The 243,793-nt window shown below is 47.4% G+C and overlaps 2 protein-coding genes and 1 long non-coding RNA gene across 15 annotated transcripts; 1 reads left to right on the top strand and 2 right to left on the bottom strand.

The window, feature by feature from the left end:
• Positions 1-6,529: 6,529 nt before the first annotated feature.
• Positions 6,530-161,440, bottom strand: LOC119976006 (coiled-coil domain-containing protein 150-like). Of its 13 annotated transcripts, none has more exons than XR_005462846.1 (25): positions 161,320-161,438; positions 143,605-143,983; positions 141,616-141,785; positions 131,369-131,437; positions 128,658-128,786; positions 127,328-127,457; positions 119,262-119,305; positions 119,083-119,175; positions 118,834-118,941; positions 116,121-116,245; positions 112,142-112,319; positions 107,804-107,872; positions 105,361-105,453; positions 100,705-100,788; positions 82,315-82,422; positions 68,969-69,109; positions 66,621-66,790; positions 57,518-57,644; positions 44,240-44,434; positions 30,871-30,939; positions 30,183-30,344; positions 29,561-29,647; positions 18,302-18,478; positions 10,478-11,053; positions 6,530-6,803 (listed from the first exon to the last, which is right to left on the bottom strand). XR_005462846.1 is itself a non-coding variant. In XM_038816036.1 (24 exons), exons 2-24 carry the CDS (start codon positions 143,960-143,962, stop codon positions 6,774-6,776), a joined length of 2,916 nt encoding a protein of 971 aa, XP_038671964.1. In that variant the 5' UTR covers positions 143,963-143,983; positions 161,320-161,438; the 3' UTR covers positions 6,530-6,773. The 13 variants fall into 13 exon arrangements, 3 of the variants coding, with proteins under 3 accessions (XP_038671964.1, XP_038671962.1, XP_038671963.1); XR_005462847.1 differs by having other exon boundaries at positions 10,478-10,576; XR_005462843.1 differs by lacking the exon at positions 6,530-6,803 and adding an exon at positions 12,294-12,614 and having other exon boundaries at positions 10,930-11,053; positions 161,320-161,439.
• An 11,026-nt stretch (positions 161,441-172,466) lies between these two features.
• LOC119976289 lies at positions 172,467-178,343 on the top strand. The gene is made up of 2 exons (XR_005462903.1): positions 172,467-173,813; positions 177,633-178,343. It is a non-coding gene; the product is annotated as an uncharacterized LOC119976289 (long non-coding RNA).
• A 14,847-nt stretch (positions 178,344-193,190) lies between these two features.
• On the bottom strand, positions 193,191-205,739 carry LOC119975637 (extracellular calcium-sensing receptor-like). The gene is made up of 5 exons (XM_038815422.1): positions 205,462-205,739; positions 203,996-204,832; positions 203,650-203,877; positions 198,435-198,558; positions 193,191-194,104 (listed from the first exon to the last, which is right to left on the bottom strand). Exons 1-5 carry the CDS (start codon positions 205,720-205,722, stop codon positions 193,191-193,193), a joined length of 2,364 nt encoding a protein of 787 aa, XP_038671350.1. The 5' UTR covers positions 205,723-205,739.
• Positions 205,740-243,793: the final 38,054 nt, after the last annotated feature.

The following is a 243,793-nucleotide window of genomic DNA, read 5'->3' as shown; positions in this document are numbered from 1 at the left end:
GACAAGGAGGTCATTATTCAAGCAATACCAACACCCATTCAGATCAAGGTAGGCAATGCACATAATTCATATAACCATCTCATCTGAATGATTGTGGTGCGAGCTGGTGCATCTCCAGCATTGCTTTCGGCTTGTGAATGCTGCTGGCAACCTCTGCTCGCAGCAAGTGCCCTAGTACCATTGTTTGCCATGTGGCATAGGCAGCTTGCTTTTAAAGTCAGATTATCTCTTAAAGGGAAGCTGGACAAAAAAAAATTGACGCCATATAAATTATTGCAATTTGAACATCAGGGCAGAGGAATCCACAGTGACAGATGTTGGGCTGGAAGCATTCAATGGTAGGTGGCCAGGAGAAGTAATACCATGGACTGTTGGGGAGAGAGCCAGGAGGGCCTTTAAGAATACCCTCAGAAGGAGTGGGAGCATAGGGGCCTCACGGTAGCATGGTGGTTAGCATCAATGCTTCACAGCTCCAGGGTCCCAGGTTCGATTCCCGGCTGGGTCGCTGTCTGTGTGGAGTCTGCACGTCCTCCCCTTGTGTGCGTGGGTTTCCTCCGGGTGCTCCGGTTTCCTCCCACAGTCCAAAGATGTGCGGGTTAGGTGGATTGGCCATGCTAAATTGCCCATAGTGTAAGGTTAATGGGGGGATTGTTGGGTTACGGGTATACGGGTTACGTGGGTTTAAGTGGGGTGATCATTGCTCGGCACAACATCGAGGGCCGAAGGGCCTGTTCTGTGCTGTACTGTTCTATGTCTATGTGGTCAGGAGTACCTAGAGGCTGAACCCAAGTACCTGGCCACAGTGCCATAAGAGGTCTAATTACTTCAAACAGGTGTTCAAGATCAGGGAGTGCATCTTCACGTGACATCTCCTATCCTTGCCTTGTGCTCCTCAATTCTGAGCAAACCCTCGTCCTGTTATGGGGTCTGTTGATTATGTGACCTTCCTCCTTCCACCTCGCCCCTTCTCTCATACTAATTTTTCCTTTTTGAGTTCCTGCTCCCAGATAACCAAGGATTGCCAGCTGCCCTGCTGCCACAGGAACCCCAGAAGGAAGGAGAAAAGCAGGTCAGAATTGAGGAAAAGGTCCAGTCACCTAATCTGATATTCACACCCACCACCTGAGATACTGGATCTGCACTTACCTTTGAGGTTAGTATAGAATGGTCATCAGCATGTGGTGAGTCATCGGGACACAAGTCACCTGGGCTTTCCATTACTGTTGAGGAGCATAGAAAAGCCCAGCTCTGATTTGGGAGAGGGCATGGTGCAGAATCTGCCCTTCCTCTGGCATGCCGCTGACCAGAGGCATAGCCACTGCTCCGGGTACTTGTTGCAATCTTTGTGTGCCTACGTCACCTACTCCTCTGACATCTATCTCTAAAAGAATGAGGCCACATTCTGGCAAATGAAAGAACTCACTAAAGCACTTACATAAACATTCCAGAGTACTTTCAGACACTTTGCAATAGAAGTTACAAAACATTCTCGTAACTTTAATCAGGGTGCTTGGCTCTAAGTAACACTACTTGTGGGGCTTATCTTGCACCTTCGTGTTTCTTTTTTTTTGTTACTGAACAACTGGAACGTTGTTTGCATTTTGTTCACATTTGACATTCTGGTATAACAGCAGCTGCTTGGGTTGTGATGTGAGGATAGTGCCAAATTAATGTCTTCCAGCACAGGGAGGAGATGTAGGACTCCACTGTGCGCCCATATCATCCAGCAACATCACCTCGGCTGCCTGGCCCCAGGATGACAGTAACACAGCTGGAAGCACTGCTAAACAATGAATTTCTCACTCGCTGTATTTGCAATTAATTATTGAATGCAACTTTAATTACAATTTAGCATACACATATTGAAGGTGCAAAACGTAATTTATAACAGCCTTTGTTTCAATATAAATATACATTATTCAATAAAAATGATTACAGAAAGATTGGTTTATCAAAACGCAGATAATGAAACTTTACATATATGCACAGCAACAAAATATAAAATGTATTTTATACTATGATTTACTATATTTAATCTTTTGTATGCTAGATTTTTTAAACATTTCCATTCATTAACATTGTGCATTAAACTATAAAATGTGGATTTCAGGAAGAGGCTGCTTGAGAAACTGAAATCCACAAGTTTAATGTACAAAATTTTGCACATTTAAAATGCAGTATTATACAACAAGTTCAAACAACAGTTTTAATGGATTTATTTTATTACTAATGTATTATTACTGACTAAAATAGAATTTTTGTCAAATTCATTTTACCGTCAACAGTTTTCAGGAAATTTGCTGGTACATGATGAAATGTATAATTCCAAAAGGTTAAGTTTTCAATTTTTGGTATTAGCCTCTATTATTAGAGTAGATAGGGAGAAACTGTTCCCAATAGTAAAAGGATCGCAAACGAGAGGACACAGATTTAAAGAAGCAGATGTGAAGTGAGAAAAATATTTTCACACAGTGACTGGTTCAAGTTTGGATACACTGCCTGGAAGTGTGGTGAAGGCAAGTTCAAAGAAGGCATTTAAGATTATTTGAATAGATACAATGTGCAAATGTATGGAGAAAGGCAGGAGAATGACACTGAGGGTGCGATTCTCTGGGAAGGTTTCGAAGTGTGGTAATGAGTGGGAACTTCCGCGAGATTCCTGCCGCTCGGCCCGACGAGGCTGGCAGAGCAATACAACGTTAATTGGTTTAATTAAGGAGGTCCCATGGGCTTCACGCCGCAAATGAAGGCTGCCAGCCTTCGCAGATTCGGCGGGCTCTCACTTGCTAGCTCCCCACTAACAAGGCTGAGCAGCACTTAAACAGATCTAGCTCTTACACAGCCAACCCCACTTAGCTTGTAGCCATGGCACCAAGACGACCGGCCCCGAGATTTGGAGACGCAAACTTTGGCAGGCTCCTCGAAGTGGTCGAGGACAGGAGGGATGTCCGGTTCCCTTGAGGGTCCAGGAAGGTGAGCCATAGGGCAGCCATGCCGCCTGGGATGAAGTGGTAGCGGCCGTTAGCTTGGGCAGCATGACCAGGACAGGCCTCCAGTGCTGCAAGGTCACTGGGTTGCACATGAGTTGGCACCACCCCCCCCCCCCAAAACCTTCCCACCCCCACGCGAACCACCCCCAACACACACCCCCACCCCCCACCCACGGAGAACCAAGTGCGGCTAACGATGCCCTCTGTGTCCTATAGGAGAAGTTGTCCCACAACTGTTGAGAGAGGACCCAAACTGGCGGCGGCATGCCAGACATCAGAATCCTCACCACCCTCGAAGAATGGGCCCTGGAGGTTACGGGGGTGTCCGAGGAAAGAGCGGTCAACAAAGCAGAGGTGAGGATCCACCGGGCTCCATCCAGATGGACTGCCAGACGTGAGCTGTTAATGCCATTCGGAACGATCATTTCCTCCCACTGATCGTGTGTTCATTCCCCCACTGGACCTCAGGCCGACGCCACCGGCGCATCCAGTGTGATTCCCTCCCTGACTAGATCACCTTGGAGGTGAGCTCCGAGGATATCATCATCGATGTGTCACAACTGTCATCCCAACCCTCCACCAGCACACAGACATGCACCTCGATGGGCAACATTAGTGGTCAGGCTTCTGGGAGACATTCTGGTGAGCACCACACAGCACATCGGGTAGAGGCAGTAACATCCAGGTGAGACAGCAGTGGGAGATCTGCTGGATCCCAGGACCCAGCTGGGTCCCAGTTAGATGCTAAGCCTCTGGAACAGGTTTACCTGGAACTGATACATAGGTTAGGGTGCGGCCGTGATGTTCAGAGGGAGATGTCAACGACACTCCCAACAGGTCCAAAGCTGATTGGAGAAAGATTTCGGGAGGTTACCGGCGCAGGAGATAGAACCGGCAACGCGTTGAAACGAGGCCAACACCACTAGGGTGGCAACCGCAGTGGAGAGCCCGGTGCACAATGTCAGCGGCATGAGTGGACCTGTCCAAGGCGTGGCACAGCCAGTGACGGCTATGGCTGAGAGCCTCTGTAGACTGTCTGACTCGCTGGGAGATGTGACCCAGTACCAGATGGACCTTGATGAGGTGATACACAGCTTGTCCCAGTCGCAGGTGGGAATTATTGAGGCACTGCAGAGCATGGTCCAGTCACTGAGGAGCATCGTTGAGGGCGTCCACACCATGGTGCAGACATTAGGGAGCCACCAGGGCTAGAAGACGCAGGGGCAGCCGGGGCTCAATCTAGCTGTCCCTCCATTCCGAGGTGAACGTCAGGGCCCTCTGGACACTGACCGGGAAGAGGAGGCGTTGGGTGGCAACCTGGAACCATCCTAGGGGCTGGCGACAGTAGCCACCAGCTCTCCCGAGTTCCACCCCTCTGATGACAACACATCTGGCAGTCAGCACCCGAACAGGTGCACGGCTGTGGCCCGGTGAATCCTCACCTCTGCGGCGTGTGCCAACCTCCACGTTGGTGACTGCAATGCCCTTGGTCACCCCGTAACTTCCAGGGCCTGTTCCTTGAGGGTGGTGAGGATTCAGATGCGTGCTTGCCGCCAGTTTGGGCCTTCTGGCCGCAGAGGACACCAGGCAGGGGCATGAAGGCCACGGGACGTGGTAAGCAGCTGGCTGCCTCCACCTCTGATGTGCATCCTGGGGATACACCTAGACGCAGTGGTAGAGCAAGGAAGGCCAAGCATGGTGAGACAATTTAATAAAATTCTCACCACAACCAATATGACACCTGGGGCTCTTTGTTTCGCGATGCAGGCCGACCACCAATCCCGTGCCCCATTCCCCCAGATATGGGGCCCTAGCCACTTCCCACCACCCAACATGCCCTGCCCATGCACACTTGGCTGCAGAGGAGGGGGGCCTGCTCACCGGACCACACACCCCTGCACCCCAGACATCCGAGTAGAATGTTGCCATAACCCGGCCATGGACATATGCCCAGGAGTGGGGCCAATCCCCTGGGTGTTCGGATTTGGCTGCTGCATCTGTGGTGCTGTCTCCCGCAGTGTTCAAACACAGTGTCCATGCATTAAGGTGTGATTAGGATGCTAGGCAATAACTCCCACATGCTACATGGTACACCCACCCACAAGGATCCACTTGGGATGTGTGAAGTGCTTACTTAACTATGATTACCAATTCACTGTTCGCAATGACCTTCAGTCGCATGGCCAGAGGCCTCTGCAGTCAGTGGGAGTTATGGGTGGTTGGAGGGGCAGACAGACAGGGACTGGGGTTTATCCCGGAACGGGTACATGATCCAGGCGTTGGCATGGAGGACCCACGCACGGTCTCTCTCTCTCCCCCCCTCCCCCCCAGCAGAGTTTCCAGGCCCAACATCCCCAATGCCCGTCCACCTCAATCGGGGCTGCCGCCCCCCCCGGTGGTCCCAATACCCTCCGAGCTCAGCGGCAGTAAGCCCAGTATCTAGTGCTCATTGCCTGTGAGCCAAAGTGGCTACTCACCTCCTTGGGTCCCAAGTCAGCAGCCCTTCTGCCAGGTTCACGTTTTTCAAAAAGAGTACTAATCGGCACCAGCGTGGCCATTAGCTGGGGAAGCCAATGGATCACAGGAGGCTGTTGGATATGGGGTGGCTCCCGTTAATTGTATGGAGATAGGGTGTAAGTGGTGATAATTGGTTTCTTTCCACTCTATGGCTGAATCCCAATTTCACTTTTGGGAGCATGCTGGTTGCATCGCAAATGGTTTGGCACCCGGCGCAGTTCTAGTTTTCGGCCTCTCCCGCTATTCACTGGCCTTGTCATGCTCTTGCTTGAGCGTAACGAGGCCACTGAATTGTGCCCTAAGTTATAATGCTTATTTGGGGAGCTGATGCTAACAAGATGGGCTGAATAGCCTCTTTCTGCATCATAACAATTCTGTGACTACAAGCTAATTCATGTCTTTTAGACAAACTAAAATTAAAGTTAACTGTTTATACCCAATTTTCCAGAGTCAGTTCCTGGATGTGAAATCAGACAGATCTAAAGTGCAAATAATTGGAGAGAAAAATAGTGTACAAATCAAATTTAAAGGGATTGAGACATATAAAGGAAAGGAAAATAATTTATTCAGCCTTTCAGAGCCTCAGAATGCATTTCAAGGCTGAAAGAAAACCAATAAGTGACAGGCAAAAATTAAGAAAAAATAAACTCTGGAAGCAGATACAAGTCTGCAGACAAGCAACAGAGCACCCAATTCTGGGTTCCTAGATACTGAAAACGATGTGCATAGAACACTTGTGAGAATGGTTGCCTCCTTTGCCATTCCACAGCACCTTCCTATAAATCAGCCTGTCTCTACATGTTCCTGTCCTATATTACGCAGCTGCAGATGGCTCAACACATGTTCATACTGCTGACTCAGGCCTTGAGAAGACAGACCTTGCATGCAGTGCCAATGTGTTGGGGGCTGCAGAAATGGTTAGTAACATGTAAATGAGTGTGGCAATCAGGTTATGCTGAATGTTAATCACCTTGGTATGCATTCTTTGATGCACTGTTATTGAAGACACAACATACTGAAGGAACATCCAACATCAGACTGTATTTACATACAGGGGAGTCATCATCTGCACAATGTATGGTAAAGTTAGGTCAATTCATTTCCAATTAGACACGCAGGTGGAGTGTGGATGTTGAGCAACACCAATGCAGCATTACCTGCCTGGCATCTGTATTTCAGTTCTCTTCCTCTTCCAGACAAGTCTGATAAGCAGGTTCCTATGAGGAAACCTGGTGATGTTTAGAGTGATGCTGGGAGCAAAGAAATTCACATCGATAAGCTCAACTGTCCGAAAACCTAAAGGCAAAGAGGAAAATAATTAAGAAAAATGGCTCAGAAATAATGGTGAGCTTATATGTAAACTGATATGGCGGAAGGATTGTGACAAATATCTAATTCATGATATTTCAAGGGTATTGTTTAGTTCAGGGAAGATTATTGCAGTGAAGGCAAGGTTACTAAATTGCTGGGCCTGATTGCCAGAACACCTAAAAGAGAATGGACAATCCAGAAGGTTACCCATGTTTATTTAATAGAGTCACAATAGAAGAGATTAAGCCATAAAACTGCAAGTGAGCTTACTTAGTTGGAAAACTGGAGATGTGGGCCGGGACTCTCCCCTACCCGACGGGGCGGAGTGGCGTGAACCACTCCGGTGCCGGGCCTCCCCAAGGTGCGGAATTCTCCGTACCTTTAGGGGCCAAGCAATCACATTGAGGGGCTAGGCCCACGCCGGAGTGGCTCCCGCTCCACCAGCTGGCGCGAATGGCCTTTGGCGCACCGCCAGCCGGGACCGAAAGGCCTTCGCCGGCTGGCGGAAGTCCGCGCATGCGCCAGTGCGTCAGCGGCTGCTGACGTCATATCGGCGCATGTGCAGGGGAGGGGTTCTCTTCCGCCCCCGCCATGGTGAACGTCATGGCGGGGCGGAAGAAAAAGAGTGCCTCCACGGCGCAGGCCAGCCCACCAATCGGTGGGCCCCGATTGCAGGCCAGGCCACTGTGGGGTCAGATCGCCCCGCGCCCCCCCCCCCCCCCCCAAGGACCCCGGAGCCCGCCCGCGCAACCAATCCCGCCGGTACCAGAGGTAAACCATGCCAGCGGGAAGGGCTGGTCAGCAGCGGGACTTCGACCCATTGCGGGCCGGAGAATCGCCGCGGTGTGCCCGGCAACTGGCCGGGTGCAATTCCCGCCCCCGCCGAATCTCATGGGCGGAGAATACGGGACACGGCGGGGGCGGGATTGACGCCGGGGGGTTGGAGAATTCCGCCCGTGATGTCTAGACTGCATGCAAAGAAGTGGAGTCCAGAGTCATTTTGTCCGAAAGAGTGGAATTAGTTTAAAAGCATTTAATGAACTCTGAAAGGCTACGTTGTCATGGAGATGGGTGAAGCTTAAGAACGTTCTCCTGGTTTAAATTTATCTGTGTTTTCTGGGAGAGGTTTGGTGGCAGTTTGGGTCTCGAGTAGTGTGCTGCTCAGAGAGAATGAACCATTGGTGGGGTTCAGCAATAATTGAGGCAGTCTGAGTCAGAGAGGCTTTGGAGAGACTTCAGAGGCTAGATTGTCAAAAGTGAAGAGCTGAATCCCTTCTTAATGGTTTTAATGCGATGTGGCTCACAGTGGTCACTGACGTCTGGGTTAGTTGCTGAGAAATCTGTGGGTGCTGACTTGGTCGTATCTTCTATTTAATATACAGTGTGGCGTATTCAACCAGTTTTCCTGTTAATTCTAAATGTTATTAAGACAGATGTTGTAAATTGTTTTACTTTACTGACATTGTATAGTAATATTCATTTTGTTTGTTTGTTTAAACCATGGAATCGTGTGGCTTTATTCTCCGAGTGGTTAACAGAGATTTCAAACTTTGTCTACTTTAAGCAAAATATTATTTTCCCCTACAAGGTTGTAATAGGGTTTACAGAGGAAATCACCCCACCAATGGTTCATTCTCTCCTCCTGAGGCATGATTTACAAAGCTGCACTCCTGCCTCTAATTAACACTTGTAAATCTTTCGCAAACTGCTAAGTTAGCACTGCTGCTTGGTTTCTCCAACCTCCAGAATGCACAGTGATGAATGGCTCCCTGGGCTTCTCTGAGCCTTAACTGCCTCCAGTATGGAACCAACAACTTTCCACCTTCTTGGCTCCCGAGGACTTTTCCTGAGCCTGAATGTAGGTAACGGACGGGGCTGTGCAATATGCTACACAGAGCAGAAGAAAAAATTGTGAGAATGGGGAGAAAGAGGGCTAGAATAGTTGACAGAGGGATGCCAAAGCCATGCAGAAGACTTACACCATATGGGAAGCCAGCAGTTTTTGTTGAGCGGTCTGGTGTCAGGCAAAGGACGGGGATGTCCTTTTAGGCGTTCCCTCGTCCATCAGAAGCGTCACCAACCCAGTTAACCCTCCCTCTGGTCTCTTGAAACCAGTCTCCCCAATTGACATTCACCCATCTTTTAGCAATCCCCACCCCAGGACTCCCAGTAGTGCTGCTGGGGTGACATGGTTGTTGGTCAATCTGACTGGCTGACAGCATTCTAAGGCGTAACTTCCTCTCCAGAAAGGGACTGAAATATCACCTTAAAGTAATTAATGCTACTCTTAGTGTTAAATTGCTGAATAGCAGCTGTCAGGATAGCGGGCTGGTTCAGGGGGTCACAGGGACCCCAGTGTCCCATAAAATTCAGTTCATTGTGCTTAATCTTTGTTCTGTAAGTAGCATATATTTATTACCTAAATGAACATCATATACACAGGTATAATAATACAATAATACATTCCATTTCAATATTATGACCAATTTGTTTTTTCTGTTGTTAGTCTGATGAAGTGTGTTAGTCTGATGAACTAATGTGATCAATAACCTATTTTAGAATATGACCAGTTGTCATTACATTGCAGTGTTCTTCCTCATCCAAGGAACCATTATTAAACAAAGAAAGACTCTGGGACTATTAAAAGGAGAAAGATTCTGGGACTAGAATATTATTTTTGTTATCATCATCATTGGAGTTATGAAAGATCATTTGCAGTGTCACTCTAAAAGCACCATTTTCTGGACAAGTTTCTATTTTAATGTGTTTTGCCACATTTTGATTGTAGTAGATGTCAGGAGAGGTGTTATGGCGCAGTACGTAGCGTCTATGCCTCTGAGTCAGAAGCACCAGTTTCAAGTCCCATCCGAGGACTTGATGGCTAAGGAAGGTGTGGTCATAACATGGCCAAACAAGTTGAATATGAACCTGTAAATCCTTCCTATATATGCCATCGTTAGGAGGCAAGAGCAGGAAGATTCCCGGTCAGCCTAATGAAAGAAAGAATATTGGTGTTACTTACAACCAGGGGTTCCAGTGGAAGAATCAATCGAGTCTGGTCTTTTAGGTTTAAGCTAGTTTATTGTAAGAGCCTACCTCATAGCTACCAACGCACAAGACGTTCTCCCACCAAAGTGTTCCAGCTGTCTGTATTTATAGGATAATCAATGTCACATGTTTAACTAGCAATTCCTTTAACAAGGTAAATGCCATACACCGTGATTAATAAATAGTACACTGACAGTTGGAATCTCTACCATCCATAGTTCCAGAGTGCAACATGCAGGTAAATGTGCAGTTTGCCATAGCAACTCAGATTCTGAGAGAAGTAACTCACCACAAATTAGAAATGATATAATGTAGTATTTCAACAGAATGACAATCAGTCAGGTTCTAAAACAAGTGGTTGATTCGTTCTTTCAGATTACCTATCTGATAAAAATGAAAATCTAACCTTGTGCATGTCAATGCACCAACTCCTGTCAATTTACAAACTTGCAAACTTAAAAGAAGTATTTATTTTAAAATTGAGATGCATAATGCAGTAAGCTGCTTCATCAACATGCTATGTCGGAATAGTTGAATATTCTTCCTTCTTTGCTTTGACAAGTCCTCAGAAAGGGAGCTTCTTCACCGCCACTTTTCATTAAGGGTCTTACCAGAAATGTTAACCTGCTTTTCGCTCTCAGATTTTGATTGACAGCTGTGCATTTCCAGTTTTATTTCGACTTCCTGCATTTGAAGTTCTTCACAAGCAACTGTAGTGACAACCACAATTTTTGTAAAATTTCTACTCTGTGGAGCTTTAAGTTTTCATTTCTAGTTGCACTGACAGTGAAACCGTTAAAAAAAAGATACGGCTTCAAGTCTTGTGAATTTAACATAACCAAGCAGCTGGTTCAAAATATCTCATCTTGAAGTGTGAAAAAAATAGCCTCATTCATGAGGGTCAAAATATATTTGCTGAGTTATCCAGGCATGCTGCCTCAAATCTTGCTTCATCCAACTGTGTGTCCAAAAAGCACGTGATATAATGGCTTGATTTTCAACCAAGCAGTTGTATTTCATCACTTTATGGGATGGAAAAGTGCAGATTGTCTGAATTTCATTTGGTTTCAAATTTACTTGGGCATGTCAGCATGATATTTTCTGGAAAGAAGTTTCAGTTCCTGTTTAGTTTCCCAACGACTGAGGCTGGATTGACTGTGAATTTTAACAGCTGTCACCTTCAAGTCCTTTGTAAAAATAAAAGAAGCTAGATTTTAGTACTCGTTGCATACAGTAACTGCTCGAGTGTTTCTTAGTTTTGAAATACAATTTTTAGCCAGAGATGACAATGGAATGTCATCTCTGGCTAAAAATGAAGTTGGCATTAGTAATCCAATGATTTTTCAGGCTTTGCTCTTTATTGAATATTCACTGCTGGGATGGTAAGAAAGTGAACAGAGATATAGATTTCTTTGTACTGTATTATATTCAGTAAAGAATATAAGACCATCAGACATAGGAGCAGAATTAGTGCACACACCCATCGTGTCTGCTCCGCCATTCAATCATGGCTGATATTTGTCTCATCCCCATTCTCCTGCCTTCTTCCCATAACCACTGATCCCCTTATTAACCAAGAACCTATCTATCTCTGTCTTAAAGACACTCAGTGATTTGGCCTCCACAGCCTTCTGCGGCAAGAGTTTCACAGATTCACCACCCTCAGGCCCTCCTCATCTCTATTTTAAAGGATCGTGCCTTTAGTCTGAGATTGTGTCCTCTGCTTCTAGTTTTTCCCACAAGTGGAAACATCTTCTCCACGTCCACTCTATCCAGGCCGCGCAATATCCTGTAAGTTTCAATAAGATCCCCACTCATCCTTCTAAACTCCAACAAGTACAGATCCAGAGTCCTCAACCATTCATCATATGACAAGCTCTTCATTCCAGGGATCATTCTTGTGAACCTCCTTTGGACCCTTTCCAAGGCCAGCACATCCTTCCTTAGATACGGAGTCCAAAACTGCTCACAATACTCCAAATGGGATCTGACCAGAGCCAATATGACATAAGAAATACATCCCTGGTCTTGTATTCGAGCCCTCTCGACATGAATGCTAACATTGCATTTGCCTTCCTAACTGCCGACTGAACCTGCATGTTAACCTTAAGAGGATCATGAACAAGGACTCCTAAGTCCCTTTGTGCTTCTGATTTCCTAAGTATCTCCCCATTTAGAAAATATTCAATGCCTCCATTTCGCCTTTCAAAGTGCATAACCTCACACTTCTCCACATTGTATTCCATCTGCCACTTCTTTGCTCACTCTCCTAGCCTGTCCAAGTCCTTATGCAGCCTGGCTGCTTCCTCAACGCTACCTGCCCCTTTACAGATCTTTGTATGATCTGCAAACTTAGCAACAATGCCTTCAGCTCCTTCTTCCAGATCATTAATGTATATTGTGAAAAGTTGTGGTCCCAGCACCGACCTCTGAGGCACACCAGTAGTCACCAGCTGCCATCCTGAAAAAGACCCGTTTAACTCCACCTTCTGCCAGTCGGCCAATCCTCTATCCATGCCAGCATCCTCAATGTTCTCCCTGAGGTTGGATGCTACTGATCCTATTGCCACCAGCACTGTGATGCTGAAAGTCCCCTCCTCCATTGGACGCAGGTGAGTTGTGGTTCAAACCGCAAGGCTGACACTCCAGTACAAAAGTGAGGGGATGCTGCACAAAATTTTGGATGAAACTATAAAATGAGGCCCCCATCTGCTTGCTCACGTAGATGCAGAAGAATCCATGGCATTCCTTTGAAGAAGAGCAGTGTATTAATCCCCAGTATCCTGATTAATGCTTATTGCTCAATCAATATAACAAAAACAGATTATATAGCCATCATCACATTGCTGTCTGTGGGCCTTCTTCAGTTGGGCACTGGAATGTCAGCTGTGATTATTGAGCCACACCACATCTGATCCCAATGGAGGTGACTCTCAGCTTTTGGGAATGGGCAATAAATGCTGGCCTACATCGGCCTTTAAGCTCTTCAAATGTCTGAAAACACTTGATCGCTTCGCCAGTTCCTCTAATCCCCTCACGTTCCACCTTACTATTCTGATGAGAGGTCTCCCTTCCTGACCCTCCATCCCACCTTTCACAGGGTAGCATGGTAGCATGGTGGTTAGCATAAATGCTTCACAGCTCCAGGGTCCCAGGTTCGATTCCCGGCTGGGTCACTGTCTGTATGGAGTCTGCACGTCCTCCCCGTGTGTGCGTGGGTTTCCTCCGGGTGCTCCGGTTTCCTCCCACAGTCCAAAGATGTGCAGGTTAGGTGGATTGGCCATGCTAAATTGCCCGTAGTGTCCTAAAAAGTAAGGTTAAGGGGGGGATTGTTGGGTTACGGGTATAGGGTGGATACGTGGGTTTGAGTAGGGTGATCATTGCTCGGCACAACATCGAGGGCCGAAGGGCCTGTTCTGTGCTGTACTGTTCTATGTCCCTTGAAACCTGTTCAACCAGGTTCAAACGGCCCCTCCCCCCACCACTCCCATTCACTAGCCAACCTTCGCTTTCTAGTGTGGAAGCCCCTGCCCGAGCCCCCCCCCCCCCCCCCCCCCCCCCACTCTCCCATTCTCCTTCTCAGTAACCACAGCCCCAGAAAAGACAAACCCAAAGCCCAATACCCTTGTAAACAACAATAAACAAAAGTAAACTACACTTCCCCGTTCAAAAAACACAAAAATCATAAAACCCCTCCAACAACTACAAAACGGGAAACAGACACTTCAACACTTTACATCGCCTCCTTCACCCACTCTTTCATTGCAGCCATCATTTTCCTCCGCAGCATGTGCTTGCCGAACTCCCTCTCAAACTCCCCCATCTTCACCTCGGTCAGAGTTTTCAATGTGAGGAGAGGGACCCCATCCAGCGACCGAACCTCCGCCATCTTTCTTCCTGACGGACTCACCAACTCACACGACGGCAGACTTTCACTCGGCCCCTTCTTTCCAGTGCCTTTTTCTGGGTCTTAGACATCTCACACCGTCCTTATACTTTCCCACACCAGCTCATTTAAACGTACCCCTGAAACTGGGCGTAATAGTCCAAAAACCAGAGCCTTGAGCCACCTAACATGCGACCTCCAGCGACACGTCGCCACCGACGCCCCCATGAATTTACAATAACAAAACAGCACACTGAGAGGTTCAGTGGTCAAAATGTACGTCTCCTTTTCTTTCTATCTTATCCCCTGCTAGTTCTGCTCTGCCTCCTTACATCATGTGTGTCCTTGTCCTGTAAACTAGAGGGCAGAATGTCAGTGATTGTGCAGCATTGTGTTTGACTGATGTGTATTGCTGGTTCTATGTGTAGGCAGCAAGAGGTGGGTGCAGACTTGCAGCATCGTAGGTGTATCAGGGTGAGGTGAAGTAACAAAATGTTAGGCACGAGATTGGAGTGTCGGGAAGTTCAGCTGTCTAAGAGATGGTAGTGTGGTGCTTTGAGTGGTGTTAAGATGTTGGTTGAGCAGTGGGTAGATTAATTCACTGGTCTTGCCAATCCATGTGAAATCTTTTGACCTCTTGTGGCCCTGCTGCCAGGTACTTCGGTCCTGACACCAAGTGTTCACAGAATAGAATATAGAACAGTACAGCACAGAACAGGCCCTTCGGCCCTCGATGTTGTGCCGAGCCATGATCACCCTATTCAAACCCACGTATCCACCCTATACCCGTAACCCAACAACCCCCCCTTTACCTTACTTTTTAGGACACTACGGGCAATAGAAGAATCTCTACAGTTCAAAAGGAGGTCAGTTGGCCTCCAAGAGACCACCCCACCTAGACCTACTCACCCTCAGTATCTCCATAACCCCACCTAACCCTTTGGACACTAAGGGGCAAATTTAGCATGGCCAATCCACCAAACCTGCATATCTTTAAACTGTAGGAGGAAACCAGAGCACCGACACAGGGAGAACATGCAAACTCTACAGTCAACTGAGATTGGAATCAAACCTGAGTCCCTGGTGTTGTGAGGCAGCAATGCTTGCCACTGTGCCGCTCGTTTAACTTTCCAATCACCAGCTCCCTCATCCACCTGAGATTGATCCTCAAGGACCTGGTAACAACCACAACCACAAGGGAAATGGTGTCTCTTCCTGCCCACCTCCACTACTAATGACTCCAGCACCAACTCAAATAGGCAGGATTCTTCTGGTGTGCCCTGGTGTTTGTTTTTCCACAGCGGCAATTTCTTTCACTTTCCCTTAAAAAAGAAGCCTACCTTTAAGAAAAAGCAGGCTGACTGTATCACAGGAACAGCAAACAGCCCTACTTAAGTCAATTGCTGTGTGCAGCCCATGACAGCAGTGTTGAAACAAACGAGGAGACAATAGCTACACTACTGACTTAACTTGCTGTGTGCAGCACAGAACAGCAATGCTGAGAACAAAAGACCGCTGAAGGCACATTTTTTTGTAATGAAATCAAGAAGATCAGGTGGGTAATCCAGTTTTATGCTTTACCGACCTAGATCTGAATGGGTGTACACACCCATGATCCACACATCCAAAACTAGGATGATTTAATTCTGCTCCTTGAATGAAATTACCTAGCATCTCCCTCCCACTCTCACCAAATTCTCATTGCCACTCTGTTGAGCAAGCCACTCCATTTGGCAGATACACCCAGCACTCTCTGCTCACACCTCTGTGCTTTAGCAGATAGCACTCTAATATATACTCTTTAGAAACACATTAGATATAATGGATCAGCAAATGCAAGCTATAATAATTAAGCCTAGTCCAAGACCCACTTACTGCATATTACTTGTTAACTGGTAGTGACTTGTTTTTTTAAAGCAAGAAAACAAATTTCAGTTTGGTGACTGCCTGTACACTACTTATCAGTTAATTCCCACTTGTCAAATTCCTGACATTATTCTATTTAGCAAGTCACTGCGTTCAGCAGATTCATCTTATGTTCACTAAGCTTTGTGTAAACAGTATACTCAAGTTTCTTGTCCTCTACAGTACAATATTTTGAATAGTTGCTTTTGAGACTTGTATCTCCAGGGTTTACTTTTGGGACATTGTTTAATTAGAGATTAATAACCTGGATTTGGTTACATAGAATTTACAGTGCAGAAGGCGGCCATTCGGCCCATCGAGTCTGCACCAGTTTTTGGAAAGAGCACTCCACCCAAGCCCACACCTCCACCTATCTCCACAACCCAGTTACCCCACCCAGCACTAAGGGCAATTTTGAGCACTAAGGGCAATTTTGAACACTAAGGCCAATTTAGCATGGCCAATCCACCTAACCTGCACATCTTTGGACTGTGGGAGGAAACCAGAGCACCCGGAGGGACCCACGCACACACGGGAAGAACGTGCAGACTCCGCACAGACAGTGACCCAAGCCGGGAATCGAACCTGGGACCCTGGAGCTGTGAAGCAATTGTGCTAACCACTATGCTACCATGCTGCCCAATACACAGAGCATAATTTTAAAGATTGCAGATGAGGAAATGGAAATCTAGTAGGAAGGATAGCAACAGATATTAGGAGGTCATAGACTGGTAAAATGGGCAGTCACATAGCAGATAAAATTTAACATATAGCATGATTTACCAAGTAGGTGTCACATGTGGCTCAGTTGGAAGTGTCTCCCCTGAGTCAGCGGGCTGTTGGTTCAAATCTCACTCTAGAGACTTGAGCACATGATCCAACTTGAAATTCCAGTGCAGTAGTGAAAGAATGCCCCACCATCAGAGGAGTTTGTTTTTGCATGGCTCTGTCTGCCCTCTCAGGGTGGACATAAAAGATCCTATTTTGAAGGTCAGATGAGTTCTGGTAGTGCCCTGGATAATCATTATCTCTCAAATAAATTATTAAAAAACCCAAATTATTTGAACATTCATGTACTACTATTTGTGGGACCTTTCTCTGTGAAAATTGACTGCCTCAATTCCTATATCACCAGTGGCTACACTTCAAAACTGTTTCACTTCTATAAAGGCACACCTTCTTTCCTTTAAAGATGACAGGATAAATTAAGGAAACCATTAAAAAGGCATACCAGGTCAGCACAGTGGCACAGTGGTTAGCATTGCTACATCACTGCACCGAGGTCCCAGGTTCGATCCGGGCCCTGGTTCACTGTCCGTGTGGAGGTCGCACATTCTCCCCATGTTTGCGTGGCGTGGGTTTCAACCCCACAACCCAAGTGCAGGGGAGGTGGATTGGCCACACTAAATTGCCCCCTAATTGGAAAAACTGAATTGGGTACTCTAAATTTATTTTTTTAAATAAAATAAAATAAAAAAGGCATACCAGATCCTTGGTGTTATAGATTGAGGCAGAGAGAACAAAAGCATCCAAATTACGTAAACCTTTATAAAATACTGAGCTCCAGCTGGAAGTGATGGGAAATATGTAGCAAATTATTGCGACCTGGAATGCACGACTACAAGGAGTTGTGGAAGCAGATTTAATAATAACTTCCAAAGCAGAATTGGATAAATATTTTAAGTGGAAACATCTATTGGGCTAAGGGAAAAGGGCAGGGAGTGGGATTATTGGACATCTCTCTCAAAGAGCCGATGTGTCTTATAGCCTCTATCTGTACTCTATCATTTTCTGATGCAATTATTTGTGAATATTAGTTCACCTTTTCTCATATCGTATGAAGGAGAGAAACTGAATGGATACTCACAAATGATGACAAAGAATTATTTAATCAAGTCATATTGAGGGTATAATCATTAAGGTTTCAAATAGATTGGTTTATGACAGTTCTCTGAAATTAAAGGTTGCATTACAACCTTAGGCCTTGTACCTGCTAACATTTCATTTGCAAGAAGAGTTTATCTATATTTTTGTGCCAAGAAACTGTTTGTCTGAATTCTGAAGGTCAATGTGCCTTGTGTCCTTGATAAGTGGGTCATTTACGTTAAAAGGATCAAAATTGTGACATGAATACAACAGGTTTATCGTGATTTAATTTCATATTTGTCTTTTTGTAACTTCAATAACTTGTAATATAAAACAAGTATTCTCAGTACTGTTAACAAAAAATTAGAAATATTAGGAATCATTGGTTTTAACTTCATTTTTGTTTGGATTTCTATTAATGTTGCATGCTAAAGGGTTTAACAAAATATTTGGTCTAAGTTATATGCACAAACAAATCAATTGGGAATGATTAACTTTGTGGTTGTTATTTATGAACAACTGATGTTGGTCCGGTTTGATGAATCTGTAGTCATGTTTGTGAAATATTTTAGCAGTTCTTACATCAGCTTTACAGTCACAGTCAGTTTTGTTAACAAATAATGAAGATAAAAACTCAGCCCAAGCTTCTTATTGTGCAGGAAGTCCACTTCCTATTGTTGGGCGGTGTAATTGATATGACATATTGTAGCTTTTTTCCCTTTGCTGCCAAAGCTGAACACATTCTTATGGAAAAATAAGTCAAAAATGTGACTCCAACCTTTGCTCTTTGTCTTGACCTTGAACATATTTCTTCTGTGCCAGTCTTCATTAAATTGTCTCCATCACACAACTTTTCTTTTGATGCATCCATTCCACGCATCTTGATCAGTTCTGCTTGCAAACTATCAAACTTGGACTTAAACCACTGATGTGCTTCTTCCAGGTTAGCACGGACCTGCAGATAACACAGGCAGCAATATTTATCTAAGTATTACTGCAAATTAAAGATATCTCTTCATCTAATGTGCTTCAAAAAAAAGTATTCACATTTCCAGATAACTACATTCACACAACAGGAGCTACTTTTGTAGTATTCCCAGGATTCAGTGGATAAATGCACAGCAATGCATACAAACCTAGAAAAACACAGCTTTTATCACTTGTGCATTAAGAGTTGGCCAATAGCAGCTAGTTAATTGTGGGGAGGGAGAGGGAGAGACTGGTGGAGGAGCTTTTGAGTGCGGATAGGAGGTACGCGGAGGCCCCGGAGGAGGGATTGCTGGGGGAGCGGCGTAGCTTGCAGGCCAAGTTTGATTTATTGACCACCAGAAAGGCGGAGACGGAAGGGCGCAGGGAGGCGGTCTATGAGTATGGGGAGAAGGCGAGCAGGATGCTGGCGCACCAGCTTCGTAAGCGGGACGCGGCTAGGAAGATTGGTGGAGTGAAGGATAGAGATGGGAATGTGGTGCGGCAGGGGGCAGAGGTCAATGAGGTCTTTAGGGACTTCTATAGGGAACTCCCCCTCTCCCTTTCCCCCTCTCCCTTTCCCCCCTCCCCCTTTCCCCCCCTCCCCCCTCTCCCTTTCCCCCCTCCCCCCTCTCCCTTTCCCCCTCCCCCTTTCCCCCTCCCCCTCTCTCTTTCCCCCCTCCCCCCTCCCCCTCTCCCTTTCCCCCCTCTCCCTTTCCCCCCTCCCCCCTCTCCCTTTCCCCCCTCCCCCCTCTCCCTTTCCCCCCTCCCCCCTCTCCCTTTCCCCCCCTCCCCTTCCCCCCTCCCCCTTTCCCCCCTCCCCTCTCCCTTTCCCCCCTCCCCTCTCCCTTTCCCCCTCCCCTCTCCCTTTCCCCCTCCCCTTTCCCCCCTCCCCTCTCCCTTTCCCCCTCCCCTCTCCCTTTCCCCCTCCCCTCTCCCTTTCCCCCTCCCCTCTCCCTTTCCCTCCCCTCCCCTCTCCCTTTCCCCCCTCCCCCTTTTCCCCCTCCCCTCTCCCTTTCCCCCCCCTTTCCCCCTCCCCTCTCCCTTTCCCTTTCCCCCCCTCCCCTCTCCCTTTCCCCCTCCCCTCTCCCTTTCCCCCCTCCCCTCTCCCTTTCCCCCCTCCCCTCTCCCTTTCCCCCTCCCCTCTCCCTTTCCCCCCCCTCCCCTCTCCCCCTCCCCTCTCCCTTTCCCCCTCTCCCCTCGCCCTTTCCCGTCTCCCCCTCTCCCTTTCCCCCCTCCCCTCTCCCTTTCCCCCCTCCCCTCTCCCTTTCCCCCCTCCCCTCTCCCTTTCCCCCCTCCCCTCTCCCTTTCCCCTCCCCTCTCCCTTTCCCCCCCTCCCCTCTCCCTTTCCCCCCCTCCCCTCTCCCTGTCTCCCCCCCTCCATTTCCCCCCCCTCTCCCTGTCCCCCCCTCCCCTCTCCCTGTCTCCCCCCCCTCCCCTCTCCCTGTCTCCCCCTCCCCTCTCCCTTCCCCCCCTCCCCTCTCCCTGTCTCCCCCTCCCCCTCTCCCTTTCCTCCCCCCCTCCCCTCTCCCTTCTCCCCCCACCCCTTTCCCTTTCCCCCCCCTCCCCTCTCCCTTTCCCCCCCACCCCTTCCCTTTCCCCCCCTCCCCTCTCCCTTTCCCCCCCCTCCCCTCTCCCTTCCCCCCTCCCCTCTCCCTTTCCCCCCCTCCCCTCTCCCTTCCCCCCCCTCCCCTCTCCCTTTCCCCCCCTCCCCTCTCCCTTTCCCCCCCCCCTCCCCTCTCCCTTTCCCCCCTCCCCTCTCCCTTTCCCCCCCTCCCCTCTCCCTTTCCCCCCCCTCCCCTCCCTTTCCCCCCCTCCCCTCTCCCTTTCCCCCCCCGTCCCCTCCCCTTTCCCCCCCCCTCCCCTCTCCCTTCCCCCCCCCTCCCCTCTCCCTTCCCCCCCCCCCTCCCCTCTCCCTTTCCCCCCCCCTCCCCTCTCCTTTCCCCCCCTCCCCTCTCCCTTTCCCCCCTCCCCCTCTCCCTTTCCCCCCCTCCCCCTCCCTTCCCCCCCTCCCCTCTCCCTTTCCCCCCTCCCCTCTCTCCCTCTCCCTTTCCCCCCTCTCCCTTTCCCCCCCTCTCCCTTTCCCCCATCTCCCTCCCCCCTCCCCTCTCCCTCCCCCCTCCCTCCCCCCCTCCCCTCTCCCTCCCCCCTCCCCTCTCCCTCCCCCCCTCCCCTCTCCCTCCCCCCCCTCCCCTCCTCCCTCCCCCCTCCCCTCTCCCTCCCCCCCCTCCCCTCTCCCTCCCCCCCTCCCCTCTCCCTCCCCCCTCTCCTCTCCCCCCCCCCTCCCCTCTCCCCCCCCCCTCCCCTCTCCCCCCCTCTCCCCTCCCCCCTCCTCTCCCCTCCCCCCTCCCCCCTCTCCCCCCCCTCTCCCCTCCCCCCTCCTCCCCCCCCTCCCCTCCCCCCCCTCCCCTCCCCCCCCCTCCCCTCTCCCCTCCCCCCCTCTCCCCTCCCCCCTCTCCCCTCCCCCCCTCTCCCTCCCCCCCTCTCCCCCTCCCCCCCCCCTCTCCCCTCCCCCCCCTCTCCCCTCCCCTCCCTTCCCCCCTCCCCCCTTCCCCCTTCCCCCCTCCCCCCCTTCCCCCTCCCCCCCTTCCCCCTTCCCCCCTCCCCCCCTTCCCCCCTCCCCCCCTTCCCCCCTCCCCCCTTCCCCTTCCCCCCTCCCCCCCTCCCCCTTCCCCCCTCCCCCCCTTCCCCCCCTCCCCCCCTTCCCCCCTCCCCCCCTCCCCCCCTTCCCTCCCTTTCCTCTTCCTTTGAGACACTCCATAAAACCCTTTGACTATGTTTTTGTCATCTGACCGACTATCTCCTGTTTTTTGTTTAATTTAGAGTACCCAATTATTTTTTCCAATTAAGGGGCAATTTAGCTTGGCCAATTCACCTAACCTGCACATCATTTTGGGTTGTGGGGGCGAAACCCACGCAGACACGGGGAGAATGTGCAAACTCCACACGGACAGTGACCCATTGCCGGGATTCGAACCCGGGTCCTCAGCTACCGTGCTGCCCTGACTATCTCCTGGTTTGACTTGGTGTCATATTTTGTTTCACTCCTGTGAAATACGTTACAATGTTTTATTACGTTAAAGATGTTAGATAAATTGTTGTTGAATCAGGACAAAATTAACCTAATAGATTTGGGGGGGAAAGCATCAATAATTCAGACAATTAATTTAAATATTGTTGAAAAGAGAAACATGTTGCTGAAGCTTTTCATCTTGCGCTCATCAGGGCAACCAAAAGAAAGTTAAATTTCAAACAATCGCAACAATTTTTATGACAGGATAAAAGGGTGCTGATTGATTGGCAAGCTGACTAGTTGGCTGAGTAATTGCCATGGAAAAAGGGGAAACTAGGTTCCCCAAACTCCCAGATAATTCAAAAAAAGGCACAAGTCTTTACAGAGAATGGATCTGTGTGTATGAAGGAATGCCGCTTCCAGCAAGTGTAATGAGGACATTAGGAGCTTGATTGTTTATCATAAATTGGATGTTGGTGGAGTATTTTTATTATTATTGTTATTTTTGCACACATTGTTCAGCAGGTGCTGCCTAATTGCAGAACTACATCTAACAGGGGGTGGGATTCTCTGTCCCGCTGCACCTGTTTTCAGGTACGGCAGCCCCAGCCAGCAGCAGGATCCTCCATACCTTCAGCCGGCCAATGGGGTATCCCATTGTGGGCATCCCCACACCGTCAGGAAATCCACGGGCGTGACTGCGCTGCCGGCGAAACAGAGGATCACACAACGGAGAATCATAGAAGTTACAGTGCAGAAGGAGGCCATTCGGCCCATTGAGTCTGCACCGGCTCTTGGTAAGAGCATCCTACCCAAGCCCACACCTCCACCCTATCCCTATAACCCAGTAACCCCACCCAACACTAAGGGCAATTTTGGACACTAAGGGCAATTTAGCATGGCCAATCCACCTAAGGTGTACATCTTTGGACTGTGGGAGGAAACCGGAGCACCCTGAGGAAAACCACGCACACACGGGGAGAACATGCAGACTCCGCACAGACAGTGACCCAAGCCGGGAATCGAACCTGGGATCATGGAGCTGTGAAGCAGTTGTGCTATCCACTATGCTATCGTGCTGCCCGATCCAGCCCTAGATGTTTGGTTTTGGGTTTTGCAAGCACAGGCAGATTGAAAACAGTTAATTTAGATTAATTTCAGCAGGAAGTACAGTTTAAAAAGAATGTATATTTTTATACTTCTGTCTCTCGCAGATAGCACAGACATGAAGAGCCAAATGGCCTCTTCCCGGGTGTAACCATTCTATCATTTTATGTGTTTTAAATATAAAAACATAAAGAATAGCAGCAGGAGTAAGTAATTTGGCCTTTTGGGCCTGCTCCGCCATTCATGATCATGGCTGATCATCCAACTCCATAACCATTACTGCTTTCCCCACATATCCTTTGAGCCTTTTCGCTCCAAAAGCTATATCAGACTCCTTCTTGGAAACATATAGGGCGAGATTCTCCGCACTCCCGATGGTGCGGAGAATAGCGTGGCTCGTAAAATTTTACGGCCACGCTGTTCCGACGCCCTCCCGCTATTCTCCCCCCCCCCCCCCCCCCCCCCCCCCCCCCCCGCCCAACTCCCGACACGAATCGCTGCCGCCGTTTTTATATGGCCGGCAGCGATTCACAGCTGATAGATGGGCCGAGTTCCCAGCCATTTACGGCTGTTTTTACCAAAGGCAAACACACCTGGTCTGGCCGTTCGGAAAAACGGCCGTAAACACTCGCATTTTATAACCATGGCACCGATTGGCACAGCAGTACCACGGCCGTGCCAAGGGTGTCATGGGCCCGCGATCGGTGGGCACCGATCGCGGGCAGCGGGCCCGATGCCCGCGCACTATTTCTCCTTCCGCCGCCCCGCAGTATCCATTCGCGGGGCGGCTGAGGGGCATCCCGGCCCGCGCATGCGCGGGTTTCGCGCAAATACGCGATGACGTCATCCGCGCATGCGCGGGTTGGAGTCTTCCAATCCGCGCATGCGCGGCCGACGTCATATGACGCGTCAGCCGGCGCTAACTCGGGCAAGCGGGCTTAACGAAATTCGTTAAGCCCGTGATGCCGGAGCTTACGGCGCCGGGCTGCTAGCCCCGACCGGGGACCAGAATCGGTTCCCGGTCGGGAAGGGGGGGCTGGCGTCAAACCCAGGCGGGTTTGACGCCAGCCTTACGATTTCTCCCGGTTTGGGAGAATCGCGCCCAGTATATTTTGGCCTCAACTGCAATCATTTGCAGAGAATTCCACAGAATCATCAATCTCTGAGTGAAGAAATTTGTGCTCATCTTAGTCCTAAATGGTTTACCCCGTATCCTTAGACTGTGACCTTTGGTTCTGGACTAGCTAGCCATCGAGAAGATCCTTTCTGCATATACCCTGTCTAGTTCTGTTAGAATTTTATAGGTTTCTACGAGATCCCCACTCTTTCTTCTAAACTCCAGCGAATATAATCCTAATCGACTCAAGCTCTCCTCTTATGTAAGTTCCGCTATCCCAAGAATGAGTCTGGAAAACCTTTGCTGCACTCCCTCTATAGCAAGAACATCCTTCCCCAGATAAGGAGACCAAAACTCAACACAATATTCCAGGTGTGGTCTCACCAAGGTGTGGTCTAACTACAGCATGACACCACCACCTCCAGTACCAGAGCTCTCAACGGATTAATCACCACATTCAACAGCCGTCTTATATTACTTCCGAGTTGCCTGCCCTTCACGAAGCCTGTTTGATCTTCTGCAACCACCCCTGGGACACAATCCTCCATCCTCCCATCCAACAACTTAGTCAATACTTTCACATCCGTGAAATGGGTCTCTACGACCCACATTCCACTGGATCCTTCCTTTCTTTTGGGATTAGTGTGATTACTGCCTGCTTCATTGCCTCCGGCAACTCCCCCTTCTCCAGTGCTTAATTAAACGCCCCCAACAGATGTGAAGCCAGGTCCGCCGCAAATTCCTTATAAAATTCTGCCGGGTACCCATCCGGCCCAGGGCCTTTCCCCGACTTTATACCCCTGATACTATCCAGCACATCCCTCAGCCCCAGGGGCTCCTCCAATGCCTGCCTCTTTGCTTCCTTCACCTGGGGAAATTCCAGCTTGTCCAGAACCAACCCCATGTCCTCCTCTTCTCGCTGGGTCTGCCTCATAAAGTCCCTGGTAATACTCTCTAAATACCTCATTTATCTTCCCTAGCTCTGACCCAGCCCCAGTCCGGATCTTCAATATTTCCCTGGACGTAGCCTGCCTCCGCAGCTGGTGCGTCAGCATGAGGTTCGCCTTCTCCCCATACTCGTATTGCACCCCTCTTGCCCTACAGAGTTGCCTCACCTGCCCTCCCCGTTGTCAGCCTGTCAAATTGCCCCTGGAACGTTTTCTCCTCGCCAATCCCTCCACGGTGGGCACCCTCGAATATTCCCTGTCCACCTCCACTATCTCGCTCACTAGGCGGTCATGTTCCGCCCTCCTTTCCTTATTCGCACAAACCGTAAATGAGATCATTTCTCCCCGGACCACTGCCTTCAGTGCTTCCCAAAAAATGCCCTCCGACAGCTACCCTCAAAATCTGGGGTCAGTGGAGACGTCATGGGGGGGGGGGGGGGGGGGGGGGGGGGGTGGGGGGGTGGAGGCCTCAGTTTGGTCCCCGATATGGGGAAACCACCGGTTTGTACCAGGGAGGATAGATGGAAGGTTTTTGAGCTGGCATAGGGCAGGTATCAGGCGGATGGGGGACCTCTTCCTCGACAGGATGTTTGCGACCCTAGAGGAGTTGGAGGGGAAGTGGAAAGTGGAGTTTCTGCTATTGCCGCCAAGGGGGGTTCAGGATAGGGTGCTCTCGGGATGTGGGTGAGGGCAGGATCTCTGCAATTTATCAGGTGATGCAGGACGGGGAAGAGGCCTCAGTGGAGGAGCTGAAAGCGAAGTGGGAGGAGCTGGGGGAGGCGACTGACGAGAGGACGTGGGCGGGCGCCCTGGGGTGGGTGAATTCTTCCTCTTCTTGCGCACGGCTTAGTTTAATTCAGCTAAAGGTGCTGCATAGGACGCATATGACTGGGACCAGGCTGAGCCGGTTCTTTGGGGTGAGGACAGGTGTGGGAGGTGTTCGGGAAGTCCAGCGAATCACACCCATATGTTTTGGGCTTGTCCGCGCTGGAGGGTTTTTGGAAGGGGGTGGCGGGGACCTTGTCCAGGGTGGTTGGTTCCAGGGTGGATCCGGGCTGGGGGCTCGCTATTTTTGGGGTGGCATCAGAGCCGGGAGTGCAGGAGGCGAGAGAGACCGGTATCCTGGCCTTTGCGTCCCTAGTAGCCCGGCGCAGGATCCTTTTACAGTGGAGGGACGCGAGGCCCCTGAGCACGGAATCCTGGATTAGTGACATGGCTGGTTCATTAAACTGGAGAGGGTCAAGTTTGCCCTGAGGGGGTCGGTGCAAGGGTTCTTTCGGCGGTGGCAGCCCTTTCTTGATTTCCTGGCGGAGTGTTAGAGGGTGGTCAATTTCAGCAGCAACCTGGGGGGAGGGGGACGGGGGACTTTGGCTCGGTTATGGGGGTTTGTTCTTACGGTTCTATGTTTATTACTCTTTCTTGTTGTTAATTTATTGCTTTGTATTGGGGGGGGGGGGTTTTCTGTTTTTTCTTTTTGTTTTCTTTGTTGGGATAAAATTTGTTGTTGAAAAATCTGAATAAAAATGATTTAAAAAAAACAAAATGCCCTCCGACACCTCCCCAAATTGATTGAACTCCACATAATCCCTAATCGCCAACCGCACCTTATCACAAAAACCGCCATCCGCCAACAACCCCGAGTCAAACCTCCACCCCAGCCTCTGCTCTCATCCCGTACTAAACCGACTATCCAGCCAGTGGGGTGCATGGTCCGAGATAACTATCCCCACATACTCTGCCCCCTCCACCCCAACCAAAATCTTCCGACTCACTACAAAGCAATCAATCCTCGAATACACTTTATAGAGGTGTGAAAAGAAGGAATACTCCCTTCCCCCTGGGTTCTGAAAGCGCTATGGATCCACCATACCCATCCTCTCCATAAACCCCACCCCCCCCAGCTCTCTTGCCATTCGTACCCTATCCATTGACCTGGGGCTCGATCTATCCACCCTCAGCTCCAGGACACAGTTAAATCTCCTCCCATGAACAACTGGTATGTGGCCAAATCTGGGATTGCTGCCAGCAACCCCCTCATAAAAACCACATCACTCCAATTTGGGGCATACACATTTACCAACACTACCGGTGCCCCTTCCAATACCCCACTCAAAATCACATATCTCCCACCTCGATCCTTCACCTCCTTCACACTCACGAATCCCATTTTTTTGCTCATTAAAATCGCCACACACCTCGATTTCAAATCAAACCCCGAGTGAAAAATCTGCCTGACCCACCCCTTCCTTAACCTAACCTGGTCCTTCACACAGAGGTGTGTCTCCTGCAAAAAGAGAACCCCACTTTCAAGCTCCGAACACCCGCGACCTTTTAACCGGCCCATTCAGTCCCCGGATGTTCCACATTACCAACCTTATTAATTTCCTCTTTGACCAGCAATGCAATTCCACATCTTTTCTTTTTTTCTGACTTTCTAAAACCGAATACCCCATGGTGTTCAATTCCCATCCCTGGTCACCCTGCAGCCATCTCTCCATAATCTTGACTAGATCATGCCCGTTTACATCTATTTCCACAAATAATTCATCCACTTTATGGCAAATGCACCGCACATTAAGGCACAAAACCTCGAGGCTTATCTTTTTAACATTCCATGTCCCGTTCCCATTATTTTTCACTGTCGCTCTGTTTGATTCTGGTCCTTGATTTCTCTGCCTATCACATTTCTTAATCCCCTTTCTGTCTTTTGTTCTTATCCTTGTTTCCCACTCCTCCGACTCCTCACTTAGGTTCCCATTCCCCAGCCAATTTAGTTTAAAGCCTTGCTAGTCACTCTAGCAAATACTCCCCAGGACATCAGTCCCGCTCCTGCCCAGCTGCAACCGGCCCAGTTTGTACTGGTCTAACCCCTCCAGAACTGGCCCAATATCCCAGGAATCTGAAACACACCCCCTTGCATTATCTCTTCAGCCACGTATTCATCTGATATATCCTGCTATTTTTGCTCTGACTAGCACGTAGCACTGTTAATAATCCTGAGATCACTACCTTTGAGGTCCTACCTTTCAACTTACTTCTTAACTCCCTATATTCCGCTTCTTGGACCTCATCCCTTTTTGTTACCTATGGCATTTGTACAAATGTGCATCACAACCACTGGCTGTTCACCCTCCCCCTTCAGAATGTCTTGTAGCTGTTCTGAGACATCCTTAACCCTAGCACCAGTGAGGCAACAAACCATCCTGGCCATTCGTTTGTGGCCACAGAAGCACTATATTCCCCTAGAGGTTTGCTGACTATACAACCATAGTGGGCAGGATCTCGAATAATGACGAATCAGAATACAGGAGGGAGATTGAGAACCTAGTGGAGTGGTGCAGCGACAACAATCTATCCTCAATGCCAGCAGAACTAAAGAGCTGGTCACTGACTTCAGAAAGCAAAGTACTGTATACACCCCTGACACCATCAGCGGGGCCGAGGTGGAGATGGTTAGCAGTTTCAAATTCCTCAGGGTACACATCTCCAAAAATCTGTCCTCGTCCACCCATGTCGACGCTACCACCAGGAAAGCACACAGCGCCGATACTTCCTCAGGAAACTAAGGAAATTCAGCATGTCCACATTAATTCTTACCAACTTTTACAGATGCACCATAGAAAACATCCTATATATCTGCATCACAGCCTGGTACGGCAACTGCTCGGCCCAAGACCGCACAAAACTTCAGTCGTGAACACAGCCCAGTTCATCACACAAACCTGCTACCCATCCATTGACTCCATCTACACCTCCCGCTGCCTGGGAAAAGCGGGCAACATAATCAAAGATGCCTCCCACCCGGCTTACTCACTCTTCCAACTTCTTGAATTAGGCAGGACATACAAAAGTCTGAGAACACATATGAACAGACTCAAAAACAGCTTCTTCCCCGCTGTTACCAGACTCCTAAACGACCCTCTTATGGACTGACCTCATTAACACTACACCCCTGTATGCTGCACCCGATGCCATTGTTATGTAGTTACATTGTGTACCTTGTGTTGCCTTATTATGTATTTTCTTTTATTTCCTTTTCTTTTCATGTACTTAATGATCTGTTGAGCTGCTCGCAGAAAAATACTTTTCACTGTACCTTGGTACACATGACAATAAACAAAATCCAAATCCAAAAAATCTTTACAATTAAATGCTCCATAACATTGCATTCTAATACTCTTACTCTCTTGCAGTGAAAGGAATTTGGCTGCTGCTGGTTTCCCCCGAGAGGCCATTCCCCTCCAACAGTATCCAAATGGTATTTTGTAGGGGAATGGCCACAGGAGATTCCTGCACTGCATGCCTGTCCCCTTGCTCTGCCTGGTGGTCACCTATTCCCTTCCTGCCTGCAGAGTCTTAGTCTGCGGTGTGACCTCCTCTCTGTCCATGCCGTCCACGATACTCTCTGCCTTGTGGATTGACATCAGTGTCCAGCCGCCGCTCCAGCTCCAAAATCTGAACTTCGAAGAACTGCAGCTGGAGACACTTCCTGCACACATGCTGGCCCCAAGCAGCAGTAATGTTTCTGGCTTCCCACATAGAGCAGGAGGAGAACAGCACGGTTTTGAGCTCTCCTGACATTACTTACCCCTAAAAAATGAGGTGGGGCGGGGGAAAAGGGTCCTTGCGTGGTCATTAAATGGACACTTAAGGGCATTAATGGGGAAAGGATGGGCTTTCCACTCTGAGGCCCTACCTGTCCCAGCATGAAATCGCAACCAAGTCGAGGCACGCAGGATCCTGGACAAGATCCCGTCCTTGCAATTGTACGCCCCCTTCTTTCTCGGAACACGCCAGGAGAGGAGCAGAAACATCTGGCCAAGTTGTCATATTCATATAGGACATAAAGGATACAAAACAAGTATCTCACAGATCACTTTCTCCTACCTGCTGTGACTCCAAACTAGCTTCCTTCAGTTTCTGCTCAGTTACTTCTTTGCAGGTTTGCAGACTTTTTACTTTCATTTCAAGAGTCTAGTAGTAAGAAAAAACATAGTTGTGTTTGTTAAAATTCAGAATTTTAGAACCATTCTATGTGAAGCAAGTTTAACAAAAGTATTGAAACACTAATCTGTTAACCGAGTCCACGTTGTGTGATCTAGTGACACTGGAAGATGAATAACAGTGATAGAAATAAAAGAAGTAGACTGCACTACAGTGAGCTCTTGACCAATTATGACATTTTTGGAAAACTTCAAGGTTAACATTGAATTCTAAAAATATAAATCCACAGAGTCTTTTCACAGAGAGCCACCATTATCTATCACCATCCTGGAAGTTACCATTAACCAGAAACTGAACTGGACTAGCCATATAAATACTGTCGCTACAAGAGCAGGTTAGAGACTAGGAATCCTGCTCCAATTTTCCTTTGCCTTCCAAAGTAGGCCATTGTATAAATGCCAATCTTCCTTTTTAACAACCCAAATAATGACTGGCAGAAAACATCCAACATTACGAAAAACATTTAATTTTTTAAATAAAAGCATGGATGCAGAAGACATCCTACCTGACACTTACTCCTCAGCTCTTGACTTAACTTATGTTCCTTCTTCAACAGGAGCTCTTGCTGTTTGTGTAGAGATGTGGCCTCATGCTGACTCTTTGCCACATTTTGAAGTTCTTCTTGGAGACTCTGCATCTCGGTCATAAACTTCTGAATCATTTGAGCCTGTAGAAAAATAAACAACCAAATAAATCAATACATTGAAGAGCAACAAAATAAGAAATGCAGCCTTCAGTAAAACTGAAAACAGTTAAATAACATTCATCAATCTCTAAGGCTGAAATTGGCACATGTAGGATAACACTTTCCCATTTTCCAAATGCAGCTACAATAATGCTCAAGAATCATGATTTTATACAGGACAGAACACTTACCACCCCGCCCTGCCACGATTTTACTGATGACGAGGGAGCCGTTAGGTAGGTCACCCATCTGTGGCCCAACTGACGCCCTTAAGTGAGCATCTAATTGGCTCTGAGGCGGGTCTTCCTCGTACTAAGCGCCCAAAACCTTGAGTCGGGCATGCCGACCCAAGTGGAGGGAGGATCACCCTTAAAATTTATGCTGGATTTCATGGATCCATTCTCAGTCTATAATCCAGCTCAGAGTTTTATGCATAATTAAATAAACTATACGGCAAATATAATTTAATGCTGATAAATAATATTCATATTTTTGTCTGCATACAGACCTGCTCATTGTTCTTTTTTTGATATAATTCTTTTATTGTCTCCATTCGTTTCAAGTCTGCTTCAAATTCCTAAGCAATAAACACAATTTGTCAAACATAAAGCATGGAAAATGGCCGATTTTCCATTTTCATTAAAGTTCAATATCTTTACATTCAATTTAATTAATTTTGTTAACTATTTAGCAGTTAGTGTGCAACCTATAATGGCTAAAAAGCTTAGTTTCCTTAATGATTTAAATAAAATGTGATTTATGGAGTGATATGATGCAAATGTGTAGCAACAATTCATTCACAGCTGATTGGGTACATACCTCATAATTCAAGATGTAATTTTTTTAAAATGTTTTTATTAAGATATATATATGCATAAAACACAACCAAAACCAAAGAAAGTAAACAGGGAGTCTTATAACAAATAAATAACACCCCATCACCCCTACTTCCCTGACATTCCCCTCCACCCACCCTGCCTCCACCGTTTGTGCCCCACTGCTGACATCCTAGCTATCTTTGATGAAGTCAATGAATAACTTCCATCTCCAGGCAACTCTTCTCCTCCCCCCCCCCCCCCCCCCCCCCCAAACAAACACTCTTCAAGGAGAACTTGATTTTTTCCAGCTTAAGGAATTCCTTGAGGTTGTTCACCCACAGCGACAGCTTCTGCAGCCCCGAGTCCCTCCACTCCAGCAAAATCCGTCTCTGGGCTACCAGGGAGGCAAAGACCAATGCGTCGGCCTCTCTCACCCGCCGGACTCCCGGGTGTTCCGACACTCTGAAAATGACCACTTTTGGACTCGGAGCAACCTTCACCTTCAGTACCTCAGACATGGGGCGGCATTCTTCCCTAACCGGCGTGACGGAGGGTGCCGGAGTAGGGGAGTGGTGCCAACCACTCAGGGGTTGCGCCTCCCCAAAGGTGGGGAATTCTCCCCACCTTTGGGGGCCAGCCCCGCGCCGGAGCGGTTTGCACCAGAAGACTGGCGCAAACACCCGCCGCCCCCGGCAGCAGGGCGTCACTGCCGGCGCATGCGCGATGTGGTGTTCCCTTCCGCCTCCGCCATGGTGGAGGCCGTGGCGGTCGCGGAGGAACATAGTGCACCCAGGGCACTGGCCCGGCCCCTGATCGTGGGGCCCCGATCACGGGCCAGGCCACCGTGGGGGCATCCCCCGGGGTCCGATCGCCCCCCGCCCCCCCAGGACCCGGGGGCCTGCTCGCGCCGCTGAGCCCGCCGTTCCAGAGGTGGTTGAAACCTCGGCGGCGGGAGAGGCCTCCCAGCGGCGGGACCTCGGCCCATCCGGGCCGGAGAATCGCTGCAGGGGCCTCTCCGATCGGCGGGGCGAGATTCCTGCTCCCGCCACTTCCCGGGTGGCGGAGAATATCTGCCACGGCGGGGGCGGGATTTTAGGCGCCCCCAGGCAATTTTGCGACCCTGCTGGGGGTCGGAGAATTTCACACATAATGTCAGCAAACTCCTGCCAGAATCCCTCCAGCTTTGGATAAGTCCAAACCATGTGCACTGCCCACACCTATCATCCACCTCATCAAAGAACCAGCTCATCTGGCCACTGTCATGCGTCCTATGAACCACTTTGAATTCAATGAGGCTAAGCCTAGCACATGAAGAGGATGCGTTCACTCTCCTCAGTGCTACCTCCCAAAACCCAGCCTCCAGGTTCCTACCCAGCTCTTCCTCCAACTTCCGTTTAACTTTTCCTATCGGGGCTCCCTCCCAATCCATTAATTTCTTATAAATCTCCCGCACCCTACCCTCGTTAACTCCTGTTTTCGACACCACCTTGTTCTGCAGCCCTGGGTGTGGCACGTCAGGGAAAGATGGCACCTACTTCCTAACGTAATCCTGTAAGTATTGGAACCCATTTCCACTGGGCAGCTCATACTCCTCTTCCAATTCCTCCAGGCTTGAGAAGCTGCCCTGCACAAATCGGTCCCCAAACTGTTCGATCCCCACCCGCGGCCACCCCGGAACTCCACGTCCAACCCACCACGGAGCAAAACCTCAGGTGCTGCCGCCACTGTCCCCACAGCCTCAGGGCCGCCACCACCTCCGGGTTCTTAGAGTACCTGGCCGACGAGAATGGCAGAGGCACCGTCAACAGTGCCCTTAAACTAGTGTCCTTACAAGAGGCTGCCTCCATCTGCTTCCACACCGACCTTTCCCCCACTACCCACTTCCTAACCATGGCTATATGGGGATAGCCCCTGGGGATTTCCACGCCAACACAAACCCCGAAATCAGGGCATTTACTTTCCTAAAAAAGGCTTTTAGGATAAACATCGGGAGGTTTTGAAAAACAAATAAAAACATCGGAAGCAAAGTCATTTTCAAGGTTTTCACACCTTCATCTGCTCTGCCAACTGCGCCAGATTTAATTTGTGCAACTGTTCCCATTCCCACGCCACCTGGATGCCCAAGTATCTCAAGTTCACATTACTTTAATTGGCAGCTCGTTCAGCCTCCTCTCCTGTCCCCTTACTTGGATCGGGAAGACTTCACTCTTCCCCATATTTAATTTAAACCTGGAAAACTTGCCTCTAAGATGTTCACGATCCCCCAATGCCTCCCAACAGGTCCAAAATGTAAAGCAACAGATCGTCCACTAACCCTTCCAGCTCTTGATGCTCTACGTGTGATTGCCAATGGCTCTATTGCTGAGGCAAAAAGCAATGGAGAGAGTGGGCATCCTTGCCTTGTCCCACAATGCAATCCAAAATGGCCTAAACTCACCCGATTTGTCCTAACACTTGCTACCGGTGCCCTATATAGCAACCGGACCCAATCCACCAATCCCTGTCCAAACCCGAACCTTCCCAGTACTTCCCACAGATACTCCCATTCGACCCAATCAAAGGCCTTCTCCGCATCAACTGCCGACTGCCTTCCCCATTGACACCAACCCAAAATCCATCTGAAGCTTCTGCCGTTCGTTCAACAAAGCTGCCTCCGCATACCTCCTATCTACCCACAGGATCTCCACCAGCCTAGCCATCTCTTCACATTCCGTCCTGTCCCTGTGCACACGGATCAATATAAACACCCCTGACCACTGCCTTAAGCGCCTCCTATAGTGTTGCGACCGAAACCTCACCCATGTCATTCAGCTCCACATACCACCGAACAGCAGCCCTCACCCGCTCGCACACCTCCTCGTCTGCTAGCAACCCCATGTCCACTTCATTCCCCCCCCCCCCAGGTCCACTCAGTGCGGAGCAATCAGAAACCACAATCGTCCAACACCCAGAGTCGACCACCCCCGCCAGCAGAGTCTTATCCTCCACAAAGTAATCGATCTGCGAGTACCCCCTGTGCACATGGGAGAAGTATGAAACTTCCTTCGCCCTCCCAAACCTCCACGGGTCCAACCCCCCCCCCCCATCCCAAATAATCAACTGGTGGGAGTCCAGGTCCAAGATCTTCCCCAACATCCACCTCATGAATTCAACATCATCCCAATTTGGGACATACAAGTTCACCAGGACCACAGGCATCTCCTCCAATTTCCCATTCATCATCACGAATTTTCGCCTGAGGTCTGCCACTATATTCCCCACCTCAAACGGTACCCGTTTATTTATCATCACCGCCACTCCCCGTGCCTTCATACCCAATCCTGAGTGAAAGACCCGTCCAACCCACCCCTTCCTCAGCCTAATCTGGTCCTCAATCTTTAAATGTGTTTCCTGTGGAAATGCCACATCTGCCTTTAAGCTCCTCAGGTGTGCGAACATGTGCGACCGTTGGACTGGCCCATTCAGCCTTCTCACATTACATGTGACCAGCCTGGTTGGGGGGCACCCCATCCCCTCCCCTGCCGATCAGCCATAACCCTTCTTGTTCCAGACCCTGGCTCGCATCCCGCAGCCCGCCCTCTGATGTCCACCTTCACCAACTCCCTCCTAATTGCACATCAATCGCTCCACCCCCATCAGCAGTCCTCCCCCACTCATTCTGGTCCGCGGATCGATCCACTGGCCTCACCAGTGGAGTACAGCTTTCCTCCACCACCTATGCATCTTTTTCTCCCAAACATGGCAACTGGGGAAAAGGACCGAAAAAAACACCTTGAGCGGGAGCTGCCAAATGTGCAACCACTCACACCATGGCCGCCACCGGAAGTCCTCAAGATGCAATTTCAAATAATAATTTTGAGCAAGTAAAGTCTCAAAAATTAAGGAAGTTTTTTGAAAAATTATTTCAGTCTTTCCTCCCCAATGTGTTGTGGAAAAATGTGTAATTTAATGTGCCATTGAAGGCACGCTATTGACAGTACAGGGGCTAGTTTAGCACAGGGCTAAATCGCTGGCTTTGAAAGCAGACCCAGGCAGGCCAGCAGCATGGTTCAATTCCTCTACCAGCCTCCCTGAACAGGCGCCGGAATGTGGCAACTATGGGCTTTTCACAGTAACTTCATTTGAAGCCTACTTGTGACAATAAGCGAATTTCAATTTCACAGAAACCAACCAACTAAAAGAGTGCTCTCACAATCCCTTTAACCAGCCGAGTAGGGGGCTGGTTTAGCTAAGTTGGCTTCACAGCTGGTTCGTGATGCAGAGCGAGGCCAACAGCCTTCAATTCCCATACCGGCTAAGGTTATTCATGAAGGCCCACCTTCTCAATCTTGCCCCTCGTCGGAGGTATGGTGATCCTCCATATACCACCAGTCAACTTTCCCCCTCAAAAGGGAAAGCAACCTATGATCATCTGGGACTATAGCGACTTTACTTTACTAGTACAAGATAGGTTGAGCAGCAGGAAAGAGAAAGGCGAGCTTTCTTACCACACCCGAAGACAAAATGCTAATTACCATTATAATAACCTAATTATATGTTTACTGTCAACTTCAGTTTCACAAAGGAAATGGCTGTACCCAAATTATATTCACTTCATTGTAGCAAAATGAATTCTGCAGCATTTTTATGCAAACACAAATATTTGTGTGATGTGAATTTATTTAGTCCCCAGGATTGGCATACCTTTTTTGAGTCGTATGGATCTTTTGGGGTGCTTATATCCACAGACTGCAGTCAATACTTGCATTTTATTGTGTAGTGGTCATGGAGTCTGCTCCATCGTGGAAAGGAAAGCTGGAAATGGTGTGATATATTAGGGGCGCGATTCTCCAACCCCCACGCCGGGTGGGAGATTCGCGGGAATACCGGGTGATTCCCGCCACGCCGCCCTGGCACCTGCACGCGATTCTCCCAACCCCCCCCAAAACGGCGTGCCGAGTTTTACGACAGGCCGTTTCTAACGGTCGAGCTGCGATTCTCCAGCCTGGATGGGCCGAGCAGCCTGCCCAATCCGACCGGTTCACGCCGGCGCAAACCACACCTGGTCGCTGCTGGTGTGAACAGCGCGCGAACGCTGCGTGTGCGGCCAATGGGGGGGGGGACACGGAGGATCGAGCACCAGGGGATGCTCAGGAGGGGTCTGGCCCGCGATCGGTGCCCACCGATTGGCGGGCCGGCGTCTCCAACCTGCACATGCGCGGGTGACATCATTTAAGCGCTGCCGGCCGCGTCAGTTATGCGGTGCCGCTTTGACGCGGGCGCCAAGGCCCGGCGCGCAAAATTGACGCGGCGCCACTCCTAGCCCCCTAGGGGTGGGAGAATAGGGGGCTTTTCACCGGTTTTCACTCCGGCGTCGGCACTTAGTCTCCCGTTGGGAGAATCGCGCCCTAGGTGTGGGGTGGGGGGTTAAAGAGAAAAAGAGTGTGTTGTTTTGCTGAAATTAATTGCTGCTGAAGGCACGGTCAGTAGCACCATAGATTCCTCAGACAGATTCTGAAAGGAGGCTGCAAATGAGTTCTGCTGAAGTAGGCAGCCATGGAATTGCACATCAAATCTTCAGAAGAGGTTGGAGTGCAATGACAGGGGTGGGAAGATACAAACAAGTTATAATCAACCACAAACAGCATTCAATATTTTAATGCAAATTTATGATTTTTGGAAAGATTATCACCAACTTAGACTTCAGTCTCAATTTTTGCCACATCAGGCCAACTCGGGGGGCATGAGCCGATTTGTGGATTTACGTTTCTGCTCATTTTTGCCGTCACAGAATGAGGGCACAGGTAGCCAACCTGCACACAAGAATCCCACTCTTGTCAGCTCCATTGTGGGGTGGGCAATTCTTGGTGGAGTCACCCCCTTCTTTAAGTATGCATGGTTCACAACACCACATGAACAACAGGGGAACCCCAGTCTCAAGTGGGAGACATTAAATAAAAAAAGCCCATTTTGATTGACAGGCTAGTTGCTTCAAAATACAAAAAAAATTCTACTCTTCCAGTTCTGACCTTCTTGAAAAATCTGTTGGCCCTTGGTGTCAATTTTTGTCTGATTATGCTACAATGAAGCACCTGAGACATTTTTCTCTCTTAAAGCTGTAGAAATCATAGAATTTACAGTGCAGAAGGAGGCTATTCAGCCAATCGAGTCTGCACCGGCCCTTGGAAACAGCACTCTACCTAAACCCACACCTCCACCCTATCCCCGTAACCCATGTAGCCATCTAAACTGGCTGCCCACAAAGAATGATGGGAATTATGGCCAGGTTTGGGACACAGACAAGCTGGATATGACCAATCAGAGGGTGGAGCCCTGAGGAATTGATTGACAGTGACCCAGAATCTGCCCACAAAAGGGGTGGGGGAAACTCAAGCCAGTTAAAAGACAATGCAGCCATGATTTTTGCCTCTCTTGGGTCCGGCCTGTGCCTAACCCAATTGCAACAGGAATAGCCAGCTAAATTCACGACCAACGATCGCTACCTGACGGATGAGCCCAGCAGAGACAGAGCCACTTTCTTCGAATCAGCCAAGTGAAATCCAGATAAAGGCCTTTATCCATTTGCACAGTGCCGGTTGCCCTGAAGTTAAGTATAGGTTATTGTAGCTGATAGGTGTAGTTTAACTCGTAGTAGATATTGGGCGCGATTCTCCCAAAACGGGAGAAATCGTAAGGCTGGCGTCAAACCCGGGCGGGTTTGACGCCAGCGCGCCCCTTCCCGACCGGGAACCGATTCTGGTCCCCGGTCGGGGCTAGCAGCCCGACGCCGTAAGCTCCGGCATCACGGGCTTAACGAATTTCGTTAAGCCCGCTTGCCGGAGTTAGCGCCGGCTGACGCGTCATATGACGTCAGCCGCGCATGCGCGGATTGGAAGACTCCAACCCGCGCATGCGCGGATGACGTCATCGCGTGTTTGCACGAAACCCGCGCATGCGCGGGCCGGGATGCCCCTCAGCCGCCCCGCGAATGGATACTGCGGGGCGGCGGAAGGAGAAATAGTGCGCGGGCATCGGGCCCGCTGCCCGCGATCGGTGCCCACCGATCGCGGGCCCATGGCACCCTTGGCACGGCCGTGGTACTGCCGTGCCAATCGGTGCCATGGTTATAAAAAGCGAGTTGTTCCCGCCGTTTTTACGAACGGCCAGACCAGGTGTGTTTGCCGTTCGTAAAAACAGCATAAAGGGCTGGGACTTCGGCCCATCTATCAGCTGTGAATCGCTGCCGGCCGTAAAAAAACGGCGGCAGCGATTCGTGTCGGGAGTTGGGCGGGGCGGGGGGGGGGAGAATAGCGGGTGGGCGGGAAAAATGTCGGGAAGGCCCTCCCGCTATTCTCCAACCCGTCGTGGGGGGGCGGAGAATCGCGCCCTTAGTGTTTGCATGTTGAGATAACTGTTGTGTAAGTAAATAAATCATCTTTTGAACTAACTAACTGGTTATGTGGTCATTTGATAAATATAAGGGAAAGGCTTGTGGTTCACCTAGATAAATAAATAGAGCAACACCCAGTAACTCTACCTAACTTTTTTGGACACTAAGTGCAATTTAGCATGGGCAATCCACCTAACCCGCACATCTTTGGACTGTGGGAGGAAACCGGAGCACCCGGAGGAAACCCATACAGACACGGGGAGAAAGTGCAAACTCCGCACAGACAGTGACCCAAGCCGGGAATCGAACCTGGGACCCTGGAGCTGTGAAGCAACTGTGCTAACCACTGTGCTACCGTGACCAAGGCACGGATGAATGGATTCTTCTCTGGATTAGAGGTCAGGCATGAGCGGTGTTCTCAGGGGTCGGCTAACCACACTCTGCTCATTCCCGAGTCATTAGGCTTTTGGGTCTTTTTCTTTAACACCATGTCAGAGATACTTAATGTCAATCTGGAGTCATGTTTGCTGGTGGCCATTTTGGGGGATCAGATTCGCCGATGCTGCAGAGAGTTGAAGGCCTCGCCTTTGCCTCGTTAATAACCCGGAGGACAAGTTCTGCTTGGGTGCAGATCTCCTACTCCGCCCAGTGCTGCCGCCTGGGTCCATGACCTCATGTGGTTCTTACATTTGGAGAAGATCAAGTATACCAATAGGGGGGTCGGTAGAAGGATTAAAACCAAGGTGACAGCCATTAATTTCCTATTTAAAGGGCTAGTCACCATCAGTTGTTAAGGTGTTTAGTTTAGTTTTGGGGGTTAAGTTAATTAGTGCTTTTGATGGTTGTTATGTTCTTTGTCATTGTAACTTGAATTAATTGTTTATTTTGTTTATAATAACATTTTCAATAAACATTTTTTCAAAAATGCTAAGTTACACTGAACCACTTTGAAGCATTATAAGTTTGTAAAGTTTTAATTTGAGTTTCAAAGGCACGAAACAAGAGCAGGTACTTTAACCACAAAAACATATTCCTCCATGGGTGAGCACAAGCCAGGAAAGGAAAACCAATGTTGTTCAGGGTGAATTGTCTTGACGTGAAAATTACTTTGTTTCTCTCTCCACAGATGCTTCCAGACTAGGTGAGTATTTCCAGAATCTCGAGGTTTTTATTTTAGATTTTCAGCATCTACAGTACTTTCTTTTTGTTAAGGGTGAATTGTGTTGGACTAACTTGACAATGTTTTTTGATAAGATGACAGAAAGAATGGATAAGGTCAGTGCATTGTGCGTTCAAAGATGTTTAATAAAGTACCAGCTTATTGGGGAAAAATGAAGCCAAGGGATAAAAGGGGCAACTGAAGTATAGATACAAAATTGGTTAACGGACAAAAATATGAAATATGTGATGAATGGCCGTTTTTAGATTGGAGGGAGGTATGTAGTGGGGCTACAGTAAGGAACTTGTTTTTGATAAATTTTAATGAACTGGGCTAGTAGTAGAGAGGATATAAATTCAAAATGTGTAAATGAGGCAAAACTCAGATGTGTAGTAAACAGTAAGAAAGATAGTAATAGAAGGCATATGGAATTCTCTCCTTCATTGGCAGAGGTATAGAATACAAAAGTAGGGATCTAATGATGGAACTGTACAAGACACTGATGAGGCCACAACCGTATTGTGTGCAGTTCTGATCACCATATTACAGGAAGGATGTAATGCCCTGGAGAGTGCAGAGAAGATTTACCAGAATGTTGCCAGGACTGGAGAATTGTAGCAACGAGGAGAGATTGGAGAGATTAGGGTTTTTCTTGAGGGGTGACATGATTGAGATATACAAAATTGTGAGGGGTAGAGATAGAGTAGACAGGAAGAACCGGTTTCCCTTGCCAGAGAGTTCAAACACCAGGAGTCAGAGGTTCAAGCTAAGTAGCAGACGGGTTAGAGGCGACACGAGAAAAAAATCTTTTATGCAGAGATGGTGGGTGTCTGAATTCGCTGCCTGAGTTGGTGGAGGCAGAGACCCTAAACTCTTTTAAAAAGTACCTGGATCGGTACCTTGAGTGCTGTAAGCTGCAGGGCTACAGGTCATGTGCAGGAAGATAGAATTATAAAGGGCACCTGGGTGTCTTTGGATTGGCATGGACAAGATGGGCGGAATGGCCCCCTTCTGTGCTGTATCATTTCCATGGTTCTATCTCAATAAGACATAAACTGTTGGAAAAGACAGACACAATTCAAAGCATAAAAATATGAGTTGTTACATTTTGGTGAACATTGAGGAGAGACAGTACAAGCTACAAGGTATAGTTTTTAAAAGGGGGCAAGAAGAGGAAGGCTTGGGGGTTAATGTGTCCATCTCTTTGAAGGATGGATTAACAACGCCATGAGATCCTGAGCTTTAGAGAGGCCGAGATTACAAAAATCACTCGTTATACTAAATCTATATAAGACGGGAGGTAGAGGAGCAGATAGGTAGACAGATTTTGGAAAGGAGTAAAAGCAACAGGGTTGTTGCGATGGGAGACTTTAACTTAGACTTTAATATTGACTGGGACTCACTTAGTGCTAGGGCTTGGACGGGGCAGAGTTTGTAAGGAGCATCCAGGAGGGCTTCTTAAAACAATATGTAGACAGTCCAACTAGGGAAGGGCTGTACTGGACCTGGTATTGGGGAATGAACCCGGCCAGTTGGTAGAAGTTTCAGTAGGGGAGCATTTCGGGAACAGTGACCACAATTCAGTAAGTTTTAAAGTGCTGACGGACAAGGATAAGAGTGGTCCTAGGGTGAGTATGCTAAATTGGGGGAAGGCTAATTATAACAATATTAGGTGGGAACTGAAGAACCTAGATTGGGGGCGGATGTTTGAGGGTAAATCAACATCTGACATGTGGGAGGCTTTCAAGTGTCAGTTGAAAGGAATTCAGGACTGGCATGTTCCTGTGAGGAGGAAAGATAAATACGGCAAATTTTGGGAACCTTGGATAACGAGAGATATTGCAGGCCTCATCAAAAAGAAAAAGGAGGCATTTGTTAGGGCTCGAAGGCTGGGTACAATCGAAGCCTGTGTGGAATATAAGAAAAGTAGGACGGAACTTTAGCAAGGAGTCAGGAGGGCTAAAGGGGGTCCGAAAAGTCATTGGAAAATAGGGTTAAGGAAAATCCCAAGGCTTTTTTCCTGAGGGTAGCCAGGGACACAGTTAGCCCACTGAAGGACAGGGGAGAGAATCTATGTGTGGAGCCAGAGGAAATGGGCGAGGTACTAAATGAATACTTTGCATCAGTATTCACCAAAGAGAAGGAATTGGTGGATGTTGAGTCTGGAGAAGGGTGTGACGATAGCCTGGGTTACACTGAGATCCAAAAAGACAAGGTGTTAGGCGTCTTGAAAAATATTAAAGTGGATACGTCCCCAGGGCCTGATGCGATCTATCCCAGAATACTGAAGGAGGCAAGAGAGGAAATTGCTGAGGCTTTGACAGAAATCTTTGGATCCTCACTGTCTTCCGGTGATGTCCCGGAGGACTGGAGAATAGCCAATGTTGTTCCTTTGTTTAAGAAGGATAGCAAGGATAATCTAGGGAACTACAGGCCGGTGAGCCTTACGTCAGTAGTAGGGAAATTATTGGAGAGAATTCTTCGAGACAGGATCTACTCCCATTTGGAAGCAAGTGGTCGTATTAGCGAGAGGCAGCATGGTTTTCTGAAGGGGAGGTCATGTCTCACTAACTTGATAGAGTTTTTCGAGGAGGTCACAAAGATGATTGATGCAGGAGGGCAGTGGATGTTGTCTATATGGACTTCAGTCAGGCCTTTGACAAGGTCCTTCATGGCTGACTGGTACAAAAGGTGAAGTCACATGGGGTCAGAGGCGAGCTGGCAAGATGGATACAGAACTGGCTAGGTCATAGAAGGCAGAGAGTAGCAATGGCAGGGTGCTTTTCTGATTGGAGGGCTGTGACTAGTGGTGTTCTGCAGGGATCAGTGCTGGGACCTTTGCTGTTCATAGTATATATAAATGATTTAGAGGAAAATGTAACTGGTCTGATTAGTACGTTTGCGGATGACACAAAGGTTGGTGGAATTGCAGATAGCGATGAGGACTGTCAGAGGATAAGCAGGACTTAGATCGTTTGGAGACTTGGGCGGCTAGATGGCAGATGGAGTTTAATCTGGACAAATGTGAGGTAATGCATTTTGGAAGGTCTAATACAGGTAGGGAATATACAGTGAATGTGGAACCCTCAAGAGTATTGACAGTCAGAGAGATCTTGGTGTACAGGTCCATAGGTCACTAAAAGGGGCAACACAGGTGGAGAAGGTAGTCAAGAAGGCATACGGCATGCTTGCCTTCATTGGCTGGGGCATTGAGTACAAAAATTGGCAAGTCATGCTGCAGCTGTATAGAATTTTAGTTAGGTCACACAGAGTATAGTGTTCAATTCTGGTCGCCACACTACCAGAAGGATGTGGAGGCTTTAGACAGAAGACGTTTACCAGACTGTTGCCTGGTATGGAGGGCATTAGTTATGAGGAGATGTTGAATTAAGTTGGTTTGTTCTCACTGGAACGAAGGAAGTTGAGGGGCAACCTGATAGAGGTCTCCAAAATTATGAGGGGCATAGGCAGAGCGGATAGTCAGAGATTTATTTCCCAGGCTAGAAGGGTCAATTACTCAGGGGCATAGGTTTAAGGTGCGAGGGGCAAGGTTTAGAGGAGATGTACGAGGTAAGTTTTTTTTTTACACAGAAGGTAGTGGATCCCTAGAACCCCTGCTGGAGGAGGTGGTGGAAGCAGGGATGATAGTGACATTTAAGGGCATCTTGACGAATACAAGAATAGGATGGGAATAGAGGGATACGGACCCAGGAAGTGTAGAAGATTTTAGTTTAGACGGGCAGCATGGTCGGCGCAGGCTTGGAGGGCTGAAAGGCCTGTTCCTGTGCTGTACTTTTCTTTGTTCTTTGACAGTAGTTTAGCCCCAACTGGAGTGTTGCCTATTTCTGGGCACTACACTTTAGGAAGGAGGTGAATGTTTTGGGAAAAAGCGATTTACTAAAATGGTTTGAGGGGTCAGCAATGAAAGTTGCACAAATCAGGAGAAACTGGGGTTATACTCCTTAAAGAGAGGTTAAGAGATTGAGGTGCTTAAATTATGAAGGATTTAGTTAGAGCAAACAATGAGAAGTGTTTCAATAGCTGAAAGATAAATAACCGAAGAGCACACATTTAAGTAACAGGCAACATGAAGAAAAACCTCTTTATTCAACAAATTGTTAGAATTTGGAATGCACTGTCCAATAGGATGGTGAATACAGAGACAATAGCTGCCTTCAGAAGAGAAATAACACGGGTATGGGTCTAACTGGATTTCTCTTTGAAAAAGTCAGTGCAGATTCAATGTTGCAGGTGGCCTCCTTCTTTGCTGTACTATTCTGATTCTATAGCTGATCTGTTTTACTCCACATTCTTTAATATATATATCTAACAAAAGACAAGTCCACGCAATGTCCTGTCCGATCACCTTCTGTTTCTGTTATGTTGTGTATAAAGTGGTAAATTTAAGTGGAAAGTGGGTCTGATTATGGAAATACCAATTCTACGAAGATACATTCAGAGTACCGAAATTGAAACAATCAGGTCTTTCAAAGTGAGTTTACAAACAAAGAAGAAATTGTACTATACGCACCATTATTCTTTCTGTATTTTGTGCATTAGTTGTTTTGGTCTCCTTATGATACTTTAGTTGTGTCTTCTGATCTTTGATCCTTGCTTTCTGACTTTTTATAATCTTCTCGAATTCAGCAACTTTCAGTCGCAATTCTCTGTTGGCTCGTGACACTTCTGCACACCTGGATGTGGCATCAGATAGACTTTTTCTAAGCTATGAAGTTAGAAAATTTATATACAAGTTAAGGAAAACGATGGTCGTTCTTTGCAAATAGGTACTTCTGATAGTATTACATAACTCTCCTCAAAAAGAATTAAATTCTCGGAGATGGTGGAAATGTAAAATAGCTGGTTAAGTTGGGTGAGGGGGTTAAAGTCTGAAAAATCTGTTTCCAACTCATGGCCATTTCCAACCAACTAATTTTTGTCTTTAACTAAGGCCAAAATTTGGGTGGGCAGCCAAGCCACTTCAAGGTGGTGATTTGGACCTTACATATTTTAATGAGATCATTATAATTTTATTTTAACAACGTAAGAACATTTAGAACTAGGAGCAGTAGTCAAATATAAAACCCCTCAAGCCTGATTCCATTCTGCAAAGATAGCTTCTAAATGCCCAGTCTTTTTTTTAAACAAACAATTTTATTGAGGTATTTTAGGCATATAGAAAAAGTGACATTGTACAGTACAAAAAAAAAAGTCAAGACACCAGTCTGCGTACAAAATCCCTCACCTGCAAGTATCTAAAGTTGTTCCCTCTTGCCAGCCCAAACTTCTCCTCCAGCACCTCATGCTCGGAAAGCTCCCTTCCAGGAACAGATCCCCCATCCTTACAATCCCCGCCCTCCTCCACAGTCGATATCCCCCGTCCATGTTCCCCGGGGCAAATCGGTGGTTGCCGCAGATTGGGGTCCACACCGATGCACTTACCTCCTCCACTGGCCCCAGATCCGAAGAGCCGCCACCACCATCGGGCTGGTGGAGTACCGTGCCGGCAGAAGCGGCAGAGGCGCCGTGACCAGGGCTGCTAAGCTAGTGCCCCTGCACGAAGCAGCCTCCATCCGCTCCCAAACCGACCCTGCACCCACCATCCATTTCCTTATCATCGCTATGTTGGCCGCCATTAATAGTTGCTGAAGTTCGGCAATGCCAGACCCCCTTCTCCTCTGCTCCTTTCAAGCATCACCCTCTTCATCCATGGGGACTTCCCTGCCCATACAAATCCCAGAATAATTTTATTCAGCCTCTTAAAGAAGGACCGCAGGATAAAGATGGGGAGACACTGAAAAACAAACAAGAACTGCGGGAAAATCGTCATCTTAACAGTCTGCATCCTCCCCGCCAATGACAGTGATGGCATCCCACCTCCAGACCTCCTCCCTCACTCGTTCCAGCAGTCGGGACAGGTTGAGCTTATGCCACCTGCCCCAGTCCCGTGCCACCTGAATCCCCAAATATCGGAAACTCTCCCCCACTAGCCTGAACGGCAACCCCTTCAGCCTACTCTCCTGCCCCCTCGTCTGAATTACAAACAACTCGCTCTTAGCCATGTTCACTTTGTATCCGGAGAACCGGCTAAATTCCCTCAGGGTTGCCATAATACCGTCCATCCCCACCATTGGGTCCGATACATATATCAGCAGATCATCCGCGTATAACGAGACTCTATGTTCCACTCCTCCCCGGACCAGCCCTTTCCAGCCCCTAGAAGCTCTCAGTGCAATTGCCAGCGGCTCTATGGCCAGCGCAAACAGCAGTGGGGAGAGAGGCCAGCCCTGTCTTGTCCCACGGTGTAGTCTAAAGTAGTCCGATGTCGTCCTGTTCGTCCTTACACTCGCTTCCGGGACCTGATACAATAGCCTAACCCAGTCGATGAACCCCGCCCCGAACCCGAACCGTCCTAGTACCTCCCACAGATAATCCCACTCGACCCGGTCAAAAGCCTTTTCAGCATCCATGGCTACCACTATCTCTACCTCCCTACTCTCTGGGGGCATCATAATCACGTTTAGCAGCCTTTTTAAGTTGGCCCCACCAGCTGCCTCCCCTTTCCAAACCCGGTTTGGTCCTCCACAATTACATCCGGCACACAGTCCTCAATTCTGGTCACCAAACTCTTAGCCAGTAACTTGGCATCTACGTTGATCAAGGAGATCGGCCTGTATGACCCACAGGCCTCCGGGTCCTTATCCCGTTTCAGAATGAGCAAGAGGATGGCCTGCGACATCGTCGGGGGTAAACTCCCTCTGTCTCTTGCCTCATTAAAGACCCTGACCAGCACCGGCCCCACTATGCCGGCAAATGTTTTGTAATACTCCACCGGATACCCGTCCAGCCCCGGGGCTTTACCCGACTGCATGGCCGTCAGGCCCCCCAATACCTCTTCGATCCTGACCAGGGCCCCCAGTCCGTCCACCAACCCCCTCCCCACTCTTGGGAAGGTCAGTCCGTCCAGGAATCGCCTCATCCCCCCCCGGTCCCCCGGGTGGTTCCGAAGTGTATAGCTTCCTATTAAAAAGTCCCTAAAGACCTTGTTCAGCCCTGCTGGATCACCCACTAGATTACCTTCCCCATCCACTACCCTCCCTATTTCCCTAGCCGCTTCCCTCTTCCTCAGTTGCTGCACAAGCATTCTACTGGCCTTCTCCCCATGCACATAAATCACGCCTTTTACCTTTCTAAGCTGCTCTACAGCCTTGCCTGTAGTCAGCACACCAAACTTGACCTGCAGCCTCTGTCGTTTCCTGAGTAACTCTGGCCTCGGGGATTCCACGTAACTCCTGTCCGTCCGTAGAATTTCCTTAATCAGTCGGTCCGTCTCTGCCCTATCCATCCTGTCCCTGTACGCCCTGATTGAAATCAGCTCCCCTCTCACCACTGCCTCCCAGAGCATCGCTGCCAAGACGTCTCCAGTATCGTTCACCTGCAGGTAATTCTGCATGCATTTCCTCAGCCTCTCACACACCGCCTCGTACGCAAGTAGTCCACCTTCCAGCCTCCATGGTGGGTGCTGAAAGATGTCCTTACAAAACTGCACGTCTACCCAGTGCGGAGCATGGTCGAATATGGAAATTGCTTCTGCCCCCACCATTCCGGCCAGCAGGTCCCTACTCACCACAAAGTAGTCAATTCGGGAATACACCTTGTGGACATGGGAGTAATACGAGAACTCCCTCGGATCTGCTCCCCCCATTTGCTCTATGAACCCTCTCAGTTCCTTTGCCATCGCTGGCAACCTGCCTGTACTTGAGCATGACTGGTCCAAGCTCGGGTCCAGAACTGTATTAAAGTCTCCGCCCATGATCAACTTACGTGAGTCCAAGTCGGGGATCTTCTCTAGCATCCTCCTAATAAAATCCACATCGTCCCAATTAGGGGCATACACACTGACCAGGACTACTCTCACCCCTTCGCGTTTACCCCTCACCATAACGAACTTGCCACCCCCATCCACGACTGAGCCCTCCGCCTCAAATTATACCCTTTTATTAATCAGGATCGCAACCACCGTCGTCTTAGAATCAAGTCCCGAATGAAAGACCTGACTGACCCAGCCCTTCTTTAACCCAATCTGGTCTGCCACTTTCAGGTGCGTCTCCTTCAACAAGAGTATGTCCGCCTTCAGAACCCGCAGATGCGCAAACACACGCGCCCTCTTCACTGGCCCATTTAACCCTCTAACATTCCAGGTAATCAGCCTGGTTGGGGGGGCACTTCGCCCCTCCCCCTTTGACGATCAGCCATCCCCTTTCCTTGACCAGCCCCCCCCAGCCATGTGTCACGCTTCCTCTGGCCCGTCTCCTGGCCGGCTCCACCCATGACCTCCTCACTGTTACCATGCCCAGTTTCAATTCCAGTCAGGAGACCCCCCCCCCCCCCCCACTAGCAACACCAACCTATCACCTAACCCCTGCTCTAATCTAACTATATGGACACCCCCCACCTCGGCTTCCGTTGACTAGCTGCACTCAGCTAGCCTGGGGCTCCCAGCCTCGGCACCAGCCCGTCTCCCATCCATTGTTCCCAGTCACCCTTCCCCCGACCCCTCCACACCACTTCCCCAGATCAGCCCTACTTAAGCAAACACTATATACAAGTCATTAACAACCCCCACAATAGCACAATTCAAGTTAAACAAGAAAAAAAAGAGATAAGAAATAACAGGCACTCTTCAGTCCTAGCCATACAGACACAGAAAAAGATGGCACAAAGTTCCCATGAAGCATCCATTTTAACCCAACCCTTTTAACTGTTTTCTTTATTAATTCCCCCCCCAGCCAAACTCCAACTAAGGAAAGAGCCCAACAGGAAACATTCAGGAAAACCATGCAAAAAGCACACAAAAACAAGAAAAAAAAAGATACATCCCAAAACGGAGGAGACACCACATATACTTGAAAGCTCTAACATGAGTCCAAACGTCCTCAGCTCAGGGCCAGCCCTTGCTTCTTAACAAAGTCCATTGCCTCTTTGGGTTCCTCGAAATAGTGGTGCTGACCCTTATACATAACCCAGTCGCATCGGAAAAAGCAGCCCGAATTTCACCTTGTTTTTATTTATTTTTCTATTTTTTATTTTATTTTTTAAAAATAATTTTTATGGACTTCCGGTTGCGGCTATGACCAGCTAAGCCGCACATTTGGAAGCTCCTGCAACAAAGGTGTTTTTGGGCCAATTGGAGGGCCCCAACGGCGCTGAAAAAACGAATCCCGGTGGGGGAAGGTCCCCTGAGGAGAACTAGACCGATTTTATGGTCGGTACCCGGAGTGGAGCGGCAAGAAAAACGGCAGCAGCTCCCCAAAAAAAGCGGGGGAAGAAAATCAAAATGGCGGCCGGCGGTGCACCGGAGGAGTGGAAGAAATGGGCGGAGGAGCAGCAGGCCGCTCTCCTCCGTTTTTTCACGGAGATGAAAGTGGAACTCTTAGAGTCCATGAACGCGACGGCCACCAGGTTGGTGGGAGCCCAGGCGATCCAAGAGGCGTCGATTAAAGATCTGCAGCAGGAGATGGCCGCGAGGGAGGAGGAGGCCACAGTCATCGGGGCAAAGGTGGAGGTGCACGAGGCACTCCACACGAAGTGGCAGAGCCGCTTCGAGGAGCTGGACACTCGGATGAGGAGGAAAAATTTGAGGATCCTGGGCCTGGAAGAAGGCCTGGAGGGGTCGGATCTCCCGGGATATGTGGCGGAGATGTTGAGCTCCCTGATGGGGGAAGGGGCCGGTCCGGCGCCCCTGGAATTGGAAGAGGCATACCGGGTCATGGCCAGGAGGCCTAGGGCAAACGAGCCCCCGAGGGCGGTGCTGGTGCGGTTCCAGCGGCTAAGTGATCGAGAGAAAGTCCTGAGGTGGGCTAAAAGGGAGAAAAGCAGCAAGTGGCAGAACTCGACGGTAAGGGTGTACCAGGACTGGAGTGCGGAGGTGGCAAAGCGGCGGGCCCGGTACAACCGGACAAAGGCGGTGCTACACGCGAAAAAGATCAAATTTGGAATGTTGCAACCGGCGCGCTTGTGGGTCACCTACAAGGACCAACATCATTATTTCGAGTCCCCAGAGGAGGCCTGGACCTTTGTACAAGAGGAAAAGTTGGACACGAACTAAAACCTGGGAGCACCGGCGGTCGTAGCCGCCGGGGGACTCTTGATTGTGCAAGTGGCCCTTTTCTTTTTCAGGCCAGGTCGGAACTGGGTAACAGTTTCGTGGAGTGTTTGGGGTGTTTTTTCTCGAACGGTTGACTTTTCTGAATATTTTGAAGGTTTCGAGTTGTTGGGTGTTTCTGTATATTTGTACTGTTGAAATCTCTATTGTGGGTCGTTGGCTTCTTATGGGGTGTTTTTTCCCGTTTCCAATTTCCCTTAGTTATTTACCCCTCTTACCCTTTTTCTTTGGGTGCTTGGGGGGTTTTTTGGTTCTTTTTTTTCTTTTCGGGTTATGGTTATCTGCGGTTATTTATACTGTTTGATGGAGGGTGATGGTTGGGCACGCGGTTAGTTGATAGTAGTTAATTATTTTGTTATTTAAGTATGTAGTTAAGTATTTATGTATTTAGTTGCCATTGGGTATTTGTATTTATATCGTTAAGTTGGGGAGACGGGACGGGGGGGAGCGGGGTTGATTATGCGGGTCTTTCTCGGGGGTTTTAAGGGGATCTTTCACGGGCGCAGATGGGGTGAACCGGGAGGAGTCGGAATGTGGCAGGAGCAGCCGGGTCAGCGGAGACCAGCTGACTCTCGGGAGTACGATGTGGGGTACATCGCGGCTAGGAGGGGTCCTAGCCAGGGGGGGGGGGGGGGGGAAGGGGGGGGGACTGGGGGGGGACACCGGGTTGCTGCTAGAAAGACCAGGGACGAGAAGGGGAGAGCCGGGGGGGGGTGGGGGGGGGGGGCCATCGCTATGGGAAGCGGGTCAGAAAAGAAGGGATGACCCGGGGCGAGCAAGGGACAAGACATGGCTAATCGACAGGGAGTAGGGACGGGTCGCTCTGCGACCCGATTGATCACGTGGAACGTAAGGGGGCTGAATGGGCCGGTCAAAAGATCAAGGGTCTTCTCACACCTGAAGGGACTGAAGGCTGATGTAGCAATGCTGCAGGAGACTCATTTGAGGGTAGCAGATCAGGTCCGCCTGAGAAGGGGGTGGGTGGGACAGGTGTTCCACTCAGGCTTGGATATCAAGAACCGGGGGGGTGGCGATTTTGGTGGGAAAGAGAGTGTCGTTTGTGGCGGCAGAGGTGGTGGCAGACAAGGAGGGCAGGTACGTGATGGTGAGGGGTAGGCTGCAGGGAGAGAGTGTGGTACTGGTAAATGTGTATGCCCCGAACTGGGACGACGCGGGTTTTATGAGGCGCCTGCTGGGCCTCATCCCGGGACTGGAGGCAGGGGGCCTGATCATGGGAGGGGACTTTAATACGGTGTTAGACCCTGGGCTGGATAGATCGAGTTCCAGGACGAATAGGAGGCCGGCAGCGGCAGAGGTGTTAAGGGGGTTCATGGAGCAGATGGGAGGGGTAGACCCATGGAGATTTGGTAGGCCTAGGGCGACGGAGTATTCTTTTTTCTCCCACGTCCACAGAGTGTACTCTAGGATCGATTTTTTCGTATTGAACAGGGGGCTGATACCGAGAGTGCAGGACACGGAGTACTCGGCCATTGCGATATCGGACCATGCACCACATTGGGTGGACGTGGACATGGGGGAGGCGCGGGACCAACGCCCGTTGTGGCGCCTGGATGTAGGGCTGTTGGCGGACGAAGAGGTGTGCAGAAGGGTGAGAACGGGCATTGAGAACTATCTGGGTACGAATGACACAGGTGAGGTGCAGGTGGGGACGGTCTGGGAGGCCTTGAAAGCAGTGATTAGAGGAGAGCTGATCTCCATAAGGGCACACAGAGAGAGGAAGGAGAGGCAGGAAAGGGAGAGGCTGGTGGGGGAGCTCCTAGAAGTAGATAGGAAATATGCGGCGGCGCCAGAGGAGGGGCTATTAAGGGAGCGGCGTAGCTTGCAGGCCAGGTTCGACCTACTGACCACTAGGAAGGCGGAAATGCAGTGGAGAAGGGCGCAGGGTGCGGCGTATGAGTACGGGGAAAAGGCGAGCAGGATGCTGGCACACCAGCTTCGTAAGCGAGATGCAGCCAGAGAGATTGGGGGAGTGAGAGAGAGGGGTGGGGATGTAGTGCAGAAGGGGCAAGAGGTGAATAGGGTCTTTAGGGACTTCTATAGGGAATTGTATAGGTCTGAACCGCCGAAGAGGAGAGGGGGAATGAAGAACTTTCTCGACAAATTGGGGTTCCCAAAGGTACAGGAGGAGCTGGTGGAAGGGTTGGGGGCGCCGATAGAGCTGCAGGAGCTAATTAAAGGGATAGGCCAGATGCAGGCGGGGAAGGCGCCGGGGCCGGATGGGTTCCCGGTGGAGTTTTACAGGAAATTTGTGGACTTGGTGGGTCCAGTGCTGGTGCGAGCCTTCAATGAGGCGCGCGAGGGGGGGGTTCTGCCTCCAACAATGTCGCAGGCCCTGATCTCCTTGATTTTGAAGCGGGACAAGGACCCGGTCCAGTGCGGGTCCTACAGGCCTATCTCCCTCTTAAATGTAGATGCCAAGCTGTTAGCAAAGGTCCTGGCAACCAGGATAGAGGACTGTGTGCCAGGGGTAGTCCATGAAGACCAGACGGGGTTCGTGAAGGGACGCCAACTTAACACAAATGTTCGGAGATTGTTAAATGTGATTATGATGCCAGCAGTGGAAGGGGAGGCGGAGATAGTGGTAGCGCTGGACGCGGAGAAGGCATTTGACAGGGTGGAGTGGGAATACTTGTGGGAGACGTTGGAAAGGTTTGGGTTTGGGGAGGGATTTATCAAGTGGGTAAAACTGCTCTATTCAGCTCCGATGGCAAGTGTGGTAACAAACGGGAGGAGGTCAGAATATTTTGGGCTCCATCGAGGTACTAGGCAGGGATGTCCCCTATCTCCCTTACTCTTTGCATTAGCGATTGAGCCGTTGGCGATGGCACTGAGGGGGTCAGGGGGGTGGAGAGGACTGACAAGGGGAGGGGAGGAACATCGGGTCTCGCTCTATGCGGATGATTTGTTGTTGTATGTGGCAGACCCGGAGGGGGGAATGCCGGAGGTAATGGGGATACTAGCGGAGTTCGGGGACTTTTCGGGATATAAATTAAATCTGGGGAAAAGTGAGGTCTTTGTAATACACCCGGGAGACCAAGGGGAGGGAATTGGGAGGCTCCCCTTCAAAAGAGCAGTTAAAAGTTTTAGGTATTTGGGGGTGCAGGTGGCAAAGAACTGGGGGACCCTACACAAGTTGAACTTTTCCAGACTGGTGGAGCAGATGGAGGAGGAGTTTAAGAGGTGGGACATGGTGCCGCTGTCGCTAGCAGGGAGGGTGCAGTCAGTTAAAATGACGGTCCTCCCGAGGTTCTTGTTTTTGTTCCAGTGTCTGCCCATCTTCCTCCCCAGGGCCTTTTTCAAGAAGGTAACGAGTAGTATCATGGGGTATGTGTGGGCACATGGCACCCCGAGAGTTAGAAGGGTCTTTTTGGAGCGGAGTAGGGATAGTGGAGGGCTGGCGTTACCCAACCTTTCCGGATATTACTGGGCGGCAAATACATCGATGGTACGAAAGTGGATGATGGAAGGGGAGGGGGCAGCCTGGAAGCGCATGGAGAGGGCGTCCTGCGGCAACATAAGCTTAGGGGCACTGGTAACGGCACCATGGCCGCTCCCTCCCACGAGGTATACCACGAGCCCGGTGGTGGCGGCCACCCTCAAGATCTGGGGGCAGTGGAGGCGACACAGGGGGGAAGTGGGAGGTCTGATAGGGGCACCACTAAGAGGGAACCACAGATTTGCGCCGGGAAACACAGGAGGGGGATTCCAGAGCTGGCAGAGGGCGGGTATTAGACAACTGAGGGACTTGTTTATAGAGGGGAGGTTTGCGAGCCTGGGAGAGCTGGAGGAGAAATTTGGGCTCCCCCCGGGGAACACGTTCAGGTACCTCCAAGTGAAGGCATTTGCCAGACGACAGGTAGCGGGGTTCCCCGCGCTCCCCGACAGGGGGGTGAGTGATAGGGTGCTATCAGGGGTCTGGGTCGGGGAGGGGAAGATCTCGGACATCTATAAGATTATGCAGGAGGTGGAGGAGGTACCAGTAGAGGAGCTGAAAGATAAGTGGGAGTTAGAGCTGGGGGAACAGATAGAGGACGGGACATGGGCAGACGCCCTGGAGAGGGTTAACTCGTCGTCGTCATGTGCGCGACTAAGTCTCATTCAATTTAAGGTACTGCATAGAGCCCACATGACGGGGACAAGGATGAGTCGGTTTTTCGGGGGTGAAGACAGGTGTATTAGATGTTCGGGAAGCCCTGCGAATCATGCACATATGTTTTGGGCATGTCCGGCACTGGAGGAGTTCTGGAAGGGGGTGGCAGGGACGGTGTCGAGAGTGGTGGGGTCCAGGGTCAAGCCAGGATGGGGACTTGCGATCTTCGGGGTTGGGGTGGAACCGGGGGTACAGGAGGCGAGGGAGGCTGGAATATTAGCCTTTGCGTCCTTGGTGGCTCGGAGGAGGATCCTGATTCAGTGGAGGGACGAAAGGCCTCCGAGTGTTAACACCTGGTTAAACGACATGGCAAACTTTATCCAATTGGAAAGGATCAAATTCGCCCTGAGAGGGTCGGTGCAGGGGTTTTCCAGGCGATGGCAACCCTTCCTAGACCTCTTGGATCAGAGATAGAAACTGAGGCCATGACAGCAGCAACCCGGGAGGGGAGGGGAGGGCGGGAGGGGGGGGGGGGGGGAGGGGGGAAAACGACGAAGGAAGTACGGTAGCGGCGGTGGCACGGGCAAGGCCTGCCCGAGGACGCTGCTAGAAATGATAAGTTGGTCTGACTGTCGGTTCGCCGGCGGGGGGGGGGGGGGGGGGGGGGGGGATTCCTTTTTCTTTTCCTTGTTAAGTAGGGGAGTTTGACTTTGTTTTGTTATAATTTAAATGTAAATGTAGGGGGGGTTAAAATGTTTGTATTTTGAAAAATTCAATAAAAATTATTTATAAAAAAAAAAAAAATAATAATTTTTATTAAGGTTTTCACAAAATATAAACAACAAAACAATAATAAAAAAACAACCATGGTAAAAACCCAAGAACAACAACCACCCAACTACAAAAGCAACTACTAAAACACAAAAAAAAAAGCAAGCAACAAAAAGGAAAAAGATAACACCCGCCACAACCAACAAATCCATGTACACAATTCTTCCTCCCACTGAACCAAACCCCCCCTTTCCCCCCCCCCTCCTTTTCCCTTCTTCTCCCCCCTTCTTCCCCCCTTCTGCTCCCCCTTACTTCTCCCTCCCTTTCTTTCCCCCACCTTTATTTCTTCCCCCCCGCCCCCACCTTCTCCAATTTGATGAACCCCGCCATATCATTGATCCAGGCCTCCACGCTTGGGGCATCCTTCACCTTGTTTTTATACAGTGTCTTCTTCACCTGCCTATAGCATCCCCTCCTCCTGGCCACCTCCGCGCTCAAACCTTGATACACGCCAGGGTGGTATTGTCCCAAATACAGCTTTGTGTACTCTTTGTCCATTGCAGCACCCGTTCCTTGTCCAGGTACCTGTGAAAGCATACCACCATCGCTCGTGGGGGACCCCCTTGTCGCGGCTGCCTCACCTGCACTGTGTGTGCCCTGTCCACCACCGGCAGGCGCATGAACACCTCGTTCCCCAGCAACTTCTGAAACATACCCTCCACAAATGCAGCAGCGTCTAGCCCCCCTGCCCCCTCCGGAAGGCCCACGATTCTCACGTTCTGCTGGCGAGATCTGTTGTCCAGGTCCTCCAGCCTTTCCAAAAGCACTTTTTGCTGATCCCTCAGCCTCTGAATCTCCACATCCGCCACCGTTTGAAAGTCAGCCTGCTCTTCCACTGACTTCTCCAACTGCTGGAGCTTCTCAGCCTGATCATCCAGCCTTTTTCCCATCCGATCAATTGACTTCTGAAGTGGCTCCAAGGTGTCACGCTTCAAAGCCAAAAAGCCCTCCTGCATTGTCTGCAGCAGCTGCTCCATTGTGGGCTCGGCTTTCGGCTCCTTGCTGTGAACACCAGCCATGCTGGTCTCTTTCACAGCCTCCACTGTGCCCTTTCTCGACCACTTCTTCTGCTGTTTACGGTCCCTCCGGCTTCTTAGGCCCATACAATTTTGTATGGATCCTGTGCCTGAGTACTATTGCTTTCCAGTTCCGCGCTCAAAAGCGCAAAGAAGTCAGGGGAAAAGGTCCAAAAGTCTGACCGAAACGGGAGCCACCAAATGTGCGACCTACTCCCTCATAGCCGCCACCGGAAGTCCTCTAAATGCCCAGTCTTATAGTCTAACTTCAATATGTAATGGGTCTAAACATGCCTGCTTCATAGTTTAGCAATTTGTTCACCACTTGACCTTGGTCACTATTATCGAACAGAACATAGAACATAGAGCAGCACAGCACAGAACAGGCCCTTCGGCCCTCAATGTTGTGCCGAGCCATGATCACCCCACTCAAACCCACGTATCCACCCTATACCCGTAACCCAACAACCCCCCCCCCTTAACCTTACTTTTATTAGGATACTACGGGCAATTTAGCATGGCCAATCCACCTAACCCGCACATCTTTGGACTGTGGGAGGAAACCGGAGCACCCGGAGGAAACCCACGCACACAGGGGGAGGACGTGCAGACTCCGCACAGACAGTGACCCAGCCGGGAATCGAACCTGGGACCCTGGAGCTGTGAAGCATTTATGCTAACCACCATGCTACCCTGCTGCCCCCTAAAGTTATAAATTTTCCAATTAATCAAAGAAAATACAAAGATAACTGCTTATAACTGATTCCACCTTATTACTCTCAAATTTCTTGTTTAAGATTTTGTACATGTAGTAGTGTCAGCTGTGTCTCAGTTAATAGCATTCTCATTTCTGAGTCATAAAGTGCCAGGTTCAAATCCCACTTCAGGACTTGGAACATAAAAGTCAAAACTGACACTCCAGTGCAGTAATGAGGAAATGCTACATTGTCCAAAGTGCCATCTTTCAGATGGGATATAAAACTGAGGCCCCATTTGCTTGTTCTGGTAAATGCAAAGGTTCCCATGGCACTATTTTGAGGAAGAGCAGGGAAACTATCCCTTGTGTCCCACCAATAATTCAGTCAACATCACAAAAAACAAATTATCTGGTCATTGTTACATTGCAGTTTGTGAGAGTGTGTTGTGCACAGATTAGCTGTCATGTTTTATACATTACAACAGTGATTACACTTCAAAGTATTACAGTAAGTCTTTGTTTAAAGTTGTGGTTGCATCACTGAAATCACAACGTTAAGCGAAATAACTTCATGTGAATTATGGGTTCCCATAAGAATCAATGTTAAAGCCGGAGTTAGGTTCCTTTGGACATTTCTTGCCCAGAAAAAATAATGTACAAGCTGAAATACCGTACAGTACCGCTGCAGCACTGTGAATTCCTAGTTGGAATAACTTGCAAAGTAAACCTGGAGGTGGCCCTAAACAGGCCCTAAATAAATAACAATGTCAAAATGAAACAATGTTAAGCAGGGTGACTTCAAGTGAATACTTACTGTACTTCATTGGCTGTAAAGGGCTTTGAGACTTCGGGTGCTCATAAAACGCACTATATAAATGTAAGTCTTTTTTTTCTTTCTTTTACACAAATTACTTTACTGTGTCAGTTTTGTCCAGTTCATGTCCTTTGATAGTTCTATTTTATTTTGGGAAGGGTGCAGTGAGACTTACTTCCATTATTTCTTTCTGACTGGTTTTCCTCGCAACCTCTCTCTCACTTTGGAACTGCTTTTTCAAGGTTTCAATCCGTTCAGTCAAAATCTTTGACTCAATTTTAGCATCTTCAAATTCTTGTTCCCTGCAGAATTTTTATGATAATCAGGATGAGTAGGAAAGCAACAAAATGCAGTCAATTTTAATTTATATAGTACTGTAGTAATCAAGAAATGTAAGTTACAGGGCTAATACATTTCAAAATTGTAGCAGCTGTGCCCAACATAAGCCCTGATCCAGACATGAACACCAGCAGATTGGGTGTGAAGAGACCAGAGACTGTCCTGAATCTCACGGTGGCACTGGATTGAACATAGCACGAAAGTCCTCGAGCAAACTAAAATCAATGAGGATCAAGGAGAAAATCTTCTAATGGCTGGTGTAAAAAACAAAGATAGTCCCAGAACATTGTTGCTGGAGTTTCTCAGGGCAGTATCCAAGCCCAAATATCTCTACTGAGCTGTTCACTGATCATCCCGGGTCTAAATATCCAGGTTTGGGTTGATAACTGGCAAGTAACATTAATGCCTCATAAATACCAGGCTACAACCATCTTCAAAAACCAAATTTCCCATGGCAACACCATCACCAAGCATAATCAACATTCTGAGGGTCATCACTGACAGAAGCTTAACTAGTCCGAACAACAAAATGACTATCATAACAAGGCAATGAGTGCATCACCATCTTAACCCATCATATTCTCTTCACCGCCCTCAGCATTATCTATAAGGTTCATCCAGAGTGATGGAATATGCACACAGATGACTGCAGATGCAAAAATATTCAAAAAGCTCAACATCACCGTGGACAGAGCTATCTGCTTGATCAATATCCTCCCAACTGGACATAATGCCCATTGGCAGTGTGTAATGAACTCCAATTGGCTTTATTGGTTGGCCAATTGGAGTATGAGCTCCCTCAATGATAGCTCATTGAGGGGGCCCATATAATCACCTGTGTAGGCTTTGTGAGCCAGTCTTAAGTTGACTGGACTGCTAGCAGCAGTTTGTAGCTGCTCCTGTAATATCGTTATTGTAAATAAATATTGGCGCGGTGACGGAACTCCTGCCTCCCGTGGATTACTACACAGTGTAAGTGCAAAATGAATAAGTACTGCTGGATTGGCTTTGCTAAATTTCCCCTTAGTGTCCAGGAATGTGCAGGTTATGTTACGGGGATTTGGGGGGGGGGGGGGGGGGGGGGGGGGGTGGTACCTGGGTAGAGTGCTCTTTCGGAGGGTTGATGAAGATTCAATGAGCGAAATGGCCTCCTTCTGCACTGTTGGGATTCTATGATTTGCTAGCTTGCTGAAGTGCTGGAATATTACCCTGACACATAACCACATTTTTGTTGAAAAGGTAGGGTGTGGGATTCTCCGCTGGCTGACGGTGAAATCGGGAAACACGATTGAGCAGAGAATAGTTCCAACGCCAAAATAGCGGCAGACGCCGATTTGACACCAAATCGCAATTCTCCATCACCACGATAGCGGCGTCAATGCAGTCCGGAACACATGTACATTAAACACCATTTGCGTATCATTAGCGGGCCCAACCCGGTATTCTCCGGGGCATCCCCGATTCTCCACCTCCGATGGGGAGAGTTCTTGATGGCGAGGTTCACTTGTGCATTTAAAAATTGTGAAATGGTATTGTGACTGCTGAGGAAGAGCGAGGAGATAAGGAAACTGTCCAACATCGCCTGACAGTTGTGCCGGGGGGCGGGGGGAAGAGGAGGAGTAGCGGGGAGCTGTTCAGGAGGTGGGCTGTGGGGTCGGGTTGGACAGGCACGGAACGGCATTGCCACAGCTGAAAAGGCAGCTATACAGCTGCGCACACCACTGACAGCCCACTGTGAACTTCGGGCCATGGGCCATATAGGTGACCCCCCCCCCCCCCCCCCCAGGCCATCCGCTTAGGTGCCCTCTGGCCTAAGATGACCCTTATGACCCAGCTGTATGGGCGTGCTCCAGTGCACTCAGTTCCATCTTGTTGGCTGGGATGAGTGTGTGTGGGAATTGTAATGTGTATATGCGGCTGCAGCTTGTCAGCCTCCTGAGTGTCATTCATGGACCCAGCAAATCCCGCACCATTTTTCACTGGAAACGGTTATGTTCCACGTGGCGCTGGTGCTAGCCTCTCCACAGAAGCTGAATCGGTCCAGGTTCAGCACCAGTTTTGCTATCGTGAAAGTCCACGAATCCTGCCCCGATGTCAACACTTAGTCTCATGAACGGAGAATCCAGCCGAGGATATTTCGTCAAATACCGATCCTGTACTTCCGAGCGGCATTCAAAATGGCCAGGAACAGATTTTTAAAAATTGGTTGCACTGCGCATACATGCCCGATCATCGTTGCGCGTGCACAAAACTATGCGCACGCGCACCGATGATCGGGGACGCATGCGCAGTGCGGCTGCATTTATTTGTATATGGTTGCAGTCTTTTCTTTTCAAGTTCGTGGGCCAAAGGGACAAAGGGAGCATTGGGGCCAAAGGGACCCAAAACCATTTCCTCCATTATTGTCAGCAACAAACAAGGTAAGAGAAAATGGTGGGTCGCGCAGGTCGGCCAGCGTGGGCCGCGAAGGTCGGCTGGAGTGGGCCGCGAAGGTCGCGAAGTTCAGCCAGAGTGGGTCGTGAAGGTCGGCCGGAGTGGGTCGTGAAGGTCGGCCGGAGTGGGTCGTGAAGGTCGGCCGGAGTGGGTTGTGAAGAGCGGCCGGCGTGGGTCGCGAAGGTTGGCCGGGTTGGGTCCCGAAGGTTGGCCGGTTGGTAAAAATGGGTTCCCAGAAAAAAAGTTTGAAAAACACTGGTTTATCCTAATCTTTCAGCCACCACTTATAAAAATGGTGGGCAGGTGCACCAGGACAGAGGGAGAAGGACAAGAAAATAAATCTTACTTGAAAGCAGTTCGCAGAAATGGACAAATACAATGAGAAGAAAATTCACCCACTGAAATTAGAAATAATCAAAACGAATAGATCCAACTCTTGAACACCTAAACAACTTAAAGATTAAACCAGTTGTCAGGTCCAAAGCAGTCCCTCACAAATAACATACAACATTTTCACAAATTTGATATTTAGGTCATCTTTCAAAAATACTTGATCACACCATTGCAAAGAAGAAAAATATAACAAAGTCATTTAACTGCAGCATAAAACAAAGAACTTGGTTTTGCATAGTGCCTTACTGGGATAATTTCAACACCCAAAGAATGGGTGACTGTGTAGGCCTCAAATCTGAAACCCCAAAAACGAGGCTCGGTAATAGTGACAATGAAACCATTGTCGATTGATGTTAAACCCATCAGGTTCATTAATGTCCTTTAGGGAAGGAAATCTGCAGTCCTTACCTACATGGTGAAGTCTGGCCGACATGTGACTCAAGACTTACAGTAATGGCTCTTACATGCCCCCTGAAATGGCCGAGCAGCCACTCAGTTGTGAAAACCACTACCAACGGATCACCCGGCTGCGACTTAGGCAACAAAAATGACAAACAGCCCTGTCGACCCTGCAAAATCTTCCTTTCCAAAACTTAGGGGCTTGTGGCAAAATTGGGACAGTTGTCCCACAGACTAGTCAAGCAACAGCTGATATAGTCATACCCATGAAATCATACCTTACAGTGTCCCAAACACTTGCAATGCCTGGGAAGGCCCTGTCCCACTAACATAACAGGCTCACAGTGGTATACAGAAGTGTGTTGCCCTGGGAGTGCTCAACGTTGACTCTGGACTACGTGAAGTCTCATTGCATTAAGTTAAATATGGGTGAGGAAACCTCCTACTGTTTACCACCTACTGACCTCCCTCAGCTGATGAATCAGTACTCCTCCACGGTGAACACCATTTGGAAGAAACACTGAGGTTGCTAAGGCATGGAATGTACTCTGGGTAGGGGACTTCAATGCCCATCACCTAGAGAAGCTCAGTAGCACCGCTACTGAGCAAGTTGGCCGAGTCCTACAGGACATAGCGAATAGACTGGGTATGCAGCAGGTTGTCAGGGAATCAACAAGAGGGAAAAACATACTTGACCTCATCTCACCAATCTACCTGTCGCAGATGCATCTATCCATGACAGTATTTGTGAGAGTGACCACCACACAGTCCTTATGGAGACAAAGATCTGTCTTCTCACTGAGGGTACCATCCATAGTGTTTTATGGCACTCACCATGCTAAAAGCGGTAGATTTTCAAAAAATCAAACAACTCAATATTGGGCATCCATGAGGTGCTGTGAGTCATCAGCAGCAGCAGAATTGTATACAACCTCATGGCCTGGTACGAATTCCATTTTACCATGACCATCAAACCGGGGATCAACCTGGTTCAAAGAAGAGTACAGGAGGGCATGCGAGGAATAGCACACCTTAAAACCGGTGAAGCTGGAACACAAGGACTACTTGTATAGCAAACACGTGACAGAGTAACAAATGGATCAGGTCTGAGCTCTACAGTCCTGCCATATTCAGTCATGAATGGTGGTGGACAATTAAACAACAAACTGGAGGAAGAGGTTCCACAAATATCCTCATCCCCAGTGATGAAGGGGACTGGCATACTCATGCTGACAAAGCTGATATATTTGCAACAATCTTCAACCAGAAACGACGAGGTAATCCATCTTGGCCTCCTCTAGTTGGCCCCAACATTACAGAAGCCTACCTTCAGCTAATTCAATTCGCTAAACATGGTATTAAAGAATGGATGAAAACATCCTGACAACATTCCAGCAATAGTACTGAAGACTTGTGCTCCAGAACTAGCTGCACCCTTTTCCAAACCCAGAAAAGTGAAAAATCGCCCAGTTATGTCATGTCCATAAAAAGCAGTATGCCATGCCCAAGAAAAGCAGGACCATTCCAACCCAGCCAATTACTGCACCATCCGTCTACTCTTGATCATCAGCAAAGTGATAGAAGAGTTCGTCGACTGTCCTATCAAGCTGCACTTACTGAGTAATAACTTGCTCACGATGCTTAGTTTGGGTTCTGCCAGGATCACTCAGCTCCTGACTCATTACAGCCTTGGTTCAAACATGGACAAAAGAGCTGAACTCCAGAGGTGAGGTGAGAATGAGAGTAACTGCCCTTGACAGCAAGGGGCATTTGACCGAGTGTGGGATCAAGGATCTCTGGTAAAACTAATCAGTGGTCATCAAGGGGAAAGGTCTCTGCTGGTTGGAGTCATACCTAGCATAAAAGGAAGATGGTTGTGGAGGTTAGAAGTCAGTCATCTGTCCCAGGACATCACTGCAGGAGTTGAAAAGACTCATATCAATCCATACCAGGCCAGCCAAATATTCTACCTGGTTAAGAAATATAAACTTACCTTGAGAGATTGGGAACTCCAATACCTGATGTCCCTCGGACTTTCTGCACATGCGCAGATCTGGAGCAGGTTGCACATGCGCTGTTTGACATCTTTTACGTTCATTGAGCCCAGAGAAAAACTAAGAATTGCGTGATCAGGTGGAGAGCACCGTAGTAAGTGTCCCAGTGACACAGACCAGGGAGGAAACAGGAAGAGGTCCCAAGAAGTTGTCCCAGAGAAAGGGATATGAGACAGGGCACAGAAACAAATCCCAGTTGAGTTTTAAAAAATTTAAAATAATCTCCAATGGTGGCGTCACGGTGGCACAGTGGTTAGCATTGCTGCCTCATGGCGCAGAGGTCCCAGGTTTGTTCCCGGCTCTGGGTCACTGTCCGTGTGGAATTTGCACATTCTCCCCGTGTTTGTGTGGATTTCGCCCTCGCAACCCAAAGATGTGCAGTCTAGGTGGATTGGCCATGCTAAATTGCCCCATAATATATATAATATATATATATATATATATATATGTATATGTATAAAAAAATAATCTCCAATTAAAAGAGCTGCGGGGAGTAGACCAAGTGAAATGGGTGTGTGATAAGACCTATGTGTCAAGAGGGCTCAAGATAAGCCCAGAAGATCCGAGAAGACAGCCAAAGGTCGATGACTTTGTTTTGCAGGCTGCAGGGGTTAGGTGCCCTTTTGGAGCAGTGGTATTCTGCTTGGCACAGCCAAAGAGCTGAAATTGTGCCTGTAAGGTGATGCATGAGTGGAGTGTACTCGGCGAACGGAATCTCAGAAGGACAGATTGAAACCCTGCGAGGTGGGCCATTGTTGAAGCCGTCCGAGCTGGAACGACATTTGGAAAGAATTCTAAGGTATGGGCTGGGATTCTCCGACCCTGCACCGGGTGGCCTGGCCTGTGATCGGGACCTACCAATCGGCGGGTGGGCTGGTTTTGTGGGGGCCTACATTACTCCGCGCCGGTCCCCTGTAGGGCTCTAACATATTGTCCGGGGGCCGGCGCAGAGAAGGGAACCCCCGCGCATGCGCGGAAATACGCCGGCCTTTCCGTGCATGCGCAAACTCGCACGGGCCATTCACCGCTGGCTGGAGCTGTGGGAACCAATCTGGCGCCAACTTAGCCCCCGAGAAAGGGGAGAATTCCTCACTTTCGGGGTCTGTTGACGCCGGAGTGATTGGCGCCGGTTTATTGGAGAATCCCACACACAATCTTTGAAAGAGGAGATTGGAAATCTTCGTGAGAAAGGTAAAGTTGTTGTGAGATTGGTTGACTCACAATTTAACAGACATCTGGATGGGTTGTTGGTAAATCTATGGAATCGGATTTTGTCGCATTTGTTCTGTCACATGATGTGTACAACTACAGTTCACCTGTTAATTCTGTCAAATTACTGGAGTAAAAGGAGGCTTCAAGAATTGAGTAAAATCAAAATTAAAAGTAAAATTTGGATTAAAAAATAAAGAATTAGATAAAAGGGAAACGGTGAGTATGAAGGGGTGTTTTTGATATGCGAATTAGCATAGCAGGAAAACAAGTGTTTACCTAAGTGACTGAAGAGTGAATAGTGATGTATAGAAATAGATGTTAGAACTGTAGAAGAGGTAAGTTCAAAGTGGAGAGATAAGAATATAATTTACATCTATATGCTAAAAGCCTGGTCCAAGATGTTATTAAGATAGCATATCAAAAGGAAGAAACAATATATCCATAGCAGTTAGAGAAGTTTGGAGAAGAGAGAGAAACAGCGAGCAAACAGGACTCTCTCAAAAAGCAGACCTCTAGTCTGAAAGCTGTTGGTTTTTAGATACCTCACAGAACAACTACACTGAATTGGGGGAAGACTCTCCGATATCTAGAAGATAATTTATAGGTGGTGACCATATGCTGGAATTAGCTCATAGAGTTATATAATATTGGATGTCACGGTAACAGTGGTTAGCACTGTTGTTTCACAGCACCAGGGACTCGGGTACGATTCCCAGCTTGGTCCACTGTTGGTGCAGATTCTGCATGTTCTCACCATGTCTGCGTGGTTTTCCTCCGTTCACACCGGTTTCCTCCCACAAGTCCCGAAAGACGTGCTTGTTAGGTGAATTGGACATTCTGAATTCTCCCTCAGTGTAAACGAACAGGCGCAGGAGTGTGGCAACTAGGGAATTTTCACAGTAACTTCAAAGCATTGTTGATATAAGCCTACTTGTGACACTTATTATTATTGTTATGTTGTTTGGGAAAGGGGCATTTCTCAGAAGATAGCTGGGAACAAGGGCTAGGTTCATGAGATGGTGTGTTAATAGACATTATTGTAGTTAAGTGTATTGTTATAGGGTATTGTAGTCTTTCTTGTGTGTTTCTTTTAAGTTAATAAATTGCCCTTTGTGTCCAAAATAAACATAAGGTGGGGTTACTGGGTTATAGGGATAGGGTGGAAGTGTGGGCTTAAGTAGGGTGCTCTTTCCAAGGGCCGGTGCAGACTTGATGGGCGGAATGGCCTCCTTCTGCACTGTAAATTCTATGATTCTACTGGGAGGCGCTTACTACCAATCTTTCAGAATGGGTGATAATTTGTCCATCAAGCTTTTTTTTTTAAATTTAGAGTACCCAATTCATTTTTTTCAATTAAGAGGCAATTTATCGTGGCCAATCCACCTAGCTTGCACATTTTTGGGTTGTGGGGGCAAAACCCACGCAAACACGGGGAGAATATGCAAACTCCACATGGACAGTGACCCAAAGCCGGGATCGTACCTGGGACCTCGGCGCCGTGAGGCCACAGTGCTCACCCACTGCACCACAGTGCTGCCCTTTGTCCATCAAGCTTTGGGATTCATGCTTTATTAATGAGCAAGAGCAGCAGAGAAGGAAAGAAAAGGGAGCAAATCTTATACACCAGATCCCATTACCTCATTGAATATCCTGCCCCATGCCCAAATATCTGCAGAGAGAGAATCAGGCTGTTTAGTCATATGAAAGCTCTTGGTAGAAACCTGTACCTCTGATTATATACCACCCTTGAAACATGAGACAGCGACCACCGACTATGTCTACTCAATCAATAAACAAGAATCAGGCCACAAAATAATAGAAATCAAGATATAATGTGGGAGAAATTTACATTGATTCCCAAGAACATGCAGTACTGTAGGCATAGTCTCCATTGTTGTGAACAAATGTTTCCCCAATAATCTTACAAAGCAGTCTATGAAAATTCAGCAGATTAAAACAATAATGGGTGACATTTGCTTCTTCTTAGTGCATCCAAATCCATTATGCTTTGAAATAGCATGATTACCAGATAAATAAGACCTGTGTTTATGATAATCAGAGAAATTCCCAGATCATAAGTGAATGCCAATTTTCCTTCATAAATAATATTTCCCTAAAAAGTCATGAAACATAACAACAAAATTGACTAATTTAAATGATCTGATCATTGACATTTAAATCATAAACACTTCCTCAACTGTTTTATACAAATTGTTTAATTCAAACCACTAGATAATTCCTTTACACCAAAATTGACTAACAGGAGTGGACTGTACAGCAATCGGTAACTCAGAAATATCTTGAAGCACTTCATACTTTTTTTTAAGTGAAATTAAATCTCTCTCTGATAGATTGTTGTTTCTTTGGATAATCCACAATATCAGAAGTAAAGTTTTCTAAACGGTATTTATCTATAATTGATAAACATATAATGTAGCATTTTCTTACTTGTCTTGTTGCAAGTAATTTATCTCTGTATCTCTTTGTCCAAGTTCTATTTGTAGTTTCTCCACTGTCTGTTGGAGTTTTGCATGGGATGCTAATACATTCTCTCGGGTCACTGCAATTTGGTTATTATCTTGCTTAGAACCTGTCACATTTTGCTGAAGATTTGCAATCTGGAAAGTAAATTAGTATTCCAGTCAGTTCAGGCATCGAGTTATGAGTTATTAAAGGACAACTATTTCTTGGTGGTAGTGGTTTGGGCTCTTACCTCAGAAAACTTTAAGCCTAAGTGCCAATCTTCATAGTTAAATCTTGATTTTTAACTTATAGTGCCATTTACATGTATCTTCACTTGTAAATCAACAAGTATGGGAAAGATAGCTATCACTGCCAAGTTTCTGGATTCCGCTTACCTTCCCAAACATTCAAGTTTATTCCTAATCAAACCGCAAATATATTAGCACAAGATGACAAATTGTTTTTGAAAACTTTGCAGGTTTTTCTGAATTCTTCAGCAATATCACAGTGGATATCATAGGCTGTGGGAAAATTATTGGTTCAGAAGATAATTGAATCAAATACCTTGGAAGTTGACTCCCTCCACTGAACCTCCAAAGTTATGGCGTGGGATTCTCCCAGCCCTGGGTCAGGCCGGAGAATCCCCGTGACCGGGCCACGCCGCCCCGAGTCGGTGTGGTTGGCACGGCGCCAGTCGCGGGCCGCTCAACGCACCCTCCCCGAGATTCTCCAGCCCGGATGGGCCCAGCAGACGTGATTAAAAAAAACGAATCCTAAACTGTTCTGAGCCGGCCTCGGCGTTGAAGGGTCGGGTGGCGGCCTGTGGTGGTGGGGGGTGGGGGGGGGGGGGGGGGGGGAGCCTCCGACGTGGCTTCGTCCCCGCGATCAGGGCCCACTGATTGGCGGGCTGGCCTCTCTAGATGGTGGCCTCCTTTCCTACGCGCCGGCCCCTGTAGCCCTGCGCCATGTTGCGTCAGGGCAGGCGCGTTGAAGGAGGCCACTGCGCATGCGCACATTGGCACTGGCGCTACTGCGCATGTGCGAGTTGGCACCGGCGCCACTGCGCATGCTCATATCTCACGCGCATAGTCCGCCCCATGATCGGCAGCTGGAGCAGCGCAAACTGCTCCAGCGCCGTGCTGGCCCCCTGTAGTGGCCAGAATTAGTCCTGGCAGTGACCCGTTCATGCCGTCGTAAAACGCAACGGCGTTTACGACGGCGTACACTCTGCTGCGGGATTAGAGAATCCCGCCCATGGCGGAGAAGGGTTTGGTATGTTTCGGCGTGGCCGCTTCGGCGTGGCCAGTTCAGCGTAGCCGATTCGACGGAGGAATTTTTCCGCAGAGGGACGTTTCGGCGTCAAATTAATTATAGTCGCAAAATGTTTGTGCAGCCCATTTCTTGTATCTTTTCCTTCCAGCCGCCTCAGATATCGTGTTTGTGCACCAAACCGGGTCTCTTAAAGAAAGGCACCAACATTAAACCAGTTCGCCAGTGATCTACACTGCTGTCTGACTTTACACAGCCGGTGTTACTGAAGATATCGTGTTTGTGCACCAAGCCGGGTCTCTTAAAGAAAGCCGGTGTTACTGAAAGTATTGAAGCAGCTGCCCAGTGATCTACACTGCTGTCTGACTTAACACATTGTAGATCACTGGCGAACTGGTTTAATGTTGGTGCCTTTCTTTAAGAGACCCGGCTTGGTGCACAAACACGATATCTTCAGTAACACCGGCTGTGTAAAGTCACAATGTCTTCAGTAACACCGGCTGTGTAAAGTCAGACCCGGTTTGGTGCACAAACACGATATCTTCAGTAACACCGGCTGTGTAAAGTCACAATATCTTCAGTAACACCGGCTGTGTAAAGTCAGACCCGGTTTGGTGCACAAACACAATATTTGAGGCGGCTGGAAGGAAATGGTACAAGAAATGGGCTGCACAAACATTTTGCGACTATAACTAATTTGACGTCCCTCCGCCGAAAAACTCCTCCGCCGAATCGGCCACGCCGAAACATCCCATTCCAATCGGCTACGCCGAACTGGCCCCACCGAACTGGCCACGCCGAAACGTCCCATCCCCGGTGGAGAAATGGGATCAGCTCTGAGCGGATATCAGGTTTCATAACTGAGAGGCAGGCAAAAATATCATCTTGGAATGCTTGGAGGTTTCGATCGATGAATCTACATGCCCACTTCTTTCTTGATACATTTCAGATTTCTTAAATTAACACTGTTGAATTCACAAAATGAATTCCGGATCCATCTGGACAAATACCTGACCATGTTATTTATTTCATAAACCACTAAAGTACCAGAATTAATTACTCACTGTTGTTTTCACCTGATAGATTTCTCTCTCTTCCATCACCTCTATACATTCTTTTAGCTTCTGGATGTCTTGAAGTGCTTCATCACGAGCTTTTATTACTATTGCAAAATCTTCCTCTTTTTGTTTCAATACTAACTGTGCCTGCTCAGAACAAAAGTCAACATATCAGTTGGATAAAACGGATAAATACCTTTCTACTCATTTGTAGATTCTGTGTACAATCTTCAGCCTCCTCCTGTGATCAGATACCACCCCTCCCTTCCATTCACCCCCGTGACTTCCCCTCTCACCCTTCTGATCACACTCATCATAGCATCCCTATAGTGCAGAAGGAGGCCATTCGGCCCATCGTGTTGACATCGACCCTCGGAAGAAGCATCCCACATCTGCCCAATCCTCCGCCTTATCGCCTTATCCCCATAGCCCCGTCTAACATTTGGACACTTAGGGGCAATTTAGCATGGCCAATCCACCTAACCTGCACATCTTTGGACTGTGGGAGAAAATTGGAGCACCCAGAAGAAACCCATGCAGACACAGGGAGAAGGTGCAATCTCCACACAGATAGTCACCCACGGTTGGAATTGAACCTGTGAGGCAGCAGTGCTAACCAATGTGCCGCTATGAGGTCTGAAATTCGACCCTTGACTTTTCTGAATTCCCCCAACTCTTCTGATTTACTCCACAAGACTTTTAATCTCTCTCTTCGTCTGACTTCCGATCTCGTCTCCACATTCTGTTTTTGCCCAAAGCCTAACTCCTTGCACCCCCCCACACCCGTTTCAATCTTTTGCTCCCTTATTTCCACTCCGTAACTGCAACCCTGAAGGCCTACTCACCTGGCAGTCAGCTCGCTGCATCCAGGAAACTTAGATAAAATATGCTAATCAAGTCACGAAGTTCAATTCAGCAGACACTAAAATCAATTTTTGGGGATTTTCCAACTCAAAGTAGCCCCTCCAAGATAATATCCAGCCCATTAATGTACGAAAAAGGGCTGGATGCTACATGTATTAATCATACTTCAACAATGAAAATAAAGAACATCAGAACATAAGAAGTAGGAACAAGAGCAGACCATATAGCCCCCTTGAACTTGCTCCACTAATCATCACGATCTTGGATTTAAATCCATTTTTCTGCCTGTTTCTCAAATCAAGATTCTTTCAGACACTAAAAATCTATCTCTATCAAGCTTAAATATATCATCCAATGCCTTCTGTGACAGAGAATTCCAAAGATTCACAATCCTATGACTGAAGAAATGTATCCTGTGACTGTGCCTCCATATTCTGAATTCTCCAGCCAGAGAAAACGTCCCCTCAGTGTCTGCACGTTCAAGCCTCTTCAGAATCTGGTATGTTTCAATGAGTTTACCTCACATTTTACTAAATTCCAGAGAGTATAAGCCCAATTTACTCAGTCTCATCAATGGACAACACTCTCTTCCCAGAAATCCATCTACCGTATATACTCGCGTAACATGCGACCTTTGAAGACCTAAATTTTGACCTGAATTTGGGGGGGGTCGCATGATACGCGAGATACAAAATTTCGGGTGTGAAGTACTGGTCAAGATTAGGCTGTTAGGCTGTTAAGCAGACCGTATCCATTAACGGAAAGTCAAATGGACATTATTATGGACAAAATGAAATATAAAACAGGAATACATATGTAGGTTAATTAACAAACTTTAATAAAACTTTAAGAAAAAAACTATTAAAACAAACTTTTGCAGGTTAACTAAAATCCGTCAAATTCGCTTTCATTGCTATCAGTGTCATCATCAAATAAAGCTTGGAATTCTTCTTCATCGAGGCAGTCGTCATACTGATCATCTTCCAGGTCTTCAATATTTTCATCCTCTTCTCCTGCATCTTCGAATATAGCATCATCTTCACTTCCATCCAAAGCATTTGCTATTCCACATTTTTTAAATGCTTGAACAATCAAATCTGCATCTATCTCAGCCCATGCTTCTTTTACCCACAAACACAGTAGAGGCAAATCCGGAGCCTTCATATTCCCTCCCTTCATAAATGATTTATCTCCTTCCATCATCCAGTCATTCCATTTCTTTCTTATATTGTCTTTAAATGGCTCATTAATGGATGTCAAGTGGCTGAACGACGCTAGTCAAGCCAGCTGGAACGATTGCTATATCGGTGTTTGATTCGCGAACACCGTAAAGCTTCTCGTAAAGCATAAAGTCTAATTTTAGATCGAGTTATAATATAACCATTTTCCCGATTTTCGGACACCCACTTTGAGACGTTATCTTCTAATTGCGGCCAATGACATTTCGACCCGCGATTAGCGCATTTATAGGAAGGACTTTCCATCAATTTCTCTTTCTGTTTTCTCCAGTTGCGGACACAGCTTTCTCCGACACCAAACAGCTTTAACGTTGTTGCTGTGTTCCGCTTCGGCAACGACTTGCAGCTTCAATTTGGCAGTATATTTCTTGGCAGATCTTTTCTCCATAGTGGCTAATGGTAGAATGTATTCGACCGTTATGTGTTACGCGTTAGTTAACTGCTTATTACCGTGATTAGAAACCGCAAAACAGCTGGTTGTTTACGGCGGTTGTTAACGGCATAATTTGGTATCTCATTTGGTGTCTCAAAAAAGTGACTCGCATGATACATGAGGTATAGCATAAAATCATGTTTTGGGGTCTAAAATTTAGGGGTCGCATGATACGCGAGATCGCATGATACGCGAGTATATATGGTAGTTACCCTTTGCTGCACCACCTCCTATGCAAATAAATCTTTCCTTAAATATGGAGACCAAAATTGAGCACTGTGCTCCAGGTGTGGTCTCACCAAAGCCATGTATAATTGTGACAAGAGCTCTAACTTTTTGTACTCCCTTTGTTTGCAATGAAGGCCAACATATTATTCATCTTCCCAATTGCTTCTTATACCTGCACGCTAAATGTCCTTGTATGAGTACTGTACACTCAAATCCTTTTGAATGTCAACATTTACACTGAAATCACCAGCAGGGGCATGGGAGAATTCCATCTTTTGTGTCCTCTTCACAGTTTATATTCTCACCAGCTTTGTGTTGTCCGCAAACTTAGAGACATTACTCTTGATCTCTTTGTTTAACTGAGACCTTGTCAGAAAGTCTTTCTACAGTCTACACAGACCACATTAAATGCACTACCCTCATCAGCTTTCCTTGTTACCTCCTCAAAATGTGTAATCAAGTTAGTCAGTCTTCTCTTAGCAAAATCCAAACTAACCATCTTGATTACCATAATTTTCTAAATGACAATTTATGCTGAATTCCACCCCCCACCGGCTTGCCACATGCTGTGGCAGCGGAGACGGCCCACCATTGGTCACCAACACGGTATCCCATTGTTTGCATTCTCCGCCAGCAGGGAACCCACAGCAGGGGGTTGCCGTCAGTAGGACCAGCCGGAAACTCCCACCCACTAGCTCTAAATATTTTCTAATAATTTAGCCCATCATCAAGGTTAGGTTGTCTCGCCTATAATTTCCAAATACTGGCCCAGACTTGGGGAAACTGGTAGTTCACTGTCATTATTCCTTTGAGATAGAGTGCAACCTTTGGAACCTGCACATGCAATTAATCTTTAAGTCTGGATATCTGGAACTGCGGCCAGTGATTCTACATTTCTCCATAAGATACGCTGTTTTACTACCTGAAGAGCGCAATCAATTAGAAATCACAGAATGGAGGAGAATCTTGCCCTTTCATGCTGTTAGTCTCACTGTAGTCATAAAACAAAGTTGAAAATAATTATAGTGAATGAGGTGTTGAATGGGATTCTTAACAGTATACCCAGTTCATCGTTACATTGGAAAACCTTTCTGATCCTAAAGAATTAAAATTATGTCTGTGGAATGTAAATTTCTCCATTGTGATTTTAAAAAATCCACTAACATTTATATTTTCTAAAAGTTTTAAATAATATTTCAGTTCCTGTCTTAATTCCACGGGCTGGATTTAATGCACCCCTGGTAGTGGACTTGAAGGTGAGGGGGAGGTGGGACATGTTACATCCAACAATTGGCCTGCTTGCTGCCAGCCAGCCTGCCTGCCCCTGCCTCAGTGGCAGGGGTAGCGATGGGTTGTCTCCTTAGTTGGCCAATTGAGGCCTTGAAGTGGGAAATCAATTCTGACTTAAGATGTTCATCCCGTCACTGGCATTCAACTGGGCCAAGCCAAGCAGCCATCCGTGTGGGCTGCTGGTTGGGGAGGCACCAACAGTGCTGAGTTGCCACCTAATCTAAAAAAGATGGGGGACAAGAAAATATCATGGACTCATTTCTCAGATGAACAGAAGATATACGTATGAGTAGTTAATCTGCCATTCTCTCTCAGGATGACAGTATTTGTGCCACTGCCACTCAGCCAGTACATGGACTGCTACCTCCCATGCTGCGGTGGTGCCATATGAGCCTGGGCCTTCTAGACCTAGAGCTGCTTGATATCATCATGCAAGGCCGCCTGCAGACACCAACACTGAAAATCAGCAACTTACCCTACACATGCTACAGCCACTGCATAGAAACAATATACCAGGGGTAGGGAAATAGTTAAAATCTAAATTTGCAATTTTTAAAATTATTGTGTCTGTGGGAAAATAGACTGTGGGAACACATCAGTTTTACAGAACCCAGACTGAAGGTGTGACAATGTAACAAAGTGAGTACAGCCAGTAAGTTAGATACCAATGTGAGTGACGGTAAAGACCACTATTCAGAAGTCACTATTCACAACTTAATAGGGGGAAAAGAGGAGGGCGGTATCAAACCACACAGGTATAAAGTTACTGGCACACTTGTTGCCCATTCCTCTTCGACTTTGTTCTCTTTCCATTGTTTTCTTCTTTATGCCGCCCTGGGCTTTTGTTTCTTTTGTTTTGTAGGTTTTGAAATGTACTAACTAAATTTTTGTAATAAAACTCAATCTCGCACTACCACCGGACTCTCATCTCGTCTTTGAAAAATAAGAGATCCGACAATTTGGCGCTGCAAGAAGGGTCGCTAAGCGTAAAAAGGAACCAAAGATCCGGACATCGGGTCTATTCCTGGAGGTAAGGACGCCTCTCTATTAAAGAAAAAAGTCCCCGGCCTTGTTTCGACTCGGCAACCCTCATACGCAACCTCAAATGTCTCCAGTATGGTAGTTGGCCAGGTCTCTAACATCTGGATTTTGGCGGTAGACAGGGTAGATATACTGGCCTGTCTGAAAGAAGCATCACGGCTTGAATCTAAACATAGATACTAGGGCAGAGGAAGAGAACAAACAGTTGGCGACCACAGTCAAAAGCAGGCAAGCCCCGCCGGATATTTCCTTAGATGAGATCCATCAGCAATTAAAGGAGTATATAGAGCAATAGTCTGACTTATCCAAAACCTGTACAGAGATTGAGGAAAAGTATGGTGCCTCCAAAGGACAATGGTCCTTGGAAGATATTAAAAGAATCTGGGGAAAAACTGTCCGAATGGTAGAAAAAGAGCAAACCAAATGGTCCCTAGTCTTTATGGGCTAGGTGCGGCAGCGAAACTAAATTACGGGTCAATCCCAATATGATTGTGCACTGACTGCTGCGAAAGAACAGTTGAAGACAGTAAGCAAACAGTTAAAAAGGGAAAAACTTAAATCGGAAAAGGTAAAAGCCGAAGTAAAAGATCTTAATTGAGAAGTTAAGGAACTTAAGTCCGATATCAAGTCCAAAATTAAAAAGCTTAAAGGGCAATTTTGCGATGGACTAGAAGCCCTACCACCACCGAAAAGTCCAGGTACACTCTTCAGATCCAATTTGTATCCTTGCCTCGAAGAAATAGAACCGCAACAGCAAAAAGCACAGTTACGCGAGGCTGGTATAGAAACTGATTCGGAGTCCTCTTGCGACTCCAGTGGAGAAAGTCATCCGGAAGAGGTACGCTCCTCGGTGTGACTCACTTCTCGAAAAAAACGGGTTAAGATCATGACAGAAGAAACCATCGGCCCCGGGGGCACGAAAGCAATTGGAGCTACACCTAGAATTTTCAGCATATCCCTGCAGACCCGGAAAAAATTGATAAATGATCTAAAGAATTACCACATCACAAGAAAGGGGGGAGGAAAACTTGGGAACAGTTAAAAGGCATTTATAATCTCCACCCGTTGGATGGGGTACAGATCCTGACGGTAATGGTACTGAGACGAGACGGGAAGAGATTAAGTAAAGAGGTCCAAATCGCTCTTGGGGACAATGAGCAGCAATTAGCTGCAGGACGGGCTGCGATCCAGCGCTGGTTACTGACGTCCGCTCCAGCAAAAAAGGAGTGGGGAAAGATAGCAGCTTGCTAGCAAAAAGGGGCGGAGGAAGTTTAGAGTATGACGAGCGATTCCGATCTGTCTGGTTGGAACACGCTGAAATGCACGATCAGGGACACAAAGAAATGGACGATAACACATTCGGACCTATGCAAATTGCTTTTGTTGCTGGTTTAAAACCAGATTTGGCAAAAATGCTAAAGATTATTCTGCCCGGGTGGGAGATCAGAGAAATAACCGTTGCAGCATTAGTCAATCGGTGCAACCAGTTAGACCGGGATATGGCAGCTAAACCCCGAACCACGCAGGCAGGGGAGAAACCCAACGATTCTAGCAACCACAAGACCCAAGAAAAACGACAGTTACCACTGTGGGAAAGAAGGCCATTGGGTGAAACAGTGCAAGAGGACAGGCAGCGAGGCCATAAGAGCCTGACACCCAATCTAAACACACCATCTCGTGGTGAGGATGACCTGGTGCAGCGATTTAAGCAGCTTACACCACAGCAACAGAAGGAGTTGTTGGGAGTTGCAAAAAACTAGAAGAGCCCACCCTCGATCTCCCAGCACCGCTCCTGGCATTGATCCAACAGCTAGGAGATGGATTATATATCACTATGAGGGTGGGCGATCAAGATGTATACTGTCACCTGGATACAGGGGCTAAATTAACATGCTTGCCCCAAAGATACAAAAACTTTTTACCTCTGCCAAGATACAAGTTGCCCATGGGGCGGAGGGCCAATTCTTTGTCACCAGAAGAACTGAACTCGTACTCATTGGACTTGGCCCATCCAAATTAGCCACACCAATCTGGATGGACCCAGTGGGACAAGCCCTCTTGGGAATGGATGTACGAACACAATTGAATTCCTCGTTGCATTTTGAAGATGGCCTAGTCACATGGTCTATCGGAGCCTGCAGAAGGAGGAGTTGAATGATCACCTAATATGGGCCGACTCCACATGGAACCGGCATCATTTGCTGGGACTGCACCACCGTGAACCGTACAGTACTCCATCAGCCCAACTTCCATTGCTGGCATCTTGCCAGTCATCCAACAACTAGAGGCGCAAGGTGTCTTGGTAAAAAGACATAGTTGCTCGAATATCCGCGTATGGCCAGTACAGAAACCCAATGGAACATAGCATCCGACCGTCGATTACAAGAAGGCCAACCAGTGTATTAATCAAAGGGCACCTTTGGCAGCCGGCCCATCCACCATTTTTAAAGATCTAACACCAGAACATAAATGGTTCTCAATAATAGATGTGGCAAATGGATTTTGGTCGGTACCGCTGGCACCTGAGGTTAGGTCATAGTTCGCCTTTACTGTCCAACCACAACTGTATGCCTGGCTAAGACTACCACAGGGTTTTCACAACAGCTCTACAGTATTTCACATGGCCTTGCAAAGCCATTTGAGAGAGTTACCTACCATGCATTCCACGATTATCCACTATGTGGGTGACATCCTGTTGGCATTCAACACGGATGAATAATACAAACAAGATCTACGTACCATGTTGGACCACCTCCACCTGAGAGGACAGAAAGCCAGCATTGCCAAAGCACAAATTGCCCAACAAGAGGTTGTGTACCTGCGACAAAAGATTTGGTAAGGAAAAAGAGAACTCACCCAGAATAGAACCACAGCCATTTGGGCAGCCAAACAGCTATCCAAGAACTCAGATCCTTTTGGGGTTTGTGTAACTTTAACCAAAATTGGATTGACCCCTCCACACAGCTGGCGCAACAATTGAATAACCTTTTGAAGGGGAAGCAAAAATCCCAAGAAGCCATTACTTTCACGGAAGAAGAGCTAGAGGCCTTCACAAATCTGAAAAAGGCCTCGTGTTCGGCACCGGCTCTGGGAATCCCTGACAATGGGAAGTCACTTACCTTGTTTGTCCATGAGAAAGAAGGTTACAAGATAGCAATACTGGCAAAAGACATGGGGTTAACAGAGACCCATTGGGTACTATTCGGGAAAACTGGACGTAGTGGCCCTCGGTTGGGAAGTTGCCCGAGATCCATGGAAGCCATGCGTCAGGCTGTTATGGCTACCGCAGGTCTAGTCCTCGACCAGATGTTAACAGTCAAGAGCCCCCAAGCCATACACATTCTGTTGTCTACGAACAGCATATCACAGGTGACTGCAGTCAGATGAACAGCGATCCTAGGAGCCCCCAATCTCCACATTATCCAGGCTAGCCCGGTGAACCCATCATCTATGCTCCTGCTCCCAAGGAGCAAGGGGGGGGCATGACTGTGCGCAGATCTAGAACGAAATGGAGGAATCAAGCTTGGCAGCAGAAGAACCATTGTACAACCCAGACCTGATCCTATTTACAGATGGCTCCTCCTTTGTTGACAATGACATAGATGGGAACATTGATGCCAACAGAATGTCATCCACAAACTGGATAATCGTGGCAAGATGGGCAGTCACAAGCCTGCATGAGATTGCGGCAAAAGGTTGTCTGCTCTCATGGACGTCGGACAACAGGGTAACAAGCCCTGGCAGAGGCATGCCGGGTAGCAAAAGGACAGACAGCTAACATCTATACAGATTCAAGGTACAGCTTTGGAGTTGCTCACGACTTTAGCCAGCTATGGCAGAGAAGAGGATTTCTTACCACCGCAGCTACACCTATCCGAAATGGGAAGGAGGTTGGACTTACTAGAGGCCTTAACTCCCCCGCGAAGTGTCCATTTTGAAGTGTAATGCCCATACGAAAGAAAATACACAGAAGCACAAGGAAATGCCCTAGCCGACAAGGCAGCCAAAGAGGCCGCCTCACAATGTGCTCCTCCAGAGGAACTAACACAAACATGCACACTGAGAGCAATCAGTCTAATTCAAGACTTACAGACAATACAAGGCGACTGTACTCGAAAGGAAAAGTCAACATTGATTGTAGCAGGAATGAAGCTAGATGACGAAGGCATCTGGAGACAAAGAGATACCGACAATCCAGTCGCGCCACAAGCATTGATGCCTTATTTAGGCCAACTGATCCATTCATGGGGACACCTGGCTCCGCAACAAATGACAGCAGGGTTCCAGAAAAGCTGGTATAACTGAGGATTCAAGAAACACGTCCAGTTGGTAGCAGACCACTACCAGAAGAAATGCCAGAACAATCCCGGTCTTATCACGGTTATACCCCAACCTAGGTCCCCTGCTCTTGCTGGGCCATTCCAGCATTTGCAGGTCAACTATATATCCCTTACTCCATCTCAAGGATACTCCGACGTTCTCGTGGTGGTTGACAACTTCTCAAGATGGGCGGAAGCCATTCCAACTAAAAGGGCCACAGCTAATCACACGGCCAAGGTCCTGTGTAAGGATATCCTTCTCCGATGGGGAGTCCCAACGAGCATTGACTCTGACCAAGGAACGCACTTCACAGGTGCAGTCTGCAAATAAATCTGTCGACTACTAAACATCACCTGGGACTTACATTGTCCTTATTGCCCACAACCTTCAGGATAAGTGGAAAGGATGAACACTCTGAAACAGCGACTTGCCAAACACTATCAGAAAGGAATGCCTCGGGCGGCATGTGGCGCAGTGGATAGCACTGGGACTGCGGCGCTGAGGACCCAGGTTCGAATCCCAGCCCTGGGTCACTGTCCGTGTGGAGTTTGCACATTTTCCCCATGTCTGCGTGGGTTTCGCCCCCACAACCCAAAGATGTGCAGGTTAGGTGGATTGGCCACGCTAAATTGCCCCTTAATTGGAAAAAATATATAATTGGGTACACTAAATTTTTAAAAAAAGAAAGGAATGCCTTGGCCCCAGGCATTACCAATAGTCCTCTGCAGTATTAGGACAACTCCGAATAGAACTAGGTGTCTGAATCTGTTTGAAATCATAAAAGAGAGACCCATGTCTCCACCAAGAACAATTGATTTGCGAAAAGCCGATTGTCACTTGATGAGCGATGCCTTATTAGAATATTGTCAGAATCTAACAAATGCTTCCCAACAGGGATCAACAGCCTGGGGAGACCCACCAAAGGAGTACTCGCCATCGCCCCCGGAGTTTGGAGTTTGCGTGAAGAAAGTACAAAAAGAAACCCGAGATGATAGGCAAAGACCCTATCAAGTGCTACTGACCACGCAAGCAGCTGAAAGTCCAGGGGAAGAAAGCTTGGATTCACGCATCTCACGTTAAATGAGCACACCATGATTAAAAAGACAATTTTTACTCCTATCTTTTGAAAGGACAATTCTTACAATTTTGTTTTGCCAATATCTTTATTGTATCTGTTGTTTGTATTTTCAGTTTTTGCATTCCAGATTTTCCTTTGACCAACTATGCCGAGTTTTAACAGATTCCCAAGGAGCAAATGTTCCTTTACATATGCCAAAGATGCCAAACTCTCCAGCTTTGGGTATGCATTTACATTCCCACTTACTCCAAAGGAAGCATTCCCTTGAGACCCATCCCATTTAACGTGTCTGAAATGGTCAAATAGATATCTTCCTGAATATCTCCCGTTCACAGTCCCCCCATAAGGGGGCAACCTCGTGTGTAGGGAATAGCTATCTGATCAATGTAGCAGATAACATCGGGAAATGGCACAGCAGGTTATCTTTTGACCTCTTTCTCGGGTGGTGCCAGCCTAGTTACAATCGGAGCCATGGGGCCCCATATATCGAATTTCCCACCGCCTCGAGACAGATAGGATCCATATTCCAAACTAGCAAGCGGATGGGGGGCTAAGAGCTAGGTCACAGCAGTTGCAATCACTATTTTGACGTGAGCAAGTGTGTGGAATGTTTTATAGCTAATAGGCAAACTGTTACGAAGGGACGGTTTAAAGATGCTTCCCTTTTGACAGGTCTTCGCTTCATGACCGGCGGAAGCAACTTCTCAGAGCGCTGGTATCCTGAAGCGGTGGCCCACTTCGCCTCGTATATTGGTACTTATTTAATTTGTGGCCACAGGGCCTATCCCTGGGTTCCACACTCCTGGACAGAATCTTGCTACTTGGGCTATATTGTCTCCTTTATTTGCCATTCTTCCTCTCTCAACGAACCTCGGATGAAGCGGCTATTATGGAGGTGGGAAGATTCTTCTCCATCCTGATCCCTTTTTATGGGACCGCTCAGCTGGCAAGAGAGTCTATTAACGTGGCAACTGTCCTGGAAAAGATGTGTAATGACACCGCTGAAGCCCTGGATAAAATCAATGCAGAAATGGTTGCAATTCATACAGTGACCCTGCAGAACCGGATGGCTCTGGACTAAGATCTTGCTGAAAAGGGTGAAACTTGCACCATCATCGGGTCAGAGTGCTGCACCTATATTCCAGACAACTCTGAGGAAATTACTAATTTGGTGGAGCACATCCAAATGGAGATTTAAAAACTTAAACAACCGCCAGCCAACACCTTGTGGAGCTGGGCATCTGGAGGGCTGGGCTTAATGGAAACTGCTTTCATTCAGGGTTTGATCTTATGTTTCATTCTCATTGTGTTTTTACACTTATTAAGTGTTGCTTTGAACAGCTAACCGAAGCACCTGCTACGGTTATGCTTCTCAAGACTATCCACCATCCCCTTTTGCCTAATAAGCGTGCTTCCTATATTTAAAGGCTTGTGCCACTTTAATGGCTTGCCCATTCCAGTGTTGAACAATGTTCCGAAACAAAGGGACCATCAAAGGCATCTGTGAATGTGTTCCTCTGCGCTATTTCCTGCTTTCTAGCTCTTATTAATTAATTAATTATTTTAGATTTTTTTAGAAGAATCAAAGGAGGGACTGAAAGGAAATATTTAAATTTTAAAAATATTGTGTCTGTGGGAAAGTATACTGTGGAAACACATCAGTTTTACAGACCCAGATTGCAGGTGTGACAATGTAACTATGTGAGTACAGCCAGATAGTTAGATACCAACGTGAGTGATGTTAAAGACCACTATTCAGAAGTCATAATCCACAATTTGTAAACCAATAGCATGCAAAGAGGGGGGTGGTATCAAACCACACACATATAAAGTTACTGCCGCACGTGTTGCCCGTTCCTCTTCGCCTTTCTGTTCTCTTTCCACTGTTTTCTTCTTTATACCTTGCTGGGCTTTTGTTTCTTTTGTATTGTAGCTTTTGAAGTGTAATAACTAAATTTTTGCAATAAAACTCAATCTCGCACTACCACCGGACCCTCATCTCTTATTTGAAAAATAAGAGATCCTACACTAAGCAAAGGCATTCACATGAGAGGCACCAAGGGAATGCACAAGGATGTTTTGTTGAATTTTTTACGGATTGTTGGATGTTATTGTTGTATGAGGTTCGTATGGAATGCTTTTATTTCAGGCTTGCAGTCAAGAGGGCGCCATGATGGTCTAACATAGGGATGATAAAGATGATATCCAATGGGGATCTCGTGTTGTATTAATGGAACCAGAGTCAAATTTTGCAGCCTCCTTAAAACACCCAGCATTTCCACAACCTTAAACAGAAACCAATAAAAATAATCAGCAACGAGTAGGTAGGTTGTTGACAATCCATTTAAGTAGTGCTGGTAGAGGGACCTTTGTGCTGTTAAATGTGCTCTCAGCTGTACGTGTTTAAGAGTGGATGTTAACCAGACTGGCAACATGTCAGCACGCATCAAGCCAGCTTGAGACACTGACTGAAACCGTGATCTATCTTTTCTGCCTACTTCCAGCACACACACACAATACCTGAACATTGCCTTCACCAAGATAGTGGCCGGCACAAGCTCCCCTGGAAGTGAGCAGAAGTGCCGCAGAAACCATTTGATGCCAAAGTCGCAGTTTTAGCACCAAAATTACCAGCTGATGTAAGGACCGGGAATACAAAGAGAGTTAAATATTGGCAACTTCAGCTGGAAGTGTGTCAAAAATATTACTGCAAGAATATGTGCACTTGGTAGCTTCTTTGTTCATGATAAATGCATGAAACTAACTATACCAAGTAAAGCTCAGGTCATTCATGAATTATCAAAATTAATCATTCAAATTTATCCTGTCTTTGTCTCTCAAATGTTTTAATGTGTCTTACCTGAGTATAATTAGACTGCAGCACTGTATTAAACTTCTGCAACTGCACATTTTGAGAATTGGATTCTGACACACACTGCAACTCTTCCTGTAATTGCACCACTCTGGCCTATAAACAAAATCAACAGAGGAGGCAATGACGAAGACCTGTTCACATAATATTGAAAATTATACATTATTCACAGAAATACTATGTGAAATAACGATACAGAATTTTTAAAACAATTCTTCTTTCACAGGATGCTCGTGTTGCTCGTTCTGGGTGAGTGTGCTTAACACTCGATTTGTTACTTAGCTCTGGAGTCGCCAGGTATCGTTAAGATACCGCCACAAGTTTCAAGATCAAGTTCAAAGCAATAAAACCATACACCAATTAGTAAGTTCAAACAAATGAGTTTATTATAATACAATTATAATACTACCCATGCACACGCCAAGATGATTAAACTATTCCTACCACTAAATAAACCAATACTTATCTTAAAGGGAACTGCCGGATCAGGGGACAAGGCCTCTTACTCTGCACTGGTCCGCAGACTTCAGATTGGTACGGGTTAAAAAGGGGTCAGGAGTGTCTATATCTGGTAGCGATCGTTGTGAGACACTTATTTGCTGGCGGCTGCTGTCCCAAACCTCTCCTCTCTGTCAAGGTCTTCTTCGGTAAAAGGCTGGTCGAGAGGGCTGGTCAAGAAGAACGAACTAAGTTTGGGACCTGTCTTTTATAGGTCCTAGGGCTTCGTGCCCTTTTGGGCGGACCCTCTACCTGCTGGGAATCGATTGGGTCACTTCCCAATCGATTTGTTTGAATCCCCCCAATACTGAGGCTGTCCCTCGGTTACTGAGTGGGCCTTCAGGTGCTTTGTTTTCGAACCCCGCTGGTGCCGGGGTGTCTGGTTTCCCATATACTGTTGCAATCACTTCCCTAATTGTGTCCATTGTCCCTGGGATCGTTCCATTACTATGTTAACTATCCCGGAGATTGCCTCATCAGTATGAAGAATGTTCGTTTCGGTGCTGTCTGCTCTCTTAGCAGACAGAATACACATTGGCTTGGTGCAGCCTGCTTGTGCTGCAAACTTTGTCCATTTTAACCTGCAAGCTTTGCGTTCCTCCATTTTGTATTGAGGGAATGGCCAACTTCGGTGGCTACATGCTGGAAGGCCAGCGCATTTGTTACCCATCTCCCTAACAGCACTGAGTGTACTGAAGCAACACATATTCCACCAGTTCATGAAGGCAGCATGGTAGCACACGTGGCTAGCATTGTGTCTTCACAGCACCAGGGTCCCAGGTTCAATTCCCTGCTGGGTCACTGTCTGTGCGGAGTCTGCATGTTCTCCCTTGTCTGCGTGGGTTTCCTCCGGGTGCTCCGGTTTCCTCCCGCAGTCCAAAGATTTGCAGGTTAGGTGGATTGGCCATGCTAAATTGCCCTTAGTGTCCAAAAAGATTAGGAAGGGTTATTGGGTTATGGGGATAGGGTGGAAGTGTGGGCTTAAGGGGGTTGGTGTATACTCGATGGGCCGAATGGCCTCCTGCTACACTGAATGTTCTATGTTCTATCATCGTCTCGACGGCAATTAGGGATGGGCAATAAATATCAGTGATGGAAACATCCAGTGAATGAATACATTTTTTTTTAAAGCCCACGATGACACAAATGTTCCCAATGTGCCCTGTCATCTTCAATGGTCTATGTACATCCATGTCCCTGACCCTGTATATACGTTTTAAAACTGTGCCATTTTGTCCATATTGCCTTCCTACTCTTTTGCCACATTTTTCTGTATTAAATTCCATCTGCTACTTGTCTGCCAATCTTCAATGTTTGCCACACGTTCAAATTTGGTATCATTAAGAAAATTTTGAAAGTTTTCTCTGCCTCCCAATAACCATGTAATTTATATGCATCAATATGAGCAGTGGTCCCAGCACGACTCTTAGGGAACCCCACTGACTACCATCATCCTGTCCGAAAAATAACCCTTTACCACAACTCATGGTTTTCTGTCCTGAAGTCTATTTCTTTTATCCAAGCTGTCCCTCCTATTCCACAAGTCTCAATTATATTAACCAGCTTTTTAAGTAATACTTCTTTAAATGTTTTCTTAATATCAATCACCTGCATTTGTTTCACCTTTCTCAGTTACTTCATTAAAAAAATTAATGAGATTAATTAAGCACAATCAACCTTTTACAAATCTGTGATAGTTCTTCTTAACTAACTCAAACCTCTCCAAGTGCATGTTATTTATTCCCCCAATTATTGTTTCTTAAAACTTACTCACCACTGATATTAAACTTCTTAGCCTGTAGGTACTTGAAATAATGTTGTCACATTTGATACACTCCAATTTGTGGCACCTGCCCAGTATCCAGGAAAGATTGGAAGATTATAACAAAACCATCCGCTATCTCCACCCACACTTCATTGAGCAATCTAGGAGTCAAGCCATACAGATCAGATGACTTACTCACTCGAAGCTTAGAGAGGATGTACTGGAAAGGCTGACTATCAATTTTCACCCCACTCATTACCTCTACCATCTCCAGATCTTACCAATATTTTGTGAGCACTCTCTTCCTTAGTAAACATTGATACACCCGAAAGCATTTTAATCCTCTTTGTCCCTAATAGGTCCCATCCGCCATCTCGCTACATGCTTACTATTTACATACCAATGGAAAACTTTTGGGTTTCCTTTTAATGTTGTTTGCCATTCTATTCTCATATTCTCTCCTTGCCTTATTTTCCTCTTCACGTCCTCTCTCAATTTATTGTATTTGGCCTTGTTCCCATTTGAAGAATTCACCTGACATGCACCATACCCCTCTCTTTTTTATTTTATCTTTTTTTCATCATGAAAGGTGTCATGGGAGTGTACCTTTAAGAAATGGGTGTTTATCAAATAGCTGCAGTTATGTCATTGTGTGGTTGGAGCTGGGTTGTGTCTCTGGCTTTCACTTTTGTTTTGAGCTGGAAGCTGTTTGTGGCTTTGTGATTTGCTGTAGTTTTAGGCAGTTGAAAGCTGAATTGAGACAAGGAAAGTTCATTATGTCTCTCTCTCTGTATGTTAAAAGGTGTCCAGATCACTTGATAATTTAAAAGTGATAACTGTCTTGCACAAAGAATTTACACCTACTGCTGTGTTAAAAAGTGTTTGGCTTATGAATGTTGTTAGGAAAGTTATTAAGAGTACTGTATCTGTGGGGGGGGGGGGGGGGGGGTAGTTGTGTTGGTAGTTGATTAAATGTTTACTGTGAGTTTGTAAAATGTTAACTGAATTCATAGAATATACATTGTTTTGTTTAAAAATACTTAATAACACCTGGAAAGTAGGCCCTTGTGCTCCTCACAACCAAAATCTATTAAAAGTTGTAGGTTAGGTAAACCCCATGATAAACTTTGGAGTTTTCTAAACCCTGGCCAATAACAAATTGAGGGCTTGTCTGGGATAAAAGTCTATCTTTCGTGATTGGGTTGGCTTAGTGAACTTAAAGACAGTGAGCGGTGAGCATATCTGTGTTTGCTTTTCAGGTGTGGTATTCCAGGTTAAGTAGGGAGTGTGTTGTGGACAATGGTTCTTTCCGAGGCTCAGAGGTTTTTGGGTGTGGAGAAGGTCATACACAATACCTTATGAACAGAGACTAAAAACAGGCTTGTAGATTTGGCAAAAACATCGCAGTTAACATTACCTGACAGAATACAAAAAGGAGAGGTACTTAAGGCAGTAGCTGAGCATTTAAAATTGCCAGAGACACAGTCAGACTCATTGGAAATGGCAAAAATTCAGTTACAGATCAAGCAACTTGAACATGAAAAAGAATAAAAGCAGCTTGATTACAAAATGAGAGAAAAAGAGAGAGAAAAGGAGAAACAGATCAGGGAAAAAGAAAAGGAGAGAGAAGAAAGAAAAAAAGAATGAATAGCCCGAGTAGAGTGAAAGGAAAGAGAAAGGGAGGTACAGATCAGGGAAAAAGAAAAAGGGAGAGGAAATTAAAAAAGAGAGAGAGTTTGAACTTCAGAAAATGGCCATGAAACATGATGTCAGTTCAAATTGGCGGCTGTAAAGAAAAACGTACAGTCTGAGGAGAGTGATGAGTATAATGAGCATGAGTGTCATAGTCGAAGGTTTGGTGGGGATCTATTTCAGGGCTGGATTAGCACACAGGACTAAACAGCTGGCTTGTAATGCAGAACCAGGCAACAGCGCGGGTTCAGTTTTCGTATCGACCTCCCCGAACAGGCGCCGGAATGTGGCAACTAGGGACGTTTCACAGTAACTTCATTGAACCCTACTTGTGACAATAAGTGATTATTAGTTAAATATGTCCAAGCATTGCCATGGTATGATGAGAAGGAGGTAAAGCCTTTTTCATTTCATTTGAGAAGGTAGCTTAACAAATGAAATGGCCACAGGACATGTGGGTATTTCTGATTCACAAAGTTGGTAGGTAGAGCTGGTGAACTGTTTGCATCACTATCAGAGGAGGTATCTGGGACGTATGAGGAGGTGAAAAAAATCCATCTTAGGTGCATATGAACTAGTGCCTGAACTACAGCCAAAGGTTTAGAAATTTAAGGAAAGAACCTGGTCAAACATACATGGAGTTTGAAAGGCTCAAACAGAGTAATTTTGATAGGCGGATAAGGGCTTTGAAAATAGACCAAACGTATGGATCTCTCAGAGAAATTATACTTTTGGAGGAGTTTAAAAATTCAATTCCTGATGTAGTGAGAACTCATGTGGAAGAGCAGAGGGTTAAAACTGCGAGGTTAGCAGAAGAAATGGCAGATGATTATGAATTAGTTCATAAAATAAAAGCTTGGTTTCCAACATCAGTTTCAGCCTGTGAGGGATAGAAACTGGGGAAAAGAGAAATAATTAAGTGGTAACGGTAAAGGGGATCTGATGGGAGATAATAAGGAGAATGCACCTCAGATTAAAAAGGAAATCCAGGAGGGTGGAAGAGAAATGAAAAGTTTCAAATGTTTTCACTGTAATAAACTCGGTCATGTAAAGTCACAGTGTTGGTGGTTGAAGAAAAGCACTGGGAAGGCTGATGTGGTAAAACAGCATAAGCCAGTGCGATTTGTTAAAGTGGTAAAGGAAAGCCCAAGTGAAGCAAAGGAGGTGCAAAAGATTGTACAGCCTGATCAAGAGGTGATTGATAAGAAGGTGCCAGATCTCTTTAAAGAATTTACTTGTGTAGGTAAAGTTTACTCATGTGTACCAGGAGTAGGTTAAGAAGTCACAATTTTAAGAGATATGGGAGCTAGTCAATCTTTGATTGGATTGGATTTGTTTCTTGTCATGTCTACCAAGGTATAGTGAAAAGTATTTTTCTGCGAGCAGCTCAGCAGATCATTAAGTACATGAAAAAAAAGGAATGAAAGAAAATACATAATAGGGCAACACAAGGTATACAATGTTACTACATAAGCACCGGCATCGGATGAAGCATACAAGGGTGTAGTGTTAATGAGGTCAGTCCATAAGAGGGTCGTTTAGGAGTCTGGTAACAGCGGGGATTAAGCTGTTTTTGTGTCTGTTCGTGCCTGTTCTCAGACTTCTGTATCTCCTGCCCGATGGAAGAAGTTGGAAGAGTGAGTAAGCCGGGTGGGAGGGGTCTTTGATTATGCCGCCTGCTTTCCCCAGGCAGAGGGGGAATAGTAAGAGATGAGGAGTTGTGTAGTTTGGGAGGAATATTGCCAGAAAAGGTGGTAATATGTGGAATTCAGCGTGAGAAGAGCAGTGTTCCATTATGTAAGGTAAGGTTGGAAAGTCCAGTGAAGAGTGGTGAAGTGTTAGTAGGAGTAATAGAGAAACTCTATCATAGAACATAGAACATAGAACGATACAGTGCAGTACAGGCCCTTCGGCCCTCGATGTTGCACCGACATGGAAAAAATCTAAAGGCCATCTAACCTACACTATGCCCTTATCATCCATATGCTTATCCAATAAATTTTTAAATGCCCTCAATGTTGGCATGTTCACTACTGTTGCAGGTAGGGCATTCCACGTCCTCACCACTCTTTGCGTAAAAAACCCACCTCTGACCTCTGTCCTATATCTATTACCCCTCAATTTAAGGCTATGTCCCCTCGTGCTAGCCACCTCCATCCGCGGGAGAAGGCTCTCGCTGTCCACCCTATCTAACCCTCTGATCATTTTGTATGGAATACTGATTACAGGAATACTGATTTACAGAATTATCTTGGGTAATGATATAGCTGGATCGCAGGTGGGAGTGATGCCTACTGTGGTTGATGGGCCAGTGGAAAATCAGACAACTGAAGTGTTGAAGAACGAATATACTGGGATTTTTCCAAATTGTGTAGTAACAAGGTTGCAAAGTCACAGGTTAAGACAAGAGGAAAAATCAAAGAGTAAGATAAAGTTGAAGTTCAATTTGATCAGATGGTTGGAAAAGAACAAGAACAGGTGGAGGATGAGGCGGATATTTTTAGTTCAGGAAAATTGGTGGAGTTACAACAGAAAGATATAGAAATAAAACGGATGTATCAGAAAGCATACACGGAAGAGGAATCTGAGTGTATACTAGAATATTATTCCCGTAAAAGTGATATCATGATGAGAAAATGGAGAGCGTTACATATGCAGGCAAATGAAAAGTGTGCAGAAGTTCATCAAGTGGTATTGCCGGTAGGGTGTAGAAAGGAGGTGTTGCATGTAGCACATGAGGTACCAGTGGGAGGTCATTTCGGAGTAAGGAAAACTCGAGCTAAAATACAAAAACATTTTTATTGGCCTGGGCTACATAAAGATGTAGTTCAATTTTGTCGATCACGTCACACATGTCAACTGATGGGGAAACCTCAAGCAGTGATAAAACCAGCGCCCTTAATACTCATCCAGCATTTGAGGAACCTTTTACAAGGATCTTAATTGATTGCGCAGGACCGCTTCCTAAAACGAAAAGTGGAAATCAATATCTTTTGACTATAATGGATGTGTCTACTAGGTTTCCAGAGGCCTGTACGCAATATTACAACTAAAAAGATTGTGGAGGAGTTACTTAAATTCTTTTCGAGACATGGACTACCCACAGAAATACAATCGGATCAAAGATCAAATTTTATTTCATGGTTATTCAAAGAAGTTATGGATAGCTTAGGAATAAAACAACTTAAATCAACTGCGTACCATCCAGAATCGCAGTGAATGTTAGAAAGGTGGCATCAGACATTAAAGACAATGTTGTGGGCTTATTGTCAAGATTATCCAGAGGATTGGCATAAAGGAATTCGATCGTACTGTTTGCAATTAGGGATGTGCCCAAATAGTCAACCAGATTCAGTCCTTTTGAAGTAATTTTTGGTCATGAGGTAAGAGGACCACTTAAATTGATTAAGGAAAAATTGATGAGTGAGCAGTCGGACGTCCGTACATCCGTGGCGTCCATGGAGGAGTAGGTCGCACATTTGATAGCTCCCGCCTGTGACGGACATTTGGAACATTTTATCCCATTTTCCCCCGGATTTTATTGGATGAATCGGCGGAGATTCATGGAGAATTGGACCAGAAGTGGCCATGTGAGAAGTAGAAGTTTTACAAGAAAGACGCGAGCAGAGCTGGCAACGCAGGAAGACATGGCGGAGAAGCAGGGCCGCGGGGATATGGCACAGTGGTGAATGGAGCAGCTGGTAAAGTTTTATGAAGAATCCTTCACCAAGCTTAAGAAGGACATGCTGGACCCGATCAAGGCGTTGCTTGATCAGGTGGTGCAGAATCAAGAAATCCATGGACGTGCGATCCAGGAGGTGAAGAAAAAGGTGTCCGAGCACAAGGAATACATAACTGTAATGGGCACCAAGGTGGAGATGATGAATGACCGCCAGAAAAGAATGCAGGAGAAGCTGGAGGACCTGGAGAATAGGTCCAGGATGCAGAACCTGAGACTCGTCGGCCTCCCGGAAGGCAGTGAGGGATCGGATACGAGGGCCTTTGTGACGAACATGTTGGAGAAGTTGATGGGGGCTGAGGCATTCTCTCGGCACTTGGAAGTGGATAGAGCACATAGAGCACTCGTGAAGAAGCCCCGAGTGAACGAGTTGCCGAGGACGATGGTAGTATGTATGCACCGGTTCCTGGTCACGGAACACATTCTGCTGTGGGCCAAGAAAGAGCGGAGCAGCAGGTGGGAGAGTTGTGAGCTGCGCATTTATCAAGACCTGGGCGCGGAGTTGGCCAAGAGGCAAGCCACGTTTAATCAGGCAAAATTAGCCCTCTTTAAGGGGGTAAAGTCCGCGATGCTGTACCCAGCGCATCTGTGGGTCATATATGAGGACCGGGAATTCTACTTTGAAACACCGGACGATGCATTGACTTTCGTCATGGAAAAAAGACTGGATTTGAGCTAAAGATGCTGGAGCTTTGGGGAGAGTATTGCAATGGCGATTTGTTGATAATCACTTTTGTGCTGGTTTGAATAAGTAGTGTTATAAGAACATAAGAACTCTGAGCAGGAGTAGGCCATCTTGCCCCTCGAGCTTGCTCCGCCATTTAATGAGATCATGGCTGATTTTTTGTGTACTCAGCTCCTCTTTCTGGCCCGAACACCATAACCCTTAATCCCTTTATTCTTCAAAAAACTATCTATCTTTATCTTAAAAACATTTAATGAAGGAGCCTCAACTGCTTCACTGGACAAGGAATTCCATAGATTCACAACCCTTTGGGTGAAGAAGTTCCTCCTACTTTCCCTTGTTTTGAGGCTATGCCCCCTAGTTCTGTTTTCACTCACCAGTGGAAACAAACTGCCCGCATCTACCCTATCTATTCCCTTCAAAATTGTATATGTTTCTATAAGATCCCCCCGCATCCTTCTAAATTCCGAGTACAGTCCCAGACTACTCAACCGCTGCTCGTAATCCAACCCCCTCAACTCTGGGATTAACCGAGTGAATCTCCTCTGCACACACTCAAGCGCCAGTATGTCCTTTCTCAGGTAAGGAGACCAAAACTGAACACAATACTCCAGGTGTGGCCTCACTAACACCTTATACAATTGCAGCATAACCTCCCTAGTCTTAAACTCCATCCCTCTAGCAATGAAGGACAAAACCCCATTTGCCGCCTTAATCACCTGTTGCACCTGTAAACCAACTTTTTGCGACTCATGCACTTTTTGCGACCCAGGTCTCTCTGCACAGCAGCTTGTTTTAATATTTTATCATTTAAATAATAATCTCTTTTGCTGTTATTCCAACCAAAATGGATAACCTCACATTTGTCACATTGTATTCCATCTGCCAGACCTAAGCCCATTCACTTAACCTATCCAAATCCCTCTGCAGACGTCTGGGGCGAAATTCTCCGCGGACCTATGTGACGCCCATTTCCGGCGGGGAAAAGCGGTGCGGATGACTCCGGCGTCCGGGGTTCTTTTAAGCCGGTAATCTCCGTTCCCGAAAGGGCCAGCAGCGGACTGACGCGATACGCGTCAGTTTCACCAGCTGCGGAAGTGGCGAGTCCCGGCGTTTGTGTGGTGGGGAGAGAGAGACCCGGCGTTGTTTGGGGGGGGGGGGGGGGGGGGGGGGGAAGGAGGAAGAGAGACCCGGCGTTGTTTGGGGGGGGGGGGGGGGGGGGGAGGAAGTGAGACCCGGCGTTGTTGTTGGGGGGGGGGGGGAGGAAGAGAGACCCGGTGTTGTTTGGGGGGGGGGTGGGGGAGGAAGAGATACCCGGCGTTGTTTGGGGGGTGGGAGGAAGAGATACCCGGCGTTGGGGGGGGGGGAGAGGGGGAGAGGGAGGGAGGGAGGGGGGCGGTTGCGGCGTTGAGTTGAGAGGAGAGGGGAGAAGGGGGTTACCTGCGTTGAGAGGAGAGGGGGGGGACGGGGTTACGGCGTTGAGTTGAGAGGAGAGGGGAGAAGGGGGTTACCTGCGTTGAGAGGAGAGGGGGGGAGGGGGTTACGGCGTTGAGTTGAGAGGAGAGGGGAGAAGGGGGTTACCTGCGTTGAGAGGAGAGGGGGGGGAGGGGGTTACGGCGTTGAGTTGAGAGGAGAGGGGAGAAGGGGGTTACCTGCGTTGAGAGGAGAGGGGGGGGGGAGGGGGTTACGCCGTTGAGTTGAGAGGAGGGGGGGAGGGGGTTACCTGCGTTGAGAGGAGAGGGGGGGGAGGGGGTTACGGCGTTGAGTTGAGAGGAGGGGGGGGGAGGGGTTACGGCGTTGAGTTGAGAGGAGGGGGGAGGGGGTTACGGCGTTGAGTTGAGAGGAGGGGGGGGGTTGCGGCGTTGAGTTGAGAGGAGGGAGGGAGGGGGTTGCGGCGTTGAGTTGAGAGGAGGGGGGGTTACCTGCGTTGAGAGGAGAGGGGAGAAGGGGGTTACCTGCGTTGAGAGGAGAGAGGGGGGGAGGGGGTTACGGCGTTGAGTTGAGAGGAGAGGGGAGAAGGGGGTTACCTGCGTTGAGAGGAGAGGAGGGGGGGGAGGGGGTTACGGCATTGAGTTGAGAGGAGGGGGGGAGGGGGTTGCGGCGTTGAGTTGAGAGGAGGGAGGGAGGGGGTTGCGGCGTTGAGTTGAGAGGAGAGGAGAGGGGGGGTTACCTGCGTTGAGAGGAGAGGGGGGGGTACCGGCGTTGCGAGAGGGGGGGGCGGCGTTGAGGGTGGGGGGTTGCGGCGTTGAGGGTGGGGGGTTGCGGCGTTGCGAGAGATGGGGGGCGGCGTTGGAGGGGGGTAGGGTTGGTGGGGAGGGGGGTAGGGTTGGTGGGGAGGGGGGTAGGGGTGGTGAGGGGGGTAGGGGCGGTGAGGGGGGTAGGGGCGTTGGAGGGAGGTAGGGGTGGTGAGGGGGGTGGTTGGGGTAGGGGGCAGCGGCGTGCAGAGGGGGGGGCGATGGTGCGTTGGCCCCGGGCATCCATCGCCCCCCCCTCTCTGCACGCCGCTGGGGGGGAGGAGGGAGGACGGAAGAGGGGGAGGAGGAAAGAAGGAAGGGGGGAGGAGGGAGGAAGGAAGGGAGGAAGGAAGGGGGGGGGGAGGAAGGAAGGGGGGGAGGAAGGAAGGGGGGGGGAGGAGGAAGGAAGGGGGGGAAGAGGAAGGAAGGAGGGGAGGAGGAAGGAAGGAGGGGAGGAGGAAGAAGGAAGGAGGGGAGGAGGAACGAAGGGGGGGAGGAGGAAGGAAGGAGGGGAGGAGGAAGGAAAGGGGGGGAGGAGGAGAGAGGGGGGGGTGTGTGGGTACCGGCCTTCAGAGGGAGGTGGGGTGTGTGGGTACCGGCCTTCAGAGGGAGGGGGGGTGTGTGGGTACCGGCCTTCAGAGGGAGGGGGGGGTGTGTGGGTACCGGCCTTCAGAGGGAGGGGGATGTGGGTACCGGCCTTCAGAGGGGGGGGGGGGGGGGGGGGTACCGGCCTTCAGAGGGAGGGGGGGGTACCGGCCTTCAGAGGGAGGGGGAGGGGGAGGGGGGTGTGGGTACCGGCGTTGTGAGGGGGGGGTGTGTACCGGCGTTGAGAGGAGAGGGGGGGGGGACCCTACGTTGAGGGGGGGTACCCGGCGTTGAGAGGGTGGGGGGTTGCGGCGTTGAGGGTGGGGGGTTGCAAGGGGGGGTTGCGGCGTTGAGAGGGTGGGGGTTGCGGCGTTGAGGGTGGGGGGTTGCGGCGATGAGGGGGGGGTTGCGGCGTTGAGGGTGGGGGGTTGCGGCGTTGCAAGAGATGGGGGGCGGCGTTGGAGGGGGGTAGGGGTGGTGGGGACGGGGGTAGGGGTGGTGAGGGGGGTAGGGGCGTTAGAGGGAGGTAGGGGTGGTGAGGGGGGTGGTTGGGGGCAGCGGCATGCAGAGGGGGGGCGACGGTGCGTTGGCCCCAGGCATCCGTCGCCCCCCCCTCTCTGCACGCCACCCCTACCCCCTCCAACGCCCCTACCCCCCCACCGCCCCTACCCCCCTCCCCACCACCCCTACCCCCCTCCCCACCACCCCAACCCCCCCTCCAACGCCGCAACCCCCCCTCCAACGCCGCAACCCCCCCCTCCAACGCCGCAAACCCCCCCCAACCCCCCCCCACGCCGCAACCCCCCCTCCAACGCCGCAACCCTCCCTCCAACGCCGCAACCCCCCCCCGCACTCGCAACCCCCCCTCCGCACTCGCAACCCCCCCCGCACTCGCAACCCCGCACTCGCAACCCCCCCCCCCCCCGCACTCGCAACCCCGCACTCGCAACCCCCCCACTCGCCCTCGGACACTGAACGGCGTCAACCATCATCAATGGTTGACGCCGTTTTAAAGCTACTCTGTTTTTTCGCCGACGTGACCCGTGGCCGGAGATTTGGTGAAAGAAAAATATAATGAAATCCCGCCGGCGCCAGCTGTTTTCAGAGGCTGCCGGCGGGATTTGCACAACGCCAGTTTTTGGCCGGTCGGAGAATAAAAAAACCCGGCGGGAGCGGGATTAACGCCGCTGCTGGCCGATTCTCCGACCCTGCGTGGGGTCGGAGAATTCGCCCCTGGTATCCTCTGCACTTTTAGCTTTACCACTCATCTTAGTGTCATCTGCAAACTTGGACACATTGCACTTGGTCCCCAACTCCAAATCATCTATGTAAATTGTTATGTGCAATATGGGGCTGTTTCTGGGTCTAAAATTAACTTTGTTTTACTGGGAGCTGGATGGAGGGGGTGTGTTTCTGTGGTTGTTTTCCCACTGTTTTTTCAACTGTTTGTTCACTGGGGAATGTGATGCTTTGAATATGTATTTCCAAGCGGGGCGGGGAGATAACAATGGGGAAACAGTCAGTTTGGTGCCATGGCGTGAGCTATCAGGTCAGCTAGGTCAGCTGGTTCACGGAAGCACACTGGGGGGGGGGATGACCTTGAGCTTGATATGGGGGGTTGGGTTTCTGGTCCAGTTACCAGATGGTGAGGGAGGGCGGGTGTAGCTGCTTTGCCTACAGGGGAGGAACTGTTACTAGGGGACAAATGGGAGGTCGAGGATGGAGGATGCCCTACGGCAGGCTCGAGACGGCCGGAGACGCGAGCTGGAGGCTGGCCTAAAAAGGGTGATGGCTAGTCGGCAGGAGGGGGCCGTCGAGTCCCCCCACCAGGCTGATTACATGGAACGTTAGAGGGCCGAATGGGCCGGTCGAGAGGGCTCTCGTGTTCGCGCATCTGAGGGGGCTGGAGGCAGACGTGGCAATGTTACAAGAGACACACCTAAAGGTTACAGACCAAACTAGATTGAGGAATGGGTGGGTTGGCCAAGTATTCCACTCAGGGCTGGACTCAAAGACCAGGGGGGGTAGCAATTCTGATTCATAAATGGGTGACATTTGAGGCAGGAGAATCGTGTCAGACACAGGGGCAGGTACACAATGGTGAGTGGGAAGCTGGCAGGGGTGTGGGTGGTACTCGTGAACGTATATGCTCCGAACTGGGACGATGTGGAATTTATGAGGCGGGTGTTAGGTAACATCCCAGACTTAGTCACATAACTTGATCATGGAGGGAGATTTTAACAGTCATTGATTCAGAATTGGACCGGTCAAAATCTAGGACAGGGAGAGTGCCAGCCGTGGCAAAGGAATTGAAGGTGTTTATGGAAAAGATGGGGGGAGTAGACCCATGGAGGTTAGGATGGCCAAGAGCGAAGGAGTTTTCTTTTTTCTCCCAAGTCCACAAGGTATACTCTCGCATCAACTTTTTTGTTCTGAGCAGGGCTCTACTACCGGGGGTGTCGGATATTGAGTACTCAGCAATCGGATCATGCCCCACATTGGGTGGATCTACGGGTTAGTTTGGAGAAAGGACAACGCCCGCTATGGAGGCTGGATATAGGGTTGTTAGCAGACGAAGCGGTCTGTGGAGGGGTGAACAAGTCCATCCAGAACTATCTAGAAACAAATGATATGGGGGAAGTCCCTGCAGCAACATTCTGGGAAGCTTTGAAGGCAGTGGTCAGAGGCAAATTAATCTCGATACAGGCCCACGGTGGAATGAGCTGAGAGTGATAGGCTAATTGGGGAGATACTCCAGTTGCACAGGAGATACTCGGAAGCCCCGGGTAGCGGGGTTACTGAAGGAGCGGTGGAAGTTACAGGTGGAATTTGGGCTGTTGACTACAGGGAAGGTGGTGGAACAGCCGAGGAATGCAAGGAGGGCGATCTATGAGTCTGGAGAAAAGGCAAGCAGAATTTTAGAGCACCAGTTCAGAAAAAGGGAGGTGGCCAGGGAGATAGGGAGAGTAGAGGTGGGATCACGGTCCTGGACCGGGGTGGGGGGTGAATGAGGTGTTTAATAACTTTTACAGAGTCGGAACACCTGGCTGGGATGGAGGGGGTGAGGCAGTTCTTGGGTCAGTTGGGGTTCCAGAGGGTGGATGAGGATCTGGTGGAAGGGCTGGGAGCCCCAACTGAAATTGAAGAAATAATGGAGGGGTTGGAGGGCATGCAATCTGGCACGGTCCCGGGGCTGGACGGCTACCCGGTGGAATTTTATAATTTGTTTTCGAAGATATTGAGCCCACTGCTGGTGAGGGCATTTAATAAAGCAAGAGAGAAGGGAGTCCACCCCGCAACAATGTTACAGGCCTCGATTTCATTGATCTTGAAACAGGAGAAGGATCCGGAGCAATGCGGGTCATACAGGCCAATTTCTCTACTGAATGTCGACGCCAAACTGCTGGTTAAGATATTGGCCACAAGGATAGAGGATCGTGTCCCGGGGGTGACAGGGGAAGGCCAGACGGGGTTTGTAAAGGGCAGGCAACTCACGGCCAATGTTCGAAGGCTCCTAAATGTTATTATGATGCCCTTAAGAAGGAGGGGAGATGGAGGTGGTGGTCACGATGGATGCGGAGAAGGCTTTTGATCTGGTGGAGTGGAATTACCCGTGGGAGGTGCTGGGAAGGTTTGGGTTTGGCGAGGGCTTCATTGACTAGGTGCGATTGCTCTATCAGGCACCAGTTGCTAGTGTGCGTATGAACCGGTTGAGGTTGGGTTGTTTTAAACTACACCGAGGGACGAGGCAAGAGTGTCCCCTGTCCCTGCTACTGTTTGCTCTGGCCATAGAGCCATTGGCCATGGCATTAAGAGCCTCTAGGTACTGGAAAGGGCTGGTTTGGAGGGCGGGGAGTGGAGCACCGGGTTTCGCTCTACGCAGATGGCCTGCTCTTGTATATCTCGGACCCGCTGGAGGGGATGGGGGAAGTTATGCGGATCCTAGGGGAATTTGATAATTTTTCGGGGTATAAATTGAAAAGCGAGATGTTTGTGATCCAGGTAAGAGGACAGGAGAAGAGACTGGGAGAGCTGCCATTTAGAATGGTAGGAAGGAGCTATCGATATTTGGGAATCCAGGTGGCTCGGGAATGGGAGGCACTGCACAAGTTAAACCTATCCCGGCTTGTAGAACAAATGAAAGAGGACTTTAAGAGATGGAACATGCTCCCACTATCACTGGCGCAGAGGGTACAGACCGTGAAAATGACGGCCCTCCCCAGATTTCTGTTTGTCTTTCAGTGCCTCCCCATCTTCATCCCGAAGACCTTTCTTTAACGGGTGAATAAGGTTATTTTGGGCTTTGTGTGGGCGGGTAAAACTCCAAAAGGGAATAAAGTGTTGCGGGAGCGCTGTCGGCGGGGCGCGGGGGGGGGGGGGGGGGGGGGAAGGTTGGCGCTGCTGAACTTCTACAATTATTACTGGGCAGCAAATATAGCATGATAGGAAGTGGATAGTGGGGGAGGGGTCGGTATGGGAGTGAATGGAGGCGGCGTCATGTAAAGACACAAGTATGGGAGCACTGATAACGGCACCTCTCAAGTTCTCGCAGGCCCAATACTCCACAAGTCCAGTGTTGGTGGCGGCTCTGAGAATCTGGGGGCAGTGGAAGAGATACAAGAGAGTGGAGGGAGCATCGGTTTGGACCCGATTTATAATAACCATCAGTTTGTACCGGGTAGGCTGGATGATTCCGGAGATGGCAAAGGGCGGGAATTAGGAGGATGAGGGATCTATTTATGGAAGGGAGCTTCCCCAGCTTGAAAGCCTGGGAGGATAAATTTGAATTGCCAGCTGGAAATGGGTTTAGGTATCTGCAGGTACGAGACTTTTTGAAAAGGCAAGTTCAGGCCTCCCTGCTGCTGCTGCCACGGGGCATACAGGACAGAGTAGTCTCCAGGACATGGGTGGAAGACGGGAATAAATCAGACATCTCCCAAGAACTTATGGAATCGGAGGAAATTTCGGTTGAGGAGCTAAAGACGAGCTGAGGGGAGAGATAGTGGCGGGTGTGTGGGCGGATGCCCTAAGCAGGATTAACACATCCTCATCATGTGCCAGGCTTAGCCTGCTAAAATTCAAGGTAGTCCACCACGGTGGCACACGTGACGGTGACCCGGATGAGCAAGTTTTTCGGGGTAGAGGACAGGTGTGCGAGGTGTGTGGGAAGTCCGGCAAATCATGTCCACATGTTTTGGGCATGGCCGGAGCTCAGAGGGTTTTGGCAGGGTTTCGCTGAGGCGATGTCTACAGTATTCAAAACACGGGTGGTGCCGAGTCCGGAGGTGGCGATCTTTGGAATGTCGGAAGAGCCGGGAGTTCAGGGGGCGAAAGAGGCTGACGTCTTGGCCTTTGCCTCCCTGGTGGCCCGGAGACGAATCTTATTAATGTGGAGGGACACAAAGCCCCCAAGTCTAGAGACCTGGGTTAGTGACATGGCTGGGTTTCTTAGTCTCGAGAAAATAAAGTTTGCCTTAAGAGGGTCAATGCTAGAGTTCACCCGGTCGTGGCAATCGTTCATCGACTTTCTCGGGGAAAATTAAAATGTCAGCAGAAGCAGAATTCCAAAAGGGGTGGGGAGGCCCAGTCTGTTGTTTTATTGTTGGGTGGTGTGAAGATTGTGATGGGGAGGAAATGTTTATTATGCCATGTTTATGTCACTGTTATTATTATTATAAAAATTGCAAATACCCTAACAAAAATATATTTTTTTAAAGTAGGTGAGGGAAGGGAGTGGCCAGAGGGCGAAGGAAAATGCCTGGACAGGCAAATCCCTTTGAGCACTGGCTACGGCCCCACTCCCATTTCCCCCAGCCAGATACTCATGGATCCACTGGTAGTGGCCACGCTGAGAACGTGGAACCAACTGCGACACCATTTTGATCTGACTGCGATGTCCAACATGGCTCCAATCTGCAAGAACCATAAATTCACCCCGAGACTATGGATGCCTCCTTTAAAAGGTGGAGACAGGACAAAGGGCTACTAATGGTAGGGGACCTATATGTGGATGGCAGATTAGTGACCCTGGGGGAATTTGCAGACAAGCTCCAAAAGGAAACAAGCTTTCATACAAGCAAGTTAGAAACTTTCTCCGAAAGGAGGCGGCGATGTTCCCCCAGTTACCAGGATACTCCCCAATGGACAGACTCCTGACTGCAGGCAAACTGGGGTACGGTAACTACGCTGACATGTATAGATGGCTACTAGAGGAGGTACATCACCTCTTTACGAGACACGGGAGAAGTGGGAGGAAGAGTTAGGCATAGAGAGAGGCCTCTGGATCGAAGCACCAAATAGGGTAAACTCCATCTCCTCATGCGCAGGGCTGAGCCTAATGCAGCTAAAGGTGGTGCACAGGGTGCACTTAACTAGAACACGAATGAGCAGGTTCTTGCCAGAAGTGGAGGACACATGTGAACGGTCCCAGGGAAGTCCGGCAAACCACACCCACATGTTCTGGTCCTGTCCCAGACTTTCAGCTACTGGACAGACTTTTTTGAGTCTATGCCCAAGGTGTGGGGGTGAGGGTGGAACTGTGCCCGCTGGTGGCAGTATTAAGGGAATTGGAGCAGCCAGAGCTCTTTATGGGGAGAGGGTCAGACGCCCTAATCCTTGCCTCCCTTATTGCCCACCGAAGCCTCATTCGGGGATCAGGGGAAAGCTTTCACAACATGTGGAGGCTATTCACCAGCCCGTTCCAAGATATGGAAACAAAACGGACAATGGAAGAAAGAGAGGAAGGGTGTTGGGGAAAAATGGGGGTGGGGGGGTATGCCAAGAGAAACACAGGGCAAGTAGGAAAGGGGAACCAGAAGAGATAAAAGACGAGGGCACATAGGGAGGCGACCACAGCGGCAAGAACAAAACACGCCCGGCCGACCACTGGTACGGATGCAGCAAAGAGTGCAACTATACGGTCGTGCCGGCTGACCTCCGGGGCTCTGTTCCCTCTGAGGGAGACATAACTGACCGTCTTCCCCACATGATTTATTTTCCTGGTTACTTTTTCTTTCCTCATTGTGCACATACTAAGTTTGTAGACCCCGTTTGCGTTTTTTTCCTCTTTTCAGTTTGGCTGTATATCTATATTAGTGCTACTGTGTATTATAGACAACATATGTTCTTGTAAATAATTACAAAACCAATAAAAATATATATTTTAAAACTTGGATAATACCTGTAGCCTTCCCTTGTCATATGCCAATTTGCTTTTACTCTCTGTTATTTCAACAAGGATGTGCTCTACCTGCTCCTGTGCATGCTGCGGAAGAAAAGGACAGTTTTTAACAAGTGACTGGTGTAATTTTAAATGTTCAGAAAATAATTTATTAACCCCTTCCCTATTTTCATACATGACAGCATAATTAGATACACAAATGGTATATATTAGGCTTAATATTTTGGAAGAAGTCTTAGAACACCAGGTTAAAGTCCAACAGGTTTGTTTCAAACACTAGCTTTCGGAGCACTGCTCCTTCCTTCACTCGAGGAAGGAGCAGTACTCTGAAAGCTAGTGTTTGAAACAAACCTGTTGGACTTTAACCTGGTGTTGTAAGACTTCTTACTATGCTCACCCCAGTTCAACTCCGGCATCTCCACATCATAAATATTTTGTGTTATTGTCACAGACATAAAGGAACATAAAATGTCTATGCTTCTCTCTCCATGTAACTGTCCCTCGTTTCCGACTTTCTAGTTCTTGGAAATCATTTAAACCTAACCAATCTGTTGAGAAACTGACAGTTGAGGATCACCCACACATTTTACACCTCATCTAATTTTACTTTCCATTTCAAAGAAAGTAAAATCGGGTGGGGTACAAAATAGGTGGCAGTTCTGATCCAGTCAGTTTTCCACCTGACAATTAGCCCTCTTCTCTTTCTCTGCCGTTCGTCTGTCTATTTCCCTTTTTAACTGTTGTTCTTCATACAGTTCAGGGAGACTTTGTCATCACCTTTGCATCTGTTTGTCTTAAGAGTTTTTTCATTCTTCACGCTCAGCTCATTCTGTAAACCTGTCCACCCCATTGTTTCATCTATTCTGTCACTGTTTTTCTTTCTGTCCGTCTCTATAGCACAATTTCATCTTTTCTCTTGCACTTCTACATCCTTCTCCTGTCCGATCCTTTATTCTTTTAACTCTTTCTAAAGTTTGTATGAAGTTCAGTCTTATGTTTAAGTTCCAAATATAAAGAATCTGACTGTGTTTGGACAGGAATGGAAACATGGTTGGGGTAGTGTTGGATCTAGGAGAATGGAAAAATTAAGCAGCTAGGACTCAATGTATGGCTACATTTACAGAGGTGAAGAAATTCAGACCGGGGTGATCAGAAAGGTTTAGTATTTGAGCACACTCAGAAGGGATAAGAGCACCTCCGAGCCCCTCGACGGGGGCGCGGTGATGGAACGGTTCCTTAATGGACTGGACATGCCAATTGTGGGGGAGGACAGGCGGGGGAACTGGAAGCATCAACAGGTCTGGGAGAAATCATGGACAGCATCAGCTCCATGCAGGCGGGGAAGGCACCGGGACCTGATGGGTTTCCAATGGACTTGTATAAAAAATTTGCACCGGCCCTGGCCCCACACCGAAGAGATATGTTTGCAGACTCGCTAGCGAGGGGCACACTGCCTCCTACGCTAACACAGGCCACAATATCGCTGATACCCAAAAAAGACAAAGACTGACGGAATGCGGATCGTACTGACCCATTTTGCTGCTTAATGTAGACGCCAAGATACTCGCGAAAGTCCTGGCCAAGAGACTGGAGAGCTGCGTGCCAGAGGTGGTCGCAGAGGACCAGACAGGCTTTCTCAAGGGTAGTCAGCAAACTGCGAGGCCTTCCCAGTGAACCCAAACGGGGGAGGGCTGGAGAGACTCCCATTCAAACTAGCCCAAAACAAATTCTGCTACCTGGGGATCCAAATAGCCCATGACTGGGCACGGGTCCACAAGTGGAACCTGACCAGTCGGGCAGAAGAAGTTAAAAACGACCTACTGAGGTGGGATGCGCTCCTCCGCTCTCCCTGGCAGGGAGGCTGCGGACAGTCAAAATGACCGTACTGCCAAGATTCCTCTTCCTGTTTAGATCCATACCGATCTATCCCCAAGGCCTTCTTCCACAGCATAGATAAAATGATCATGGTGTTTGTGTGGGGTGGGGTAAGAATCCAAGAATCTCCAAATCAACACTGCAAAGGAGGAAAGTTATGGACGGTCTGGCACTGCCGAATCGACAATACTACCACTGGGCAGCTACAGCAGAGAGAGTGAGGGGATGGATACATGAACCCACCATGGAATGGGTGATGACGGAGGAATCTTCCTGCAAGGGAACGACTCACCGGGTCCTCGCCACGGCAGTGCTCCCATCTCCCCCTGACAAAATAAACATCCTGCCAGGTGGTGGTAGCCACACTAAGGACATGGAACCAGATGAGGCAACATTTCAGGCTAACAGATGTCCCCCACCTGCGGAAACCACAAATTCCCATCAGCCATGCTCGACACCACCTTTAAAAAATGGAGAGAAGATGGGGGGACGCTAACACTTGGGGACCTTTACATGGGGACAGACTAGCGACACTGAGCGAACTGACGGAAGACCTGGAACTACAGACAGGACAGGAACCCAAGCACTTTCAAATCCGCAAGGAGGTGGTAGGATACCCCAGGGCCCCGAGAGACAGACTATTGGAGGAACTTACGGGCAGTAAAGGGGGGAATTGCAGGAACATCTGCGGACAGTTACTAGACAGGGCAAGACTACCACTGGACAAAGCCAGACGAAAATGGGAGGCGGAAGTGGGTTGGGACAGCCTTCTTCGAGGCAATGTCCAAGGTTGTGGGGGTGAGGATGGAGCCGTGCCCGAGAGTGGCAGTCTTCAGGGTTTCGGAACAGCCAGAACTACACATGGGGTAGCGGGCCGATGCCCTTGCTTTTGCATCCCTGATCACATGCCAGAGAATCCTGGAGAGCTGGTGATCAGCAGCACCACCCACAGCTACAGACTGGCTGGCAGACCTGGTGGATTTTCTCTATCTGAAGAAGATCAAATACATCATCCGAAGATTGGAAGAGGGCTTCCACAAAGTATGGGGGCAATTCTTGGCCTGTTCCAAAACCTGTTCGAGGTCAACAGCGACTAGGGAAAGAGGGAGAGACAGAGGAGAGCAGACAAGAACACACACTACAAGGAGGTACGAAGGGGGAAGGAGATGAGGAGGAAACCCGGGGGGGGGGGGGCCACAGTAATAAGCATGGAAGGGGGAGGAGAAGGGGTAGGATGCAACGCACGCACCCCTCCCCCCGCACCCCGAACACACAAGACCTGCAACCAAAAAACGCAGAAAGATGGGGAAAAAGGACAGGAGCTTAGCAATACACACGCAGGGCGGAAGAAGGGGATTCCAAAGAGGGGATAGGGAGGGAGGAAGAAGATATACCAAGAAAGATGTATGTAAATAAGAAACTGTATGAATTGTAAATATCAACACAAAAGTTTCACACTGTAAAATTGAAAAACGCCAATAAAAACATTATTTTTTAAAAGATATAAGAGATTCAGGTCAGGTGGGACAGAAGCAGACTGGGTTAATTACAGATAATGTGGCTATAAACAAATATAGAAAATAAAGGTAAAATAAATAATTTGAATTTGAATATTATTTGCATAAAACCATTAGAAAAATGGAAGGATTGGGAGTGGCACGGTGGTGAAATGGTTAGCACTGCTGGCTCACAGCACCGAGGACCTGGGTTTGATCCCAGCCCCAGGTCACTGTCCATGTGGATTTTGCACCTTCTCCCCGTGTCTTTGGGTCTCACCCCCACAACCCAAAGATGTACAGGTAGGTGTATTGGCCACGCTAAATTGGAAAACATTTAAAAAAAGAAAAATGTAAGGGTTATAATGGGAAACTTTAATAGCCAAAAACGGATGCATTTTGGTTAAGTGGGATGTAAAGCTTTTAAAATCTCAAACCGAATACAACACAACTGGTAAGTGCCCATCTCTGGGTTTAGCAGAGGCAGAATGGTGAAAGTGGGAAACCTACTGTTTTCCAGGCGATCATTTAAATATTTTAATGTAGGGCAGCGCGGTGGCCCAGTGGTTAGCATTGCTGCCTCATGGCACCAAGGTCCCAGGTTCGATCCCGGTTCTGGGTCACCGTCTGTGTGAAGTTTGCACATTCTCCCCGTGTTTGGGTGGGTTTCGCCCCCACAACCCAAAAGATATGCAGGCTAGGTGAGTTGGCCATGCTAAATTGCCCTTAATTGGAAAAAATTAATTGGGTACTCTAAATTTAGGAAATATATATTTTAATGTGTTTCACAGCTTCCCACACTTTTCTGGCCCATCTTATCTTCCACCTGGGTCCTTCCAATCTTTGCATCCACTCCAGCCACTGCTATCTCGGTCTCAATACCAACTCCATCCCTGATCACTGCCCAGCCTGCAAACCTGGCCCTGACCCTGGCCCCGGCCCCTCCCAATTTCTCTCTCACTCCTCTCCACTGCCCAAATGTGGTCTGGTGTCATATATATATATCCCTTTGACTGCTAGCTAACCTCTCAATATGGTTGGCTGTGTCTGGGAAATAAAAAAAATTCAATCAGATCCTGCCATTAAATTTGGCAGGAACCAAAGGGAAACCCTTCCTTCCAAGTTTCCAGAAGTGTTTCTTTTTAACCTTAATAGCATGGGAGAAAACAAAGTACAGGAAGAGAAAACAATATTAAAATATATGACATAAAAGACAAAAACCTAACCGGTTCAGTTGCAAAATTTGTTCGACAATAAAGATTGCTTTGAGGTATTTATTGCCTACCTGCTGATGTTCTATTGCTGAGAGTCGCTCCATAAGATGTCCATTTTCTTCCTCTTGTTTCTTCAAGGCAGCAGTCAATGCACCCACCTTAAACTGCATAAAATAGTTAACCTTTCAATATCTATCAAAATAATTTACCACACAAATGCTTATTTTTTAAATAATCACCAAAGTACCTCAACTCTTAATTTCACAGCCGGGAGAGCTCAACCTCTCAACTGACTTTAAATCTTCAAAATCATCATAATTACTACAATCAAGACATAATATCATGCAATAATTCTGCCTTCAGCTGCTCCAAATCACAAAGAGTCTGTGAACTCGAGCAGCAGCTGGATTCACTGATGGGCATATCGGTGGTTGGCTATTTCTTGGATCAAATGTTTCAAGATGTAGTTACCCCACAGCCACAAATTGAATCAGAGTAAGTAGTCACTGGAGAATGTAAGAAAGAGACCGGCAGTGAAGGAATCCTTCAATTCAAATTCATGTTTCTCATCTTCCACAGGTCCTGTAAGTGAGGAAGGAGTTGGGTGGGAGGAGGCAGCAAGGATTTCAGAGAAGGGCAGCCAATCTGAAGAAGCACTTTCACAGGACCCGTGCTCACCCTCCACCAGTGCAGAAACACATCTCTGTGGAGACTACAGTAAACATAGCTAGGTTGTGATATGGTGAACTACATATCACATGTCTCCAGGAGTGGAGAACCCCCATCGGAGATAACAAGGCTCTCCAACTACTGCTCAGTTGGACTGTAACTGAGCTTCAGGGTTCATTCAAAAAAAAGAACACCTTTGGAATAACAAGGGGAAATGTGTGTGGTTCTGTCAACATTTACAGGAGTAAAACAAATCCTTGACGAGAGATTGGAGAAGTCCATTTCTTGCGTGAGTGCCATGATGTCTTAGGCATTTGTACTGATGTCCATCTCCATGGAAAGAGTAGTTATCTGTGTCATGATCAATCGTGGCAAGTAACCTAGTGAATACTTGCCATGATCAATGGCCCACTCAGTCTATTACATTAACCAGAATAGAGGTATGCCTCATTTTGGCTTTTGTTTCACTGAAGGTCAGCCAAATGCTCTTCAGTTCTTGGCTAGCAGGGAAGTGCTTTTGAATTTTAAGGTGAAAGATGGAGAAAGGGCAAATGGAAGTGGGGGACTCTCCTCAAGGCATTCCCACTTCTCATTCTTTGCCCTGCCTTATTCTCAAACAGATACCCATATGCAGCCGCCTATCCCAGTGACTAAGAGTTCCCTTTCACAGATGCAGGTTTTGGCAGATCCTTAACATGCTCCAAAACCTTGAGTATGACACCCATGGACATTCAGCTTTCAGAGCAGGGGAACTGTTGAATGGAGGTGGGTTCAGGTGTGATCGCTGAGGTTAAATGTAGGCTTTTACCAGGGCTCATTCCCAGGTGAATAGGAAACCTCTGTGGAGATGCGATCGGTCATTTAAATATTTAACTATACAATTAATTAATGAACCTAGAATTTTGACTGAACAGCCAGCATACGGGTTTCTCAAGTTCTGTGGATCTCGCCAATGCATCAATGTGTAAGCATAGTGGCCAATCATTAATCAATAAAGCTGACAGGATTGAAAGCCTTTAAACAGAAACTGCATAGACGCTGGGACAGGATTCGTGGACTTGCCCGATAACAAAACTAGCGCCACACCTGGACCGATTCAGCAACCGTGGTGGGGCCATGTGGTACACAACTGATTACAATGAGAAATGGTGCGGGATTTGCCAGGTCCATGATTGACACTCGGGAAGCTGACAAGCTGCAACTGGATATATACACTTCACTCCCCACACACACAATCCCAGCCAACAAGATGACACTGGTTGCGCTGGAGCACGCCCATCTCGCTGATGGGTTGGCTGGGACCAGATGGTGCCTAGGGGGGTGTCCTGGGGGAGACTCATACAACCTGTGGCCCCCAAGTTCACATTGGGCAGTCAGCAGTGTGCACAGCCCCCCAAGTTCACAATGGGCAGTCAGCGGCGTGCACAGCCTACCACCTGCTGTACAATTGTCAGCAAACTATGACGATGTTGGACACTTTCTGTACCCCCTCTCTCCTCCTCAGCAGCCACGGCGCCTGTTTCATGATTTTTAAAAGCACAAGTGAACCTCGCTGTCGTGAAATCGTCCCTGTGGAGCCAGAGAATCACAGAAGTCCTGGAGAATATCGGGTCAGGCCCGCTAATTAGATGCCAACAGTGTTTACTGTAAGTGTATTCTGGAATGCACTGACGCCGCTGTCGAGGCACCGGAGAATTGTGAACACGGCACTCGACATGATTTTGGCGTCAAAACCAATTGTCCGCCCAATCGCGTTTCCCAATTCCAGCGTCAGCCAAAGGAGAATCCCGCCTCGTATATTTGAAGACATACAAGATTGATACAAGTGATCAAAAACTACTTCACCTGGTTTTCAGTCATTTGTTTCTCAAATTTGTTCTTCTCCTCTGTGGTTTTATCAATGATGTTGTTCGTCTGCCAAGAAAACAACTAATGGGTGACTTTTGCAAAGTGGAATATAAAAGATACAACTTATTAAAACAAACAAAAAAACACAAATTGAAGTTCTGAGCTGCAATTCAGTAGGATTTCTTAGTCATGAACTACGAAACCAGATGTACTTATTAGAAAGAATAAGCAAAACTTAAATTAGCTTCCAAAGTATATTTTCTACCATACTTACCCCAAACTATAATACATAAGATACATGAAGCAATCATTTGAAACCAAGATACTCCTTTGACTTCCATGAATTCAAGAAATGGAGAGATACTTGGTGCAACATAAAGTTCTGCTCCAATATACTAATCAGGCTTTTACATGAGTTAGCATACTCCTAGTTACGGCCAGCGGCAAATAATTGCTACTACATGATTAGATACATTTATAATTACAATAATGCAATTACGAATAGCTGCAATTAATTCCATTTCTAGTCTCACAATGTAAATGCTGACAAAGCAGCATTTATTGCACAACCCTATCCTATGAAGATGGTGGTGGGAATTCTTGTTGAAGTGCTGCTTGTGGCATTCCCTCAAGTGGAGCAGGGAAGAACAGCGTGACTGTAAGACCAGTGAGGCACTCGAGTAAACACATCAGACAGATTGAGGTTTGGGTCTAGTTGGATGTAAAGAGCACAATATTGTTGCAGGGGAAGAAAGAAGGACGTTGGACGAGTGAGATGAACAGATGGATTGGCAGGTAAACACCCCATGGCAAAGCCAGCAGACTGGCTCATAGGCCAGCTAGCAAAAAATGAGGGAAATGAGGCTTTTCCAGCAGAAGAAGTTGCTAAACAATGAGCTAGCAAATAAAACAGGCCCAGGAATTAAACCAATGCTATTTGGCAAAAACAGGAGCAGTGAGGAACACAAAGGCATGATCTCTATGGACCCCTGCAACAGGAGTACAATTGGAGTGCCTTATTTACATTTAACAAACTAGCTGAACTCCAGTAAATATACTGTTGTAATGCCATCCTGTGGTAAATGTTACAGTTAGAATTGACAAAAGTCAATTGAAATTTGACTTAGCCACGAGCACATAAATTACATCTGCTGCCCTTTATACCTTGCCCAATATTCAGTTTGAACATCCAGAGGAGCATAAAGCTGACAGAAAATGCAATATCATCCATTTTGTGCCCTGTTCAAATTAAATTTCACCCCGAGTTCAGCTGTTTGACAAATATGCAACAGTAGGTGGCACGTTAAGCTCATAGCACCACCTCTAACATATTATTAAATTGTTAAGATCATTCATCATTTTCAATATCTCACAGGCAGATAGATGCAAGTTGAAAAATGTCAAATATTACAATTATAAAAAATACATGCAATTTACAATAGGTCACTCACTGCATTTTAAAATATATACAACTGTAAAGTAAAACTAATATGTCACAGGATGACAACAGCATCATGCTTTTTCTATATTATATTTTTCATTTCACTGCTTGAATTCATAATATACATTTATATAATGTCTAGCAATTTGAACATTAGGATCCTATAGATAAAATGGAATTGGGAAGTTTATTATTCATTGAATCCTTGGTAATTTGGCTATATGCACGAAAAAATTGTGAAATTTATACAGGTCTATTTCAAATTTATTAATGAAAAATCACTGAAGCATTGAACAGGTTTGTTGGCTCCAACAGTCACTGGAATCAGGTTTGGGAGTGGGAGAGTTTAAACTTTACGATGTGTGGGCTTTTTAATTTGAAACAGGTTCCCATCTGGAAACCAGCTTGATTGGCAGGCTTAACTGGGTAGCAGTGCTGGCGGTGGTTCATTAACGGTAGAGTGATCAATGACGTGGATGGGGGCAGAGGGAAAGAGGGTTGGGGGAGATCATGGAGTTGAGGGGATTGTTTATAGGCTGTTAGTTTACAGTAGTGCTGTAAAAAATAACTCAACTGATCGATCTGGGCCTTCTCACCACCTTTTACCTATTGGGTCTTGAGGTACAGGAAACCCAGCGGGTTGGAAATAGGAATCCTGTTAAAATGAAGATAGGCAGCCTCCTTAAACGATTTCAACAACCAACCTGCTCCAATAGTGGGTTGAACGTTTGCTAGACAGACTGCCTCCATTAAAGGCAAAAGTGGGCAGGTTTATGGTATCGAGTTCCTGTTGCAGATGTTTAACATTTTAATATTCCACCCAATCAAACAGCCCGTTTTTAGGAGTTAAAATTAACCGATTGTTTGTACTTCAATGGACCAAAACCCTCCTCCCCCAATTGAATCGGTGTCAAAGTCACTTCAGCTAGGTGAAGGCTGATATCCTCTTCCAGCTAAAAATTTGTTTCAAGGAAGTTTGATAAAATTTGATCATAAATCTTAGTTTTCTACCTTCCCCTTGAGTGCTCCCTGGGCCGCCACTAACCTTGCCACTTCTGGCAGCACGGTGGCACAGTGGGTTAGCCCTGCTGCCTCGTGGCGCCGAGGTCCCAGGTTCAATCCCGGCTTTGGGTCGCTGTCCGTGTGCAGTTTGCACATTCTCCCCGTGTTGGCATGGGTTTCGCCCCACAACCCAAAAGATGTGCAGGCTAGGTGAATTGGCCACACTAAATTGCCCCTTAATTGGAAAACATGAATTGAGTACTCTAAACTTATAAAAAAGAGAAAAGAAAACCATGCCACTTCTATCTCGAACGAGGCGATCTGATCACTCTGATCAGTGGCTGCTTTTTCTAGTTCCCAGACTGTCGCCTATTCGGCCTCAATCGCTGTTTCATCCTCTCCAGAGCCTCTTTGAAGGGGGCCATCGCGATCACTATGGCCTCCTGCATGGTTGTCATGAGGTCCTCCTTGATGGTGTCCATGTTTAGGAGCTCTTGCGTTTGTAGTTCCATCAACTGTCCTGTCGGTGATGGGCTGGTGTTTGTGTTGTCGCTCCCTCTTGAATCGCCACACAGCCTGCTCTGCTTTGTTCCTCATTTCTGCGGTTTGGGCTTTCCTTTCCTGGCTCTTGCTTCTTATGCTGCCTTTTCGGCTTTTCTGCTGGCTTGAGGGCATTTCCTTGGGTACTAGTTCATTCTGGGGTGGGAGTGGGTTTTTTTTTTTGGTTGGTTTAGTGGTTGATTTTTGAGTTAAAAGTCCAAAGTTGCAGTTTCTAGGGGAGAGCCACCTTTTGTGCAACTGTTCAGCACATCGCCACCACCGGAGGTGAGATCTGGCATTTGATTGACATATGTTTGGCCTGCACAAAACTCTATAAACAGCAGCTCATATGTTACAGCAAGCGATTGTGTTATTTCAAAAGCTTTTTTTTAGAAGGAGCTGAGACAACAACAGGCCTGTGATAAAGTGATCTCAGTTGTGTATATAATAAATTATCACTTGTATTTTCTATTGTCTGTATGTCGCCTAATTGAAAATAAATTGAATCAGTATTTTTAGCCAGTACAAAGTGATCCTAAACTTATATACAATGTACTTCAAAATGGTAAAATGTATGGGAATCCTCTGCGAACTGCAGTGAGCAATTTACCATAAACAAGGCTAATTGGTATAGCTGAGCTATGCTGCCTCACTGTAACAGAAAGAAAAGCTGCAGGTCTCAGACTGAAAAGTGCACTGTCGCTTATCGCTCATCAAGTCATCTGCATAAGACAACAATGTTGGGAAAAGCTCAAGAAATACAGTAAAATTAACAAATAAAACGGATTAATTTTATGAGCTACTTATGTAAAATAACACTTTATATATCCCAAAATCAATACAAATGCAGATGCAGCAAATTTCAGTTTTAGAGGGGAGTCAGCAATTCTGAACAGCAAAATCAGTTTCATATTGAACTCAAGAAGCAAAATTTTTAAATATTATATTCAATTTTCTCAAGTATGATACAGATAATCGTAAAACTTTTTTCTATTTTTTTTATAAATTTAGATTACCCAATTATTTTTTCCAATTAAGGGGGCAATTTAGTGTGGCCAATCCACCTACTCTGCATGTTTTTGGGTTGTGGGGGCGAAACCCACGCAGACACGGGGAGAATGTGCAAACTCCACACGGACAGTGACCCAGAGCCGGGATCGAACCTGGGACCTCAGCGCCGTGAGGCGGTTGTGCTAACCACTAGGCCACCGTGCTGCCCTAGATAATTGTAAAACTAATGGTATAATATTGATAGATTCTGTTAAAAATGACATGCACGGCTGAACAGCATGGAAAGCTGCTTCCATCTGATCTTCTGTTGGCACCAAACTTATGGTCAAGAAGGTATTTACCTGGTTCAGTAGGCTTTCCTTTTCCTGTTTTATCTGTTCATATTTATTAACAGCAGTCTTTAAATCCTCTTTCAGGTGGGCAATTGCAGACTCAAGAAGCATCTTTTGTGTTGTTGCCTTTTCCTTTACTGTTTCAGATTTCAGCTGTATCTCAGTACGCTCTAATTTGAAAGCTTCTCTGAGGAGTTATAATGAAAAATGTAAAAAATGAAAACATTTGTAATGTATGATTGGGTAAAAAAATATATACTGATGCAAGCATAGTGACATAGTGGTAGATCCTCTATTGTTCGACGCCAGTATCGGAATTCCCGATCGGGCAGAGAATGGAGCATTGAGGCAGAAAGGACCCCAAAATCGTTGCAATGTTTCCTTTATGCATTGTTGAGATCCCCCCATTAAGCACTGACCACCCCCCACTCCAAGCAGGAAATCCTCCGGATGGGATTTTGTGTAAGTTTGCCCAAGGATGGCCCTGACACAGTGGACCCTGCGGTGGGTCAAAGGAGTTGATGCATAACTGAGGTACCCTCAAAAGTCCATCGGACGTGCCCCTGTAGCCCTCTGGATGGCTACTTACAAAGGATCCCGGGAAATATGGCCACCTGCAAAGGACTATGGGAAATATGGTTAACCCAGGACTCAGACGCTCAGAGCTTATGTATATTGGCAACTCAGATAACTAGATGCTATCGAAACCCCCAGCTACTTTGCATTCTAATGGACCATTTCCCCAGAACCTGTACTCAGGTAACAGACACAGAAACAGACTCATCGGCACCACTCCCCATGCTCAGGGAGCCCAAAAAGCCACGGCCAATGACTGCTCAGGACACACCCCGCCATCAAGGTACCCGCCCCTTTATTGGCCAAAATCGAAGGCAGTAATCGAAGCCTGCCGAATTATTGGGTCCAAAGCTAAGGACTGCCCAAAAGAGAGCGAAACCCCAGAAGGATAAAGAGAACACTGCCATGTGTTCAATCTCTCTTGGCCTCGGCGCTCGGTCTCTCTTGGCCCCGACCTACGCCTAAAACCAAGTGCAGCATCACGACCAGAAGACAAGTTCAAAACCAACGATTGCTACCAGACGGATCAGCCCAGAGAAACAAAGTCACTTCTCCAGACCCAACCACGCAAGATCCGAACAAAGGCCTTGCTCCCTGCATAAAGCCGGATGCCTGAAGTTAAGTACAGGTTGTTGTAGTGTTAGGTATAATTTAGCTTGTAGTGTTTTATGTTGAATGTCGAAGTAATTCTTGTGTGTAAATAAACTATCATTGAACTTGAACTAACTAACTGGTTGTTTGGTCTTTGATCGATATCCGGTAAAACCTTGTGGTGGTATCATTTGATACCTGGCGACTCTGAAAAGCAATATCATCATTAATAACTGTCATATCAGTATCCAGTTAAAAAGAGCAACATTATTGGCGTCTCCGGTGCGAATTGGCAACACCCGTCCCACCAACTGGCAAGTAAGGGCAACATTTCCCTCCGCACCCCCCCCCCCCCCCCCCCCCCCCCCCCCCTCTCAGCACCCACGCATGAGTGTGACCTGAAACTCTCTTACAGAACTCCCTCATCAAAGAGCCCTCGCCAGAGAGCCCTACCTGAAAACTGAACAGCAGTCCAGGTAGTAGAGTGAAACATCACTTCATTTTCAATTACCCTTCGCTAAAATCTGCTGCTTCAGACAAGTGTTTAAAGTAGCAGCTGAAAGCCAAGTATATTTCAACCTGCTTCAAATCACTTAACAGCCTTTGAAATGCAAATCTTCCATTCAGCTTCACACAGCAATAAATTACATTAGCCAGTTATTGATACTTTTATTACTCGAGAGAGTAACAAGTGCTTTCACTTCCTCTTTTTCACAGCCGAAAGTATTTAGCTGCTTTTGATGCGGTGAAAAGCTGTCAATCATAGCAAATGTTTATAAACATCGTAGTTAGCATCAAAGCAAGGTACAGGAGATGCATCAAGCTTAAAGAGATTGAACAGCAATCCACCAAGGACCTGTTTGAAGCCTCCTTCTGAAGTTAGGCAGCCCCCTCTTAAGGTCCAGAAGCATCCGGAGCTCCCCACCCCGGCCTCATCCCCTGAAACCCCAATCGCACCCCTCCAGGACTTCCCTACCCTTGGGCCCTTGAACTTACCTGGCCTTTGGTGCCCAGATATAGACTTCAACGTCCTCCTGAATTTCCACCTCTGTCTACTCCAGAACAGCTAATGCAAGGACTGGAGAGCTGCTGGCCAATTGGATTGGGCAGAAAGTCCAAGACAGGGCTTTCTCCCAAATGAGGGGCAGAAGCCCCACCTGCAGTCACTTGGCACTCATTCAAGTGTGCACTGGCTGCAGGGCAGTCAGGGTTGGCAGAGATGTGTTCTCTGCCAACTGATTGGATGGCAGGAAGGGAAACCCTGCCATCCGAAAAATTCAGGCTATGGTTTTAATTCAGGACTGGGACAACGGTGGAGGTGAGAGTGTGGTTGAGTAAATCAATCGTTGCTGAACTGTTGTGAGAGGCTGAGGCTAGTGAGTTTGGATCACCCCTTTACATTGACCTACATTGGTCCCCCTCGTCAAGCTTTGTCTTAATTGTAAAACTCATTCATGTTTTCAAATCTTAAATTTCAGCTAGCTGGGGGGAACGAGCTACGGTACCTGCAGCTCAAAAACTTCCTACGAAAGGAGACAAGGACATACCCACAACCGCCACGACAGACACTACTGGAAGACCTACTGGACGCAAGTATCCTAGAGAAAGGGAACTGTAGTGACATGTATGACCGACTGGTAGATAGGGACGACACCGTACTGGACGCAACAAGGAGGAAATGGGAGGACGACCTGGGGATGGAGATCGGGTGGGGACTCTGGAGCGAAGCACTGCATAGGGTCAACTCCACCTCCACGTGCGCAAGGCTCAGCCTGACGCAACTAAAAGTGGTACATAGAGCCCACTTAACAAGAACCCGTATGAGTAGGTTCTTCCAGGAGGTGGAAGACAGATGTGAACGGTGCCAAAGAGGCCCGGCCAACCACGCCCACATGTTCTGGTCTTGCCCCAGACTCGTGGAGTACTGGACAGCCTTCTTCGAGGTTATGTCCAAAGTGGTGGGAGTGAGGGTGGAGCCATGCCCGATAGTGGCGGTCTTCGGGGTTTCAGAACAGCCAGATCTATTCCTGGGGAGGAGGGCAGACGCCCTTGCCTTTGCCTCCCTGATCGCCCGCCGTAGAATCCTGTTTGGCTGGCGGTCAGCAGCACCGCCCAGAGCTGCGGACTGGCTGTCCGACCTCTCGGAATCTCTCCAAATGGAGAAAATCAAATTTGCCATCCGAGGGTCGGACGACGGCTTCCACAGAACGTGGGAGCCATTCATGCAACTGTTCCGGGACCTATTTGTGGCCAATGTACAAGAGGACGAATAGTCGGGGGAAGGTAGCGGGAGGGGGGGGGGGCTACAGGTTCGTTACGGGGGTTCGATGGCTAGCTAAGGCCCAAAACCAAACTAAATAAACATGTTGAGGGGGGGGGGGGGGGGGGGGGGTGCGCAGTTACTACTACGAAGATGCTTACCTGTAAATATGTATGTTAATTTTTGCGTGTTTGTTTTTTTTCTTTTTTCTTTCTCCTAACAATTTGTAATTTGTTCAATATAAAATATGAAAACTGAATAAAAACATTTATAAAAAAAAAAAATGTTTTCAAATCTTTCCCTATCTTTGTAATCCTCTCCAGCTCTACAACCTTCCATGTTACCAGTGCTTATCTAAGTCTGGCCTCTTAAGCATCCTCGATTTTAATTACTCAACCATTGTAGACCTCAAGCTTTGGAATTGCCTCACTGAACCTTTTCACCTCTCTTCCTCCTTTAAGACTTCCTTTATAGGGTGGTAAATAATGAAAATAGACTATAATTTGTCAAATTGTTCCTTGGCTTATGACTGGATAGATCAATGAAAGATTTAATACTCACAACTCAGTTTTTAGCTGTTGCTTCTCATTTATTGCACTTTGCAGTTCTGCTGAAATACTTGCTCTTGCGGCATCCAATAAAAGATCTTGTTCTTGCAATTTTTCTTGCATTTTTTTCTGCTCAGCCTTTTTTTGGGAGACAGGTAGATAAAGAAACGCTGTTAACAATAGATAGCATTTTCAAAAGTAACCTACAACATTAAACAACAACTGCAGTTAAAGACCATTATCCATACTGCAAAGAAAGAAACACAGAATGCAATGTTCAGTATATAGTTACCGAATACTATCAGGCAAATTGATTTATAAACAGATAAACCAAGTGCAGCGAATTTAAAAAATACAGGAAAGCTTGTTGTTTAGTTTGAACACAGCCCAATAAATGAAGCCATTTCTAGTCCCCTTGATCTCTCTGCAGTCATTGATATGATCAGCACACCATTCCCACTGTTTGTCACTCCTCTATTGATCTGCTTGGTGGAGCTGCGTTATCTGGTTCATATCCAATGGTAGCCTTTCTTTCTACTGTCACTGGAGGAGCCATCCTAGGCCCTCTCCTTTTGTCACCATCATTCTCAGAACTTTATTGAGTCAGCTTTCACATTGTGATGAGGACGCCCAGTTGACCATTTCTTGAGTCATCTACAACCTGTGTTGCCAGACGGCTTAATCTTAGATGATATGTAATTCCTAAAATCAATCAAAGATATTAATCATCTTTGTCCCCTTTAAAATATTCTGCATCTTCAGTTCAGTGCAGCTTAGCAATGAAAGGGGAGGAGTTCCTATTTGATCTCAAGGTAAGATTCTGATCCTATATCTCTGCATTTACAAAGACTTGTATCTCCATAACAATAGTCAGCCTCCATCCATAATTTGCAATTTCCAAACACAATTACTCCACTGCCTCCTGGTATGGTTTCTATCCTCTCCATAAAATTCATTCATGTAAAATTCAACTAACTATATCTTATTGTACACTATTCTACGTGCTCATCATCTGTCTTTGCTGATCCATATTGCCTCCACTTCCCTACTGCTTCAAATTGAAAATATTAATTTAATTTAATTCACAGCACCAATTAGAAAGAAACCCAAACACTGAAGTCCAATAGTGCAACGATGAATGCTACACCACTACCAGATGTGTGATTCAACAGGCCATGTCATGCTGAATAAAAACTTCAGATGCCCAGACAACCTTCTCAATGCACTAGCCCAGAGTCTTTAGGGTGGTAGAGGTTTGCTGTGTTCTGCACAACACTGCACTGCAGCAAAGCTTGGACCTGCAGGATGAACAAGGTGAAGTGCTCAGATCCCCCTCAGATGATTCAGAGGATAAGGAAGAAGAAGGGAAAGAGGGTGACGAGGACAGTACACTCGAGCTGCACATATCCTGTCATCCAGGATATTCTTATTAATGCAAGGCTCACTTTTATTGCACCAGTGGATCTAGGTGACAATGAATGCAATTGAAACTCTCCCCACCCTTTGCTAATGCCATTGACTAATCAAGCACCTCTTCAAAACCACCCATTGGTCCCCATCAATTCATGTCTTCACACTCATCTTGAAACTGGTGAAAAGTGTATGTTGTTATAGCAATTCAGTCTCCCTGAGTGAACTGTAGCACACCACCTTAAACATACACATCCTCCACCATCAGCGCACTGTGGCAACAGCGTGTACCATCAACAATTTACACTGCAGCAACTCAACAAACCTCCTTTGACAGCATCTTTTAAATCTGTGACCTCTACAACCTAAAATAAGGATAGCAGATGCATAAAAACACCTTCGCCTGTGAGTTTCCCTTAAAACCACACATGACCCTGACTTGAAACTATATCGCCATTCTGCTACTGTCACTCAGTCAAAAACCTGGAATTCGCTTCCTAAGAGTACACCAACGCCAGAAAGATTGCAGCCATTCAAGGCTCACCATCATCTTCTCAATTGCAATTAGGATGAACAACAAATGCCGGCCTTGTCAACAATGTTCACATTCCATGAAAGAAAGAAAAAAAAGACCTATGAGTAAGTATACTGAACAACCTCCCTCCAGTGGAGTCTGCTTGGCAGGTCCGAGCAACCCCACTTGAACAGTTGAGAGGGCAAGCTGCTCCCATGGCATTCTCTTCTTCCAGGTGCAGGCCCAGCAGTGATGCAGCTGTGACTGCTGAGCTCCCAGTCCCTCTGAATGGCTGACAGCTCATTGGGGAAGGCGGCCATCCCTTAAAATGACAGGAGCCCGGACGCCAACGAATTAGTTGCTGGATGGCCATAAAATGTGGCTGAGAATCCCAAAGCAGCCAAGGGAATGTTGCCCCGAGCCTTCGAGCCTGTTGTCATGGCCAATACAATACGTACAGTACTGCCTCCTGAATATATCTCTCAATCCTTATCCAATCCAAGTAATACCCATCAACACAAAACAGCTATCCCTCTCCAAATAAATCTCAATACTGGTTGTTAAATTCTGTTTAACATGTGAAATTCTTATAGAAAATGTCTCACCATGCACCTTCCAAAAAACCTATACACACTACATATTCTGCATCCACTTATCTATCCAATTGTTTACTTTTAAAAAAGCACCATCCAATACATTTTTCAACTTCTGACATAACATAAAGAACTTAAACTAAGGACTTAAATTAAAAAGAGAAGAAAAACAAAAAGTCCGCACCAAGTAATATATTTTATCGCCAAACCTTTAAGGATGCTTGATGTTCTATTATCAGTTTAGCATTCTCCATGGAAATAGAGCGCAGTGCACCAGTTAATTTTGTACACTGTGTATCTAGCTGGTCATTCAAAGCCTGATAGAAGAAAACAAAATCTATAAAATCTTCTAGTATTAATATTGTATTCACAGAGTATAATGAGAACATTTATACATCTACTTGTAAATGATTAAAATGTACCGAGACACAAACAATAATGGCAAAAGTCATTCTAACCTGCACTTTTTCTGCCACATCCTTCATTGATGCATTCTCTCTCTGAAGATTGGCATTTTCCTCCTGCAGCTTGCTCAACATCTGTTGTGTTTTCTGAAGAGATGCATTTCAGAACAGTGATGACTTGAGATAAAAATCAAAAATAAGTAAACATATAAAGATTTGTTTTGCAAACGTACCTTGCCTTCATCAGCCATTTGAGATATAGTGGATTCTTTTGCATCTAGAAGTCATAAAAGACACAATATCAAATGTACCTCCGAAAGACTAAAAAGGTTGGCAAGGTCTAAAACTTCTGCACTAAAAATTACATCACATGCAAAATGCTACCACACCTCAGTTCCATGATGGACCTGCCTATGCAAAAATTTACAATATAGTCAGGAGAGGTTTGTACCAGATTGTTAGCAATATACATTGGTGTAGTGTCTTATTTTAAACTTAAGGAACTTAACCAAGATGGTTTGATAGACCCAAGATAACATTTTCATCTCTGATCAACTCATCATTCAGAGGCCAGAGGTTAAAAATAGTTTGCTCTTGTTTTCAGTCACAGGAATCATAGAACATAGAAAAATACAGCACAGAACAGGCCCTTCGGCCCACGATGTTGAGCCAAACGTTTGTCCAGAGATTAAGAACAAATTAATCTACACCCCATCATTCTACCGTTATCAGTGTACCTATCCAATAGCCGCTTGAAGGTCCCGAATGTTTCTGACTCAACTACTTCCACAGGCAGTGCATTCCATGTCCCCACTACTCTCTGGGTAAAGAACCTACCTCCCACCAATATCTTCCACCATTCACCTTAAATTTATGCCCCCTTGTAATGGTTTGTTGCACCCGGGGAAAAATGTCTCTCACTGTCTACTCTATGTATTCCCCTGATCATCTTATAAACCTCTATCAAGTCGCCCCTCATCCTTCTCCGTTCTAATGAGAAAAGGCCTAGCACTCTCAACCTTTCCTCGTAAGACCTACTCTCCATTCCAGACAACATCCTGGTAAATCTCCTTTGCACCTTTTCTAAAGCTTCCACATCCTTCCTAAAATGAGGCGACCAGAACTGCACACAATACTCCAAATGTAGCCGTACCAAGGTTTTGTACAGCTTCATTATCACCTCATGGCTCTTAAATCCAATCCCTCTGCTAATGAACGCTAGCACACCATAGGCCTTCTTCACAGCGCTATCCATTTGAGTGGCAACTTACAAAGATCTCTGAACATAGACCCCAAGATCTCTCTGCTCCTCCACATTGCCAAGAACCCTACCGTTAACCCTGTGTCCCGCATTCACATTTGTCCTTCCAAAATAAACAACCTCACACTTTTCAGGGTTAAACTCCATCTGCCACTTCTCAGCCCAGCTCTGCATCCTATCTATGTCTCTTTGTAGCCGACAACAGCCCTCCTCACTATCCACGTTATCCACCTCATTATCCAACTGGCCAAATTTCCCACTATCCCATGCCTCCTTATTTTCTGCATAAGCCTACCATGGGGAACCTTAACAAATGCCTTACTAAAATCCATGTACACTACATCCACTGCTTTACCTTCATCCACGTGCTTGGTCACCTCCTCAAAGAATTCAATAAGACTTGTAATGCAGGACCTACCCCTCACAAATCCGCGTTGACTATCCCTAATCAAGCAGTGTCTTTCCAGATGCTCAGAAATCCTATCCCTCAGTACCCTTTCCATTATTTTGCCTATCACCGAAGTAAGACTAACTGGCCTGTAATTTCCAGGGTTATCCCTATTCCCTTTTTTGAACAGGGGCACGGCATTCGCCACTCTCCAATCCCCTGGTACCACCCCTGTTGACAGTGAGAATGAAAAGATCATTGCCAACGGCTCTGCAATTTCATCTCTTGCCTCCCATAGAATCCTTGGATATATCCCGTCAGGCCCGGGGGACTTGTCTATCCTCAGGTTTTTCAAAATGCCCAACACATCTTCCTTCCGAACAAGTATCTCCTCGAGATTACCAGCCTGTTTCACCCACAACATGGCCCCTCTCATTCGTAAATACTGAAGAAAAGTACTCGTTCAAGACCTCTCCTATCTCTTCAGACTCAATACACAATCTCCCGCTACTGTCCTTGATCAGACCTACACTCGCTCTAGTCATTCTCATATTTCTCACATATGTGTAAAAAGGCCTTGGGGTTTTCCTTGATCCTACCCGCCAATGATTTTTCATGCCCTCTATTAGCTTTCCTAATCCCTTTCTTCAGTTCCCTCCTGGCTATCTTGTATCCCTCCAGCGCCCTGTCTTTACCTTGTTTCCTCACAGTTACATAAGTATCCTTCTTCCTCTTAACAAGACATTCAACCTCTCTTGTCAACCATGGTTCCCTCACTCGACCATCTCTTCCCTGCCTGACAGGGACATACATATCAAGGACACATAGTATCTGTTCCTTGAACAAGTTCCACATTTCAATTGTATCCTTCCCTGACAGTCTATGTCCCCAACCTATGTACTTCAGTTCTTGTCTGACAGCGTCGTATTTACCCTTCCCCCAATTGTAAACCTTGCCTTGTTCCACACACCTATCCCTCTCAATTACTAAAGTGAAAGTCACAGAATTGTGGTCACTATCTCCAAAATGCTCCCTCACTAACAAATCTATCACTTGCCTTGGTTCATTACCAAGTACCAAATCCAATATGGCCTCCCCTCTGGTCGGACAATCTACATACTGTGTTAGAAAAGCTTCCTGGACACACTGCACAAACACCACCCCATCCAAACTATTTGATTTAAAGAGTTTCCACTCAATATTTGGGAACCCATGACTACTACCCTGTGACTTCTGCACCTTTCCAAAATCTACTTCCCAATCTGTTCCTCCACATCTCTGCTGCTATTGGGGGTCCTATAGAAACCTCCCAACAAGGTGACTGCTCCTTTCCTATTTCTGACTTCAATCCATACTACCTCAGTCGGCAGATCCTCCTCAAACTGCCTTTCTGCAGCTGTTATACTATCTCTAATTAACAATGCAACCCCCCCCCCCCCCCCCCCCCACCTCTTTTACCACCCTTCCTAATCTTATTGAACCATCTATAACCAGGAACCTCCAACAACCATTTCTGCCCCTCTTCTATCCATGTTTCCGTGATAGTCACCACATCGTAGTCCCAAGTACAGATCCATGCCTTAAGTTCACCCACCTTATTCCTGATGTTTCTTTCGTTGAAGTATACACACTTCAACCCGTCTCCATGCCTGCAAGTACTCTCCTTTGTCAGTATTACCTTTCCCACTGCCTCACTACATGCTCTGACGTCCCTTGCTGGACTACAAATCCGGTTCCCATGCCCCAGCCAAATTAGTTTAAACCCTCCCGAAAAGTACGAGAAAACCTCCCTCCCAGGATATTGGTGCCCCTCTGGTACGCATGCAACCCGATCTGCTTGTACAGGTCCCACCTTCCCCAGAATGCGCTCCAATTATCCAAATACCTGAAGCCCTCCCTCCTACACCGTTCCTGCAGCCACGTGTTCAACTTCACTCTCTCCCTATTCCTAGCCTCGCAATCACGCGGCACCGGCAACAAACCAGAGATAACAACTCTGTCTGTCCTGGCTTTTAACTTCCAGCCTAACTTCCTAAACTCGTTTATTACATCCACACCCCTTTTCCAACCTACGTCATTGGTACCAATGTGCACCATGACTTCTGGCTGCTCACCCTCCCCTTAAGGATCTTGAAGACACGATCCGAGACATCCCTGGCCCTGGCACCCGGGAGGCAACATACCTTCCGGGAGTCCCGCTCGCGACCACAGAATCTCCTATCTATTCCCCTAACCATCGAGTCTCCTATCACTATTGCTTTTCTATTCTCACCCCTTCCCTTCTGAGCCCCAGAGCCAGACTCAGTGCAAGAGACCTGGCCGCTAGGTCCTTGCCCCGGTAGATCATCCCCCTCAACAGCATCCAAAACAGTATACTTGTTTTGAAGGGGAACAGCCACAAGGGATCGCTGACAGTCTGCCGTTCGTTTTCTTACCCCTGACTGTAACCCAGCTACTCTTGTCCTGTACCTTGGATGTGGTTACCTTCCTGTAACTCTTGTCTATTACCCCCTCTGCCTCCCGGACGATCCGAAGTTCATCCAGCTCCAGTTCCAGTTCCCTAACACGGTCTCTGAGGAGCTGGAGTTGGGTGCACTTCCCACAGGTATAGTCATCGGGGACACAGGTGGTATCCCTCACCCCCACATCCTATACGAGGAGCATGATTCACCAAAGGTCCATACCCAGGCTCATTGAAGCAGACAGAATACAAGCTTCATGTTGCCTCATCTAGGTAATTGCAGTGTTCAGTCAAGCATGCATACCAAGATGCTGGGTGCATAGGCAGGTCTGCCAGATAGCTGCTCCAGCTTTAATGTGGCACAGGGACTCTTCTCTTTAAAAAGTGGGGGCCAGTTCCATGACAACATTTGTGAATCCAGATGTGATGCATCAGCTGGTAGTCACTGCCTCGGCTTCTGCAGTGGAAGTTTCCCAAAGTCTCAGTGCAACAGCAGAAGCTCAAATTGAGGCTATGATATCCAGCTTTCTACCATTCAAGTTAAGTCTGCTACCTTTATGGCTGGATCTCAGTACTCAAAGAAGCATACAGGCTCATACAGAACTCTAGCAATCTGTTTCCCAACAGAATTCGAGGATTTCTGAGGAACTGCACTGTGGGAGTGAGCGATTCCATGAAGTATAAACCTCGTGTCCTCTCAGGATGACAGCATTTGTGCTCTCTACACTGCAACTTTGCCAGTGCCTTTGTTGTTGCCTCTCAATGAGCCAGAGTTCTGCCACCTATGCCGAGGTGGTGCAGTACACAGCTAGATCCTCAAGCCCAGAGCTCTTCAAGGGCATCCTGCAAGTTCAACTGTCGCCTTCCCTTGTGAAAGCCAGCAGCTTTTCACTACCATAAGAACATAAGAAATAGTAAGTGGAGCAAGGCATTCAGCCCACTGAATCTGTTCCATTATTCAATAAGATCATGTGAACTTCTACCTCAATCCCACTTATCTGCCTGATCACCATATCCCTTGATTTCCCAAGAGTTCAAAAATCTTTATCACCCTCGAATATAAACTAAGCATCCAGAACCCTCTGAAGTAGAAAATTCCAAAACTTCACAACTCTGAGTGATAAAATGCCTCCTTATCTCAGTTTTAATTGATTAATCCCTTACTTCCTGTACCAGCCTCCCCGGACAGGCGCCGGAATGTGGCGACTAGGGGCTTTTCACAGTAACTTCATTGAAGCCTACTCGTAACAATAAGCGATTTTCATTTTTTTTCATTTTTCATACTCTGAGATTATACTCCCTAGTTTAAGACTCTTCAGCTCACGGAAAGAACCTTTCAGCATTCGTCCTGTTCAGCCACCTCAGGTTCTTACATATCTTGATGACAATATCTCTTATTCTTGTAAATTCTAGAGAGTATTGACCCATTCGGCGCAACGTCTCATCATGGGACAATTCTCCCATCCCAGGTATTAATCTAGTGAATCGTCATTGCAGCATCTCCAAGGCAGGTTTATGCTTCCTTAGGTTAGGAGACCAAAACCGTGCAGTAATCCAGCAAACACTTTTACCTGACTCTCCATCTGATCTCCATAAATCGGCCGTACTCCATCTGTCTCTTCCGCCTTGTTCACCTTCATCACGTTCTATTTCCCTTCCAGTGTTTGGCCAACTATTCACCAAAACTAGTTTGCACAGCCACATCTCCTGCTTTATCAACTGTCTCTGACTCCAACTAATTCCACGCAGATTCCAACTGAAATTCTACTCTGTTGCTGTGTTTCAGATTCATCCACAATTACAAATATTTCCTCAACATTCAGTGTTCCTTGACCTGTTCGTCTCACCTTTCCTGAGATCCACCCTCAACACCACGTACGGTCACGTGCATATCCTCACCACTCTCTTCTGCAGCACCAACTCACTCTCCCTCAAAAATGTCCTGGTCCGCAGTTTCATTTCATCCTTCGTCTCATCTGGCACTTTAACAATAAATATTTTTTCTTTCTTTCAGGCGTGAAGGATTACAAGCTTCAATAACTCATGGGTACCAACAACCCCAAAGATCCTTTGTTCTAGTCACTTCCCTTCGGCCCATCCCTTCATCCAATCTCACTCCTAGCCGTAAATTCAATCTTTCACTCTCTGGCTCCGAATAATCTGTCCTTCTCAAAGGCCCCAGCTTCATCTCTTTATGTACCACCACAACTAATATTTTAAGGTAAGCATGACACCAAGCTTTTCTTCTATTGTCTTTGCCTCCATGCCCATTTCTTTCACCATGGATCTTCCTCTTGCACTTTGTCCCTTCCACCCATCTCTCCACCTGAAACCCTTCTTCCAGTCCCTTACCCTCGTCAAGTCGTTTAATTGAGAGTCACCACCATTACATTAGCTATATCAATTTATTTGCTCCTATACTCACTTTAACCCATTTTCATCTCAACTTGCGGCACTTCTCTCAGGTCCAACCTCAAACAGCCTACTTCTACCTCCTTCCCTAAATTCACAAACAGGACACCCATAGCAACACTTTTCATTTGGAGGAAGTGAGTGGAGTTAAAGAAAAAGTTGCTTAACGTGAGAGCAAGTTCAACCAGACAAAAGAGCATGAACCTTAGTGGACCCATCACTGCAGCATGTTCCAGTCCCACTGAACTGATTTCTTCATATCTTTTCTTCTCCCTTGTCCAATATCTCCTCAACTACATCTGTGACTTTTCAGATACCCTCCATCACTTTAACGGTTTCCCCTGTTCTGGCTTTTGCATTGCCTCTACATCATGAACACACAATCTCACCACACCTCTACTTCCACCAGGAATCTGAGGGCTCTCCGCTTATCCCTTGAATGAGGACCAAGTATTCCCTATCCACCACCATCCTTTGCTGGTACTGATGTCATCGCCCAGCATGAAGGTTGCATCCCCTGTTGAAGAAGATAGCACGTTTCTGTGACAACCTCCTGGTGAATCTCTGCTGTTTCGAGAATTGCTCCAGCTGAGATGGGGGTGGGTGAAATACTCCTCGAAAAACGCATAATGGGTAAGGTCTTCTGTGCAGAGCCCTCCTGCTCAGTCTGTGCAGAACATCCCCTCTGAGCAATCGCAGCTCAATTTCTCTGCTGTGTCGCAGACCCGAAGGGGCTATATAACTGTATTAGTCTTTCTGTGTCCAAGGCCTTAACTCTTTTGCCCTCCTTGTCGGGATGCAGCAACACTCCCTCCCCAAAGCCAGTAACTCATCAGAGCTCTTCCAAAACATAATGCCAATTTTGTCAGAGCAATAGTAAATCGTAAGTAGCTCATCTGCAAGTTACTTAACTCCAAATAGTGGTAGTGGAGCTGAAAACATGAAGGGCTAGCTGAATTGCCACAATCGACCCACTACTTAAGTTTTCAGAGCATGCATGCCAAATCTGCACTTGTGCCCTTCTCAGCCTTGCAGGCCACATGGAAAGCATAGTGTCTGGCATTTTGAGGGCTTCTGAATTCTGTAGTGCTGGCTCCAGCATAGCTAGGAAGATAGATTTTGCAGCTTAGAACTCATCTCCCTCACTGATGCTCTCTGAAATAGTGCTCAAATACATAACCTGCTGACTCAGAATACATGCTAACACTGAACCAAAGCTCATTGTCCCAAAAGTGGGATACTAATATCCTTCTGTGTAAAATAAATAAAGAGCTTACATATATATAGCCCGTTCTCTCATCCTCAGAATATTCCAAAACATGTTTCAACCAACGTAGAATACTTTTAAAATGTAGATCATAGAATTACAGTGCAGAAAGAGGCCATTCGGCTCATTAAGTCTGCACCAACCCTCTGAAAAAGCACCCTACCTAGACCCAACTCCCCGCCCTCTCCCAGTAACCTCATGGCCCCCACCTAACCTGCACATCTCTGGATAGTAAGGGGCAATTCAGCATTGCTTATCCATCTAACCTGCACTTTTTTGGACTCTGGGTGGAAACCCACGCTGACACAGGGAGAAAATGCAAACTCCACCCAACCTTGGAGGTCACCCAAGGTTGGATTTGAACCCGGATCCCTAGCATTGTGAGGCAGCAGTGTTAACCACTGTGCCACCGTGTGCCTTGTTAAGTAGACAAACATGGCAGTCAACTTACACACATTTATGCAAAAATTCTAAGAATCTAAATGCACAATATTAGATAAAATTCAATACCAGATTCTATTTTTAACTGCTTGTGCATTTTCTCCATATCACTTGTTTTCTGCTGTTCAAGCTGCAGTCTCTGCTGAGTTATCTCCCCGTCCTTTTGTAGTGTGAGATTGTCCTCCTGTAGGGCCGAGACCTAAGTGAGGACATAATTAAATCTTTAAACAAACATATAGCATATATACACTCACAGTCACTCGCTTGACCTTGTCATCTTCCATAGGCTCAATACTCCCATTGCAACAGTCACAGACAAAGCTATCTTTGATAATTTCTTTTCACTCACATTCCCCTTCCAAGCCCCAGCCCTAACTTCATCCGTATCCATCCTTTCTGTATCCATCCTGGAAGAAGTTACCCCCTAATTTGCTTACAACTGTATTTGAAAAATTCCAACAGTCTAGCATTTGATCCTGCTGTTTGCCATGACATTTTGCAGCTGTTCATTTACTCAACCACATCCTCACCTCCACCTTTGATATACTAGGTTCCAATGAAACTCTCTTATCCTGGCCGTTTCTCTCAGTATGGGTACAGACTGAACAGATATGACTGACAAGTGATTTAGTTATCACCACCAGATCTGGTTGGGTAACATAAAACACCACCTTGTCCTCCACTCATCTGTTAAAACTGCTCACCATTCCAAGATCACCTGGAATGCAAAAATATCTCCCAGCATCCTTTCTCTAATGCAAAACGTCTTCTAAAACCCCTTTCCCCATATCCTCAAACAATAAGTGTTCAGAGATCACGGTCTCCTTTGTCACTAAGATTGGGACCATCCAATCAGCTGCCTTCCACTATTCCACTTACCAAACCTTCTCAGTATTTCCCCTCTGCTGTTCTAGCCCAGAACTAACATCTTTCTCCAGTTTCTCTATTTCCCCTCATGTCCTCTCAAAGTTCATCTTGTTTTCAAGACCCACCTTCTGCTTCCTCCATCCCCATTTTTATAACCAGGAAAGGAGAGGTACAAACAATGGTAAATGTGAGGGAATGATTGGACAAATCCATATCAGGAGCTTTGTAGTCAATGTAATGTAAAAGACAAGACAATACCAAGTTCCGGGTAAGATTATAAGTAATTTGGAGGTGTGGAAGAGCGAAGTGGAATTCAACACTCCATTCATTTCAAGCCTTGAACAGATTTCTGAATGACAAAAAATAAATTCACTGAAGAGAAACCACCAATTTTGATAAATTATTTAAACTGCAAAGGTGGTGTGGGGAGGTGTGCAACCAATAGTTATCGAAAAAGGAATACAAAACCAAAAGTCACAAAAACAAAATAAACCAATTTTATCAGCAGATCATAGTAACTTTAAATTTGTACCAGACTCTGCACCTGCTTTCTTTCAATCTCCACTGTTTTCTCCATAACCTGGACACGTTGCAGCAAATTAACGTGGGATTCTTCTAGAGTTTTCCGGAGACTCACTTCCTGGACCAATTCCTTTTTCATCTGAAAAACCATTCATAGATGACATCAACGAACAACGTGGCAATACTGGTAATTGTTGGTAATGTAATAAGTTAGTCATTCTCCCTGATGAGGGCTGCAAATCTGCGCAAGCAGGTGTTTGGAAAATATAGATTGTAGGCCTCAAGTTATTTCCTTCATGTCAGCGACCACTTCACCCATTTCCCATTATATTCCTCTAAACCCTTCCAATACCATATCCTTCCAAATCACTTTCCACAAACCCAACCTTTCCCCCATTCCTATTGCATGCCTTATTCCTTCTCCTTTGTGTTATCTCTCATGCTCTGCAACCCTAACATCCTTCCTTGTGCTCAGTTCTCCACTGCCTAGCCATTCACTATCCATCTTGTGCCAAATAATTGTTAGAATCCGTTTTGTTATACTTGGGAGAGACAGTGTTGTCGTGGTACTGTCACTGGACTAGTAATCCAAAGAACCAGGGTATTTCTCTGGGAGCTGGGTTCGAATCTTGCCACAGCAAATGGTGGAATTTGAATTCGCTACAAAATCTGGAACTAAAATCTAATGATGACCATGAAACCATTGTCGATTCTCGTAAAAGCCTATCTGGTTCACTAATATCCTTTAGGGAAAGAAATATGTCATCCTTATCTGGTCTGGCCTACATGTGACTCCAGACCCACAGCAATGTAGTTGACTCTTAAATACCCTGTGAAATGGGCAATAAATGCTGGCCCAGCCAGCGATGCCCACATCCCATGAACGAGTTTTTTTAAAAATTCTTAACTTATTCTCAGTTTTGAGTCAGTTATCCATTTTAGGTTGTTCACATCCTGAGTCCTCATTAAGCTAGTGTGAGGGGACTAAGGCACACTGTGGGCTGGATTCCTCCACCCCGCCCGCCCAAGAAGACCACTGGTGAACCGTGGACAATGGAGATGTCCATTGACCTCGGACAGGGTTCTCTGGTCGCCAGGCGGATGTGGCCTGAGAATCCCGCCCTGTATATTTTTCATAAAATATATATATTGTGGTCACTTTGTAACAAATATCATCATGGCTATTTCTAAAATTTTAAAAACTGGACAAAGAACTTTAAAAATGGCTGAATTTATGTCTGTCTGTGACCCACAAACAAAAGGTTACCTGGCAGTATCAGGGAAATACACAGATTGTTACCTTTGGGAAGCCACAAATGACTTCCTGTGGCCCGCACAGACCAAATTCAAAGAGAGCTATATCAAGGCCATTTGCATTTCATAACCCAGGCTGCTCAATAGGAGTTTGCTCATCTGCTAAGACAAAGAGCCCACAACTTCCCTTCCAGTTCTTAATAGTCAAGACATTTGACACTCTTGGGGACCCAGACGAGGTATACATATCCTTTGTCAAGACAGTGTGGAGAGGTGGGAGTCATGTGACATGACCTCCTAGCTTGTGGAACAGTAATATTGCCTTGCTGAACTGCAAAGCTTAGTCTGCTGTTTAGCATCTGACTGGCAGCCTCACAACAGAGAAGCGCTGTCTAGGTGGAATACCTGGCCCAATTTATACTGCTTCTGCTGGAAATTCTGCACCATCACCTAGAAGACCAATTCATCGCTGCATACTTATCTCATCACGTGAAGCCAACACCACTGGGAAAGTGAATTCAGCATCAATTTTCAGCTCACTGACCTCAGTGAAGGAACACTTCATTGGTCTTTGATTCTGGATTCTGGAATCCAAATGATACAATATTTCTTTTCTCTATGTTCTCTGCACTGCAATTCTTACTTTGTTCTACCCCACTCTTTAATATCTGATGGCAAGTGGAATGTTGTGAACCCTTTTTTCATGTTTTGAGTGTGTACAAATAAATTAACCATTTGAGCTCATCCTGTCTTCAGTTTTGCTGTAGGGTTATTAATAGAAAATTGGATCGCACTAAAACTGAGGAGTCGGGAAATATGCCACTGCTTATAAAGGAGGAAACAAATTAAAACATCTTTCTGTTTATGGACAGATGGTGAGAGGAGAACATACTGCTGTTTAATTTAACACCTATCCATAATAGAATAGGTGCAAAGATCGCAATTTGGCTGTGAGAATGGGGTGCAGGAAGTCTGATGTCCCAGTGCACAATGATCCTTCTTTACTGCTGACTTCCGGATTGACTTGCCCATGAAGTCACCAATTAATGAATGAACAATGGACAGCTCATGGAAGGCCAGACCTATAAATGAATTGGAGCTCCAGTTAAAACGAGTGATGAATGCTAGAGGCTCACCAGCAACTTTGCACAAGTTCAAAATCACCCACTTTGCTTTTATTATTGTAGAATTTTGGGACCATCATTTTGCACTGTGATGTGTTAAGAGGCTAAATAGAGAATGGAAATACAGGTACCTTCTGGACTTTTTCTACTCCCTATTACTTTTAATTACAAATTAGTAATATAAACAGAATACTCAAAGTGAGGAACTATGCAATATAGAGCTTATTCAAGTTGTCAAGAGTGCCCCCATAATGTTACAATATTATCATGTTAATTCACTTATGGAGCAGATAGCTAATTCCATCACTTCCAATTTGAACTCATCACAGATTTGAACTCTAACCTCTTGCAATCTTCGGCTCATTCTGCTTTTTGTTGCTTTCAGCTCTTCTGCTGCTACTGCCACATCTGTCTAGAATGAGGAAAACCAAACAAAGCATATGCAAATATCATTAAATCAGGTGTATTTTTGCATAGGCAACAAAGCTACAAAATGCTATCTCATATGCCAGAGATTCATCAGTACACCCCCTAGTTTCCAGGTGATGGAGGAATGAATTGTGATCAAATTTTTAATGTACATTAAGAGGGTATGTAACAGTTTGTAAAACATGGATTGTACACAAACAATTGTAATTTTCTTTTGTTTCACCCTTTAAGAACCTCTCTCAGACCATTGGATTTGGATTATTGTGACGTGTATCGAGGTACAGTTCTGCATACAGTCCTGACAGATCACTCCATACATGAAAACACAGAATATACGATAGATACACAATGTAAATACATAGACATTGGGTGAAGTATACGGAGTGCATTACTACTCCGCAAAGAAAATGCATGGAGAGATCAGTCACTCCATAAGAGAGTCATTCAGGAGTCTGGTAACAGTGGGGAACAAGCTGTTTTTGAACCTGTTAGTGCGTGTTCTCAGACTTTGTATCTCCTGCCGAATGGAAGATGTTAGAAGTGAGAATAACCCGGGTTTATACTGCCCGCTTTCCCAAAGCAGCGGAAGGTGTAGACTGAGTCAATGGATAGGAGGCGGGTTCACATGATGGACTGGGCGGTGTGAACAACTCTCTGTAGTGTCTTACGGTCTCAAGCCGAGCAGTTGCCATACCAGGCAATAGGATGCTTCCTATGGTGCATCTACAAAAATTAGTAAGAGTCAATGAGGACATGCCGAATTTCCTTAGTTTCCTGAGGATGGCGAGGCGCTGGGTGCATTCTTGGCTGCAGCGTCAACATGGATCGACCAGGACAGATTGGTGATGTGCACACCTAGGAATTTGAAGCTGTCAACCATCTCATTTTCGGTACCACTGAGACAGTTAGAAATAGTTGGTTAAAAATTTTCAGAAAACATGGGCGGATGTAAATGAATGTAAATGGCCCTTTGCTCTGGCCTATTGTGATTCTCCGGTCCCCCCCGTCGGGAATCATGCGGTTGCAGATCACTTGTGGTTTTTACCAGCGTGGCCCTAACGTGGTGGACCTTGCAGTGGGCCACGGTGCAACAGTTGCTGGGGCCACAACGGTAGAAACCATCCAAGTCCATTAAAGAGATGTAAGTGCGTTCCAATCACTGAGCGTGTGATCGGGTCCTATGTCTTCCCGCGATTCTCCGTGGACCGGAGAATCGCTGCCGGTCACAATCGCAGGTCAGAGGCCCCATCGGTCCCGATCGCAGGTCTGACGCCCCATTCTCCGCCCCCACGCCAAGCGCGATTTCGGCACGGAGGCTCGGAGAATCCCGCCCCATATGTGTCATTGTGCAATTTAAATTATCTTTATGATTCACAAACCTGAAATATCCTGAAGTTCCTGTCATCCTTACTTCCAAGAAAATCGGGATCGCCGCCCGGTGCTGATCCCGATTTTCTACCGACGCCCGATTCTCTATCCCATCAGGGAACGCATTCTGGGCATTCCGGGATGGAGAATCCCACTCAATTACTCTGATGGCCATAATTTTCCTCTCTTAAAGTAGTATAGTTAAATTGGTATTACTAGCATTACTTCATCAAGCCAATTCCTGACTACCTCCAAATTTAGAAATACTTTTTTGAATGAAATTTTTTTTATTAGGCGATGTGTTTAAAAAAACTGAATTTTCGTAATCATGTATTATTCGTCACTTTAGGAAAGGGATTTTGACAGTTAAATAGATAGAAGATAGAACAGTACAGCACAGAACAGGCCCTTCGGCCCTCGATGTTGTGCCGAGCAATGATCACCCTACTCAAACCCACGTATCCACCCTATACCCGTAACCCAACAACCCCCCCTTAACCTTACATTTTTTAGGACACTACGGGCAATTTAGCATGGCCAATCCACCTAACCCGCACATCTTTGGACTGTGGGAGGAAACCGGAGCACCCGGAGGAAACCCACGCACACACGGGGAGGACGTGCAGACTCCGCACAGACAGTGACCCAGCCGGGAATCGAACCTGGGACCCTGGAGCTGTGAAGCATTTATGCTAACCACCATGCTACCGTGCTGCCCTAAATAAGTGCTCTTCAATTTCAGATCAACCAGTTTAGATTTATGTCATACCATAACTATGGGGTGAATTTCCTCAAGATTTTGCTGATCATTCACCACAACCTCAGTAGAAGAGCTGAAAAAAAAATCCCAGGAAAGAATGCAAGTGGAATTGTGTCATTTTTTTCAGGACATCCACAGATATTTTGTCAAAGTTACAAAGAATGAACAACAAAATCCCCGTAGAAATTTGCCTCCAATGTTTCACATAATCTGTGAAATACTGAAGTATTTCTCTAATTTTAGTTCACTAAATTAAATGCTGTCAATGTTTTCTGTAGAATGTGTGAAACAAATTGACAGAATCCTTTTAAAAATTCAACTTTTCTCCATTCAAGTTGCATTCCGAGGTGCCACAATACAATTGCAATACTCGGTATTTACAATATACATTTCATGAAAGGCCTTCGAGTGTGGCCTTTCCCCATTGTGCCTCTGCAACAGCTGCCTCAAGCCTTAGTGCATCCCTTAGCATGTAGTCCTGAATTGTGGAATGTGCCAGTCTCCAACACTCGATTATGGACAATTCTGCACTGGAAGACAAGCCGTAATGAGCGATTTCCATTCAATTTTTGGTGTTGAAAAGCAACATAGGGTGGAATCACCCGAGAAATCAGCAATGGCTTCTTGTTATGATGTGCAGCATTTGTGTCAGTCAGATGTGAAACTTTGGCTCCTGCACAAAATGAAGACAAGTGTCACCCCCTTATGCAGTGTGGAATATGATAAGCACAATGAATATTCAACTTCAAAGTCAGTCCCCAGATCAATGATGTCTATACCTTGATGTGGCTTGTGTTTGCTGCAAGTATCTCGTACTCAAGCGTCACATGGTTCCTTAATGCTCTGTATTTGCTCTCAGCACCTTAAGACGTGGGGTTGCCCACCTCCCCCCCCACCCCCAAATCTCATCAGCATTCCTGACAGGTGAAGTCATTGTGCGAAAGGGAACTGGTAATGATGCCTGCCAAGTACCAAGAGTTGTTAAAGTCCATGTGCCCACTGTAGCTCCATGAAATGACCCTCTTCGCAGAGCGTATGTGCACAGCCATAAGCAAAACAAGTGTCAGACATTCCCAGATGCAATCTGAAGATCTCAAGAGTGTCGATATTGCATCTCGTCATCATCTTCCTGGAATCTTGCAACTATGAGATTTCACGATCATGCCTACCTCATCTGGCCAGTGCAATGGCCTCAGCGCCTGCATCCTTCCCTTCCAGGACCTCAACACCATCATCCCCTTCAACCTCCTCTTCACCAGAGTAGACATGCAGCTTTTCCATCTCATAACCAGGTCTTTCCTACTCTGCATTGACAGGTTGTGTGGCACGTGACAGCGGACACCCTCTGGCAGAATGTATTGGAGTACTTCGCCAGATCTGGCAAGGCACTGGAACCTCATTTTCAGGATGTCAAAGATGTGCTCCACCAAACTCCGGATTGCAGCCTCAGCCTCATTGTACTTTCACTCAGCAGGAGTCGGAGGCTTTGCAGGTAGCACTCATCTCCTGTGTTGTCTCTGAAAGATGTAAGGGATATGAATCCTGATGAAAATATACAAGTCTTGGATATTCCCAGGGTATCTTGCTCAAACCTGCATGATCCATGTGTTATAGTCGCAGATCAGCCAAACATTGAGAGTAGATGTCTTTGCATTTCACATACTAGACTGCTTGTTGCCAGGGATCTCGGAGTCAGTTGAGTGCAGTTGATAGCATTCTGCACCTATGGGAATCTGGATATCGCTGCAAATCCCAATGCTCTTGCCTGTTGGCTCGCCTGATCTTTGTCGAAGTTGACAAAGTTGTGAACTTTGTCAAAAATGGCACATGAAGATATGAACAAGGAGCAGGAGGAGGCCATTTAGCCCCTCGAGCCTACTCCGCCACTCAATAAGATCAGAGCTGATAGCTACCTCAAATCTGCATTCCACCTACCACCTTGCTGACCAAGAATCTATCCACCTCTGCCATAAAAATATTCAGAGAATTCGCTTCCACAATCTTTTCAGGAAGATAGTTCCAAAACCTCACAACTCTCTGAATGAAAAAAAAATCACCTCATCTCCGTTTTAAGTGGGCCACCCATTATTTTTAAACAGTGACTCTAGTTCTAGATTCTCCCACAAGAGAAAATATTCTCTCCACATCCACCCTGTGAAGACCCCGCAGGAACTTGCCTGTTTCAATCAAGTCACCTCTTACTCATCTAAACTCTAGCCTAGCCTAGCCTGTCCAACTTTTCCTCATAAGACAAGCTACCCATTCAAGATATAATCTTCTCTGAACTGCTGCAGCGCATTTATATTTTCTGTTAATAAGGTGACCAATATTGTACACAGTCCTCCAAATGTGATCTCACTAGTGCTCTGTACCACTGAAGCATAACCTCCCTACTTTTGTATTCAGTTCCCTTCGCAATCCACAATAACCTTCTATTAACTTTCCTAATTACTTACTGAGCCTGCATACCAGCCTTTTGCAATTCATGCACTACAACACCCATATCCCTCTGCAGTTCAGTTCTCTGCAATCTCTCACCAATTAGATAATGTGCTTCTATTTTATTCTTCCTGCATAAATGGACAATTTCACATTTTTACACATTATACTCCATTTGTCAGGTCTTTGCCTACTCACTTAACCCAACTAAAGCTTTCTGTAGCCTTATGGTCCTCTTCACATTTACTTTCCTACCTATCTCTGTGTCATCAGCAAATTTGGCAGCCATCCCTTCATCCAAGTCATTTATATAAATTGTAAGCAGTTGGCATTCCAGCACTGATCCCTGTTGCACATCACTCGTTACAATTTGCCAGCCTAAAGAAGACCCATTTATACCTACTCTCTGCTTTGTTCACCAGCTAATCTTCTATTCCTGCCGATAGGTTATCCACTATAACATGACCTTTTATTTTCTGCATCTGGGGCCTCCTTGGCCACCCACATCCGTTTGTGGGTGGAGGCTTGTGAGGTCCGTACAGATCCACATTGGAGACCTGGAAGCAGTCATTGCCATAAAAAACCGAGCACAGAGGTCAGTTTCACTGCCAGTGGATGCCCTCAGAGTTCCCATGGTGCTAAGTTCTACAAAAGATGGCATGGCCAATTCCCTTGACATGTGCAGTCATTGACGACAATAATTCTCACTATCTGCAGGGAGCACATGTGCCTTCTGTAGACCTTGGGTCTATTGATGCACCTACAAACAACTCCATGTGTGGAGGAGGCCCTGCAATCCCTTGGTCTCGAGTGTGCTGCTCCTGCCTTTGAGCCAAGCACCATCGTTGCATTCCACTGTGTTCTCTACTACCAATAAGCATTTTCTTGATGGTCCCCTCACTGCAGTATCAGTGAGTCACAAGGATCAGCATTTCTCTAAGAATCACCTTTTTGTCAAATCATCGCCCGCGCCTGCCTCTCAAGGTCCCTTGATTTTCAATATATATATTTTTATTGAAGGTTTTTGATTTATAATAATAAATTTGTAACAAAACTAATATCACAAACAACGCAAAACAGTAGAAAAAAGCAAAATCAACCATATAACTCTCATCTTAAAGAAAAAGGAAAACAAAATTCTTACACCCCCCCATCCCCTCACAACAACTGACGGGTGATTTAATCCTTAAAGAAATAAATGAATGCCATCTTAGGTAGAACCCTTCAACCGATCCCCTTGTCGGTGTCTTGACCTTCTCCTGATGCAAAAATTCCTTAGTTCACCAACCAGACCAGGACGCTAGGCGGAGTAGGAGATCTCCCAGCAGAACTCGTCAAGGGCTATCAACGAGGCAAGGAGAGGGAGTCGGCCTTCGTCCCCTTTTGCAGCCCCAGCAAGTCCGACACCCCAAAATGACTCGCCAAGGACAAGGCTCCAGCTTCACTAGAATCATGCGTTTAGAGGGTATTTATGCAGAACCTTTATATGATGTATTTATATATATTTAACTGTAAAGAGGGAATATGTCTAGATTTACAGTACATAATTCTGAAAACTATGGCCGGTATTTTCTGTGCCCAATCGGGATAGGCCTTTTTGGAGAAAGGTCAAGATACGTTTCCCAGCAACATAAATCCAAGGAGCGATTGTCCACTACCCCTGCTAGAGTTAGAAGAATGAGGGGAGATCAAATTGAGGTATATAAGATGATAAAAGGTACGAATAAAGTAGACGTGAAGCGGATGCATCCTCTTGTGAGGCATTCTAGAACGAGAGGTCGTAGTCTTAAGATAAGAGGTAGCAAATTTAAAATGGAGTTGAGGAGAAACTACTTCCAAAGGGTTATGAATCTGTGGAATTCACCACCGAGTGCAGTGGATGCTGGGACTGTGAGTAAATTTAAGGAGGGGTTGGACAGAATTGGTAATGGATTGAAGTGTTATGGAGAACGGGCTGGACAGTGGAGTTAAGACCAGGGTAAGATCAGCCATGATCGAGTGGCAGAGCAGACTCGATGGGCCAAATGGCCTAATAATGCTTCCAATATCTTATGAACTTATGGAAGCTTAATTGTAATACATTTGCCATGGCCACACATTGTAATTGAGCCCCCCACACCAAACTTCAAACCCACATCAGCATACTTTAGAACGGTGTGATTTACAACTGCTTCTAAAATGCCTGCACCTGACGATCAAAACATTGAGAGACTCTCGGAAGTGAGTGCTGACATCCCTGCGCTGGTGAGGATCACAATGCAAGGAAGCAACTCTGCAGATTCGAGGGAGGTCGTGGCCAGGAGTGTCACCGTCAAGTCTCATAGCAGCTTCTTCACAGCTGGCTTGTGGCACCGGGGCACAACCAATGGCATAACAACTTTGAATTATTTGAACTAAGACTTATGGGGATTCATCTGTTTGTGATAATCCTCCAATTGTGAAGCACAGGTTCTAGCGACTTAACCACATGGCAAGTAAATTCAGAAAGATTATTAACTATTAAAATGGCAACCAGTCAGAAAGATAAAAAGCAGTGTCAATTAGCAGTAATTTACAATGAGAAGGAAGCTTAACTTCAACAATTGATAAGAGTTCTCACAACCCTTCTCAGACCTGAATGTGAAGTGACGGCTCCGAAAACATGAAAAACCAACACCACTCAACACCACTCAGTAAATACCTCTCCCTACTCATCTTTTGCTTTACTAATACAGCTTTTTGAGACCTCTTTTTTATACTTTTATATGTTGCTAGCCCACCATAATCAATTATTGGAAAATAGCCTATTGGTGTATAACTTGTCAATAATTAAATAAGAGTGAGCCCATTGGCTTTAGGCTAATTAGGCATGTTGTCTCAACTTTAAGACAATGCAAGCTAAACCTCTTATCTTCTAAAAATTGGTTAACATAGCTGTCTGTCATTTAAAGTTGAGACATCTTGAATAGCCTGTTCGTTCCTTCCATCAGGGTTAACAAGTCATGTTTTTTTCTCTGTCCTTCTGAGAAGGGCACATTTAATAATTCCCATGACATTTTAAGAATCTCTGAATAATCGACTGTTAATAAAGGATTTGTAATTATGTTTCAGGTTACATTTCCAGCCTTGCTAACATATCTATTAATTAATTGCCTATTCTTTAATTGTCTCACAATTAAGGCTGTTTACTTAACTAACCTGGCTGGTTTCCAATAATGAGGTTTAGTTTTTAAAAAAAGACTTTTGTTAATTTAGTACAAATGCTAAATAAATTAATTCAAACGACAAAATGATAGTCACATTAAAACTATTGATTTTGAAACTATCCTCAAAGGGAGGGAAGGGAACTTTGCGGCAAGGACAGCAGTGGCGGAAGGTAGGGAACCTTCGGAGGTATGGGAAACAGTACCAGAGTGAAGGGAGCCTTGGGACAAGGGCAGCAGTGCCGAAAGGAAGCATCTTTGGAGCACGTGCAACCGTGTCGGAGAGAAGAGAACCTTGGGGCATGGGCAACAGTTCCAAGAGAAGGGAGGGAAGGCAACTTCGGGGCAAGAGATTAGGAGCACACCTCTCAGTCAGTGTTCCATGGCCACCTTTCTGAGGGGTCCTCAAGCCTTAGATATAAGGAGCCTGCATCTGGAGAATGCCAAGGAAGGCTGGAGGTAAGAAGCCTTTGGATGGGAATTCTTCGACAGACTCTGAGGCTTCACGTGGTTCCTTAGTGGAGAAAATGGCGAAGTTGGCTCCAGTGGCTGCAGCCTCTCCCATCACGGCGGACATGATTACTGGTGTGCTATTGACAGAGTTTGATAAACAATTTGAGAAAGGTGATGTCCGAAACCCTACAGACGTCAATCGAGGAGGTCTCTGGGTCCCATCCGAGCGAAGTTGGAAAGGACCGCCGAGACGGTGAAGGAGCATGGCAAGGTGTTAAGAGGGCGTGGAGAAGGCTCTGTCGAGGCACAGTGAGCAAATGGCCTCGCTGAAGGCTGAAATCTCCCTGATGCCTGAGAAGAACTAGATTCTGAGGGCTCAGGTGGACGAACTTAAGAATTAGCAGAGGCGAAGGAACCTCAGAGTCGTGTGGTTGCCGGAGGGTCTGGCTCCCACTGTGTATTTCTCGCAGATGTTTGGGGAGATGATGGGGGAGGATAGACCCATGTCTCCTCCAGAGAAAGACAGGGCCCATCAAACACACCGGCAAAAGTCCTGACCAAACGAACCACCTCAGGCAGTCATTGTTCGATTTCATATTTTTCAAGACAAGGAGCAGGTCCTGAGGTGGGCCAAGGAACACTGAGATTGGAAGTGGGAAGGTAACCTTATTTACCAAGATGTCGGAGCAGAACTGTCGAAGAAGTGGGCCGCCATCAATCAGGCGAATGCCGCCTTATACAAGAAACAAGTTTGATTTTGGGTGGTGTACCCGCTGAGGCTGCGGGTTACTAATAAGTTGGAGGACTATTATTTCGACATGTCTGAGGATGTGGATTCCGTTGTTCTGAAGCATGGACTCTGCTCATGTTAATTGAGCCTGTGGGAACTTTTATTGCTATGGATGGGGAAGGGTTTGGGGGTAACTTGTATATATCTGTTGGTGTTTCTTTGTTCTTGGGTGGGATCGTTTTTTTCACATGTTGTATGTTTGTTATTGTACTTATTGTTCTGAGGGGTTTGGTTTTATGTAATATTGCTGGAAATATATAACTCCTGGTGGGAATTTGATTTTGGTAGGGGTGCTGGTTTATGTTTCACTTTTTATACCTAGGTTTTGTTTGTACCCTGAGTGGGGGCTGCCCCGCTGGCAGTAAATTTAGCTAGCAAGGCGTGGGGATGAGCTGTAGCTTGCTGAACCAGTTTTGCTTGGTTCAATGAACCTAGTGTCTTTGTTTTGTTGGAGTTGGTTAAGAGGGTGTATTGTTTATTTTTGAGGGCAGCATGGTAGCATTGTGGATAGCATAATTGCTTCACAGCTCCAGGGTCCCAGGTTCAATTCCAGCTTGGGTCACTGTCTGTGCGGAGTCTGTACATCCTGCCCGTGTGTGCGTGGGTTTCCTCCGGGTGCTCCGGTTTCCTCCCACAGTCCAAAGATGTGCAGGTTAAGTAGATTGGCCATGATAAATTGCCCTTAGTGTCCAAAATTGGCCTTAGTGTTGGGTGGGGTTACTGGGTTATGGGGATAGGGTAGAGGTGTTGACCTTGGGTAGGGTGCTCTTTCCAAGAGCCGGTGCAGACTCGATGGGCCGAATGGCCTCCTTCTGCACTGTAAATTCTATGATAATCAATATATACATTTGGGAGGGGTGTTCAAGGATTTGGGGGGGGGCGGGGGGTTAGTTCACTGATGCTGACTATAGAATTTTCACTTTGTGGATGGATTTGACCGCGTCTTGGGTGGGACTTGGGCCTACATTCTTTGGGCAGGTGCTTGATAATCCCTTTCAGTGGAAATGACTGTTGTAATGCATTGTAAATCTAGACATATATTTCCATTCCTTCTTTACAGTTAAATATATATAAATACAAAATACATCATATAAAGGATCTACATAAACACCCTCTGAACAAGTGATGCTCGTGAAGCTTTATGTAGATTGTCTATCTCAGTTGTGTACCTTAGTTGCTGTCACCATTTCCAGAGCAGCACTCAACCTTTCTATTTCTTCATGAGCTGCCTCCTTTTCTTCACTAACTTCACTCAGTTGCTGTCGAAAGCGCATTATCTCCCGCTGCATTTTCTTTAGCTCCTGAATATGTTCTTCCTGCATTACAGCCAGTCGATCCACTGCAACAATGTCGAAAATAAGGTAGCAGTCTACTTTGTGCTTAGCATTTTTGTGCTCTTTTTAAAACCACTGTGCTGTTAACAAATACATTAGATAAAAATTCAGAAATGATCTACGTTCTGATGTGAAGTCACAAGTATGATTTGCAACCAAGGTGGATGGTAAGGATTATATTGCAGCGTACTTATTTGGTCTGTCCCAACAGATTATAAGAGGAGGAACATCAGTCTTCTGACTCTGAAAATAATAAACTGAATGACTGGACTTATTAACCATCAGCATTTGGAATTTTGTATATTTTGATGTCAAGCTGAACATATTCATACTTGCAAATTAAACCCTTTCCAGTAATGATTTTGTAAAATCAAGAGTTAATGTAAGGGGTAAAGCTAACCAAACTCTAACAAATAATTTCCATGAATATAATACCTTTAATGTAGAAAAATATCCCACGACACTTCACAGAAATGCATTGGAGAAAAATGGATGTTGAGCCAAAGGAGGATTATTCGGAGGGGTGACCAAAACCTTAATCAAAGATGTGAGCTTTAAAGAGGAAAAGAGGAAGGTGAAAAAGTGGAGTGGATTAGGGAGAGAATTCAAAACTGGTGAGACCACAGCAGTCAATGGAGGGACGAAAGAATGGTGGGGACTGAAGAGAGAGTACAGTACAGCGTTGTAGACTGAAGATTGAAGAGAGTGTGCTGGACATGGCTATGAAACGATTGAAATACAAAAAATAAAAATTGAAAATTGGAGGTGTTGGAGGACCAGAAACCTAATTGAGTCACCAAGAAATAAATAAATAGTAATGGATGAGCAGGCTTTGGTGCAGGAACGCAAATGGACACAGAGTTTTGGACTAGCTGAAGTTGAATGACTGTGTGGATTGGAGACTGGCCAGAGAAGCATTAGAATAATTAAGCTCTGGCTTGACAAATTCATGGATGGGTTTTAGTCGTAGGTGGGCTGGAGGAAATGAAGCAGGCAGTCTTTGCATTAGAGAGCAGTGGGTCTGAAGGTTCAATTCTGGGTTGAATAACACATTACTGCTGCAACAACTGTGGTTCAACCAGAGAGAGGGAACTGAATCAACATTAGAGATATAGAGTTTGTGGTGGAACTGTAAACAATAGCCACTGTATCCCCGATATTTATTCAGAACTGAATTTTAGACAACCAGTCTGAACAGCTCAGAGGCAGTGTGGTGTCCAAGAGGACTGCAGATAGAGAAGAGAAGACATGTCTCAACTGGTCTAGTCTTTAGATGATGTTTCCAAGACAAGAGGAGATCAAAGAGCATCCTTGAAGGTCTCAAGGAATAACACTTCTTCAAAAATTATTTTATTTTTCCAATTAAGGAGCAATTTAACCAATCCACCTAGCCTGCACATCTTTGGGTTGGGGTGAGACCCACGGAGACGTGGGGAGAATATGAAAACTCCACACAGTGACCCAGGGACAAGATCGAACCCAGGTCCTCGGCACTGTGAGGCAGCAGTGCCGCCCCTTCTCAAGAAGTAACACTGTGGAACTGGAAAGGGAAGCCAATCCTGGAGATTGGTTATGATCAAGGGCAATCTTCTGACACCAGAGTTAAAATGCTGGGAGCATGATGGTGGGGTTGACCATGTCACGGCTGTAGAGAGGTCAAAGAGGGTGTTAGGGTAAAATTTGTGTAAATGGACTGTGGTCAAAATATTTTGCATCCATTCCATAATTATAGTGCTAATGTACCCTGATTAATCTAACAATAAATATTGTGAAAAACGAGGAAGGAATTGCAATTAATTACAGAAGGATATACTCGTTAATTACCTGAATGCTCTGGGTGGAGTTCTTTTGCCGTTTGTATTCGAAATATATTCAATTTAATTGTTTGTATAACACTTTCTAGCCGGCAGACACGGCTCACTAAAGATTCGCAGTTTTTCCACAGTACATCATTTTCAGTTCCAAATGCTTTTCTGACATGGAAAGGACTGACAGGCCTGTGACTGTTATGTTCACCAATTTCGGATGCTCCAGTGTCTTCAATACCAAATCCAAGATCCTCTAATTCTTGAATTAACGTGTCTGTCTGCTCCTCAGCTGTAACAATTCGATGTTGAAGCACAGTAAATGATTCAGGTGCTGTGGCACCAACATGTATTGGTGGTATTGGGGCATGCAACATATTTAAAGTATTTGTAGTGATCTGTACAAATGAAACAGAATTAGAACCATTCTGTCAGCCTATAAGCATCCTGACTGAAATCACAGCGAAACAATCTGACTGAATCACAGAATTGTTACGGCGCAGATGGATGCCATTTGGCCCATTGGGTCACAAGAGCATAAGAACTAGGAGCAGGAGTAGGCCATCTGGTCCCTCAAGTATGCTTCGCCATTCACTAAGATCACGACTGATCTTTTTGTGGACTCAGTTCCACTTACCCACCTTCTGACCATAACCCTTACTTTCTTTACTGTTCAAAATCCCATCTAGCTTTGCCTTAAAAACATTCAACGAGGTAGCCTCAACTGCTTCACTAGGTAGGGAATTCCACAGATCACAGAAATATTGAAGAATGAAAGGTTTAGTGAGAGGAAAGAACTGAGGAAGATCAACATTAGTAAAGAAATGGTGCTGGGAAAACTGATGGGATTGAAGTCGGGTAAATTTGCAGGGCCTGCTTAAGGAGGTGGCTCTGGAAATAGTGGATGCATTGGTGGTCATCTTCCGGGACTCTATAGACTCTGGAACTGTCCCTGCACATTGGAGGGTATCCCTCATATCCCCCCTCCCCCATATCCCCCATATCCCCCTTCCCCCATATCCCACTTCCCCTATATCCCCCCTTATCCCCTTCCCCTTATCCCCTTCCCCATATCCCCCCTCCACCATATCCCCTGTATCCCTTCCCCCATATCACCCTTCCCCCATATACCCCCTCCCCCATATCCCCTTTCCCCCATATCCCCCTTCCCCCATATCCCCCGATCACTGCCTGTGTGTCTAACCATGCATGCTGTATTGTGTATTGCAGGACCAAACGTCGAGGCACCCATCTCCGCGGATGCCGACCGCCCCAGGACGCCTTAGGGTGGCCATGAGACAGGGAGAGACCCAGCCCCTCCGGCATGCGACGCCCCCAGGACGCCACAGGGTGGCCCGAGACAGGGACAGGCCCAGAGCAACACAGAGACGACACCCCCGTCTCGTGAGAGTGCGACACCCAGCGACGAGAGGGGCAGCCATATGCCCCCGTCGCAGCCAAGCCAGGACACCCCTACCCGGGACACCCCTCCCCGGGACACCGACACACAGGACACCGACACACAGGACACCGACACACAGTGGACGGGTGGACAGGAACTGCCACCCCAGGGGACCATGGACACTGGGTCGGACCATGATCACGACACAACACTACTGCTATCTCCAACACCCTCCACCATCGCAGAGACACTCACCTCGGTTGGGCACTTCAGCGATGAGGCTTCTGGTACACTCACTGGTGCACACAACACAGCCGTACCGGTACAGCAGGTGGAGGTAGGAGCAGCCGAGGGGCCGGGTGGTCGGAGGGCAGGCCGGCCCCAGCAACCATCTGCCTCCCAGACGGGTCCCGGGTTCCTGGAGTTACCACACCCACCCATAGACCCGATGCAGTCACGGAACCAGGGACAATCGAAAGGGGTGATGGCTGGCTTGCGGCGGCTGCAGACGCAGGTGGAGGAGTGCACCCGCATCCAGAAGCTGCGAGTGGTGCCGGTCATGCGTGCCACCCAGGCCGAAACTGCAAGGGTGGCGTCAGCGGTGGAGGCAATGGGTGCGATGCTGTCAGACATAGGGAGCAGTATGCAAGGCCTGGGGCTTTCCTTGCAGGCGGCGTCTGTTGCACAGGACATGGCTGCCCTCTCACAGGAAACCATGAGCCAGAGCCAGTGGCAGATGGCAGAGGCTCTCCACGCCGTGGCCCAGTCTCAGCAGGCCATGGCCCAATCTCTGTAGGCAGTGGCCCAGTCCCAGCAGGCAGTGGCCCAGTCTCAGCAGGCCATCGCTGGGGACAGGCTGGCAGCTCATCATCCCAGTTGCCCGAGCCGCAGCCTGGCCCATCTAGGCTGGGCACCCCAGGAAACGGTGGCCAAAGGGATCCCGAGTCACAGGGCAGGAATCACAGGAGTCCACCTCCAGTTCTCCTGTACCGTCTGGGGAACCACCTCGACGTAGTTAAAGGGCCCGTAAGGCCAAACAATTAGACACTGAGTAAGTTGGCACGGGTGCAGGGCACAGACGAGTTATAGGGGCTAGGGCACGTGTATAGACTGTTTGTTACTAAAATCACTTTCTCACCTACAGAAGCTGCCTTTGTGCTCTGTCCGAAGCGTGCGGGGGGTGTCGTGTGCATTGGCCGCTAGTGTGTGTGTGTGTGAGGGGTGGTATTACGACGGCCCCAGGTGAGTGTGCCCCCAGCCCTCCCCCCGGGTCGCCCTCGCCATCCCCCCCGGGCAGAGGATGGGACCGTGCGCTGCAGTGTCACAGCCGCATGCAGGGATGGTCCGGGTGGAGGGTGGCACTGTGGCCATGGGTCAGACATTGTCCAACGATGTAGCGCCCAGAGCTCATCGCAGAGAGGGTTGTCATCATCCTCCATGGCCTGCAATAGACACCCTTCCACCGGCGATCGTGTGAGCCCGGCCCGTTGGGCCGCAGGTGGATGAGCAATAGAGGGGTGGTGTGCATGCCGGGGGGGGGGGTCTGTCCTGACCATTGTCCTCATCCTCCTCATCTGGGGAGGACTGCGTCTCGTCCTGCTGCTCCCCCATTTCCCCCTCCTCTGCCTGCGGCACATCGCCCCTCTGCTGGGCTATGTTGTGCAGGACGCAGCACACCACAACGATGTGGCCGACCCTATCTGGCGGGTACTGGAGGGCCCCTCCAGAGTGGTCCAGGCAGAGTGGGGAGGGGGCCGTGTCCCTCGAACATGCCGGGGATGTAAGACTGCGCCAATACGCAGGAGACATGTACACTGCCCGGGTACCGGGCGCAGACGCGCAGGATCATCATGTGGTGGTCACAGACCACCTGAATGTTCATGGAATAAGTCCCCTTCCTATTGGTGAACACGGCCCTGTTATCTGCAGGTGGCCGCACCGCGATGTGCATCCCATCGATCGCGCCCTGGAACATGGGAAATCCGGCCATGGCAGCGAAGCCCGCCGCCCGGGCATCCTGGCTAGCCCGGTCCTCAGGGAACTGGATGTAGCGGTCTGCAATGGCATATAGGGCGTCTGTCACTGCACGGATGTACCGGTGCACCGATGTCTGCAAGATGCCGGACAGGTCCCCACTCGGCACCTGGAATGACCCCGCGGCATAAAAGTTCAGGGCCACCGTAACCTTGACGGGGAGAGGGTGTCCTCCCCCAGTGCCATGCGTGCCATCAGGTGGAAGATGTGTGCCACGGTTTCCCGGCTCATCCGGAGTCTCCTCCTGCATGCCTGATCTGTGAGGTCCTGGTACGACGAGCGGGGCCGGTACCCACGGGGCCTCCTCGGGTGTCTCCGTCGCCGTGGTGCCACCACCACCTCCTCCCCCTCCACCTCATGCTCCTCCTCCTCGTTCTGTCGGGCTGGCGGCCCTACAGCCTGGGCAGCTGCCACCTGCCCCTCTGCAGCACGCTCCTCTGCGGCAGCTTCCGCCGCATCTGTGGCACGCTCCTCCTCCTCCTCCCCCAGGGTAACATGTAGAAATGCTGCTGCCGCCACAGCGGCCAACATCGCTGACTGATCAGCAAACATAACGGCCTGCAGGGGGTGGGGGTGGGGATGGGGGGGGGGGGGGATGACGACATGTCAGCATTGCCCGTACCCCCACCCCCCAGGCAGCCAGGTCCCATGGGCTGCATGGTCACGTCTGTTGGAAGCTGGCACCTGGCCAGGCGGACAACCTCACTCGCCCTCTCCCCCCCTCACCCTGGCATTCTTCACCTCCCTCATCCCGGCACTCTTCCCCCCCCCCCCCCCCCCCCCCCCCCAGTCACCACGGCACTCTTCCACCCCCCCCTCACCCCGGCATTCTTCCTCCCCCCCTCACCTCGGCACTCTCCCCCCTCCCTCACCCAGGCACTTTCCCCCCCTCACTCTTCCCCTCCCCCCTCACCCCGGCACTCTTACCCCCCCCCCTTACCTCGGCACTCTCTCCCCCCCCCCCCCCCACCCCGACACTTCCCCCCCCCACCCCGGCACTTTCCCTCCCCCCCCCCCCCCCGGCCCTCTTCCCCCCCCCCCTCACCCCGGCACTCTTCCCCCCCCTCACCCCGGCACTCTTTCCCCCTCACCCCGGCACTCTTCCCCCCCCTCACCCCGGCACTCTTTCCCCCCCTCACCCCGGCACTCTTTCCCCCCCCCTCACCCCGGCACTCTTTCCCCCCCTCATCCCAGCACTCTGTTCCCCCCCCCCCCCTCACCCCAGCACTCTTCCTCCCCCCTCGCCCCGGCACTCTTTCCCCCCTCACCCCGGCACTCTTCCCCCCCCCTCACCCCGGCACTCTGCCCACCCCCCCCCTCACCCCGGCACTCTTCCCCCCCTCCTCACCCCGGCACTCTTTCTCTCCCCCCCCCTCACCCCAGCACTCTTCACCCCCCCCCCCCTTCACCCCGGCACTCTTCACCCCCCCTCCCCTTCACCCCGGCACTCTTCACCCTCCCTCACCCCGGTACTCTTCGCCCCCTCACCCCGGCACTCTTCCCCCCCCTCACCCCGACACTCTTCCCCCTCACCCCGGTACTCTTCCCCCCCCCCCCTCACCCCGGCACTCTGCCCCCCCCCCCTCACCCCGGCACTCTTTCCCCCCCTCCTCACCCGGCACTCTTTCTCTCCCCCCCTCACCCCGGCACTCTTCACCCCCCCCCCCCTTCACCCCGGCACTCTTCACCCCCCCTCCCCTTCACCCCGGCACTCTTCACCCTCCCTCACCCCGGTACTCTTCGCCCCCTCACCCCGGCACTCTTCCCCCCCCCCTCACCCCGACACTCTTCCCCCCTCACCCCGGTACTCTTCCCCCCCCCCTCACCCCGCCACTCTTCCACCCCCCCTCACTCTTCCCCCCCCTCACTGTTCCCCCCCTCACCCCGGCACTCTTCCCCCCCCTTCACCCCGGCACTCTTCCTCCCCCCCCCTCACCCCGGCACTCTTCCTCCCCCCCTCCCTCACCCCGGCACTCTTCCTCCCCCCCTCCCCCCGGCACTCTTCCTCCCCCTCCCCTCACCCCCGCACTCTTTCCCCCCCCCTCACCCCGGCACTCTTCTCCCCCCCCCACCTCACACCGGCAATTTTCCCCCACCTCACCCCGGCACTATTCCCCCCCCCCCCCCCCCCTTCACCCCGGCATTCTTCACCCTCCCTCACCCCGGTACTCTTCGCCCCCTCACCCCGGCACTCATGCCCCCCTCACCCCGGCACTCTCCACCCACCCCCTCCACCCACTGCCCCCCCTCCCCCTCTGCCCACCCGTCTCCCCCTCTGCCCCCCCACCTCCCCCTCTGCCCTCCCCCTCTGCCCCCCGCCTCCCCCTCTGCCCCCCCGCCTCCCCCTCTGCCCCCCCCGCCTCCCCCTCTGCCCCCCCGCCTCCCCCTCTGCCCCCCCGCCTCCCCCTCTGCCCCCTCACCTCCCCCTCTGCCCCTCCACACCCCCCTCTCATCCCTCCACACCCCTCTCTCATCCCTCCACACACCCCCTCTCCCCCCCATCCTCTCCCCCCATCCCCTCCACCACCACCCCCACCGCTCCACCACACCCCCCACCCCTCCACCACTCCACCACACCCCCCACCACCCCCCCACCCCACACCCCACCACCCCTCCACTACACACCCCCCACCAACCCCCAACCCCTCCACCACACCCCCCCAACCCCCAACCCCTCCACCACACCCCCAACCCCTCCACCACACCCCCCAAACCCCTCCACCACACACCCACCAACCCCTCCACCACACACCCCCCACCACTCCACCACACACCCCCACCACCCCCCCCACCACACACCCCCCTCCCCCCTCATCCCCTCCACACCCCCACCACTGGCCCCACCACCCCCCAACCCCCCCACCAGCCCCCCCCTCTCCCCCCCCACCAGCACCCCCCCCCCACCACCCCCCTCCCCCCACCACCCCCCTCCCCCCACCACCCCCCTCCCCCTCACCACCCCCCACCACTGGCCCCACCACCCCCACCCCCCAACCCCACCACCCCCCAACCCCACCACCCCCAACCCCCCCCCCAGCCCCCCCCTCCACCCCCCCCTCCCCCCACCACCCCCCTCCCCCTCACCACCCCCCCTCCCCCTCACCACCCCCCTCCCCCTCACCACCCCCCTCCCCCTCACCACCCCCTCCCTCACCCCCCCACCACTGGCCTCACCACCCCCCACCACTGGCCCCACCACCCCCCAACCTCACCACCACCCCCCCTCCCCCCCACCACCCCCCCTCCCCCCTCGCCCCCCCCCACCCCCCCCTCCCACCCTCCCCACCCCCTCCCACCCTCCCCACCCCCCCCCACACCACTCCCCCCCCACCCTCCCCACCCCCCCCCACACCACCCCCCCCACCCACCCTCCCCACCCCCCCCACACCACCCCCCCCCCCCCCACCCACAACCCCCCCACCCCATATTTCTCCCATGTGCACCAGGTGTACTACTGGATTGATGTTTTGGTGCTTGATAAGGCCTGGTTTTGGGGGGGGTCGACTCGGAGTATTGAATGATAGTGGTCTCCAACGACGCACAGCATTGGGTGGATTTGCGAGTGGACTGCGAGAAGGGGAGGGGGGCATCGCCCGCAGTGGAGTTTAGATGTGGGATTGTTGGCGGATGTGGTGGTGTGTCAGCGGGTGAGGTCCGCCATCCAGTGGTATGTGGAGCTCAGAGTTAGGTCACGGCTGCCATGCTGTCTCATCCTTTACTCCACCAATTCCCGCGCCGCATCCTGCTTCCTCAGCTGATGGGCTCGCCTTCTCCCTATACTCATATATTGCACCCCTGGCCCTCTGCAACTGCCCACTGCCGTCCCTGTGGACACTGATCCAAACACCATCTGGAGCCTCTCCTTCAGCAGCCCTGCCTCCGGGACCTCCGAATACCTCCTGTCTACCTCAGAATCTCTTCCACCAGCCTTGCCATCTCTGCTTGTTCCGCCTTCTCCCTGTGCACCCAAATTGAAATAAATGTCCCCCCGAGCCACTGCCTTGACTGTCTCCCACAGCAGGCAACAATCTCCCTGATATTAAAAAAGTACAAGGAGCCGGATCAGTGTGGCTCATACCGGCCTATATCGCTGTTGAATGTGGACGCCAAGGTGCAGGAGGTGGAGGTGGCAGTGATGATGGATGCGGAGAAGGCGTGATGATGGATGCGGAGAAGGCTTTTGATGGGTGGCGTGGGAAAATTTGGGAGGTGCTGCGGTTTGTGCAGGAGTTTGTGGACTGGGTCCGGTTGCTGTACAAGGCACCCGTCGCAACAATGCGGATGAACCGGGTGAGTTTTGGAAATCGCGGGACAAGGCAGGGGTCTCCGCTCTCCCTGTTGCTTTTTGCTATGGTTATAGAGCCATTGGCAATGGCGCTTAGAGTTTGAGGGATTGGAAAGGGATTGTGCAAGAGGGAAAGGGGGCATCAAGCACAGGATTTAACTGTACGCGGACGACCTGCTGTTATATATTTCAGAACCACTGGGTGGCATTGGGGGTATTATGGGGATTTTGGATGGCTTTGGCCGGTTCTCCGGGTACAAGTTGAACATGGGAAAGAGCAAAGTGATCCTTATTGAGACTAGAGGGCAGGAGAGGAGGTTAGGGGAGCTGCCATTTAAGGTAATGGGGACGAGTTTTAGATACCTGGGCATTCAGGTGACTCGGTTGGTGGAACAGATATAGGGGGATTTCAAGTGGTGGGTTGTGTTGCCGCTGTTGGGACGGGTGCAGATAGTAAAGATGACCGGTGCTGAAAGAAATGCACGAGGATCATGCAAAGGCCATTGCAGAAGCTGTGGCACCCCTGAAGAGTACTTTGGAGCGGATGGAGAGGTGTTTGGAGGCGCAGGGGTCACATATTCGGGAGATTGAAGGAGTGATGTCAGACCACAGCGATCGTATGGTGGCTCTGGAGGCGGAGGTGGGGCTCCGAGGAGACCTTTATAAATGCTGAGGGCAAAAGGTGGAGGAGCAGGAGAATGCCTCAGGAAGCCAGAACCTGCGACTAGTGGGCCTGCCTGAAGGAGTGGAAGGTGTGAGTGCTACGAGGTACGTCTCGAGGATGTTGGCGGGACTGGTGGCATTAGGGATGCTAGATAAGGCACCTGAAGTGGACCGAGCGCATAGGTCTCTGAGGCAAAAGCCTAGACCAAAGATGCTGCCGTGGGAGGTGATCATGAGACTCCATAAATTTGTGGAGAAAGAGAAAATTCTACGGTGGGCCAGTGAGAAGTGTAGCTGCGAATGGGAGGGAAATAAAGTCCGGATTTATCAGGACATCGGAGCCGAGTTGGCAAAACGGCGGGCAGGTTTCAACAAGGCCAAGGCGGTGCTGTGCTGGCGGCAGATCAGGTTTGGGGTGCTCTACCCGGCGAAATTATGGGTGACATTCGGAGGGAGTATTATTTCGAGACCCCAGAAGCAGCCGAAGACTTCATTAAGGAGCATAAACTGGGGGAGAACTGAGTGGACAATGCTTGGGAACTGGGGTGCTGGCACTATGGGCGCAATTCTCTGCTCGCCACGCTGGGTGGGAGAATCGCGGGAGGGCCGGGCGACTCACGACGCGTCGTTCTGGCACGCCCTGCGATTCTCCCATTCCCCCGCTCGGATAAATCGCCGCTCGCCGTTTTTCACGGTGACCGGCGATTCTCCGGGCCCGAATGGGCCAAGCAGCCTGACGTTCCCAACCGGTTCACGACGGCGGCAACCACACCTGGTCGCTGCCGTCGTGAACGTGGCGCCAAAGTTTTGTTTGTGGCTTGTGGGGGGCGGAGATAGGAGTGAGCACCACGGCCGTGCTTGGGAGGGGACTGGTCCGCGATTGGTGCCCACCGATCGTCGGGCTGGCGTCTCCAGGAGACGCACTCTTTCCCCTCCCCCGCAAGATCAAGCCGCCACGTCTTGCGGGGCAGCGGAGGGGAAGACGGCAACCGCGCATGCGCGGGTTGGGGCCGGCAGCCGTCGTGACGTCAGCCGCGCATGCGCGGGTTGGAGCCGGCCAACCTGCGCATGCGTGGCTGACGTCACTTAGGTGCTGCCGTCGCGTCATTCTCGGCTCGCAGCCTTGACTCAAGCGTCAAGGCCCGGTGGCCGAGATTTACAGAGCGCCGCTCCTAGCCCCCTGGGGTGGGGGGTGGGGGGGGGGGGGGGGTGTGAATAGGGTGCGAGGAGCGGCCTCCGAGGCCGTCGTGAAACTCGGCCGAGTTCACGACGGCCTTCCCGATGCCGCGCGGGAGCGGAGAATTCCGCCCTATGTAAGGAGTTGTAGGGGTGAAATGTTTATGTGGGGATGGATGTTCCCATCCCCCCTTCTGTTTTATGGGACTGTTTGTGTTTAACATCTGTTTGTTTGCTTTTGGAGAAGGCTACCTGAAGTTCAGGAAAAGTCCTTGTTTGGGTGGGGGAGGGTAAGGTCAGCAGGAGGCCTTTGAGCTGAGGAGTGGGGGGGAGGGGGAGAGAGAGAGGGTGGAGGAGGTCATTAGGATGTGGGGGAGAAGGCCAAGAGGGGTGGTCGGGGGAGGTGGGAAAGGGGAAGTGGGGGAGAAGGGGAAGGGGAAAAGTGGGGGGCATTGGTTTCTGCGAAGCGGCAGGGGGTGAGAGATGACATGGTCAAGGGCGAAGAAAGGGGCCATCAGAGTTGGGCTAGGTACAGAGTGGAATTAAAGGGGCAGGAATTAAGTGGGGAAGATGAAGGACGGTAGAGGGGTTTGGAGGCGCAAGCCTCCGGTAAGGTTGGTAACGTGGAACGTCCGGTGACTGAATGGGTTAAAAGTTTGCGGGAGTTCGCGCACCTCAGGAGCTTGAAAGCAGGCGTTGTCTTTTTGCAGGAGACACACCTCCATGTGAAGGACCAGGCTAGATTAGGAAGGGGTTGGTCGGGCAGGTTTTTCACTCGGGGTTTGATTTGAAATCGAGGAGTGTGGCGATTTTTATGAGCAATAAAATGGGATTTGTGAGTGCGAAGTGAGGGGGTGGGGGGGTTCAGCGATGATATCTCTTAAAACTGAATCGTTAGCATGAGTAGGTTTACATAAGTTATTTTATTAAGGATTGAGATTAATTATAGGACTGAGTAATCATTGTTAACCATTAAACATATATTTTTAGGACATAGCAGTAATAAGTACTCAAATGGGATTTAGGATAGCTCACTTGACCAAAAGGGCATTACTTCAGACATCTGTGGTTCTGTTTCTCACAAGCAGTCAGCAAGCTGCTGGGATTGTAAGCAGCTGTTAGGATGATGATCAATCATGCGCTGCTTGCAACTCTACTGGGTGAAGTTTAAACACTGCTTGCAATTCTATTGGATAAGTTTAAAAGAAGCAGCTTCAGGGATTGGATTGCGTTCAACTGGGGTGGGCTATTGATTTTTGAACGTTGTATAATTACTGTGCTCGACTCCTTGTTCGGTAGAACAGGTCTTGGCTGATATCCAGTCTGTTCTCCATGTACATGTAACAAGCTTGATTAAATAGCCATTTTGTCCAAGTTGTGGTATTTTTGTTTCTCTCTGTACTGAGCTGTGCCACAGGGAATAATCCTACGTGGAAGCTGACTCAATACACAGGTCTTGAAACCGCTCCGACACGAAGGAGGTGAGGGATCCAGGTGGGAGATATGTGATTGTGAGTGGGGTATTGGAAGGGACACCGGTAGTGTTGGTAAATGTGTATGCCCCAAATTGGGATGATGTGGGTTTAATGAGGGGGTTGCAATCCCGGATTTGGCCACGTACCAGTTGATCATGGGAGGAGATTTTAACTGTGTCCTGGAGCCGAGGGTGGATAGATCGAGCCCCAGGTCGATGGGTAGGGTACAAATGGCACGGGAGCTGGGGGGGGGGTTATGGAGAGGATGGGTATGGTGGATCCAGGGCGCTTTCAGAACCCAGGGGGAAGGGAGTATTCCTTCTTTTCACACGTCTCTAAGGTGTATTCGAGGATTGATTACTTTGTAGTGAGTCGGGAGATTTTGGTTGGGGTGCAGGGGGCAGAGTATGCAGGAATAGTTATCTCGGACCATGCACCCCACTGGCTGGATATTCAGTTCAGTACGGGACGAGAGCAGAGGCCGGGGTGGAGGTGTGACTCGGGATTGTTGGAGGTTTTTGTGATAAGGTGCGGCTGGCGATTAGGGATTATGTAGAGTTCAATCAGAATGGGGAGGTGTTGGAGGGCATTTGTTTGGGAAGCACTGAAGACAGTGGTCCAGGGAGAAATTATCTCATTTACGGTTCATGCGAATAAGGAAAGGAGGGCGGAACATGACCGTCTAGTGAGCGAGATAATGGAGGTGGACAGGGAATATTCGAGGGTGCCCACCGTGGAGGGATTGGCGAGGAGGAAAAAGTTGCAGGAGCAATTTGACAGGCTGACAATGGGGAGGGCTGTAGGGCAACTGCGGAGGGCAAGAGGGGTGCAATATGAGTATGGGGAGAAGGCGAGCCGCATGCTGGCGCACCAGCTGCAGAGGCAGGCTGCGTCCAGGGAAATATTGAAGATCCGGGCTGGGGATGTGGTGTCAGAGCCAAGGAAGATAAATGAGGCATTTAGAGAGTATTACCAGGGACTTTATGAGGCATACCCAGGAGAGGAGGGAGACATGGGGTGGTTTCTGGACGAGCTGTAATTTCCCCAGGTGGAGGAAGCAAAGAGGCAGGCGTTGGAGGAGCCCCTGGGGCTGAGGGAGGTGCTGGATAGTATCAGGGGTATGAAGTCGGGGAAGGCCCCTGGGCCGGATGGGTACCAGGCAGAATTGTATAAGGAATTTGCGGCGGACCTGGCACTACATCTGTTGGGTGAGTTTAATGAAGCACTGGAGAAGGGGGAGTTGCCGGAGATGTTGAAGCAGGCAGTAATCACACTAGCCCCCAAAAAAAGGGAAGGATCCGGAGGAATGTGGGTCGTATAGACCCATATCACTATTGAACATGGATGTGAAAGTATTGGCTAAGTTGTTGGCGGGGAGGATGGAGGATTGTGTCCCGGGGGTGGTTGCAGAAGATCGAACAGGCTTCGTGAAGGGCAGGCAGCTCGCGAGTAATATAAGACGACTGTTGAATGTGGTGATGAATCCGTCGACAGCTCTGGTACCGGAGGTAGTGGTGTCCATGGACGCGGAGAAAGCATTTGATCGGGTGGAGCAACGGTACTTGTTCGAAGTTTTGGGAAGGTTTGGGTTTGGGCCGAGATTTGCGGCATGGGTGCATTTGCTGTATGTGGCGCCAAGAGCGAGGGTGAGGACGAATGATATGAGCTCACAAAGCTTTGACTTACACAGGGGTACGAGGCAGGGGTGCCCGCTATTGCTGCTGCTGTTTGGGCTGGCCATAGAGCCATTGGCGATAGCTCTCAGGGGGTCGGTAGAATGGCAGGGGATAATGAGGGACAGGGGGAGCATCAGGTGTCGCTCGATGCCGATGACCTTTGCTGTATGTTTCGGATCCATTGGAGAGTATGGGAAGGATTATGGGCCTATTGGGGAGGTTTGGAGGGTTCTCGGGATACAAGCTGAATGTAGGGAAAAGTGAGGTATTCCCAGTGAATGAGCTGGCACAACGGGCTAATTTAGGGGGGATGCCATTTACGGTAGCGAGGGATAGGTTTAGGTACTCGGGGATTCAGGTAGCGAGGGAATGGACGGGACTCCATAAGTGGAACTTAACGAAGCTGGTGGAGGAGGCCAGGGAGGATCTTAAGAGGTGGGATACACTGCACTTAACGTTGGCAGGGAGGATCCAAGTGGTGAAAATGAATATTCTGCCGAGGTTCTTGTTTATCTTTCAGGCTTTCCCAATCTTTATACCAAAGGCCTTTTTTCGGAAAGTGGACACAATCATCTCTGACTTTGTATGAGCGGGGAAGGTGCCGAGGGTGGGGAGGACCCTGCTGCAGAGGCAGAGGCAGAAGGGGGGGTTGGCGTTGCCAAACTTGCTTCATTATTATTGGCCGGCGAATGTGGACAAGGTGCGGCGGTGGTGGGAAGGAGAAGGGGTAGAGTGGGTTAGGATGGAGGAGGAATCTTGTAAGGGGTCTAGTTTGAGGGCTATGGTGATGGCAGCATTGCCAATGGCTCTGAGTATGTATTCAGGGAGCCCTGTGGTGCAGTCCACGGTGAAGATATGGAATCAGCTGAGGAGATATTTTAGAGGGAAGGGATGTCGGTGCTAACGCCGCTGTGCGAGAATCATGGGTTTGAGCCGGGGGGGGTTGGATAGTGGAAACAGAAGGTGGAGGGAAGTGGGGCTGGTCAAGGTGAGGGATTTGTATTTGGAGGAAGGGTTCGCCAGTCTGGAGGAGCTAAAGGAGAGGGTAGAGCTGCAGAGGGTTAGTGAGTTCAGGTATCTACAGGTTAGGGACTTTGCACAAAAGGTTTGGAAGGGGTTCCCTAGATTGCCGGGATACACCCTGCTGGAGCGACTGCTGCTTCCGGGTGTGGAAGGGGAGGGAAGAATTGGGGATATATACATGTGGCTGTGGGAGCAGGGAAGCGAGCGGGTGGTGAAGATCAAGGAGAAATGGGAAGTGGAGTTGGGAATGGAGATCAATTGGCGAGTATGGAATGAGGCACTGCGAAGGGTAAACGGGACCTCCTCTTGTGCAAGGATGAGCCTGATATAGTTTAAGGTGATGCACAGGGTGCATATGACTCGGGCGAGAATGAGTGGGTTCGTTCAGGGGGTAGCAGATGAGTGTGAGAGGTGTGGGTGGGGGCCAGCAAATCATGCGCACATGTTTTGGGGTTGTGAAAAACTGGGAAGATTCTGGGCGGGAGTGTTCGCGGTCTTAGCCAGGATAGTGGAGGAGGGAGTGGACCCGGACCCTTTGGTGGCCATATTTGGGGTTTCAGAGAAGCCGGAGCTGATAGAGAGGAGCATTGCTGAATATAATGAACTATTACTGGGTGGTAAACATCACCATGGTTAGGAAATGGATAGTGGGGGAGGGGCTGGCTTTTTTTAGGGAACGAGCTTGAGGGCATTGTTAACAGCGTCTCTGACGTTCTCGCAGGCCAGGTACTCTGCAACCCAGTGGTGGATGTGGGGGCAGTGGAGGCAACATTTGGGACTGGAGGGTGCCTTGGTGTGGGCACCAATCTGTAATAATCACAGGTTTGTACCAGGGGCTGGATGCAAGGTTTCAGGGGTTGCAGCAGGCTAGGATTGAGCGATTCGGGGGACCTGTTTGTAGGAGGCAGTTTTGTGAATTGGAGGACCTGGAGGAAGAGTATGAGTTGCTCAGGGGGAATGGTTTCAGGTACTTGCAGGTTCAGGTTTTAGGTACTTGCAGGTTCAGGATTTTGTGAAGAGAGAGGTGCCGTCCTTTCCCAGTTGCCGCCCTTGGGATTGCAAGACAAGGTGCTGTTGAAAGGGGAGATAGGGAAGGGGAAAGTATCCGAGGTCTACAAGAGCTGATGGATTGAGTGGGGGGGCCTGGTGAGGGATATAAAGCTTAAATAGGAGGAGGAGCTGGGTGGGCAGGTGGAGGCCGGGACATGGGAGGAGACCCTGCAGTGGGTGAGTGCCTCGTTGTGTGCAAGGCCATTCAGTTTAAAGTAATGCAGAGGGCACATATGCCAGCTGCACGGATGAGTAGGTTTTTTGAAGGGGTAGAGGACAGGTGAGAGAGGCCCACGAATCTTGTCCGCATGTTTTGGGCATGTCCAAAGCTAAAGGAGTGGGGGGGGTGGGGGGGGGTAAAGTCGAAAGGTAGTGATATTGGGAGTGTCAGAAGATCCGGGAGTCCAGGGGGTGAAAGAGGCCAATGTTTTGCTGAAAGCGAGGGTGAGTGACTTGGCAGAATTTCCGAGGCTGGAGAAGGTCAAGTTCGTCTTGAGGGGGTCGGTTGATGGGAGATGGATGCTGTTCATTGACTTCTTTAAAGAGGATTGAGGAGTCAGCAAAAGGGGAGGGGGGAGTTAAAAATGGGGAAGGCAGGATGGGAGGAGGGGGGCATGATTGGGGAGCGAGGGTTGTTGATTATTTATAATGTTCTATAATTTTACTTCTGCTTCAATTTGTTTTTGAGAAAATGTCTGAATAAAATATTTATTAAAAAACAGAGATCCTTCAGTGTGATTTGGAGAAGTTGAGTGAGTGGGCAAGTTAATAGCAGATGCAGTATAATTTGGATAAATGTGAAGTTATCCTCTTTGGTAGGAAAAACAGGAAGGCAGACTATTATCTGAATAGTTGTAAATTAGGAGAGGCAACATGACCTGGGTGTCCTCGTACACCAGTCGCTGAAGGTAAGCATGTAGGTGCAGCAGGTGGTAAAGTAGGCAAATGGTATGTTGACCTTCATAGCGAGGTGATTCGAGTACAGGAACGGGGATGTCTTGCTGCAATTATGACGAGGCCACGCCTGGAATATTGTGGGCAGCTTTGGTCTCCTTATCTGAGGAAGGCTGTTCTTGCCGGAGTGCAAGACTGATTCCTGGGATGGTAGGATGGACGTATGGGAGAAATTGAATCGGTTAGGAATGTATTCACTGAAGTTCAGAACAATGAGGGGGGGGGGGATCTCAAAAATGTATCAAAACAAGACAGTATAGATGCAGGAAGGATGTTCCCAATGGTGGGAGGGTCCAGAACCAGAGGTCACAGTCTGAGGATACGGGGTAGACCATTTTGGACAGTAATGAAGAGAAATTTCTTCTCCCAGAGAGTGGGGAGCCTGTGGAATTCTTTACAACAGGAAGTAGTTCAGGCCAAATCATTGTATGGTTTCAATAATCAGTTGGATATAGCACTTTGTGCGAAGGGAATCAGGGATGGGGGGGGGGGGGTTTATGCATAAATTTGTTGGCATATTTGCTCACAAACAATAGTGACTGCAGTTTAAAAGTAATTCACTAGCTGTTTGGGGTTATAGGCCATCATGAAGATGAGAACGGGATTATGTAATTGCAAATCTTGTGAAATGTGAAATTGGGAAAAATGTCATCTGGAATTGAGTACGAATATCAAAGGATAGGGAACAAGAGTGGGTAAATGGAGCTGAAGTCCAGTTCAACCACAATATAACTGAATGGCAAAACAACCTTGAGTGACTAAATCGTTGCCGAGAAATGAGACACTTTAACCTTGAATTTTCTTCTACTTATTTGTCCCCTTGCATTACACATGTTTAAACTTAGGTTGCAATTATTCATATTTATACTCAAGCCATGTGGTTATAATTCTTTCCCATGGACTACAATATTGAGAAATTACAAAACATTTTACAAGTAAATATAAAGCATAACAGATTGTGGGGTAGGAACATAGCTCAAACTATAAAATCTCTGCATTATAACTTTGTGAAGGTTTAGAATTAGGTCTTTCATTCAACTACATTTTTAAAATTCATTTTGCTTTGTGAGGGTAAATTGTAAATTATTCAGAGGCACGCCATACGTCCATCAAAACAAGTCCACAGTGAAAACACAGCAGTCTTGAAATGTGGACAGTGATAGAACATGGACTTGAACTGCTCCATTCTATCTCCTATTTCACACCGTTTCACATTTAAAATTCAAACTAGAATCTCCAGTACACAATATCACAGTGAAAGGGTTATCGTTGCGTGCCACGAAGTACCAATCTCCAATCCACTCATAGGAAAATCCCATACCCAGCAGTAAAACATAAAAGTGTTCCTCCATCGCTTCTCAGCCTTTTGGCTAAGATCATGCGTCAGATCAAGCCCACGGGTAGACACAATGTCTTTTCTTGTCAGCTTGGATCTCGTCTGTCTCTCTCATGGGGACCATGAATTGGATTCAATTTGAATTGGCTTTTGAAGCAAGCAATAAGATGGGTTAAGGGCTTGCCCTGTCCACTTTGCACATTGGCTTTGTAACTTTAAGAAAGGAATAAACTCGATAACACCACTGAAACAATACTGTACTCTACTGTAACCCTAACCCTAATACTGTACTCAATTCGGGCCTCAAAACATCGACATTATTATTCGAACATCATCGTTGAAGCCAAAAAAAACAATTTAGCAGTATTTTAATAGTACATTAAGTGCTTTGTAGTTGAGGAACAGCCGGGATAAAACCGCGATGGCAAAGTTGGGAACAGTGAATGCAGACGGTGAGCCGAGGGACAGTGCAAGGGTAAGCACAGTCTGCTCACTGCTGACCAACCTCATCCTGGAAAAGGATTTCAATCTACTTAGATCGAAAACTAGTTTAAACCGTGGCAGGATGCAGCAGTCTTCGCTCCCAATTTCAGAGATTAAAATGATGCAAGGTCAGTTGAAAATGTTGAAAGAGAAACGTGTTTCAAATGTGGTTCCTACCCCCACAGAGCACGTCCACCATCTCTAGCGCAAGAAATCACAACGATGGTTTGCTGGCGAGTGGCGGTTGCAGGCGCTAGGCCTAGCCTCTGGTCACCATGGAAACCCCGAACCGCCCGCTCGCCAGCAGAAACACCGCCACTGAGCATGCGCTATTGGAGAGTTGAATTGGGTCATCCCGCCCCAGACAGTTTATCTGCTCAAAATTAGCCCATTCGCCAACGATCAGATGTTGCTTTAGTCCGAAAGAACACATGCAACATAGTGAGGAGAATGGCACGGATTTAACTTTCTCATCTATAACTAAATAAGGCAAGCTGACTCCAAGGCCAAAGGATGCTCACTCACCACGAGGGGAGGTAATAGGGAGGGAGAGGGCATTGAAGCTGCTTTAGGTGGCGCTCTCCGTTAAACAGCAGATTGTTCATGAGTCATTTGTGATTGAGCCTTCTTCAAAATAGGTCTCTGAATTAGATGTGGCCCCAAGAACGAGTGGAAGGTCTTATGGTGCAGGAAGTAGCGTCCCTGCCTCTGACCCAGGACTTGATGACCAAGGAAGGTGTGTTCACAGCACGTTCAAACAGGTTGAACGTCAAGTTGTAAATCCTTCCAACATACAGCCATGTCAGGCAGTAAGAGTGGAAGAGATTCCTGGTTAGCCACGTGATGCCAATAAATTGGAACCTTTACCATCAGAATACATAGCTCCAGGCTACCATATGAATGTAAAAGTGCGTGTTTTGACAACTTCAATTCCTTGGTGAACTGATCGCTCAGTTGGCTGGATGGTGGCTCTGGGTTAGATTAATGACAACCCGGCTGGGGTGGATTTGGATTTGGACCTACTCCATTGCCCTACTGGTGGTGGAGATCGTGGTGCTGTGGGTGGACCTGCCTTTGGGCAGAAGCAAAGAAGAAATTCCCCAGGAAAAGTAATCAAGCAGGAACCACAAAAGACCAAACAAGGAAATCTTTATGGAGCTGCATGTTGTGTTATGCTTCTTCATGTAGCATAAGCGGCTTCCTTGATGTATGCTCTGACAAAGGAAGGTTCAGACCTGGAGATAGGTTTAACACATTTATTGAACAGTTAACAATTCTCGTACTTGAGTTCGACTCTCCTGCTAATCTTGCTACAGTAACTCAGTCTAACTAACCAGTCTGCTCTAAGCCATGCGGTGGGTGTGATGCTTCCGATCTGTCCCTGTCCTTCTCTCTGAGTGTCGCCTGTGGAAAGAGAAAGAGCATGTGTGCCCTGTCCTTTCATATGGGTTGCCCCCTTGTGGTAGTGTCACCTCTGGGTGTCTTGACTGCCCATTGGTCGTGTCTTATTCTATGTGTTCATTAGCTGTATGTCTGCATGTCATGATGTCTCTGGTGTTCCTTCTAGTGTTTACTCAGTTGTATTTACATTAACCCCTTGTATTTACAGTGATGCATATCACCACATCCCCCTTTTTCATGTTACATATTTTCTGTACTTTGTTAAAGAAAATTGAACAAAATAGGTAGATAAGTGATGACATGTACAAGTCATGATGACTTTGAGGATTATACAATACCAAATAATAGTTATGAGTCCAAAGTTAATGAATTTATACTGTCGAGTGGCTTTCTTGTTTTGTAATTGAAGTGTCGATGTTAATGTCATTTCCTTGTGAACGGCGTCAGTGTCCCTGTGCTTAAGGAACCAAGAAGTCATCAGTAGATGTGCAAATGGACAAATCACTTCGCTGTCTGAATTGGACTCTTTTTTTCTATGCTTGTGGTAGCGATGCAGTATGTCATCTGTGTTGTCTGACCTCGACTGTTTTGTGTGATTGCGATATTGATGCAGTATGTCATCTGCCTTGAAAGCTGGTTTGCTTGTTTATAGTGGAGCAAACTTAAGATTTGCTGTCATGCCATGGAATGGCTGTACGCTTGCCAGTGTTAGGAGCTGTGCTGTTACATTGTCCTGCATTTGCAGAGTTGTACCATGTCGTACCAGTCGTTGTTCCAGTGTTGTTGTTTTTGTCGTACATGTTGACGTTGGTGCCTTTGGTACGCTTCTTGTTCTTGTCGGTGTTGTTGTGTTTGTTGCGCTCAGTGACCACCCCAAGTGGATAATGCGAGTCCTTCACAAAGTTACTTGTGTCAGTGTCCTTTGTGGCATCTGCTGTTTCATTGAGCGTGCCGTCTCTGATTCCTCGGCGCTCCCTGTCTGGAGTCATGTCCAGTTCACTGGAATCATCTTTGGCTTGTCGATGCTCCCCGTCTGGAGCCCTGTCTGGTTCACCTGAATCAGCTGTGGTTTCTTGACACTCCCCGTCCGGAGTCATTTCAGGTTCACTTGAATCCTCTGAGGTCACTTGAATCTACTGAGGTGTCTTGATGCTCCCCGTCCGGAATCAAAACATTCAGGAATGCATTTTTTTATGGAGCGGCTCGATTGGATGAGTTTGGAGTGTCACTGGAGTCGCTAGTAACCTCACTTTGATTGTCGAGTGCCTCTGTACATACTAGCTGAGGTCTGTCAGTCTCGCTGAGATGTTGCACATCTTGTATGGGAATTGTGAAACCTTTGTCACTTGTCACACATACAGTGGGTAGACCTTCAGTGCCTTCTTGTCGGTTAGATGAGCTGGGTAGACTGTCATAGTCTTTTTATTGTTCACGTGAGTGTGGTAGACTGTCATAGTCGTCTTGCTGTGCCCTCGAGGGTGGCAGACTTGCATCGCCTGTTGCTGGTTGCTCAGATAAGGTTGCTAGACCTTCGTGGTCTTGTTCATGCAAAGACTGCACTCTGGAGTCTTGTGTTGGTTCCATCGTAGAGTCTGTCAACGAGCTCGCTGTGGAGGCTTGTATCGCTCTCTCTGTGGAGTCTCGCATAGTTCCCTGTGTAGAGTCATGCATTGGTCTCGCTGTGGAGTCTTTCTGTGTTCTCTGTGTGGAGACGTGCAGTGGTCTCACTGTGGAGTCTGTCATCGCTTTCTGTATGGAGTCGGGGACTCTTTGTGATGCGTGGACCACTCTCTGTGTGGAGTCGGGGACTCTTCATGGTGCGTAGACCACTGGTTTGGCGTCAGGCCACTCTCTGTGGGCTTGGACCTCTCTCTGTCTCCTGGCGTCAGGCCGTTCTCTGCGGGCTTGTACCTCTCTGTCTCTTGGCGTCTGGCCACAGCAGAATCCTGTACTTCTGGGTTAGAATGTCATCTGTGCTGGGCTGAAGATCCTCAAATCCAAAGAACTTGTCCATGTCTGTGTCGGATTCTTCACTGTACAACACATCTCGTTGCGGTTCGGATTTGGTACTGAGGTCGCCATGTCCAATGATGAAATCATCGTCTGAGTCATAGTCTTCAAGGACCATTTCATCACTTCCTGTGTCGGAGCTGTCATTGTGCTTGCAATGATCAAAGAAGAAATCAACATCTGAGTTGTAGTCATCAAGGACCAAGTCATTTCTTTGGGCAGTGCTAACTGCTTGTTGCAGGGTTCTGCGGAGGTTACTTTCAGCTACTGGTCGAAGTTCAGGCATTGTGCTGTCGTTCCAGGTGAAAGAATTGTGTTTTACAGCATTAACATTTTTTCCCCTTATTTTCAGGCATTTCCCCTTTAAGTAGGCATGGTCCAGGGCCTCTGATGTCATGACGCTTGGGATGTTGAGCGTAGGAATGGATTGCGCATGCGCAGATCGCTTTTCCTGTCCTGTGCGCTCTTTCGCAAAACACTGTTTTGTCGGTTCGCGTCTTCTGGGAACTGTGCATGTGCGGCTCCTTTCGCAAGATGGCTGCCAATCAAAACTGCTGTTTGCTTATGCAACAAGCCTACCTGTACCTTGTGGTGAGTATAGGCTCCAGTTTTACCATTTTTTTTTGTGTTCACCTCACAATAGTTTTCAAACTTGTCCAGGACTGTCTGGAAGTCTCTCTTGTCTTGCCCTTTGGAGTACCTGAAGGAGTTAAAGATTTCTGTTGCACTTTCACCCGCAATGTTGAGTAGAAGCTTTATCTTCTCAGCATCGGCCATGCCATCTAGGTCGGATGCTGCCATGTAAATCTCAAATCTCTGCTTGAATGCACGGCAGTTGGCACTGAGGTTACCGTGGTACCTGAGCTGCTGAGGAACCGGAATCTCGAACATCATGCCTGGGTGCTGTTGCTGGTAGTCACGGATCTTGAGTTGAACTATATAGATTCAACAGGGGCACTACTGGTACCATGTTGTGTTATGCTTCTTCATGTAGTACAAGCTGCTTCCTTGATGTATTCTCTGACAAATGAAGGTTCAGACTTGGAGATAGGTTTAACACATTTATTGAACAGTTAACAATTCTCCTGCTTGAGTTCGACTCTCCTGCTAATCTTGCTACAGTAACTCAGTCTAACTAACCAGTCTGCTCTAAGCCATGCGGCAGGTGTGATGCTTCTGATCTGCCCCTGTCCTTCTCTGAGTGTCGCCTGTGGAAAGAGAAAGAGCATGTGTGCCCTGACCTTTTATATGGGTTGCCCCCTTATGGTAGTGTCACCTCTGGGTGTTTTGACTGCCCATTGGTCGTGTCGTATTCTATGTGTTCATCAGCTGTATGTCAGCATGTCATGATGTCTCTGGTGCTCCCTCTAGTGTTTACTCGGTTGTTGTGCATTTACATTAACCCCCTGTGTATTTACAGTGATGCATATCACCACACTGTACAATACCATCTATTTTGGGGGTATTCTCTCCCGTCTTTAGTTTTGAGAAGTTAAGAGAGGAAGGAGCACTTTCCAATCTTGACTGGGTTTTCCCAGTTAAGAAATTTTGAAATTTGTTGAGTCCAAAAAGACAACATGAAAATGAAATAAAACAAAAATCTGGTAATACTTAGCTGATCAGGCAGTAAGCATTGGTAGAGAAAGAAACAATTAACATTTCAGTTTTACGGCCTTTAATCAGAACATGAAAATGTTAAAGATGTACCACATTTAAGGAAGAGGGAAGAACAAAAGAGAAATCTGTGGTAGGGTGGAATGTGGGTGAGATTAAATGATCGAAGGAATGATGGTGTAAGGCAAAAGGGGATAATAATGGGACAAAATAAACAAATAAAGGTCTGAAGGGAGATTAAATGGAAAAACATCAATACTAAAAGCTGTTACCTGAAGAATCGGGGGCATTGGTTATGATCAGACATTGGTGTGCCAAGTCCAGAAAATTACTGAAAATAACTTGCTTTTAAAGAGCACTTTTTCCAACCACCAGACATCTCAAAGTGCTTTACAACTAATTAAGTACAGTCACTTTTGTAGGAAACATGGCAACGAATTTGCAGATAGCAACCTCCCACAAGCAGCTATGCGATAATGACAAGGTAACCTTGTGTTCTTGATTGGGAGATAAATATTGGCCAGGACACCAGGGATAACCCACCTGTTCTTCTTTGAAATAGTACCGTTGGATCTTTTACATCCATGCAAGATAGAGCCTCGATTTAATGTCTCATCCGAAAGAACGCACCTCCAACAGTGGAGTACCAGGCTAGATTCTTGTGCTCATCTTTGCAGTTGAAATGAAACCCAGAACCTTATGACTCAAAGGCGAGAATACTACCCACTGAGCCACATTGTAAGATGCCGGATAAAAAGACAAAATGCTGTTCCTCAAGCTTACATAGCTTCATTGGAACAGTGTAGGAAACTGAGGTCAGAGTGAGATTAGGAGTGTGGTGGAGAATTAGAATGACATGATAGCAAACTTGGGGTCATGCTTGTGGACTGAATGAAGGTGTTCCACAAAGTGATCATTCAACCTGTGCTTGGTCTTCTTACTGTGACTTCATTGAGTAGTGAATGTATAAGGGTCCTTCCTGTTGGCGTTTATTGCCTTCTTTCCACTTTTGTTTCTGCTGTTATATTTTTGATCCATGGATGATTTATGGGCATCCGTCTTCAAGGAAAGTGGCCAGTGCCTTTAATTCAAGCAAAAAACGTTGCTGTTTTAGACTGGTGATGGAAGATTGGTTGGCCCCAGTGATGATTGGCCCAGAAGACTGTAACCTGTCCGATAACAAGTAGTGATTGGAAATTAGCCTTCTGGAATTTTTCTCAGTGCCATAAGGTTCCATTTTAGTTTTACTTTGGAGTCTGCAGCTGGGATGGAGATCCAGCTAAACTCTCTCTATATGGCCACTGCGAGGACTCTTTCTCATTCACCATTAGGTCTGGGTGCCATTCTCTTGGAATTGCAATGACTTGCTGAAGGCACAGTTTGATATGAGATAAAGTGTTAAGAAAGGAAGAGGCCTGGAAATAAACTGTGAACTAAAAGCAGATCTGATGTGACGTGAAGGGGCCTCCAGTAAAAGCTGTGAGTATTTCCAACCTACAGCGAAGATCATTACAGGCTGTAAATCAGAGGCTTTGATTAACCAGCAAGCTGTCAGGAAAGCCTACTGAAGAAACGTCATCTGAAGCAAAGTCTCTTATCTTTTGACTTTAATCCTTATTGTTTTTACCTCTTTCTACCCCTCTGTTTGTCTGTCTTCTGCGTGGGTAGCGAGTGGGGCAGTTAAAGGGATAGTAGGCTAGCGTGTTATCCAATTATAATTGCTGCAAATTTAATCTTTATTCCTGTTATAAATAAACAGTAATTGTGTTTGAACTTATAAACCTGGTAACTGTAATTATTAGGCAGCCAAGGGCCACGGATTTGGGGAGTTTTTATAAGCATTATTGGTTAATTCACTTGCTTAATGACTCAGGAGCCTGTGGGGCTGGAATTGACCGCAGGGTCGTAACAAATACAGCATATCAAATTGAAAGTAGTACTAAATTGAATCACTTGCCAGGAATGTACAGGACATGGTGAGAAGGAGAAGGCAAAACCAGAAGCAGGTGCAACAGCCATCCAATTCTGTCTCCCGTTCAAGTAGAAATCCCGCACCAGCTAGGGTGGATGATCACTCAGCAGCTGGAATGGGCTTTGATGTTGAACTTGCATTGTCACTTGATGACGAAAGAAATGCTGGCTCGATGTTTAAAGGGCAACCAGCAGCTGCGCCCTGATGCATCCAGCTGCCGTTGACCCCTCCAACATCTAATTACCAGTGACTCCACCTGCATCCTCAACAGAAAGCCACAGATGAATTTTGCTGTTGTCATGGTAGAAGCAAAATCCACGATGACTCCATGGTTCACTGACAATTCTCTGGCAGTGTGGGTAAGATAGGGTGTCCTACAGAAAGAGGAGGAGGAGGAGGAGACCCTTCTGTAGTGGTATGCTTATGCACAGTTATGCATATAGTTAGCAACGCGACCGCTAATCAGCTGGTGGGAATAGAGATCTGTCACATGACTCAACACACTCGCCAGTTGGTAGTAAGACGTACAAGAAGGTAGTCGCACTTAGAATACCTCCAGGTGAATTCACGGAATTCATTTAATAGCCATCATCTGTACTGTAGTTCCTTAGTTATCTTTTCCACGTGTTTATTAATAAATCCTCTTTGTGGGCACTCCTGGAGCGGGGTCGCGGAGAGGGAGGCCTGGCCCTCCCGAGCTTTATTAATTATTACTGGGCGGCCAACATATCGATGGTCAGGAAGTGGGTAGTGGAGGAGGGGTCGGCCTGGGAGTGAGTGGAAGCGGCATCCTGCAAGGGTACGAGTTTGGAGGCTTTACTGACGGCGCCCCTGCCGTTCTCGCCAGCTCAGTACTCTACGGCAGCTCTAAGGGTGTGGGGGCAATGGAAGCACACGAGATTGGAGGGGTGTCAGTGTGGTCTCCGATTTGTAACAATATCCAATTTGACCTGGGGAGGCTGGATGGGGGCTTCAGGAGGTGGCAGCAGGTAGGGATCAATAGATTTGGGGATTTGTTTATCCAGGTGGGCTTTCTGACCTGGAAGGCATGAGAGGAGGAGTTTGAGCTACCGGGCGGGAATGGGTTTCAATAACTGCAGGTCCGGGACTTTATATGAAGGCAGGTTCCTAGCTTTCCTCGCCTCCTCCTGAGGAGACTACAGGATAAGGTGATGTTAAAAACTAGGGTTGGAGAGGGGAGGAGTTTGGAGATATACAAGGAGTTGATGGAGTGGGAGGGGGCTCCCCTTTGGGGCCAAAGAAGAGAGTGTGGAATTGAAAGCAATGGAATAAGGGCTCAGTATCGTGCTGAGCTCAAATTTTATTGAGGTAGGTATAAAGAGAGCCGAGGCTTTGGCTGAGGTCTGATCATTTGACTTGGCGAGGGGAAGATGATATGGGACAATGAAACCATAGTTTGGATCAGGGGAAAGAGATTAGGAAGAAGGAGCTAGAAGGGTATTGGTATCTAAAAGTTGTTGAAAGTTGTTATTCTTGAGATCTGAAAGGACTAAATAAAATTCTTAGTTAAATTGGAGAATGGAATAAAACTGAGGACCAGCACAGGTTTGAGATGTTGAGTTCGTCTTTCTAAAGAGAGAGGTTGAAAGCATGCATGCAGTGGTGCATATCATTGAGCATGAAGCTCAGGATGCAGCAAGAGCAGCAATTCAAGAAATGCTGAACATCTTGGAGATATCTTTAACCATGGGCAGATCCAAAACATGAAGGATGAAATTTCAGTCAGAATCTATGTAGAATATGTTGGAGCTGGAGCCAGTTGCTGAGCAAAGAGATATATGGCTTTGAAAGTGAGTTTTAGTAGATGCCAAGTCAAATTAGATGGGAAACATGCTATCAAATTAAAAGAGACAAACAGAAATCTGTTTGGGAAGAAGAACAAGATTTCTTCAAGATGTGCATTCCTGGAAGGAATGTACAAAAGCAAAATATTGCAGATGCTGAAAATCTGAAATGAAAATGTAAACAGTGCCTCTTCAGTGACCACGGAGATCATATACAGCTTGCAAAGCAGGTTTGAAAGTGACAAAGCCTCTCTGCATTGTGAATTCTGCCACGAAGATGAATCCCATTGAAACCAAGTATCTTGGAAAACCAAATAAAGGGTAAATTATTCTCTGCTGCTGCATTGCAGAAGAATAAGTGAAACAAGAACCAGTCATCAGCAAATGTTGGACTACGTTCTGATCACATTTAGGGTAGGATCCATTATATTGATACTCAAAACATTAGAATGTGCATTTAAAACAAATTGGAGAGGTTCCAGAATGACCTCTTGACGCCAGAGTGAGCAAACTGCTTTAGAAATTGAAGATCTGGGTTTTTGCACCAGTCAAGCCGAAAAATGCTATGAAATGATTGTGTTTCTATTTGATCATTCATTGTCATTATTGAACGCACCCAGGCTGGTAGAAAGGTGGTCAATACGCAAAGTTCCCTCTATTCTGGCCAAACAATATGTTTTAACCTCTATCTTAGAAGAGCAGCTTCTTTCTGATTTTTCACGTCAGCCACATATAAGCTCTTTGGCTGAATTGTGGAAATGTTCATGTTGTAAGCCTGTACATATCAGTAACTGAGTTGAAGGTGTCAAGTGTAATTTAAAGGAAGATCCACATAGCCATCAGACAGAGCAGATTTTAATTTCATGAGCTAGGACACGAGGAATGTTCCAAAAGCGTAAGGACCATTTGTCTCTAAGCACCCAGGTTAATGTAGGGATTCTAACATAGCTATACTCTCAATTCTATTACGGTGTGTAATTTTCCTAAATTCTAGATGGCAATTGTGTACTTAACAGCTGCTCCCTTTCTTGGGGAGCAGGTGCACTCACTTTCATCAGGAAGAAAATTGAGAGGAGTAATAGAGTATATTAGCCTTTTCATTTTTATATGCTGATTGAAAGTTGTGATTTATTTTGGTGTTCTCTGCCCCTACTGATTTACTGTTCAAATTATACCTTTTGATTGACACAGACGGGGATAATACTGAACTCCATCTTTTTCTGTGCAGTGTTCTTTGAGTCCAAGCATGACACCAAAGAACAATAACTCATTTTACTGGATGTGGTACAATATAATACTGAATTATTTGATCCATTACAAATACACAACTTTTTTTTAAACAAAAGAGCAGTAAGAGGAAAGTAAAGGAAGACGCATTGGAAATATTTTTCCTGTAGTAATATTCTTTAAACCTTGCTGATAAAACCTATATGATATTTTTGTTGTGGTAATGAAAACAAAGCTGATGAAAGGGAGGCCCTAATATACATAAACAAATAGGTCCCATGAGTCAGGAAATACAAGCTTATTACAAAGATGCATTAACAAATTCATTTTCATTAATTTACATGCAATATTATCATGCAACACATTTGTTAGCATTGTGCACTAATTATATTAGAAAAGGTCAACGGATCTTTAAAATGTCATTATGTAATAAATTAAACTATAATAATGCAGGGAATTACCAATACTCACTTGTTGTACTATTCTGGGTCAAGCATAATTCACTAAGCTTTAGTGTTGTGTATTAATAGACGGAGCTGAACGATCCCACGACCAACGGATCAGACCTAATCTCTGCAGTCCTGCCATATACAGTCGTGAATGGTGGTGGACAATTAAACAACTCACTGGAGGAGGCGGCTCTACGACTATACCCATCCACAAGGATGGAGGAGCCCAGCACATATGTGCAAAAGACAAAGTGGAAGCATTCGCAATAATCTTCAGCCAGAAGTGCCGAATGGATGATCCATCTCCGTCTCCTCCAGACATCGCAGATATCAGTCTTCAGTCAATTCAATTCGCCCCACATGACATCAAGATGTGGCTGAACACACTGGATATTGCAAAGGATATGGGCCCGGGCAATACTCCAGCAGTAGTACTAAAGACTTGTGCTCTGGAATTTGACTGGCATCTACCCGGCAATGTGGAAAATTGCACAAGTATGTCTTGAACACAAAAAGCAAGATAAATCCAACCTGGCCATTTACTGCCCTATCAGTCTACTCTCAATCATCAGTAAAGTAATGGAAGGGATCATCAACAGTGTTATGAAGCAACATTTCCTTAGCATAACGGGGGTGGCACAGTAGCACAGTGGTTTGCACTGTTGCTTCACAGCTCCAGGGTCCCAGGTTCGCCCATGTCGGCGTGGGTTTCCTCCGGGTGTTCCATTTTCTTCCCACAGTCCAAAATGGATCGGCTTTGCTGTGGTAAACCACGTTATTGCAGTATATGTATTGTGAGCTCCGCCTGTGGCTCCTCCCCTCGGGCTTCTGTATAAAAGTGGCAAGTCTCTGCCTCCGGACCCAGTTCAGGTCCAGAGGCAGGAGGCTTGCTGTTTAGTGTATTAAAGCCTCATTTACGTTCATCACTCATCATGTGTTATTGATGGTGTATCAATTTAATACACTAAACTCCTCAACGTGAGCTCATCACTCAAGCCTGATCGCTTGGAACTGGACCCACAAGCAGAAGACACTACAGAAACGTTTGAACACTGGCTAAGCTGCTTCGAGGCATACCTCGCATCCTTCAACGAAGACCGCACAGACCTCCAGAAGAAGCAGGTCTTCCATGCATGGGTGAGCCCAAGGGTCCTTCCCCTCATCAGGGACGCCCCCTCGTACGCGGAAGCAGTAACGCTGCTAAAAGGACAATACGTGAAATCTGTTAACCAGGTATATGCTAGGCACCTCCTTGCCACGAGATGGCAGCGCCCTGGGGAATCACTCGCAGAATTCCTGCATGCCCTGCGCTTCCTCTGCCGGAACTGTGACTGCCAGGCGACATTGGCTACCCTGCACACGGAGCTGCTGATCAGAGACGCTTATGTCGCGGGCATGAACTCTAACTATATCTGCCAGCATCTACTAGAAGGGGGGACACTCGGTCTCCCAGAGACAGTACAACTCTCCAACTCGCTGGAGGTGGCCTGCCAGAACATGGGGGCCTACACCTCCGACCGCGCGGTACCCTCGTGGGCGCAGCCATCAACCGACCTGGGTGCGACACAAGCCTGCGCCGTGCAGTGGCCCGCCAACGCCGGAGGCCTGAGGTGCTACTTCTGAGGCCAGAGTAATCGCCCCCGACAACGCTGCCCGGCACAGAACGCAACTTATAACGGCTGCGGAAAGAAGGGCCAGTTCGCAAAAGCCTGCCAGGCCTGATTTTCCCCCCCTAAGCCTTCTAGGCTCAGCAGCGCTGCCTGCTGCTTGTTGGGGCCGCCCCCAGCTGCTGCGCCACCCACCATGTGCGACCTGTGTGGGTCGCCATCTTTAATTTTGACCGACACATGCGACTCGCCAGGGCCACCATCTTGGACGCCATCACCGCTGACACCCGCCACGCGCGACCCATGGGGGCCGCCCTCTTGGACACCATCGCAGATGCCACCCGCTACGCGTGACTCACAAGGGCTGCCATCTTGGGACCACTCCGCAGCCTACCGGGCGCCCAGCTCACCCGACCATACGCTGGCCGACGCTATCTCCGACCAGCCTACTAACCGCCTTCCGACAGTCGCCTCGTCCCGGCCGCACCACCTCATGAAGTCCACGATGACCGTCCGGATCAACGGGCACAAGACGACCTGCCTTTTCAACTCCGGGAGCACAGACAGCTTCATACATCCAGATACGGTAAGGCGCTACTCCCTCCCCATCCTACCTGCGAACCAGAAAATCTCCCTGGCTTCCGGATCCCACGCACTGTGTCGCGACCCTTACTGTACAAGGTGTAGAGTACACCAACGTTAGGCTCTACGTCCTCCCCCATCTTTGCGCGGCCCTATTACTGGACTGGAAGCAGAGCCTAGTGGGAAAGACAGTAGAACAGCAATGGCAGGAGTTTCTGGGAGTAATTGAGGACACAGTGCAGAGGTTCATCCCAAAGAAAAGAAAGGTTATCAGAGGGAGGATTAGGCAGCCATGGCTGACAAAGGAAGTCAGGGAATGCATCAAGGCAAAAGAGAGGCCTATAATGTGGCAAAGAGTAGTGGGAAGTCAGAAGATTGGGAAGGCTACAAAAACAAACAGAGGATAACAAAGAGAGAAATAAGGAAGGAGAGGATCAAATATGAAGGTAGGCTAGCCAGTAACATTAGGAATGATAGTAAAAGTTTCTTTAAATACATTAAAAACAACGGGAGGCAAAAGTAGACATTGGGCCGCTCCAAAATGACGCTGGTAATCTAGTGATGGGAGACAAGGAAATAGCTGAGGAACTTAATAAGTACTTTGCGTCCGTCTTCACAGTGGAAGACATGAGTAATATCCCAACAATTCAGGAAAGTCAGGGGGCCAGAGTTGAATATGGTTGCCATCACAAGGAGAAGGTGCTAGAGAAACTAAAAGGTCTGAAATTGATAAATCTCCGGGCCCAGATGGGCTACATCCTAGAGTTCTAAAGGAGATAGCTGAAGAAATAGTGGAGGCGTTAGTTATGATCTTTCAAAAGTCACTGGAATCAGGGAAAGTCCCAGAGGATTGGAAATCGCTGTTGTAACCCCCCTGTTCAAGAAGGGAACACGAAAAAAGATGGAAAATTATAGGCCAATTAGCCTAACCTCGGTTGTTGGCACAATTCTAGAATCCATCGTTAAGGATGAGATTTCTAAATTCTTGGAAGTGCAGGGTCGGATTAGGACAAGTCAGCATGGATTTAGTAAGGGGAGGTCGTGCCTGACAAACCTGTTAGAGTTCTTTGAAGAGATAACAAATAGGTTAGGCCAAGGAGAGCCAATGGATGTTATCTATCTTGACTTCCAAAAGGCCTTTGACAAGGTGCCTCACGGGAGACTGCTGAGTAAAATAAGGGCCCATGGTATTCGAGGCAAGGTACTAACATGGATTGACGATTGGCTGTCAGACAGAAGGCAGAGAGTTGGGATAAAAGGTTCTTTTTCGGAATGGCAACCGGTGACAAGTGGTGTCCCGCAGGGTTCAGTGTTGGGGCCACAGCTGTTCTCTTTATATTAACGATCTAGATGACGGGACTGGGGGCATTCTGGCCAAGTTTGCCGATGATACAAAGATAGGTGGAGGGGCAGGTAGTATTGAGGAGGTGGGGAGGCTGCAGAAAGATTTAGACAGTTTAGGAGAATGGTCCAAGAAGTGGCTGATGAAATTCAACGTGGGCAAGTGCGAGGTCTTGCACTTTGGAAAAAAGAATAGAGGCATGGACTTTTTTCTAAACGGTGACAAAATTCATAATGCTAAAGTGCAAAGGGACTTGGGAGTCCTAGTCCAGGATTCTCTAAAGGTAAACTTGCAGGTTGAGTCCGTAATTAAGAAAGCAAATGTAATGTTGTCATTTATCTCAAGTGGCTTGGAATATAAAAGCAGGGATGTACTTCTGAGGCTTTATAAAGCACTAGTTAGGCCCCATTTAGAATACTGTGAGCAATTTTGGGCCCCACACCTCAGGAAGGACATACCTGCACTGGAGCGGGTCCAGCGGAGATTCACATGGATGATCCCAGGAATGGTAGGCCTAACATACGATGAACGTCTGAGGATCGTGGGATTATATTCATTGGAGTTTAGGAGGTTGAGGGGAGATCTAATAGAAACGTACAAGATAATGAATGGCTTGGATAGGATGGACGTAGGGAAGTTGTTTCCATTAGCAGGGGAGACTAGGACGCGGGGGCACAGCCTTAGAATAAAAGGGAGTCACTTTAGAACAGAGATGAGGAGAAATTTCTTCAGCCAGAGAGTGGTAGGTCTGTGGAATTCATTGCCACAGAGGGCGGTGGAGGCCGGGACTTGAGTGTCTTTAAGACAGAAATTGATAAATTCTTGATTTCTCGAGGAATTAAGGGCTATGGGGAGAGAGCGGGTAAATGGAGTTGAAATCAACCATGATTGAATGGTGGAGTGGACTCGATGGGCCGAATGGCCTTACTTCCGCTCCTATGTCTTATGGTCTTATGGTCTTACTGGTGCTTGACTTCCAATGCCATCTCCAGAGCCTTGTCTTAAAGTTCACACGGACCCCTGCCCCCCCCCCCCTCACTGTCTGTAGCCTCGCGACCATTTGGGTTTCCCCATGCTCCCTCTTTGCAAACCTCACCCCGGACTGTAAGCCCGTCGCTACCAGAAGCAGACGCTACAGTGCCCAGGACAGGGCCTTTATCAGTTCGGAGGTCCAGTGACTCCTCCGAGAAGGGATCATTGAGGTAGTAACAGCCCCTGGAGAGCCCAAGTGGTAGTCGTCAAGACTGGGGAGAAGCACCGGATGGTCATCAATTATAGCCAGACCATTAACCGGTACACGCAGCTCGATGCGTACCCCTCTCCCCCGCATATCTGACATGGTCAATCAGATTGCGCAGCATTGAGTCTTCTCTACAGTCGACTTGAAGTCTGCGTACCACCAGCTCCCTATCTGACCAGAGGACCGCCAATACACTGCCTTCGAGGCAGAAGGCCGCCTCTATCACTTCCTCAGGGTTCCCTTCGGCGTCACCAGTGGGGTCTTGGTCTTCCTAAGGGAAATGGACCGAATGGTTGACCACTACGGGCTGCGGGCCACGTTCCTGTACCTAGACAACGTCACCATCTGCGGCCATGACCAGCAGGACCATGATGAGAACCTCCGGCGCTTCCTCCACACCGCTAAACTCCTGAACCTAACCTAGAGAGAAATGCGTCTTCCGCACAACCTACCTAGCCATCCTTGGCTACGTTGTGGAACACGGAGTCCTAGGGCCCGACCCCGACCGCATGCGCCCCTTCCTGGAACTCCCCCATCCCCACTGCCCCAAGGCCCTGAAGAGATGCCTGGGGTTCGTCTCTTACTACGCCCAGTGGGTCCCCAACTATGCAGGCAAGGCCTGTCCACTGATCAGATCCACCATTTTTCCCCTGACGGCTGAGGCCCGACTGGCCTTCAATCGCATCAAAGCAGATATTGCGAAAGCCGCGATGCATGCTGTGGACGAATCCATCCCATTCCAAGTGGAGAGCGATGGGTCGGACCTCCCACCACTTTGAGCGCCTCAGCATGGACTTCAAAGGGCCCCTCCCCTCCACTGACCGTAACGTGTACTTCCTCAACATTATTGATAAGTACTCCAGATTCCTCTTCACCATCCCCTGCTCTGACATGGCCTCTGCCTCCATTATCAAGGCCCTGCCGTCTTTTCACCCTGTTCGGGTTCCCCGCCTACATCCACAGTGATCGGGGCTCCTCCTCCTTTTATGAGCAACGAGTTGCGTCAGTTCGTGCTCAGCAAAGGCATCGCCTCCAGCAGGACGGCCAGCTATAACCCCCGGGGAAACAGACAGGTGGAGAAGGAGAACGCGGCGGTCTGGAAGGCCATCCTTCTGGCCCTACGGTCGAAAAGTCTCCCACTGGCAGGAGGTCCTCCCCGATTCGCTTCACTCCATCTGGTCGCTCCTATGTAAAGCCACTAAACCAGAGACTCCTTATGAATGTATGTTTGCCTTCCACAGGAAGTCCACCTCCGGGGTCTCGCTTCCGTCCTGGCTGACCGTTCCGGGGCCCGTCCTTCTTCGGAAGCATGCGAGGAGCCATAAAACCGCCCTCCTCATCGAGAAGGTCCTGCTGCTCCATGCAAACCCCCAATGTGCCTACGCGGCACACCAGGACGGGCGGCAGGACACGCTCTCCCTCTTGGATTTGGCTCCTGCAGGCTTCCCGATGACCATCACCATCACCCCTCCACCCTACACCGTCTTCCCCCAACCCTGCCCACCTCCCTCACGAACTGACACCCTCAGGCCCACCGGCGACAAGCACCACCACGTCCCAACCATACACCGCCCCTTCCCCCCCTTCACCGACTCAACATCTGGTTGAAGAAGAAGACAACACGCTCCTGGACGCGCAGGTCTCGATGCTGGCGCCCACACCACAGCCGGGACTGAGGCAATCACGGTGGAAGGTCAAGGCTCCCGACAGACTTGACCTTTAAGACCACTTCACCCCCGCCGGAATCTTTTTTTAAACAGGGGGTGAATGTGGTAAACCATGTTATTGCATTATATGTATTGTGCATGCTTGGGCTTGCCCAGGCTTGCTCCGCCTGTGGCTCCTCCCCTCGGGCTTCTGTATAAAAGTGGCAAGTCTCAGCCACAGGACCCAGTTCCGGTCCAGAGGCAGGAGGCTTGCTGTTTAGTGTATTAAAGCCTCATTTACGTTCATCACTCGTCATGTGTTATTGATGGTGTATCATTTGTGAAATTGCCCTTGTCCAAAAGGTTATGAGGGGTTACTGGGTTACAGGGATAGGGAGCAGGTGTGGGCTTAAGTAGGGTGCTCTTCACTGGCGGGTCGGGTACAGGCGGATAAAATGAACGTGTTGCCGCGATTTCTGTTTATTTTCCAGTGCCTGCTGATTTTCCTGCCAAAGGCATTTTTCAGAGAGATTGAAGGAATGATTACTTCGTTCATATGGGGAGGGAAGGTGGCCAGAGTTAGAAAGGTGCTGCTACAGAGGGGAAGGCAGGCAGGGGGTTTGGGTCTTCCAAACCTGATGTATTATTACGGGCCGGCGAATATGGAGAAGTTGTGGAGCTGGGTTAAAGGGGTTGATTCCCAGTGGGTCAGAATGGAGGAGAATTTGTGGAGGGGGTCGGGATTGAAGGCACCAGCAACAGCACCGCTCCCGATGGCTCTGGGGAAATACTCAGGGAGTCCGGTCATAATAGCTTCATTGAGAATTTGGAGGCAGTTTCGCCAACACTTTGGGTTGGGGGCAGGGTCAAGAGAAATGCCGATTCGGGGGAACCACATATTTGAGCCAGGGAAGTGGGATGGATATTTTCGGAAATGGGAGGAGAAGGGGATTAAGACACTGAAAGATTTGTTTCTCAGGGGTTGGTTTGCAGGATTAAAGGAGCTGGAAGCGAAGTATGGGCTGGAGTAGGGGGAAATGTTTAGATACATTCAGGTTTGAGATTTTGCCAGAAAGGCGATACAGAGCTTCCCGGTGAAGCCGGCCTCCACATTGCTGGAGAAGGTGCTGACGACAGGGGGACTGGAGAAGGGGGTAGTGACGGTGGTTTACGGAGCTATTTTGGAAGAGGAGAAGGCACCACTGGAAGGGATCAAAGCAAAGTGGAAGGAAAAGTTGGGAGAGGTTATAGAGGAGGGGTTCTGGTGTGAGGTTCTCCAGAGAGTGAACGCCTCCACCTCATGCGCGAGGTTGGGGCTGATACAGCTGAAGGTGGTATACAGAACACACCTCACAAGGGTGAGGATGAGCCAATTTTTTGAAGGAGTAGAAGATGTGTGTGAATGTTGCTGGGGGGGGGGGTCACTAATCTCGATCATATGTTTTGGTCCTGTCCAAAGCTGGAGGATTACTGGAAGGAGGTTTTTAGGGTAATCTCTAAAGTGGTGCACGTGAAACTGGACCCAGGCCCTCAGGTGGCCATATTCGGAGTGTCGGACCAGCCGGGGTTGGAAACAGGTGCGGAGGCAGATGTTGTAGTCTTCGCCTCGTTGATCACCCGAAGGCTGATCCTGATGGGTTGGAGAGCAGCCTCTCCACCCTGTGCCCTGGCGTGACGGGGGGACCTGTTGGAATTCTTGACTCTTGAGAAGGTTTAAGTTTGAACTTGGGGGAAGGATGGAGGGATTCTACAATTCATGGGCATTATTCATTATGCACTTTCAAGAACTGGATAACATCGAACATTAGTTGGGGAAGGTGGGTGTGAGGGTTTGGGGGAGGGGGACTGTGTGTTAATGGTGACAATGGGTGATTCCTGATTCCTTTATGTAAACATTCGGGCTAATGTTTGGGGTTTGGTGGGAGGCTGGGATCGTTATTATTGATATGGGATTGACATATTTGTTACTGATTATTGTTTATTGTTGGTGGGTGTAAATTTGGGAGAAAATGTGAAAAAGGGGAATAAAAATATATTTTTTTAAAAGTAGGGTGCTCTTTCCAAGGGCTGGTGCAGACTCAATGGGCCGAATGGCCTCCTTCTGCACTGTAAACTCTATGATAACCTGCTCACTGTTCATCAGTTTGGGTCCATCAGGGTCACTCAACTCCTGACCTCATTACTGCCTTGGTTCAGACATGGACAAAAGAGCTGACTGCCAGAGGTAAGGTGAGAGTTGCTGCCCTTGACATCAAGGCAGCATTTGATCAAGTATCAAATCAAGGAGCTCTGGCAAAACTGGAGTCAATGGGAGAAAAGTCTCCACTGATTGGAGTCATACCTTGCACAAAGGAAGATGGGTTTGATTGTTGTCATTTCAGTCCCGGGACATCACTGCAGGTGTTCCTCAGGGTAGTGTCCCAGGCCCAACTATATTCAGCTGCTTCATCGATAACCTTTCTTCCAACAACAGGTCAGATGCAGGGATGTTCACTGATGGTTGCAAAATGTTAAGCACCATTTGTAAAACTCCTCAGATACTGAATCAGTCCACATGCAAATGCTGCAAAACCTAGAGAACATCCAGCCTTGGGCTGACAAGTGGCACCTAACATTTGCACCACACAAGTGCCAGGCAATGACAATCTCCAAAGAGAAAGAATCAAACCATCACCACTTGATATCAATGGCATTCTCATCACTGAATCCTCCACTATCAACATATTGAAGGTTACCATTAACCAGAAACTGAACTGGACTAGCCATATAAATACTGTAGTTACAAGAGCAGATAAAAGGCTAGGAATCCTACGGCGAGTAACTCACGTCCTGATACCCGATGCCTGTCCACTGCCTACAAGGCAGAAGTATGATGGAATACTCCCCTCTTTTCTGGATGAGTGCAGCTCCAATAACACTCGAAGCTCAACAGCATCCAGGACAAAGCAGCCCGCTTGATTGGCACCCCTTCTACAAGCATTCACTCCATCCACCAATGATGCACAGCAGCGGCAGTGTGTACCATCTATAAGATGCACTGCAGGAACTCACCAAGGTTCCTTGGGCAACATCTTCCAAATCCACAAACACTACCATCTAGAAGGACAAAGGCAGCAGATGCATAGAAACACATCAACTGCAAGTTCCCCTCCAGCCACACAGCACCCTGACTTCGAACTATATTGTCATTTTTTCACTTGTCGCTGGGTCAAAATTCTAGAACTCCCTCCCTAACAACATTGGGTGTACTCACACCCCAGGGACTGCTGTTGGTTAAGAAGGCAACTCACTGCCATCTTTTGGGCAATTAGGGATGGGCAACAAATGCTGGCCTAGCTCATCATTCCCACATCACATAAAAATGATTTTTTTTAAATGTTGATTTAATTATGCTCTTAATCCTCTCACCGGTTTGGTTGCTTATTTCACCATCAGCCCATGGAATGTAATCAAAACAGCAAATTAACTGTCCTTTCCTGACTCCTTTTCTGGTACTTGGGGGACAAATTTCCCTATACTGATTTTAACACCTGTTCTAATATTTCCGTTCATTATTTATATTGGGAAATCTTGCATCATTGTTTAAATTAATTTATGAAACAACTCCACCATCATAAAAGTGAAAAATATTGCACTTATATTTGTGCATTAATAACTTTATCTCACAAATGTAAAAAATGTGTAATTTATAATTGCTGCAAATATAAGTGAGGTAAATCATCTAAAATGTTAGTTACTGTGATTCTTCATTAATCTTAAGTTCCTGCACTGCTTCTGAAGATGCGTCATATGTCCCAATATTTACATACTGACCATTGCCTTCATATCCAGCCGCCAATTTAGAATATATGATGCAACTACACATCTATTTTCATCAAACTATATGTCCTCTCCAATTTTGCCTTTAAATTTCACTTTGTTCAGGTATTGTAGAAGCTGTATAAAAAGATCACAAATTAAATAATTTATAATGAGCCACCAGCAACCAGCCATAGTCCACGAAGTACCATAAACACCTCTCACCATGAGCGAGAGAGAGTTGATTGAATAGCTCAAAGGGCACCACTCCACACCAAACATGGGGCACGGGAAAGAGGTAGGCCTTTTTTTTTAACATAGAATTTACAGTGCAGAAGGAGGCCATTCGGCCCATCTAGTCTGCACCGGCTCTTGGAAAGAGCACCCTACCCCCTATCCAAGGTCAACACCTCCACCCTATCCCCATTACCCAGTAACCCCACCCAACACTAAGGGCAATTTTGGATACTAAGGGCAATTTATCATGGCCAATCCACCTAACCCGCACATCTTTGGACGGTGGGAGGAAACCGGAGCACCCGGAGGAAACCCACGCACACACGGGGAGGATGTGCAGACTCCGCACAGACAGTGACCCAAGCCGGAATCGAACCTGGGACCCTGGAGCTGTGAAGCGATTGTGCTATCCACAAGGCTACCGTGCTGCCCTCATGAAGTACCACAGCTGATAAGGGGATTGAACCTATACCATTGGAATCATTCTGCTCCAAACTCTAGCCATGTAAGCTGATTGAACGTTTATATATATATATATATATATAAATATATTCTTCGTATTAGTAAATTTTATAACCTTTTAAAAAATCTATACTAGACAAACAATTATTCCCTGATTAATTGTAAATTATTTCCCAGGATTAAAATCACAAACATTAATGTCATCTGTGCACTGACCAGTTGCTAATTTACATTCCTGTTTTGAAACTGGAATATACAAAATAAGTGACACTTCAAAAAGTATGAAAACAAAACTGAATGGGAAAATATCTGCCGCTCTTTCTTTTATTATTACGGAGGAGAAATTAAGCATGTTGGTCTGCCAATATTGCACACAACAAATTTAACAGCTGCTGACTGCGAACTTGAAACACATCCAGGGCTTCTGCAACTCGTCTATTTTTAGAGCTTGCAAAAAATCCAAATGAAAATAATAAGACATCCAATTTGAAAACAAAATATTTCAATTCTATAACATTTTATTTTGTAGTTTTAAAATTTATTTTCACCATATATCACTTCACAGTGCATTGCAATCATTGCATTTTATTGCTTCTTCTGTGTTTAAGACATGGATAAGCTCTATCTTTGAGAAGACAGGTATACATATCAATTGCCTTCAATTATATCTCTCCAATGTGAAGTCGATAATTTTGCAGTAAAAAGGACCTTAGTTTTGTTAGGATTCAGGTGTCTGAAATAAGTCCAGATAATTTGTATATGTACTTGACATTTGAGTATTGATACAATTCTAGATGCCTGTGAATATTGTTCCCCAAAAACAGATATTCAGAATTGGATAATTCAAGGTAATTTTGCAGACTGATTTTACTTGTGAACTATTTCTCCTTTTGTACATCTGCAAATGCACTGCAGAACTTTATTCTGAGTACATTTGACTTCTAACAATGAATTGGGGTGCATGTGGATCCTGTGGCTTGATTTACTTTCAACTGGCACATTTCTTTTTCTTGTCAAATTGAACTTGATCAGAAGAATATTTCACTGCATTCAAATAAGGATAGGTGTTGCAGAGAAAAAGTACAGCTATTTGGCTGTTCTTCACTCTCCCACTCATAAGAAACCAGACAAAGACTCTTGGAGTTACAAATGAGGCCTTTATTGCAAGTTACAGCATAGCTGATGGCGTTCCAAGTAGGCATATCACAGAGCCATGATTCAAGGATTATGCATACAATTATAGTTCAGATTTGATTGCAAGAAATTAACTTATACCAGTCATTTGCTACTAGTTATCAATGTAAAATATGACTATCAATTAGGTTTACATCATGCATTGTATAGGAAAACACTTGCAAAGAACCTGTATCTCTAGCAGCTGAGGGAGGAAATCATCCTGAGGCACGGCACCCGGGCATAGCTGGGTCCTAGGATCCAGCAGACCTCCAACTGCCCAATCCCTGGGACGTTCCTGCCTCCACCTGATGTGTGGAGCTGTGTAGTGTTCACCAGATAGTGACACAGAAACCTGCCTGGTAAGTTCACTCATCAAGGTGCTGGTCTCTGCGATGGTGGATTGTGTGGGTGATAGCTGTGACACCTCTTCGGTGTCCCCCTCAGAGATCTCCAAGGTGCTGACCAGGGTTGAGGGCGGCTGTGCTCGTTGATGGCCCGGCCTCATCGGATGGTGTTCCTGCAAGACAAGGGAAATGTTTTTAGTACATGTCATGGAGAAGGCTCTGGGAACTCACTTGAGACATGTCATCTGGATGTAAGTGCAGTGGATCCTCACTTCTCTGGTGCAGGCCAACCTTACGGTCGGTGACGGCCCTCCCCCACAAGCTCTATGCCCTATCCTGGAAGGCAGTGATAATCTTGAGTTTCCCTCCTATTACGGGCTATCTTTTTCTGCAGGAACTCAAAGAGGACATAGTGAGCTGAACACCTGGTGGGCAATTGGCATGTGGGCACTGCACCTAGGCAGAAACGAGTTGTGATATGGCAGCACGGTGGCGCTGCTGCCTCACGCAGCCGAGGACCCGGATTCGATTCTGGCCCCGGGTCACTGTCCATGTGGAGTTTGCACATTCTCCCTGTGTCTGCATCGGTCTCACCCCCACAACCCAAAGATGTGCATGGTAAGTGGATTGGCCACGCTAAATTGACCCTTCATTGGGAAAAACAAAATAATTGGGTACTGTAAATGTATTTTTAAAAATGAAAGGGGTTGTGATGAGGAATGCCGGGGGCAGGAGAGGTTTGAGGATGATGCTAGGAGGTTGGATGTTGGGAGGTGGCAGTAAGTGGGTTAACGGTGACGTTCTGGGTGTGATGGATGATAATAATGCTAGGGGAGATGGGTGGGAACTTACTCTTGCAGCGCACCAGAGATCATTCATCTTCTTTCGGCATTGGACTCTGTCCTCCTGGTCATGCTGCTTGCACTCACTGTTGCTGCCACCGCATCCCAGCCAGGATTGGTGATATTTCTTGAGAGTGTCCTGCCAACACGAGGATATAACATGGCCCGCCTCCCCTCCAGAATATCGAGAAATCTGGTTAGGGCTCCCTTTGAAAACCTAGACAAGGATCCTTCATGCTGCCATACTTCTGGCTTGACAGAGAGTGAGTGTTGAGAATCCGTTTACACGTTTCTCCTCCATGATTGCAGTGCTCAGCTGACATTCTGGGTGGGTGAATTAGCTACCTGGAGACTCAGACACGGTGTGTTTCACATGTGTAAGGGCCCTTCCTGTTGCTTCCCTTATTTCCCATTTCTTTTACTTTGTGGTTATCATTTGAATATTTAATGGACATATACCTTTAGGTCAAGCAGAGGAAGTGAGGAACTTAAAAGTTGCAAAATGGTACACTGTGTGAATGAGGTTTAGATTCTGAACAGAAAAACTCAGACTTTTTGGCACGCGAGAGATCAGAGGGATTTAGTTCGTTTGGCCACCTGACCGGCTGGTGGCCAATGAATTCGTCAAAGGTCATGGGCGGGATTCTCCGAGCCTCTGCGCCAAAATCTCAATTAGCGTGGGGGCGGAGAATGGACGTCAAACCCGAGATCAGGTCCGATGCCGCTCACACGATTTTCCGGTCCCCGGAGAATCGCCACCAGTCGGGGGCCATTGAAAGAGGCCTCCGCGGTGATTCTCCAAGTGCAGCTGGCTGAATTATCACCGGCGTGGCTCTCTCATGTTTCCACCCGGCGGGCACTCAGCATGGTGGCTGCGGACTCAGTCCATAGCCACCCTGGCGGGGGGAACATTAATGGGGGTGGGGAGGGTGCCTCCAGGACGGCGAGGCTATCGATCAGGGGCCAGCGATCCACAGGCATGCGCGATCCGTGGGGGGCCTATCTTCTTGGTGTTGGTCCGCTATGTCGTGCAGGGTGACCAACACAGGCCGCCACCATGCGCGGACCCCCGACTGGAAGTACAGGGCCTCGCATCGGCAGCCGGAGCTGCGCGGAGCACTCCGGGGCCCTGTTAGCCCCTTCCAGGTAAGTGAATCACTCCGGACTTTCTTCAGGAAAGTCCCGAGTGATTTGCGCGCGTTTTTACGCAGGCATGGGACATAGCCCCATTATTGGAGAATTCTGCTCGGCAACAGGTGATTATGGGGGCCTACTGGAGGCGGATGGTTTTCAGAGGACACACAAAGTGAGAGTCAGATCCTGGGAGGAGCAGCTGCGTGTCCCTCCAGACATCCGGTTTTAAAAAAAAATAATTTTTATTGGAATCTTTTACAGAAAATATAACAACAAACAATGAAAAGCAACTAAATAACCCCATAATAACTGTAACACCCCCAAGACCGTATCAACGCATGTATCACATCCCCCCCACCCCCCCAAACCCAGTGAACAACAAGAGAACTTAAAAATAAATTAAAATTAAATAAGCAAACATAGTCATCGTCTCCCCCTTCCCCCCCCCCCCCCCCCTCTTCCCCCCCCAGGTTGCTGCTGGTGCTGTCCCAGTACCCTATCATTGAGCCAGAAAGTCGAGGAAAGGTTGCCACCGCCTAAAGAATCCTTGTACCTATCCTCTCACGCGAATTTGACCTTCTCTAGCTTAATAAAATCTGCCATGTCATTATCCAGGTCTCCACGCTTGGGGGCCTCGCATCCTTCCATTGTAGCAAGATCCTCCGCCGGGCTACTAGGGACACAAAGGCCAGCACGCCGGCCTCTTTCGCCTCCTGCACTCCCGGCTCCACCCCAACCCCAAATATCGCGAGTCCCCAGCCTGGCTTGACCCTGGATCCCACCACCCTCGACACCGTCCTCGCCACCCCCTTCCAGAACTCCTCCAGTGCCGGTCATGCCCAGAACATATGGGCATGGTTTGCTGGACTCCCCGAACACCTGACACACCTGTCTTCGCCCCCGAAGAACCTACTCATCCTAGACCCGGACACGTGGGCCCGGTGCAGCACCTTGAATTGGATGAGGCTAAGCCATGCACATGAGGAGGAAGAATTAACCCTCTCCAGGGCATCAGCCCATGTCCTGTCTTCAATCTGTTCCCCCAGTTCCCCCTCCCACTTAGCTTTCAGCTCCTCTACTGACGCCTCCACCTCCTGCATTACCTTGTAGATATCAGATATCTTCCCCTCTCCGACCCCCAAAAGCACCCTGTCGCTCACCCCCCTCGCGGGGAGTGAAGGGAATCCCTCCACCTGCCGCCTAGCAAACGCCTTTACCTGCAGATACCTGAACATGTTCCCCGGGGGGAGCCCAAATTTCTCCTCCAACTCCCCCAGGCTCACAAACCTCCCATCAATGAACAGGTCCCTCAGCTGTCTGATGCCCGCTCTGTGCCAACCCTGAAATCCCCCATCAATGTTCCCCGGGACGAACCGATGGTTCCCCCTTAACGGAGCCTCCATCGAGCCCCCCACTTCTCCCCTATGTCGCCTCCACTGCCCCCAAATCTTGAGGGTAGCCGCTACCACCGGACTCGTGGTATACCTCGTAGGAGGGAGCGGCCACGGCGCCATTACCAGGGCCCCCAGGCTTGTATCTCCACAGGACGCCCTCTCCATCCATTTCCATGCTGCCCCCTCCCCCTCCATCACCCACTTGCGCACCATCGACACATTGGCCGTCCAATAATACCCCGAGAGATTGGGTAATGCCAGCCCCCCCCCCCCATCTCTACCCCGCTCCGAAAAGACCCTCTTCACCCTCGGGGTCCCATGCGCCCAAACAAAGCTCATGATGCTGCTAGTCACCCTTTTAAAAAAGGCCCTAGGGATAAAGATGGGCAAACACTGAAAGAGGAACAAGAACCTCGGGAGAACCGTCATTTTCACGGACTGCACTCTACCCGCCAACGATAGCGGCACCATGTCCCACCTTTTAAATTCCTCCTCCATCTGCTCCACCAGCCTGGTAAAATTAAGCTTATGGAGAGTCCCCCAACTGCTGGCCACCTGCACCCCCAGGTATCTGAAACTCTTCACTGCCCTCTTAAACAGGAGCCTCCCAATTCCCTCCTCCTGATCACCCGGGTGTACTACAAATACCTCACTCTTGCCTAAATTTAACTTATAGCCCGAGAAGCCCCCAAACTCCGCTAACAGCTCCATCACCCCCGGCATTCCCCCTTCTGGGTCCGCCACATACAACAGCAGGTCGTCCGCATACAGCGATACCCGATGTTCCTCCCCACCCCGCACCAGACCCCTCCACCTCCCTGACTCCCTCAACGCCATAGCCAGAGGTTCAATCGCCAATGCAAAGAGCAAGGGGGACAGGGGGCACCCCTGCCTGGTCCCACGGTAGAGCCTAAAGTACTCCGATCTCCCTCCATTGGTAACTACACTCGCCATCGGAGCCGTGTAGAGCAACCTCACCCATTTGATGAACCCCTCCCTGAATCCAATCCGCTCCAGCACCTCCCACAGGTACCCCCACTCAACTCTATCAAACACTTTCTCTGCATCCAGCGCCACCACTATCTCCTCCTCCCCCTCCACCGCCGGCATCATAATAACATTTAGCAACCTCCGCACATTCGTGTTGAGCTGCCGTCCCTTGACAAATCCTGTCTGATCCTCGTGTATCACCCCTGGCACACAGTCCTCTATCCTGGTGGCCAGGATCTTCGCCAGCAACTTAGCGTCAACATTGAGAAGCGAGATAGGCCTATATGATCCACACTGCAAGGGATCCTTATCCCGCTTCAGGATCAGAGAGATCAGCGCCCGCACCATCATCGGGGGCAAAGCCCCCCCCCCCCCATGCCTCATTGAAGGCTCGCACCATCAGGGGACCCACCCGATCCGCATACTTTTTATAAAATTCCACCGGGAACCCATCCGGCCCGGCGCCTTACCTGACTGCATTTGACCAATCCTCCTGACTAGTTCCTCCAACTCTATCGGCGCCCCCAGCCCCTCTACCAGCTCCTCTTGAACCTTTGGGAAACATAGCCTGTTCATTAAGCTCTCCATCCCCCCCCCCCCATCGGAGGCTCCGACCGGTACAGTTCCTCGTAGAAGTCCCTAAAGACCCCATTTACCTCTGCCCCCTTCTGCACTACATTCCCACCTTTATTCCGTCACTCCACCAATTTCCCTAGCTTGGCCTGCAAACTACGCCGTTCCCCCAACAATTCCTCCTCCGGTGCCTCCGCGTACCTCCTATCCACATCCAGGAGCTCCCCCACCAGCCTCTCCCTCTCCTTCCTCTCCCTCCTTTCCCTATGGGCCCGGATGGAGATCAGCTCCCCCCAGATCACTGCTTTCAGAGCCTCCCAGACCATCCCCACCCGGACCTCCCCCGTGTCGTTGGTATCAAGATACCCCTCAATACTTCTCCGGACCCTCCTACACATCTCCTCATCAGACAGCATCCCCACATCCAAGCACCATAGCGGGCGCTGGTCCCGCGCCTCCCCCATCTCCAGATCAACCCAGTGCGGAACATGGTCTGAAATTGCTATGGCCGAATACTCGGCATCCTGCACCTTCGGGATCAATCCCCTGCTCAGGACGAAAAAATCTATTCAGGAATAAACCCTATGGACATGAGAGAAAAAGGAATACTCCCGCGCCCTCGGCCTCCCAAACCTCCAGGGATCCACCCCTCCCATCTGGTCCATAAACCCCCTCAGCACTTTGGCCGCCGCCGGTCTCCTACCCGTCCTTGAACTGGACCGGTCCAGTGGGGGATCCAGCACTGTGTTAAAGTCTCCCCCCATGATCGGGCCCCCTGTCTCCAGGTCCGGAATGCAGCCCAACAAGCGCCTCATGAAGCCAGCATCATCCCAATTCGGGGCATATACATTAACCAGCACTACCTTCTCTCCCTGCAGCCTACCCTTCACCATAATATATCTGCCCTCCTTGTCCGACACCACCTCAGCCGCCTCGAACGCCACCCTCTTCCCCACCAGAATCGCCACCCCCGGTTCTTCCCTCCAGACATCCGTGAGTGATCGTCAGGAATTAGATAATAATTAACCAGTTGTATTTGCTGCATATGTAATTATAGTTACTGTTATTAATAAAAATTGTGTTAAAATTTATAAACCTGGTGACTGTAGTTATTGGGCAGCTAAAGACCAGAGACTTTGGGTATTGCTTTTTTAAAATAAATGTAGAGTACCCAATTCATTTTTCCCAATTTAGGGGCAATTTAGCACGGCCAATCCACCTAACCTGCACATATTTTAGGTTGTGGGGGTGAAACCCCCGCAAACACAGGGAAAATGAGCAAACTCCACACAGACAGTGACCCAGAGCCGGGATCGAACCTGGGACCTCGGCGACATGAGGCTGCAGTGCTACCACTGCACCACCATGCTGCCCTGACTTTGGGTATTTCTAAGAATTATTTGTTAATTTCAATTCTGTTGCGACTTCGGGTCAGGTGCGGCTGGAATTGTCTGCGCAGTAGCCCAGGGGATCATAACACATGGTGGAAAAAAATTTTACAAAGTGGCTGAAGATCACAATCTGGATCGTGCTGGTCGCACCAATTTTCTCACCCGAAATGGCACTTTGACGTTTTTAGGGAAAAATGCACATATCAAGTCTTTTGGCACATTTGAAATTTTGGCAATGTTGATCAATTTATTTTTTCTTCTATGTTTAATTGTTTTCTCTTTAAGTCCCCCTGTCCAATGCAACAGTCCCTGGCTGGGAGATTCAGCAGATCACCTGCACCTCATATGCTCCTCTGGCCTTGGCGCTGATCTACGAGCATCATAGAGTCATGGAGGTCTACAGCACAAAGAAGGCTCTTCAGTCCATCGCATCCGTGCCGGCCAAAAACAACCACCTAAGTATTCTAATTCCATTTTCCAGCATTTCCGATCCTCGGTGCTTCCATAGGTCCTGCTGTTCATCATGTATTCCCTTGCCTTGTTTGTTCTCCCCAAGTGCATCACCTCATACTAATCCGGATTGAATTCTATTTGCCACTGATCAGCCCATCTGACCAGGTCATTTATATCTGCCTGTAATTTCCTCCTTACTGTTTACCAGCCCACCAATTTTTGTATAACCTGCAAACATATTGATCAAACCCCCCTACATTCTATATAATAATAATCTTAGTGTCACGAGTTGGCTCACATTAACACTGCAATGAGAAGAATTGAAAATCATTCCCAGCGCCCCAGCTAATTGCTCCCTTGCCTCTCTCATCAGCCTGGATACATTTCATCTTGCCCTTGAGATTTATCTGCATTATTTTCCTGTCAGACCACCCAATCTCCTCTCTGTTCATGTTACTTTCTTCAATTTTATCACAGTCCTTCTCCCTGATTTCTATACCCATACTGTCCCTCTCACTAGTGAAGACCGACACAAAGTATTCATTCCTAGGTCCTTCAGCTCCACATGCAAATTCCCACTGTTGTCCTTAATAGGCTCTATTCTTTCCCTCGTTATCCTTTTTACCTTTAATGTTTTGCAAGATAACTTTGGGTTTTCCTTTATTTTGCCTGCCAGTATACCATCATGTCCCCCTTTTAAAACGAAGATGAGGAGAAACTACTTCTCCCAAAGGGTTGTGAATCTGTGGAATTCGCTACCCCAGAGTGGATGCTGGGACAGTGAGTAAATTGAAGGAGGAGCTAGACTGATTTTTAATTAATAATGCATTGAAGGGTAATGTAGAAGGGCAAGATGGTGGAGTTAAGGCCAGGACGAGATCAGCCATGATACCGCCTGTCCACCTCGACTATCTCTTCCAACAACCGTCCATACTCCTTCCCCCTCTGCCTTGAACGAGATAATCCCCGCCGACCCCCCCCCCCCCGCCCCTGCCCCGGACCACTGCCTTCAGCGTCTCCCAGAATGTGACCGCCGACACCTTCCCGTCTGGTTAGTCGCCACGTAATCCCCAATTGCCGATCTCGCCTTTTCACAAAAATCCCTGATCTGCTAAAAGACCTGAATCCAGCCTCCATCCTGGCCTCTGCACTTGCCCCATGCTAGGTGGAGCCTCACCTCCAGCCAATGCAGTGCATGATCAGATATCACAATTCCCACACCCCCAAATTATTATGTTCAGCTTTGGACCGATTTACAATAATTTATTTATGATAAGGCTGCGGATTTAAAATTAAGGTTTTTTTGTCTTGTGGCACCATAAGTGACCTTCAGTGCAGTAAAAGGGAAACAAACCTGTTGCCTCCAAGTCATACAACGATAACCGGAAAATAATCTTAATGCCATGCTTCTGAAACCAAAGGGATTGCAGTATTGCTCGGCGATGTGAGTGGAAATGAACTTGAATTGATCCAAATCACATACCTTTGTAACAACTCACTCACGCCACTCACAAAAAGGGTTATGTTCTCTCTGGTTTGTGGGCATCGCTTCCCATCAGATCCAGATGGGTAACAGTGTTGCAGCTATTTTAGAACAGCTCGGCTGGGTGTGCTGTGAATTGTAGAGCTTTAATCTCAGCAATATAGGCGGCATCTTTTGGGAACACCGTCACGACCCTCAGCTCCACAACCTTTCTGACACTCACCCGCAGGTCACAACCCGTACTTTGCAAAACCTTGACCTAGAACTCACCACCTACATAGACAGTGGAACCGGAGATGATGGATGATTTCAAAAAGAATTTGGATGGGGTCTTGAAGGAAAGAAACTAACAGAGCTGCAGGGGAATGGGACTGATTGGATGTAGTTTTGATGGACTGAATAGCCTCCTTCATGAGTCTGTGACTCTAAGAAAGACTGAAAGCAAGTAAAGAAAAAAATGCCTTACATTTTTAAAGCACATTTCATGACCTCAGGACATCCCAAAGTGCTTTACAGCCAGTGAAGTACTTTTGAATTGCAGTCATTGTAAAGTAAGAAATGCGGCTACCAAGTTGAGTACTACAAGCTTCAACAAACATAAATGTGTAAATTAGTGGATAATCTGAATTACTGATGTTAGTTGAAGGGTAAATATTGGCCAGGACACTGGGGAGAATTCCTTCATTTTTAGCAACTTAGACGAAGAATGGTATGATGATTCTTTTATTGACTTAATGAATCACAACATTGCTAAATAACAGCTCATGAATGTTTACGAATAAAACCAGGCAATTTCTCCGAACATGAACAGAATAAAATTATAAATTGTTCATTTAGTATTTGATAATTGACTGCTACAAAGCAGTTTCCATTATTTTATGTACTGGCTGCAGCTGGTCTACCCATCACATTTTTTTTTGTGTTTTGATCTGGTTTCAACAAAATAATATAACATTTAGGAGCAAAATTGCAAGCAGCGACACCAAAGCTGGAACACAAGATAGCAAATATTTCAACGGCCACTGTATATTTTCCAGGTGAGCTAATGTAAGCTGGAATGAAAGTTACCCAAACAGCAGAAAAAATTAACATGCTAAACGTAATGAACTTGGCTTCATTAAAGTTATCCGGCAGTTTTCGTGCCAGAAATGCCAAAACAACAGAAATTGCCGCCAGCAAGCCAATGTAACCCAACACACAACAGAATGCCGTTACAGAGCCAACATCACATTCAAGGATTATTTTTGCATTTTGATACTTTATGTTTTTCACTGGAAATGGAGGTGAGGTGGCCAGCCATAAAATGCATATTATAACTTGAAGGAAGGTGCATGCAAAAACACTGACTCTTTGCTGTAAGGGCCCAAAATATTTCATCATGTCATTGTTGGGAAGTGTAGCACTAAATACCATGAGCACAACAATTGTTTTTCCAAGAATGCAGGAAATACACAAAGCAAAACTAACTCCAAACACCGTGTGTCTTAATATACAGGACCAGGCGGTTGGTTGGCCGATGAAAGTTAGTGAGCAGAGAAAGCACAGAAGTAATGAAGCTAACAGAAGAAAACTCAACTCTATATTATTAGATCTCACAACAGGAGTATTTCGGTAACGGATAAAGATGACTAAAATTATGGTGGTTATGCTGGTTCCAAACAATGCAATGGTTGTTAAAATAATGCCCAGCGTGTCTTCAAATGAGAGAAACTCTATTTCCTTCAGCACACATTGATCATGTTCTTGATTTGACCAATAATCTATAGGACACGTCAAACAGTGTATGGAATCTATAAAATAAAGACAGACAACCAAAGAAGTGATACATCCATTAAAGTCCGCAATTCTGCCCTTTAGGTTTCCATTTGTTGAAAGTAGTACTTCATATCTGTGAATGTAGCCGAGTTATGTGTTTCTAATTTTCTCTTTCTTTTCCCTATGTTAAAGTACTTTACTTGGCCACTCTGCACAATAATGTGGCTGAGTTTGGCAAATCATAGAACACTCATGCCATAATTCTATGTCCAACCAGTAATTGAGGTGGGCTTGTTGACCACGATTGGAGTGCTCATGACATGACCAGACAGATTCATAATCAACTTGCTAACCCTTTGAACACACCCATGGCAGGTAATAAAAGTGGGAGAGATTTCCTGGTCAGCCATGCTTGATGCAGAGTAGTTCCCTTGAAGCATTAACCCATTAACCACTAACCTCTCTCTGAAACAGAAAGAGATGCCGACTCTCTTGCAGATTTTGGCTAATTATGGACAGTGAAACTAATAGAGATGTGTATGCCTCTATGATGTCTGCTATTGTACTGCCCTTTGATGCACATTAATTTACTTCTGCAACCATAGTGAGGGGACACATCTAACTTTTGTAATAGGTGCAATTAAAATATTTATTATTATAACAATTGTTTGCTCCAATTGTCAACAGAATGGTAGCAGATTGTATATCAATATTTTTACCATTGAAAATTATATATTTTTCTGCATAACAAGTAAGATTTTGAGTACCAGCGAAGTGCAATAAACAAAACAGTTAGAGTGTACAACAATAATTTCATTGCACTTGAAGGTGCAGCACTGCAAAATGAATACTTTATGTTTTAAGTTGCTTGCATATGTAGAAAAATAACATTCCTGATATTATTAAAAAATAAATCCAATTTTTGTAGATTTTTTAAAATAGAATCCCTACAGTACAGAAAGAGGCCATTTGGTCCATCAAGTCTGCACCACCCTTTGAAAGACCACCCTACCTAGGTCCAAGACCCCACCCTGTAACCTCACCCGAAGGAGCAATTTAGCATGTCCAATCTACCTAACCTGCACACCTTTGGATTGTGGGAGGAAGCCAGAGCACCCAGAGGAAACCTACAGACACAGGGCGGAAGTGCAAACTCCACACAGTCACCCAGAGTGGGAATCGAACCTGGGTCCTTGGTACTGTGAGACAGCAGTGCTAATCACTGTGTGCGCCCCCCCCCCCCCCATTCATCCAACCGACTGAGGAGAATACATTCAGAGAATGAATGTGAAAAATATACAACATCTTGGCCTGGATTTTGGTGTAATTATAGAATATAGGAAAACAGCGCTGACCATTATTACAGGATAAGTCAGATAGCAACTTCTGGTATTTACATATGCATAATTAAACATGGAAATCTAGAGGTTACTGTCAGAAGTACTCTGCTCAACAGGGTGTGATGTTACAGACACCACTGATAAACCTGACGCCCAAATCACCATAAAGCTGTCAACCTGGGATAATTCCACATTAAAACAGCTAAAAAGGTAAGAGCTAATGTATTCAGGAGAAAGTAAATTTTTATCAGTGTAATAATTGATCATTGTTGATGAACAATCTCTTCAGATCTGAAAAAATAATTTTGTACGTGTGGGGTTTTGTTCCCTCAGGCGAAAATTAATGTTGAAGATTCAAACTAATAAAAAATACTTTTTGAAATATGGCTTTTCTGTCCACTCCTTTTATCTCTCTCTCTCTTAATCTTAGCTGTGCTTCCCAATCTTCATTTTGCTTATGATTTAAATCTCATTTATATTTAACATATTTTACTTCCTGGTTTCGACTGCAGAGCACATTCAGGATTCTTCAATCTAATTAAATTAAGAGTTTTGCTGTTGCTTGTTTGGCTTTCTGATGCTACAACTCCCCTGGAAAGGGTGTCACATTGCAAAACAAATGTTGAATTAGTAGAAATTTGTGTTCACAAGCCTGTTTGCATCATGAACTTTGAAATAGATTTGTTCACCAGAGGGGGATATTTGGGTTAATGTGTACATGCAGCAATTATTTTAATATCGCTGATATTAGAAATTGTGTCAAGCCAATCGCACAATGATACCTTTCATAGAGGATTGCAAGTGAAATAGATCTGATTATTTTTCAGCATTGCACTGAAGAGCAGGATTAACAGAAATAGTATTTCCAACCAATGTACTGCAACACATATTGTGGCCAGCAAAAATCTACCCACGATTTCTGTGGCTTTAACCAGAGGTTGCGCCGTGCAATACGAACATACAAATTAAGACCTGGGTAGTCCATTCAAACCTGCTCAGTCATTTGAAAAGATCATGCATGTGGTCTTCACTTTCCTGTCTATTCCTATTGACTCGCTTTCCAGTCAAGAATCTATCTGATTCAGCCACACACTTATCATAACCTATGACTTGTTGAAGATAATCCTGCGTAGGTAGCTGAAGGCATGGCCACCAATGGTGGAGCAATTAGATTAGGGAATAAGCAAGAGACCAGAATCAGTGGCATGTTGAAACCTGGGAGTATCATTTCCTCCTGACTTAGCTGCAGTCTGTTGCTGTAATCATTTAGAGGGGGGGGGGGGGGGGGGGGGGGGGGAGGAACAGATATCAATTATCTGCCTTAGCCTCTCATTTATTGGTCAATTCTGCCTCTTGTTTTTCCTGCTTAATATTGTCAACTCCTTCTGTGTCACCTGGGTGGGGGAGGGGAGGGTGTTGGATGTCAACAGGAACTACAGGAGGTGGAGGAAACCCCAGTGGAGGAGCTCAAGGGCAAGTGGGAGGAGGAGCAAGGTGAGGGTCTGTGGGCAGAGGTCCTGGGCAGGGTTAATTCCTCCTCATCATATGCCAGGCTCAGTCTAATTCAATTTAAGGTGGTCCACCGGGCACACATGACGGCAGCGAGAATGAGCAAGTTTTTTGGGGTAGAAGACAGTTGTATGAGGTGCAAGGGCAGCCCTGCAAACCATGTCCACATGTTTTGGGCCTGCCAGGTGCTTAGAGTGTTCTGGCAAGGGTTCGCGAGGGCACTGCCCAAAGTGCTTAACAAACGGGTGGTGCCGAGTCCAGAGATAGCGATCTTTGGAGTGTCAGAAGACCCGGAGTTCAGGGGGTGAAAGAGGCCAACGTCTTGGCCTTTGCCTCCCTAGTAGCCCGGAGACGGATTTTATTAATGTGGAGGGACTCGAAGCCCCCGAGTGTAGAGACTTGGGTTACCGACATAGTTGGGTTTCTCAGCCTCGAGAAAATAAAGTTTGCCTTAAGAGGGTCTACGCCAGGGTTCTCTCGCTCTATCCAGAAATTTTTATAGCTCAGAAAACTGTCAACTGTTATCTTTTCCAGGTCTTACATAGCCTTCCAGGTCTATAAAGAGAGAACAGAATGGTGGAAATTGTTCTGGACTGATCTAGCAAAGAGCCAGTACAGAGACAGAGGGCTCAATGGACTTGCTCAGTGCAGTAAGCTTCTTTGACTTTATAACTTCACTGCGCCTCATAAACACATGGCATGATATCAGAACAATATCAATGTTTTATTTTCATTCGTTTTCAGAATGAGGACAATTCTGGCAAGATCAGGGCCTGGATTCCTTGTTGGAGTCTGCCCCACCACCACTGCTAGCGAGGACAATCGATTTTGCTCCCAGCCAAATCTCCCATTCACTGCAGCAGGACCCGAGAATCCTGCTGCCGTGAATGGACGAAGATTCGCGCCCCAAATTTATTCCTCATTCCCAGTTAACTTGGCAACTAAGTGGCTTGTATACCAGTGAAGAGGATATTAGAATCAATAACGTAGTGTAAGTCGTATGTATACTGAAATGAGTAGAAATGGCAGATTCCGTTACTTGAAGGGTATTAGTGAGCTAGTTGGATATTTGTGGTAATGCTGTAGCTTTTAGGCTCATGTTTTTTTATGGTGCTTGCACACAAATGGTCATGTTTGGTCTTCTTGTGATGTTTGGGTTGCCAGTCCAGTACGTTAAACTCTATACTATCAGTATATTTTTCTTCTCTTAAATTGCTTGTTTTAAAAATGTACTCTTTAACTTAATTTCTAAAAGAAGTTAGGTATCTTTGGTGAACTTAACATATGACTTGAAGAATATAAAATTGTTGCAATTAAGCCTGCATAAAGTTTGCCTCCAAATAGATAATACAGTAAAAGATTATTTATATGGCAAAGATTTCATCTAGATAATTAAATGTTAGTGATCTGGCCAGAGGTAGATGACTTTTAAGGAAAGAAATTCATTTTTCTCAATATGGATTTATATATGAGATAACTTTCAAGAATCTGTGTAAAAATCTGAGATCTTACAGACCTGTTTGATTGCTCATTTTTCCCTCGGCACATTGCAAACAGTCAAAACAACACACTGGTTGACCTTTTCGTGCTGCTTTCCTTGTACCAGGAGAACAACTTTCACTGCAGATAGAGCTTGGAGTCTACGATGACACAGGACAGAGGCAAGAGGCAGTTTAGTATTTCAATTCTAATCCAACTCATTATTAATGTTACATCTAATGTACAGCAGAGGCAAATAACTAATCAATGAGCATTTTGATAAACCTATTGTAATTCACAAACTGTTGATGTCCACATGTAAACGTCACCACCCTTTGAGGACATGCAATCCAATGTAAGTCGAACACATGTAAGAGCTGCAATTGTCTCGAAACAAACTCAAAACGGGATATAGATTCCCATAATTATTTTAATGATACATCACGGTTCAGAAGACAGCCATAAATTCCTTGAACTTAGTTCTTGCAATTCAATATATCACTTGATTGCAATCTTTTCCAGTCATTAGTCTCTATTGAATGTCAGAAGTGCATAATGAGAGCAGGCATAGGCCATTTGGCCCATTGAACTTGCTCTTGCATTCAATAAGATCAGGGCTGATCTTCAACCTCAACTCCACCTTCCCGCACCCTCCCCATACCCATCAATACCTTTAGCATCCAAAAATTAATCGCTCGCTGGCCTGATGTCTGTTTCGCAAATTCACTTCATTCAATGGTGCAAGAAAAGTCTACTTTTGTGGAAGTAATAATGTCTTTCTGTCATTGTTACACATGTAATCATGCAGAAATTTTATTTGAGGCACATCGCAGAGCAGTGGTTTTATAACATTTCAAGTCTATCCTTGAATTTGATAACACCGAAGGTTATTAGTATACTGGTTCTTGCAGAAATGTGTGTAGCACATGAATTTGCTTTGCGCAAGCTTTATTCCTGTCTAAGTCAGCAACATATTGGGGGGATTCTTTGTTTCTGAGACTAACTGGTGACGCTGACGCAGAACCGTGGACATTAAGGACAGCAAAACTGGCGCCGAATCAATTCAGCAACTGTGGAGTGCCTCGCACCAGCGCCATGCGGAACACATTCCAATGAAAAATGGTGCGGGATTCACTGGGTCTGTGATTGACACTCGGGAGGCTGGCAAGCTGCAGCCGCATATACACAAGACAATCTTCACACACTCATCCCAGCCAACAAGATGGCACTGGTTGTACTGCTGATGGGTCGGCTGGGGCCAGAGGGCACCTAAGGGGGTGGCCTTGGGGGAATACCTGTACGACCAGTGTTCACAGTGGGCTGTCAGCAGCGTGGGTAGCTGCGTGGCTGCGGCAATGGTGTTCCGTGCCCATCCACCGTGACCCCACAGCCCACCTCCTGGCCACCCACCTGCTACTCCCCCTGGCCCTGGCAGAAGCCAGCCCCCCCCCCCCCTCCCCCAACGGCACAACTGTCAGCAAACTATGTCGATATTGGACACTTTCTGTGCCCCCTCTCTCTCACTCTGCAGCCATGTCGCCGGTTTCATGATTTTTAAAAGCACAAGTGAACCGCACCATGGGGCTCTCGGCACATCGAAGGCGGAGCATCGCAGAGGCCCTGAAGAATACCGGGTTGGGCCCGCTAATGACATGCAAACGGTGCTTACTGTACGTGCGTTATGGACCACATCGATGCCGGTGTCGAGATGACGGAGAATAGCGATTTGGCATCAAATCGGCACCTGGCGCGAATTTAGCGTTTAAACCTATTCTCTGCCCAAACATGCTTCACAATTTTGGCAACAGCCAACGGAAAATCCCATCCATTATCTTTCAGGTTTGAGTAACTTTACATTTTTTCTTTATATTTAATAATACACAATACTGCCATGAATGTGGGGCAATATTAATGATAGTGATACTTTTAATCAATGCATTAGTGTTATTAAAGTCCTTTATAATCTGATTTAACATTCAAATTGAGTAACAAGTAGCATACAGAGGAATTTCAACTTGTGTTTGTGAGTCCAGAATTAGCAGAGATGGAAACTTTGCATTATTTCGCAAGGATATTCTTTCCAATTCGTTATCTTGACTTTCTATCAAAATATCGTCACTGTGACGTTGTCTTTCTTTTACCAACTAATTTATCTGTTCCAGCAGGGTTCAAAGCTTCTTCTTTCATCTGCTGGATGTTTTTCAAATGCTTGTCCAACTATGAACTGAATTATGAACTAAGGTGATGGGCTGGGAGGTAATATGGTGGGAGAAGGTGTCAGGAGAGAAGCCCATGTCTTCCTGTCGCAAAGGCATATTATCAGTGGCAGGAGCCTCAGCAGCTTTGGCTGCATTGAGTCCACTCGAGTGCCCAATTAAGGCCACTTGCCATCCCTGCCGCCAGTTCGCCTGCATCGGGTGGGCCACTGTTGCATGGGAAAACTATTGCCTCCCAGCGGCTCCATTATTTACAGCTATGCCATGGCCCATGGAAAGCCACCCTCCATTGGCAATGGCTGCCCCTATGGTTAAGGTATCACAATTGCAATATGACTCTCCTCTCTTCCCCCACCCCCTCCAATGGGCAAACCCTGCCTCCCTTGCTCAATTACAGGTTGTTGTCCGGGAGTTGTTAATGCATCTAAAAGGCCAACAGTAACAGTGGGCGGGATTCTCCCGTACTCGGCAGGGTAGGGGCTTGCCTATAGGGGATAGGCACGTGCTGGCGTCATCCCCGCGCATGCGCGTGGGTTCGTCTCCGCATCGGCCATCGCGGAGGACCACAGAGGCCGATGCGGAGGAATAGCGTGCCCCCACAGCACAGGCCTGCCCGCGGATCGGTGAGCCCCGACCACGGGCCAGGCCACCGTGGGCGCATCTCCCGGGGCCAGAGCCCCCGTGACCCCCCAGGAACCCCAGAGCCCGCCCGCGCCGCCTGGTCCTGCCGGTAAGGGACTTACTCTGATTTAAGCCGGTGGGACCAGCTACAAGTGGGCGGGACTTCGGCCCATCGCGGGCCGGAGAATTTGGGTGGTCCTGGCGTCCATTGAGTTGCGTCGGACCCCGCCATTCTCCGAGGCAGGCGGCGCAACTCACATCGGGCCGGTTTTTGGGGGCGGGAGAATTGGGAGGACGGCAGGGGCGGGATTCACACCGACCCCCGGCAAGGTGTCAGAGAATCCCGCCCAGTATCTTTGAGTGCAGCTTGGATATGAGGCACTGTTTGCTGTAGCGGTGGCGCTGCCAAGTTACTGAGTTGCTGACCCTCTAATTTGGTGGTCCCAGTGGTGGTCTAATAATTGGCTACCACTGGAAAAATGCAGCCCACTGCCTGCTGGAGTGGGCCGGTTCTCACTTTTGATTACAGTGGCAGGATCTCTACTCTCTTCAGGAAATGGAGCCTGATATGGGTTTAAAACTTAAATATATTTTATTCCAAACTCAAACAAGACTGGGTCAGTTTCTCACACAACCAGAACATATGGGCGTGATTCGCCGGCCCCTGCCCACACTTCTTACAGTGATCCTTGAAATGAATGAGATTCATACTCACACAAGGGAATCACATTAATCTGGCACAATATCTAACTCCATATCCCCACCCTAGCTCAATCCCCAGCTCTTCTTCCCAATTGCCCTTCATCCTTTCCACAAATGTCATCTCTTTCTTTCCCAACAACCCATAAATATCACTGATCTTCCTTTCCCCCCACACATCAGCTTCTCCATTAACATATACTCTGGTATTTGAGAGAAAATGGGCAGAAGCTTCCGCGTGTAATTCCGAGCCTTGTAAGTGGGGTCCAAAACTTTGCTCAGGTTTTCCTTGACAACTCATATTTTTGTTGGATGTTAATTTCTGACTTGGATATAGAAATGAGTTTAAAATGGTCATTCAATGTAGTGTTTAATTGGGTTTTGGTTTTGCAATCTGATATTTGAAATTTTATTCTGTCACTTGGTTTTCCACTTTTATTCTTTTATAGAAGAATCCCTGCAGTGCAGAAGGAGATCATTCGGCCCATTGAGTCTGCGCACATCCTTGGAAAGAGCACCCTACTTAAGCCCACACCTTCACCCTATCCCAGTAACCTCACCTAACTTTTTTGACACTAAGGGCAATTTAGCATGTCCAATCCACCTAACCTGCACATCTTTGGACTGTGGGAGGAAACTGGTGCACCCGGAGGAAACCCACACAGACATGGAGAATGTGCAGACTCCGCACAGACAGTCACCCGAGGCTGGAATTGAACCCGGGACCCTGGAGCGGTGAGGCAGCAGTGCTACCTACTGTGCCACCGTGCCGCCTGTTATTCTAATAGATGTTTAGTAAAGAGCAGTAAAAATGATCGCTGTTACTGGAATTAAATCTGTCTTAAGCAGCTGATGTTTGATTTGAATTCACATTGCGCAAAGTGCTCTGAAATGTATTTGTTTCTAACTGCGTCTTTCCGCTGATCAGTGATTTTAGAGATGCTGTCCAATCATTTGTATCAGTGTTTTTTCTTCAGGAATACTTCCAATTGCGCAGTGGGTTAGCCCTGCAGCCTCACGGCGCCAAGGTCCCAGGTTCGATCCCGGCTCTGGGGCACTGTCCGTGTGGAGTTTGCACATTCTCCCCGTGTTTGCATGGGTTTCGCCCCCACAACCCAAAGATGTGCAGAGTAGGTGGATTGGCCACGCTAAATTGTCCCTTAATTGGAAAAAATGAATTGGGTACTCTAAATTTTTTTTTTAAAAGGAATACTTCCAATTCAATGTAACCTGGTTAAGTAAACTTAAGAATGATGCTATTTAAAGTCACCATTACAACAGACAATTGGAAGGAGGAAGCAGGGACAGACTTTTTGGATTCATTATCGGCACCCCTTATTTGGAAGCTGTCTTCAAGTTGAGAACTTAGGTTCTTTGGGATTCAAGAGCAGGCCTGGTAAATTTTTCTATCACTTGTTATGTTAAATATCCATAAACTTACTCCTTGCCTCATGGTTATTTAACCTATAGATTTTCCCTTCTGTGTTATTTTAGAAGATTTTTATGTGTTTTCCTGGTATTTTCTTCCATCCAGCATGTTCCATCGTGATTATGAAATGCTGAATGCTGCATGACAAACTGTTTATGAGAGGAAACCTTCAATTCATACTGAGTTTCATTTGTAAGAGAAGCAAAGTCAACATACTGCCGGGTACAAATTATATTCAATGTTATTTCTCTGCTTACACAGTTTACTGAATGGCATAATATATTTACCTTTGTCTGCCCTCCACCCCAAATAAGAAGGTCTTCATCAATTAAAAGTTCTTGCCCAGGAGCTGCTGATGCATCGAAAAGGCCAACAGTAACAATTTTAACAGAACCATCCGCATCCATTTGCCAATTCATGATATCATATGATGCAATAGGATCACCATTTTCGTCAAAATATACTTTTTCACCAAACTTGTTTGTAAAGTTAACTTCTTTTAGGTAATGGAGAAGCTGAATGTTGAAGTTGAAAAAAAAAATGATTAATTTAACCCATAAAAGATAAGTAATTATTTATAAAAACTACTGGCATAAATCCTGAAAATGCATAATATACATAAAAATGTCTTACTTGCCACGGCGCAAGGTGTGAAATATTTGCACACGTTTTGTTCTGAAATGGTCCTTTGTTGGGTTCACAGTTTACCAAATTATGAAGTGCATGAGCTATCGCGTACACTGCTTTGTAGACATTATATGAAACTCTCAATTGTGACACATCATTGTATACACTGTCTGTTTTCTCTATGTCTTCTTGTCCTGTACATATCGGTTCTGAAATACTGGCTATGGCGTATCTAGTGGTGTTATCTGGTGGATTAAAAGTACATCCAAATAGCTTTTCCCAGAATCTATTTATCAAAGAATTACCAGGGATTGAGGTTGGGCGCACCTTAAGAAGAAATTTCTTGAACTGTGGAACCTCTCCTTTATTAAAGGCAAACCCTATAGTTCCACCAAATGATCTGAAGTTTTTTTTTGTTGCTAGCAGTGCTGCAGTGCTCCAAGTTTCACTTGCTATCCACTGTTTATTAGTAATATTCTGACGCACCACTTCATTGGCTAAATTAACTATATCCCCTACACCAGCAAACAATACAATAACCTTTGCTGTCGATCTTTTGATGGTATCTACGATCTGAAGTATCTTGTCTCTGGATGGAATTTTTGGAATTGCTTCTGTAAAGGCGAGGCATACACCATAATTCTGAACCTGTTTGTTAAATAACTGAACTAAATATTGGCCATAATCATCTTGAGTTGCTATAGACCCAACCCAGGTCCAGCCAAAATGCTTCACAAGTTGGGCCATAGCTTTGGCTTGGAAGCTATCGCTGGGTATTGTCCTGAAAAAGGTGGGAAACTCCAGTTTGTTGCTTAGACATGAGCATGAAGAAGAGTAACTGACCTGAAAAATAGAAGAGATTTGTGAATATTTAATAAAAAGATAAGACAGAATTACATTTTGTCTTTACAGTTTTAGAATTAACTGTTACAGAATTTACTGTTTTGTCAAGAACATTGTAAATCTGGTGTTAAAGCAGCATCTTCATTATATTAAATAGAAGGTAATTTTTACAAAGTCTGCGTGTAATTTTAAAAATAAGTATTCAGAAATTATGCACTTAAGATTATTACAGCACATTTTATCTATTTTATTTGATGCCTTACAATTTGATAGAGGTTAAAAGATCTTTTATATCACTACATTTTTGGACATGGAAGAGTACTTATACATTTACAGCATCTTCACTTGCAGTCATTACTTGTGATGAGTGAATGAATTTGTCACTGTTATCTATTTAAAATTAAAATTAAAGTTTATTACCCACTGATTGAATAGAATTTGACAGCATTTTTACAAATTGACATTGCATTGAATAATGTATGGAGAGAGAAATATTGTATATAGAAAATGAGAGATTTTAATCTGCTCCATATCTAGAGAAGATTTGTTTATCTTTGACCACAAAATACCTTCTCTCAATCTTTGATGTTTTGAAAGTATGTTAAATGTTTGCGTGCAACTTTTCTTACCATAGGAATTCCGAATCGTCCTGCAATTCTTCCAATAATAATCGATTGGGTCGATCGTGCATCACCAACAATTGCAGGAATGGGAGGTGGTCCTGTGCATTTAGAATTCTTGAAAATATTATCTGCACCATTAAGGAGTGTGACCGCTGCTCTGACAGCCTGTGGAACCTTACGGCAGTTGTCGTAAATGCTGTAACCTAATCTTATACTTGGAAGTAGTGTTTGATCTTTGTTTATTTCTTCAATAGTGAAGATCATCATTTGTAGCCATCGAAATGTTCTGAAATTAAAACTGTTAGAGAAAATATTTTTTAATCTTACTATCCATATTTCATAAAAACGGAACACAAGATGCTGTTCCATTTCACCTCTCATCTTAAATGAAAATTCGAGTGACATACAATTTCAGCATATATCCATCAGACCAATCACAGCATAAGTGGTAGAGTAATTTCAAAGTTGCAAGAAGTTGTTGCTGATTGTTCAAGAAAGTCAATTATGTCAGTTCTTACCGGAGTCAATAGAAGGAATCTTTGTGTTACAGTGATGTGTCCCATTTTGTAATAAAAGTACCTGAGAAGCCAATTAACTGTTTGTGAAGCATTTTAGAGAAATATTAATGATAGTCATGGAGAAATAATCATATGTTCAATCTACTGTGTTTCTACTTTGCTTTTGTTCTCAAGCATGAACTATTTATTGGTTTATTAAAAGGGATTTGAACTGAATAACACTTTATGAATTTAAACTAACTAGATTTTAAAAATGTTTGCCATTGGCTGATTGATTTAAAATAAGTGTACACTCTGAATTATGATTTGTTGTTAACCAAAGTATACCAACTTGCTATTAAAATAATTTCCTTCCAAAGAAGTTCTATTCACTTGACTTTTAAGCAGTTATTTAAAAGAAAAACAAATTCCAAACAGCTGCCTTCACTGAAACATTTTTCTTCTGTCTTGTCTCCCTATTGCAGTCAAAACCATAATTACCCGTCATTTCAGATACCATGCATTATCGTTCTCTCTCCTTTCTATTTCTTAAACCATTAGTGCCTAATAACTCCATGCAAACATAATTATTTTAATTTTATTTTTTCATCAAAATATTCCACATCTCTCAATTTCAACTTTGCAATTAAAAATGAAAACACCAGAAACATTAAATTCAATGTCAATTGCTAATGAATGAATCTTAGTTTAAATTTTTATCGCAAAGTTAGCAAATATATATTGCATTTATTACCATTTATAAAAGTTTTGAAATACTGTAAATAAAAATCAAGAGATGTATTTTCATCTACGCTGTGTGCAGGGAAAATCGATTTATCTTTGCAAACAACATATCTCTATCAACTCAATTATGAGTATTTAACATATTTGACAGTAATCTTTCAATTTATTGCTGAAGAATGTTCAAACTTACCCTTCACATTGTAACACTTCAGGCTTCATCTTGTAGGAAAGTTCAGGCAAAGTTACTGTGAAGTGAACAGGAAACAGTCCACCAATGATGATATCTCCATCCTTATGGACTCCATACAGATTAAACTTTTCAAGTAGTTTACATGATGGGTCAATGGCCCCACACAGAGAGAGAGACAAGGAAAATATCAGGACAAAATGTACACTGAAATTCATTGCTACCTTCATCACAGGATAAAAGCAGACTGAGCTCTTTCAGTGTTAGTTTGCCCTTATATACAGCTGGTGCATTTGGCAGAACTCATCATTTTACAAGAAGTTCAAAACTAAAATATCCCCAAAAGAATTAAATTGTATGGTTCAATCCACATAGGGAAAACACAACATTAATAGTCATGAAGATAAATCATGCTATGTGTACAATGTTGCCAAAGCATAGCAACTGGAAAACATCTTGTCTCGTAACTAATATGTGGGTGAAGGAATATGGATAATAAAAGATACAGAGATAAACTAGGCTTAGTTAGTAACAAATGGATTACAATGACTTGAATTGAAATATGTAGGACAAAATACATATGGGGTGGATTCTCCGTTGCCCACCACCAAATAGCGGGTTTCCTAATTTGGCAGAGAATTGAGCATCGGCCCGATCAGTGCTGAGCGCCAATCCCATTCCAAAGCTCCGGTCCTCCGCTGGTGGGGACATAAGAGCTACCCGCCCTGCACAGGCAGCACCATGCAAATGGGTAATTTTCACCTATTTGCATCCAATTAATGGGCTGGAAGCCCAGTTCTCCAGCCTCCCATGATGCTCCAGCCCTCTCAGCCAGGGTTCACACATGCATGAATTAGTGCAGGTTTTTCCAAGAGCGGCCCTGGCATGGTGGACCCCATGTGGGTCAAAGGGGTCAATGCATAATGGAGGTGTCCCACAAAATCTATTGGAAGGCTCACCTCCACCACAAATCCTGACCCCCACCTGACCGTCCACCCAGCTTCCCCATCAGACTGCCCAACAGAAACCCCCCCCCCCATTAGTTCTCCAACAGAGACTCCTTCACACCCCCATCAGAGGCAACCCCACCAGACCCCTGCGTGAAAGCGAAAGAGCAGTCCAGAAATTAGGGTGAAAAACTGCATTTTCACTTACCCTTTCCTAACATCTGCTGCCTCAGGCAAAAGTGCTTAAAGTATTAGCTGTTACAAGTGTCAGAGGCTTCTTTGAAAGCCAGGTGCACTTCAAAGGGCTTGAAATTCCTCGACAGCTTTTGAATTGCAAATCTTCCATTCAATTTCACACAGCAATGCATTTCATTAGCCAGTGAGTGACAGTTTTATTACTCCCGTGACAGCTGCTTGGTGGGTTGTTTATCTACTTTTCCCTTCAGACTTGAATGCATCCTTATTACCCTGCTTTGAAGCTAACCACAATGTTAATAAACACTCTTGCTATGATTGTCAGCTCCTTACTACATCAACAGCAGCTAAGGTCTTTCTACTGTGAAAAAGATTGTGCTCTCTTGACAGTTTATAGAGATAACTAAACCCTACCGACATTACCGAACTGACAGCAGGGAGCCTTCCAGTTCTTAACATATAAATTATAAGTGTCTGGTAAGAGCTAACAGAATGGCCCTTAACATGAGGTAAACTAAAAAGTGGGAGGTGACCACTCGGGACACCTTGGGTACCTGTCGGTACTCATTGGTTAGAAGGATTTGAACAAGTAATTGATAAAGGGTAAACTTCAAGCCCTCAGAAATACAGTATCGACACAGATGCTCATTGGTCTAGGGCCCTAGCCCTTGCCTAGGAGAGGATGACGAACCTCCTTATACATCAGCTGACTTGAGGAGGCAAAGAACAAAGAGAAGCAGACTGTTGTTAGCAAACAGATGAGAGACTAGTTTCAGAGATCGGCTGCATTTGATCCTTTGTCCTCAGGGATCGGTAAACCATTCTCATCGGTCATGGATCACATACTTTTCTTCTCTATTTAGCTAGTACAGCCCCATATCTAAACTATTACTTATTAATAAAATTGATAATGTACCTTAAAATCACTTATGAGCTCTCGACTGCCTATTTTAGGTAACCTGTGACTACTGAACTGTAAAAGCTTGCATCACCTTCTTGCCTCCACCCTGAATAAGTCCAAGGCAAGGGAATTAGTGCCCTCTTCAGGGCCTCATCCTGCTGCCAGTAGTGTTAGCCTAATGGTGGTTTGGGAAATTGTCATGCTGGCTACTTTGGGAGGGGAGCCTCTTTTTCAAAGGCACTCAGTGTGTAATTAGCCTGGCATCAGGAAGGAGAGAACCTTCTTGAACCATTATCCTGCCCTTGCTGAACATCTCTCCCCTTGAATCCCAGCCAGCACTCCCCATCCTGCGATCACTCACCCATCCCAGCATCTTTCGGAAATCCATAGAGTCAGGCGATGCTGCTGAGTACAGATGAAAAACCAGGGGTGGGATTCTCCAACCCCCCCGCCGGGTGGGAGAATTGATGGGGCTTGGTGTGAATCCCGCCCTCGCAGTCCTAATTCTCCCGCCGCGTCCCCCCCCCCAAAAACCGGCCCGGCATGAGTCGCGCCGCCCGCCTTGGAGAATGGCGGGGTCCGGCGCTACTCAATGGTAGCCTGCCCGAAATCTCCAGCCTGCGACGGGCCAAAGTCCTGCGTGTCTGTTGCCGGTCCCGCCGGCGTAAATTGGAGTAGGTTCCTTACCGGCGGGACCTGGCGGCGCAGGCGGACTCCGGGGTTCTTGGGGGGGCGGGGGGGGATCTGGCCCCGGGAGGTGCCCCCACGGTGGCCTGGTCCGCGATCGGGGCCCATGGGCGAGCCATGGGGGCACTCTATCCTTCCGCACCGGAGGCCGTGGTCCTCCGCCATTCCCAGTGCAGAAGCGAATCCCTCTGCGCATGCGCAGGGAAGATGCCAGCACGCGCTGGCGCTCCCGCGCATGCGCCAACTTGCGCTGGCTGGCGGAGGCCCTTTGGCACCGGTTGGCGTGGTGCCAAGCCCCTTTCCCACCGGTCGGTGGTGTGCCAACCACTCTGGAGCGGGCCTAGCCCGGAACGTATCCTCCGCACCTTTGGGGCGGCCCGACACGGGAGTGCTTCATGCCACTCCGTCCCGCCGGGACCCCCCGTCTCGCCGTGTAGGGGTGAATCCCGTCCCAGGTGTCTGCACTTCCAGCTACCTTTGGCATGTCATGTTGAGAAATGAAAATGAAATGAAAATCACTTATTGTCACGAGTAGGCTTCAATGAAGTTACTGTGAAAAGCCCCTAGTCGCCACATTCCGGCGCCTGTCCGGGGAGGCTGGTACGGGAATCGAACCGTGATGCTGGCCTGCTTGGTCTGCTTTCAAAGCCAACGATTTAGCCCAGTGTGGGTCGATGTGGGTCTCCCTTGCATACAGTGGAAAAATCGAACGTGGCCCAATGCGCTGATGTAACGGCCATTGTCCAAACTTGGACGAGAGGGGTGCAGTTGCAAATTTCCTCAGCAAGTATCAGGCCTTTAGGTACAAGAGGGAAAGACCCAACTTCTCGGTAAGGCGGTTTTTAAGAATGTTTCCTACTACAAAGTGCTGGGAGTAGTTTGGAGTGTTCTGGGAGAGATTGTAGCGAGTTCCTGGATTTGGCTGGAAGTGGTTACATCTTTATAGCAGAGGTGAACTGTTCACAAAAGGCTGCAACAGGCATGCTGCAGCAGTTCGGGTGTCCCTGGGTCTGCAGCATGATGGAGAGATGGCTGCAGAAAGGGAAAGCTGTGCATGATTACCTCTACCAATTTGGAGCTGGACACTTCCATGCTCGCAGTTAGTGACAGGAGGCAGAAGCAAGCCAGTCCAGAACATCAGTTGCAAATCATGCATGCTCGTTATAATTTGTCTGTATGCCACCCTAGACATCCTCACCTGAATCCCCTGTGGCCGGACTGGAGTGTGACCTTATCCTCTGCTTAGCTGACAAATTAAACATCCTTCTTCCCCTGACCAGGTTACTGCCCGCTTGTGATCTATCAGCTTTCCTGCCCATGGCTGAGCAAGCAGCAGTTCATGAATATCTGAAAGCAGAAAATCAGAGGGGGAAAGTTGGAATAAATAAGAAAGGGTGGGATAGAAAGCAAGTGTTGCATGATCACATCATCTGCAGCTTACTTATGTTGATTGGCAGGATGAGGATTTTAGGATTTGAGAAGAGGCATCAGATAGAACATACCATCAACCTCAATGTTCTCAGCAATACTATATGTCATGGGTTCCATTGTATGATAATAGTCCTACGTGGTGGAGAACCATCTCCCTAGAGCTCATGATATGCAGACATCCTTGTCCCCCACCAGCTCTGCTGTGCTCCAATGTATTTTGTGCACCATGTTCCACAAGAGGGGGGAAAGAATGTCAATGATTGTGTTCAAGTGTCTGCCACAGCTGAAGTATGTGGAGGCAATGAGAAATGGGCAACATTGGATTGTGAGAGGTTAAGGAGAAATATTTGAATGTTTTTTTTTTAAATTTAGAGTGCCCAATTCATTTTTTTCCAATTAAGGGGCAATTTAGCTTGGCCAATTCACCTATCCTGCACATCTTTGGGTTGTGGGGGCGAAACCCATGCAAACACGGGAGAATGTGCAAACTCCACACGGACAGTGACCCAGAGCCGGGATCGAACCTGGGACATTGGCACCATGAAGCAGCAGTGCTAACCACTGCACCACCATGCTGCCCCCGTATCTGAATGTTAAGTATGAATCCTGAATGCCAGCGTATGCCATAGGTTGTGAATCAGGGTGCGGTACATTGAACAACTTGTGCAATTGGTAGAACGCTGGGTATGAAATGTAATCTAATTATGCATTCACTGATCTTGACTAGCCTAGTGGGGGTCATTAAATTTTTCGAGGCATCGCTGCCAGGTCCTTGGGTCCAGCTTCTGGGATTTGACCTCCCTGGCAACCTGCTCCCATGACAGTTGTTCTTCAGGGCCTCCTGTCACCCCCTGTGGTTCTCCTACAGTCTGCCTTCATCACCTAAGGTTTCTAACACTGGATCCATAATCATGGACCCTCCCTCTCTGCCCCAGTGATCCATTTTCTTTGCTTAGAATTGCAGAAATAGCACACAGCCCCTGTCATTCAGTACAGATTTGCTTTAAAGGGGACAGACTGCCTTTAAAAACAGAAGGTTGTGTTATTTCCACAAGGCTACTAGGCTCCCTGCAGAGGGAGCTGAAAGTATGAGAGCCACTTGGTCCAATGCTACAGTAATAGAAATTAGGTAGTAACGTCAAATATCAATGTTACACACTAAACGTGGAGTCATACCAAGTAAAGATGGCAGATTGTCCTTCCCTAAAGGGCTTTAGTGAACCAGAGGGGTTTTAACCACAGTACTTTCATGGTCACAATTACTAAGACTAGATTTTCAGTTCCAGATTATTGCTGGAACTCAAATTCGACCAGACTCTGCGGTGGGATTTGAATCCATGTCCCCAGAACATTAGCCTGGGCTTCTGGATTACTAGTCCAGTGACATTACCACTACACCACCTTCATTCTCTAATGGTGCCCTCAACTGGCAGACGCTTGTTGAATATAATGTAACAAGATGCAAAGTTAAGTTTCTGATGCTCATGAATATCTCATAACCAACAAAAGTCTGTAAATTTTCGAATCTTTGCCGTGCTTTTTAAATAATAATCTTTACTGTCACAAGTAGACTTATATTAACGCTGCAATGAAGTTACTGTGAAAAGCCCCTAGATGTGACATTCTGGCGCCTGTTCGGGAGGGAGAATTCAGAATGTCCAAATTACCTAACAGCACGTCTTTCGGGATTTGTGGGAGGAAACCAGAGCACCCAGAGGAAACCCACGCAGGCACAGGGAGAACATGCAGACTCTGCGTAGACAGTGACCCAAGCCAGGAATTAAACTGGGGACCCCGGCGCTGTGAAGCAACAGTGCTACCCACTGTGCTGCTGTGCCGCCCTACTTTGTAGTCCTGCCACTCAGAGTAAACTCCATGAAAATATTGGGGAGGAATTCATCTGCATCATAGTAATTACTGAACCAGAACTCCAATTGTCTCTTCGAAATGGTGGTGTGGGGATGATAAGGAGCGGTGGCACAAAGAAAGCTCTTAGCATTGGTGTGATATGAAGCAACATCAGTATTTTAGTTTGAAGGAAACTGCCTTGCAATTACATCTTGCATTTTATGTATATTGTGTGACCAGGATCAATCCAGTGGCAATATAACATGGTTATTATTATCATAAAAATAACAATTAAAGGAACAAATGGACATAAGTAACTGACAAATGCATTTTTCAAATATTCACCATTCCCACCCCCCCCCCCCCCCCCCCCCCCCCCCCCCCCCCTTTACACGTAATTTCATTTTGTACATCGTTAAATCTTTATATGCTCGGTCAACCATGTAGTTCTGTTTATTGTCCACAATATTTATGACTACCTGTGGCAAGTTTACCAATGGCAGCAGAAAAAGTCACATTTGAATTGAAATTTTCAGCTTAACATGCGTGGATGACACAGGAATAACTGGCCTGCACACCTGAGTATTGAATGGTTTGCTTGGATGTATTGAAAGATATATTGCCATGTATCTACATCATCTGATCAGATTGTTCAAATGACAGGCAAGATCCGACTACAATGATTTATACTCTTCAAAATAAATCTTTACAGAAGCCTCGGCTCTGTCTAACCAGATTGAATGACAACTCCAATATTTGTTAAACCTGATGATCACAATCTTTTGTTAAGCTATTTTCTGATATTGTTCCAGTTGACATTAATGCCTTCATCGTCTCCATACTTGATCTCTCCAGCAGTCTCTTTACAGTCTCCTGTACTAACCCCTGGCATAAACTCAAATATGTCCAAAACAGCTGCTCCGTCCAAGTCAGCATAAGTCTATTGCCCCTGTCTTCATGGTCTCCATCATCTCCCAATGCACTGAACATTGTCCTTACAAACACCACCATATCCTTGACCCATCCTACCTCTGAAATCCCTTCTGATCTGTGTTCATATCCTCTGCTCTTAACTCCGTCCTTCTTAGCATCCCCAACTTCAGTGGTACAGCCTTTAGCAGTCTGGGCACTTAACATTATAGAAATTTCTCCATAACCATTCTTCCCTGTCATATCATTGCATCCCTTCAAATGTCTCCTCAACACTTATAACTTTGACCATAACCTTAGTGGCTGTCCCAAATTCTTCATCCACTATCTTTTGCTATTATCTCCAGGAAGCACTTTGGTTTAACATCTGCACTCAATCCTGTCCAACATACCTTGTTGTGCAACAATGCATTAGCAGCTCTCTAAGGTGCAACTGTGCTTTTACAAAAGAACATAAGAACTAGGTGCAGGAGTAGGCCATCTGGCCCTTCGAGCCTACTCTGCCAATCAATGAGATCATGGCTGATCTTTTGTGGACTCAGCTCCACTTTCCCACCTGAACACCATAACCCTTTATTCCTTTATTCTTCAAAAAACTACCTATCTATCTTGAAAACATTTAATGAAGGCGCCTCTACTGCTTCACTGGGCAGGGAATTCCATAGATTCACAACCCTTTGGGTGAAGAAATTCCTCCTAAATTCAGTCCTAAATCTACTTCCCCTTATTTTGAGGCTATGCCCCCTAGTTCTGCTTTCACCCACCAGTGGAACCAAATTCCCCGCATCTATCCTATCTATTACAGCTTCATAATTTTATATGTTTCTAGAAGATCCCCCCGCATCCTTCTAAATTCCAATGAGTACAGACCCAGTCTACTCAACCTCTCCTTGTAATCCAACCCCCTCAATTCTGGGATTAACCTAGCAAATCTCTTTTGCACACCCTCTAGTGCCAATACGTCCTTTCTCAGGTAAGGAGGCCAAAACTGAACATGATACTCCAACTTATACAGTTGCAGCATAACCTCCCTTGTCTTAAATTCCATCCCTCTAGCAATGGAGGACAAAACTCCATTCGCCTTCTTAATCATCTGTTGCACCTGTAAACCAACTTTGTGCGACTCCTGCATTCGGAAACCCAGCATGCATGTTTTAATATTTTGTCAATTAAATAATAATCCCTTTTGCTGTTCTTCCTTTTTAGTTTCATTCATTTTCATTTGTTTCAACATAATAATCTATTAGGCTTAATTTTTGTCAATCAATTAGGGAGCTCCTAAAAAGGCACATCATTACAAGGGAGACAAGTTGGAGATAATGACTGTATTTTACATGCACGAAAATAGACATCATCATAGTTGAGAATGTGAGAAAATTCAGGAATTGAGGCACATAGTGTGGTCTTACTGATCTAACTGGGATCTCCTTTCAGCTGTCTCCATGGGCTGGCATTTCTCCACCCACCATATGTAAATGGCAATATTTACTGGATAAAAGCAAATTACTGCGGATGCTGGAATCTGAAACCAAAGAGAAAATGCGGGAAAATTTCAGCAGGTCCGGCAGCATCAGTAGGGAGAGAAAAGAGCTAATATTTCCAGTCCAGATGACCTCTTCGCATTGGAGACCTCGGACAAGCTCCGCAAATGGGGACCTCACGTAACAGCACATGTGTGGGTCTCCCAGAGGATCAGAGATGCCAGGTGCTTGCCCTCTGGGCAGTGTAGCACCCTGGCACTGCTGGAGCCAGGCTGGCATCTTGGCAGTGCCACCTGGGTGCCAGCCTGGCACTGCCAAGGTGTCCAGGTGGCATTGGCAGGGTCACTGGCAGGGCGTCAAGCTGGCACTGCCAAGGTGCCAAGCTGGTATTTTTTGCACAGTGGTTATCGGGCCCAGGGGTGCCCTGTGCATGTGAGGTGGGGTGTGGGGGTCGCATCCGGAGGTCAAGAGATCAGGACGCCTTCCAAGCCTGCACCGACCATGCTGCCCATTTAACCCAATACCTTCTACATTTCTGGGATCCGTATCCCTCTATTCACAACCTTTTCATGTATTTCTCAAGACGGCCCTGAAGTGTCACTATCATATCTGCTTCCACCACCTCCTCTGGCAGTGTGTTCCAAGCTCCCATTACCTTCTGTGTAACAAACTTCCCTCGCACATCTCCTCTAAACTTTGCCCCTCGCACCTAGCAATGGACTGTTCCACCCTGGGAAAAAGCTTCTGACTATCCACCCGGTCCAAGCCCCTCATAATTTGGTAGACTTGTATCAGGTCGCCCCTCAACCGCCGTCATTCCAATGAGAACAAACCAAGTTTATCCAACCTCTCCTCATAGATAATGTCCTCAATACCAGTCCCTTGGTCTTGGAGCCTCCATAATGGCTTCTACCTTTTTTAGGTACTTTATGCAGACCCTTGCTGTCAATTACATGTCCAAGATATTATATAGATGCCTGCAAGAAATCACATGTATCTTTCTTGCCACAAAACCCATGCATTTGAAGTAATTTCAGTGTAGCTTCAAAGTGCTGTAAATGTTCTTGCTCATTTTTACTGGTGATCAATATACCATCTAGGTAACACTGTACCCCTGTAAGCCACTAAGGCTCTGGTCCATTGACCACTGAAATAAAGAAGGTCCTGACATTATTCAAAAAGACAATCTCTTATAGTGGAATAGACCTTTATGAGTGATGACGGTGTGCAGGTGTTGAGATTCAGCTGCCATATTCATTTGCAGGGATGCCTATGATAGGTCAATATATGTTGGCCTGCGAACAAGTCTTTCATCAGGGGGTAATGATCTGCGCATAGAACCAGATTGATTGTTGTCTTAAAATTTCTGATGATGCAAATTGTACTACCCCGTGTCATGACAGGTACAATAGGGGTTGCCCAGTCACTTGTATTGACAGGCTCGAAGATGCCTTTTTCCACAAGTCTCAATAGTTCAGATTAAACCTTCAGACTTATTGCGTAAAGTGCGGCTCTAGCTTGGAGACTAAAACACTGTTGTATTTTTGCATTATGGACTGTAAGTCTGACTTTTAATCAATTAGGCACTTGATAGTACTCCAATTCAAGTTAATCCTTTCCACCCAAGGGCAGCCAAAGAAAGCTGGAAAACCTCCTTACACACATGGTGTAATAACCCTGCAGTTTGTCCACTCAGCACAATCTTGACTGTGATGTAATCTCTCAGAGGTACCATCACTTCAGTATAGATCCTCAAGGTCATATCTGCTAGTTTTAAAGGCAGGTGGTTAAAATTTTGTTCATAAATAGTCCCATGAATTAGGGAGACAGCAACCCCCGTATTGACCTCCATCTTAATAGGTTGCCAATTCAACTTTGGCACTACTCAAAAAAGATGCGCCTCTCCCTGGATTGGCAGCACGTTCAACCTTAATTCTTCATCAAAATCAATTATATTTGCTTCATTATGGTTGTTGTTCTTTTCTTCCCACATGGCAAAATGCGCTCGCTCTGGGACACAGTTCCCATTTGGTTCAATTACACCCATAGTGGCCAACTCTCTATCCAACTGACCCCAAATAACATGCTGAAGTGTTCAATCTTGACCCAGAGAGCTTTAGTGGGAACCTTGCAACCACAAGGATTCTCCAGCCTTCCAGTCTTCCTTTCGGTGGTGGGAATCCCACTTGAACTGGGAAAATGTAGAGGCAGTCAGAACTCTGCTCTGAACAACATAATGTTCACTAAAATATGTACAAAACAGAAGTGCAGTGTTTCAGGTAATACTGATATCATCTAAATTATCTCTGTTCCTTCACAATTCCAATGATTAATGCAATCATTGTGTAAGATTGCCTGCAATTTCCATCACAATAATTGGTTTGAAGGTGATAACATCGCACAATAGAAGCTAAAGGCTTCTACTTCAAGGATATTCAGTTCATTCCATTGCTGCTGTTGTCTTTTCATAATTTGCAGAAATATTTTCCATCTTCTTCTTGCTTTACAGAATCTCCCCCTCTTGAATCTCATGTCTGGCAATCACCTTGTTCAATAGGAATCAACTAGGCTAATTTATTCACCAATTTAACGCAGAAGACATTGAATTATTTGCTGAAACTGTACTGGGGAGGAACACCGAGTGAAAAATCGAAAGGCTACACTTAAAAAAAGTACTTATTTCCCTCTTGATTTATTTCTTTGCATTTCCAACATTTTCTGTTTTTATTTTAGAAGCAGACATTATTCTCAATAAGATTCCCCAGTGTGGATATAAATAGACAAATTCGCACATTATAAAGGGGTACAAGTGTCAGCTGGTGGGCCCCATGTTTGCCAGGGAATGGTCTATTTTCTTTCTTTCTCTCAATCTATTTTTGAAAAAAAGCATAAAAACGTTAACAACATGCTCCCACCCAACTTATTTCATCGAGCAGTATTATTTTAGAACATGTTTAAAAAATGAAGTGAACCTGATTGCTTGAATCTCCCGTGTGATCTAAAATTAATTATTTGACATTCACACACCTGTGTTCCCTGTTTTACTTTATAACACCAACTGGAAAGTTGACCTCAGAGGAGAGAATATTATACACATTCAACTCAGTGCTGTTTATGTGACAGATAAAAGCCTGAGGTCCATCAAGGGTGTCCCCAAAAGAAAACAACATCTGTGTCCTCTGCTGCTGCAGGTTAGCAAGAGCTTGCCAACTCTGCTTGCCACAAGGTCACAGTCACCAGTATGTTCAAGACTTCATTTTGTTCTTATGAGTTAGCAATGTTTAGAAAACTTTCTATAGTGTCAATTTGACACCCAACTATGAATTGATACACAACAGCACAAGCCTTCAACATCGACTCCTTTTCAATTATTATTTGTGATTTTAATTGAAGTAAACATAATTTTTGGAGGAACTTCAACAATGGGCGTTAGCTAATGGAGGCGACAGGGTCTTGCCTGCCAACTTGAGGTCGAGCAAGAGCCCTCCTTTCATGAAGGCCGGCCATTAAGTGCTTCTCAGGCAGTGCAAGAATTACCTGGGATCAGAGGATCCTGGGGCTGGAAATCCTGCCTATCTCCCAGAGCTGCTGACCAATCAGAGGTTGGCTTCTGGTTGTTGCTCAGGTAGCAGTAGCAGTTGCCTATAATTTACACTTACCTAATGCCCAGGTGATGGTGGAATGGCACTTGTAGGGTGGAGGTCATGTCGGGGAAGGGGGGGGGGGGGGGGAGCCAGGTGTTGGCAGAAACGGGAGGGGTTGGCTCCAGAGGCCACCATCTTTTCCAGATGCCGAGTCCCTCGACCAAGCACTAAGTACATTTGAGTAAAAGACTTCATGCAACCCCAATGAGCTTCCTGCATGGCGAGCCCCGGGCTTGCTGTGTTGGGTGAAACCTTAGTAAGGCCCTCAACTGGAGGTGGGGTGGTACGATCATTATGAGTCTTTCCACCCAGGACTTAATTAGGGCAGTGGCAGGAAGGTGGCAGGGTCCCCAGTCCAATTAAGTGCGCCCCCTCACCAAACACTTCTCAGGGGAGGGCACCCAACATTTCAATAGAATGCTGCACATTTGTTTGACTCAGTCAGGTGGATGATGCACGCAAACCCATCACCGTGCTCATCTTCAAACAAAGCTTCTGAAAACTGTTCACTCTCTCTCTCTCTATAGGGACAAAGAATATTTATGTGCAGTAATTTTAGGTATAGGTTGGCGTTGCCAAGGCTGACACATCCTCAAATTTCCTACAGCTTGCTCAGTTAGGGCCATGCTACTCACTGTGGTATTTATTTGTGTCAACAAGTGAGCTTTTGCATTTCTCTTTTATTTTGAAATATATTTACAATAGGACTTTGAAACGACTATGGGTGAAATTTCTATGTTCTATGTTTACAGCTCCGTCGTTGTAGGGTGGGGCTGTAAAATGCAGCAAGTCAGGGCAGCACGGTGGCCTAGTGGTTAGCACAACCGCCTCATGGCGCTGAGGTCCCAGGTTCGATCCCGGCTCTGGGTCACTGTCCGTGTGGAGTTTGCACATTCTCCCCGTGTCTGCGTGGGTTTTGCCCCCACAACCCAAAAATGTGCAGAGTAGGTGGATTGGCCACGCTAAATTTCCCCTTAATTGGAAAAAATAATTGGGTAATCTAAAATGTAAAAAAAAAAAAAAAAATGCAGCAAGTCATTCGACAGTCCGTTCAACAGACTTTGGCGGGAGCAGAAGCTCCCTTCAGCAGGAGCGGCTGTAAAATTCCACCCCAAGTATTTACAGCACAGAAATAGGTCATGCTCCTCAGCAATCCGCACTGGTGTTTATGCTTCCCACGAGCCTCCTGACACCCTTCTACCTCTAACTCCTGTCAACATATTCTTGTAATTGTTTCGTTCTTATGTCCTTAACTAGCTTCTATGCTATTTACCCCAACTACTCCATTGTAGTATGTTTCATATTCTAACCATTCTCTGGCTAAAGAAGTTTCTCTTTAATTCCCTATTGGATAGTAACTATCTTACAATTATGACTCCCAATTCTAGTCTCACCTGAAAGTACCAGTATATTCCACGGGTCAACCCTATCAAATCTTTATTTTATCTTGAAGACCTCAACAGGTTACCCCTCAGCCTTCTCTTTTCTAAAGAGTCTCAAGACTGTTCAACCTTTCCAGACAGGGATGACATTTGAATTCTGGTATAATTCCAGTAAATCTTTTTGTACCGTCTTGGTGTCGGTTTTCAACTTTATCCCTCTAGAAACGCACCACATGGCTTTGTTTGCTCTTTTTAATGGTCTTATTGACTTAGGTTGCTACTTCTAATGATTTGTGTAGCAGTACCCCGATCCCTCTGTTCCTTGATTGCATTTTCAAGAAGTATGTGGTCTCATTCTTTCTACCAAAATGAATTACCTCATACTTAGTTATATTCTAGTTCATTTGACAATTACATGGCAAGGTAATTAATGTCTGCTTGTATTTTGTTGCAACCCTACTACCTCACAGCTTGATGCATTCTGCAAATTCTGCAAAACTTCCGATTCTAGAGTCCAAATTGTTTATGCTAATTGTAAACAACAGTGGTACCAGCATTGATCCAGCCATTTGCCAATCTGAACCGTTAACTGCTATTCCGTTTTATAGCTAGCTATCCATTCTGCTACTTGTTTCTTGACTCCACAGATTCTGAATCACTTTTATTCATGTACATCAATGTATATATGAAAGAGGATAATAAAACAAGAATAGCTAGAGAAAGGTTTAAGAGGATTGTACCATTGTTCAAGAAGGGAGACTAGACAGTAGAAATTGTGGGCACGATTTAACCACTACATTGCGCCTGGTGTGAATCTGGGCACACCAGTTAAATAGAGAGAACGGCCAAAATTGAGATTCACGGCAGGCGTGAATCAGTTTGCCATCTAACCCGCCCACTCCTGATGGCAAGTTCCAGATTGCGCCCAAATATGGCGAGCATATGATTAACCCCAATTTGCATTGGCGAGATTGAAGTTGAATGCAACGGCCTCCCGGAAATTAACCTGCTCCCCAGTGAGAAATTATGCGGGTGTCCTTCAGTACTCCGTTTTTAAAACGTGATGCTGGCGCAATGGCTACTGAGGTGGTGAGTAGCTATTTCCATTTTCCAGCATGAAGCTCAAGGGCACTGGAGATACTGCACCAGTGCTTGTGGTGGGGTACCCCTCAAGGGGATTAGGCTTGGTCGGGGGGGGGGAGGGGGGGGGTGGGGGGGGGGGGGGGGGGGGGGGGGGAGAGAGGGGGGGGGTGGGGGGGGGGCTGAAGTGATCCAGGTCAAGTGTTTCCCCTGGACTGGGAAGGGGGAGGCTTTTCATCTGTGAGGCCTTCAAGCCATCTTCCAATATTGTGAGAGCCTTAACAGGGGCAACTACAGCTGCCGCCTGTCATACCAAAAACTCCCAGGACAGAGCCCTGTTCTTGGTTATATCCTTAACTCTCTTGTTCCGCCATGCAATATGATCATCGCTGATCGGATCTTGGCCTCAACTCCACTTTTTTGTCTATTCCTATATCCCTGACTGTTCTACCGTTCAATAATCTGTCTAAGCCTTGAATATACTCAATTACTCCACCTCCATGGCTCCATGGGGTAGACAATTCCAAAGATTTAGGACCCTCAGACAAGAAATTTTCTTCACCTCCATCTTAAATGAGCGACCCCGATATTCGGACCTCCTAGTTCGAGATTTCCCCCATGAGGTGAAACATCCTCACAGCATCTACCCTGTCAAGCCCCTTAAGAGTCTTCTTAAATGTTTCAATAAGATTGGCTCTCTTGTAATTAGATCTTGTAGACTCTAATGAGCATAGACCCAACCTGCTCAACATTGCGACAGTTTATTACATTTAGGAGAGACAATTCAGTAAAACTTTCCTTAATACAAATTAGCTAATTGCTGAAAGCATGATGTTAATTAGCAATCTCATCCAAAAGTTAAGCTATTCCTTTGCTGACAATTATTGCAGTTCAGTGGTATTGGTGTTAAACTAAGGGTTTAATTGATGAATGTGTTTAATACAAATATCTTTTCATAAAAAACTAAATATTAAAATAGTTTAATAAACTAAATATTAAAACTGTTTACGAAAACATTTTCACTTGTTACCTGCCACCTTTTTACTTTGTGTGACACCTTTTAAAGATAATTTTTTTAAATGATTCCACGCGTCTGGTTAAGGAGAGGATGGGTGGGCCAGGTGTTCCACTCGGGGCTAGACTCAAGGACCAGAGGGGTGGCAATTTTGGTGAGTAAACGGGTTGTGGCATGGAGCATTGTGGTGCGCAAACCCCTTAACCCCCCCCCCCCCCCCCCCCAGCTGACTAGCCATCTCTCTTTTTCGGCCAGCCGCGTGCCCGTGCCCCCCGCTCGCTCCAGCCTCCCCGCCGGAGGCCCGCCAGCCCGACTCTCCATCCATCCCCAACAACTGGCTCCCCTTGAGTCAGCAGAGCATCACCCCTCCACCCCCTGCCAATCACCCGCTCAGCACTGATTTCCCCCCCTATTGCGCTTCTGTAAGTCAGCTGACAAACTTACTATTGTCTCCTCTTCCGGACCCCTCACTCCCCCCTCCCCCGCAGAGTAAGAGAGCAAGTGCCATCCGGATCCTTCCTGAGCGCCGGACAACACAGCCCGGGCATCACCCCCGCCCCCTAACACAAAAAACAGTAACGGAGAAGCAAACAAACTTAAATTCTACAAATAGCCTTACACCAGGCCAACCCCCGATTACACATCCCCGCCAACGCGTTTCACCCACGTGCAGCTGCCCTTTAGTTCAAGTCCAGCTTTTCATGTCCAATGAATTTCCACGCCTCATCCGGCGTATCAAAATAGTGGTGCCTGTCCTAGTACATTACCCAAAGTCTCGCAGGGTGCAGGAGTCCAAACTTCACCCATTTACTGTGGAGGACCGCCTTGACCCGGTTGAAACCCGCACGCCTCCTCGCCAGCTCAGCTCCCAAGTCCTGGTAAATGCGAATCTCGTCGTTCTCCCACTTACTGCTCCGCTCCTTCGTTGCCCACCGCAGGACCCGTTCCCTGTCTGTAAAGTGATGGAACCTGATCACCATCGCCCTCGGTGGTTCGTTCACCCTCGGCTTCCTGGCGAAGACCCTATGCGTCCCGTCCAGTTCCAAGGGCCGCAGGAAGGCCCCCTCGCCCATCAGTGTCCCCAGCATCGTGGTCACATACGTGCTCATGTCCGCCCCCTCCACACCTTCAGGGAGGCCGAGGATCCGCAGATTGTGACTCCGAGACCTGTATTTAAGGTCATCTAGCCTCTTCTGCCAACGTGTGCAGGGCCTCGTGCGCCTCCACCCTGACCGCCAGGCCCAGGATCTCGTCCTCATTCTCAGACACCTTCCTCTCCCCCTCCTTGATCTCCTTCTCCTGTGCCTTCTGGACCTCCACCATCTCTTCCATGGAGGCCTTCATAGGGGCCAGCATCTCCGATTTTAACTCCGCAAAACAGCTCCTCAAGAAGTCCTGCTGCTCTCTGGCCCACTGGGTCCATGCTTCCCGATCTGCGCCGGCCACCATTTTGTCCTCCCGGGCCCGCTCTGTCTTCCTTGCTGCACTTGCACGTATTACGGCCCCGCTCCTGGTTCCCTCCATACAGCACCAGGGGGAACCTTTCCAGTGTTCGTTCCCACGCCGGTACCCACCCTACAAGTGCTGCCCCCACTTCGTTAAACGGCCCAAAATCCCAGTCCCGGTGGGAGCTGCCGTGTGTGCAACCTAGCTGGTCATGGCCGCTACCGGAAGTCTCTTAAAGATCATTTAATGCTGAAACAAATTTTAGAAATTGAATCAAACTCATTAGATTGTATTTCTTTCAGTTTTCAGTCAAGTTCAGAAACATTGACGATTAGAATGATGTATATGCTTAAATATTTACAGTGAGATGCAAAACTATTATGGCATTCCATTTCTGAAAGCTTAACTTGCACACTTGGATTTGACATAAGCTATAACTTAATTGAATAACTAATTTTGGAATATTGATAAGTAAAATTTTCTATTCTTCATGAGCACTATGAAAATCATAGAAAATTATGCTGTTGATTCAGGGTTATTTTATTCCATATCCATTTTTTCACTAATATTTTATTTGTGCTAAATAATATTTTCATGGTTTTAGATATTTTCAAGAACTAACATTAAGTACTGGGCTAGTTTGCTGAAATATGATAGCAAAACTTTAATCCTTTTTAAAGATAGGAGAATATGGCATAACCTAATAGAAAGTAAACAGAGAAAGACACAAAAGCTTTTGTAATGTAAACTTAGTCTTTATTGGTAATCTTACTGGTCTGGATCGGGTGGTTACTGGCAAAGTGACAGCGGTCACAGCTAGCCTGAAAAAACTTGCCCACAAGGAAGTAGTGATCTTTGTAGGATAGATTGCTCCTTTTTCATCATTAATTTTGATTCTGGCCTCAATTATTTTGGGATCTCTGGTGTACAGTAACCGTAATGTCACCAAGCCGGGAAGAGCCAACCTTAGTGAAGAATTCACAAATATAGCAAACCAGAGTGTAAAATGCACTTTTTTTTATCCTTCACTTCACCATTTTAGAAACCAAAATAACTATTGCAACATTCACTTAAGGTAGAAGTTAAAACATCATAAACCAGTTTTTAAAAAAAATATATTTTTTTTTATTTTCTAAAAATCATAACAGATAAATCTGACATTCGACAAATATTATATTAGCTTTTCATGTTCAGCAAGGTTGCTCAGCAGTAATTATGTGTTAGTACAGCATTAAAAGTCCAGTTACACCCAATTGATCAAATGGCCTTTACTATGGGTGACACGATGGTTAGCACGCCTGAGAATCTGGATTCAATCCCGGCCCCAGGTTATTGTCCATGTGGACTTTGCACATTCTCCTTATGTCTGCATGTGTCTCACCCCCACAACCCATGTGCAGGGTAGATGGATTGACCATGCTAAATTGCCCCTTAATTGGAAAAAAATATTAATTGGGTACTCTAAATTTATTTTAAGAAAAGGCCTCTACTGCAAATTTAGGATGTATAAAGTTAAGTTTATGACAATTCAGGTGATTTCCAAGACATCCCTCTGCAGTTGTGCTCAACTTGTGGAGCAGCAGAGAATGATTAACAGCAACTTCTGGACTTCCATGTTTAACTGGACATGTGCGGACACCAGAAGAGATGGCTGCCTTGTGATGCGGAACGTTGCCACAGCGCGGTTTCAATTCCTGTACTGGCTGAGGTTATTCATGAAGGCTCTGCCTGCTCAACCTAGCCCTTCGCCTGAGGTGTATTGACCCTCAGTTAAATCACCACCAGTTAGCTCTCAAAGGGGAGATCAGCCTCATGGTCCTCCGGGATTATTGTGACATTTTTGTCAGTTTCATAGCTGTAATGGTGATGAACACTGACAGCTTTGCCATCATTACTACTGCAAAATCTGGGCTATTGTTAAAAAACATAATGTACAGCCTTGAATAAGGCTTCTTTGTCTGTCTGCACAGGGATCCAATGTGTCATCAACATCATCAGATTTCTGTCTGTCTGAATAAGTTTCAGTATTTTCCTGTATTGGTTGACTAACTGACAGGTTATTCTTTTTGCTTCATATACCAAAACATTTTCTGGAATCATAATATTGTTTTCCTTCTGAAAGCTGATATTCTTCAGCACGCGCCAACATCCACAGAATGATTAGAAAACCACCAATTTGTAGTGTAGCATATATTTCCCTTCAAAAACAGCTACTTCAAATATTTAAAATGGGTTTATGACCTATGTTACACCAACACCTTACAATGTTGACAGCTCTAATATCAAAGTCTGTGACCCTTATTGAAGGAGAGGATATTTTAAAAACTGAATAAAATGATGAAAGTATCAGATTACCATAAATAACAGCCCACTTTAGACTATATTAACCTCTTGAAAACGGAATTTCCTGGAAATTTTTAAATAAGCTCGATTCTTTCATCACCTAACAATTTTCACTTCATAACCCTAAAGTAGAGGAGACTACATTATGAACATCAAATAAAGTAGATTAAATTGAAGTAGATGCAAGTAAAATGCTGCATCACCCAAAAGGATTATTTGGGGCCTTGGCTGTGAGGAGGGAGGAGGTAAGGGGTGGGTGTGCACTGACTGGCCTGACTGATACCACTGGTGTAATGTGTGCACTAGAAGCGAGCAGAGTGGGCAGATTGTGACTTCAATCACCTTGTAAAGCTGATTTGTGGTATGACCTAGCAAGTTTGATGATACATTTCCACTTAACGTCCTCTCAATCACTTGATGGACCCCCCTCCCTTTCTTCAGGGCCCAAACTCTGGGAATTGTACCATGGCACCAGCTCCCATTTCCCTCTCAGGGTCTGCCTTGAGGGCCTCCTGACCCCATTAGAAACATTGCATCTCTCCTCCTTTCCATCTCCTGAACTAATACTTTCAGCACCATAGCAGAAGACCTGGGAGCTCCCTCTCTTGCTTGTTCCTCCATTTTCTGTGCTTTTGTTTCTCTCACCAAATCTTCCACAGTCTTGAGCTATTTCAATGAATTCAATGAGTGCAGCTCCCTGTTACGAGGGGCAAGCTGCATTTAGGTGTGCAGGCTAGGAGAAAGATGTGCCAGCAATGTACACTGCTAGTCCCCCCTTTCATACCAGTCAACAGAATATTCAGCGCTCGACTGCATACTGAATCTATTTAGATGAGAAGGCAACATCCATTTTGTGTGCTCCTTGCACAAAGGGAGGGACTGGGTATGGGGTGATTGTGTATTGCAATCCCCATCCCTGCGAACCCACCTTGTCAACTACTTCCCCTTAAGATTTTAAGAAAAAATTAATCCCCAATCTTGAAATCTGTACCATACTGAACCTGATTTTCTTGAAGTGGGCAAATATTTCTAGAAATGCTTGGTAAAAATGATTGATATTATCCAGTTATTTCATACAATTGTAAGATTGCCTCATTTCCCATGTGAAAGAAAATCAATCATCTAATGCCAACACACCTGTGATTCTTGTTAGATCTCATGCTGACTTGAAACTGTTCCCACAAAGGGGAGAGTATTAATACCTTAGAGATAAACACAAGCCTTGGGTTCATCAGAAACGATCCATGCGGATATCACATCTGGGACATATTTTTCCTCAGGCGAATAAGATCCTGTCAACTCTGTTTACCATCAGTGCATGTGGTTTTGTAAACCACATCAATATGTACAGAACTTTGCATAGGCTTTATGACATGCATGGTGAGAACACAGAATGTGTTAAAATTGATTAATATCGATTTTGAACATTTTTATATTGCAGAACATGCATTGAGCTATCAATCTGACATAGATAATTGATAGCTCAAAGTAGTTCCATATAATTCAAGCATTATGAATAGTAAGCATATATATTTTCATAAGTGTGGTCACGCTTCACTCAGTGACACAGCACTGTCACAGCAAAACATTGGACAAATATCCAGACATTTTTTTTTTTTTTTTGTTTTTTAAATTTAGATTACCCAATTATTTTTTCCAATTAAGGGGCAATTTAGCGTGGCCAATCCACCTACTCTGCACATTTTTGGGTTGTGGGGGCGAAACCCACGCAAACACGGGGAGAATGTGCAAACTCCACACGGACAGTGACCCAGAGCCGGGATCGAACCTGGGACCTCAGCGCCGTGAGGCGGTTATGCTAACCACTTGGCCACCGTGCTGCCCAACAAATATCCAGACATGAATAAATATCACATCAATAGATTCAGATCTATTATTATATATACATGATCTTGTGTAATTTGATATTCTGATAGGTTTAAACCAAAAATTAAGTAGCCTTCACCCAAATTCACTTGCTCTATATCATGATTCTGGCATCTTCCATAGAAAGAAACTCCACCTCTCAATATCCATTCCTGCGATCTGTTTCCTGGCAGTCATAGTACATGAATCCTGTGCCATCATTTTCCAACTATGTCATAAGGCTGGCTACTAACTGAAAAGGGTCATCACCTACAGATGTGACTCATGACCCCCGATAGGAATTTAGGCATAGATGCAAACTAGTCTACAAAAAGAGGGAGACATATAATCACGCAAACAGTCATTGCCCCTGATCATCTTAAGATATTGAATCCAATTCCAAAGGTACACCAATAATACTCTCTGTCTCTCTCCACAACATTTATCAATGACTCTGTTGAGTCAGAGTGCTTGTCTGATATCCAGTCCCAGGAAGGATGAAACCCAATTCTTCAACATTCACCACAAACTTTGTCCTCAACCAATTCCATCTACCATCAGTGCTATTTTGGGTTCAGCTGAATTATTCACAAGCTCAGACTCACTATTTGCAACCTCAGACTCCAATATGACTCCAAACTGAGTTTCAAAACTGGTGTTTTTTCCTTTATAAAGACTAACCTCCCCATGACATTTCCTCCCTCTACCTTGCCTTAGCTGAGCTATTGCTAAAACTCTCACCCATAACATGATGACCTCCAGATTAGATTACTTGAATGCCTTCCCGGATGACTACCCATCTTCTAAGCTCTGTATTCTTCATCTTATCCAAAACTATATCCTATCTTGCACCACACTTCACTCACTTATCACTCTGAGATTGGTCATCTGCATTGCCCCCAAGCACATTTCCAATCCTTCAATAAGCCCAATTTAAAATTCTCACCCTCAAGTTCAAATCAGCTCATAGCCAAGTCACCCATCTCGGTATGGGGAACCTTCAGTTTTACAATTCCTCCGGAATATTCCATTTTACGGACTCTGACTTCTTTGCCACAGGAAGGGACTTCTCTAATATACTTCTGCATCTCCAACATCCTGGGGGTTACCATTGATCAGAAACAAAACAGGACTGGACTTCCGGTGGCGGCAATGCGGAGCTAAGCCGCACGTTCGGCAGCTCCCGCTGAAAACGGACTTTCAGGCTCTTTTCAGGGCCCCCAACGGAACTTTGTCGGCAAATCCCGATGTGGGAAGAGGACAGGAGTCGATCCCTATGGTCCTATGGTCTGGACCAGGAGTGGGGTAAGAAGAAAAACGATGGAAGCACCCCTGGAAAAGCGGGGGAAGAAAAACAAAATGGCGGCCGGCAGAGGCCCGGAGGAGTGGAGGCAGTGGGCGCAGGAGCAGCAGGCGACTCTGCTGTGCTGCTTCCAGGAGCTGAAGATGGAGCTGCTGGAATTGTTGAAGGTTACCACCAGAGAGCTGATGGAGGCTCAGACAGTCCAGGGGGTCGCGATCCGGAAGCTGCAGAAGCAGGCCTCCGAAAGGGAGGATGAGGCCGTGGCCGCCGCGGGGAAGGTGGAGATGCACGAGGCGCTCCATAAAAGGTGGCAGGAGCGGTTCGAGGAGCTGGACAACCGGTCGAGGTGGAAGAATTTGCAGATCCTGGGCCTCACAGAGGGGCTGGAGGGGTCGGACCTGGCGGCCTATGTGGTTGTTATGTTGAACTCGCTGATGGGGGCTGGGTCCTTCCAGGGGCCTCTGGAGTTAGAGGGGGCCCACAGAACTCTGGCTAGGAGGCCCAAGCCGAACGAGCCGCCGCGGGCGGTGTTGGTGCAGTTTCATTGTTTCGTGGATCATGAGTGTGTGCTCCGGTGGGCCAAGAAGGAGCGGAGCAGCAAGTGGGAGAACACGGAGGTGGGGATCTTCCAGGACTGGAGTGCGGAGGTGGCGAAGCGGAGGGCCGGGTTTAACCAGACGAAGGCGGTGCTCCACAGACGGAGCGTGAAGTTTGGCATGTTGCAGCCGGCGCGTCTGTGGGTCACCTATAAGGATCGGCACCATTATTTTGAGTCCCCGGAGGAGGCGTGGGCCTTTGTGCAGGCTGAGAAACTGGACTCAAACTGAGGGTCTAAGATGGGGGATGTTGTATAATACTGTACTTGTATTTGCTCGGTTTAATGTAAGATGTGGGTTGGCCTTACGGTGGGTGGGTGGGTGGGTGGTTATGTCTTTTTTGTATGGGTTTTTCTGTATGGGTCTGGTGGACGAGTTCGGGCAGGGGGTAAACGGGGAGTTCGGGGAGCTGGTGGGGGCGATTGACAATGGGAGTTGCCCTAGAGGAGGTGGGGCTGGGCAGGGCGAAAGCGCGGGCTTTTCTCGGGTTTCCTGTGCTGGGAGATGGTGGGGGCGGAGTCGGGGCTGAGAAGCGCGGGCCGTTGCTGGCTGTTTTCTTTTCCTGCGCAAGAGCGGGGGGGGGGGGACCCGCTGATGGGCACAATGGAGGAGGGGTAGTCCCATGTCGGAGGTAGGGCGGAAGTCGCCGGGGTCAGCAGAAGTTAGCTGGCTCACGGGAGTGCTATGGAGGGAGGGGCGCGGCTAGGAGGGGTCCTAGCCTTGGGGAGGGGAGGGGGGGGGGGGTACCGGGTTGCTGCTGAAATGGTCAGGAAGGAGCTGGAAGATGCAGGGGGTGCTGGAGGGGGGGAGTTGCCGCCGTGGGGAATTGGCAGAGCGGGGGACGCTGGCCGGGGGTGGGCAAGTGATGGGTTATGGCTAATCGGCAGGGGAGGGGGGCAGGGAGCCCTCTGATCCGGCTGATAACCTGGAATGTGAGGGGGCTGAATGGGCCGGTCAAACGGGCCCGGGTGTTTGCGCACCTTAAGGGGCTGAAGGCAGATGTGGCCATGCTCCAAGAGACACACCTGAAAGTGGCGGACCAGGTTCGGCTGAGGAAGGAATGGGTGGGCCAAGTATTTCACTCAGGGCTGAATGAGAAGAGTCGGGGGGTGGCGATCCTGGTGGGGAAGAAGGTGACGTTTGAGGTGTTAAATGTGGTGGCTGACAGTGGCGGGAGGTATGTGATGGTGAGTGGTAAGCTGCAGGGGGAACGGGTGGTGTTGGTGAATGTTTACGTCCCAAATTGGGACGATGCGGGGTTTATGCGGCGTATGTTGGGCCGCATTCCGGACCTGGAGGTGGGGGGCCTGATCATGGGGGGGACTTCAACACGGTACTGGATCCCCCATTGGATCGATCCAAGTCCCGGACGGGTAGGAGGCCAGTGGCGGCTAAGGTGCTGAGGGGATTTATGGACCAGATTGGGGGGGGGGGGTTTGGACCCTGGAGGTTTGCGAGGCCAAGGGCCAGGGAATACTCGTTTTTCTCCCACGTACATAAGGCCTATTCTAGGATTGATTTTTTTGTCCTGAGCAGGGGGCTGGTTTCGAGGGTGGGGGATGTGGAATACTCCGCCATTGCCATTTCAGATCATGCCCCGCACTGGGTGGACCTCGGGCTGGGGGAAGAGAGGGACCAACGTCCGCTCTGGCGCTTGGAGGTGGGGCTGCTGGCAGACGAGGAGGTGGCCGAGAGGGTTCGAGAGGTACCTTGAGGCCAACGACAACGGGGAGGTCCGAGTGGAGATGGTCTGGGAGGCATTGAAGGCGGTGACTAGAGGGGAATTAATTTCCATCCGAACCCATAGGGAGAGGGGGGAGCAGAGCGAGAGGGAGAAGCTGATAGGGGAGATCACCGGGGGTACCCCTGCGTACCGGGGGTCATTCATGAGGACCAGACTGGGTTTGTGAAGGGAAGGCAGTTGAATACGAACGTACGAAGGCTCCTCAACGTTATGATGCCGGCAGTGGAAGGGGAGGCGGAGATAGTGGTGGCATTAGATGCGGAGAAGGCCTTTGATAGGGTTGAGTGGGGGTATCTGTGGGGGGTGTTGGAGAGGTTTGGGTTTGGGGAGGGGTTTATCCGTTGGGTGAGGCTGCTCTACGAGGCTCCGATGGCGAGTGTAGCCACAAATAGGAGGAGGTCGGAGTACTTTCGGCTGTACCGGGGGACGAGACAGGGGTGCCCCCTGTCCCCCTTGCTCTTCGCGTTGGTGATTGAGCCCCTGGCCATGGCATTGAGGGAGTCAGGGAACTGGAGGGGCCTGGTGCGGGGTGGGGAGGAGCATCGAGTGTCGCTTTATGCGGACGACCTGTTGCTGTATGTGGCGGACCCGGTGGGGGGGATGCCGGAGGTGATGAGGATTCTTAGTGAATTCGGGGGTTTCCCTGGGTATAAGTTGAACCTGGGCAAGAGCGAGTTGTTCGTGGTGCATCCGGGGGATCAGGAGGAGGGGTTTGGTAGGTGTGGTGAATATGATTCACACTATATATAGATGCCAATATCACTCCATGTATATATGTTCGTTATCTATCCGTTGTAACATCAATGCTGTATATAGTTGCCAATATAACTCCGTGTATATATGTTCACTATCCACCATTGTAAGTGCAGTTGCACTACCCGACCACCAGGGGGAGTCGCTCTGGGAGTACGCGAGAGTTTGTACTGGGCTCCTCCCTTGGCTCCGCCCAGGACTCCTCCCCCTGGGACCGATGTATAAAGATCAGTGCCTTAGAGCCAGCCTGCAGTTCATCTGGAGTTTAACGACGAATAGGCTGGCTCTGTTGTAAGTGTATTAAAGCCTCTGTTCAGATCCAACTACACGTGTTCGCTGAATTGATGGTTCCATCAGTAGGCTCCCACTGAAGCAGGAAGGGAAGAGCTTCAGATACCTAGGTGTCCAGGTGGCTGGGAGTTGGGGGGCCCTGCACAAGCTCAACCTCACGAGGTTGGTGGAGCAGATGGAGGAGGAGTTCACGAGGTGGGATATGTTACTGCTGTCACTGGCGGGGAGGGTGCAGTCCGTTAAGATGACGGTGCTCCCGAGGTTTTTGTTCCTGTTCCAGTGCCTCCCCATCCTTATCCTGAAGGCCTTTTTTTAGGAGGGTCAACAGGAGTATTACGGGATTTGTGTGGGAGCATGGGACCCCGAGGGTGAGAAGAGTGTTCCTGGAACGGGGCAGGGATAGGGGGGGCTGGCGTTGCCCAACCTCTGTGGGTACTATTGGGCTGCTAACGCAGCGATGGTGCGTAAGTGGGTAATGGACGAGAAAGGGGCAGCATGGAAGAGGATGGAGGTGGCGTCATGTGTGGGCACGAGCCTGGAGGCGCTGGTAACGGCGCCGTTGCCACTCCCTCCAACGAAGTATACCACGAGCCCGTGGTGGCGGCTACCCTCAAAATTTGGGGGCAATGGAGACGGCATAGGGGAGAAGTGGGGGGCTCGATGGAGGCCCCAATACGGGGGAACCATCGGTTTGTCCCAGGGAGCATTGATGACGGATTTCTGGGCTGGCACAGGGTAGGGGTTAGGAGGTTGAGGGACCTGTTTGTGGAGGGGAGGTTCGCGAGCTTGGGGGAGTTAGAGGGAAATTTGGGCTCCCCCCGGGGAACATGTTTAGGTACATGCAGGTGAGGGTGTTTGCCAGGCAGCAGGTGGAGGGGTTCCCCTTGCTGCCCCCACGTGGGGTGCAGGACAGGGTGTTCTCGGGGGTGTGGGTTGGAGGAGGGAGGATTTCTGACATATGCCGGGTGATGCAGGAAGTAGACAAGGCCTCGGTGGAGGAACTGAAGGGTAAATGGGAAGAGGAGCTGGGTGAGGAGATTGAGGAGGGGACATGGGCGGATGCCCTGGAGAGAGTGAATTCCTCCTCTTCCTGTGCGAGGCTTAGCCTCATACAGTTCAAGGTGCTGCATAGGGCCCACATGACTGGGACGAGGATGAGTAGGTTTTTCGGGGGCGAAGACAGGTGTGCTAGGTGCTCGGGGGGCCCAGTGAACCACGTCCATATGTTTTGGGCGTGCCCAGCGCTGGGGGAGTTTTGGAAGGGGGTAGCAAGGACGGTGTCGATGGTGGTGGGATCCAGGGTCAAGCCAGGCTGGGGACTCGCAATTTTTGGGGTTGCAGTGGAGCCGGGAGTGCAGGAGGCGAAAGAGGCCGGTGTTCTGGCCTTTGCGTCCCTAGTAGCCCGGCGGAGGATCTTGCTCCAATGGAAGGATGCGAGGCCCCCAAGCGTGGAGGCCTGGATCAATGATATGGCGGAGTTCATTAAATTGGAGAAGGTGAAATTTGCCCTGAGGGGATCAGTACAAGGGTTCTTTAGGCGGTGGCAGCCTTTCCTGGACTTCCTGGCGGAACGGTAGGGAAATAGGCCGGCAGCAGCAGCAACCCGGGGGGGGGGGGGGGAGGTTTGCTTCGGTGGGAGGGAGAACTGTGTACATGGGTTTGTGTGATGTGGCGGGTGTTATCTCTTTCCCTTTTGTTGTTTGGGTGTTCTTTTGTTTTTTCTTTGGTTTGTAGTTGCTTTTGAAGTTGGGTGGGTGTTGTTCTTGGATTTTTACCGCGGTGGTTTTGTTAACATTGTTGTGATGTTTATATTTTGTAAAAATCTCAATGAAAATTATTTTTAAAAAAAGAAACAAAACAGGCTGAAGGCTAGGAATCCTGCGGCAAGTAACCTGACTCGCCAAAGCCAGTCCACCATCGACAAGGCACAAGTCAGGAGTGTGATTGAATACTCTCCACTAGAACATATAGTGCAGAAGGAGGCCATTCGGCCCATCCAGTCTGCACCGACCCACTCACTTCCACCCTATTCCCGTAACCCAACAACCCCTCCAAACCTTTTTTGGTCACTAAGGTCAAGTTATCATGGCCAATCCACCTAACCTGCACGTCTTTGGACTGTGGGAGGAAACCGGAGCACCCGGAGGAAACCCACGCAGACACAGCGAGAACGTGCAGGCTCTGCACAGACAGGGACCCAGCAGGGGATTGAACCTGGGACCCTGGCGCTGTGAAGCCACAGTGCTAATCAGTTGTGCTACCGTGCTGCCCACTAGCCTGGATAAAGGCAGCTCCACACTCAAGAAGCTTGATTACTACCCCTTCCCTCCACCAACGACAGCAGTGTGTACCATCAACAAGATGCACTGCAAGAACTCACCCAAAAAAACATTTTTGATTGAGATTGATTATTAAAAAGTACAGCCAGGCACATGGTTCATTTGGCAGCAACTTCCAAACCCATGACCACTACCATCAAGAAGGACAAGGGCAGCAGATACCGGGGAGCACCAAGTCCCCCTCCAAGTCTCTCACCATCCTGACTTGGAAATATACCACCGTCCTTCACTGTCACTGGTGCAAAATCCTGGAATTCCCTTCCTGACAGCACTGTTGGTGTATCTACAGCTCAGGGATGGCAGGGGTTCCCAAAGGCAGCTCACCATCATCTTCTGAAGTGCAACTAGGGACGGACAATAAATGCTGACTTAGTCAGTGATGCCCACTTCCCGTAAATTAATAAAACAACGATCCTGACCGCTGACAGGGCCAGAGAATCCCGGCCTGGATCTCCACCAATGACAGTTCAGAGGTCGGAGCTGCGTTCATAGTTGCCAGAAGTGAGTATCCTTTTTATTTCCTTTTCCGTCCTTTAGGTAAATGGACAGTCTTGGCTCGGCATCTCCCTGCAAAGACAGAGGTCATGCTTGAAGTGCATAGAGAATTACAAGCACAAATCACATCTTATATTAGGAGACTGAGTTGTAAATATATTGTCCATTTTTCAGGTCATCAAATGTTACCATTTTTAAAATATACATCAAAAATACATGAGATTGCTTCCTACGTCAATATGACATGAAACTAATAATCAAGATATTGTGGTTCCAGTTTGATATTCCAGCACCTGCTGGAAAATTCTTCTCTCAGAGGAGAGAACATGAAATTCATGCTGATTCTTGTAAGATAAACAAGCCCTAGGGGCAGAACACTACAGCTCAATTCCTTGTCCCTTCAGGAGTGAGAACGCATCAATTCTATTTATCACCAGTTTGCATGGTTGAGTGGTTTGCACCAATAAACAGAATTTGTTTTATATGAACAATTTTCAACATGATTTCACAAAATGTACATAATTCATTTGCGTTCCTTTTTTCAGAGTTTGAGGGAAGGATTACGTCGTTTATATGGGGAGGGAAGGTGGCCAGAGTTAGAAAGGTGCTACTACAGGGGGAAGGCAGGCAGGGGGTTTGGATCTCCCAAACCTGGGGCGGGAGTCTCCCAATGGAACACTAAGTGCCGACGCCGGAGTGAAAACCGGAGTGTTTCACTCCGGCGTCGGAGGCCGCTCCTCGCCCCCTATTCTCCCACCCCCGGGGGATAGGAGCGGCACCGCGTCATTTATGCGTGCCCTGGCCTTGCCGCCGCGTAAAAGCGGCACCGCGTAAATGACGCGGCTGGCGTCGTGCAAATGACGTCACCCGCGCATGCGCGGTTGCCGTCCTCCCCGCGGGCTGCCCGCAAGAAATGGAGGAGTGCGTCCTTCGGAGAGGCCGGCCCGCCAATCGGTGGGCACCGATCACGGGCCAGACCTCTTTTGAGCGCCCCCCCGGTGCTCGATCCCCCCTCCCCACCCACAGGCCGCCCCCGCAGCGTTCGCGCGCTGTTCATGCTGGCAGCGACCAGGTGTGGTCGGCGCCGGCGTGAACCCATCGTACTGGGTAGGCCGCTCGGCCCATCCGGACCGGAGAATCGCTGCTCGCCCGTTACAAACGGCGAGCGGCGATTCTCCGAGCGGCCAGCCGTAAATCTCGGCGCGCCGGTTTGGGGGGGGGGGGTGGTGGGAGAATCGCGTGGAGGGTGCCAGGGTGGCGTGGCGGGACTCACCCGGCGCCCTTGCGATTCTACTACCCGGCGTGGGGAGGGGGGGGGGGAGGGGGTGAGAATTGCGGTGCTATGTCTTTTCGTCCGACGTCATTTCGTCCAACGACACTTCGTCCACGTCTTTTGGTCCAAAGTCTTTTTGTCCGCCCGTCTTTTGGTCCAACGTCACTTCGTCCAATTATCCAATTACAAATAGTTTAATTTAGTTTTTCAATGTTACTGCTCAAGGATCCTCTCCACCTATTTCGCCTCATGAAGTTGAGTTCTGCATTTGTGCTGCTTGATCTCCAGACATTATTAAGATAAGCTGCAGGATATTCACCCATGTATGCTCCAGCGTGATGAGAGCCATTGTATCTGATGGAATATTTGATCATTTCAGACCTGTAATGTCAGAACCCACTGCCAACCAGAGGTTTTAATCACTCGACGAAAATCGAGTTTACGTCTGCTTCTTTCAGAACTGCACTCATTGTCTAAATCCAATTAGACTCCCACTTATATCTGTGTCTGTCGGAATTGTAGAATATCAAATCATCTTGTCCTCTCCCCATTATTCTGTCTCGGGTACAGTTCTGGAAATCTAACTTTTAGGGAATTTCGGGAATTTACAATTTACATCAATTTTAAGTAATTTCGGGATATTCTACAATATATTCTACAAGAAGAACTAGCTAAGGTAGACTGGGAGCTAAGACTTTATGGTGGAACAGTTGAGGAACAGTGGAGAACCTTCCAAGCGATTTTTCACAGTGCTCAGCAAAGGTTTATACCAACAAAAAGGAAGGACGGAAGAAAGAGGGAAAATCGACCGTGGATATCTAAGGAAATAAGGGAGAGTATCAAATTGAAGGAAAAAGCATATAAAGTGGCAAAGATTGCTGGGAGATTAGAGGACTGGGAAATCTTTAGGGGGCAACAGAAAGCTACTAAAAAAGCTATAAAGAAGAGTAAGATAGAGTATGAGAGTAAACTTGCTCAGAATATAAAAACAGACAGTAAAAGTTTTTACAAATATATAAGACAAAAAAGAGTGGCTAAGGTAAATATTGGTCCTTTAGAGGATGAGAAGGGAGTTTTAATAATGGGAAATGAGGAAATGGCTGAGGAACTGAACAGGTTTTTTGGGTCGGTCTTCACAGTGGAAGACACAAATAACATGCCAGCGACTGATAGAAATGAGGCTATGGCAGGTGAGGACCTTGAGAGGATTGTTATCACTAAGGAGGGAGTGATGGGCAAGCTAATGGGGCTAAAGGTAGACAAGTCTCCTGGCCCTGATGGAATGCATCCCAGAGTGCTAAAAGAGATGGCTAGGGAAATTGCAGATGCACTAGTGATAATTTACCGAAATTCACTAGACTCTGGGGTGGTCCCGGTGGATTGGAAATTAGCAAACGTGACGCCACTGTTTAAAAAAGGAGGTAGGCAGAAAGCAGGAAATTATAGGCCAGTGAGTTTAACTTCGGTAATAGGGAAGATGCTGGAATCTATCATCAAGGAAGAAATTGCGAGGCATCTGGATAGAAATTGTCCCATTGGGCAGACGCAGCATGGGTTCGTAAAAGGCAGGTCATGCCTAACTAATTTAGTGGAATTTTTTGAAGACATTACCAGTGCAGTAGATAACGGGGAGCCGATGGATGTGGTATATCTGGATTTCCAGAAAGCCTTTGACAAGGTGCGACACAAAAGGTTGCTGCATAAGATAAAGATGCATGGCATTAAGGGTAAAGTAGTAGCATGGATAGAGGATTGGTTAATTAATAGAAAGCTAAGAGTTGGGATAAATGGGTGTTTCTCTGGTTGGCAAACAGTAGCTAGTGGTGTCCCTCAGGGATCCGTGTTGGGCCCACAATTGTTCACAATTTACATTGATGATTTGGAGTTGGGGACCAAGGGCAATGTGTCCAAGTTTGCAGATGACACTAAGATGAGTGGTAAAGCGAAAAGTGCAGAGGATACTGGAAGTCTGCAGAGGGATTTGGATAGGTTAAGTGAATGGGCTCGGGTCTGGCAGATGGAATACAATGTTGACAAATGTGAGGTTATCCATTTTGGTAGGAATAACAGCAAACGGGATTATTATTTAAACGATAAAATATTAAAGCATGCCGCTGTTCAGAGAGACTTGGGTGTGCTAGTGCATGAGTCACAGAAGGTTGGTTTACAAGTGCAACAGGTGATTAAGAAGGCAAATGGAATTTTGTCCTTCATTGCTAGAGGGATGGAGTTTAAGACTAGGGAGGTTATGTTGCAATTGTATAAGGTGTTAGTGCGGCCACACCTGGAGTATTGTGTTCAGTTTTGGTCTCCTTACTTGAGAAAGGACGTACTGGCGCTGGAGGGTGTGCAGAGGAGATTCACTAGGTTAATCCCAGAGCTGAAGGGGTTGGATTATGAGGAGAGGTTGAGTAGACTGGGACTGTACTCGTTGGAATTTAGAAGGATGAGGGGGGATCTTATAGAAACATTTAAAATTATGAAGGGAATAGATAGGATAGATGGAGGCAGGTTGTTTCCACTGGCGGGTGACAGCAGAACTAGGGGGCATAGCCTCAAAATAAGGGGAAGTAGATTTAGGACTGAGTTTAGGAGGAACTTCTTCACCCAAAGGGTTGTGAATCTATGGAATTCCTTGCCCAGTGAAGCAGTTGAGGCTCCTTCATTACATGTTTTTAAGGTAAAGATAGATAGTTTTTTGAAGAATAAAGGGATTAAGGGTTATGGTGTTCAGGCCGGAAAGTGGAGCTGAGTCCACAAAAGATCAGCCATGATCTAATTGAATGGCGGAGCAGGCTCGAGGGGCCAGATGGCCTACTCCTGCTCCTAGTTCTTATGTTCTTATATCCGAAGAGCTTTAAACCTGAAAAAGACTAGGCATCAGATAAACAAAGAGTGGAGACATTTCGAGAATGTGGGGCATACATTGCAGGTATTATTAACTTTTAGGGAATTTCGGGAATTTACAATTTACATCAATTTTAAGTAATTTCGGGAATTTTAAGTAATTAGTAAACTTTTAGATTTTTTAACTGCATTTTTAGATTTTTTAACTTTTTAACTGTATTTTTCAACTTGCATTTTACTTGCATTTTATCAATTACTTGCATTTTAGCAATTAAATTCACTTGCTGTATTGTACTTGCATTTTATCAATTAAATGGTTTTATACGGAGTTAATTTGTAATTGGATAATTGGACGAAGTGACGTTGGACCAAAAGACGGGCTGACAAAAAGACATTGGACCAAAAGACGTGGACGAAGTGTCGTTGGACGAAGTGACGTCGGACGAAAAGACGCGACACGGAGAATTGCACCCACGATGTATTACTACCGGGCAGCGAATGTGGATAAGGTACGGAGCTCGGTCAGAGGGGTTGATTTCCAGTGGGTTAGAATGGAGGAGAGTTTGTGCAGGGGGTCAGGATTGAAAGCACTAGCAACAGCGCCGATCCCGATAGCCCCGGGGAAGTACTCAGAGTCCGGTAATAATAGCTTCATCGAAAATTTGGAGGCAGTTCCTCCAACACTTCGGGTTGGGGGCAGGGTCAAGGGAAATGCCGATTCGGGGGAACGACAGATTTGAGCCAGGGAAGTGGGATGGAAATTTTCGGAAATGGGAGCAGAAGGGGATTAGGACACTAAAAGGTTTGTTTCTTAGTGGTCGGTTTGCAGGATTGAAGGAGCTGGAAGTGAAGTATGGGTTGGAGCAGGGGAAAATGCCAGAAAGGAGATACAGAATTTCCCGGAGGAGCCGGCCTCCACATTGCTGGAGGAGGTGTTGATGACAGGGGGACTGGAGAAGGTGGTTGGGTCAGCGGTCTATGGAGCTATTTTGGAGGAGGAGAAGGCACCGCTGGAAGGGATCAAAGCAAAGTGGGAGGAAGAGTTGGGAGAGGATATGGAGAAGGGGTTCCGGTGTGAGGTTCTCCGGAGAGTGAACGCCTCCACCTCGTGTGCGAGGTTGGGGCTGATACAGCTGAAGGTGGTATATAGAGCACATCTCACGAGGGTGAGGATGAGCCGATTCTTCGAAAGAGTAGACGATGTGTGTGAACATTGCAGGGAGGGCCCCGCTAACCACATTCATATGTTTTGGTCCTGTCCCAAGCTAGAGGATTACTGGTAGGAGCTTTTTGGGATAATTTCTAAAGTGGTGCATGTGAAACTGGACCCGGGCCGCCGGGAGGCCATAATCGGGTTGTTGGACCAGCCGGGGTTGGAAACGGGTGCGGAAGCAGATGTTGTAGCCTTCGCCTCGTTGATCGCCCGAAGGCGGATCCTGATGGGTTGGAGAGCAACCTCTCCACCCTGTGCCCTGGCATGGTGGGGGGATCGGTTGGAATTCTTGACTCTTGAGAAGGTTAAGTTTGAACTGAGGGGAAGGACAGAGGGGTTCTACAATTCATGGCCATTATTCATTATGCACTTTCAAGAACTGGATAACATCGAACATTAGTTGGGTGGGGGGGGGGGGGGGGGGGGGGAGGGCTGGGTGTAATGGGGGCTATGGCAGATTCCTGATTCCTTTTGTCAGTCGTTTATGTGAACATGTGGGTGAATGTTTTGGGTTTGGTGGGAGGATGGGATCATTGTTATTGATATGGGGATTGACATATTTGTTACTGATTATTGTTAGTGGGTGTAAATTGGGGAGAAAGTGCGAAAAAGGAGAATAAATAATTTTTTCTTAAAAACTCACTTGCGTTCCATGATACTTCAGAATATACCATAATATAATTTCATCAGCTGGATGCTTCTAACATTGGCTTCAGATCAATAATTGGCACCCATGTAAAAAAAAAAGCAACTTATAACACAAGTGGAAAATTTGGAATTTTATCCCTTCCGCTTGCGAAGCACTGCCATTTTGTGCGCCATGATAAAAATTCCACGCTCATGTACAACTGGAATTGACAGATTTTCTTGCACTCAAAAGGAGGAGATTCTGCTTTGCACTTCACTGAAATAGTGTATTTTGTCTGAATCCTTGACAGTTAGGTACTGACCTTGACTTTTCTCACTCACTGGCTTCGCTTCATTGTCTTCATAGCTACTACGAAAACGGCATTAGATAAATTCGCTGATCATTGAAATGTTCTCTCATTCCCATGTTTCTTAATCATTCCTTTAATCATGGTCCATGTTTTGCAAATCTAGCATTTTAAACCCCATATTTCTCATTAATACCAAAACCACACTTTATCAAAGCTTTTCCTTTGAACTAAAAAATGGGCTTAGGACAGCTAGAAGGCGACATGAAAAAGCCCTGGCGGGAAGGATTAGGGGACAGACACCCCAAGGTGTTCTACACCTATGTGAGAAATAAGAGGATGATCAGTGAGAGTAGGGCCGATAAGGGACAGTGGAGGGAACTTGTACCTAGAGTCTGAGGAGGTAGGGGAGGCCCTAAATGGATATTTTGCTTTAGTATTCACTGGAGAGAGGGGCCTTATTGCTCAAGAGAACAGCATGAACCAGATTAATAGGGTCAAACAGGTTGATATTAAGGAGAAGGATGTGCTGGAAACTTTGAAAAGCAACAGGATAGATAAGACCCCTGGGCCAGATGGGAAATACCCAAGGTTATTATGGGAAGAGAGGGAGGAGATTGCTGCGCCGTTGGCGATGATCTTTGCATCCTCACTCTTCACTGGAGTAGTACCGGATGATTGGAGGGAGGCGAATGTTGTTCCCCTGTTCAAGAAAGGGAATAGGGAAATCCTTAGGAAGTACAGACCTGTCAGTCTTACGTCTGTGGACAGGTTATGCCTCACACGCCTCCTTGAATTCTTTGAGGATGTGATGAGACACATTGATGAAGGTCGGGCAGTAGAGGAGGTGTATATGGATTTCAGTAAGGCATGTGATAAGGTTCGCCATGGTAGGCTCATTCATAACGTTAGGGGGCATGGGATACAGAGAAGTCTGGCTGTCTGGATAGAGAATTGGCTGGTCGAAAGAAGATAGTGAGTGTAAGAGGATGGAAAGTATTCCGTCTGGAGGTTGGTGAATCACTGTGGTGTCCCGCAGGGATCTGTTCTGGGACCTCTGCTCTTTGTGGTTTTTATAAATGACTTGGACGAGGAAGTAGAAGGTGGGTTCGTAAGTTTGCTGATGACACAAAGGTTGGTGGAGTTGTAGATAATGTTGAGGGCTGTTGCAGGTTACAACAGGACATGGACAGGATGCAGAGCTGGGCTGAGATGTGGCAGATGGAGTTCAACATAGATAAATGTGAAGTGATTCATTTTGGAAGGTCAAATTTGAATGCTGAATACAGGGTTAAAGACAGGATTCTTGGAAGTGTGGAGGAACACGGAGCTTGGGGTCCGCGTACATAGATCCCTCAAAGTTGCCACCCAGGTTGATAGGGCTGGTTCAGTTGGTAGAACTCTGATCTCGGAATTAAATGATAAAGGATTCAAATCTTGCTCCAAGATATAGTGGAATACTATGACAGCATCGCCCAATATGGGAACTTCTCAAAATTGCAAAGTCCTGACATATTGGTGAGAAACGGATACAAAGAATGATCCCTGCAGTGAGACAGGTAGCCCCAAGGCCCTAACAAAATTGGATCTGGAGCGTCATTGATATTCGGCCAAGAAACTGCAGATGCCTACTGTGCATCATTAGACAACTCACCAGCAAAACAAACCTAGTAGCATTTTATTCTCAGGTGTGTGTAGGTCCTGGATGGGGAGGATGGGCAAAAAGTGTCTCCTGAAACTCCTGGTTTCCCCTAAAGCTATATATATTTTTTAAATTACAGTACCAATTTTTTTCCCCCCAATTAAGCATGGCCAATCCACCTACCCAGCACATCTTTGGGTTGTGGGGGTGAGACCACGCAGACACGGGGAGAGAATGTGCAAACTCCACACGGACAGTGACCCGGGTCCGGGATCGAATCCGG

The sequence above is a fragment of the Scyliorhinus canicula genome, chromosome 13 (genome assembly GCF_902713615.1).
Source record: "Scyliorhinus canicula chromosome 13, sScyCan1.1, whole genome shotgun sequence".
NCBI lineage: Eukaryota > Metazoa > Chordata > Chondrichthyes > Carcharhiniformes > Scyliorhinidae > Scyliorhinus > Scyliorhinus canicula.
This window is presented reverse-complemented; position numbering and strand designations above follow the sequence as displayed.

Coding starts and splice junctions, on each gene's coding strand:
- LOC119976006 (XM_038816034.1), bottom strand. CDS start 143,962: ATGTTGCATGCCCCAATACCACCAATACATGTTGGTGCCACAGCACCT. Junction 107,873..112,141: donor AGGAAAGCCTACTGAACCAG/GTAAATACCTTC, acceptor TTTTCTTGGCAG/ACGAACAACATCATTGATAA. Junction 11,054..18,301: donor GGTCAAGACAAAGAGCAAAG/GTTGGAGTCACA, acceptor ATTTTTACAAAG/GACTTGAAGGTGACAGCTGT.
- LOC119975637 (XM_038815422.1), bottom strand. CDS start 205,722: ATGATGATCTTCACTATTGAAGAAATAAACAAAGATCAAACACTACTT. Junction 204,833..205,461: donor GACGATTCGGAATTCCTATG/GTAAGAAAAGTT, acceptor TCTATTTTTCAG/GTCAGTTACTCTTCTTCATG. Junction 194,105..198,434: donor AAAAATGAGCAATCAAACAG/GTCTGTAAGATC, acceptor TTTATTTTATAG/ATTCCATACACTGTTTGACG.